Here is a 288,358-nt window from a genome sequence, read left to right as displayed (position 1 = left end):
CTTTTTCTCAAATTTACATTATTATATTACTATTATTACATTAAACATTGTTATTATAATATGTTAAATAATATGTATACAGTATATATATTATATATATATATATATATGCATGTTTCTGGTATTATTGGGCATGATTTATTGTAGTTAGTTAGATAGATAGATAGATAGATAGAAGATTGATCGATTGAAATATATCAATATAGCAGATAAATGTTATTTATTTTTTATATACATATTAAAATAGTTTATATACACATTTTGAAATATGCATATTAATGTATTTTAATATATTATTATATTAAAAACTAGAGAAAGCATTTTTGAAATCTATATTAAATTATATAAAATATAAAATAAAAATATTATTGTATTTTTTTATCCAATTTTTTTTTTTTCGGAATTTCTACTGTTCTCCAGGAAATAAGGATAATTTAACATGTCAACCTGTGTCAGTGGGGCATGTTTGGTCATGTGTTGTCACCTTACAAAATCTTTTTTGCTAGAGAAAACAAGTATATTTAATTAGCTATTTGATTATGAACGTTATAGTTACTGAGATGAAGTTCTTTGGACAACCTCCCATGTGACAACATGCCAATAAATGCACACTTTTATAGCATTGCAGTTTACAGTTTACTAATTGCAGGCACAATCCCATTGGAGCCATCTGGGCCAAGGGTACAATGGTGATAGAACATTCCAATAACATTTTTTATGAGTCGCTCCTACCGGATATCAAACCTGTACTCTCCACCCCACCAAGCCAAACCCCTAACCACCAGGCTATTACCACCCCGCCTGTAGATGTTGGTAAAACTGAGGGAAACTGTTGTTCTACGATGGGATCTACATCCCACCATGCGGTCTGTTCCTCATCGCTGTTCTCAAGAGGTGTGGAGAGCCTGACCTCTCTACCTGTACTCAGCATGCTGCTGTGTAAACCCTATTACGAGCAGCTGCCCATTGTAATTAGACTTTCAGCATCACTAAATGTGGTCTCAGCAGTATTCTTTGGTGCTCTTTCTCTTTCTTTCCTTTCTTCCCTTTCTCCCTCTCTCCATTTCCTTCTCTGTGTGAGGATAGGTGGATGTAATTTACTGCAGATCCACTCCTGAGTATGAAATGAGAAACACAAGATCTTTCTTTCTCTATATTAGTCAGGCATAAGTAGCTTTAAGCCGGTCGCATGTAATGCATGCATTATGTGCTCTGATGTCTCTCATGTTAGCTAATTGGTGTCATCATGCAAAAATCACTTGCAACTGTGGATAGGAGTCTATTGCTAGTCAAATTAAAGAAATGGAGGTTTAAAATGGACATTGGATGCAAAATACACTTTTACATGGTGTTTGCATGTGTCTTAGCAGTGTGTGGACACGACCACCCTACAATGATAAAAATCCATTCACTTTTTTTTTTTTTTTTATCCCCAAAAACCTAAACAGTCTCAATTATCAAGCTTTTGATTTTCTGAGCAGTATGGCGTCATATTGCTCAAGGCCCACCCACAGCCGCTGATGAATTTTCCCGTATTAGCATATTTCAACCCTCAGCCAGTTGTGTGCCGCCATTTTCTACGTGCTCGAGCAGCTGTAGCAAAACAGTGTCTCGTAAGCAGTGCAGGTGAATTTGTAGTTGGATGTAGAAGTGAACATAAGAGTCTTCATTTTTTCCTGACATCAGAGCCACTGAGGATGCAGTGGATAAGTTTTTCTTTTTATGGTAACGCGGCACCGAATACACCTAAATTCGTTTATGTCTGCGCAATTCAGGGACAATTCAAAGCAGGTTTTGCTAAAAAGTTTAAACTCAAGGATGGATTAGTACCCAGTTTGTGATCCAGCTGCACCTCCAAAAGAATTAAGTCTCAAACTTTATATTTTTATATTTTTGCAAATCGCCTTTCATCTCCCACGGAATAGCATTTAAAGAGACATGCACTGAAATGAGTCACTGTGAACAGAGCTGTTTTTGACAAGGTAAAAATGGTGTGACCATTGAGGAATTTTAACCAAAGTATGTTGCCAACATTTCATGTAGACCCTAAAGAATCATACAAACTTGTAGAAAATGGATATCTGATGTGCCCTTTAAAGGGACAGTGCACTCAAAAATAAAAAAATAAATTATGTCAGAATTTCTTCACTCTCTGTCATTGCAAACAAGCCACATAAAACATTTTGAAGAATGTCCTCTTTTACTTTTTATGCTGTCAAAATAACAAAAGCATCATAAAAGTGAGCCAAATGACTTCTGCACTGTATTCCAAGTTTTCTGTCTATAATATTACTTCGATGTTTCAAAATCAGTTTGAACCACTTTCAAATTTGCTTTACGTTTGCATTTTAGTTACATTGTATATAATCATTTTTCAAAGTTATAGATAAAACGATGACTACTAAAATATTACAAAGAAAGAAATACTGTTTTTTTCATTGCATTTTCTTTCTGTTTTTAATTTCTTTTATTTTTGATTATACATTTTAGGTAAATTGTTTTGGTCTTTTTTAACATTTTAGTGTATAATAATAACCTACTTTATAATGAGAATAAAGTAGTGATGAAAAACAAATCTTTTGAGAAATCTTTTTAATCGATTGATCCAGTTTACCAAACGATTTGTTCATGAATTGAAATGATTCAGTTTATCATTTGATGCTGACTTCTGGCTGTTCGTATGACTTCTGAAGACTTGAAATACAGTGCAGAAGTCGTATGCACCACTTTTATGATGCTTTGTGTCCTATTTGAAACTTAAGAGCTTCTGTTCCCATTCATTGTAATTGCACGGAAGAGAGCGACTATTATATTATTCAAAATATTTGCTTTACAGAAAAAAGAAAGTCATAAATTTTCTTAGTGAGATGCGGGAGAAGAAATGATGGCAAAATTTTCTTTCTTTCTTTTTTTGTTTTTGTATTTGAACTTTCCCTTTAAGCCAGTCACATGTAATGCATGAATTATGTTCTCTGATGTCTCTCATGTTAGCTAATGGGTATCATCATGTGAAGGCCACTCGTACCTCAGACTATAGATGAGATGTCCATTTTTACTGAAATGAAAGAAGAGGAGGTTTAAGGGTGTGTTGGTGTAGAGATGCACGGATCAGGCTCCTAAATCATTTACACACACACACACACACACACACACACACACACACACACACACACACACACACACACACACACACACACACACACACACACACACACACACACACACACACACACACACACACACACACACACACACACACATTTCTCCTAATGAGAAGCAGTCAGGTGGTGTAAAGCTGTGTTACACTGACAGGGCCCAGCTGGTGACAGATCACACTGCTTTCTACAGCCTCACTGAGTTAATTACACACTCCTGTGTCAGCTCACTACCTGCCAAAAAAGAACGCGGGAAGGAGAGAGGAGGAGGGGAGGAAGGAAATAACATAAATAATGACAGATGCATTGTACAGTCCATTAGAGACAAATCAGGTCTCATGATTTAAATCCGGTGATTAATATGCATGTGGGGAAAGCAGAGGATATGAGGGAATACAAAAACCAGATTCAAGTGTGAAGGTTTTCATCACCTGAATGCATAATGACCATCAAGTGTTTAATTGGAAGATGTGGGCAGGTTTCGGGTTTCACACTAATCCGCACCTGCTCTCTCTCTCTCTCATTCTCTCGCTACATCTCTTTTCCTCAGGTCTTGATTAAGGAATATTGCAGAGAGCTTAAATGAACCAAAGAAAAATGCCAACTTGGACCTTGGTGTGAATCATTAATACGTATGGATGCTTTGAAAACTTGCTTGACAGTTTCCAAAAAAGTAAAGTTGTTATGTGAGCAAAGTCAGTAATTAGGTTTGAGTCCAACGCAATAAAATGAACTAGCATTTTCAGGAACTCAACATGAGGGCTGCTGAAGTCCTTATGTAGCTACTTGTTGGCAACTTTTATTCTGCATAACAAAGCACCCATATGAACTAAAAATTACAAAAATCATATAAAATGGATTTCTCATTCTTTAAGAAAGAGGAACTTTGAAAGACAACTCCACAGCATACACATAAAAAGGGACAACAATGAGAGTGAGAGGAAATAAACGGGGCAGAAGGAGATGGAGAAAGAGAGGGATGGTTACACTCACTGTGTATTGAACTCAATTAGTGTAACAGCAGGGGGCTTTCTGGATTAGTAGCATTCTGTTTTATTGGCTGAGCTGAAATAAACCAAACTTCTTTCTATGGTGCACCTGGCAGAGATAATTTTTTAGTTTCTTTCTAGACAGTAGTTGTTGCAGCTTACACAAAGATTTGCTGAATATGGTTTTTCCACTACAATTTGTTTTGAGTGTTTTTATCTGAGCAATACAGCATTTTACATCAAAAGGGTGCAGGACAGGAGTTTGTCTATCACAGGGGATCCACAGGTGTCCAGTTCAAAAAACTGTGAAGGCAAGGAGAAGTAGGAATCTAATTACACGAGAGCAACATGTGACTGAAACATGACATTTTGAACAATTCTTTTAAATGGACATGGCATTTTGTAGATGTACCAATTTCTGTACATTTCACTTGGTGTTTGATGTTATTTTGTCTTAATTTTAGATTGACTTTTTTATTCTGATTTAGAATGTGAACAAAGTCTTTATTCTGAACTTTGTTCTAATTCAGAATCTGGTTTTCTTTCTTTTTATATTTCTTTCCAGTTTTTTCTTCCTCTGATTTCTATGATTTCTTTCTTTTTTTATCGAAGATATTTATTATTTCCTTTTTGTTCAAATAATGTTAAAATTATGATTAAATTAGAAGTTTTCTATTGTATTTAGAAATATCTACTTTATATGGATGATAATTTGACTTATTTCAGATGTGATTTCTGGTCTTGCGTACATTTAGAGTGTAAAAGAAGTTTTTATTCTTAATTTTGCATCTGATTCAGAATTTGATCAATTTTGTTCCAGAATTATGATTAATTTATTTTCTTTACATTTTTCCTTCCTCCTTTTGTTTATTTATGATATTTATTTATGATGATATTTACAGTATACAGTACTTTCTTTCCCCCTTTTTTTTTAAAGAATGATGCAATTATTATTAAAAGAAAAAGTATGTTTAGGAATATGGAATTTTTCATAATTCAAAATGTTCCAAAGTAGCAAGACCATAACAAAATAGATGTTTAGGTACCATGAGGAAACATTCACACTGGCATCATGTAATCATTCAGTATCTACGTACAAATGTGTACTTGTGTTCATTGCATTAATTCCATTGTCAGTTGCTATTTTCTGTATCGATAGTGGGTTTAAATAGTTTGTGCAGGATTTGTGTCAGTGCCATGTCTATAAAGGATCGACCGCCGGGTTGCCATGAAAACAGCATGGGGCATCTGGGAGAATGATGCCATTGATTAGCAACTGAGGATTAGAGAGTGCAAAGCAATTATACAGCATAATGGCTTTAAGTGCCTGTGTGTGATTTACAGTTGGTATGTGTGCATCGAACAAATCAGCAGGGCCCCGGCACGGCTTCTTCACGTGCTCGTGCATGTGTCTGTGACTAGCAATTTTCTAAAGTGCTGTCTTAAGTGTGTGCCAGCTTTATGTATGTCTCCTCTGACCAATGGTAAACTTGCACTCTCACCTTGTCTTTTTATTCTTCGGTTCTCTCTGAACCTTTTCGTCTTAAATCCAAAGCTGAACATCAGCATCCTCTCCGTTTGAAGAGACCAGTGTCTGAAACAGCACGATATCTTGCCTACGTCTGTAGCGCAGTCTCTGTTTTGTCATCAAAAGGAGACGGCTGGGTCATTGTGTCTCCCACAGTCAGTTGTTTTCAGGTCACTTTTCTAGACACCAGTCTTTGCAAACACAAACCCCTTTCATTCTGTTGCTGCTGTGTTGGAAATATTGATCGCTTTCTTTTTTTATAACAAAAAAATAAATAAAGAAATACATCATAGGACTTGAAGCTGAAACAGCAAACTATGCAGACTCATCATGCATTCAGTATGATACTTCATATTGGTGCTGCTGAAGGATAGAGCAGTGATTGCTTGAGTATCTTTTAGTACTTGAACCAGTCAAGTTTTTTTTTTCTTCCACTCGCTGGCAAACATGCTCTGCCTCAACTCGAAATTATATACTGGTATTAAGTTGTCATTAAACAGTATCCTAACCAGATGCAATGCAATAAAACATAAAATGATAAAAGGTATCTTTGGTTTCACAGTAGCTCCTATCTATCTCTCTCTCTCTCTCTCTCTCTCACTATATATACTCTTTCATATATGAGCGATATCACTCATGCATACAGTATATTCTACATTAATTTTACAGGTACAGCCACACAGAGTGTGTGTCTGTGTATGAGAAACATAGTTCTGTTCACACCAAGGATGATAACTATAACAACAACTATAAAGTTATAATAATTATTCTAATTCTGTGAAAACAGGATAACACCACAACTATAAAACTAAAGAGGAACCATATCATTAGAAACTCTTTCAAAATATTTTTTTTTTCTCCAGGTGATTAACAACAGAAATTTTGATAGCCAATCAGAATCCACCTGACCAGCTTGAGCATTTAAAGAGGCAGATGACAAAACCTCAGTGCATGCAGAAGGTTATCATATGTTGGTGTAGATGCTAATATTGTTATAGTTTTCATTATCTTTTTCATTATCGTTCTTGGTGTGAATGGGCCTTTTAGATAGGGAGAAAAGGAATAATCTGTCTGTGTGTGTATGCAGGAGTATCTCAGTGTGACCCTGGTGATCAGTCCTGGCCAAGAAAATCACAGAAGCGTCACTGATGAGTAGTGATTCAATTACAGTAGTGCAAGGTGTCCTTCTTTCTACCTGCCTTCCGGGTGATCTCTCCCTCTCTCTATCGTTTCTTCTAACTCTCTTTTTCTGGGACAATAGGGGACTGGAGGTGGAGGCCAGGAACTCTAAAACTACTTCTGGTACCTCAGGGCTCAATGTTTAGGGTGGCTTTGTCTTCCAAAAGTAGGGACTGTTCTTTCCCTCTGACCACAATATGGACGTGAACTCCGGAAAAGACACTGTCACTGCCATGGAGACATTCTGGAACTGTTGCCTTGGAAACAGTAATCATGATTTGAGCGAGGGGTGAAATGGAAGAGTTTTTTGAGGGTGGAAGAGTGTGATCCTCTCCACCTTGTTTTTAGAGCTGCAACTGAGTCAAAGATTAGGCAGAGATGGAGGTGAGAGTTCTTGTTTTCTTTCTTTTCTTCTTTTTCATACATTTTTTTTTACTCTATCTGACTTTATATCCTGTCATTTAGACCTTCTCTTCTACTGTAACACATCCCCAGTCTCATACATTACTAACTACATTGGCATTTCAGTCAGTTTCATTGGTGACATTATATTTTTATTCAGAAAGTGGCAGTAAAGACATTTATAATGTTACACAAGATTTCTATATTAAATCAATTAAGTTATTTTTAATTATTTAAATTATATTAAGATGTACAGGTGTTTTCAACATTGATAATAATAAGAAATGTTTCTTGAGCAGCAAATCAGCACATTAGAACAATTTCTGAAGGATCACGTGACACTTAATACTTGAGTTTAACTGTAGTTTTGATCAAATAAACACAACCTTGAGTGTAAGAGACTTCTTTCAAATACATTAAAAAATCTCACAGATCCCAAACTTGGTAGTGTACTGTATGTGCATATTTATATATATATAATGAAATAGAAAGTAAATTAGTATTTAATGTCCCTTTTACTACAAATAAATGACATTTAATTACATTTTACTATGAGTACTGAAAATCTTCTTTATTGCAATAAGCTAATTTATGCTTGATTTTGTTTATTTATCTATTCATGGAACATGAAAAATGAGCATTAATGCATTTTCAATGGCAGAATTCTCGATAAATATCCACCATATCATCTGCAACAAGTGTTTCATGCTAATTTCAATTTATTTTATCTTTTTGTTTGGTCTTAAGTTCATAAACTCTTGAACAAATGCTAATTTGATTACACATAACCTGGATCTCTACATTACATCTGTTTATGTGTGCCATGAACTTCTCTCCTGTGCTTTCAAGGCGTCCCAGTAGGGAGCCAAGTACACATCATAGTTCTCCCCCAGCTGCTCTTTTCACAGACCCAATCTCGCATCCGCCTCAGCTGTTTCCGAAGGAAGGCAAACACGCCCCACGCCAATAAAACCACAGCGCGATGCTCCCCCAATGTCACCGAACGGATGAACTTTGCGGGGAGCCGCAGAACCCTCACCAGCTCCCCACAGTTCCGGCTGTGGATCCAGCGTGTAATAGAAGATGGTGAGAATTCAATAATCATCAGAGTCCTCATCTCCACATGCTCTACTGAACAGGAAAATAATTACATTTCTTTCACTTTTTTTGTCTCAGATAAATTATGGATCCCTTATCTGGCTCCAAGGATAAACGAATCTGATTCACGGGCCAATTAACTAGCATTCTTGCACCTCGATGGAGCGTGCTCAGTGTCTCATGAATGAGTGGCATGCGCCGAGAACAGCACGAGAAGAAGCATGTGGCTTTTATGCGATTCTCATAACACATTCTCTATCAAACACAACAGGTTTCCTTGCACATATTTCTAGTTTATGATTCTACGATGTATAATATATCGCCCAATCGATGTTCAATACCATCTGTATTCTGGTTCTAAAAAAATGGTTTCTTTCATAGCTTCTTACAATCGAGGATACTCTGAACCCCATCCCCCCCCACCACTCTTACTCATCGTACACCTGACTCACCTCCAACCTCACACTGCAGAGAGGCTTTGGATGAAGCGTAATGATGGTCAGGCAGAGCGGCTCTGAGACGCAGGATGGTTGTGTTCTGAGGGGCACTCTCTTTTGTTGTGTGGTGCTCTGAAGCGGGCTGCGTTTGGTCTCCTCAAAATGCCACAGGTTATTGTGTTTCTACTTAAAGGGGAGTCGTGGGGAGTCGTGGCCTAATGGTTAGAGAGTCGGACTCCCAATCGAAGGGTTGTGAGTTCGAGTCTCGGGCCGGCAGGAATTGTGGGTGGGGGGAGTGCATGTACAGTTCTCTCTCCACCTTCAATACCACGACTTAGGTGCCCTTGAGCAAGGCATCGAACCCCCAACTGCTCCCCGGGCGCCGCAGCATAAAATGGCTGCCCACTGCTCCGGGTGTGTGTTCACAGTGTGTGTGTGTGTTCACTGCTCTGTGTGTGTGCACTTCGGATGGGTTAAATGCAGAGCACTAATTCTGAGTATGGGTCACCATACTTGGCTGAATGTCACGTCACTCACTTTCCTTTGCTTGGGTGTTCTTACAGGAGACATTTGGAATGCTGTCAGCTCTGGGGCTGAGCTGGGGAAAAGGTGGGGGGATTAAAAGGTGCTGTTGTGCTGTTCCTGTGAGCTTTAAGACTGTAAACTTTTTTTTTTTAAATGTATCATACGTATTTCATAGTTCTTGTGTGATAACACAGAGAGAGGAAATTTTATTATTTAGAGCAATATTTGTTTTTCTACTTTCATTTCACACTCATGTACACCTACATTAGGTTGGTGTAAAGAGAGAGAAATTGTTTGTTAAAACACCTCATAAGAACTTCCTTTAGTGCCCAACTTTGTAACATTAGGATATGGTTTAAAATCACACAAAAATAAGAGTGTATATACTGTAATGATCTACCCTCACAGTCTTTCAACTACCAGAGACTCTGCTTATTCTAGACTGAAGCACTAGGATGTGGCCACTGATAGTGTCATTTACTTGCACTTGCAATGTTTTCTATGGAAGCTTGTTTCCATCTCAAGAGTATAAAAAGGTAATTGCTTTATATCTACAAATGTGGTAACTTTGTATTCAACAATTGCAGATATATACAGTATATAACAGAATACACTCTATTTGGATTTTACTATGTGTGTATGTGTATGTGTGTGTACAGTATATATATATATATATATATATACACTACTGGTCAAAAGTCTGGAATGATTAAAATTTCTTTAATGTTGAAAGACGTCTACGTTTATTTGATCAAAAATCCAATAAAAACAGTGATATTGTGAAACATTACAATTTTAAGTAGTAGTACTGTTTTTAATGGTGATAAAAGAAATGTTAGTTGAGCACAAAATCAACATATTAGAATGATTTCTGAAGGATAATGTGACATTGAAGAATTGAGTAATGGCTGCTGAAAATTCAGTTTCACCATTACAAGAATAAATTACATTTTAAAATATATTCAAAATATTTATTTTAAATTGGAATAATATTTCACAATGTTACTGTTTTTACTGTATTTTGACCAAATAAATCCTTATGCTTGGTGGGTGTTGGTTTCCTGTGGATCAGGCTTCACTGTTGTGGAAGTCACCAGCCCTACTCCAGACCCAATGCCCAGCTAGTCGTCACCACCCCACTGCACGGAGCATCTGCCTGAGCCCTCTGTGATGGAAGAGCCATCGTAAGAAGAAGCGACTGAGCCTGCAATCGTCCTCACAGCGTCTGACCAGTTTTGTGAGCTGGCAATGCAGCACTTGCCAGAGGGAATTCTCATGGAATTTGAGGGTATGGATTGAACCCCACCCACCCTCCAGCCACTGAGAGTGAATGTTTACTGGACTTATCAGTTTGGAGAGATAGAGACTTTGCTTCCCCTAAGCCTTCATAATTCTGTTCATTTGTCTGATTTGCTGGTCCTACCCAGCCTCCCTCTCCAAGCTGCTTTAAGAGACTTTTTATTTTTGTTTGGATTTTGTGCATTTTTTTCTTCATTCTCCTCAGTCCTCAGCCACTCCTGCTATCCAGTCATCCTCGTCTCCCTTCAGTCCCTCTATGGCCTGGTCCCAAGTTGCACCCTAAACACACACTTTCGTGACGTAATGCCGCTTTGAATGGCCATTTGTTTTCCTCTTGCACCATTTCCATTCATTGAGTTAATTGTGTCATTCTGTTCAGGTTTGTGTCATTTAATTAGTCTAGTCTGCTTGTGTATGGGTCTCGTCAGTGTTATGTGTGTTGCAAGCCTTCCCTTTCTTTGGAGTTACCTTCTGTGGATTTATTAAAGACTGCCTATCTTTATCATCGTGTTCATGTGTGTTTATCAAAAGTAGTGTGACAGATTATTGTCAAGCATGCCAACTGAGAGTGGGATTCGCAGAGGAATCATTGAATGCTACTAGGAAATCTGCTTACAAACAAGGTACATTCTATTTGTACTTAGGTGGTCACTTTGTTGGTGTTCAGCATCTGTGTGTTTGTGTAATCACTCTAGGAAATGGAAGTTCAAAGTGTACTGGTGATAAATAGAATAAACATGGGATCCTCATAGGGAAAAATCCAATGAATTTCAATATCACTGTACTTCTGTAAGAATCATTGAACGCTATTGATTCTGGATACCCTAAGAATCCCTCCAGTGGAGATGGGAAAACTTTGAATAATTTAAGCCTGGATGGAGAACTTCAATGATTTAACTAGCCCTTCCATAAAAATGCAACTTCTGGATCCTTTCAAAAAATTTTGTAGGATTTTGGCTGATACACATCTTTATCTTTCTGTCTTGCTCTCTTATTCAGTAAAGGTCTTGTGAACAGATAAATGTTAATCTTAGTCACATCATTATAATAAAAACTGCTTTTCAATCAGAGATGCTTCACATTTCTCAGGCAAAGCACGGAGTGTTGGGCATAAGTCTTCCTGACAGACAGATTCAGATCCAGGCAGAGCTCTAGGGACGAAAGAATAGAGAAGCTCACTTAAACACAGCTAATAAAATCAAATCCATCTGCACTTCAGCTCACACGACGGGAAGGCTAAAGGGATATAAGTACAACTTTCATTTAGTTAATTTTCACTGTCAGATTACACAAGGAGGTCGAAGAGAGAAAGACAGAGAGAGGAACAACAAGATGGCTTGTATCGCTCTTTCATCTGGATGTTGAGGAAGATGGAAGGATTAGAAACCGTCTGGTATAAGAGGATTTAGTTACCTTTCCTTACAGCCTCTGCTTCGATTTCTCACACTAAAGAGAACAGAAGTGGTTCCTGTCTAGCTAACTGCTCATTAATGAATATTTCCCCCTCTTCAGGGTCTTGCCTTCCTTTTTGCTCAGTCTGACAGTTGCTGATATAACGTCACAAGTCGACAAAGTTGTCATAAAACACATCACCACCCTGCTGACAAATTCAGTCCAGGCTGATGACTAGTGAGTGAAACTGGTCAAACATAGTCATTCTTGTGTACTTGACGTAACCAGTCAATGACTACACTGATTAACAGTAAGTCTTACAGCCGTATATGTTTTGTTCACTAAAAAGGATCAGCTAATAAGAGTTATTCGTTCAGGAATCAGACTACACTGATTGTGCAGTAAGTGTATGATTCACGGAACTGATTCAAGGAACTGGCTCATAAGAGTCATTTGGTAAGGAATCAGTCTACCCAGTTAGTGCATTACATTTTTGATCTTTACTTCATTCACTTGTAGATTCAGCTGCATGTACCGCAGAATAGTTTTGTAGGGAAAAAAAATCAGATTATCAGCAAAATTATTATGTGTGAAAACCGTTATAAGACCAAATGCAATTTGGTTTGACTTTTATTTATTTGTTTTTTTTTTTCCAGTATTTTTGTCCCGGTTCCCAACTGTGCCAGCAGTTAGCTTCATTTAGCTTCATTCTCCAATTTAAAGTTGATGAGCTAGGGCTTGAGAGCATGATCTGAAGTACAATGTTGACTTACACCAGTTTTCATAAATCATCACGAGACCTTTCCAGCCAAGGGGAATTTTAAAGTCTTTCTGCTAAAAGACTTTAATAGGTCTTATTGTATAACTGCCCAAGGCTGTTTAAGTCGGTATTGTCCAAATTAATTATCCTGATATAGTCAGATATATTAAACTGTAGCTGAACAGCAGTTCCATTAAATCTCATTGTGCACTATGAACCCATATTGTACCTCCTTCAGTGGGATGGGGATGACCGACTGAGGGCCGTCGCTTATGGTGCTGACAGTATGTGCTGCTGATGATCCATCACTGTTGTCTAAGAGGAAGATACTGAGATGATGGATGGCTGCAGTTAGAAGCAGCAGGCCTAAGCTGTGATTGATTGACTGTGTGACTGCTAGTTGAGTTGGTACCTGTGTATACATCCAGTACAACTGTATGCTAAACATACACTTGGTGCCACTGTAAATGAATAAAAGGCTTACTCCATTTTCAGAGCACATTTCTGGAATAAAATTGGTTCATGTAGTGTTTTAGAAAGAAGTAATGGTAGTCCTACTATGCATTGGTTGAAGCTAATCTGTTCTGTGAATGAATTCCCAGGGAATAAACTCAAAACAAACTCGATTGATTAAAATCTAATATTTAGAACTTCTTCAGTCTGAATGTTCAAACTGATTTTGAAAAATAAACTGAATTGTATGTGAGATATTTTGAATGAGATCACACAAAACACAGCCTTCTGATATTCAGACTTATAGCAGGATTTTGAGTATAATATAACTTTAATATTAAGGGGATCGTACACCAAAAAATTAATATTCTGTCATTAATTACTAACACAATGTCAAGTCTTTCCAAACCCGTAAGACATTCGTTCATCTTCAGAACATAAATTAAGATATTGTTGGTGAAATCTGAGAGCTTTCTGACTCTGCATAGCAAAGCAACTGAAACGCTCCCAGGCAGGGTCGTTGCACAAGATCTCGGCCCCCCCCCCACTGAAAATATCCAGGTAAAATAAAATATATTTCAGATTTTTCAAGGGCCCTCTCTTCCTTTGGGGCCCTGGTAATCAGTACTGGTTTTACCCCCAGTCCGACGCCCCTGCTCCCAGGCCCAGAAAGGTAGTAAGGACATCGTTAAAATAGTCCATGTGATGTCAGTGATTCAACCATAATTTTATGAAGCTACGAGAATACTTTTTGTGCACAAAGAAAACAAAAATAACAACTTTATTCAACAATTTTATATATTATATGTTGTTATTGAACATGCGTTCAAGAGAGTACCATGATGCTGTATACATTCCTCTGCTTTTAAACAAGGTGCAATGCATGCTTGCTCTATGCCAGAATGCCAGCTCCTGCATCAGCAGCACCACACGCATGCATTGTGGTACTCTTGTGAATGGTGGCGGAGACTGACACGGAAGAGAAGAAACTGTTGAATAAAGTCATTATTTTGGTTTTCTTTACACCCAAAAAGTATTCTCGTAGCTTCATAAAATTACGGTTGAACCACTGATGTCACATGGACTATTTTAACAATGTCCTTACTACCTTTCTGGGCCTGGGAACGTTTCAGTTGCATTGCTATCTATGGAGGGTCAGAAAGCTCTTGGATTTCATCAAAAATATCTTAATTTGTGTGCTGAAGATGAACAAAGTTCTTACTGGTTTAGAATAACATGAGGGTAAGTAATTAATGACAGATTCAATGACTCACTCAAAAAAAACAAAAAAACAAATACAAATAATAACAATTGGCGCCACCTACTGGTGTAATAACTTGCAGAAAAAGTCACTAAAAAATCCCCACAACTACAGTGTGTACACGATATTCATAGTTATATAGTAGTTTGGTTTTCATATACCTTTTCAGAATAATTTAAATAACACCTCCAGAAAATCAATAATTGCCATAATGCCAAGCCTAGGACATGATGGATGCATGAAATTGTAGCTATTATGGAGTGCAAGAATGGCACACTGTGACTATGCTAAACTGGGTTTAAACCTCCAGTCAGCATATATTCTCATCTGTAAGTCAGCGTGGTATTGCTTTGTAGCTGTGAGGATCCATCAGCTCAGTGCTGGCAGCATTTAAGCAGAGGAATCATCACTATTGTCTCAGACAGTGATGGATGCAGCCATGATGAACTGGAGTATTGGAGTAATAAGCTGATTTTGGAATGATCTGAAAATGACAGAGCATTTTTCTGAAGCTATACCCTCAATTCCCCAGTGCAATAAATGGTGCTCTGAACTTGATTAATCAGCAAAGTCTTTCTCGCAGTCTTGATTAATACCATACTGATGGCTTTTTAATACATATATCTCTTCAGAGGTATATGAGGCTCTGTTCTTTAGCTGAGAAGCATTAGTTAAGTGGCTCTAATTGGTCAATTTATTTTATCAAGTTGTTATAATAAGCCTAATAAATGCAGCTTATTATGCACTCATCCATTATCTGCTGCAAAGGCTGCATCATAGAGAGGGGTGTCACATTTTCCTGGAACTAGTTATTTCTGGAAGTCATGAATGTGAATGGTGCATTTCACATTCACGCTTCTGAATCGTCCTTGTTGGAGCACATCACCTGTGTGTGAAACCACCCAGAGAGTACAGGCACAGAAAGTTTGTATATTTTGTTGGCATCTATGAATTAATCAATGTTTGAGGGCAGGGCTACAGTGTAGGAGAGCATCCATCAATCTACGTCAAACACGTATCCCCCTTGATAGGTTCTCTGTCATGGCTGATTTCTGTTATAAATGGGTAAATATAATCCCTGTTCTTGCTCAGTTGCGGAGGATGTGCGCTGTTGCTAAACACAGCTCATCCTTTCAGTCAACAAAGAGAGACTTAATATTAAGCTTATGATTAGCTTTCCAGTGTTGTTTCATTTTGTTTGTTAAAGACTTTACAAATTCACAATGGCTTTTAGTTTAATAGATTTAAGTTTCATTTAAAATATGTAAATACAGTCACTCAAAAGTATTGTGATATCGTGTTTTTTTTTTTTTGTATTATTATTATGAGTAGTATTATTATTATTTTTAAGTATCTAAGAGCTATGACATCATTAAGTATCAAGTTATGATATGTTGGTTTTAAACAATTGTAACTTAAAAGGCTAAAATGTGTACTTAGTAAATGAATATTTTGCACTGTTAGGGGAAGTTGTCACAAGTTTCATATATTGTAATTTATTCCATTTGTTGTACCATTTATACAATTTTTTTATATTTCTTTCTGTATTTTGCCTTTTACATATGCTTCAATTTATGTCAATATGTCAATACAGAAATACATTTTCAAAAACACCCTTTTTTATTCACTAGAGTTAAAAAGTGATAACTGCATGCCAGATAACACAAAACATTCTCAGAACTTTGACTAACGTTTTAGCAAAGTAATAAACAAATGGTCTTCTAGTAATGTTTATGCAATGTTCATGGACTTTAATATTGTTCTCAAAACGTTATCACAAAAAATATGATTATACTTAATGAAATATTTTATTTCTGAAACATTTCCATTAGAAGTTCATCTGATGTTTTTCAAATGTTACTACTTGTTTCAGAGTATTCGGAAAATGTTTGTTTGCAAAATGTTTGTGTAATGTTTGCAAAATCATAAAATGGAAAGTTCCCTTATAAAACATTCAACATTTTTTTTTTTAAATCATAAAAAATTGATGTTTTGAATGTGCACAGAACATTCAGAGCTGAGATGTAGCCCTGAGCTCCTTAATGTCCTCTATAATATTAATCAATTACACTAGTCATGCTTCTTTCTCTTCTTTATGTTTGTTTGTTTTTTTCTCTTTAATTATATTTTCCCATCAGACATCTGTTCATGGAGACTTAGCCCTGTTGCATTACCTCTGTCAGCTGGCACACTTCAATTAGGACTGTTTAGTGTCTCTCTAGTGCACCAATGAATGGTGTTTCGCTGGATGTTTGACATGGGTTGCTGTTTGAAGCTGTTATATCAGTAGATAGCTGATTAGATTTTAAACTGGAAAGTGTTTCAGTCTATGCAGGTCATGGAGCCTTGTGGTTAGCCATCTGAGGTGGTTACTAAAAGGTTATAGGTTCAAATCCCACAAAGGACGTTCAACACCCTTGAGCAAGGCACTTAACCTCAGGTTGCTCTAAGGGGACTGTTTATCTAAGAAGTGGACTGTTAGTGGCTTTGGATAAAAGCATTGACTAGTAATTAGCACGCGCTGTCCTGTAATGAAAGCAAGGTTTTCCAAGGAAACGGGAGTGGATTCTGGCCAGAACCCTGGGGTTGGTTGCATGAGCTGTGTGTATGTTACAACTTAGCCTTGTATCAGTGCCAGTGGACACAAGATACAACTTGTGGACTAGTAGATTAAGTGTCTGAGGGTAATGGATGGAATAAATTGGAAGATTGATAGAGTACAAATAGAAAGTGATTTATAATTAGCATCACATAAATAACAATAGTAGTATAAAAATATAATATTGATTTTAGATTATATAAATAATATCTAATTATAGATTTATGAATAATACTTTTATTGATAAAAATATTATTATTCCAAACCTGCAAGTAGTATAAAATAATATATGATAGTAGTATATAATAAATGCTGTATATAGTAGTATAATGTTCTAAAAAGCTTTATATTTCAGCTGAATGATACATTTTCTATTTCCTTGTACACAACTGTTTTCCATATTGATAATAATAATAAATGTTTTTTGAGCAGCAAATCAGCATATTAGAATGATTTCATGTGACACTGAAGACTGTTCAATCAGCCTCTTTAAAATGACCTAAAATCAACACATTTTAACTGTATCTTATGTATCTACTGTATTTGTTGCTCTTTTATTTCAGAGAAAAAAAAAAAATCAAACAAATATTTTGCCTCGGGGTGCCTTTAGCCCTGTTGTACCCCTGCTGAGTTTACTGGCAAAATTGATTTGAAAGCAACTGATATCGGCTCTGTTCCATTAGAACATTTGCATTAGAGGATTCAATTCAAAAAGAGCATGACATCAAAAAAACTTCTTTTAAAGCATCACTCTTGTAAGGGAAGAGTTCTATCATCTAAGCCAAAGAATATTTTTCAGAACATTATAAGAAAGGGCATTTGGATTCTTGGCAGTTTCCAAAATAATTTTAGATTCTAATTCTTTTTCATAAAATGTATGAAAAACTAGGCATAAGACTGCTTAAGTTTCCATATTTGCCAATAGCAACAAAAAGTTATTTTATTCATAGATGAATTAACATGTCATCAAAATGCCATCTGAGTTCCGTCGTGCAGTATGTGTAAATAGAATTGTTATATTATCATCTATATGAAAAAAAACCCTATTGTTTCAGTATCCGGATGGATATTTTTCCCTCTTTCTCTGCATTAAATGAATCTGGTAGTGGAGAACTGATAGTCGCTGAATTGCCAATCAAACCTGTGCTGTTTCATGTCACCACTCCTTTATGAAATCATATTATGCATGCATGAGAGAGTGAGTCAGAGAAAAAGAAAGAGAGAGGGGGCAAGATATTCCAGTGAAATGATACCTCTGTCAGTGTTGATTATACTCTCCTGACAGAGTGTAGGGTCCTTCTCTGTGTCCTTCCATCCCTTGCTCTGTCACAGGGACATTATTGGTTTTAACGGTTAGTTAACTCAACAGCGACCATCAGTTAAAGTTATGTAAAGTTGTGTGTGTGTGTGTGTGGTTTTTATGTTAGTTTGAGATTCATTAGACCTGGTAACTGACAGACTCACCTCTGTCAGTGGGTGTCTAAATGAACAAGCTTTTAAGTCAGTTGAATATGTGCGTGGACAAGTGTTTGTGTGTGGGGGTGTTTCTCATGTATTACATTTATTACCTAAATGCAGTATTTTTGGCAATGCATTACAAGTATTTTTGTACATAAACTGATAGATTGCTGTTTTCTTTGAACTGTTGATTTATTTTCTACTCTACACCTACAACTATACACCATCAACTTTTCTGAAAGATTTTATTTAAATCATTCTAAAAGTTTGTGTGATAACAAACAAGCTTTTAAATAAAAATGTGAGTAGGCAAGGGTGCGTTTTTTACTTTCTTGATCCTGATCTTTTTGTGATCAAGCCATTACTGCATGCTATTCTAACTAAGAAGATTACCTTTGTAATTTTAAATCAAAATACACTTTAAAAAAATTATATGATCAGTAAGTCATGTTTTTCTATTACTCTACCACATTAAAATAATCTTTAATTTTAGCTTTAATATTAGTTATGTGTTGTGTAATTGGAGGTTTTGGGGTTTTAATGTACATGACAATTTTAATGTATTTGGCGGAATAGATCTGCTATGCTGCTGCTGCGGCAGAGCAAGTACCGAGACTTGCTACTGCCAATACATCCACAACATGCTGCTGTGAGCATGTAAAAATATTGCTGCTGCAAATATAACATACATGAAATAACCCCCACAAAGCAGGAGACAAAGTAGGAACAATACAAGCCAAAACAAGAACAAAACACCCCCCAACAAACAGATCTATCCCCAAGACATATATACTGCTTCTGTTCGGAAGAGCCATGTGAACCACATGTATTGCTATCTAAGTGTGCCTGGGCTACCATGCCGATCAGCTTTACAATAGCGGCCTATGGCTATGTGAGCCTTGGCTACCATGCTGACCGGCTTAACAATACTGGGCTATGACTATGTAAGCCTGGGCTCCCATGCCGACACCCCCCAACACTGCACATTTTGCATCTCTCCTTTGTCTGACACGCCCATTTCAGGTCTTTGAGTCTCTACTAATGAGCTGATGAACTGAATCAGGTGTGTTTGATTACGGAGACTTGGAAAACCTGCAGTGCTGGGGGGCCTCCAGGAACGTGGTTGGGAACCATTGTTCTAGCCTATTGGCCTGTTTTCTGTTAGTCATGTTGATGAATCACACGTTTTTATTAATGTACTCTATCAAGTTTATCTGACATTGTCAATTATAAAACTGTTTATGAGTTAATGATATAAGCTCTGATCTCTCTTTGTGGATAAGAATGGACATTTGTTAGTGGGCAGGTAGCGGGAAATGTTTTTTTTTTTTCCTGTTTCTGACCCGCTGCTAATTGCTGTGGCTTCTGGCTAACACTGAATTGCAGATGAAGACTAAAAGGCTAAGCAGATAATTAGCCAAGTTTAATTGGCACAAAAGGCAGACTAGTGCTTACTCATACACAATGTCAGTGGGTGATTATTAGTGGATGGATGACAGACATTAGCCAGTGCAGCTTTTACCATTAGCCTTATGGTAAATCAGCCATTTACATATTTAACTGTAAAGGTGAACTTGGTTTTCTTTGAGGAAAAAATGTTTAGAAATATATTAATCATTGCACCCAGTGAACCGCTCTTCGACTTCTGCACACCTGTGAACTTAGATAAAATATTTCTATTTGCCTGACATTTAACATGCTAGACCATATGGCATCTAAGGTTTTCATAAATTATGGAATAAATGTTACGATCAATGTGTTAGACAAGAGGATTGCATGAACAGTTCTTAAAGGGATAGCTCCACCAAATATATTTCACCAAAAGATAAAAAGCTGCATGTTTTTAATAAACAGCCATTATTAAGGTGTTTACCCAAAATATCAGTCCATAATGCATAATAACACTTACACTGATGAACAAGTCACCTGTTGTCCTCTCACATAAAAATCTGAACTGTTTTGGACTGCTTTCCCTTGTAAACAGTGCTTGATCTATGCATATTTTTCTCCTGATTCAAAATAGATGTAATTTTCACTAGAGAAAGCAATTATAGCCAGAGGCAGTGTTTGAAGTTCAAAACATCTTAATGATAGATTTGTTTATTAGAAAAACTTCTTTTGATGTCACAAGATGTTAATTGACAGCCTAGAGTGGTGTGGAGTAGTAGAGGATTATTATGTTGTTTTTATTAGCTGTTTGGGCTCTCATTCTGACAGCACTCATTCACTGCATATGGCCTGAGGGTGAGTACATTCTTAACAAATTCGAACTGTTCCTCAAAGGTCTTACTAAAATTGAAACTTAAAGTTCACATTAGATGCATAGTAACCAGTTAGTTTTTAATCTGTTTGCACTTCATTTGGATGCACTTAGTTTGGCCGTGAGTAAAGAAAAAAGAAAGACAAAATTGTGATAGCCACTTTATGTTGTTTGAATCCACTTTTGAAAGTTCTTTATCATTTTGCTGGATGAAATTGAAATTGAACCCAGCCCTCCACAGAGCTGCGGTCAGTCTGCTCCGGTTAGCCTGACCAGCGTCCAGTGTCCAAGGTCCATCTGCAGTGCATGACAGGGTCTTAATTAAAGTGTCATTTGAAAGCAGAGGGACAATGGGCAGGCAGTGATCAGGTCATTCTGAGTGTTAATGGAAATTAAGACCATGAAAGGCTCAAGGACATATGATGAGGAGAAATGGAAATTACCAGTCATGTATGCAAAGAAAAGACAGAGAAAGAGAGGGCAGAGAAGGACAGGAGATTGGAAAGGAAAGGGGAGGAGAGACGGGACAAAGATGAGATGAGAAGAGAAGGTTTTGAGTAAGGTGAATGGATAGAGATTTGTGTACACATGGAATCATTTTGTGTAACAGAGTGCTGTTCTGGAATGTTGTACTGAGAAATTTGACCTGAGAAAACATAGTTAACAATAGATGAATAATCTACACTTCTAAACTAGCTAATATTCATATAATTGCTTTTCTTTCTGTTTGTCTGTCTGTCTGTCTGTCTGTCTGTCTGTCTGTCTGTCTGTTTGTCTGTCTGTCTGTCTTTTTTTTCTGGCAATTAAGCACATTTGAACCCTCTCCACCAATTATTATATAGTATATATATGTTGTATTTTATTATATTTATATATTATAATTTTTACAATGTATATTATTATTTGAGTGAATAAGTATAAATATTATAATTATGTGTATTTTATTATAGAATTGTGTACAATTGTAGGTAATTTAACACTTTTTATCCAGCATACATAATATATAATTATGCTGTAATATAATATATATACATGCATAATTATATATTATGTATGCTGGATAAAAAGTGTATATATATATATATATATAACTGAATTATGAGAATAATATTGCTATGCAACAATATTTACTGTGATTTTTTTTTTCTTTATGCAAAATCTATATTATATAATATTAATATTGTAATAATAAAAATAACAGACATTTCTTTCTGAGATTCACCACAGCAAATTATTTGAGCAAGCAGACACCAGGAACTCAGCCTATATTGAGGTTCTAAGTATGCACATATATTTAAATATGTTATATGTATTGTTATATTTACATATGTTATATGATAGGATATGTTAAGTTTTTGAGATGCCATCAATGGAGCAACCAAAAAAAAGTCTGTTCCTGGTGGGTTCTACTCCTTTAATAATAAGCGACTTAGAAACGTACATGACCTTCCTGATCAAAGCGTAACACTGTATCTCTCTGTCCTGCCCTTTATCTCTTACTCTCTAACTGACTTCCCACCCGCTGTCTCTCATGCACACACACATCAGCAACATTAATCAAGTCTTTCCCCACAGCCAGTCTCCTCTGCAGGTGCATTAGAAGAATGTTTCACCTATAGCTATTTGACATTAATAGTCTTGTATGTTTCCTGAAGGATGGGAGCGATGGATGGAAGGGTGAGAGGAGAGAGGGGAGAAAAAGAAGAGGGGAAAAAGATGGAATATGTGAAATAGTGGCAGATACCTAGGTAATTAGCTATACATGGATGTCTCCAGGGTGCCCAAGGTGGAAGCTCTCATGGTCGGCCTGACACTCTTCAGCCACTAGACAGGGCCCTCAGGTCGTGAACATCAGGGCTGCTCAGATCTTCAGAAGAGGTGGATGGAGGTTGCTGCAATGGGGCTGGATGGAGAAAGCGAGTGGGAGAAAGAGAGACATGGCTTCAGTTAAAGAGGACAGAGCACAGTGAATATTATTCTTGAGTGACAGAGTCAATATTTGTGCTCTAGCAGCAGACGTTAACACAGAATCCAAAAGTAAAAATGTTGCATTTTATTTAAAGACCCCCTGTTCTGAAAACCAAGTTTTTAACGTGGTTTACATCTTGTGTTTCAATATGCTTAAAGACAAACTATGTGCAAAATTTTCAGTCAACAACATTGCTCAGTACTTTTTCCTTAAAAACTGTAGTGCATCAAAAATGCAGTTTGAAACCACAATCGGTTCCTTCTGTCACAAACATGTAACCAATCCTGTGCAGGTTCTGGGCTTTTTATATCATTAACATATTACGGGAACATGGTGTGTGTGACATTAGCAACATTATTAGCTGTTTGATAATGTAGTCAAGCCAAAGGCTATGATATCAATTACTGTTACTTAAGTTAAGTTCTAGACAGCAAAAAATAAAATTATATTACCATTCTGATACATCAACTAGACTACCCTGTATAAATCTCTCTTCCTGTTCTTCTTTGGAATTAGTTTCTGGTGGGAACTTATATGGCTGAATTAATTCAACTTTATCACTTGCCAATGTGTAGCGTTTATTACTTTAGCTAACTAAATGAAAGTGGAGCAGGTCTGAGTGAGCTGGTGTGATTGAGTGGAAGCGGGGGCTAATTTGCATATTCTTGGTTCTGCGAATACTACATGAGGTAAGGGTGTAGAGTTATAGAGTGGTGCAGGTATGACGTCAGAACTCCAATTGATAAAACGGATTGATTTTATAATTTCTAGTACTGTAATCATTGCTCTTTTCTATACTGCTTTGATACAATGTGTTTTGTGTAAAAAGCTAACAAATACAATACAATACAATATTTGAATTTGAAATACAATAAAAGAGGATGGTGACCAGTGACTGCCAACCTCCACATACAGTAATAAAAGATAAAACATAATAAAATTAGTCTATCAACTCATACAGAAAGTGAAGCAATACAATAGCTTTGTGTGAGGAATAGGATGAAATTAAAGTTGTTTTTCACTGAAAATCTTGCTTTACAGCCTTGGTCAGAATTCATTGTATGGAACAGGTCCGATGGTATACCATACAGGACTTTTTGTGTTCCACAAAAGAAAGACAATCATATAGACACTTTTGGACCCCAAAGTGAATTTACATGTAAATATGATCTCTTTTATGAGAGGTATTATTCATAATACTTATAAATCCAGATGACCATCAGATACCCCTCAGAGTGACATCTATTTCACAGTTGGTCAGTTGATTGCAAATGTTATCAGTGTTCACCTTGTCAAATGCATGTGTGATGCATTCTGATGTGATGTGGATGTTTGTATTTGTGTGTGTTTTGAGGCTTACTCTATCTGCACAGTGCCAGGTGTACCACATACACCAGAGCTCTGCCAGCTGTTGTCTAGCGGGAGGAGGCTCATTTTGTTTGAAGTGAGGATGTATGTGTGTGTTAAATTTTTTTGTGTTGCTTATGCTTTTCTTTTCCCAAAGCCCATCAAAACCATCACTTGATGTTCACTATCTGAATCCAACTTTGGCCGTTACACTGCTTCTTCTTCATAGATCTTGAAAGACACACACCCACGTAAAGTTCTTTGAAAACCTGGCAAACAACACAGTACTGATGATCACCTGGTTGACTATTCTTTTTGAAAAATACGTAATGTAGTGTTGTTGAATCTTATACAACAACCTTTTGAATCTATGAATCAGGGACATTTCTCAGAAGAGGAAAGGGAAGCAGTGACATTTGAATAAAAAAAAATAGTTGATTGAATTATCTATTGAATTATCTGTATTATTTTGTTTTTTTAGTAATTTTATTGGTTGCTTGTTGACATTGTTGGCTACATGCCAGGCTACTCCTTTGGATTATGTGTTACTGTATAATGCGAGTCAGGAAGATTTCCTATTATTAATGTACCCAGTTTACTTCCCATAATTTATGTACCCATTTCACAGATGGCTCTTATTTTTAAACTCTTTTCTTGTCCCTTCAAATTTAGTAGACATTCCCAACTGAACATGTGGATATGCTTTTATTAATTGAGTTACACGGCTCAAGAATGTGCTCAACCAAGCAGAAGGAAATGATGTTGTTTTTTTGTGTGTGTCTATTAAACTGTTGTAATGTCAGCTCAAGGGAGCATGTGCTGGCTCTATCCACACAATGTATCTGGGGGTTACTAGTATTTGGAAAAAAACAGAAAGTCCTCCCTTCACACTCCTGAAACTGTTTAATTTGACTGAGGGATGAGAAATGAGGAGAAATCCTTTGAGTACTTAATGATAGAAAATAAATCAAAAGAAAGATCATTGAAGAATTGCAGGAAGCAAGGAGTACACCTCAGTATTAATAATATAATAATACAGTGGTTGTCAGTCTAGCGCGCTCCCTCTAGGCGACAGACTCTTTTGGTTCATGTTTACGTTTGAATCTGCCACAGTCATGATATGCGAGAGCCAGTAACCCTGCGTCCCAATGTTCATACTACCCATCCTAAATAGTATGTGAGATTAGAATAAGTGTGACTCAAAGAATAGTATGTTGAAAAGAGTAATACTAAGTAATGCCAATACTATTTCATGTAGATTTTTGAAGTGTGGATATGTGCACACTCTAAAGGCTAATATTGCCCACAGTCCATTGCGATTTGGCAAAGGATACGGTTCAGAACTACAAACACAAATAAAAAGCGTTAAAAAACTACAAACATGGTTAAGTAGAGCGGTTTAGACAAAGGGGCTTGAGTTACTAATAATCAACATTTAACCTGGTTAAAAAAAACTTTTAGGGTGTATTCATACCTGTCTTCTTTGGTTTGACTGAATCGAACTCAAGTTCGTTTCCCACCTTGGTGCCAAACGTGTTACTTTTCTCTCCAATACTGTAGGAAGTTAAATGAAATAAAATGTGTAGGATGTTAACTGTGATTGATTTTAACAAGATGATTGCAAGGACAGTTTCCAGTGACAGGGCATACTATGGGAGAGAGTGGTCTGTTAAAGACGCAATTGTATGATGTGATAGCTTGCCTATATTCTTCGACACATTCAAAATTGTATACTTTTTCTTCACAAAAAGAGTACTTTCTTTTAGGGATAGTATAAGTTAGGGACAATGGAATGCAGCATAAGTTTTATGTGCAGTTTGTTATGCTCCGTTTATTGTTGTATTTTTTACCTTTTATGGTGTTAAATGTGTGAATGGCATCAAAAGCGTTTGCTTCAGTGCCAGATTCATTTGTGTGGATCTCCAGATTTTGAGTTAATAACGACTTAAATTTCCTTCTTTTTTTCACACAAAGCAATCTCATGACTCTTGGAGACTTTACAATATGGATTACTTTTTGCTTTTGTTTGATAGTCAGCCTACCTCTCATCCCCAGTCCTGTCCCACAGATGAAAACGTCACACATACAGACGACATGAGTTGAGTGAATGAGCACGTTTACATCCACACCAGTAAGTGGATAACTCACAAATATCAGCGTATTAAAACCAGTTTTCCCATTTACATGCACATTAGTAACCGGACCATGCACATAAACCGCATTTACATATATTAATAAATCAGATTATTTCCCTGTAGTGACGTCAAAACAACTAATAATTTGCATATCTGACTCTGAGTATTCCATTTGTCGTCTGTTTGTGATTTTAGAGCTCGCATGTCAGCGGGAAACTTACTTTTATTTTATTCTGTTGCAGTTGCAGTTGTTTTTGATTGAACAATTTTATTTTTGTTGTGGGGGATGCGAACACATTTTTATCATTTTCTGGGTCATGAAAGAGTTTTTATGAAATATTTGATTCTTTCTTTACTGCAAAACGCTCACTCTGCCTGGAAGCACTTAAAGGGGTCATATGATGCGATTTCAAGTTTTCCTTTCTCTTTGGAGTGTTACAAGCTGTTTGTGAATAGATAAGATCCCTAAAGTTGCAAAGACTAAAGTCTCCTAAAGACTAAATTTCCCCCCTCCAAATTGCAAGGCTTTGAGTGTCAAGAAATTATTTTCTTAAATATACGTCGAATATACATTGACAATCAGATAATGTGTAAATATGGGGCAAATTTTGTGCTTTCAACAGATGTCGTCACAACTGAGAACCACTGTGCTAATGCAGGTTCTGTTGAACCCAAATAAATGATACAAATAGCATGTTAACAAACTTGTTTGCTGCAGGGTGTCTTTTTTATCTTAAAAACATCTGATAATAGACATTAACTGCTAAGAGAGAGTAGAAGGAATGCAGAAAATCATGTGACAGCTGTCTTTATGTTCATAATTTGCTTTGATTTGCAATTACCTGTATCTGGTGTTGCTCTAGCTTGAGCTCAGCTAATATGACAATGGTATCCATTCATTTAATCTGACATTTGATTTCTTCTGCCCTGTAAATGAAAAGCGACAAGTTAGAGTCTTGTACACAGCATGGGCCCACTGATCCGGGTTGGTGGACATGTTTGTTTTCTCATACTGGCCCCGTGGTTAAGATAGTGGTTTGATTTTCAAGTGTCTTTTGAGTGTGTTGAAGGCATGTCCCTGTCAATGTATAGTTTTGGGTTTGAAAGTAGAGAGAGAAACAGTTTCGGATGCTTTAGGAGGCAAATGAATAAAACATGCACCGGCGCTGTATGCAGCACAGCGTTTGATTGCTTCGAGCTGCGATGCCTATGTTGAGGTGTGTGTGAGTGCACAAATGTATGTAGATTTCAGCCTCCCCTCCCCACCACTGTTCCATTCTCCCTTGTAATCATGTTATCAGGGCAGAAGAAAGGATTGCAGGAGAGTAATAAAGAGAATCAGTGAGTTATCTGGACCGCTGGCTGCAAACCCAAATGTGTGTGATTTATTCTCAGTGAGGCGTATGGAGCTCTGCTTACATTTACCTGCAGTCCCTGAGAGTTTATTTATTTATTTATTTATTTAGAAGCAATTTACTTTTATTTCTTGTACTTAAAGTGGTAGTTCAGCAAAAAGCAATATTTTAATATCATTTACTCATTCTTATATTGTTCCAGTCCTGTATGATTTTCTGAGAAACATTACCCAAAAATAAAAATGTGCTAAAAAATTGACTCACCCTCAGGCCATCCAAGATGCATATAAGGCTATTTCTTTATCAGAACAAATTTGGAAAAATTTAGCACTACATCATTTGCTCAACAATGCATCCTCTGCAGTGAATGGGTAACATCAGAATGAGAGTCCAAACAGCTTATAATAACATGACAATACTCCACAAGTAATCTGCACGACTCCAGTCCACCAGTTAAAGGTGGAGTAAGTGATTTTTTGGTAGCCAATTGTTGATATTTCAAATCACCAAAACAAACACGCCCCTACCCCAAAAGAGTCTCGCCCCTATTTTGATAGCTCTGTCCCAAACATATGTACGCAACCCAGGCTACGATTATGGCGGAATCTGCTGTATTATTATCTGCTGTTACTTTTCGGACACACTTTGGGAGCTGATGCTTGAAATAGACAGTGGAGGAGATTTAGACACTCCAGGCTTATAGGGTGTGTAAACTAATGTGTCTTTATCATAGCTGAAGGGAACGACAATATGATTGCAGATAAACAAACAAGCGAACATGACACACGAGCATATTCAAGCAAAAGCCAGCATATATTAGTTCTGTGAAACAAAGAAAAACCAATGTTACTCACCTATTGAGAAGAAACAAAACAACCTCGACATCCGATCATAGGCCTTCCCACTTCTTGAGTTCTCTCCAGCGCTGGGAAGCTGATCTGAAATTTACACAGGTCCTACTTCTTGTAAGCCTTCTTTTGTTCTGCAGACATTTTCCTCTTTTGTTTTTTATCTGCCATCTCTATCTTTCTGTCGTTGCTCGGCTCAGCTAATGTTTGTCCTGTGCACTGAGCGCTCTCTCCTCCACATCATGAGTAGACGTCCCTTACTGCTGATTGGCTACAAGTTTGTTTTGGTACTCAGCCCGACTCAGTTTTCTAAAGTGTTTTTGAAAAAATACATACCCCACCTTTAATGTCTCATCATTAAAAATATATACTTCCTCTAGTTCTCTATCCATAATACTGCTTTCTCCAATGAAAAAGTTGTTTTGTCTAAATCAGGAAAGAAATATTCACATAAAGTGGCTCATATTCTGCAAAATATTCTCTTATGTTCTTTGGAAGAAAAAAAAAAAAACATAGGTTTGGAATGACATGAGCAAGAAGCTGGTTTCTGTCACAGATGAATCACACAAATTATTCTGTAAGTTATTCTGTAAGTTGTAATACTGAGTTCATTATTATGAATTTATGAGAAAACTTATAATAATGCCTCAATATGTCATTATTATGACTTACAGAATTGCAGCTAACATGAGGGAAACTGCCATCCATATCGTGAGAATGAGAAAATAATGACTAAACTATTCCTTTAAAATTCAAAAAGGGAATTGTGAGTGTCTTCTCAATCCACAGAGAATAAGATGGATCAGGTCTGAGATCACTCATGGTTTATGCATGTACAGCGGGGCAAGAGGTGTCACCTTGATCACCTTCATATCAAGGGTGAAATTAACCTTACACGATAATGGCAATTAAAGCAGTTGTGTGTAGACACAAAAGTCTTTTTTATACTGAATATAATAGTATTGTTCTAAATCAGGGGTGTCAAACTCAATTCCTGGAGGGCCAGAGCCCTGCAGAGCTTAGATTCAACCCTAATTAAACACACCTGATCCAACTAATCAAGTCCTTCAGGCTTATTTGAAAACTATATGGTATGTGTGTTGGAGCAGGGTTGGAACAAAACTCTGCAGGACTCCGGCCCTCCAGGAATTAAGTTTGACAACCCTGCTCTAAATAGTGATTTAGCCATCAGCAGCCAATCAATAAGAAATCAGCCACTCACCACCTCATGATGGGGGGGGGGGTCTTTCCTTTTAGGGAAATGTTTTTTTTATGATAGGTTAACGATGACAAAAGTATAATGGCAGTAATTATTGAGCTTATAATTGGCTTTACCGTCTGGTTGACAGTTAGAGCCCCTTTCCGCCTCCCCCGTGTGAAGAACGATCCCTCATGTTTTCAAGGTAGCAGCCACACACTTGCTACATGCTATAGTGCGTATTGATTTCAAATAGTATCATGACAGAGTCTGTCAAGAGTGCCGATATGGGAAAAACTCCCAATTTGTCCTTCAGCGTGACCTGTGTGTTTGTTTGTGTGCGTTCGAGCCTTGCCTTTCATCTCAATTTTGCGAACAGACAGTAATTTCAAAAACTGTTCTTGGTGACCAGACAGCATGTTCAAATCGCTCTACCAATTCAAAGAGGGTGAGCGAGAGTGGGACGGTTAATAAATGAGACAGAAAGAAGGAGAGAAAGCATGAGAAAGAGAGTTTGATGGATCAAGTGTCCTCTGTTAAAATGTAGCGACCCCACCTGCCAGCTACACCATTTGGAGTGATCCATCACAGCACACATCAGTGAAACCCTCCTCTTATCGGCAATACTCTGTCTCTTTTTCTCTTTACTTTCATCACCCACTTGCAAACCTTCACTCCATCCTTTTAGCTTAGAGATAGGAGAGGGAGACACTATTACTAACTGTCGGCAGGTACTTGTTTCCCAGAAGACGTGGAAGTGAACACGGAAATGGTCGTCGTGTGGATGTTAGGCCACAGGGTCATTGGCTGTAGTGTTATTCTCGTTTATCTGGATAAAGTGCCCTTCTTTTCACTTCTTTTTTTATTTCAATTTCGTTTTGTCTTCTTTTCCGTAGGGACACCAGATTGGACAAGTCTAGCTACAAGGAAAACTTGGAGTATTTGTCCATCAGCCTTCTGTCAACATAAACAAGAAATGGAAAGCTACTGTAATTGTTGGGTTAAAAGTCAACATGAAATCGAAATGAATCCTGTTTATTTTCTTAATTCATGTCCCTGCTCTTATTGTGAGTACTTTTAACAGTCTAATAAATTTCCTAAAGTGTAAAAAAAAGTCTGTAATTTTAACTGAAAGACTGAAAATGCTACAGTAAAAACTTGTTACTGTAAAAATAGTAAGATACCTACCCATGTAAATTATAAAGAATGTTTTATATATATATATATATATATTATAGTAAGTATATATATATATATATATATATATATATATATATATACATATATATATATATATATATAGATATATATATATATATATATATATAGATTATATATATATATATATATATATATATATATACATAATATATATATACACATTTTTCATATAAAGGTGAATCTTACATAAATATGTCCAGACTTACATTTCTCTATATTTGAATTCACTGCCATTATTATTTTCTAACACATTTTTTGTATTAAGTCTATTTTGCTACTGTAAAATTCTATGAAAATTGTCTTTGGAAGTAAAAAGTATGAATTACCATGTAATTTATACAAAAAATTATATATTATATTTAACAAGATAAGGAAAAAGTTTTTTTGTGTGACAAATTTGTATTTATGTATTTACAGTGAAAATCTGTATCTGTAAGACACTGTACTTTTACAGCAAAAATGTTTTTTTGTGACTAAAAATAATCTTATAATTACAATAACATTGTCCATTTGTCATGCATTGATTTATTATTTTTATTTATTATTATATTATTTATTTATTATATTGTCCCTATTTTTATTAAGTTATCCACATTATGGTGTTTATGCTACATTTTATGTAATTTAGTTAATTAATTTTTATTATTCATTTTAGTGTTGGTTGTTACCTTGATTACATCTTTTGTCTTTTTAACACTGTGCACTGCATTGTGTCTAGAAAAGTTTATATTTCGTTTTTAAATGTAAATTTGTGAGGATTTTTTTTTTAAAAGTCATATTGCATAAGTAAAATGCAAAAACTATTTCATGTTAACTCAAAACCAAAGGGAAGACAGTGGCTGATATTCCATCTGGATATAAAACAAGAGCAGTTCTCAATCTGTTTATCTGCTGAAGCTGTGTTCCTCCTATACTACCCTGTGCTTGGATGGGTTTGTGTAGAAAAGCAGGACACAATCTCATGTGATTTGGGAAGGGCAGAATGCAACTGATCTCCCAGGATTCTGTGTAATTCTTTCCCCGGGTAGTATATTTGTCACAGAGAAACAGGAATGTTTCCTTTAGACAATGACTTTAATTTGTTGAAGTTATCATGGGGAGACTATGCAATGTGGTTGAATTTATCTAATAAAGGAGTGCATAAAGTCTCATATCCCTTTCTCAGTAAAATACCCTATTTTTTCTCTCTCTTTACTCTTTAACCTTTCCAAGTGAGGGCAGAGGTTACATATAATATGCATTGTTTCAGATATGCATGTATAAGGCATTATAGCTTCCTAGTGAATAATGATCCACCCAATCAGAAAATCCCAGACTCTAAGCATCCTGGATCAAGACAGCGTAACCAACCCCTCTGAGATACTGAATAAAAAGCAATGGAATGTGAGTGCTTTCCCTCATTTTTGATTCAGTGTCCATGCTGATCATACTCTGCACACCGAGTATCAGCAAAAATATATATACCCACAAGGGATTAAACTCAATCTAGCTCGAAGTCATATGGAGGGAATTTACCCAGCCTGTTCCGGTCCCCATTACTGTCTCACTCATTGTTTAACAGTGTTATTATGGCTGGCAGAAGGGGGGCGGTAATGAGGTTCCATAAGGCAGGAAAGCTTTAAATCTGTATTTGGAAGTCAAATGTATGGACGACTCATACAGAATGAAGATTGGATCACTCCCCAAGTAGATCTGACTCCATTTCTATTGGCATATTACATTTTGTCATCTTAGTGGACAAGGGTGGTCTTTCATATCTGCCTGCTGGTGCTATGAAAATAAGCCAAGCTTATTATTGAGAAAGATTGGAGTTATAGGAAATATATCAGTATTGTGTTTTAAGTGATTAGTTGACAAAGGTCAAATAAGGACTTGATAAGTTGATAATGACAGAAAGTTGGGATGAATGTTGTACATTTGCAGTGTTGGCATGACATCAAGTGGGACCGAAAAAAGGTTTGCTTGTCCAGTCATATTTAAAAATAAATTTGCATTAACAAAACTGGTTGTTTCCATAGGTGCATTGATTGTAAAGATATGGAAACCTGCATGTTGTGTCATCTCAGAACTCTGTTTTGAGATTTATATCTCATCTACAGAGACCTTGAAAAAATGTCTCTTATTGCAATTCTGTTTGGTGCCACTAGTGCTACAGAAATTACACACTGTACCTTTAAAAAATATAACAGCTCAATTTTGAATCTACATTCTCTCAGGCAGCCCTTATGATTAAAACCATACCTTTTCCATTTTAGCTTGATTTGAATTTTAAATTGCCCCTTGGAATAAGGGTGACGAAATGTCCCTTAATACAATGCAGAGGAAAACTGTAAGATGCTTGCATTTTTAAATGATGTGGGAATGAAGAGAACATTAAACCCGATTAGTCAATGATTGGGCCATTATTGTATTGAAGGCAAAAATCGTAATATGGCTGTAATTTACCTTTTTACTGCCCACTGAGAAAGCTACTGTCAAGAGTCTTTAGGGTGAAATAGAAAAGCGGTCGTAATGCCCTAATCACACCTCTTTGTTATCTCTCCTACAAGTTTTACTGCCACTTGTTCTTTATAATAATAATAATGGAGCAGCAGCTTCAGTGACAACTTCTGGATTTAGAAATGACTGAGATTCAGTGACATTTCCACACTTTGTGGGTGGGATGATAATAATAATGATCATGATAATATGCATTTTATTTATAATGTGATTTTCTTACACCCACATGCTGCAAAAATGAGGTTAGATCAAGCAACAGAGGCAAAGCAAATTAAGTTAAATGTATGAGCAAAATATAGTGACAACCTTGCTTTTGTGTTAGAAGAAATTTAAATGTAACATTCAAACTTTAGCTTCAAGCAGTAAGTGGCAAAAGCGGGCATTTTTGGTCCTTTTTTGATGTTGGATTATGCATAAACGCATCACACAGATGTCTATTGTCGTTGCATCATGTATTGCTGTTTTTAAGAGAGCATATTAAGTTTAAAATACTTTTTGAAAATGCTTCTTGAGATTGTTTTTAGAAAGCAGGAAAACATTCTGTGTCACCTTTCTAATCCTCTCTTCTGTCCAGAACTCACCAATCACCATGTACAGTGCTGACACAAATCTGAGCTCAAGCTACCACTGATAATTTACACTACTTTCAGCTCCTGTTTAATCTTATGAGGTTTTGGTTTTATTGAATGTGCTGCTGATATGGTTAATTATAGTTTAGAGTATTGGGGTGCACCTGGGGCGAACAATCAAATTTTAGGGTTGCTAGGGTTATGCCTTAGGAATTATTGCCCTAGGAATACTCTGTGTCTTGCCTGTTATGTACCTGTTTGCCACTGTTTGACCCATGCCTCTTATGACCACGTCTCTGTTGAATAAAAAGCTTGCAAATGGATCCACACGTCTCTCGTCTCGTCAGCCCCATTACAGAATACTCGGCCGCAAAAGGACCCAGCAGCTTTTTTGAGGAATGTTGGCCAGGTATGGACACGGCAAGAATTTTTTTTAGTCCTCAGACAAGGCGCGTGATTGCTGGAGAACTATGTTTGCAAATTTTTAGCCATAGCACACTATTCTGATCTACCGGACTGTCTTTTGATATAGTTTTTTAGTGATGGCCTTAATCAACCTCTAAGATCTGAGCTTAGACACAAGGGTCCGTGTTCGTCACTGAGTTGTTTTTTGGACTTTGCTTTGTTTATTTTTGTGTTTTTTTTTTATTTGGTTTTTGTGGAGGAACGCGACCCCGCACTCACTTGTGTAATGGTGGCCACACTAGAGCACGTTCACAAAATGGAGGACACAACAGCGCTCTGGTATGTCACAGCTGCCAATCATGAGACAAGTCAAGTCACAGTTGATTTGTCATGAATCGAGTCAAGTCACAGTTGATCTCCCAGAGTCTAGTCAAATCACAGTTGTTCTTCCTGAGTCAACTCACATCTCAGAAGTTCGTCCAGAGTCTTGCCACGTCTCAGCAGTTCGTCCAGAGTCCCGTCACATCACAGCTGATCATCCAGAGTCTTGTCAGTTCCTTTCTGTTGCACCCAAATCTTCAAGGTTAGTCTTTCGGTATACCAGTCTGGTGTCTAGTGTGAGGGATACACCACTAGTGTCTGCACGCACAGTGGGTATCCCCAAACCCACTCACTATAACCCTTCTGTTCCTGAACTAATTCCCTCGTTTGAAGCACTTCCCATGATGGGGATCGCTTTATGTTGCGTTTGGGCTGTGTACACCACCACAGAACTGCCCGAGGCAGCGGCCCCTACTATGATGTTTCCAGTGGTGGCAGCTGATGCTGCAGAACCTCCCAAAGTAGTGGAGTTTGCTGCTGCAGCTTCTCCAGAGGTGACTTTGTGCTACAGAACCTCCTGAGGCGGCGGCGCTCGCTTCAGCTCCTTGTACAGTGGTAGCGCCCAGCAATGCACTCTCAGCCTGTCATGTTGTGGTCGAAGGAACCATTGATGAATGCTGTACCTGTCAGGTTAAAGAGAATGTTACTGAACTCTCCCTATTTCCTGAGGCTACTGCTGTAGAACCTCCAGAGGTGGCGGCATCCACTGCAGAACCTCCAGAGGTGTCAGTAGTATCAACCTGTGAACTTCCTGCCTGTCCTGTCATGGCTATGGAGGCCATCTGTGAACTCTCTGCCTGTCCTGTCACAGCTGTGGAGGCTGTCTGTAAATCCTTGTCCTGCCCTGTCACGGCTATGGATGCCATCAGTGAACTCTTGCTTTGCTCTGAACCGGCCGATGAGGCCATCTCCGAACTCTCGTCCTGTTCTGAATCAACCTTGGAGGCTGATTGTGATCTGTGTGTCTGTCAGTCTGTCCAGGAACCTATGAATCAGGTTTTGAATCGTCTGTATATCCCATTTCCCCTAATGAGTCTATTGTTGAACCATCTGTCTGTCCAGTTCCCAACAAGAAACATGTTATCTGCTCCATCAGTTGTGAGCCCAGAAACGGTTAGTGCACTACATGTTTATCCTGTTAACCCTGTCACTGACATAGAAACCATTCATGAACTGCCTGCTTGCTCTGCTTCTACAAATGTATCTGAACTGTCTGTAATGCCATTCCTAGCTAGCAGGTCTGTTTATGTACTGTTTACCTGTCCATTTCCAGTCAATAAGTCAAATCTTGAACTGTCTGCCTGTCTTGTGTTTTGTTTATTTACTGTTTAGCTGTTCTTTTTATGTCCAGTTTTCATATGTTGGATTGTTTGTGTGTTTTTTGCCCGCTCCGTTATCACCAGGGAAAATATTGAACTTCTAGTGTTATCTGCCCCGGTCCTTAGACTGTATATGCTCTCTCTGTTTTCTTTGTCTCAGTTTTTCCTATGTTTTGAACTGTCTGCCTGTCTCTTGTTTGGGTTGTCCCATCATGGTGCTCTCCTGTTCCACCGTGGTGCTCTCCTGATCCGTCGTGGTGCTCTTCTGTTCTGCCCTGGTGGGCTCCTGTTCTGTATGCTCTGCAATGGAGGTCTTCTGCCCTGTCTTCTCCACACTGGTGGGCTCCTGCTCTGCCGTGGAGGCCTTCTGCCTGGCTCTGGTGGTCTTCTGCTCCACCGTGGTGGTCTTCTGTCCTGCTCTGGTGGTCTTCTGCTCCGCCGTGGAGATCCTCAGACCCATCTGCTCCGCCGTGGTGGTCTTCTGGCTGGCTCTGGTGGTCTTCTGTTACGCCATAGAGATCCTCTGACCTGTCTGCTCTGCTGTGGTGGTCCTCAGCTCCACCCCTTCTGCCGGCTCCATCATGGTCCCCTGTTTTGCCGGTCCTGCCTCAGGGTCTTACACCTTTACATGGACCTGGCCCTCCGTCCCTCCCCCTGTTCATGCCTTTCTGTTTCGGCCTGTGTTTGCACCTCACCTGGACTATTGCTCTTGTTATTGGGTTTCCCCTCACGTCTAGCCCTCTGGATATTGTTCGTCGATCGTTGACCCACGCGTGCCCTAGGAATACTCTGTCTTGCCCGTTATGTACCTGTTTGCCACTGTTTGACCCATGCCTCTTATGACCAGATCTCTGTTGAATTAAAAGCTTGCAAATGGATCCACACATCTCTCGTCTCGTCAGCCCCATTACAATGCACACTCAGCAGCAGTCGATGGAGATCAGGGGTAACTGAAGATGCAGTTCTAGCAAATTTTTTTTTTTTTTTTTATATGGGTGTGCATAAGTACATGAGGACAGAGACCAGTCGACAGTGAAAAGTGGTCCCTATGAGTTATTCTCTGGAGTCTTATTACCTCTGTGTGTGATGCAACTAAGAGAAGTCAGAGTGAGGTATGGTGAACAGTTACGGGGCTATTTGCATCATGCTAACCTTGTCTTTTTAAGTTCACCCCAGTGTGGTGAAAAAGAATCTGAACACAGTGGCATTAAAACAATTTAATGAAGATAAATCTGTGTACCACAGGGTGGCAGTTTGGCAGCCTATATTGGTAAAACCCATTTAGCCTGCTAAAAAAAAAAAAAAAAAAAAAAAAAACTGTAGCAAAAAGAGTCAATCTCCAGTAAGGAAGAACTGTTAAAAAAAAGTGGTTAGCCAACCATTATACTTATTATAAATTAAGTTGAATACTGTCCTTTTATCGGCTTGTACATCTTCTGCTTCAGCCCCCTTCCTATTTCCTCCACAAACTAGCATTTTGCTAATGTTGTTATTTGTATCCTGAACTAGCTTATATATATATATATATATATATATTCATATATATATATATATATATATATATATATAATATGTATGTATATATATATATATATATATATCTATGTATATATATATATATATATATATATATATATATATATATATATATATATATATATTTTTTTTTTTTTTTTTTTTTAAGCATATATATCATCTCTGTTGAAAAAAAAGAAAAGCATATGCTGGTTAGGTATGTTTTGATGCTGGGATGTGGGTTTGTGTTGGTCCATTGCTGGTTTATGCTGGTCCTTTTGCTTGTCATGTGCTGGCAAAGGACCGGCATAAACCAGCATAAACCAGCAAAAAACCAGCATAAACCAACATCAAAACATACCTAACCAGCATATGCTGTTTTTTTTTTTCAGCAAGGATATGATTAGAGATTTATTTAGTATATCAAGCATCTAGAAACTAGCTTGATAAGATTGTACATTATTTAACTAGAAATTAGAGAAAACTAAAGCAGAAAACCACTTCATGCATTAATATTGCCACAGTTAAGGAAAGTTAAAAGTTAAAATAGCTGCTGCTGAGTAGTGTTGCTAATTAGCCTATTTTTACGGTTGCTAAACAAAGTGTGTTATTTTAGATGACTTTTTTAGATGGCTTTTCACATTAATGTAGCATTGTGTACTTATGTATTAGTATATTGATTATTGTAAAACTGCTCATCCAGTGAGAATTTAGAGTATTATGTTTCATAAAAAAAGATCTGTGTTTGGAAACAGCTGAAAAGTACAGTTTAAACCATACCAAAGGTAACACATCCACCTGAAGAGACTCTTTGGAACAATAAATACATTATCTGAGGGTTATGCATTGGGAGGCAGAGCTTCAGCTATTGTTTTCTGATGTACAAATGTAGGTTTTGCGAACAATGACGTATATTACATGATGCACAAATCTTTAATATTTTCTGTAAAAAATGAATAATGTCACAAATCACCTATTCTGAAGGCACTTACAAAACTATAGCAATCATATTGCTATTATATGTTGACTTAAGTGCATGTGCGCTTTCACAACATTGACACCCTTGTCATAGCCTTTCCTATGTTGCTGTGATAAGGCTTGACATATCCCCATAGCGGCGTGACAGCAACACAGCAGCATGTGTTGGGGAGGCAGTGACACACTCTGACAGTCTGTGATTCTGGCGCCCATGAGAGGCGGCGGTTCGTTTGCAGTTTACGACTAAACCTCAGCTCAACGCTGCACCTCTTCAGCCCATTTCTGCTCCTGTCTCATTTTGTTGACATATGCTGTGGGCCAAATCTGATTCTCCAGATGTACAGTGTTTCTGACCTTAATGCAATGCATTGTTATTCAAGGTTGCCTTACATGGTGTTTCTTATTGCATATACTGCTTTAAAAAAGAAAAAGAAAAAGAAAATAATAAAATTCTTATTTTTAATTTACAATTTTTAAATGTATTTTTTATTTAAAATAAAAATTTCAAATTAACGTTTCAATAAATATAATTTCATTAAACACTGGTAAAGCAGTTACAGTAGTAGTAAATTTATTATTTTTTTCTTCTTGTATAATCTGATAAGGAACAACGTAAAGGTCAGAAAAAAACATACAACATTTTCCTATTTTTACTGTGCACTATAATCAAGTTAAAGAGGGGGGAGACAGAAAGGAAAGCAAGAGGCTAAGTGATTGAATCACAAGAGATAGATGGAAATGTTTAAAGGATGGGATTGAGGCGAGGAGAGAGGCAAGGCGAGAGAAGAACACAACTCATTTTACTTCGAGAGAAGAATGTAATCTATCTGTCCCTTCTTTACCTGTGCGATTTCAGTCTCTCAGGCCCCCTTATTTTGTTTAAGCTCGTATTGTCTTTTATTAATCTATTGCGTTGGCACAGCAAGATATTGGTTTGAGATAATAATTTAATTTAGTTTAATTTCGTAATAATGTTTAATTTGGTGAGTGCATGTGTGCACAACCTCTCCATACATAAGATGTGCAATGGATCGCATGATTTACTTCAATTGCATTTGCATTATGCATGACTCAAACATTGTTACCAGAGAATACATATGCATGCACTCTGAAGGCTTTCATGAATGTCAAAGGGCTTGTTCTTCAAGCAGGCTTTCGTATTGCCCAATGAGAGGCATCACTGCAGTGTACAGATTTTGTGTTCACTCTGACTGATTAGAGCACTTAAGTTATCCACAGGTGACTACGACTTGAATGTCAGAGTGCGATGTAGTGTTAATTATAACAAACTAATTATAGCTCAAGTACTGTACATGTGTTGCCTCTGATTTCTGGTTAGTTTTAGTTAGAAAGTAAATATATTGTAATTGTAAAGGTGAACTCTGATACTATTGATTCTCATTGATTTTTTTGAAACGTCTTTCCATATTGCTAGGTAATAATGCTATTCCGTGTATTGTATACACTATGATACAAAATTTTTTTAGCAGAAAGCTTTTAGCAAAGCTTTTAGCAGTTTTTAGCAGCCATTACTCCAGACTTAAGTGTCATGTGATCCTTCACAAATCATTCTAATATGCTGATTTGGTGATTTAGAAACATTTCTTATGTTGAAAACGGTTCTGTGTAATATTTTTGTGAAAAAAAAAAAAAATCCCAAAAAAGAATTCAAAAGTGTTCAGAAGAAAATTTTGTGTATATAATATATTATACCTATTATGTCTTTTATATATAATCTAATATGTATAAATTTAAAATGAGTATACATTAGTATATTCAATATTTATTTAAAACTAGATTAATGTAAGAAAAAGGATGCAAAGTAGGAAAAAAATTTCCGTGTCTGTCTAGTATACTTGATTCTGATTGGTCACTTGGTTTTTTTTTTTTTTGATTGTTCACTTTTTTCGTTGATATATATAAATTTGTTTGTTTAAGGTTAAAATGTATAATTGGTTTGTTTATTAAATAATTTGAATTTACAGTTAATCTATATTTCTATTTCCAATATGTCAATTTTTAAAAATCTATTTTGTTCTATTTGTAAGTAGTCTAACACTAAGTAGCTTAGTAGTAAACATAGGTAGCAGGTAGAATTACTGTACAAAGATCTGTCAGCTTCACGACCCACTTAAATCAAGTGTGGGTGAAGAGATTGACCTTGCCATGAACTTTTATTGAAATGTTCTTTCCTGCTGTCAATCAAGCTATGGTTAGTTCAGATCGAACAATGTTTGAGGTCTGATCTCGGTTTTATCAAAGCTCATCAACAGAGCTCTGTATCGATGGCGATGTTGCATATATTTGTCTGGTTCAGCTCACAGACACTTTAATGATGATGGTCTCTTTTATCTGTGGGCTTTCCCTGGGCTTTGTTTGTTTAGAGTGTGATTCAGTACAGTGGCATGCTATTGCTTAAATAATGTATTGCCACCCTACAGTATTCACTTTATTACATTGTTTTTAGTCAAAATACAACTGGTCTCTAAAGCATCAGGAGGGATATGCATCCAGATACAAATCCTAAAGTCTTCATCTTTAAAACTTTGTCAAAAACCAGGAGATTAAAAGGGATTTTTTTTTTTTTTGCAAACATGAAGCAAAGCAGATGTTACTATCTGTCCATATCTCTAAATAGCACAAAGGTAACGTAGCACTTCCATTCCAAGTTTCAGTTAAAACCAAGGATTTGACACTCACTGTAATTTTGCAATGTTTTAACTGTCCAAGAATGTGTGTGTGAGTGTATAAGTTGTTAAAACCCGAGCTGCTTGTTTTGTTCAGTATATATGTGGAAACTAAACCAGTATTTTTAAGCATGAAACATAAGTGAAACAGATGTTCCTGCAGTGCGATTCACTGATAAGGCACTATGTAAAACACATACTACATATTGTAATATTTTAACACTTTTCTTTAGTTTGCTTTGAGATGTTTTGGTTTGGAGTAAACTTAATATCAACTATAACTTAATATCAAAACTTCTATCTCAGTGACTTAAATGTTACATTTCTGCGGTGACCTGGTTGCATTCATTCCGATCAGCATCATTAGGCCAGATGATATATATTCTATGAAGAGAAATAGTTCTTCTAAGGCAGGGGTCTTCAACATTTTTTCAGGGCAAGGACCCCTTAGGTGATAGAGACATGGAGCAGGGTTCCCCTGATACAAAATGTGTCAAGCAAAGCTACACATAAAGTCTATAGGCTTCGATATTATTAGAAACTGATCATGTTATGATTAAGAATAAACTATTTTATGTTACATGTATATTATGTGTATATTACTTGTTAAAATGCATGTCACCAGCCTGTGTTTGGCTATATTTCTCATTGCTGTAAAAACATGTTGTAAACATGAAAAAGGCAATGGAGCGTTTTTCCTATAGTATAATTGCAGTATCAACTGGGGGTGCCCTTGCTTTTGTTTCAGGGTGATTATATTTAAAATTGACTAAGTGATTGGTTTTTTTTTTTACCCATGTTTGAATTTTTTTACAGAAAAAATTACTTTTGATCAAATATTAATTGGTAGATCCCCTGCAGTACCGCTGTGGACCCCCTGTGGGTCACGGACCCCTGGTTGAAGTCCCTTGTTCTAAAGAGAAACATGTATAATTCTAATACAAGTGTGAATCAAAAGAAGTCTGTAGAAAATATCAAGCCCATCACCACAGAAATATGTCTGTCCTCATAAATGTACAGAAATAATGAAACATTTGACAGTCAAACAAAAGTGCAATTTTGTTACACTTGATAGAGGCAGTCAGGGTGAATGTGAATGTAATATTCACAGAGTTGGTGTCAAGAAGAATCTTGAGTTTTACATTAAAAATGCTCTTATAGGATGGAGTGCTTGTGCCAAATAGTCATTTCAATGAACTGTAAAGAGTTACAGGATAATTGGAAGGTCAAGAAAATAGCCCTGGCTTTATCCGAAACATAATTATATTTAATACATTTTCAAATCTTTGACTGCTGTAATTTTCTGCAATTTAAAAGGCAATTTTTCACATATGGGGTTATTTTTGCCTTTATTATGCTTTCAAAAACTTTGCAATAATTTGGTATTTTTTATATGTATTTTTATTATTAGTTTTTTTTAAATGAAAAATAGTATGCAAACCTTTAAGGAGACTAAATCAAATGCTTTTTAAAGACCTTGTAAATCCCTAGTCAAATGTATTCCCATGAGTTCTAGAAAGTGATACATAATTGTAAGATTTTTAAAATGGGTTGTGGTGTGGTTTAATTCCAGGCTGCAACACAAGCCAGACTGAGCAGTGGGCTCATTTGGTTCCTGCGGTCTTGTGCCGATGGTTGTCGAGGTGAAGAGGGGGAGCTGTCTTTGGGGCTCATCTAGTTGACACGGTCTCCACTGAAATTCAGATACTGTAGCTGATGGCTGCACAGTTATAATTTTATCTCTAATAGTATTTATCTTGGAAGTAAAGAAGTTCATAAAAACATTACTGCTGTGCTGTGCCTGTCGATGTTTTATTTTTTGTTATTTTAGCCCTTGTACTAAATAAATACCTGGGATTGTGTTTGGTTTTGTCTAAAAGAGATGCAAAGTAAGCAGATCTAGCAGTTTTTAAGGCTTTTTTGTAGGAGGAAGTACTTTCCCTCCATGCAATACGAAACACCTCTAGTTTTTTTTTCTTCCAGTTGCTCTCTATTTTCCTGGGCTGTTCTCAACGGTCCTTTTCATTGTTCTTTCTTGCTTTGCATTTACAGTAGTGCATAAATGTACCTGTGGTTATGTGGTGAGTCTTGCTTATGGTATTCTGGTCTCTGAACTTTGGGTTTTCAATCTTTATTTGCATGCAATTTACAGTCCTACATCAGCTGAAAAAGTGTCATTGAGATTAATTCAGATTCTCTATAGGTATTGTAGACCTCCCTGGGAATACCTATGAAGGTAAATATTCAAAATCAAGCAACAGATTCTGTAATTTCACAGGGGATGTTTCTGAGCTGCTGCTGTGTAGTTTACACAAATGAGGTGTTGTATATGCCATTGTTTAAGGCTAGGTGTTAAGAGCTTTTCCTGTACTCCTTAACTTGAGAGCCACATACTTTACATGTCAGACAGTGCCAAGAATGAGCTCTGGTAGTGTTACTTTATCCAAAATGTTCACTGACGGCTGACAATGCTGGTTATTTGCTTTCAGGTTCTGGCAGAAATGTATGGAATATACCTTATACCCTACAGGCAGAACAAAGAGGCTTCAAGAAAGACTACATGGTCCACATATTCATCCTGTAAGACAACAGAAAGTGTAAGTGAGTGAGTGAGTGAGTGAGTGAGTGAGTGAGTGAGTGAGTGAGTGAGTGAGTGAGTGCATAAACCCCATTTTCTCTCAGAGCCAGCTTTTTGAAAGTATTGATAAGTGAGATACATTTATATAATGGCGTTCATTATGAGCTTTCTGAACTTTGAGACATTCAGCAATTGAATATGCCCTACTTCTGTTCTTCTGTTATATTTGCAAGATTTTTGACAATGTATTGTTTTGCCAGTCCTTTCGGATTTTGTGTCACGAAACAAAAATAAGGCTTACCATGGGGTGGACCCTCTATCCAGCACAAATAATCTGCACTTTTGCAATGTTCTGCTATCCTTTCAACAAATCCACATGCAGGAAAGACAAGGCAATTCATTGATCAAGTATGCCTGCGAATTAATGCAGAAAAAAATTTGAGAAACAACGGCATGTATATCAATCAGAGGGAAGACACAGGGAGAAGTTGAAAGCTTTGTAATGCTCTGGGGTGTTTAATGCATTTTAAACCTTACCTTTGAAAATATCAAACATAGATTTGACAAGCAAGGCTCATAGTTCAGTGCAGAAACACACAGAAGAGCTGTCAAAATGATCTGTTACCAAAAAATAAGTATATATAGCACTTCAGATGAGTACTTTGTACAGAAGATGAAACCACATGCAAACCTGACACGGGTTTCCTACGTACGTGTCACCCCCATTAGGTATTCAAAAAAACTTGACTTAGTCAAGTCTAAATGATCCCAATTCATCCTAAATTCATCCTAGTTTATAAATGCATATTATTGATCTTATTATGAAGAACCATCCATGTTTACATTTGTAAAAAAAAAAATGTAAAAAAAAAAAATATATAAAAAAATAATAAAATAAATAAATAAAACTTTTTTTTTTTTTTATCAAAATATCATAACTTGATCTTCTGGTCAAACAATAGAATTCTCTCTGGTGACAGATACTGGACTTCTCCAGGTGATTAGTCTGCATAATCTATGCCCCTTACTTACAATCAACTGATAGCTCACATTCAGATCTGCTCCCATCCAATCATCAATGAATGGATAGAACCCAGCCCTAATTTTATTTTATTTTTTTCTATTTTGATCATCTGTTTCACTTGAATGCTTGTCACAATACGGAAAGAAGTGATATGTCACCACATCAATTTCATTGTGTCTTTGTCAGTATTTAGGTTCAGAAGACCAGGTTAGAGAATGTGTTATTGGTTATTGTTGTGCCTTGCAGAACAAGACTTTGCAGTTATTCGTGCCAATAGAACTCCACTCCTAAACTGGTCTCTTTATATGCTAGTTTTGCTGTTAAATCATGATTAGGCCATTGAATGTAAATGTATGTTGTTGTGCCCCAAATAATCTTTGAATCGTTGGATCAGTCAAATGTAAAACTGCTGAAGATAAATTAATCAGAACACACACATTTATGTACACTCTAATATATACTACAGTTAATTTATCTGAATTGAAAAGGTTTAGGCAGTCAAAAATATGGAACCCTTTAAATATCAGGCCATAGATTTTACCAAACACTTATATTTTTAGCAAACAAACATGGTGTGCTGATTTAAATGTACTGTATATGTAGGTGCTTAAATTCTAAGTAGACACAAACCTGCAGCACATTTTCCTCTCCTTTTCTTCTATTGCTCCTCTTGGATAACCTTTCAGTTAAAGGCCTATAAGTGTCCAGTTATCTGTACTGTTTCTAACTCATTATTGGATTTAGTCTGTCATAATATTCCCTATCTCTGAGCTGTTCCCTCTTCCTCAGAGTAGGAGAGAGGGAGGATTGAACCATTGCTTAAATGTTTCTATTGTGTCTTCAGCATAATTGCTTTGTGTTTACAAGGACACAACGGTCAGAGATAACCCACCAAGGCCTGTGTACGTGTGTAAGCACGTCACTGCCTCAATATAATGGATTTGGCCTTTCCCTCTGTCTTACCTTGTACTTTCATGTATACAACTTCACACGTATTAGAGGACAACACACAGAGAGGATTTTATCAGCACAGCTCCAGAAACCTCTCTAATCTTAACCTGTGTCCATATCTTTATTTCAATTCGTGGCTTTACGATTTTGTATCCTCTCTAGTGTGTCTTCAATATCTGCAATACCGTGTTCGCGCTATTTGCATCTGCTTTAGGTAACTCAGTGATTCCTTCTGCTTTATTCATAAAGGATTAATTTCAGGGGTGGTGTACATTTTTATTGCAATCATTACTAAGGACATTGGTGGTAGCACAGCGGTCTGGTTAGTCCTTTTTAATGAAGTCAAAAGAGCTGGTGCAGAAAAGCAAATGAATAGCGGTTATAGACTCAATGTCAACTCCAGACATATAATGCTAGCTCAAACCGCACAGCCAGAAATAGAATCAATATGAAGCTCTATCTATAAATGAATCATGCATCCTGCCTTAGTGTATTAAACGAATACAAGTTTATAAAGAGGAGCGTGCTTGCAGTATGTTTTATTTTAACCAAGACCACATACTATTTTAACTTTCATATTGAGATCAACTTTACTGTCCTCGTTTATTAAATATGTTCCTCTGATCTAACAAAACCCAGTTTTAGCTATACAAAAGGTAATTCTTTTTGACCCCAGGAAGAACATTGTAAAAGCACACTTCAGCTAATTCAAAGTCCAAAACACTTGGCAGGAGTGTGCTGTTATTGTCTACACCACTCTTGGTATGTGATGGTGCATTGCATTTACTGATGTTTAATGTCTGGGGTCTCTGTGTCATATATCCATGGTGGATGTTTGAAGCATGGCATCAAAGTCCCTTCCCTGCTGCTGTTTTCTGTGTAGATCATTAAAATACAGCTCCGGTCTGCTTGAATGGGGAGTCAATAACGGCTTTATTTAAAGTCAGCAATAAAACCAGACAAGAGTGGGATCATAAAATTGATTTATTTGATCTCAAATAAAGCTAAAAACAGTATTTCTACTACTGTACCTGGTCTCATGATTAGTCATATGAATTAATATGAATTTGGGAAATTATTATTATGAGAATTATTCTGCAGTTGAAAGAACTGAGAGTCTATTTTCAGGCTGTTTTAAATGGAATAATTTATAAAAAAAATATGATAGGCTATTTTAATTCAAAGGCAGGACCTCCATTTCTTCATCTGTTGTCTACACAGTATTTGCATATTATGAATTTTCCAATTTTTTGTTTTTTAATTTTAATTTTGAATTATTTTTTTTCTATAGTGTGTCTTGTATCAAATTTGAAGTTTTCATAAACCAGATACAGTACTTTGCACTCTTTGTTAATTTATGTTATTTTAATGTTAAGTTAGAGTTTAGGGATGCATTGTAGTTTTCTAAGCTGCTTTTATATAAATTCCCATATCTATTTTCTTCAGGTTTAACTTAAAATCAGTTCTAGATGGAAGCAAAATATGTTACTCCCTGGTTTCTGCTATAAATGTTTTTTTCATTTTCTCAGGTGATTTCAAACTGCTTATTTTATCCCTTTTTTTGTGCCGCTTAAATGACCTATTGTAAATCTTGAGTTCAGTGTGGTACTGGCTCTGTCTAAGATGGAATAATTAGACATGGGTGGGATGGTGTGGGAGTAGTGGGATGAGACAAATATAGTTTGAATATAGCCTGAAACTGGATACTGGTTCTGCAGACATGAAATCAGCAACTCACAATGGAAGAAAGCAAAAAAAAAAAAAAAAATGCAGCTGGAAAGTCAAACAGTATTTAATAAATGACAAGCATAGTGTTTTTTGTCTCTTCATTGTCTTTGTCTATCTTTCACTCTCTCTCTTTCTCTCTCTCTTTTAAATTATGAGGCACTCAGATGATCGATGTGGATGAGGGGAGTTGTGATTGTTTGTGTTGAGATGTCACAGCATGGTGACACTGATGTCTTTTTCTCTAGCCGTGGGCCAGCGTTAACGAGACATGTCCCACAATTCAATTCAATTCAACAGACATTTCCCTGCCTATCAATTCTCACCCTCTGGTGTTTATATTTGGCTTTATCATATGATTTATAGCAATCAAAATATCATAAAAATACAAATGTCAATAATGGTGGTTGTTTTATATGGTAAAATTAATTATGTTGTGGCAAGAAAGAGAATGATTTCTTGAGGGAATTTTAACAGTGAAATATTCATTCTAAAGTGGACAACACCAGTTGTGGATTCTCTGAAATTCATATAAATTAGATTAAATTAAGTAATAGGCAGTGATTAAATTAGAGGGTAAATATACTGTATGTTGCTAAAGGTAACTCATTGGTTTCTATTTCCTTTCCTTGTTCTTTTTTATTACATGTTTTATTACATTAACATTTTATTGCATTATATTATCAGTTTCTTTTTTTTTTTTTTTCTTAGTGTTGTGTGGTGGTGATTATTCTGGTGGGCTGCTGTTGTTGGGAGGGGGGGTGTTGTTAGTTGTTTTTCTTCAGGTGTTGAAGACCTTTTTTTCTTAGAAATGTTTAAATGAGACCTCCACCACAGTGTTTATTGGTTAGTTAATGTTTTTCTTGACTTCACTGTTTAAGTGCATTTTCTGTTCTTTTTCTTTGTTTTTGTGGTATGTGACTGATGAAAGCAAAGCAACAGTGCTCACAGCACTGGAAGTTTGGTGGAGAGATATCCATCCCTCTAATAGGTCTTATTCAGGGTTTGGTCCTGAGGGAGACAAACAAGGAAACAAGCCTAGTCCAAGGCCTCCAGTCATCTTCACAGGTCCTCTGTCCTCTCTCTCCCTCAACTCTCTGTGGACCTCACTGAATCCTGGAGGAGGAGTTCATATGAGCTCCCAATTTAACTCCGGTTCACATTCTAAAATGTTTTTCCCATGGTCAAGAAGGAAAGGAGCAAATGAAGGGTATGAAGTAAGAAAGCAAGACGAACAAGAGTAAGAAAATGAAAGAGGAGGTAAAATAGTTTAAAACAGCGTGCTTCCTTTAACCATGTTTTGGCCAAAATCTAAGGCACTGCCTCATGTATCCTCCAAAGATAAAGCACTCCCAAATTACACTGTGAACATTTTCATTCAAAATGTTGATTGAGTCAAAGTTACTGATAGAAAATATGCCATATAATCAAAAAATATGCTCTTTTACACAATATTTTTTTGTGGGCTAGTTATTTCTGGGCTTATTAACCTATCATTAAACACGTTTATTTACACGGATGACCTCCTTTGTATCCACCCCAGTGTAAAGATTGATTTTGAGGAATTGGGAAACATTATTTGGTAAGCTAACACAAATCTTCATTGAATGTTTACTGTTATAGTTTAAAAACTTGAATTGTATTTTGCAAAATGAACTCAATCTGACCTGGAATTTTGGAGACCCCAGGAAACTGGCCACATTAGTCCACAATCAAGCCCTGTTTTTGTGACATTCCTTTTTACCTTTCCAATGCTCTTACTGCATAAAACAAGGTTAAAAAACTTAAATTTGTCATTTTGAAAGACTGCATACTTCAGGACCCCTTCCCCCCATCTCTAACTAACCTTGCTCCCTGTCTCTCAGCCTCAGAGGAGAACAAGAACAGGCTCTCCTTCAGTGCTTAATTGGAATAGGGTGGACATTGTGTGATCATCAAGGGGGGTGGGAGCAGGACAGCTAGTGCATCGAACACTTAAAGTGTGTCAGTCTGAGTAATTTTAGATATTTCCTCTCAATGAAATGATTAAAAGAGCAGAAGGACAAGTGTTTTCTGCGCACTCGTATAACTGAATAGAAGGCTTGAGGGAATACAGAGGACTGGGTTCACGGTGAACTTTTTCTTTCTCATTTTCTCAGAGTTCTCTAAATCTGTGGCTCTCAGTTGGTTTTGCTTCAGATTTGAACATCAAGGTACCAGTGTTTTCTATTGAATTAAATAGAATTTCGGGTTATGTTGTTGATTTGTTGATGGTGACATTTGCCTAGTTTAACTTCTGGCTAGCTTCTAAGTTTCAGGTAAATTGTGCCAAAAAATAAGTCATGTTTGGATGCACAGTCCTTGACATCAATAACATGAGATATATGTAGCATTTTCTTCTATCGTTTAAGCCTAGTTAATTTGCTAACCTATGGTTAGTTGCATTTTAAAACTATTAAAACAAATATTTTGCCCAATAATCTAAATGGTCATTTACTCACCCTCAAACCTGATTTTGTTTGCTCTATATTCTGTGAATCTGAAGCTTTGCTAATTTCCCTCTGCCATAGCATAAAATCTCATTCAGCTTTGTGCAGATCCAAGATGCATTTCAACACATTTCTGAAAAAAATCTCTTTTTTTGTTCCACTGAAAGAAGAAAATAATACCTCTTGAACATCATGAGAGTGAGTAAATGACAAAATTTTGATTTTTGCATGAACTGTCCTTTTAAGATTATAAATGGTTTAATGATTTATTCATTCATTTTTTAATTTTGGCAATAGATTTTTATAATTCATAAGTTATAATTTAACTAATTAGTGTTTTACAGTGTGACTTTGAAGGCAGTAATGTAACCCTTAACTTATTCAGTCATTTGATTCAGGTCTTTGAACAAGAGTGTCAGATAAAGATGAATCGATTCACTCACTTTCATCAGCTCAGAGTTTATCAGTATAGTATTTAAATATAAATAGAAATATTTGTATGAGCCTCTTTGACAGTTATACAATATATGCCCTCTATTTCCTTTGAGATGTTAAAATCAATTCAGGTTTTATGTGCTGCTTTAAAAAGGTTTATGAGGATTGCTTTGCATCTTCCTGTTGTTTGACAAGTTTGAATTTAGTCCTATGATCAGTGACACACATCATGAATATTCATATCCATCTGAATACCTGAGGAAATAATTAAAGGCTGCTTTGTTTCTTTCTATAGCAACAGAATCAGTTCAGTGCAAATTTGGAGTTTCGATGTGAACTCTCTTGCTAATGCAACAGGGTGTTAATTTTACACAGACCTACTGTAAATTATAAATCTAAATTCAAAAGGAGTGATGCACAGAGATTTGAGTGTAAGAGAGGGGGGTGGGGGATGTATTGAAAACTTCAGCAAGCAAAACTTTCATTTGTTCTTGGCATTCAGTTTTAAGCTGATAGATGCAGACCAAAGCATTCACATCTTCATATTTAACTACTTTAGTGCTTTCTTGAGCTTATTATAATTGATCTTTGGAAATTCTACAGTATGCAACCTCCCAAACGCACACACATAAAAGGCATCAAATGCAAATTTAGTTTTTCTTTAATTAGAGCACAAGGCCTGAGGCACATGGCCTATCACAAGGCACAGAGTGAATTATCAAAGGTTTACATTACCTGGGGACAAGACTCTAATTGCAGTATGTCCAAACACCTTGGTTAAAACATATCCTAAAGCAAAGGCGATGCAAAAAAGCGATGCAACAACATTCAAAGGAATAGCCTTTGACCAATGCTTTCAGACTAACTCAGAGGCCAAGATTTATGTCAGAAAATAGGGGAGGAAAAACAAGAACTGAAAACAAGGAAACAACTCGACCTCTACAGACATATTCAGAGTGGTGAAAAATCAAAGAATCTGTTTCAAATCGCTCATTAGTCTCTCGTCTCTGCTGTTAGATGCCGTCTTCTCCAAAACCAGTCAACTGAATCTATAAAAAGAATGTGGCTGTAATAAACAATAAGTGATGTTCAGATCAGAACAGAGGCCATGGGGTTTCACTGCCTTTCTGCTCTGTCGCTCCAAGAAACTAAAAGAACATGATTAATCTCTAAAGTTTTTCTGGGCACAAACTGATGGTGGTATATGATGATATATGATGCTAAAGTATGGTAAGATGGTAAGGTTTTAAAGTCACAATGTTTTAAAACTCCAGGAATTTGCCACCTGTCACTATACAGCCAAAAGCGGATTGAAAGGAATTTATAATACTATAATAAATAAATTTTACCAAAGATCAATTCTGCGCATTGCGTTTAGGGAAAGCAGCAGACTCAAGAAAAAAAAATGGCTGTTTCAGGTTTTCTCCACTAATGGTAATTTAATGTGTGTCATACAGTATGAGCCATGCAGTTATCATATAATGTGCTACAAAGATGATATGTTAAGTCATAGATTCGATCACCTCCTGGCTTTTCTTATTTATTTATTTTTTTCTCAATGGTAGACCTCGGCAACACTCACTCTTGTGCTATCCTTCTCTTTAGGTCCTTTATGGGTTGTCCCCACGTCTGTGGGAAGAAATAGATGTTTATCTCGACGGGGTGCGTGCATTAAGGAGAGCTAAACAGTTTTGACATGCCTGTGTCACTGACTTTCAAACATCTTTCTGGGGTCACGCTGCGTGTGTAAAGTGATTTTTCTTTCTCTTACTAGTCCAGACGCATGTTTGCAATTGCATGTGCATATTTTATATGGGCCGACAGAAGACATTAACAAATGTGTTCCCCCATGCAGATTACTGTAACAGCATGTGGCCCACCACAATGAGCTCCTGGTGATAATGAGTGAAAGAATATGACAAGAATCAAAGAGTTAAAGAGACTTAAAACAAAAGATAGATTGTAGTAGCAGCATGAGTGCGTTCAAAATATAACTTTTAATAAATCAAACCAAATTTCTACTGCAAATCTTTGGATGCATATCAGGGACAGGTGAATTTGGTTCCAATTTGTGTTGTAATTTCACTGGAAAGCGTGAGAGTTTGTCTCTGATGAAACAGAAGATATGTTTTCTTTATTTTAATAACTGACTTTCATATTTTTTTTTAAATGTATTTGACATTTTTTTTTTAAATATATTTTTGTTTTTCCACACAGACCCACGAAACATTGCTTTACTGTACCTCTGCAGACCCTAGTTTTGAAAACCCTGGTCCAGAGAATGATGCTGCATGGTCTAGTTGAACATCCTACATCTTTCAGGGTTCATCGCTGTCTTATTATTAATTTTTTATTGTATTTATCTTTTTTTTTGTATCAAATATGCTAGAATGCCATTCCGGTCCCATTTGACCCCTGGAGATAAATCACGAAACCATAGCAACACTAGATGGCCCATAATAAAGTGAGTGCCTGCTCTTGATGTTTGCTTTTCACTATCTCATTTTTAGAGGACAGCTAATGGACCATACAAATATTCAGTCTCATTCCCCCGATGGAGTCCTCTGTAGACACTGCCTATTAAAAGGACAACTGTGACTTTTGTCGCTTGTCCTGAGGGAAAGAGGCCATGGTGTCGCTTTTATAGAGCTCTGAAATATTTAAAGCATCATCATGTCTATTGCGCAAAGCCTGTTAAACATTTAACCCCATCAGGCAAGGTCAAACACACAAGCACACACATGCACACACACAGATTAATCAGGCCACAGTGGGACAAATTACATATTAACAAGTGCTTTAGGTCTTTTGTGTTGATGCTTTTTTCTCGGTGAGTGCTATTAGAGGAGCTAGCAGTGTGTGTGAGAGTGTGTGACAGGATGGGAAAAACCTTCACTGTTAAGAGCAGCAGCGAGGCGGTGTCTGTCTTTTTCTTTCGGTCGGCTCTCCCAGATGTACTGTAATCTCAACTTGGGGTCCCATCGTGGCCCTCTAGTCTACAACACTATGAATGTCATGTTCTTAATTCATTGCTGTACGGAGTCCAGTTTAATCAGCATCATTATTAGATTCTAACCATCTATTACAGTCTTGTTACAAGAAAGGTTGATACTTTTTGATATTGCGCCACTAAAATATGGTGTTAATCTTCTGAACTGGCTGACAAAAATGACACTGAGTTTTCAGATCTCTGTCCTGTGATGGTTGAATCGAGCTTTTAAAGATTTTTGACAGCCATCACAGTCCAGTCCTCTAAGTGAGTGCAGGAACTCCATTGGGAAAAGACGCCCAGCCAGTTTAGAGGAGAGGATCAGCTGCACACTTATAATTAAATGCCAAATTTATATTGGTCTAAATAATTATGAATGAAAGTGTGACCAGATCGAAATCAAATCTGAGCATACTAAATTATCACTGGAAAGAAAATCCTCAGAGGTTAGGGCTCATGGCAGGAACATTTGCCATTATGCTTACAGAGTTTCACATTGGATATGCTTATGTTTTTAAGTCATTGAATTAAAGACTACATTACTATCACAGGTAACAAATTTCAATGAACATTTACACCTTGTTATATAGGCTTTTATATATGGTCCCCCATTCTTGAATATTCAATTACATCCTTTAGTAATAAAAACAACCAAAAGATGTGTGATTACAAGCAGCTTTAATTACCATTATTTATATTAATATAATTAAGGTTATTGCAGTTTAATTAATTATATACACAGTAAAATATAAAGTTACCTCAAACTGTAATAGTCTTTTAATAATTGACTACCATATTATGAAAGCATGTATTATTATTTATTTTTAATAGTACAACACAAATCTAAGAGCAAATGGTTTTTCTTTCTTAATTAGGCCTATCGCTTGTAGTGGGTTTCTCTCAGTAGAGTGCGGGAAGTGAGATGGAAAACCTGGATTGGATAACGTGGAGTCCATGGAATGCAGAACTCTTTGAGCAGCCAGGGACGGGGAATCTCGAGTCTGTTCCACTCAAACGTGATTCCACACTGGCTTTAGTCTGTACGACACACTTATCTGGACGGTTTGACTTATTTGAAACTTTTTTTTTTTTTTTGAGGTGAAGACAAAATATACAGATCGGCTAATTATTATCTAAAGTGAAAATGACTCGATATCAATTACTTGTTTATGGACTTAATTGCAACAGCACTCTCGCTCATGTGATATTGCTTAAACATCCATTCTTCCACATGACACAGCTTGACGTTTGGCTTATTTGAAACATTTTTCAAATGTGGAGACAAAACATACATACTGGCGTATTACTGTCTGAAATGTAAATAACTCGACAACAATTACTTGTTTATATCCTTAAGTAGGACAACACTGTTGCTCATGTGGCATTGCTGAATTAAACCACCTTTCTTCTTCCGCGCAGATTACGCACGAGAGACGCCACCGCCTCTGCTCCGGTGTGTGCACAGCGTTGCTCTCATCCCAGTGGCCCCCAGGAGCCCGACACGATCTGTGATGAAACCAGTCTAACACAACCAGCTGTTCATATGTCATCTCGAATTTAGCCGACATCTGACATGTATGCTCATGTATCATCTCTTACTCAGGCACATCTGGTCACTTCGCAGTGCATCCGAGCAGCAGGGTGAAGGACAGCCGCTGCACTCCCTCCGCCCTCAATCACCCTCCGCTATTGGCCAGCGCACACCGGCTTCATTATTCCAGTCTCACGGATCCGCGAGACACTCACTCAGCGCGCGGATGAGAGAGATTCACGTAGAACTTCGGGTTTATCGCTACTGGAGGAACCTGTTACTGAAGCCACGGGAACGCACGGCACATGCATGAGAGCGGCACATGCGAGCGGCTCCCCGGTTTAGTTGGGGACGCAGGAGAGAAGCGCAGCGACGATGGGACGCTTTGGGAAGAAGGGACGATACTCCTGCTTTGGCTTCCTCGCGGTCCTGGTTCTCCTGCTGCCCTATGCGATGGCAAGAGGTAAGAGAGCTTAACTGTTTACGAAAACCTAACGATATACTTCCCCCCACATTTAGCTGTCTTGAAGAGTTCGTGGACTCCGAATCTTCGCTGTATGAATGAATACATATGCACTGAGCGATGCTCCAAAATGATAGTCTATTAGGTTTTTTCAGTGCAAGGCACGACTGTTCCAGTATCAATAAGGCTTTGGAATGAAACGTGTAGTAGATGGTAATTCGCGTAAAACTACCTTATCGCATGTAAAAGTAATGAGCTTCAATCCCGTCAGTGTGCCAAACTCTTGAATAGGCAGAAGCGACTGTAAATAGAAGCGAGTGCCATTGAACAAAAACATTTGCGCGCGACGCATTTTGTAAATGTCTGCAAAAACATGAAATTCTGTCAGCAGTCTCCACTGGAAACCTTGTCATCAATTCAGTTTGCATGAAGCTTGTGTTTATTGGAGTGAGAATGCCAAGCGTGCGTGCCATGAGATGCGCAGCGCAACAGGCATGAAGGGCGCCTTTCCATCACATTCTGCACGTTTGTTCTTCCGCCGTCGTGTTCTTGATTGAAAATCGCGTCACACTTTAATTTACGGTGTACACGTATTTTTTCTTCTTTTTAAAAAAATATATATTATTGCTTAAATTACAAGTAGCTTCATAAAATAGCCTACATGTGAATTAAGTGCGTTCTTAAGTTGGCTGTAGTGTAAATGTACTTTTACTGTGAAATATTAGTTTTGGAAGTAAAAGGTCACTTTACACTTTAAACATTATATTTTATTGCAATAGTATTTATTTATTAAGTTTTTGTGATCGGTTATCAAGGGTGTTTTGTTAAATTTTATGTCATTTAGTTCATTGTTATTGCATTATTTTAGTGTCATGTGTTGCTTTAGTGCTGTTTTGTGTGTGTAACAGTGTGGTTCATGGAAATTTACTCATCATGTTTCTTATTTCAGCTTTTGTATTATTTTTTATTAATATTATGGTTGACAGAATATTTTAAGTTACAAAGCAGATTTGAGTTGTTGAAGTTTGGTATACTAGCACTAAACACTCACACACACACACACACACACACACACACACACACACACAGACACACAAACACACACACAGACACAGAGAGACACACACACAGAGAGAGAGAGAGAGACAGACACACACACACACACACACACACACACACACACACACAGAGAGAGAGAGTTACAGACTTTTTTTTAATAGGATTGTTTTTACATTGCAAGAACAATTTAGTGGAAAGAGTGACTGAAAATTAACTGTTGGTGTCATAGATTTCCTATTTAAATGATAAATGCTGCTCTGTACTTTTATCAAAGATGAACGTTGCATGTGTTCTGAAGTGAAAGCAGAAGCAAGGCAGCAATTATCTTATGTTAAGAGTCATTGATGCTTAGTAAAGAGGTGGACAGGGCACAGAGACTCTGAATACAATAACTATCATTAAGATGCTCAATTAAGATAGATTAATTGGATGTTTATAAACAAGTGTCCAATTAGCATTTTGTTAATTGCCAGTGTTTATTTGTCCTTCCATCTATCATATTCCTACCACGCGTGGTGTCTGCAATTTAAAACAAAGCATTTAAAAAGAAACCTGATGCTGTGGAGTGGCCAATTTGAGGTTGAATGTCTTGTTATTAGTCAGGAGTGCTGTTATTACCTGAGGCACCCTTAAGGGCCACTTTTTAGATCCGTTTTGTGTATCTGTTCATAGAGGCTGGCTAAGAGATCGTCTTAGCTGTTTTCTCTGGGTTTATTTCTATGAAATGGTGATCCTGTAGCTCATGTGTGATAAGATAATGGGCATTTAAAGTGTTAAGTCTTCAATTATGAATCTGCATCAGATATGAATTAATTGACACAAAATGCTCTTTCTCACTGTGTGTTAAAAAGTCCTCTGATGTTGCTGCGTGACATCTGACCTCCTGATTCTATCATCACTTATGATAAACTATTTGCAAGTCTATTAGCAAATTAACCCTCAGGATTTGATCCTCCTTCTTTCCTTAAACTATGGAAATCAGCTCAAACCATCCGAACATTCATAATTAATGAGTTCTCCTCACCAGCATTAAGAGGGTATTGCATAAGATATATCCATTCCTCTCTGAGATATCGCTATGTTGGTTCATTGGGAGATTTCATTAATATGCAAATGAAACCATGTCATTAAAATATCCAATCATCTGTCATGTTCACTTACACCGCCCCAAGCGCTGACATCATCTATTGTTTCACATCCACGCTCCGAAATGCTCTGCACCTGTCAGAAAGAAGCTGTTATTGAAAACCATAAACAAACCCAAACTATTACAGTGTTTGCCACATTGCCTGTGGTCAGAGCATTAAATGACATTTTCCTTTAATGTATTGTAGGTTTTTTTTTTCATAAAGTTGATGTGAGACACAAAACGGAAATGTAGCCCAGGGCAGCAGTAGATGGAGATGTAACTGTGCCCGATTCAGTGATGGAGGTGCACATGATAATGAGTTTGAGTAGCTTTTGAAGTCTCCAGAGAGGTTCTCTGATGGCATGAGTTATGAATAAAGGCAGTGCCTTCCATCTGAACATAAGCAATGTTTAATTTATCGTTCGGTATCATTAGACCAACTCTCACAGTATGCTTTCTGACACCTACGCACATATGAAGGAGAACGGTGATGTGAATCTGCAATGTGAGACTTTTTTTGTGCTTTTGTGCATCAACCGCACAACTCAATATGACATGTTCATCAATAGAATATTACTCACAGGATGTCTGTTAACATTAATGCAGAAGGCATACATTTCCCAGAATGCATCAGTGATGTCCCTAGAGAAATGTTTGGAGCGTCTCCATGTTGTGAGAACTTGTCACAAGCCTGGATGGTGGAGAGTATTTATGAGAGTGGAGAGGACCAGGTTTGCTCATCCTCAGGGACCAGGAGCGGGTCTGGATCAGAAGATGCTTGTTAGGATAATGGATTGTTCTTGTCATTTGTCATAGCTTTAACATGGAACGCCATGATAAGAAGCTTTTTTGCTGTGCATATGTGTGTAATTTCCCATGGAGGTTGTTGATTTGCTGTATAATCCGTATGTCCAGTATTCACCGGTAAAACTCAACAAAGGTCACGTTTAATCTTTCAGGCACTCATAAATATGTCAAAAGGAGGAAGGATCTTCGTAACAACATGCATTTTCAGTAACAAGAGGGCAGAAGGGGTAGATCTTGGGGGAAGGCTGAGTTTGGAGATTTTTGTGTTCGCTTGCATCATTTTCTTGGGGGTGGAATTAAGATGTTGTATTTTTGGTTATGTTCATCTCACACTCTATACTCCCAGACAGTGCAGGTGTATCTAAATTCAGGTGCTTAAGCCAGAAGTTTTGGGTACATACAGTACAGGGCCCAAAATGAACCCTCACTAAGTGCCAGATATGAGTAAATGTTTGCCGTTAGATTTAACTGCAACATGGTTTATCAAATTGGTAGTTTGGTCTGCATTGACGTAAGCGATATGAAGAATTCAAATCAAACACTATATAGAAAACCTAATTGACTGCTACATCTTGTGACATCTAACAGCTTCTACTTCAGCTGAACATTTTCCATCTGATGTTTATCTCAGTTGCCTGAAGTGTTTTTCCTTCAGGACTCCATGTGGTGACACATATGTGGAATATTCCTCACATTAAGCCACTAAAACATAAATATGAGGAGAAAAATAACAATGTATCTTCATGTTTTTAGATCTGTTGCAGTTTCACTGTGAGACAGAAATGGACTTATCTAGGGTGTCACAGTGATCTGTGCTGCTTGTTGTTGGTATTGCAGAAACAGCTATATTATTCCATTATTTTGAACAAAAAAAAAAAAGAATAATAATAATAAAAAACATTGATAATTTTGGACCCTGGATTGATACATCATTACCTTCTTGGATTGTGGGAGGTTGATGGACCAAAATAGCAAATGCACTCTGAAAGCAAAACATGGCCATCTCGAAAACATTACTTCGCCTTGCGATTTCATTTAACCATATGGATATTTGGAGAGCTCTGAAAGTATTGCCACTCAGTTCTCCTGGCACGTGCCCGCACTACAGTTCCTTTCCCTGAGTGGCCTTGCTCTCCGTTTCTTCATTTCTGTCTCCTTAGAGTGCTTTTGAGAGAGTGCTGAATGAAGAGCCTTCTAGATTGCTGTCCTTCCTCCACTCACCCTGGGTTTCACCACAAAAGCATAACTCGCACCATTAACTGTGAACTTTTGAGTATGAGTGCTTTCCTTTCTCTTCATCTGCCCCAACTCTTTTTACCTTTTCAGCATGCACACGGACATGAATGATCAAGTACTTTAAATGTTCTGGTTTATCCTTCATTTAATCATTTCTCCTAGCTGCTCCCTACTTGCTCTTCTTGTAGTGGTCTTCCTGTTTTGTGAGTTTTCTTCCTTAAATAAAGAAGAACCTTGAACTGTCTTTTAGGAGAAAGGAGGGGAAAAAAAGAAAAGAAAAAAATAAGACTTTAGATAAGTACAATATAGATAATATAGATAAATTAGGGGAAAGAAGTTTTCAGATGTTATTATTTTTATTATTACTACACCACCCTGCATCATATGTCCAGTCCTGATGACAAAGGTTAGAATTATGACCAGACACAGAAGAAAATGCAAACATTATATAGTTGTTTTCTGCTACGTCTTACAATGTTTTTATGCATACAAACATCAACATTAAATTATAGATTTTGTAAGGGGGGAAAAAGGAGATTATTTATTAATAATTAAAATTAAATAAATAAATAAATATGTTTTTATGTAAATTTCTTTGGAACATATATTTCCACTCCTTTGCAGATTGTAGGATAAATTGTATATTTTGAATTCTTCTGACATTTCTGTTGACATTTATTATTTTGATAATTGCATTAAAGCTGATAAATATAATTCTTATTTTGTGAAAATTGTACATGATGGAAAGTTTTTATGGATGTTTATGTACTCTGCTTCATCAACTAACAATACTAATAACTGCAATATATTTTAAGTTTCTTTAGAAATATGGGGATAAGATAGCACCATTGACCCATTTGCCCTTAGAAAATTGACAGTTTGGCTCCAATCTTTAAAGCATACTGACCCAATCAGAATCTTGCTGATTCGTATTTTTACAGTTAGCAATGCAGTAATGACAAATTAACAGGCACTCATACAAATATGCATGCACGCACACACACACACACACACACACACACACACACACACACACACACACACACACACACACACACACACACACACACACACACACACACACAGAGTAATGACTGTTTGATGGATAACCATGAATCAACCTCTATGCAGTAATCACACAAATGTAAACTAGTTTAATGTATTCTTCCCTCATTACCCCACTGTGACAGATGTCTGCTATTGGTCATTGTATTTGAAAAATGATCTGACACGTCTCTTTGATGTAAATCGATACCGCTCCCAAATATGAATATTTCATGTTTTAATAATCAATTGCAACAATGACAGAGATGTAAGAGGTTGTCTGTATTAAAATATAATGCAATTTAATCTCAGAGGTTGCGATGGCTGCGCTGTCATTGAGCAGTGTTCTGATTGGCCCGTGGGCAGTATTGATCACTGTGACACAGGCAACATGAGCAAGCAAAACTAGCTAGCAAGACAGTTGAACAAGCTTGTCCTTTTTTCATTTTCTTATTGTCTTTGAAATGCGAAACTGTGGTGTGACATTGCTGAAAAGAATATATCAGTGACTTTTTTTTGTTACAGTTGTAGATATTGTAGCTTACAGTGGGCGAACATGGAATATTTCCATTACGTTAATGCTCCAGAAATGGCCTTCATGATGGACAAGACCAGTTTAGACCAGAATTAATTTCCATGCCAGTTGGGGGATCGGTACCTTGCTCAAGGGCACCTCAGTCGTGGTATTGCCAGCCCAAGACTCGAACCCGCAACCTTAGGGTTAAGAGTCAAACTCCCTAACCACTAGGCCACAACTCAACACAACAACTCAAGGTTTATGCTGGTTAGACATTTTGTATGCTGGCTAAATGCAGGTTTTCTAGTTGGGGATTGGGTTGTGCAGTTAGTTGCTGCTTTATACTGGTTTAAAATGGTAAGGTGCTGTTTTAAAGTTGGTTTATGCTGATTCGATGTTGGGTTATGCAAATTTGTTTTGCCAGTCAGAAGTGCTGGTAAGAATAATTCCCTCAAACATTTCTCATCCTCGTGTTAAATATTAAAACAGCCCTAAATATATTTGGTTCTGCTCATAAGGATCTGTTTATATAAAACTCTATATAAATTAAACTCTTATATAAAAATCTCCTATTGTGATGTTTGTGCACAAGGTTTGTGCTGTGCATCTTCCCACTGTTTTTGAGAGAAAGCCTGCAGGTACTGCAAGTATTTTGGTTTTTCCCAGTTTGCTCTGCATGTTTGAGCTCTCAACCACACTGGCTCAGTTATATTGAGGTCCAGCTTTGCTGCTCGGGCCAACTAAGGCACTCATACACAAAAGGAGTCAAGAAATTATGTATGTGAACTATTGTATAGGATAATTTTTCTATTATCTTGTGGGGTATGCTTAAATATCAGTTATGTAGATTCTCCAGCAGAGCAAAAATACAATGCTAAATAATGCAAAATATTTGCAGATTCTGCCAGTCAAATGTTAACTTATGAGCACAGCTGTACCATAATGATCTCATATTCTCACATACACTTGAATTTCATTAAAACTATAGTGTTGCTTTAAATAATGAGTGTGTCACTATATAATATTGTTCTGTCTTCTTTCTCATTTCATACACATGTTCTTAAGGCCACTCATAGGATGTGCTCTGTGTTCCGTGACCAGCGGAGGAGAGCGGCACCTTCTTATGTGCATATATTTTTCATTTTCTCTCTCCCTCTCTCTCACACTCTCTCTCTCTCTCTCTCTCACACACACACACACACACACACACACACACACACACACACAGAGGCCATGAACAGTGGAAGGCTCGCTGCGTCTGCATGTTGATGTATGGTCAGCAGTGTCAGTGTAAGAATCTGCTAGTGCTTCACGCTTCTGTGACTCACTGCTTGTAAAAGAGCCGGAGAGCTGCACAAACCAGGTGTTTTGTGAAAAACACTAACACTCACAAAACAGAGCCAGCTAGAAACAGAATTTTCCTCTCTCACACATGGTTTTTCAATGAAAAGTAGTTCATTTTCCTTACAGCCTTTTTAACTTCAGTGTGGGTTTAAAATATAGTCTGCATTAGATTTCAGGTTGCCTCCCACTGTGGCATTGCAAATGTTTTTCAGAAGCACAATGTCTTTTTAAACTCATTTGAGAACAGTAGGGAAAAATGCTCTATGCACACAGCATATTTTTCTCCTGTAGATGTTTGTTTGGAAGTAATTTCAAGAAATATCCTATTGTGTTATATTTTTCAGTCTGATTGAATGAGTTGATAGGTAGGCAGGGCACAAACTAGCTGATGTCGGATGGATAATAAACTAAGAAAATATGATATATTGTACCATTGTATTTATTTTTTATTTATCGGAATGAGTCAAATTTTGACATATACTTACTGACATTGGTGACTATTGGATAATAAATTGTGCATTCTCATTTTCCTGTGTTTTTACAGGTAGACTACCTTTGCCATCATCTAATGCCCAAAAGTTTTAAAATGAATTTAATAAAGAGTCATAATAATAACATTTAATAACATTAAACGTCAAATGTAACCTTTAGTAAATCTCAAAATGAATATCTGTTTTCATACTGTGCATTACAATGTCGTGATATCATTATAACTTATTTGAGATTTTAGTGGTTTATTTTTGAAAAAAAACTTAAATTTTAAATTTTTGTATAAGAAATTTATTTATTTTTATATTAGAAATTATATTTGATTTTTTATTTTAATAAAAATGTAAGACATTTGAAGGGGACCATGGGAAAGAAACAGAAGCTATTCACCTTATTAGAAGTCAGTGTACCATCAGAAACTGATATTTCAAGTTAAAAACAAACATACATTTGCTTTATGTGTCTCTGTGTAATCACATTTTGAGTATGTCATGCCGCAGGTGATTCTTGCATGAATGCATGTTTTTGTGCCACATTTGAATCTTTCTTAATGCATTGATCTTTAGCACTTTTAGCAATTAGCAATTAGCACAACTTCCTGCAGAGCAGAGAGTCATCTGAATCCTGCACACCTTAAGTGTGATTCAACGGGACTAAGTGGTTGACAACATATATATATATATATATATATATATACTTGTTCCTGCTGCTCACTGTTCCAGGTGATACTCACAGTATCTGCCACATACTCACAATTTCCATCTTTCTTTCTCTAAAGGTCTCACTTTCTGTCCTCCCATTTTTCTGTCTCTCTCCGCACACATATTATACTTTAATATCCCACTTTCTAAAACTTTCTGTTCTGTCTTCACGTTTTCCCTCTGTCCTGCACTTTCTTCACACACTTCGGCTCTCTCTCACATGCTTGTGACCTGCGGGAATAAAAACGAAAGCCTTCATGGTCACACACTGAGGCTCAGAATGGCTGCAGTATGATAATCTGGCTTTAACAAATGAAAATGACGACCCTGAGACAGGGCAGCTCACTGCAGCCGATGCGCCCGAGGTCAGAGCAGTCTTATATTTTCCAATTAGCGAAAGAGAGGTGAGTCGCAGCCTGCCGAAGTCTCTCTCGTCAGGGAAATGTGTGGTCTCCAGCTATAGCTGTTCCTTCCGCTCCCTCATATAATTCCATTCCGTTCTGTGATTTACATGCAAATGAGAGCAAATTACTAATCATTCAGAAGTGAAATTGGGAATGTGCATGCTAATGCTAAGAGACCACCAACAAAATCTTTGTTCCCCATGTAACCTGACTGCGCACGCATGTGAGTGTTATTCCTGGGAATGCGACAAAATTGAAAACTTTTAAAAGGCCACCTTTTAACTCACAAAAATGCACAGCAACAGAAATGATATAAGTCATAGGTACAGGATGACAATGGAAGAGGAAAAAAAGCTGCTAGTGTTATTCATTTATTATTTACAAAAATTTCTCATCTCTCTCTCTCACCCTTTCTGCAACATCAGGTAATGCAACTTGAGAATAACACAAGTGATTGCAATCTCACCATCCACGAAACAACATGAATGCTGCTTAATCATGCTTCATATGTATAGTAAGTGTGCTATTCGTGTGCTTCATATGTATTGTATCTATTCATAGAAGTGCTCTAAGGAATTTGCCAATGATTATCATTTTGAGTGCATTTCTATAGCATCTTTTCAACAGAGCAGGTCAAAGGTCATGCCCCATAAACCAATTAGCCTGCAGAAAGCTCTGGAGCCACACTACTTGTCTATACTTAGATGTATTTTATCAGGGCAGCCAAGGGAAGGAGAAAGACTTAGGAAGAAGTTTAACATCACACACACACACACACACACACACATATATATATACACACACACGTACATATAAAATTATATATTATTTATTTTTTTTTTTTTTTATTAGTATTGGAAGTTTTGTAATGTTTATTTTATAAATATATTTAATAAAATATGATGTTTATTTAGTAATAGTAGTAGTAGTAGTAGTAATAATAATAATCTCTAATAATTCTCTCTCTCTCTCTCTCTCTCTCTATGCAAGCAGTCTGCTCTTTGAGTGTTGTACCCAGGCTACCTGGCTGTATCACCGCAGTGCTCATCATGCATATTTTATAAGAGTTTTTACTACTGAGTGATGAGGTTGCCTTTCATGTCAAATAGCCATCGGTAGTAGCTCACTCTGTTCTGCACAGCTGTCAGATTGGTAAGAGGTCTAAGTTAGTGTGCAAGCAAGACAGAGAGGGGGTTTCATCAGTAACATGGTTCAAAGGAAACCGAATACAGGAAGAGCCGTTCGTGTTTAGTTCACTCTTTAAATTTCTAAACAGCACACCTGCATCACCGGAGGCCACTGTGACCTTGGATGATCTGTTCAAGTTTGAAATGTGTTTGAAATCTGTCATGCTTGCAATCTGTCTGTATGCGGACAGAGATTGCAGTTGTTTTAACCTTTCACGATTATGGTTGCTTCCATGCATGCATATGAAAAGGAAAAAAAAATAGTTCAAAAGTTCAAGTTTTATTTATTTAAATGGATTAATATTCAATTCTGCAACAATTTTCTATATTCTTCAGGAAAAAAAGGGAATCAAGGTGAGATCTTGAAATAAATAGTGCAAAAAGACAAAAGATATTGACATTTTCTATTGAGTAATATTTAAGGACACACTCATTGGCATACTGGTGTATTGATATAACCTCAAGAAAGTCACCAAATGAATGAATCTGAATTAATCTTTTTGGTGAACAAATTACGGTAATAAAAAAATAATGCTTAATCAAAACAGTATTTTTTTTAAAGGTACGGTGTGTAAATTTTAGCAGCATCTAGCGGTAAGTTTATGAATTGCAACCAACGGCTCAGTCCCCCCGCTCACCCCTCCCTTTAGAGAAGCTATGGTGGCCGACACAGCTAAAGATGTCGCCGGTAAAGACAGCATAGAGCAATGAGATTTCTTTACAAAGAGAAATTAAGGAATTATATTTACTCAATTATTCAATAAATCGATGTTATTGCGAATATTAATGTACTTGTTCATAATTGCGTCAGTGTTTTATTCGCAAGAACAACAAACTGATGAAATGCGCTCTGTAGAGTAGTTTGTCTGTTTAGGGTTAATGTAGAAACATGGTGGCGACTTCCCTGTAAGGGGACCCGCAGTGTATATAGATATAAATTGCTCAATCTTAGGTAATAAAAACATAACAATTCAGTAAGTAAGGTCTTTATGCACCTCTGAAATCATAGTTATTTATATTATATTGCAATTCTATCAATAGATCTTTGTAAATATTACACATTGCACCTTTAATTCTTGTGAAAAAGGTGTGGAGAGATGAGATCTTGCAATGAACAGTGCAATATGGACTTTAATTTACGCCTGCATACCACTGACAAAAGATAATGTTTTATTTTAAATTGAAATGTTTGTATTATAAATGAGGGCTGTGTCAGTCATGAATGACTGGGTTAACGAAAGAATCTTTTGAGTAATTTAGTGGCTCATAATACTCAAAGACATACTTAATGGCCAATGCATACTGGTGTATTGATATAACAAATGTACAGAAAGAGTCACCAAATGAATCAATGAATGAATCGGAACTTTTTTGGTGAACAAAATAAAAATGCTGAATCAAAATCCCCACTATCTGTTAGGAGTCTTCTGGATATGCAGTGGTTTTATAATCAAAGTAATAAACTTAGCCTTAAGGCTGCAATATGCTACACAAATTTCGCCCAATTTTTTTACCACAGTTTACTTTCTGGACAAGTTTACTCTAGTTGTCTAAAGTCAAAGCCAGTCTGCAGATCTGAGGTGACATTTAAGGATTGAGTTTGTTGTGAAGAATCAAAGACCAGTTCCGTTTTGGGATCAACTTCCACATTTTAATCATAGATTGAAGTTGTCAACATCTTTGAGCAGTACTGCGCTTGTTACTTTCAGAATGACCTTGTAGATGTGTTGAGCATCTCCACAAAACATGTAATTGAAGTTGTAAGGTCTTGCAGTGCATTTGCTCCTCTTCTCCGTGTCATCCCTTTGTCTCGCTCATCTCGCGCTTTTTTTATCCCTCTCAGACACTTCACCCAAAACAAACACACTGATTGTGATCTTTATAAAAGAAAAGCAAGAGACCCAAAAATGAAGAGAAAGAGAAAAAGGGATGTTGCAAGTGAGAGTGAGTGGAAAGTAATAGACTGGAAGAATCGATTGCGGGGAGCTTCAGCAGAAGACATTAGAGAGGAATCATGCTCACCCGCACTCTTCCCCCTTGCTTCTTTTTGTTGTTTTCCTCTAGTTTGGAGACCTCTCTCTTTTCTGTCTTCCTTGCTTTTCCCTTGTCTCTTTCACACTTCCTTCCTTTTCTTCATTTTCTAAAGTCGGTTTGCATCAGGGACCAATTAAACACAGCCATACGTCTCTCAGCTCTGAGCCTCTGCTGCTCACTTCCTGTCCAAACTGAATCTATAATCGGGCTATAATTTGACTGTGTGGACTCCAGTCTAATCGAGTCCCCCAATAAGCATCTTCACCGGCACCCATTAATTCAGAACAACCTAATGATGTTTCTCACAGTCATACGATTTACTGAACACAATGAGTGCTACTGATTGTTTATTCCACCAGCAAACCATAAGATGCCTCCCCTGTTCATGACAAAAAACAATCAATTGCATCTATTAAAAGGTTTATTTATAGAGATGTTTAGTGAGATGTTCCAAGGAATGTGTGAACAGGATGTGGGTAGAGAACTGAGTAAAGATGATTGCTGAATTAACATGTTATGTCAACGCATCTGCCATATTGGACAAAACCTGCATAAAAACACATGCTAGAGAATTGACACATTTTGTTACATAAGTGTGTGTACGTATATATGTCATTATATATAATATACATAACCTGTATGTGGCATTTGTATGTATTCCATATGTATGATGATTCTTGCAGCCTAGTGTTTATGAATCTGTGTTGTGAATGGAATGATAGCTGATTTGATCTTAGGTAGGATGGAACCATAAATTAAGCTGAATTGGGAGCTGAATTCCTTGTACTGTTGTGCTTTTCAACAAGGTCTTCAACCTTAAATTGCTCTAGTGGGATGTTCCTTGCAATTAGTGTACTGTAAGTCAGTTTAGATAAAGTGTGTCTGCTAAATGACAAGTAACTATGTTGTGAGCGAATATTCGTTATGTTAAAGAGCCCCATATTTCATCGCATCTTCTGGAACATCGGTTGCAAAATGCTTTTGGTGAGTAATCTTTTAGAAATTGACTTGACATACATGATCCAAGTCGGCATAGATGAGTTTTGACAGCGCTGTAGCAGCCTGTCTTTGAACCTTCCCATGAAACTCATAACTTTATCTGTTTGTGCACCTCTTTGTCTATTTCCCAGGGGTTCTGCTGCATTTCACTCCATCATATGGCATTTTCGGCGAGAGATGCACTTGTAAGAATGTCTGTGTGAAAACATAGACACGCGTATACACTGATATGAATACACAAATCCACCCACACATGTGCTTTCTCCATTCCTCTCCTCATTTGATCGCTGCAGATTTTAAATTGGTGTCAGTCTGCTCCCGCGCTCTCAGCTCCATTTAAGGAGAGAATGATGGGTAAGCGAGTAGAGTGTGTGTGTCTGTATGTGCGTGCCCTATCCATCCTGCTCTTCTTCGCCTCTCTTAATTCCACATTACATTAATGCCGTCTTTTTCTTGCTCAGTAGTGCAGGGCAATCCTGGGAAGAGAGGAGGCCAGCTAATGAAAAGGTAATGACATGCCGTCCACTGTCATAATGGCCAATTATCTCGCTCTCAGATTCCGGCAACACATAGAGTGCTGAGTTCCCACTGTCTGTCTCACCCTGTAGATATTTTAATGAGCACTTAACGTCCCTCTTTTTATCCTTTTTTTCATCATTCAAGTGTTTTGGTCTAGTATTGTCATAGCTAGATCTTTGGAGCGGTGTGTATGAGTGTGCGTGTACCTGTGTGCATGTGTACCTGCTTAAGGAGTGGCACAGATTGCACTAGAGGTAATGTATCATGTGTTTCATTTAAACACAAGATAGGTTAGAGCTCAATCTGACATTATTGTGAGTCATCAATCAGCCAGTCATTGTCAGTCAAGGAGATTTGAGGGGACATTAAAACTGGTTCATTACATGGTTCTCTGGAATGCTTGATTCTGATTGGTTAATTGCTGCATCCTAATGTTCATGACATCCATGGCAACGATGTACTTGTTTGCGTATTTTAATGCTTGTTTTATTTAAATACATAAATGTAATTTAAATGTATTGAAAAATGCTAATGTAATAAATATTTGTTATTAATATAAATGATATAATTATGAATAAAAATTATGTATTATTTTATTAAATAAAATATATATATAATTTTTCCTATTTTTACGCTTCCTATTGAGTCTTGGTGAGAAATAGAATAAAATTATGTGAATTTTAAAAATATACATATTACATTACATTATATTATATTTTATTCATGCATTTTATTGATCTTAGTAAAAATGACCTCAGAGGACTTAAGTATTATTATTTTTATTTTTTTTGACTAATTTGTACATTGTATTGGGATTTTTTTTCTTTTTTAACAAGCTATTTAGGTAAATTATAAATAATTTCTGATCAAATATTTACATCCATAAAGATGCTGAATGGCATTGGTTGTCTCATGTTGTGGCATGATGGTTTGAAAAGGCTTGATTGTTATCACCTGCAACATTATTTATTTCTTTACAAGCAAGATATGTTATGCTTTGGAACATAATGGAGTAAAACTAAAAGTTTCACAAAATAACATTAAAAAAAGACAGACAAATACTTAAGACCAGAGTAAAAATACTTTGTTACTGTTTCCCATTTGGAGATACACAAACCTCAGTAATAGCTTATCCTGCAGAAATACACACAAGTAAATATTAGCGTTTTTCCGAATACACTGCAGTTACGATGCCTCCAGGTTTGCACATTGCAGCTCATAAATTTAGATTCTGAGAAGTGAAAAACAGAGAGCAGATAAAGATTGCTGCTCTCAATCACACTGCATGTGTCTCCTTGAATGTATATGTATGTGTGTGTGAGTTAAGGAGAATGAATGTTTACACACGGCCCTGCTGGTAAACTGCTGTTTTTATGGCATTTTGCTCTCGGTGCAGGCGCAGTCAAACCTAGCCCTCCGGCTGCTGCTCTGTTATTACACTGCGGCGGCTGCCGTAGCATCTTCATAGACCCCAGCGCACAGCCGAGAATTCAGCTTAACCACATCAGGCCATTAAAACATACCTATAACTGACTTATAGTGGCCATTACAAGTATCCTTTGGATGGGTAAAATAATAGCATCTATAAATCACCGCTTACTGTGACATTCCATGCTTGTGGCAAACAATCTAGGGAAAAAAGCTAAGAGAAAGAGAAAAGAATAATAATCACTGGCCTCTGTAAATATCAGGCACTTGCAATTTTGCCCATGTTTGATTACTTTACACATCATACTGCCTCCAGGCCTAATAATAATTAATCAGGTTGATTACAGAGTGGCGACCGTAGTGTCTGTGATCCCCTTGTGTGGCGGAAACAGCACATGTGAATCCATCCTGACCACGCGGAGTCTGTGAGATCTCTTCAATTTTAAATGAAGCTTCCTCAGCTGCAGAGAAGTCAATACTGCCCATTGCTCGTCTCATTCCGTGTCACGCCGATGCAATTTACAGAGTCAATTTAAATGTCAGAGGCACACAGCATGGCCAAACCACTTTGGTAATGTCATTAGGATCAAGTGAGCTGCCGCAGTGCATCTCTGTAGTATGGAAGGTGAGGGACGTGACCCTGCTTTAGGTGTCTGCTAAAGCTGCATTGCTTCGTTTCACTTCGCCCTCCAGATTTTTTTTTAGCATGGTAGAAGAGGTCAGGAGGTTGTCTGAGAAAAGTTGCAGGTACAAGTTAGATTGGGCTGTATGGCCTCTGACATAATGTGGACAATTGTAAAGTGAACATGTTCCTGTAATTGCTTGTTGAGAAATGCCAGCAACTCTGGACTGACAGCAACAGTGTCAAACCAAGATAGTCTGGTTGTATCACTAGTGGCAGGATTGTCATCATGGCATTTGAATTAAAAATAGACCACAAAACACAGGAAGTAGTACAGTAGAATTTTTCTGGAAGAACTTTCGTGTGTATCTAAAAACAAGTTATGATGCACCCCACCATACCTTGATTTACTCCACCACTTCTCACTCTCTCTTTTCATCTCCTCCCTCTGACTGTCTTTTCCCTCCATCCTTCCCCATCCTCTACTGGTAGCTTTGCATTAACCTCTCCATAGTGTTTCTAGAATGAGAGTGGGGAGCTGGGGAAGTGCCATAGCTCCCCAGATTTCTGTGGTATTATGCCCTGAATACTCAGCTCGTACACTCAGAGACGAAGCCCTTGTATGTTGAAGAGACCTTTGATCTTCCGGGGTCTCTCCCCAGGTAGATTGCTTGCCATGTCAGACCCCTTGAAGTTTTGGAGGTGGGTATTATGAGAAGAAAGTCAAATATGAGATGGGACCAGAATGCTTTCCAGTTTAAGACTTTGCTCAAACTTACTCAATCCCTATCCTCTCACAGTTTCTTCTTACATACTAAGCCAAGGATCTAGTAGCTAACCAGGGCGCTCAGTAGTTGGCCTGTGTGGCAAATTCAGTTTAAATTCACACTCATGAATTGAAAAGGAGGCTCTTGCCTTTAGAATGACATTGAGCAATAATAAACTTCAGTACCCTGTGACTACACTTAGTATATCACTTAGTATTCGCCATCCTCTTGCTTTCATCCTTAATGAACCTCTATTGTTCTGCGAGAGGTTTTAGGAGGTTTGTTCAGTCCTTAATTGTTTGGAGTTGTAGTGTCCAAAATAGACCTATTTAATGTAATGGGGAAAGAGGCTGTTAGCTGTTCCTCACGATATATACTGATGAAACAGTAATTAGTTAGGGTCTGATTAAAGCCTGATTAGTGCCGTAAGGGTGGTGAGTAGCTCTTGCGTAGGGGGCTTTAAGGTCTTTGGGTGAGGCCTTTGGTAATTGATGCTGTCTTTGTAGTGTAATACTTTAATCTGTGGCAGCTTGTTTTTTGCTTTCATCAGGGTGTGTTGTAGTTTTTTTTGCTCACAGATCTCACAGGCCGCCATCAAGCTATACATCATTCATATTTCTTACATTTCAGAGTGGTTATATCCACAGCCCCTGGGTGAGGAACATGCCACAGCAACAGGACCATTAGGTTATTGGTTTGAAGCCTTTAGCTGGCTGGCTCAGCATTATAAATATTTAAAAGGATAAAGAGGCAGAGAATGAAATTAATGCAGTGTCAGAAATGTAGATACAGGTAGAAGTTTCAAATCCCATTTGACGTTTTGGTCCGTAGGCTATCCTTAACAGAGCCAAGAAGGTACAAGGCATTGACATGCTTGAAAATTGACTTTGTTGACTTTGACTATGTATACCTTTGATAAATCTGGACAAGCCATGTGAGGTTTGTTCCTACACTGTATCTCCAAGACCTTTATCCAAAGGTTAGTTTAACGCCATGTTGTACCTCAGGCTGTAGTTCTCAAAAGCTTGCCTCAAGTATCTTGGGGAGATCTTGAAGTTCTTAGGATATTTTAGCTCACATCTGGCCAAAGTCTATTATACTACTTTTTCCATCTACAAATGCACCTTTCCGTTCTTTCATTTATTATTGATTGGAGTGACCTTCTCTGAGGTGATGCATTGTTTTTGGGGAGAGTTTACTAGCATCTGTTTCATATAATGCAGCTTGTTAAGACACTTCAGCTAAAAGACATCTAAACTTCTTGGAAATAGCAGTTGATGGCTGGGTATGAGGTTACAGCTTGTCATCTGTAACACTGATCAGTCATTGTTTTCTAACCTCTGAAATGTTCTGGGAAAGTTACTAGAGTGTAGTTATTTGATGTTCAGTTTAAGTTCTTTTTAGATCACATAAAAACCTCCATTCAACATTTATGGAACTATAGTTTAAAAAATAAAACCTAAAAAGAATGTTTTTGAATGTGTTCCCCAAAATAAATGAGAACCATACAGTAACAAAAAGGGAATGTGCTGCATTTGCGTGGAGCAGCATGGCTGTCCTCGCATATGTGCTAACGTTGCACAACAACTCAAGTAAGCTTGGCTGATTATGATGTTTGGCTACACTTCCTCTACACCAATCTCAAATTTCCATTCCCTGATCTCATGAAGAGTCTTTATTTGCAACAATTCTCCTTGCTCACTCTTTTGTTTTAAGGAGGAAAGTTACAAACATGCTGTTTGACAGCTCAGTTTTGTAACCTTTAAGAATGGTCTAAGAATAAATGTCCTGATAAACACTTTGTGATGGCTCACTGCTTGTTTTACCTTGAAATCCAGACAGCCCTGCAGCATAGAAAGGTCAGCATCCTTCCATGTGGTGCTAATTACCAAGCTCATTGGCAGACAGGGGTCTCTCTGAACTCTTCAAGATCAGGGGATCTGACTGTGATGCTGTGTGTTGGGTCTACCATGTTACCTTTTTTCATGGCTTGTTTGAACACAGCAAGTGAATGTGCCCTAATAGGGAAATGTGTTATATTCAATTTTTAGCTGTTTCCTAGCTTACTCTACTCCTTCTCTCCAAAATTCGGCCCTCCAAAGACTTATCAGCAATTTTTGGGTGAACTCTTAGTAATGTTGAGGGAAGGTTTGCTTATGGTTATAAAACAACAAAAACCTAAAAATAGTCATTATCTAACATTCAGCTAAAGTTGCTTTTAGAACTAATAAAAAAAATAAAAATAAAAAAAAAATAAAACATGCTGTCATGCAGGCTTTTGGTAATGTTTGTTTATGGTTAATCTAAATATCTAAATATTAAAAGATTATTTTGTTTAAACATTTGTTTAAACATTGTATGCGTGGAACTGCTTTTCTGTAGCTTATGTGCTAATTACTAACTGTTAACCTTCAAGTAAGTTTTACATTTGTAAGTATACTGAATATGTCTGTGTATCTGTTTTATTTTAAAACTCTTCCCACACTTGAAAGTGTGTGTTTCACTGCTGATAGATTATCATAAGAGCTGCATCACTCTTTCTCCATCAAACACACTGTGTCATTCTTGTGGTCAATCCCTGAACCACTATATTGATTTTCATCAGCTGTTTGGCCCTCCAGTGTCAGGTACAGAGCTGAGATGTTGTTGTTTTTATGTGGAGATCGATGATCTCTCATCATACACAAGCTTCTATTTATTTTGCTACTTTAATCTGTCTATTTGGCCTCATACAGGCACGGTCCTGGCTACAGAATATGGAATGAAATGTGTTTTGGTTTTATTTTTCTTGTTGATTCCCTTCTCTGCTCCCCCTCATTACAAGTCCACTCATATGTGCCAAGATTGGAATGAATTGTAATGAATCTGGTCTGATGTTTCACTGCCCATTAGTGCAGACATGGGAGACGGCTTATCTTACTGTCCATGTAGCCTCTGGTTGGAAGAGATTGGTGTAATGGTGAACTATTGAAACATTTATGCTTTTTGTATTTGCTAGCAGATGTAGATATTTGGCATAAATGTGTATTTTATAAAAAAAAAAAAAAAATCGTTAATTGCTTGTGCACAAGCTTATCTAAAGACAATTTTTTGTGCCAAGAGTGGAGGAAGATGAGGAGGTGGGATAGGAAAGCAGCATCACATATGAGTGTTGGGTGGAGGTTATGAAGGTTAAAGTCAAAATGTCAGTGCGTGATCTACTCTTGGTGTTTATCACACATCTCTCCTGAGGACGTCCCACCACGTTCCTCCCCAGACCTCCACCCTCAGCACACCCACCAGCTCTTTCTTCTCACATCATCCTTCCATTTCACTCTTCGTCTTTCTTTTGGATAAGGAACAAGCATCGCCTAGAGGCCTGCGTCTCTTTCTGACTTTCACATCCTTGGTTCGGTACCTTTCCATTCGTCTCTCTCTCTCGTGCACATGTGCTTTCTCTTTTGTTTCCCTGCAGGTTTCTCTTCCTATCCTTTATTCTTCTCCGCCTGCACATGGGCCAGAGAGCAGCTTTGTTTATTTCTCTTACCCACGTCCACCACCCAGCAGCCAATTCTGATTGTTTTGAAGTCACCAGGATCAGAGAAGGTGGGATAAAAGGAAGGAAGTAAGGAAAGAAGGTAGATAGATAGAAAGAAAAAAGACATGCAAATGCAAATATTTGATACATTTTGTATATAAATATTATGTTTCTGTTGGATCAGGTAGCCCCGCCCACTGAATAGAGCAAATATGCTCTGATTGGGCGTTATTGTGTTGTATCGGACCACTGTTTCTCATTCAGTGTGAACAGAGAAATAGAAAACTCATATGTGTATATGTGTTTGTCCATACTGTATGTGTGTAAATGTGAAGGTACATGTTAGAAGCCAAGAACTGCGGTGTTATTTCTAGGGTTGGGAATCGTTCTTTTTTCGAAATTTTCCGGTTCGGGTTCCGCCTAACGGTTCCAGTTCCAATTCCAGTTCTGGTTCCATTAAAATCATTAAACAACTATTAAAAAAATAGTGGTAAGGAAAAATGCACAATACTCAATACTTTTTATTACTTACTGACAACTTAATTTAAAGGATGGCAATGTCAAAATTCAACACATATTACAGTATGCAAATTTCCCAGTTCCGATTCCGGTTCCATTTAAATTAACTATTATTATGTTATTTACTATTTTACCTTTATTGAATGTAGTGTTGCTGGAAGGTAGTAAGTAATGTTGAGTAATGCTAGTCCATCAATCAGCTTTTGCTTCAAAGTTGAAGTTTATTTTTTACACTATCAATATCATTTTGCTTTTCAGGAACAGGAATAAGCTGGTTGCCCAAATAGGCCCTTGAGGGCTGAAACATGTTAATTTCCCAAAATTAATGAAATATAAACTGTTATACTTATAACCATGTATACACACACTCCATAAAGCTCCTATTTTACAAATAATAATGCAGTCAGGAGATGGTGTGATGCAATGAGTGGTTTCCACATTTTTAATCATTTAAAATGCATGAAAATAAATATTTTTCTATCACTTTGTTTATCACTCTTGAAATGACCTGTACACTAAATAATCTAAACTCTTATAATAACATAACAATAGCAGTCTATTTATTTAGTGGTCCAAGCTGAAGTCAGTATGTATATTAATGACAATATGTGACAAATATAATGTCATTTAGTGGCGGTAGGTGCTGCGCGCTGCCGGTACATGTACAGTCAGACAAAATGACGTGCACAGTTATCAAAGGCGCATGTGTGCGTACAGTCGTGGGAAACAATGTGTTCGGCAGTTAAAGACACGATGCGGCGTTTCTGTTATTTGGTTTGTAACATCCTTTATGGGAATCGGCGAATCGTCAGAACACCAGCGCAAGGTTGCTCACAGCGCTTGGTCACGTGTCGAACCAGAACCGTTTTTGGAACCGAAACTTAGAAATTGCTCACGGTTCCGGTTCTTTTAAAAAACAGAACCAGTTCTGAATAAGAACCAGTTCTCGGTTCCCAACCCTAGTTATTTCAAGCATTTTATTTGACAACCAAAGGAAATTAAACACTGAGACTCAGCTGGCCCAAGCATGATTCATATATACAGAATATATTTTCTGCTTTCATTTTAGTCTGTCAAATCTGTGAATACTCATTTAAATTTTAGTTCATTAATATTCTGCATCTAATTTTGCTCTCCTGACATTTTAAATAGTGCTGGTTGAAAAATTTATCAGTTATGTTTTTCTGTCATGAATCCAAAGAGTCTGAACAGAAGAAAAATTATTTATTTATTTATTTTTTATTTTTATTTTTTTTGTACAATGTAGAATTTCCACCATATGAAACCGAACTGCAGAAATAAAATTTTCAAACAGGTCTTCCCTCATCTGTCTTTGTTCAAATATTGACAGCTCCATAGGGCCACAGTGTTTACAGCTTTTGGGAAAGTCAGTCTACAAATGGCTTACTTGCAGCTGTCTCTGCATAAAAAGCCATAAAAAGTTTTCAACATTGAAAAAGTGACACGTATCACCTTAAAACATTCCCTGATCTTACTAAACCAAGTTTGTTAGGACTCAGGAGATCATGAAAATCTGCTTCTGTGTTTGGGTCTTTTTTAGGTTTTTCTTAACATGAAAGCTCTGCACTTTTCGTTACATACATAACTCCACTGCTAAATCTTAGCCTGATGCTCAGCAACTTTACTCTCTACTTTATGTCTAGCTGAGATGCCACTGAAATTCCCTGTCTGCACAGTTTTTACTCAGCCAATCACTGTATGCTGGAGGCATTTCAGCTTATAATGACAAGAAGCAGAGGAATCGAAAACAATTATTGAAAGAAGAAAAGCAACAAATGCTGCTGCCGGCACGGAGGCTAAAACTGATGCTGCTATATAGCATCATCTGTTCCGTAACTGAGCGATCTAACTGCATTAGAGATACCGCAGATTACCACAATCAGGGTTGTGATTATAGCAGAATGGCCATGATGTTTATGTGGTGATTGTGATCGGGGTGCATGATGATGATGTTTACCAAGGAATTGGACTTAAATTTTATGCAATCAAACCACATCAAAGAATCAATTGCAAGCGATGTGTCAGTTCTGCTCAATGTATGCCTGTCGTGGTCAGTTCCTGCCAACTTAGGATGCCATTGGTGACTGAGGATGCCATTATTTGACTGTCTGAATTGTCGGTAATATATGTCGGCATATTCTATTTATTTATTTCCCCAAATTTCATCAGCCATTACTCTGGTCTTCAGTTATGATCAAAGTTGAAAACAGTTTTTCCGCTTAATATTTTGATACTGTGATATAATTAAAGCTGTAAATGGTGTAGGTGCGCTGGTAAAGGTCGTCATTCAAGCTTGTATTGCATTGGTGGTATGCAGATTCCCTATTATGATTTTACCTATGGGTGAGGGGGTGTGATTAACTGTGGTATTTTTTTAAATGACCAAATTAATATATTTAAATTAGAAAATACAAAACAGATTTTCACCAGTTCTCTTACATTATTTGACACCACTGTATTTTCAATAAAATCAGTTCCCATTACTGAATTTTTATTATTATTATTATTATTATTATTTATTTTTTTATTTTTTTTGTTAAAGTTAAGGTAAGCCTTTTTCATTTATTCCTTAAACTGACAGGTTTCCTCTGCTCTCACTTGCTTTTTTCACACCTTCTCAGAATATGCTTACCTCTCTTTCTCTCACTTTTTCTTTTCATACATCCTTCACTCGTGACTAGTTCTCTTTTGATGGTTTGTTGTACTTATTTCTTGTTTCTTCTCTTTGATTAATCACAGTTCTTTCACTCTCTGTCTTACTATTTGTTGTACATGTACAGCTTGCTTTGTCATTTTGTTTTCATCACAGCTTTTGTAGTTTGTCACTTCAGTGCATATGTGCTAAGGATCTGAATGGCTCTGTGACTCACGTTCAACAAAGACGCTGAAAAATTTCACTCTAAGGCTTTCTCCATCCAGTCTGGGAAATATGAAAATATTTGCAACTGTCCCTTTAGCACAGACCTGCTCTGAATCAAAGAGTGGTGAATCATTTGTGAAGTAATGTTTGCACATGTTATAGGCTATTCTCTGAGGACACCATCAGGCAGAAAACATGGTGAGACATATGCATGCCTGAGACTTCACCAGCAGTGAGCGTGTCCTTAAATCTTTTGCAGATTAAAGCATGAATGCATTTATTTATTCATGCATTTATTCATTTATTTACATACTTTCCTATTCTTAACCTCTTACCAGTATACCCCCATTTTCGGCATGGAGACAGAAATGACATACCCAAAATAAAAAGGTTTCTGCTCATGAGTCTTTCTGACTAGATACATAATCAACATATGTTCACAAAGCTGACATTTCATAGTTTACTGTTCAATAATCAGAATTACTCAGACTGTTATGATAATAAAGATATATAAGCTCAAACATAAAAACAAAAATAAAAATCTTAAAAACATTTTTAAAATTTATTTAAAAAATTGTTGATGTAGGATATGATTTTAGAAACATAATGAAGCTAAAGCCACACGTCTACTAATGCTTAATTTGAAATTCCATAATATAATCTGTAAAACTGTGAATTTTATGAAATATTTTCTAAGGCCATGTCATGTGTGTTTTTAGAGATGGCTAATAAAATTGATTTATGGCCCCTGTAAACTCTCCTGTAAACTCCCGTAAAACTGTGAATTTTATGAAATATTTTCTAAGGCCATGGAATACTGCTGTCCCTTCCATATGGTATTTCAAGGCGCTTTACCGCCAATACTGCCATTATCCCAGTATTCATGACCCAACTATTATGTCTTACTTTAAAAACAAAACAACAGCATTTTTTCACACTTTACCGTGAATTATTATGACAAAATGGCATTTATGAAAAAGAAGAAGAAGACACCTCACAGTATCTGCATGTTATGTAGCAAAATTTACGATAAAAATCTCATCATTATTTGACAATTTTGATTATTAGTACCACTTACTCAAAAACGTCATTATGTAGCAGATTAGTTCTCGGTCATTGGCAATTCACGCATAAAAAATTTCAAGCACCACATGCCGTAGACACTTTTCACAGCATAAAACCATCAGCTTACACACAAAAAAAAATTCCGTGCGGTGAAAAAACAAGTATTACAAAATGCAACTTCACATGTCAACTAAACTTATATCAAAAATCTTACTATAAAAATACAATTCGTAGATATAAAACAAATTTTCACAACGACCTTATGTTTAAAATGAATTATGAATGACAAAATGCATTATACGAAAGATTTGGTGTGTGTGGTTTTTGAACCTGGGCAGAGCCATTCCCACGTGGGTCGTGTACTCTTAGCCAATTAGCGCTAACAATTGCATATCAAGCTACATAGTGCATTCAGAAGGCTCGCAGGCAATCGGGGAGACGTTCAACAATGAGATTATGAATTAGTACATTTTAAAATACTCTACAACAAATAATTAAACAGCTACTTTTCATAATAGCCAAAGCACGCCCCCACTCAAGTTCGCCGTCTCTGCAAATTAACGATGGCCTTTAAGTCGACCATAGTGACCAGCTACTACATCGAGTGTTTGTAATACGGCTTCCGTTTGATTAGCTGCGCGTCGATCTATGTCGCCTACCAAAATTTAAAAATGGGTTACTGTAAACACCTTAACTGTGAGCCGTTTAAATGGGGTTCGCTGTTATTTAGACTACTGTTATGGGGATTCGCTGTAAAAGGCTTAATTTCACGTTGATTAATCCATTATTGTCAAAAAGGTGAAGAAATATGCAAGTATGAATGACTGGTTGAAGGTAAGCTCGCATATGATCCTTTATTGTACGACTGTTCAGTGGGAAGAAGCTCTGCCTAAGTCCAAAAACACACAACACAAACAAAGCCGAGTGGATTTCGTCTGTAAACTAGGTGACTGATTTGTACATGAATGCACTCGTGACATTTTCTATTCAAAGGTTTTGTGCACAGTTGAATCTATTGTGTTTTGCATTTTGATTTATTTTATTAAATTGCATTTTGCGCATGACATTGCTTTTTTGTGGAATATAAATTTTTTTCACGCACGGTATATTTGTTTTGTGTGGACGTGAATAGGTTTCATGCATGTTAATGGTCTACGCATTGTGAATCGTGTTGTTTTGGGGAATTATATTTGAGCATCTGCTTCGAACAATTACTTTTAAAGTCACAATGTTTGTAAAAACTTCCTTTGCGTCAAGTTCATTTGGGCATTTACTTTTCAAAATATGCTATTTCCATTTTATATTTGCTGCAAAATTAGCTTTAATAGATGCATTTCAAGGGAAATCATCAGAACCATAAATTTTTACTCCCACAATGTTTGCAATAAAAGACTCAAATTACTCAAATAAGTTTTATGCACAATTTTTCAAGCCACAGATCAATTGTTCTCGGCAAAAGTGTCATAGTGCGATCATCAATCCCCAACTAAAAAACACTTTCATCTCAAAAAGGTAACCATGGCACTTTTCGAAATTAAGTTTGTAACATTAGAGCTTTATATTTGTTTCATTTTTCTGATTTTGAAAATAATAATTATTATTTGTTATTAAGTTTAATAATGCAATAATTGTTTGACTTGATTACATATCAGAAAACACTTTGATTGACGTGAGCAGTTAAAATATACATCCTTAGTATTTTAAAATCAGTGTTGATTATTTTAAAGGGATAGTTCACCTTCAGTTGCTCATCTCCATTGACTTGTGTTTTGTCCATACTATAGAAGTCAATGAGGACCAGCAACTGAAGGTGAACTATACCTTTAACTGGGAGTTAATCAGTATTTGAAAACCTCTTCCTAAATTTACATAGGAAAGCTTAGATTTGTACTGTACTGGAGATTTGTTTCAAACAGGAAGTTTTGATGAAACAAAATGGATTTGTATTCACTGACTGCACTGATGTTTAATTAAGTCACTGGCATTAAATAAGCGTTGTGAGGTCTAGAGAATTAAACAATGAGCTGTGTTGAAGCAGTATACAGTTTCCAGCTGGTGTTGCTCCAGGCTTACCTGTAATCACTATAAAAAGAGCTATGTTTGGAAAACTTCACCATGATTTAATGGCTTGTTTTATAGTAAATAGGGCTTATGTGCTCATCCAGGCTCAGCAATGCAGCCTTTCCAATTTTCCAGATCTAAGGTAACTTAAGGCGATACATTTACTTACGCAGATGAAAGAATTTTATCCATCGATCACTGCTTTTCATCTTTGTTTGCAAAGCAAAATCAATAAGCCACTCTCCTTGGATCATTATTACATCATTATCACGCTGGAGTTCATTTTCATCTCCAAAAAAAACTCAAAATATCTTCCAGGCATTGCTTGCATTTAATTATATGTCAAGTTTTTTGAACTTCAAGGTGCCTTTGGAGGTCTCTCAGACATAAATCATATCGCATGGACAGTCGACTTAAGGTGGCTCTATGAATCATAGTTTTGAGAGGATAGCTTCTGGCCCTCAGGGAAGCAAACTTTTAAAAGTGCATTTAACTTTAGAGGACTTTCCCAAGGCTTGGTTCCATGTTTGCCATATGAGGACAGTATTGTTTATTGATTGAGTCGTCTAATTGTAAGCAGTATCTAAATGAGGTGCGAGCGGGCATGTGCGCCTGTGCGTGTCTTTCTCTCGCTGTCTCTCCTGGGTTTAGTCTGTCTGAGTTGACACGTCTACATACGACAGCGCAAAACTCAAGAGACTTCACTGTTCAATTATTGATGCATATTTTGTCCTTTTTCTTCCACTTCCACTTGTTCTGTCTTTCTGGTGTTTTTCTTGTCTCCTTTGCTACCAGGAACTCTGGACCATTTTGTCCTTTTCAAGAAAGACAGCCATGATTTTCCCTTATGTCTTTGTCTTTATGTCCGCATACATTTGGATTCTCTCAATTTCTACTCTTTGGAGAAACTTGTCAACTATAGGAACCATCTTTAATTCACCTTAAATTTTAGATGACGTTGCATTTCTTTTCTCTGTTACTTGTCTTGTGCAAACACATATTGTTTTTCCTCCTTTTCTCTTGAGTATTGTGAAGCGGAACAGATGGGTTTTTAGAACTAACTGTCATTACATTTAATTCACAGTGCACATTGTTACATAAAAGGGTCCAGTTATGTCCTGTTATTCCGCCTGAAACTGTCAGTCATCATGTTTTTCCTGTTCATTCTCTTGTTTCCTTGCTTATCGCAATCTGATTTAGAAAAAATAAATAAATAAATAAATCTTGGCACTAGCAGAAGTCAGTTGCTTTTTTCTGTTACCACTTACCTATGTAAAACTGACTGCTGATCTATTTATCTATCTATAAAATAGTGTTAAAATGTTTTGTTTTGTTTGTTTTTGTCCGGTTTGTATGCCAGGTGCCACTGTTGACAGGGCGAGTCTCAAAAGCCACATGAAACTTTCTCTCTTCTACCATTCCTTCTCTCATTCTTTTATTTCACCAACAGCTTTTCACATCATTCTCTCTTTATTTCTTTCCTAAATTCAATTGAACACTGTTCTCAGTATCCCATAATATTGAAGCCGGTTTTTCATTTCCAGCCGTCTCCCTTCTCTCGTTCACTCACTCTCGTTCTCTCTCTCAATGAAATCAGGAGCCTTGCAATGAGGATCATTAGTTTGCTCTAAAGGAAGTGTCATTGTTTCCCCAACGTGGTTTATCAATTATTCACATGTGATTAATAGAGTCTGCAAAGTGTTGCACAAATATATCAATATGACTTGCTTCAGGGATTACCAACAAACAATGTGAATCGTTTCAAAGATGTGGGAAAAAGGAAAATAATTGCGGCATGACTTTGAAATAATTTTCTATCGCCACCTTCATATAGATGCTAGCACATTCGCAGTAAAGGATTTAAATAAACACTCCCCTCACTGGGATTTGAAGACACCACATGAAAGGAGCGTCGACCACAACGACTTATTCCAGAGCAAAGCCCACTACGCTCACAAAAGAACTCGCGCCACATAAAATATGGAAAAAATCGCAACATGTCATTTTCTCTCTCTGCAGGCCCAGGCGATTGTGGCTGGTTGCTTGCTCTGAATACAAGCAAAGAGGAAATTAAAGATGGACTTAAGATAAGAGGGGTGGCTGATAGTCTTAATGTTATTAGTATTGCTGGAAGCAATCACAGCAAAGCCTGCTGGGTATCGTGCAGCCGCAGCGATGACACTGTGGGTTTCCAAGTAGTTGTAGGTGTGGTGATTTGAACAACTAGAAGTTTTATATTCATGATATAGCGTGTTTACACAAACCATATCTTACTTAATGCCTGGGTACAGGGTTATCAGTGTTTTTATGTGTTGCTGTGCTAAAGGCCTGTTATCTAGTAAATGTCTAGGAAGCATAAGATTTAATTATTACTTTTTTATACACAAAGTACTCCTGAGTGCAGTGTTTGACATCCTAATGAATAAATAAATGGACCTAGACTTTAGGAAAAAAAAATGTTTTAGACTTGTGGACTTAACATACAATATTTTTATTAAAAATAATTATTAAAGTTTTTGTTGCAAAACTTTCAGATTTGGAAAAAAAAAAGAAAAGTTGCAAACAGTTGCATTTAAAAATGACAAAATTGTATAAAATAGACTGTACGACTCAACAGTGATTTCTGAAATTATATTATAGCCTTTTGTCAAACTTGGTGTCGCAATCAGTCACACATGAGAGCCGATGACGTTTGACATTATTGTAAAAGCTATGCACAATGGGTCTTTAGCGTATATTTTTCATCAGTGTGGAAGATATATTTTGTTGGCATTTTCTGGGAAAAAAACTAATTGGCCTAGACTTGAAAAAATATAATAAAGTTAATTTAAGTTGCATATTTTAATTAATCTTAATTTGGATCAAATTTGCTAAAATTGCTCCATTACTTTAGTGGTCAGATGGGTCACTTGAAACATCGGTAATCCTCTCTGTGCTGGAAAATACAGTTCCATTTACTGCAGTGAAAGCCACCATGTCTATGGAAGAGTGCCGTTCTTTATGTCCCCCTCGTCCTGTCCCTGTGTGTAAATCAGAAGAACTCCTCTGTCTGCTTAAAAGCAGCCGTGCTTTAGTTCAATTCATTAGTGCTGCTCTGTTGCCTTTTACACCTTCAGACTGAGCTGACACAGCCATAGATCAGGGCAAGGGGGGAGAGAGAGGCCGACTCCGAATAGGAGACGCCTGAGAATTGATCATACTTGTCTTCCAACTTCTACAGGAGTGAGTGACAAAATGTAAGGTGGGAAAGAGAAGAAAGGACAAGAGAGGAAATAAAGGGACAGTCTTGGAAAGTAAAAGGGAAAGGGGCCAGCCAGAGGAAAACAGTGAAGTAACATCTTTGCTATGTGTGATTTATTCTTTCTCCCTGAAAGGTCGTAAACTCTGGCACACGGCCTGCAGCCCGCTGTGTGGCACAGAAGCTGCCTACAGTTTTCATCAATGCTTCAGTTTGTATATTGCGTTTGTTTACCAGGCTAATTATTTCTAAGTTTATCTGAACTACTTAATTTAACAGCAGAATAATAACTATTCAATAATAATAATTCATTTAACTTAACAACAGAGTTTAAGTGTTTGTTATTTCCCATGACAAGTCTTACTGAAAGAAAAATGCTGGGCAACACAATCACAGACAATCCAGGGCTGTTTCATAATGCCAATTTGTAGCCAATTTTTATCCATCTGTTCAACATCAGTCTTTTTTATTATATTTATTTAATGAATGTACAAGAATAATCATATTAAAATTTTAATATAATTTAAATACATTCAAAAAAAATATTTTGTACTATACATTAGTGTTCTCTCTCTCTCTCTCTCTCTCTCTTGTAATGATGTTTCTGTTCAGGTTTTCCTATATTTCCTATTTTCACACAATGCTATTTAATAGTGTTTTATTTGTACTATTCTTGCCAAATTCTACAATCCTGTCCACTGCCATAGTTTTGACCTGTGATCTGGAAGCACAAGTCACTTTTCACTGTCATCTTCTTCTCTTTTGTTGTTATTTCTGGTTCCATCGCTCTCCCAGGGGCTCATGTCACACGAGAGAGGGGAGGGACTGGAGGAAGAGAAAGAGAGAGAGAGATTTTTAAGGGTGTAAGAGATGGAGTATTTGAGTTTTTGTTTGCTATTTTGAGAGAAGCCACCAAACAGGGTTTTTACTATGGCAACTGACAAGGGACAAACTTGGCTTTTTAAAAAGGCTCATGCTTTATTCAGACTGGTGTTTTTGTTGTTCCACTGTCAGTCATTCATAGGCACAAAGCATGTGTGTGTGTTTGGATATAATCATCTGCATATCTTGACACGAGTGATGCAACCCGGTACAAAAGGAAATAAAAACACAGCCCATATCTGTTCATTTGCAGTAGCAAAACTGTGGCTCCAGTGAAAGGTGTGTGGAAAATATGAGGTAAAGATTTTCAGTATGTTTCAGGATTTCGCAATAATGTTTGAGTTTAACTGTGCACTATCAATAGATTTGATTGGCTATTTTCTGTACGCTCTTCTCACTGCTTCCCACATAACCTCGCTTCCAATTTCTCAACAGAATGAGAGTATTTTTGAGAATTTTAAAGCATATCGGCCCACAAGGAGCTTGTAAGCCTGATATTGCATACTCACCTATTTTTCCTCTTCTATTTTTGTATCCAGCCACCTGCATTTTAGAAAGCACAGGTGTGCTTACCTGCTCTAAAAACTTACTGTTATTCTTAGTGTTGTTCTTAAAGCACAGAATTCCTTAAAGAATCGTGGTTACTGTATGTCCTTAAGTTTTGTTGGAGATATGCTGGGACTGATGATTTGTAGTTAATGAATGCATTTTGTAAATATATATTTTTATTATATTAAATATAATTAATGAGTCCCGATAGAAAATCTAATTGCAAGTTAAATAAAAACCCTTTGAGGGAAAATTTAAAAGAAATAAACATTTAAAAAATTATTTTATTTAGATTTGTTTCATTAGATGACTTGTGATATCGACCCTGTATAATCTAAATAAACACTGTTTTTCTTTTTCTTCTACTTTTTTTCCTTTTTATTCAATATTCAGAGCAAACATTTACTGTAATATTTATTGCAATATTTTCATTACTGTTATAGAAGAAAAGCATTTCCTCTGTGCAGGAAAATGTCAGATATAATCAAATGCTCGTTTTGGTGTTGTTGCTCTGGAGTCTAGCAGATCAAATCACAGTCATTACAGTAAAGTATGTTATTTGTCCCTTTTTGAGTTTCATCCTTGAGATTAGATCTTGGTTTTAAAATTTTACAATGCTGGCCATGCTGAATTGCTGGGTGAAATGTAATTCTGCATTTCATCAAAGCTCCGGTCTTCGGTTCTGCAAAACATCCCACCCAGCCTTTATGGACTTTACTGCCAGCACTGATTAAAAAACGCTGAACTCATTCTTAGTCTTTAGTGAAACATGCTTTTCATCTCCTGTTTGTCTGTGTACGTTTTCTAATATCCGCACTAATTTTAGTGGTCCTTCTCATTTCTTCTCAGTTGTGGGGACACAAGTAGTTCTCTCTCAAAGGAACATGCTTTGAATCATGATTTGATGTAGCTCTGCAGAGAGAAAGCTATTCCTGGGAGAGACTTTTGAAAACAATTCTCTTGTGAAATCTATCCATTAGGATTAAACTAAGAGGTGATGTGTTGAAATTTAGGCTACTAATTTAAAATTCAACATGTTATTGTTATAATTCTTTAATTAGCCATACGTAAATTCCATAATAAGAAGGCTACAAGCAACTCGCGGCATAGTTCAAGCTTTTTTGACATTTGAATCATTAAATGCTCACCAAGGTTCCATTTATTTGTTCAAAAATACAGTAAAGTATTAAATATAAGTTTTTTTAAAATAATATTACATCTTAAAATATATGACTTTTCTATTGTAATACATTTTTTTATTATTATTATTGTTTTTATGAATGTTGGTAAATGACTCATAATTGAAGCAAATATATAATTATCCACAACACGCACACAGTGACATGTTATCCTCCCTTTCACACCCCGGCAACCGTTTTCTGTGTGCACCTGAGTGACAGACATTCATTAAGCATCTTACAGCTTTACATTGTGAAAACACATTTTAAGGCTTTGTTTATAGAAATATAAAATCCCCAAAAGAATAAAGTTTACCTGTGAAGTTGACAAACTGTGTATTACATGTTCTTTTCAAGCCTTTGATAGATATTAATGTTTAAAATTGGCACTATTTGTAGAGCAAGTGATGTTTACCACATCTTTTTTCGGCATCCTGTCAGCAATTTTCTTTGTTTCTTCAATCTGTTTTTGGCAGACTTTCACCTATTCAATCTGTTTTTGGCAGACTTTCACTTATTAACTAATTAACTAATCTTTGCTTCTTCATTAGATAAACTCTCTTTCTTCTCTCTCTCTCTTGCTTTACTTAAAGTCTGTCAGTAGTTAGTGCAGTATTGGGAGTAGCCTTATGCAATAAAATGTAATTATGTTTATATTTAGCCGTGTCTTATCTCTGCTGGCTTTTCAGAGTTTATTGGGTTGATAGCTATTTTATAAGCATGACCCCTGCAGGCAGGTTATGCTCCTGGTTGTCATGGACAATGACAGCGCTCTGGTGATAGTGAAGAAGGAATAGTAATAACTCCAGAAGGCGCTGAGGTTGAAGTTGAGAACATACGCCCACCCATTTTTCAGTGACACTGTAGAGAGCAAGTCACAACAAACTTTCATTTTCAAACTATCTAACTCTGCGTTTTGCCCTCCGGCAGCATATGGGAGAAGTATTCTGCTTGTTATGTATGAGACACAAGGCCATGTGTTTTAATGGTTTAAGGCAATTTATTTGCTTTTTTGTGTGAGTGGTTTGGATTATACTTAAAAAAACAACATTTTTTTTTTTTTTATGAAATGTTACAGCCCACTTCACATTATTATAGTGAAGGGCAAACTAAGACAAGATCTGCAATTAAGACAGAGGGATGCATTCATGAAACACAAGCAGAACGGATCACTGTAAATTATACGTAAAACCATCCTCACGGAAATGGTTGCATTCAGTTCATTGGGAGAATTTACAGCAGAAAAGATTCATTAATGTTTTGCACATTATGCTCATGTTTCATGAATAAATCTCAATGAGTTTGTCGGTAGGATGCATATTGAAAGGAACAACCATAATTATAGTAGTGAAACAATGTTGTAAGATTTTGATTAAAAAAAATTAGCTTTAATGACAGCATTTTATTTCCTCATTCAATTCACCAGTCCTTAAATGGACAAAAACATTGTAAACTAGGTTCATTATTTTTAACATTACATTTTTAGTGCAAAGCGGGATGTGAAATACATTTGAGGTGGTAACAGTAGCAATATTAGACCTCAATGGTCATTATATGATACTTTATTACAGTTTTAAATACACTATTGTTGAACAGTTTGGAGTCTGTAAGATTATGTAACATATTTAATTATTTTTTGGAAAGAAATTAGCACTTTTATTACAAAAGATTTTTCTTTTCAAATAAATGCTGTTCTTTTTAACTGTTTTCAACATTGATAATAAGAAATGTTTCTTGAGCACCAAATCATCATATGTGACCCATGCTGGCAAAATGAGTCAGAACGAGAACATTTTCAAAAATGAGTTCACTTCATTTTTTTACATTTGACATTTACGTTTAATTACTATTTGAAGCATTGGGATCACTAGAAGAGGGCTTAATGAACTCATTTTTGTAAAAACCTCAAATTCGACCAAAACTGACATTTTTCACTTCTTTTGCCTGTAGCTCAATATTAGCCATGCACATTCCGACTCATTTTACCAGCACGGATTTCTGATTTGGATTTCTGATGGATGATGTAATACTGGAGTAATGGCTGATGAAAATTCAGCTTTGCCATCACAGGAAATAACATTATTCTTTTAATATTCTTTTAATATTATATTATATTATTATATTCAAACAGGAGAAAAAAAAAGTTATTTTGAATTGTAATAATATTTTACAATAGTAATGTTTTACTGTATTTTTGTTCAAAGAAATGCAGCCTTGTTGGCATAAGAGACTTCTTTTAACAAAATAAAAAATTATTAAAAAGAAATTCTGTAATATTTATTGAAAAGTCTTGCTGATGGCTAATTTGTTAACCAATTTGGGTTTTGACAAACATAATGAACATAAAAAATGACTTGTGAAAGAAAGCATAAAAAACAACTGCACTGTGTTCACTAATTACAAAAGTTTAAGTACAAGAGTCAAAGCCACAAAAAACATTATACTTGAGTCCCCAGTGAAAAATCCCAGTCTTTGCTTTAATCTTAAACAGTTAAAATTGTTCGCATATTATATGGAAACTGAAGTATTGAGGCTCAAAATGAATGAATTTGTGTTCTGATAGTCAAGTAAATTAAAGAGAATAGTCAAATTAAATTAACCAGCTCTTGATTTGACAGTAAACACAAGTTCTAATTGTTGCTTATTATATCCATCTTAATCGTTTTCACAAGCTCAGGTAAAACTGTGAGTGTATTTTAGTGCTGTCAGGTTGGTTTTCAAAATGAGCCAAACTGTAATTCACAAACATTTTGTAAAAACATGAACTGGCCTTTTGTTCCTGTAAGATGATCTTTTATTCTTGGCGCTAGGTTTGTGTTTTCAGATAACTAGATGTAGAGAGGCACATCCTCCAGTGTGCTGAGCTAGATATATGCTACCTGCACTTTATTAGCATTGAAAGTGTTTTCTAGCTGAAATGTGTCCAAAAGATCATTCCCACCACTCCTTTTACCCAATTTCTTCAGGAGTGCTGTGTACATGTACATGAGGGCTGGAGATGGTTGTACGATTGTTGTGTGAGAGAGTGAAGAGAAGAAAATGTCTCTCTTCCCTAATAGGGGAATTTATTAGTGTGAATCTCCAGATCTCCTTTAAAGGCCCTCTGAAATTGAAGTGTCAGCTCTGGAGTCAAGCACATCAAATGCCCCTCGCAGCAAAACGTCTGCATGTTACGTGAAGGTCTGTGCATCTGTGTGTGTGTATTTTGTGGAATTGTCAGCTCTGAAGTCAAGTTCATCAAACGTTCCTCCTTGCTGAGTGACCTCACGTCTGTCTGAGTGGAGAAGACACAGAGCTCCGAAGGGTAATTACATTTCACCTTTACTACACGTGTGTGTGTGTGTGTGTGTTTGGCCCTTGCTTCCTCACATTCTGAGGTGCCCTTACTGAAAATTATTAGATTTCTTCAAGCAACTGCATATCAATTAATTATGAATGCTTTATTTTGTTCAAGCTATTTCAGCTTTGAAAAGCATTGAGTTAAGAGCCAATCAGTGAAGACAGCCTAATTTGTGTAAGTCAAATTATCACATCAGCCAAAGATCTGACATCAGGGATCAGTTACAGATCAGTTACATGGTGCTAAGATGCAGACATGGTGACTGATATATCTGTTTACCCAACATTACACCAGAGGATCCCTTTGTTTTCCTGTCAAGGTCAAGGGTTATTCTCTTAAGGACCGCTCTGTGCCATGGCCTTTGCATGTAATAGAGAACAAGATCATAATTTGTGTCCAGTAGGAGAGAGAGCGAGAGCGATCGAGGACGAAGGAGTGACCTTCAGTCCAGGCCCCTGTGGTCTGTCTGAAAGTGTGCCAGCAATAATCAGAGACTATTTTTGACTCTCTATCATGTAGATAAAATGGGTCACTGCGAGCTGGCCAGGCCCAGGAAGAACACACACACACACACACACACACACACACACACACACACACACACACACACGTGTCGTGGCTAATCTGTTAAATCAAACTGCCCTGTGTGGGTTCTTCACTAATGTATTATGCACCAGGGATTGTACAGCCATATGCTCTTAATATTTTGCCGACATCAGCTTACAGAGATAGGATGGTGGATGAATGAATTGGCCAATAGAAGGTTATTTCCTCTAGCACCTAAGATAATCTTGATGGGCCCTGATCTTATCCCCATGGGAGTTTTACTCTGTTCTTCGCTCTCCTTTAGTCCCTGGCTGTCTGTTTCAGTCCTGTCCTCCCATTGTTCCTGTAAATCGCACATTCCTGTGGTTATGGTTTGAGGAGATTGTGCTTTAATAATGAATGAAATAAAACCTGTTTCTTAATGTTTTATGAATGATGTTCTCCTCAGGCACTGCTTAATGAGATGTGCTCTAAAACAAGAGCGTCCTTGCTTTGAAAGCCACACATTTAGCCACCTTTAGATAAGAGTGACATCCTCTCTACTATGGCTTGATCGGTTTATTGCAGCACTAATTGATGTATAGTTGTCAGTTTTGGTCTGGTCTGGTCTGGTCTGGTCTCTTCTCTTCTCTTCTCTTCTCTTCTCTTCTCTTCTCTTCTCTTCTCTTCTCTTCTCTTCTCTTCTCTTCTCTTCTCTTCTCTTCTCTTCTCTTCTCTTCTCTTCTCTTCTCTTCTCTTCTCTTCTCTTCTCTTCTCTTTGTGTATGAGTTCATTTTGCATGCTGTATTCATGAGCAGAGTGGCACAAAAGCGTGAATGGCTGCTGCCACGTCTGGTTTGTGCAGATAAACACTGTGTCGCTGGGCGCACACTAAAGTCCCGTATTTATTCAGCTTTTTCCAGCTCCCTTTCCGATTCACAAAGTCACGGTGTGAAATACGTGGGTCCAGGCCAGCATATGCTGCCTGCTGCATGAACCTTAGAAAACCTCCCGCACGGACCACTCCAGCTGAGGGAATGATATTATTCTGCTGTCCAAAGCATCCACAGAATATTGCTTTTCTTATAAAATTGCCAGGGTGGCTTTGCATGAGGTTGAACACAACACTGCTTAAAATCAGTGGCCGAAAAGCTATATATAGCCTCAGAGATTTTATATAGAAATTCAAGGAAAAACTAAAGTGTGCATTAAAGTAAAGTAACCAAAGGAGACAATATAATATTGTAATTATAATATTGCAGAGGTTTTCAATTTTAAATAAACTTATTCATCAACAACAAAAAAATCCTTAAAAATATGTATCAAGCTTTTCACAAAAATATTAAGCAGCACTACTGTTTTCAACATTGATGATAAAATCAATCAACCATTTGGCAATAATATTGAGCACCAGTATATTAGAATGATTTCTGAATGATCAAGTGACTGAAAACTGGATTAATGGCTGCTGAAACTTCATCTTTTCTATCATTGGAAATAAATGTTCTGAATGATCAACTAGAAAATAGTTACAGTGTTTACTGTGTTTTGTTCAAAGAGTAAAAGACTTCTTTAAATAAAAAAAATCTCTGACTCTGAACATTTGAGGAGGGTTAACTTCATGTAAATTTTTTTATTCAGCAAATTTCTTGCTTTGAATGAACCAAACTATGGTCTCTGTCTGGCATCAGACCCACATAATCATGGTTTAATAAAAACAACAAAAAAATGGCTTTTAAAGACATGACCCCTCCTCCTCATTCTCTTTTCCACCTGATGTGTGGCAACTTGTCTATTTGCTCCTCTTTATTGCCTTCTTTCTCTTTTCTCTCCTGCACACTCTTTGTGAGGAAACGGGAACATTTATGAGGTCCCGCTATTGAGTGTGTTCTCATAAAACCCAGGGTTATGTTTTAGCCGGCCTGCCCTCTAGGACTTGATTTTGCAAAGCAGAAGCTGTTCTGATGTGAACTCACACTGGAAAAGTTTTCTTTATATGCTACTTGACCCTGCCCAGAGGAATATTTTTATTTCTCTGAAGCTGCTCTTTCATAGCTTAAGAGACTAAATAGCATTTCAAGTATGTTTTATTTAAGTATATGTCTGTATTATCTCAGATATACCTTAGGAGAAATAAAAATGGATACAAATGAGGCGATTGTAGAGAGACAGTTAGAGTACTGCGCTATAAAGTTAATGTGGGTGCTGTAGCTCAGGTAATTTGGCTTTCGATGAATGTAATCACTTGTATAGAAATGGGACACTAAATCTAGTACTGCTCTTTTAAAAGAACCATTTTTTTGTTAGTATGTATGAGGAACATTTTAACAATCTGAAGAACCTTTTCCCAATTAAAAGAAGCTTTTGAGCAATGGAAAGGTTGCATGGGTGTCCATGGAACCATCAATGCATTAAAGAACCATTATTTTTAAGTGTGTTGAAGAATCAATTATTGAAAAATAACTACTAGATAATAGATAATTAGATGTTTTTCAAAGGAGAAACATTTAATCATTTTTTCTATTTAGATTTTTTTTTTTAGATATTTTTCTTTTAGATAATTTTAACACATTTGTGCATATAATTACTGCTATCTTACATACATAAATAATTATTCATATTAGTTAATAATAGACACAGTTTGTTAACTTTTTGACTGTTTACATTTTCATCTGTCTTTAGCTTAACGTTTGGTCAAGACTTTTTCCCCCTAAAGATGCAGCTGTGGGTTTTGGGAACTCTACCTGTCAGAAGAAGACATTTTGTAACTGAACTTAGGTCTTAGGGATCTGATTGGCTCTCTTGTGGCTGGGAGTGTGATAACAAATTCAACAATTTCATAACATTCATAAACTTTGCATGGCTTTAGTGGAATACTGAACAAGTAATACAGTATGTGTGCTAAGTTTGAAGTGGTATTCATAAGCAGAGGTTTTTCCTGGTCCTTGGCTGCGTTGCTCTCCTTCTTTCTTTGTCTCTCATTCTGCTTTTACTTTGAAATGTTCCATTATCCGTACCCCCTACCTGCTCTTCTTGACTTTTACACTTTCTGTCTTAAAGGCAAAATCCCAAGACAATAACAGACACATAAATAAATTAGACTTATCTCCAGCAGTGCTCCTGCACAATCTCCATCACACAGCTTGAAAGTGAGTGTGTGTGTGTGTGTGTGTGTGTGTGTGTGTGTGTAAATAAATTAGACTTATCTCCAACCTATCAGTCCAGTCCGACCTATTGAGCAGTGCGAGGGGTTTGAGCAAATAGGCTCTGTGACACTTTCTTTCTTTCTTTCTTTCTTTCTTTCTTTCTTTGTTTTTTTTTTTTTTTGCTTTAGTGTGGTGTTAAATAGGATTTTCTTTTTACTTTATTTTTTTTTTTATTTATTCTCAAAGGTCTTGATTAGCCAGTTCAGGTGTATTTGATTAGAGTTGGAGCTAATCTCTGCAAGAAACAGGACTGAGCTCCCCTGCTCTAATGCTGCCTTCAAGGGACGTCAGAATGATCGTATTTACAAGATGAGCACACATGAATGTCACAGCACTGTTGTAATTACCAGTAGGAAACTCTGGATTTACTTTGAATTGTGACTTTCTGAGATGGGGTCTTTGTCAGTTCCCTATGGAAGCACAAGAACATGGGTTAATAAAATGCATTTGACAAGAAGCAAAAATTCATTTTAGAGACAGAATTTTCCAACAGTCAAAACTTGAGAAATAAAAATGGCTGAAGTTGAAGGAAAAAAAGAGACATATTTTGTACCAGAAAGACTCAGGAGGTGAAGATGAAATGCAAAAGTATTTATTTACAAACCAATACAAAAGAACAGAATTATTTTGGCATAGGCCCCATCTTTATCTTGAATCAGACGCTGTAGATTCCAGCTATTCCTGCCGAAGATGAAGGCAGGGTGGAGCATACCCCAAAAGAAAGAAGAAAAATAAATACCCACGAGACAAAGTACTTCTTACAAGATCCTAGAACATAGGGACAAAAGAAAAGATAAGATGTAATTAGTCATTATTAACGTGGTTATAAAAGCATTTAAGAATGCCGGACAGTGATAGAGGCTGGATAGGCCATACTGAGAGTTAGGCCACGATTAGTCTCGCGTAGGTCTGGAATTCATGGAGCTTTCATTGGCCAAGGCCAGCCCATGAGGACGTTTGACTGACATGTCAAACAACCAATCACAGTTCGTTTTGTTCATCGTCACATTTCGAGGCGTGGAAATGTCGCCACAATAACAGACTCTTTGACATATTTTAAAGATTCTATGCCGCAAACTTTAAATATTTCACATACTTTTGATAATCCAGCATTTAGCTGATCCTGAGAAGCGCTTGTTGTCACAGTTTTAAACATGGCAGCTTTTTTCTTTTGTGAGGGGTTTGGCGCCACGGTATCTTTTATTCCAGGCGGAACGTTAAAAAAACGCAACACACACGTCTCTCGAAAATCCTGTAGAATTCAACCAATCCGATGACGACTTCGACACTCCTGAAGTGTTGAAGCAGTTTAGCAGTTTAGCATAGCAATAGGCGGATTACGGGAATTCTAAACCACCACATTGAGTAAGAGAGGCCATTAGTTAAGGTTAAATGATAGAGGTAAAATTAGGGTTCTAGCAGCGACTTGAGAGCATATACACGGATACATAAACATTCTTTAGGCTAGACTCCTGCGCACGCTTGAAAGAACTCCATCTAACTGCCAGAACCCACAGAGGAAACCTATTCCCCCCCACAAAAAAAATAGAAAATGAGCCAGATCTGCATGACCATAAAAAGAAGAGATACTCAATCTTAAGAGGTATACTTGTTTGTCCATTAAAAAAGTTTAAGATGAGCCAGATCTGCATGACCATAAAAAGGGACAAACTTACCTGATGACCACCATAGCAGAGTTATGCAAAGTGCCAAAATAGTCTGTGTAATGTGAAGGCCGCAACAGCCAAGTAACACCAAAGTCAGTAGGTATGAGGAAACAGAATGAACCAACACCAGTAGATGCAAAAAAAAAAAAAAAAAACAAGCCTTGGTTATAATTTAAAGTCCGCATGAAATCAAAATTGACTTTACTTTACTAGCGCACATTGCTAGTCTTGATGAAAACAATTAATCTGTGCAAGTTTATCCGCTGGAAAAAAAAAGTGTTTGTCTTCGTAATCTTTAATCAAAATCTGAACATTTACTTCCGCTCTGGAATGGCATTCCTTTTCTGACGGCATGGGCAGAATATTTTTAAACACACCCCTCCAACCGTTAGTTTGCTATGAGTGAGAGACAGAGACCAGGAGTGCAAACAAAACTATGCCCTCTATTCAATATTCCGTTTCAGCTGGAAATACGTTACTACACTGAAATAAAGTCCGCAGCAACTTCCGGTTCACGTGGACTTTAAAGAAGCCAGCTGAGCATTGAGCAGAATCTTACCTAGAACTCAAATGGAAGATGACCATGTATACATCAGCTTGATAGAGCCTGCGTTCATAATAGCGCCAGTCCACAGAGTGACCTGTGTAAAGAAGAGGCGAGAGCCACGGTTCTCTGCGTCTGCACCCATGGAATTTCCACAAAGCTTGATAGACTCCATTGAACCATGGGAACCTTCAAAGAAACCAGATCGCATGAAATACAAGTTAAAGAAATATTAGTAATATATGGAACTAGGACAAAGATAGAAAAATAAATCTTGATACATAACCCTTGCAGAAGGATAAGAACGCATTACAATTAACAACAATGCCTTACTAGCAAATTAAACTTCAATAGCTATTGAATCCTGTAAAAGCATAAAGAAAGCCCTTACACACAGATTTTTGCAGAACTTTAAAGCAGATGTTATGAGTGAGGATACACTGTCCAGGACATTAAAGTCACGGGGCACAAACTTAATTAACAGAATAGTAATAATTATAACCTCCAAGTCCATACATTAACAAAGTTTAGGAGGAGATCTGGAGAGGAAATCATCTATAGATAGAAAGTACATAAAAACTATAGAAAGTCCTTGACGAGTACAAGTTCCAAGATAGAATACTTTAATGCTCACCACACAGAAAAAAGAGAGCGCCAACTAGTTATTTATCAGAGCAAACTAATCCCACATAGCTAAGCTAGAGCTAATTGCCTTAATAGATGTCCTGAAAATAGTAAGTTCCAAGATAAAACGAAAGCTTATGTTAGTTAGTCAATATATTGTGCATTGGGAAACATTTAGTGTTTGAGCATAGCAAGAAAATATGTCAGTTTACGTTCATGCTCTTATTCAGAGGACGCTCATGCAGAAATAGACAGCAAGGACCTCTTTGCAGAAAGGGTCTATGCAACAGGAGAGACTTAAGTCATAATACTTACCCCATTCCAGTAGGCATTCAAGAATTGTTGTAGATACGTAGATGCAAATGAAACAATGACTGAATAAACAAAGACATAGGCATATGATTAAGACAACAAATACCTTACAGTGTGCTAGATATAGCATATTTTACAGAAAGGAATAATGCGAGCAACAATCTTTATCAGTATAAAGATTGTAGGCCTTTAATAACGAGCCTCAAAATGTCTCATTACAAAAGAGTTGTTCCAAACATTGAATGTATTAGTTTGATTAACATCTTAATTATGCAGTGCTAGTCTGCTAGATAAACAAACAATCACGCAAAACACCAAGTGCTTTATCTTAACGTGTGAGTAAATAACCTTGCAGAGAATATAATTTATGCCCAAGCGCCACAAGTGCATAAAACAAAAATGATACTTATAATGGTGTAGGCTGATGAAGTTATGAAGACGAGATGCTGAAGGAGACCGACAGCCTTGTTTCATGCGTGCAGGTTCACGTGAGCATACGTTCCAAATATTTCGGAATGTTTTCGTACATTCTGAAATCACCGGCGATGCCAAGTCTGTGGTTTTTCCGCGGAATTGGGCTATTTTAACACTGTTGTTGCGAGTTGCTTTTCATCTCCGCGGGTTGAAGCGACCCCAATAATGTGATATTTATCCCCTGGAATGCAAAATTTACCAGGGAACCCCTCTCGAAACGCAATTGGGCTAGTTTTGAGTAGCAATTGGTGGTTTTGAAAAAACCTGGCAACCCTGGAAAACACTCGGAACTCCGCCAGTGTTTCACATCTTCATCATTTTTACATCTTTCAAAACTTCGAAGCCTGTATATCATGCAACAAACGACCACAAACATTCACCGCCACACCGGAGCAATGCCAACGATCTAGTGTGCATCTTCAGAGAAAAGTCAAACTCGCAATCGTTTGCAGGAGATGAACTTAACTAAATGCAAGCAACCCAGGGAAAGTCAGGCAATAAGTCAAGCGACAATTTAAGCAAGAAACGTCGCGGCAGTATCTGTAAACACAATGAAGGGTGAGTAGAGGGCTTTTATATTCCTCATGTTGAGGGGCGATTGGCTAGATCTGATTGTAATATGTGACATGGCATTAAGTCTTCCTAGTAGAACTTGCGCTGACGCTTCCATTTATGGGTTGCCTGCACTTGAATGTGATAAGAGGCATGGTCATAGGAAAGATGGTCTTAACTTATAGTTAATTAAGGTAGTGACTTACCCTGTGTAGTTTGTGTTGTGCAAATTAAATAATTATTTCTTAGATACCATGCATAACTCATATAGGCTGCATAAAATTGATGCAAGAAAATTCACCTATGCTCGCCCACTGGTAAAACAGAAAAAGATAATCTGCCATTATTGTTGTTTACCTGAAGGCAGCTGTAGATAACATGTGAATTACACACCTTATGTGCATCAGTCATTTCAATTTGCTGTACATATGCTAAAAAAGCTTCCCACCTTTTTTCAGGAAGAGGAAAGGAAGAAAGAAATATTAAATTAATGTATTCAATCACACCACACACACGCACATCATCGTTATGACTCGTAATCTAAACTTCAGCAGAAGGCTCAATCCCTATTTGCATACTATCTATCCTAAATTGTGTGCAAGATTAGGATTAGTGTGTCCGATTCACATCGCAAATGGTATGTCAGAGGTGTCCAGATGGTGTATGATTTTTTGTAAATTTTCAAAATGAGCATCTGTACATGTGTTTTGGGTTGATATTACCTACATTTCTTTGCAGCCCTTATATAAGAAAATTGTTTTGCAGTGGTTCTCTGATGCAACATCAAGATGCAATTGTTGCCATGTGTTTCAGTACTGTTGTACTGGATTGTATTTATAAGAAATTTAGGAGATAACCGTGTTAACTGCATGTTTAACACTCTCATATGTGAAGCTAAAGCACTTTTTGTAACTCAGTAGTATGCATAATAGTGTCTGCTGAATGCCTTAAATGTAGACATACTTCATTTTTAAAAGTATATACTTTACCTTTCACACTCACTCGCTGATTTTACACAAAGAAAAACACTCACGTCAAAACCTTATGTAAATAGTCAGTATGCATTATGTAATCTGATGCTCTTTGGTAGTGCAGTATGAAAGATTCATTTTTCTTTAGAGAACTGCACTATGAAAGACTCTCAAGATATTTGCTGTCACACACATATTGATGTGGTTTTTGTGTAAACATAAATGTTCAGAGGTTGAAAATAAAGTAGCGATGTCAAGTTTGCTAACTTGAATGTAAAAAGAGCTTCACAAGCTGTACTTTCTCAGCATGTCTTACAGTTTATGTAGGATATGTATATGTTTGAATGATTGAATCAGACACAGAGAGAGAGATCTTTCAGTCTTGACTTTATTCTCCATAAGCACAGAATCTTGAAGATATCTCTAGTACACAGATTTGTCAGGTGTACTGTATTTTAAGATCCATGTGTTTTGTTGATGTGAGCACAGTAATTGGATGTGTAGGTGATAATTGCATTTCAATGAGCAATTAAGGTGATGTTTAAAAAAAATCCCAAAATAGGTCACTCAATTTTGGTTTTCTATCTTAAGACAGGCCGATCCCTGTTTCTGCCTCTCTGGGGCGAATTGACTAAACCGTTACACTGCTTTTGCATGCAGTATTTCAGAGCTGTCTTATTCACTAACCACCCACAATCCAATTTAATAAGACTCTAAATGCTGAAATATGTGGTTACTTTGCATTTTTGTTCCAAGTCAAATCATGGTTCGATAATTGTGACTATAATTACTTCTGGTTCATTTTACTCCACTGCAATGCATTGTGGAATGCAGTGTTTTTTTTCACTCTGTTGTGTACTGCTCATTTTGCCAAATGTAGTAGGTCATCTGACTTTTCTTTGCACAGAAATAGTAAGAGTCATATGCTAGTATGCTCTTCCAAATATAGCCATTCTGATAGACGTAGTACAGAACGAATGGCTTTTTGTAGCTGACATTGCTTTCAGCTGATTTTCCCCAAATAAGAGGGATCACGCAAAATGCATGTTGTTATTTTTTTTTATTATTCAGTACTGACAACTGAGGGGCTTATATGTAACTACACGATGCATTAAGGTGAAAACTTTTTGAATTTGAAGATCAGTGTAAATTGAGCTTATTTTTTATTTTCTGGGAAGCATGTAAGTATCTTCTGTAGCTTCTGAAGGGCAGTACTAAATAAAAAAAAAGTGATAGTTAGGCAAAATTAGAAAAATGTATACATCTTCCTTCTGTTCAAAAGTTAACACCCCTGGCTCTTAATGCATTGTTTTTCCTTCTGGAGCATTAGTGACCATTTGAACCTTTTGTAGTAGCTGCGTATGAGTCCATCAGTTGTCCTCAGTGTGTAAAGATGGATCTCAAAATCATACAGCCATTGGAAAGGGTTCAAATATGCAAAAGTTGCTGGATGTTTTTAAGTCTCTTATGCTCACCAAGTCTGCATTTATTTGATTAAAAGTACAGTAAAAACAGTAATATTGTGAAAGTTTATTACAATATGATGAAACATTAATACATTTTAAATGCAATTTATTCCCATGTTGGCAAAGCTGAATTTTCAGCAGCCATTACTCCAGTCTTAAATGTCACATGATGCTTCAGAAATCATTCTAACATGCTGTTTTGTTGCTCAAGAAACATTCCTGATTATTAATGTTGAAAACAGTCGTGCAGTTTAATGTTTTGTTTTTTTTTTTGCAAGAAAAATTGATACATTTTTTTCCAGGATTCTTTGATGAACTGAAAGTTCAATTCAACATTTATTTAAAATAGGAGTCTTTTGTAACATTATAAATGTCTTGACTGTCATTTTTGACCAATTCAAAGTGTCCTTGATGAATAAAAGGAATTTATTTCTTTCAAAAAAAGAAAACTCACTCAAATTTGAACAGAACTGTAAGTATAAAACATAGTTGGTTGAAAAACCATCTGTACCTACTTTATAAGAGAGTGTTTGATTATTCCCTTATTCAAACTGTAAAGTTGGATGTAAAATACAAAGTGACGGTTTGTAGCAATTTGTGATTCTTTTCCAGTAAAAGTAGACTGATACTAGAAAAGATGGACTATTGAGAAAAGAACTGAAGTGTTGTCATACTACTAAAAAATGCAGTTAAATTAGTACCAATGTTGGTGTGTGTGGGGTCTAGAATTTGTCCCTGTGTGTTGCAGGCAGGGTCTTTGCGGCACCAGGAGATGTAAATTTGGCCTGTAGCTGGGCACAGGGCTGGCAGGAGGAGATGAAAGTGAAGGCTGGATGGAAGGATGCGAGAGAGAGGGAGTTCTGTGCCTGTGGGCATGATGAAACATGGATGGTCTGAGGAAAAGGGAGGGATTTAAGGGTCGTCAGGCAGGGCTGTGTGGGCCAGGAGAGATAGTCAGGGTCCAGCGCTCTGGAGGGAGATTGATGGAAAGGCCTTCTGTCGTCCATTTCATCCCTTGTTTTTTTCTCATCTTCTCATCAAACAGCCCCAAAGGGCATCAGCATTGAGCTTCAGCTGTGTGAAGGTCAGGCATATACCAAGGGTCTGGCACATCTGTGCTGGAGATGCATGCATGCTCAGACAGTACGTGCCCCCCCCCCCACACACACACACAACCGTACAGAGGTACACGTTCACTCGGCCTGCAGCCTAAAGCAGGGCAGCTCAAATCCGCCTGTCAAAACAAAGCTGTCCAGCATCATCCTCTCTAAGGTCATTCTTCTATGCGTGTGTTTCCTCTGAGATCTCGCTTAGAGGGGGTTTTAACATCACCGCACTAAAGCCAGATACCCTGACGCCAAGGTTCATATCATTGACACATCATTAATAATTTAGCCGTCTAACTGCAGGCTTGTCGCTCACACTTCCTGTCGGCATCGTCTGCTATGTAGCAGTATTTACCAAAATATTTGTGACGGCATTTAATATATCAAAAGTGGAATGATTTTTGTGTTCTTATGCATCCATCTTTCTCGTTTCCTCCCTCTTTCTCTCTTATACCCAGTGGATTAATTTAACGAGCTGTCGAATGCTGGTTCTTTGAGGTCCTCGTTAAGGCTGTCATGTAGAATCTCTACTTGACTGTTGGCTGCCATGACTAATTGACTTATTCCGCAGGCCTAAGCGATGCTGAAAGCACTCATATTTCATCTTGTCCGTTCTTTATTCGTTTTTTGGGAGGTGGATGAAGTGTCAGTTAGTGATCTGAGCCGATAAGAGCGAACGATCGCCCTCAGGGGCCCTGCGGCCGGTAGGTAAGGGCATTAGGATGACCGTGACATCACATCTCGTGAGCCTGGATGCCGTTGCTGTGGATATCTGCATCCCGTCTCACATTACAGCATTCTGTCTCTGAGATCTTCCTTCCTCTCTGCGAAGCCCACGCGTTCACTCGTTGCATCATCCTACAGATTGAGAACTCTCTTTTTTCTCTTTATCTTTGGGCTGAGTTCATTATCTTTTATCAAGATTAAAGGCCTCCGCTCTTTATCTTTCCATCGGTCCCCCCACACACTCAATGTTTGCATTGGATAGAGGGCTCGGTTTGCTCCTGTAATGACTGCATCAATCTGAGTTTGCAGACTGTGCCAATAATGCACAGGCATTAGCGTTATGAACGTGTTAGAGGTTTGACTGTCATTTCTATATGAGTATGTTCACACTGCAGTAGAATATGGTTGTCTTGTTTTTAATATGATTCTAAATATGGTTACAATCACACTAACATTTTCAGGACTGAATTTTCAGAGTGAACTGGTTTGGTGCCAAAAATGCAAGAAATGTGTATGTGAGTGCTTGATCAACAAGATGTTGCTCACTTTTAACTTTTTACAAGTATTTACAATAAGGTTCAGTTTGTAAGTATTAGTAAATTCATAAGGTTTAAAGATTAAAAATAAAACAAAGAAAAAAAATATTTAGGTTAATGTTAATTTCTAAATATAAATTATTTACCAATGTTACAATAATTTGAAAATAGTTAAGACTTGATGTTTACTAATGTTGTCAGGAGCAGCAATATAACTAAAGACACTCAATATTTATTTATTACTATTATTATGCTAATAATTTTGGTTGTTATAAGTCATGTAAAAAAAACATTATTAATTACATGACATGTGACATAATACATTTTAACTTTATTTGTCTTATTTTTAAACTTTAATTTCATTATATTAGTATATTAGGGCCCTATGTTTTCCAGGATGTGGAAAATGCGGACGGAATTGTGGAATCCAGTCATAAAAATGTAATTTACTGTTTAACACAGAAAAAATACAAATACAAAACTTAGAATTTCTGAGGAAAAAAACAAAACAAAACAATATTTCATAGACATAGACTATGGTAAAAATAAATTAAATAAATAAAAAAAAAGTTATGCATTTAAATAATTGGACATGTATAAACAGAGTTTAGTAACAATAAAACAGAAGGTGAGAAAAAATAAACATTTCATAGGGCCCTAAACATGTAATTTTTGTTAAACTTTTAATAAATTGATGTTAAATTTTGATCATGTAATTTTTGTTAAACTTTTAACTTAGACACATTTTTGATTGATGAAATGTAATTTAACCATTAAAAAAAAAGAGTTAAAAAAAAAAAAAAAAAAAAAAAAAGGAATCCAGAAAAATTTAAATGGAAAAAAATAAAACTGATTTCATAGGGCCCTAGTATTTGTAGGAATTAACACAGATTCATAAATGCTGTATAAGTTATTTTCATTGTTGTTTAATGCTATTGCGTTAACTAATATTAATGTGTTCAACTATTGTTTTTGCTAAAGCATTCAGAGCTGCTGTTGGTTAAGGTTTGACAACTGAAATTTGAATCTTATTTAGTAAATTATGTTAAATTATCAATTGTTAAAGATGTTATTTCTTGGGTCGCCATCTTGATTGCCAGAGAACACACATTATCTTTAAGTATGCGCTGTACGTCACATTGGATAGAAGTGTCTGCCAAATACATTAAAGTCATTTCAGAGTGACACGTAACCTGCATGAATGTGTCTTCTCAGTTTCTTCTTCCTTTTTTTATCCCCCACTCTCATTTCAACTCTGTTTTGTTCCTTGCACACTGTCATTGGTTATGCTTTAAGCATCATTATTGACTGCTGAGTTCTTTGATTTAGTTCAGTGCTCTGGGCTTGAGCTGCCGAGTTCTTGTCTCGTCCTTCTCGCCTTGCAACAAGGGAACAAAAAGATCCTCTCAGCAAGGTCCAATCAGCATCAAACTCAATTTTCTTGGGCAAGCTGAGACAGGGCTGACCCTGCCAAGACCGAAGAGAAAGGCGGAAAGAGAGAGAGTCCATTCTTCTCGGGCCACCCCCAAGGGCTGCTTTCTATCCGCTGAAAAGGCGAAGAATGGGAAGTCTAATGTGCCACACGTTTATACACGGGCACACACATCACCTTTGTTGTGCACGACAGAGAGCTAGTCCATAGTCGCTGCGCTATTAGACCACTGTTGGAGTCTCGAACATAAAATCTGACAATAAGAGAGAAATATGACAGTCAGGATTGTGGGAAAATCAATAAGCGAGAGCTCTATGAGCTCTATTTTCTGAGCTCGGGGCAGAGATCATTTTCTCTCATATCCTTGCTAATATATATGTATAAAGAGATCATTTCGATGAGTTAGAAAACCAACAATCTCCTCATGTTTTAGATCATTGTACCCAAATAGAAAAAAAAAACATCCGTCTTCTGCTATTGTTCTGTCTCTGGCTCCTTTGGCACCTTGGATGAAAATAGCAGCGTAATACCTTCTCAGACATTTCACAGTTTATGGCCTTTCAACAAGTGAACTGTGCAGCTGATTATCCAAGCACTTTGCACAATTGATGCTTTGTTTGATCAGCTCAGGTCTCTTGTTTTTTGTGGGACAATGTATGACCACCTTGGTTGTCTAGTGATGCACCAATGTGAAAATAAATGGCTCATACTTAAATAAGTGTCTTTGTTTACAGAAACATCGGCTGAATGAGCAAACCAAAGGAGTTTATATCTTTATAGTGGCTTGTCTTGGAGACATAAGAAAAATGAAACCCCTTTTTTGTATTTATAAAGTGATTGCTTGTTAATGTTATGATGTTTTATTAACAAGGTTCGGGAGGAGCACGATCAGATAATCAACCAATTGGTCTTGGAGACATAAGAAAAATGAAAGCCTACTTACCTCTGTACTGCGACAGTTTTTTTTTTTTTTTGGCATCCCTCCTCCACCCCAACTCCTCACTCCTAATCTGTTTTTATCCCACATTAGGGACAGGGGGAGTTCTTTGGGTTCGGGCTATATTCCGGGCCCGGAGCCCTCCCCCAGGACAGAACGCCAAAATATGCTTACTATTTGCTAACAGATTAGATGTAAGGGTGAACTCGTGAAATATAAGGGATTCCTAAAATGAGCACGGAGAGAGAAGGTCAGAGAAAGTCAGGTGGAGAGGTTCTGATTGGAGAGTTGCAGGAAAAATGAACTTCCTCCCTATCCCCAGCTCATTTATCCATTGTATCCGCCCACCAGACTCCATCCATCCATCGTTTTCATCCTTAGGGCTAATCCGTCTCTCCCTAGATTACCAGAGTGCTGGGGTGTTGGGATCAGTGTGGAGGGACAGACAGGACATCCATTCTGATTCTAGCAGTCAAATGATAAGCACTAAATTAAAGGGAAGAAAATGATCTAGTACAGTGAATCTAATACTGATAGGCGTTCATCAGTATTGATTTTATATGCTAAACCAAGTATCAATCCTGCTTAAAGTCAAATGAGTTTAAAGTGGTCAAGTTTATTTTTGAGCATTATTATTATTATTCTTTTTTTTTTTTTGTTATTGATCAAAGGTGGACTTCCAGTTCTAATCATTTTGACTGAGCTTGTCTACCAGGTCTAAACCAGGTCCAGCCGATCAACCGATATAGACTATCTAGAGTTACTAGAGTTACTAGTTACTGTTCTGGGTAGTTACTAGGAGGTTGCTATGTGTCTGCTAGGATGTTCCGTGTGGTAATTAAAGCTTTGCTATGCATTTCTAAGGTGTCTGGGTGGTTTCTAAGGCATTGCTAAGTGGATACTTGAGCTGGGTATTTTGGGTTGCTTACTGAGCCAAGTGGGAAAAGCTGATACTCTCTGGTATGGCTCTGGTCCATCCTACAAGTCTGTGGGAATTTGTTTCCCAACTTTTATCACCCACCAGGCAAAATTTGGGTGTCTGATTGCTTCAGAAAGTAATAGCACACCTCTCCTCAATAAGCCACACAATTTGAGGTATCGTTTATGCCCGTAGCACATGAGGGATTTAGAGCAGACCCCCAAATCTAAGTATGAGAAATGATAATAGTGATGCTTGACTTAGCCACAAGCTCTCCATCCTAAGCTGGTTTTAGCTGGATTTTCAAAAAGGGAATATTTCTATGATGCATGCATTTCATCTTCTCTCTCTCTCTCTCCCTCTCTATATATATACAGAGGTTTTTAAAAAAAACAATGCTTCCTAAGCTGGTTTTAGCTGGATGATTAATATATATATATATATATATATATATGATTATATATATATATATATATATATGTATATATATATATATATATATATATATATATATATATATATATATATATATATATATATATATATATATATATATATATGTGTATATATATATATATATATATATATATATGTATTAATCATAGTCTTTTTCAAATCAAAAATCATCAAGCTTTTATTTTGGTGTGCTGTCGGGTTTAGCACTGCTGAGTGATGCATGTCAGTGATTGATATTACAGTTTTGCATTTTGCTCTGAAACAGTGATTGTGCATTAACAACTGTCAACAATGTCTTACGCAAATGAGTGGTATGAATAAATTAGACATAGCATTTTTTTATTTCAGTCGCGCATGCGGACCTGCATACCACTTATGTGCACCCCTGTGCATGTGTGTGTATATAAACCATATAATGAGCACTTTCTTTGCTTATTTGACAGCAGAAGTGTGAAATCACAATAGTGAAATTTAGCATATCACAGCCTCACAGATTTGAGACTCACTGCGTGCATTCAAATCAAGCACATGTATTCAATGTTTTGTGCAGTTGCATTGGCTGGCTGCGGCGCTGGGATCCCTTTTGAGTCTTTGGAGCGTGAGAGAAATTTGTGTATCCCTTTAGCCAAATGTAAAAAGCTATCTCTATGTAATGTAGCTTGTATTGGATGATGTAGGAAGGGTTGCCGCCATTGTTACGGTGTATCCACTTAGACCACAAGGAGAGCCTATCAGCTCATGTGCTGGATGTGCGAGTCTGTGTGTGGGCAGACGGACTGATGCAGTATTCCTGTGCCTTGTAAAGGATTGCTCTCTCCCGCATGTTGACAGTAAACCAGGCAGTTCATTAATCCTGCCAAATCCCCCTCAAACTTACTGAAGTGTGGATTCTATTTCCACATTTCCCATTAGCCTCTCTTTGTGGATTAAACAGAGCCCTTTCAGAGAGAGCAGGCTAGACCCGGCCCAAAACTGGCTCTTATAATTGGGTTGTAATGGATTTCCTAGCGCTGTAGCATCCTCAATTTGCTCAGATCCATGGAACAAAAATATCTCCTCGTAGACCTCTGGTTAGTTTCACACTGTTTGCGTCTTACCAAAAACAAGAATGAGAAGGGGTACAAGTCTTAAAGGGATAGTGCAAAAATTAAAAAGTTGTCAGTATTTACTTACCTTTAAGTTGTTCCAAACCTGACTCTCTCTTTTATAAAGTTTTTCATAAAGCATTATTATTAGTATCTCAGTGATACTAAAATAACACTGGTATGAGGAACAAACTGAAATATACAGTATGTTGTTATCACAAAACCAGTCTGAATGTTTTGTTCATCGACTTGAAATATAATGCTTGGAATGACTTTTATAGTACTTTTAATATAATTTTATAAAGTCATACCAGTTTGGAACGACATGACACAATTTTCATCAGCCAATTCCTGCATAATTTGCACCCTGCCAATAACTTTCATGCAGTTTTTCTTTTTCTCTTTTACCTTTATATTTTTTTCTTAATTTTTTCTGGTCTCTCTCATGCACACAGACCACAAAATTCCTGCTGTGCTCTCCTTCTCATCCGGTGTGATTTTTTTATTCTCCAGTTGTAAGTACAAGAGGAAGGTGACAGGGCGTTAGATGAAACATGTCAAGTGTCTCACAGCCTTTAGGCATGGCTGTGTGCGTGTACGCATGTGTCGTGGGCGTGACTGTGCACTTCATTGGGATTCCAGGCCTGTCTGCAGGCTAGACTCTCTTTCTGAGCATATGCCGGAACACATGTATTCACAGGGAATGTTCACACCTCTGCAACATGCTGCTAACAGCAGTGCAGAAATGCCACTTCTGTAAGGGATTAGTTTTTGAACTATTTTTCAAGTTTCTGCCACCAGATCTCTTTCTTTTCCTCCCACTGATAGATTAAGCTGTTGCTGTCTGCTGATAGATGATGAACTTCTAGGTCTGCATCACCCCCAACCATTTCATGTCTCTGGGTGTAATGTCAGCGTAACCTCATGTCAACAGAGCTATCCAGGTTACAGTCTCATTTTAGAGTTGTGAGAGGTTCTCCAGGGTGTTCACTAGCTGTGCTGAGTCTTTTTAACCATTGAACTTCAGCTCATTTTAGTGAAGCTGGGTGTTTTCATGCAAACAGTTTTTGTGACTAGAGCAGGATTACTGGAAGTATCTATCTATCTATCTATCTATCTATCTATCTATCTATCTATCTATATTTCTGTTTATCTATCTATCTATCTATCTATCTATCTATCTATCTATCTATCTATCTATCTATCTATCTATCTATCTATATATATGTATATATGTATATATGTATAAAAAAAAAGGAATATTAGCTGTGGGGTATACCACTGGTCTGCTAACATGTTTTACAAAATAACCAGAGAATTAAAAAAACAGTAACCACTGTGGCATGAAAGAATATTACAACTAAAAATTTGGAGGGTTACAGCTGTCAATACTTAGTAGGAATTGTATAGGCCCTTGCTTTGAATGACTTCAGCACATCTACAGCCACAGGACATCTTTAGAGTCTCACACTGCTCTGGAGTGATCTTGGTCCACTCTTCTTCTCTTCCATCGTTTGGTGACTATAGTTGGTTTCTTAGCCATGACTTTGTCACCAAGGATTTTCCAGAGAATTTAAATCAGGTGTAGATCAGGACTCTGTAATGCTGCACTATTCAAGAAATCACAGATTTAGCATGACCATCTTTTCTTATGTTGGCTGAAAGGGTCATCCCTTTGGCCATCATTTGGATGCTGTTGCAGGGTTTCAGTCACCTTAGAGCAGCCAGCAATCTTGCAATCTCAGTGTAAATTGGAGGAATGCTGCCACTTAAATAGGGTCTGTCATAGAATTAAGGAGATTAGCACTAGGTACCAGGTTAACCTCAATAACGTAGGTATCTGTAGGTGTTCTCTAATTTTGATCAGAGTTATTTTTCAAATATCTCATTTAAGTTCAGAATATAATTAATTTGTGAAAAATTATTAAAAAACTGCCCTTCTACTCTTGTTAGAAAAAGTTGAAGTAGGACTAAGCAGTGACATTGAAATCAAATAATCTAATTTTGATCTCCACTGTGTGTGTGTGTGTGTGTGTGTGTGTGTGTGTGTGTGTAGATAGATAGATAGACCTTTTTAAAAGCAGGCTAAGATTCTACTTAGTTAGATTTTGTCTTTCTAAAATAGTTTTAATCTGACCTTTAAATAAATTTGAACTGCATTTTATTTATAATAATATTAATAATCATAATTATTATTATATATTATATAAAATATGTAATATGTGTGTGTTTAAATGTAATTAAGTATTATTATGATTTTAAAAACCGTAAAAAACAGGTTATCTGGGTAGTTGGTTCTTGCCTGATTAATTTCATATTCAGCAGCAGCGTAGGGGGTCACCAGTTATTTTTTTTTTTATCTAAAACTAATCTGAATTTTGTGTAAAGGAGGAAAATATGCAAATGAAACAAAAATGTTAAATTCGACCAAAGCTAAAGTGAAAAGTCTATGTCAAGCAACAAAATACCTGCCAGCCATAATATTTATTCAGTGCTTATTGTACAGCTGTGTGGAGCACAGGGGATTTTGGATCAAGGGGATGTTATTGTGGGTGGAGCTCTTTAGAGTCATGCAGAACTACTGTGGAAACCAAGCTAAAAACAAAATATGATGTTTTACATTGCATGCATCCACTGTGGATATCACAGAAATTCACCATTAATATTATGCTATTTTATACTCTTTCTATCTTCTATCATCTTGAATGAATTCTACATTCATACATGTTTCTATGACACTGAATCATGTCATGTGTTGCTGTTTCCTATGGTGCCACTAACATTGGGTGTCACTCTTGTGAGCAATATCCAGAACATCATCTCGTCATATCTCCCTAGGGCTCTGATAGGGTCCTGGCCTAACGAGCCAGCCAAATACCACCTCGTTAACACTCGTGAGGGTGATGGGCCATGCCTAATAAGCTCGTAAAGTAACGAGCTGCTAAATTGTGTATGCTTGTTTGTGTTCATTTCGGAGTCGGCATTAAAGAGGCCCACGTGTGTATACTGAGCGACAGAGGTGAAATTGCATTAATGGAGACCACGGGCTTGTGTGTGTGTGTGATGGGGCGTGAGATGTCATCATGGAGGTGTTTGCAAGGAAACAAAATATGTTGTCCTGATGAGAGCAGGGTCATTGCCAAATGTCTTTTGCTTATTGAGCATCTGAAGGGATGCATTTCGATGCCTGCCTTCACAGAACATTTACGAATGCTTTGGTATTTATGTGTGTGTGTTAATGTCTGGACTTGTTGCATGACAGACTGTAAGTTGATCTCTTATTTGCGGTCATTACCTGCCTGAATGCTGCTCCGTCACGCTTGACTGTGCATATTGTGTCTCTGTTTGTGCATAATTGTGTTTCTGTTGGTGTGTGTGGTTGGGTTCCTCAGAGGTCAGTGCGTTTATTAGTGTGGCGCTTTTCCTTTAGCTCAATGACCCGCCTCGGACCCCATTCGGATGGGCTTTAAATGTGTCCACGTTTTCTGAATCTGCTCTAATTTCCATTTTTTAGGAGCCTACAAAAAGATTGCTACAGTTCTATTCCGCTCTACTGCACTAAGAGACCATGCTACTCCTTTTGTTCAAGAATATCATAACAGCCTGTTTTTAATTTTTTGGTATTATAACAAGGCTAGGTATTGTATGTAGCAGTATCTATACTGGTACTGCTAATAAATGTCTAAATAAAGTATTTGTGATTTCTGGGGAAATAGTGAGTAATGGGAAAATTGCCTACTGTTTATTAAGATATGCACCAAATGTAGTACTGTTTAGTAATTATGCCTTCAAAATCTGGAACCTTCCAAGCATGGAAGTGACAAACATTCATATTTTTTAAAAGTAGGCTAAGATTCATTATAACTTAGCTTGTGAGTAGTCTATTTTAAGTCTCTTAATTTATTGCATTTTGTTTTGTATTTAATTTTTAGAATATTTTTTTTCAATCATTTTTATTACCTTTTCTTTGTTACATTTGCACTTAAACGTATTTCATTTTTGGCTCTTGTAACTTTTATTTACTGTTTATTTGCATCTTGCACAATGTAATATAATCTGACCTTTAAAGAACTGTGAACTGCATTTTATGAATAATAATAATAAATAGTAATACTGTTGTTATTATTATAATTATTTAACATTTAAATAGGTTTAAGATGCAAATGTTCAAGCTCTTTTTATTTATCATTGTTCATTATAACAATTATCGAAAACAATTATTTAACAACTTTTGTAGTTATGTTAAACCACAATTATTGGTGTATTTGTTGATCTATATACAACATCAGTGTCAGGCGTATTGATATTTCAAGATCAATCCACTCGTATGTATTTTCATCTCGTTCCCTCTAATGTATCCTCAGTTAGTGGAAAATAGCCTTGATATTCTCCCTCAGAAAGATGCTTTATATGATATGCAGAGAATGGGGCTCTCTCCATGCAAAGTCATTAATTTTGCCTTTCTGGTTTAGGATTAGATCAATTTAGATCCAATTTGGCTGTCCCTTGGTCCCAGAGAGCAGTGGGGCCCAGAGCTGGTGCTAATTCACTCTTGCTGTACTCAGAGGCCTGTGCAAATGAAATGAGAACATTATGATGAATGATCCCTCTGATGGCAGCTACATTAAAGCAGCATTAACTAGCATCCCACCCAAACCCCCTGCACGCAGCAGAAACTAACTGCCTGCCTTTGTCACTTTGTCTCCACCATATTTTGAGACCCTGTTTTTGTTAAATGGAAATGTTAGGATTCGTAGATTGTCTCTTTCTACATCTCTGTATTCGTTGCCCTCAGAGATTAAGAAAAGAAAAGGAGAGAGAGCTTTGAAGGATAGAAATGAGCTGCTCTTTTCTGTTGGGCTCCCTGATTGCGAACTGGTCATTACCATATGATTATTAGTGATGGACTATTGGCCTCCCAGATATTCCATTATGAATCAGCTCTCTAGGAGCTCATTAGAGCCCTGCGTTAGGGCACCGTCAGTTGAGCCCCTTCCTACTAAGAGCCTTCTCAATCAGACCCAAGCATGAGGTTTTTAAATGAGTCTTGAACCTCACGTAGGGACCTGAAGTCACAGGATGGATAAATAAAATGAAGTAGGTTATATAAGTATCATACCATCTCATGAGGTGGAATTTCTCACCAACAGGATTCAGGCCTTGCACCGTTGGATTATTGCTATTTTGGATTATAATGATTTGTTCCGTTTTCATGGTTGTGGCAAAGAAAATAAGCAACGTGTGACGCTGTTGACAGAAAATAACAGAAATAAAGTGCAGGTACTGAAAATAACATTTCATAATAATAGTGAATATATAAACTACCTTTCAAAAGTTTGGGTTCAGTAAGATTTTTTTTCTTTTTTGAAAGAAATTAATTTATTCTGTTTTATTCTGCAAGGACACATTAAATTAATCAAAAGTGACAGTAATGGCATTTACAGTGTTACAAAATATTTCTATTTGAAATTAATGTTGCTCTTTTGAACTTTCTATTCATCAAAGAATCTTGCAAAAAAAAAAATATGACCATTTCCACAAAAATATTAAGTAGCACAACATTTTTTTTTATAATAAATGTTTATAATAAATAATATAAAATATTTATTGAGTAGCAATTATTCATTTATTTCTGAAGGATCATGCAACACTGCAGGCATAAAGGCTTCTGAATATTCAGCTTTGTCATCACAGGAATAAATTACATTTTAAAACAGAAAAATTGTTATCTTTAAAATTGTAATAATATATCACTAATTCTGTTTTACTGTATTTTTATCAAATAATTGCAGCCTTGAGACTTCTAACTTTAAACCACCCCAAACTTTTGGACAGTAGTATGTATAAAAATAAACATGTATTCATATTTAGTATTAGTAATGTTACTTACGTCTATTACAAATAGATATATGTATTTTGCTTTTACATTTACATTACATTTCTCAAGAATCAGTCCCTGTATTTATAGCATTACCATCACTCCATTTTCTTTTCAGTAGTTGTGCTTTTCTTGTTTTGCCGCTCTCTCCCTGGCCTGTTGTTGGTGGTGTTTGTTATTCAAAGGCAGGTGCATCCATCATCAAAATGCAATTTAATTTTTCTCGTGCACTGATACTCCCTTCCTCTCTTCTGTTCTCTGTGGTGTTGATAAAGTTGCTGACTTCTGCCTATCCTCTAGATGAGATCGATACCTGCTTGTTTACAGTTATAATAACACTGCTGGCCCCTACCCACAATGCCTGTTTTAGTCAAGGATTTCCGTGCGCAACATTTAAGTGGTTGAGAAATGTTTGCGAGGGCGGGCAGTTGGTTTGAAGGAGGAACTTTCTGTTCTCTATCACTTCAGTCAATGCTAGAAAAGTGGGTGCAGCAAAAATATAACTGTTATCCTTCATATTGCATTGTGTTTCCTGCGATCACAGGTCTTGCGTTTGTTCGGCTCGGAGCTGTAACTGGAAATAACTCGGACGGGTGACCTTGTAATTTCATGACAGCAGATAAACAGAATTTGTCAGTGCTGTCGTGACAAAGCTTGGCAACTTCACACAAGCCCCATAGTGGCTGCCATGCGTAATGTCAAAGTCAATAGGCTGCATGATCAGTTGGAATTGTTTTTAAGGTTCTGGACGCATGTGACTGTCGCAAAAGGCCATTCTAGAGGAATTTGTCAATACTAAAGGAGGTGAGTTAGAGGACTCAAAAAGAAATAAAGCTGAGGGAGGAAAAGAGGAGCGAGAGAAAAATAAATAAACCATGACTTTGATGCCTCGCACAGATTTCCCAACCCTTAAAACCAGCCATCCATGTTTAAGAGGTGTGGGTGCGTGTGTCACAGAACCGCCCTTCATTCGATCCTTCCTGGTTATATAGTTCTTTCTCTGTGTTGGGCCCCTCCATCGATTTTCCCCTCAGCTGATGTGTTTATTGTTTCAGGGCAGGAGTACTGTCAATAAACCATAAAAGATAGAAAAAAGAGGGCGCGATGGAAGACATAAGGGACATAGTAAAATAAAAACATTGAGATTGAGTGGCAAAATGGCCTGTCCCGACTGTGACCCTCACCATTGTTTGTATTTCAAAAAGCAAAGAAGAGGATATTAGCGCTTGAGGAATGGGACCAGACTTCATCACCTCTTCCCAGGAAGGCGAGCACTATATCAAGCTCCTATTGTATGCGTATCCAGACGGCCGGCCTGGTAAAATCATGTTTACCCAGCAAAAAATGGCACCAGCATCGGTAAACAGCCTTTTTGTCACCAGCATGTCGCTGTAGCAGGCGAGCGGGCGGCGTTTGCTATACATTCTTCGTAATTGTCCTCAAAATGATGGCTGTTGGCCATTCCACTGTTGTGGTGACAGGGAACAATTCAGAAAAAAGGAAGGGCGAGGGGAAAATTTTTTCTACCTGTCTTTTGATTATAGCCATCCCTTATTAAAGTGCCAGGCTACGAGTTGTAGAAATATATCAACCCTATTGAAATTAGCTGCAGGTCTGAGCTGATTTTTTTTTTCTTCTTCTCCCACCACCTTCCAACCCGGCTGATGGCGGAGCAGATGAATCAGCAGCATGGGCTCTTAAGAGACGCCAGGCTTAGACTAGAGCAGGGGAGATGGGTGACAGAGGAATCTGCTACACCATTAATTACAGTAATGGTGATGCAGCAGGCGGGAAAAACGGCTCACTGTATAATGAAGTCCGTGAATAAAACTCACTCTCTGTTCCTTGTGCCCAATAAACACTGATTTGCAGTATTAGTACTGGAGTTTTAAGGAGCCAGAAGAAATCTGGGTATGGTTGAAAACTGGATGTATTGCAAGTGGGATTCGGTGACATTAAGCTTATTTGTTGCACTATTTGTTAATTTAATAAAAAATGTTGTTTATATGCAGTGACTTGAATACACCTAAGATGAGCTTATTTTTAATTTCTGTATAAAATAATTTGATAATTATTATTGGTTTAAATGTAATAATGTGTGTGTGGGTGGGTGCAATGTCATGTCGTGTGACTCCTTGAGATTTATGAATTATTTCCTCATTTATAAAAAAAAAAAAAAAAAAAAAAAAAAACTAAATTTATATATATATATATATATATATATATATATATATAAACTTTAAATTAAATAATTAGAACTTTTAAGTAAATAATTAACATGTGTACACAAACATGTTTAAGTCTTATGTAAAATATTTTAGATTAGTTTATTTAAATTGTTTATTTATTTATTATTATTATTATTTTGAATTGTTTCATGGTTACAACACAGTTCTTGAAATTAGCGATGAAATTATTCTAAGCCATGTGACAGCAACATGAACAAAAAGTAGGATTTATTTTAAGAACTCGTATGTTAAAAAAAAAAAAAAAAAAGAAGTTTTTTTCTTTTCTTTATAAACTTATTTATTTGATTGTGGCTGGGGGAGGTAGGTGTGTGTGTAAGGAAGAGCAAGGAAGGGTAGAGTATTTTATTTAAAAATAAACCCTCTTCTCATTCAGTAGTATCAACCACCCACGGTAATTGCACCAGCAGATCTTCCAACCAGCTCTGTGAAATATAAATGATTGCTATGAAAGTTTAATTAACTTTATGTAAGCATTCCCTCCGCTGGAGACCTTGGTTAATATTCTAAGTTCGCAAATTCGTGACCTTGCAATGTATGTGTTTTACCGAACTAATTTAATCAAAGGCGACTGGATACAACGGTTGGTGCTCAGAATATTCAATATCTCTGATTGGCTTTAAACATCCTGCTGTGTACATCGTTGCATTGCGCTGGAATAAAATTTTGTTGGATTATGATGTTACAGATCATTGACCCTGAACATTGGCGTAGACCTGACGCTGGCTTGAATATTAATGTCCCATCATGCATTGCTTCTCGAATCAGCAGTATAGCCGATCTGTAAATGTATCTTGATGGTTTTCTGCTGTTTTGACTGAGATACTAATGAGGAGTGAAATAAAAAAAAAAATGTTATTGATGTACTGTGCTGTAAGTACAGCACAGAGCAAGAGTAAAATTTAATCCTGCTCACTTTAGAGAGTACAGCGGAGCAAATGTGATGAACTTAGAGTTCACATATAAATATAACAAGACATTAATTCCCATTTCTTTTTCTTTAGAACATAAGCTGTAGGATGTTTAAAGACTTGACCTACTCTTGATTTTCAGTGTGCATAAATTGAAACATGAAAACCAGCTTAGCACTTTAAATCTTAAAACGAATTTAGCACAGTGTACATAGCTAATTAAGTCATTAAATTAGTTGACTTTTGCAATCAGTCTTTAACCTTTGTAATAAATTTAGAAACATGGGGATAAAAAAAGAGAACGAGGAATTAATTTGCTCTAAGATGTGAAACTAGCCTGTGAAGAGTATGATGTCATTATGATATTGCTTTAAAATCATAATTAAAGCCTTCTTATGTTTTGACTTCTCAAGATGTGTCAAGTCGGACTGAGATATAAGCTGCATTAAGACTCACATTGAAGTCAGTCAGCTCTTTTCTAGTACAGCCTTTATACTTTCAACTTGATAAAGTATTTATCATAACCTTTCAAATAAGTTGGCCTGAACTTGAGTGGGTTGATCCTGCATGAACGTTCAGGGTTCAAAATGAGTTAAGTCTCTGGCATCCCTCATATACAGTAATGCATTTACAATTGAAGTTTGTGGAGAAATTTGTATTCGTTTCTTGTAACTCTCTTCTCTTCATCAGTGTTTCTATAAATGAATTGGCAAAAAGTGGCATTGAGCTGTATTTCTCTCAATCATTCATGCTTTCATTTACTATAGATTGTTATTTAGTTAGCATTATTTGGTCTAATATATTGGCATTTGAATGAGAAAATTTTAATGTTTAACTGTATTACTGTAAACTGAATCTGAATCTGTTGTTTTTATCTTTTGTAGAGTTTAAAGCTATAATTAACCTGAAATGTAAAATTACTCCCTCTATTACTCAACCTCACTTAGTTTCAAACTTGCATGACTTGCTCTTCTTTGGAACCCAAAAAGAGACATGAAGAGGAATGTTTCTACTGTTTTTGTCCACATAATGAAAGTTAATGGGGTCCCAAACCACACTGGACCTAACTGACTTTTATTGTATGTACAAAAAAGACAAATACTTCAAAGTAAACACTTTCGTTTGTTTAAATACAAGTTAAAAAGAGAGCTTCCCCAGAGACTTTCTCTTTTTTTTAAACTTGTATTTAAACCAGATTATTACTTTAACAATCTATATATTTGTTTCAGGTGTTATTTTTTGCCTGCATTGACGGCATGTCAAAGTTTGGCCCATGAGGTGTTTGAAAACTCAAGCGTTGCACATCAATCAGAACTGCTAAACCACAAAACTTCTTGTCAATCACAGCAGAGGCATTGTGATGGCTTCTTTACCACTGTAAAAAAGCAAGGAAATCATTTCTCACTGCAGACGATACAATCCTGTGGCTGTCACAATCCAGCGCTGAATGTTCTATAGAACCGATCTGTTTTGGATGTGAACTATGGCCACTGGCAGCATTCACCAGTGTAAATAATATCGATCTAAATAGCAATGACTCAATCCCCACGCCATTCCTCTGTCACCACTCACTGGCAAAAGCTTCACTCCACACTGAGCCAGAGGATTGGTTCTTTCTCAACATGAATGGCACCATGGCAACGACTCGTCAGTTAAACATTCAATTGTATTCTTAAAGCTTCAGTGAATACCAATTATCACAGTTTTTGATGACTGTTGCCCTTTTTTCATTTTTTTTTTTTTTTTTTGAATTGCTTTTTAACGACCAGAAAATTGAATTTGTGAGTAACCCGTATCCCAGAGTGCAGTCCAATTTCCCATCAAGCTCTGAAATACTGAATATTTTGATACACAGCTTCTCTACCAAGTATTTCATGGTTATCAGCTGCAATTTCTGTGGAAATTACCAATGACTCTCCAGCGATTAGAGCAGTCATTGTATACTTCAGAAGTTCAAAAGTAATTTCACTACTTACAATGCCACTGTAACTAATAGCCTGCCGCCTCAATTAATGGTGACCTCTGATTGTGTTTGAAAGTTTGTGACACAGCACTCTTCTCCTCATTCCCACACACTGCTGGATGTCGTCTAGCACTCACGCTTGTGCTATACTTACTGCTACTTCAATTACTCCTACGACTGTTGAGAATCTGCACTCAAGTCCACAAACTCAAACTTGTTTAATTCCAAGGGCGTGGGTGTGTTTGATGTGCCTTTCTCAATATTGTTTTGTAGAAAAACCTTAGTTATCATCATCATCATCATTGCTGAAGAATCTTGGTGCTGAATGTTAGCATCCTTATCGAAATGTCCATTCTGATTTCTGTCCTATTCATTATCATCACCACAATCACCAAAATCATCATCAACAGCTTTTGAAATGTCTTCATACTGATCATCTTTATCCTCCTGTTTGTTGAAATGTCGTCATCTGTTATCATCATTGTTGAAATATTTTCATCCTGAGCATCATCACAATCATCGTTGTTAGTGTCTTCTTCATCATCATCATCATTGTTGAAGAAATCAACCATATCATTGTTGAAATATCTTCATTCTCATCATCTCATTCACTAATCACTATTGTTAAAATATATTCTTCACTACATCATCATCATCATTGTTGAAATATCTTCTTTCTGATCATCATCCTCATCCTCATCCTCATCGTTGAAACATCGTCATCCAAAATTTTTTAAATGTCTTCATTCCGATCTTCATCATCATCACAATCATCATCATCAGAGGTGAAATATCTTCATTCTGATCATCATCGTCATCACAATCATCATCTAATATCTTCATTCTGATCATTATCATAATTTTAATCATCATATTAAGTATCATCATCATCCCCATCATCATCACCATCATCCTGATTGTTGAAATATCTTTATTCTGATCTCCATTATCCTCATCAATAAAATGTCTTTATTATAATCATATTTCTCATTTTTCATTATCATCCCCAGTGTTACTGGAAAATATTTCAAGTTTTCTACCATCATTTTTGTAACCCTAGATAAATTATTCTCATTGTTGTCATGAAGAAATCTTCTGATAGCTTACAGCATTCCCACCTTCATATTATTTTTATCCTTAAAATATCTTCATTCTGATTTTCATCATTATGATTCCTGTCTCTCTCTCACTCAGATCCAAGCATCGCTGCAGTAGTTTGGTGTCTATTTCTGTCCTGTCCTCTGTGGACTGAGGCCTTTGGACCCTGAACCCCTTCAGCCCTTTCAGCTCTGTGTCTAATAATCCAGTGTTGTGCTGTGGCTCGCTCTTCTCAGCCGTGACTGTTTTGCTCCCAGGGGCAAACAGACCATGAGGGATCAGGCTGACCAGCACAATCCTGTCTCAAGCACTGACAGCAGCTATCCCATCCCATCCTATCCCATCCACCTGTTACTTCCAGCACGTCTGTCTGGAGATCAAAGGGCATTCTTTTGCACAGAACTTGGATTCTGGTGACTTGTTGGCTGTTTTTGAGTGTATAAATGTGCCGACAAAAGAGATTTGAAATTGTGGCCGAGTAATGTCTAAAGTAGTAAGATTGCTCATATTGTTAAACAGTGTGGCTCTGTGTTCCATTTGTGGGATTCAAAGATAACTGCTAGATCTGAAACATGAAAGTCGAAGCTCATAGTAATAATATATCAGCAGGGTAAGTTACGTAACTGACAACTAGGTCATAACAGACCCCGCTGATATACTATCATGCTTAACGTGAAAAGACAGAAAGTGCTCCATTACGGGAGTACTGGGAGCTGTCCATAAATCAGAACTGTTTTGACTGCATCTTCAGCTGGTGTATGAGAAAATCAGCATCAGTTTACAGTGTGTGCTCATTAACGTCTGCATTTGGCTCTTTTTCATCTTGCTGTCAGGCGTTGCATTGTCGTTATAGCAGTTCAGTCACTAGTTTCTGTCATTCTCAAAGGTATAGTTTACACAAAAAAAAAAAAAATCCTTTCATTAGTTACTTATCCTCATCCCATAGTTTAATTATATTGAGGGACACAAAGTGAAGATTTGAAGAATACAGTATGCTAGAATATGAGGAATAAATCAGTAGGAATGCATTGATTAAAATTCTGGCTGCTAACAAACAAATATAACTTGCATTTCATGTTATGGTCAGCAATGAGATGGCCAACAGTAAAATGTTGCACTATTTTTTCAATATATTAAACATTACATTTATTTCCATTTAGAAATAGTTTAAAAGTTAACATTATAATGCACAATATGAAAAATGGATAGTTTAAGATTTGCTAAAGATTACATCTAACAGTATTGTTAACTTGTTAGTGTTTTTAAAGATAAACTTTAATTGAGCATTAGATGATGGCAGAGGTAATCTTAATGTAAAAATAGGTGAAAATGAACATGCAAAAATACCAGATAACAGTCTAAATGTATCCATTATGTACCAATAAATAATTGTTTTTATATTTGCCAATAGCCTACAGTATATAATATCAATATATTATGGATGCAACAAATTTACAAAAAAAAAGAAAAGAATGATGGCTTGAAAAATAATGCACAGTCATATTTTTAAATATATTGATTTTGTGTGTTTTTTGAAGCTTGACAGCCCCTGTCTTCATTCACTTTCATAATACTAAAAAGGGTGCCCACGAGATGAGTAAATTCTGTTTTGTGTGAACTGTTCCTTTAAGCTGGCAGCTGCAGTTGTGTCCCAAAAGCTTGATGGAAATATCCAGGTTAAGACTGTGACACTCAACATGGTGTCCAGCAGCGCAGAACGAATGTTTGTTATTTATTTATTTGAGTTCTCATTTATTTACTTTCTCGTGTATTAAATGATCTAACGGAATGCACAGCTGGCTGTGTAAGTGATGATTAGGCTTTACGGCGAGGCTCCCTCAGCGGCTTTTTTGCAGGGTTTTTTTAACAGGTGCCCTGTAATCTTTTCCAAACGACGGTCATTAGAGAGTTTGCAGTATCGGCATTTCTGACTAGCTGAGATTTATGCCCGTCTTTCGCAAACAGAGGAAACTCTGTCATCAGTGCTTATTCACTGCAGTGTGGGACAGGGGACAGTTAATTAGTTTGTTTGTTTTTGGGTGCTTGTGATGCAGGTAGTGGAGAGGCACTTGAGATGAACATTAAAAGGAAGCAGCTAAGAAAGAAATTGGACTGAAGCACCTCAAACGAGGCTAAGAAACATTCTGAAGGAAGCAAAAAAAAAAAAAAAAAAAAAAAACATGAAGGACTAGAGAAGAAAATGGAGATAGCCAGATAATTGAAAAAGAGCAGTCTGGAAAGAAGAAAGAAACCAGAAACGACCATAGGATAGAGAACAATTGTTGCAGGATTTGATGAATAGCAAATCAGACTTTGTAAAAACCTCCCTTCAGTGGTCAATCAGAGCTGCAATTTATCTTCGACACAAAGCTAGGGCCCTGGCAAGGACCCCAGAGGACCCTGAGACACAGAGTGAGGTGATTGGCCAGTCATGCTTAACAGACACCCTTTCTCTACTGGAGCATAGAGGGGAGCTGGTGCACAAATATGAGCGTTCGAGGCCACAGGCGTACTGCTCCCTCCATTTTCCAGTGTTGTGTTCCCTTCTCTTAGGTTATTTCTTCTTATTCTTCTTCTTCTTCAAAAAAAAAAGGTTACTCACCCTCATTCCGTTCCAAACCCTGACTTGCTATCTTGTAAAGAATGTTCAGGAGCTATCAATTTCCAACAAGAACAAAAAATCACTGAAATGTCTCCTGAAGCCATGCAGTAGCTTTTTGTGAGAAACAACCTAAAATTTAAGCCATCATTTGCTAAAAAATTTAATTTATCCTTTGGCATATTCAGACTTGACCCTCATTTGGACCTTGTGTGTTTCATAACTGATTGAGTTTTTAATATTCTGAAGCACAAATGTGATTCGAGGACTGTGAAGGACACATTTAATAACAACTACATTTTGGTCATTCTTCATATTTAAAAAAAAAAATAATAATAATAAAATCTCCTTTTGTAATTCATTAAAGAAAAATTCTTCTGTCCACATCTCACATTTTTCAATCCACAAACGTGATGTGTGTGACAATTCCTTAAATGATGACAGAATTTTTAGGTTAACTATTACTTCCATACATGTCTGCTAATGGGACATTTCTTTAGGGCATGACCCCCTCCAACTTGGTCAGGGCTTTTTGTAGGATGACAACAGTAACTTTCTGCTGGGACAGGATATGGACTCTTACTTCAGGGAGAGTGGTAAAGCTGAGAGTTGTAATGACTGACAGTGCTGTGTTTCCTACACACACATTCCCTCAGCAGTCTCCTTAGAGGAAGTCACAGAAAAAACCCTCACTCTGCCAGAAACTCAACTCTTCTCTCCTCCTCCATCCTATCTTTCGCTCCTGGATGTGCTGTCACACACTCAGTATGAGAGAACAGAGTGCTGAGTTTGTTTAAATGAGATGCTCCTGTTATTTTTCTTTCTCCTTTTTCATTTCACCCTTTTCCAGTTAGTTAATCTATTTTTGACTCCGTTTTATAATTAATAATTAATAAAAATGCTTTTAAAGTATGTTTTATCATTAACATTATTATTATTATTATTATTGTTGATAAAATAAAATGTGTATTTTATTTATTTATTTATTTTATTATTTGAATGTTAAACTGAGAGAGATTTGAGTCCACAATACATATGAAAGCTAGCAACATGCTAAAAAAGTAATCATAACAAAACTCACATTTTATTTGACTCTTTTCTCCTTTATTTGATTTTGATAGTTTATTATTTTGTTTTATTTGAATTTTTATTTTATTACTGGATAATTTTTACTGTTATTTTTAATAGTGACATTCAATTTCAGAGATGAAAGTGTCATTGTTTCAAACTGTCTTGTTTGAGTCTTTTGTTTATAATGCCTCCATTAAAGCTGATTGATGACATTGGCACCGAAAAAGCTTTGTGTAGCCTTTTTGAAAGCCTGTTTGGACTGTAACCATTGCGATTTTACATATCTTTGCACACACACTAGCGAGACAGAGAGAGAGAGGACATTGCCATATTTAACATAGCGAATTAGGGAACGGGTGGGATGTGTTATTTGTCAACTGGCTAAAAAAAAAAAGCGAAATGGAAAATCACCCATTTAAGGGAATCGACTGTAAGAAAAACATTCGCACACATCTAATTGAGCCCACTCTAATAGGATGCTTGATCATAGCTGCTTGAGCACTTATGATATTAATTTAGCAAAAGCCTAATTTCCACTCCTGAAAATATGGAACTTACATAAAAGAAAGGAAACAAGAAAGTCTTAATTAGATCTGTGAATAGACAATAAAGGAAAGCACAGCAGGCTAAATGGAACTGTTTACTGGCTTTGTTCCTGATTTTACCACACACACACACAGACACACATGTAAATGCACCTGAATTTTTCAGAGTGTATGTGATGACCATATGTAAACTCCTTTGGGGTATTTAAAAAGGGCAACTCAGGGTAGCAACCAGATGGAGATGCACACTAGCATCAATCCTTGGTGGACATATACCTCTAAAAATTATCTGTTGGGTACTCACTTTTCTCGCATCCTACAGCCATCTGCAGAGTACATACTGCTGTCCCATGCTAATGTACGCCCTTCATAGAGACCTGCTGAGTGCATACTTCTGTTCCTGTGTTACTGTCATACCCTACTTCATCCAGAGCCACCTGCTGAGTGCGTACTTCACAAACACGTTCCTCTAATAGCAAAGAGCCCAAGTGTCACATTTGCTTCATCAAAGTGCCAGCGCTCTGATTTGGCCCTTCTCTTTTAGTTCGAAATAACTTCTTGAGTGCTCGGTTTCACCTCAGACTCACTAACATACTTCCCGCTCCATCAACCCACGTTCAAGTTGACCTCCGTCTGAGAGCATGACTTCTGAGAGCATGATTTCAGAAGGAAATGAGGGACTGGGTGCTTTTGATTTTGACCAGTAAGCCATCTAGAAAACTTTGGAATCACAACATCGAGCACAATGTTTCCTTTTGTAATTTTTTCTCATAATAAATGTATTAGCAGTTCAGGCCCGTCAAATCATTCATCGCTTTTACGGTGACTAATGTCAGTACGAGGCATCTGTCAGTTCATACGAGTGCCCTCGTTTTCCACATCTTACAATTCTTTAATTGGCCATGTACAAGCGACATATGTTCATATGTGAAACTGCAATTAATTCTGAAATGTTTGTTTATCAGTGTCGGAAAATTTTGAAAGGCCATTTTTATAAATGTTGTTCCAGCTGCATTTGTTAATTAACATTGTTTTAATGTGGCTGTCAGCTCATGATGGCAGTCCCTTCATGGCATCCTGCGAGCAGTCAGTCGTCAGGAGTGAAGCGGAGAAACAGAACGGGAGACACAGAGAGAGGGAGAGAGAGAAAGACAGAGACAGAGAAAGCTAAATACAGAAACAGAAGATGGTGAGAGGGGAAAACAGGCCATGCAGTCTGTAATGGAAGCAAAAGAGGAGGAACAGAAGATTTTGAAAATGGAAAGAAAAGAAAAGGGGGGTGTGGTGAGTGAAGGGAGTGAGTAGAAGAAAGCAGATAAATTCAATTTACAGTGCACTCCATTATTAACCACAATGAAGTTTCATTGATCTGTTTTATTTTGGTTAATAGCACTTTCCATGGGTGTTTTTTGTTGTTGAGATTTAGTAGATATATATTAATATATAATTTTAATAATACAGTATGTTTATTATATGTTTAATCAGATAAATAAAGTGCTAAATAAAAATCTGTTTATAACTGACAATTAATTTCTGATCTTTTTTGTCTCTTTCCCCATTAAAATTCACATTTGACTTGGATATTCCTGTATACTGTAGGTAAGCTTAAATTTCCTTAATCTCCTAAAAATATTATATGTGCATGTAGATCCGAGTGTTTGTGAGATCGAGCACATGCATGTGGCAGCCGAACTTCTCTGTTCTGACTTTTCTAAGCTCTTTGATGTTGCATTGCTAGTGTACAGTGAGGGAAGGAAGTGCTATGGCTAAATCAATAAATGTGGTTATGAGCAAACGTTCATCTCAGCCAGTGGTCAATATTTGATTCAGTAGTTTGGTTTTTGTTGATATTTCACTCTGTATTTCTAGGTTTTCCAACACATCTGAAACTCAAAGTTTCAGAATGTGGTGAGACAAGGTTTGCAATTAACCTATTAAGTCTTGTGTGATGTGATTTTTTTTTTTTTTTCAGGGGTCTTTATTGTGTCAGTGTGAAAGTAGAACTTGTATTGCTCTAGTGCTCCAAACTTTTCAAGAATGAAGATCTTGAGGAAGTGAAAAACCTAACTAAACTTCAGTTTCCACACACACATTCAGAAACAAATCCACCAAGAGACAGATAGGCTACCCTGTGCCGAAGCTAATCCAGGCCTCCACATATCAAATCATTCTTACACTCAGTTCCTGTTCAGTGGTGACTAATGTAGCTCATCCAGAAAACAGATGCCACGCTCAGAGAGAGAGAGAGAGAGTTTGAGGGTGACATGGGGAAGTAAATACAAAGAGGATGAGAGAAATGTACGTACTGCAGACCATAACCCTGAACATCTAAGCCTAACGCAAACCTCCATGTGTAATTTCACAATTGTGCGACAGGCCATATTTAGTTGAAATTTACACTTAAACTGAAGAATAAAATCTGTTTTCTGTCATCTTTTCTTTCTTATAGTCTCTGTTTGTTCAGTGTGTTAAATTTTGCAGTGTCTGGTGTTATCACATAAATTCATTTGTATTATTCAAGTCAGATTAATTTTGCACAGTGTCCTCATCAATGTTTTTATCCCTTTGATAAGGACTTCCTCTTGAATTATTTAGTGTGCTTTGTAACTTTGAGAGGAGGGCTTGAAAAATTAAAAAGATAAAGGCTCAAGATGAGAAGAGTAATAAAATTCCAGATGATTTTGGGCCAGAGAAGCTGATATTCTCACAGAGGAGTGAAAAGAAGGAGTCTGTCTCTTAAGAAAATAAAACAGAAATACAAAGAGAAAGAGTTGAGTCAAGAATACAAAAGAGCCTCTAGTGATGATTGACATCTTTAGCCTAGCTCATTCAGATTTGAGACTGGTGATACATACATACACTAGATGTTCACACACATATATTCACATGTTCACAGACTGGTGATACATAAATATATATTATTTTTTTGAAGCCTAGCTCATTCAGATTTGAGACTGGTGATACATAAATACATACATACATGCATTCATATGGATTATCTGATCTTTTAATACATATTAACATAGAAAACTGTAATTTTAAGTTGTATAATTTTTCACAATAGTACTGTTTTTATTGTACTTTTGATCAAATTAATGCAGCCATGACAACTTCTCTCAAAAACATAAAAAGTCTTACCAACCCCAAATTTTTGATCTCTAGTACATTTAGTTTTTGAGTTTCTTTGAATTGCACTTCAGTTTTTCCCTGTCATTCCAATTGAACGGGTGTGGCGAATTCTGATCAAAGGGATCCAATTCTTCCTTTTTATCACTAGCAATGATGACTCATTTCATATCCCAACATGCCGAGAGTCAATGGAGAGTAGTCACACTTTATCCCAGCACACCAACATCAGAGTCGCGAGCGATGAGTCACGGCGTAACCCATTCAGCTGTCGACAGAACAAAACCTTTATTTCAGAAGTTTAACACAAACTCCACCTTTCACAGATAGTTTCAGAACTACTTCATGTGTTGCCACTCTCTCTCCAGTGATTTTGTACGTCTCGGCTGACTGCGCACACGTCATTATGGCAGTGCTTTTGATGAAAGTGTGAACACTGTGAAGTTTGAGAAATAACCATTACTATGAATTATGGCAAAATGGAGAATCTCAGCAGTGGGTCGCACTGATGATTCTGTCTAATGGGCCCTCCATTACGGCATGTGTTTGTGTGCATTAGATTCTCAGCTGGGCCGTAGTCTTTACGAGTTGATCAACAGGGAGGCTCTTTTATGATAGTTTCAAAGTACTTGTCCCACAGAACAAAGTGATTTAAAGAAAAGTAAGGGGAAAGAACAGAGAAAATGTGTGGAAAACACATTCATTTCTCTTTGTGTTGATGTCTCCCTTCATGTCAAAAGACACTGCAATACCACTCTAGTAATTATGTCCCAACTTCAGTGAAAAGAACCTAAGACAGGAACCCAATTGTCTGACACTATAATTGCCTTTTATGTTCCTGCTGGATGACAAGGAAGAATCAGAAATGACAGCCAATAAGCTTTTATTGTAAAGCACGGAAGCTATTGAATTCTCTGCTGGAATAACCCTCCATTTAATGTTGAGCGAGTCGACAGGTTAATAATTACAAGCCTGATTCCCCATAATTGAGTTTATACATAGTTTTATGAGCATGGCCAATATCAATTTCCATTCGCCCTTTCAGTATAATCAATTGTTATTGTCAATTTAAATGCTGTAAAGAATATCTAAGATGGTTTACAGAAGTAAACACATTTCTTATGCATACAAGTTTGCCATAGGCTTAGAGATGTATTATTATGTGGCCTTTGCACCCTCATAAGTAAAGGTGTTAACATAAAAGGTGTTTTCAGCAGCCCGCTGATTGTCACTTTTGGTGTGAAACCGTGGAGTGTTGTGTGCATCTAGGCACATTGTGATGGAAGTTTTGATAGCTGGCCAGTATTTGATCCCAATTACACAGTTGGCGTGCTGCGTGTTCATGGGGTTTAATTAAATAATTCTGGATGATAACTCTTCACATTCTACTCTGTTAGAGTGCTTTGAATGAACGTTCTCCAGCGTGCTTCTTCACTGCTGTGGAGAGCAGCTCCACAAGCTTTTGCAATTCACTCAAACTCCATTCAAGAAAAGAGCCAGAGTGAATCTATGCCCAGATGTATCCATAGACAGATTTGGTGTGTGTGTTTTCATTTCATTTTCCTGATGGTATTCTATTATATTTCTATTTTCTATTTTTTGATTTTTCAGTGAAATCTTCTACAATACTAGTGGACACTTTTGACTTTTCTAAGTGTAAAAAAAAAAAAATAATAATAATTCATTTAAATGTAATTGAGTACATTTTGACAAAGTACAGTAATTATAGTTAAGTGTAATTCTCTGCACTTTTTCCCATTCATCCTTGTCTGAAACATCACTGTTGTCCCGTTTAATACTTGCATTTGTTACTTCCTATGATGACGACATAAAATTATAGAGATATAAGTAGCTTTTAAAGAGCTTCCACCGTTGAACAGTGCTTCGGGGGAACTGTAAGTCACTTTGGATAAAAGTGTCTGCTAAATGATTACTTATACTACAGCAGATCACATGCCATAAATAAAGCAGAAATTTAAGCTTTCTGTTGTCTAATCCAAATTCAGTTAAAAAACAAGGCTGTGGGTTTAAAGCGGATTGCCTTAAGACACATTAAAACCCATCACTGTGTTTACTGTGCTTGACTTCACTTGTTGATTTACTGATATTAGATAAATTGTCTTCACGTATATGTTCTTTCCTCATTTGTAGCAGAATTCATCGTTCTTATAATGAGAAAGCATACTTGAGATAAATTCCTTGTCACACTGGAAGCGTGTTTTTATTTATTTATTTTCCATGCCGGGGGCTTAAATTAATCATTAATGTTCTGATGTATAGGTGTATTAATTTGCTCATGTTTGTGTTGTAAGGATGCCAGACGTGTGTGCATATTTTGTGTGCAATTAATTCTCTGCAGTTCCGGTTTGCCAAGTTACCTTGAATGGTTGAAGCCATAATTATCTCTTAATTCATGCTATTAGTGTTCCGCTAAGCAAAGATTCATTCCTCATTCCCCTCTTTCCATCATTGATTGGAAATAGTCATCTTGTCCATTGTGCTTCATGTAATTGACTGTGAAAAGGGACCATTAAAGCAAACAGATCAAGTTCCTTGGTTGCATTGTCTTACATATAGTGGTCCCAGTAGGGAAATTGAAGTCTTTTTGTGTAGGATTTCTTATGATGGAATATGATTCCCTATTTAGAATGTGATGCTATTTTCCTGCTCTCCTTCCACCTTCTCTGCTATCCTTGGTTTATCTGACCCCCTATTATTTGAATTGATTGCAAATAACTGTTATAACGTGGATTGGAAGGTCATAACATTTAAAGGTCTGCTTTACAAATTCCTTATTTTATTAAATTGAAAGTGTACAGTTTGAATTTAGGCTGTCAATATAACAATAATTTAACACAAAATAGATATTCTTAGATTGTAGGCCAGTGAATAGGTTCAGTGATACAGAAATAAATATTTTTTTGCAATGCCACAATAATGTAATGCCTTTTGAATTATCTCAGTATAAGAGCTTTTCTCAGTAAATCTTGATATATCCAATTAATTAATGGGCATATCATGTTCCTAATTGCTTTTAAACCTAATTATGGACTAGATTACACCGTTTAATCATTTCAGAATCTCATCATTCAAGAACTAGGCTTAATCTGTATGAAATAACTTGTAACATTCCCTTTTTAGCTACTGATTTATTTTAGATCTTTTCTCTGTCCTTCTTTATTGTATCTTTTTGTGTTCAGTGTGTCTCGCTCTTTTCTAACACCTCAGATTTTGTGATATTTCGTTTGTTCTTTCTCTAAAATATTTATCTTTTCATCTCTTTTCTGCGTCTGTGATTTTTCTTGTTCAATACCCTGAATTTGGAGATTTTGCAAGGGCTTCATGGTTTGTGTGATTCTTTCTCTCAACCCATGTTTTTATTCTTCTTTCTCTCTTTTTTCATTCTCCACTCGTAATAAGTATAAAGGTGAAGTGTATAATATCTGTTCAAATAACAGAATAGCAAACAAATTTCTCAAACACTTCTTGGTTTATATATATATATATATATATATATATATGTAAATTGCAGTTTGTTTATTGCAAATGAAATTATCAGGATTAGTAATTACATGATCAGTAATTACATGAGTGAGATACTAACAATATTTACACTCCTACCAATGGCATACTTATAGTTATTGATGCAAATAGCACTGAGATTAGATAAAAATCTGTTTACATTGAGGAAATGATCCTCTCCTTTACCATTGCCCTGATAATGTGAAATAGAGAGTGTGTGGGGTCAGTATGCCTGTACCCACACCCACCTGGCTATCAGGGTAATTGGTTTAAGCATGTGACTTATCAGGAAGATCCCACAGACTGACATAGTTAACTCTTGATCATATTTCTTCCTAGATAGATAGATGGATAGACTTGTTACTATATAACCAATCCTTATTCCTGCTCCTGTAGCTCAAGTGGTAGAGCATTGCGTTGCGAAGCGCAAGGTTGGGGGTTCGATTCCCCGGGAACACATGATAGGTAAAAAATCAGGTAAAAATTGATAGCCTGAATGCACTGTAAGTCGCTTTGGATAAAAGCGTCTGCTAAATGCATAAATTTAATTTAATTTTTAATTTTATTCTAAATATATATATGATTGGTGTATATGAATGATTAACAACCCAGGTGGTCTGCTGGAGAGGGCCTGACTTAAATCTCTGCTTGTGTTTATGCAGTGAGACTTGTGTGTCAGAGCCAACTGTGAAGTGTCCCTTTTCCCTCAGTCTGGCTCCCTTCTATAATTGAAGTTCTGAAATTCAAATAAATATATTTGTGTTTTATATGTGTGTGTTTGTGTATGTGTTATATATAAATCAACTAAATCCATAATAAATAGATACATTTTCTCTAGTTCTCTTTTTTTTGACCGAACTGTTTATACACATTTAATTTAAACACAATATCAAACATATAGATGAAAATGAGTAGAAAGTGGCAGTAGTAGTTAGTAAGATACTAATTATGTAATCACACTGAATGTGTTTGTAATTGAGGCCTGGCAACCCTGTGTGTATTTTCTTATTTTTTTGTTTTTCATTTATTATTATTATTATTATTATGATATTTTTTTATTTTCTTATTTTTTTGTTTTTCATTTATTATTATTATTATTATTATGATGATTATTTTTTTTTTTTGTTGTTTTTTTTTTTTACTACTACTACTTTGTTGAGTTTGACATTTACACACAATCAAACTGTCACTTGTTAGACTGTGCAAATGATAATGATGGATGTATCAGTGTTATTTAAGTATTTACTTTTAGTATAGTGATAAAGCGTGCATAAATTTGCATAAATGTTTGTGGAAATAGCGGAATGTTCTGTGAATACCTTCCCTCTGGTGATTGATGGCCTAGTTTCTCCCACTGTAGATGGGAGAGATATTCAGCGAGAGAGATGGACAGATTGAGATGATATGCACAGAGAGAGAAAAAGAATAAGGAAATTTCTGCCCTGAGTTTGAGTTATCTATTGCTGAAGTGATGCCTCATTATTTCTGCTTCATATACATGGCCCTGAATGTTTGACTCATGTAAGCAGTTTTGAAGAAGACACTTTTTCAACTTTAGCTTCCCAAGCTATTTCAAATAGTTAAACTTCTTCATAAAATGTATAAAATGTTTAATTATTGCTTCAGCTCGCTTTCGTTTTTGTTTTGACAGCTGATCTCATAGAATGTTACTTTGGCTAGAAAGTTGTTTGTTTTTTCTGTGCTATGAAACCTGCTGACCTCCTTTTAGTCTGTAAATCCTCATACTGTTCATGAGTGTGCCCATGAGTATTTTTACATGTATCTCTCCCTTTAAATTTCAATGTTACAAGTAAATGTGTACATGTTCCCCACTTTAAAGCTGATGAAAATGCATCCCACAAGACCTATTCCACTTGCGGGAATAACGCTTAGAAATCAGCACTAGTCCGGATCACCAATTAGCCTTGCGAGTGCCATAATTGCTGCCGTGATCAAAGCCTGAGCGTGGCGCTGCGCTGGGCCTCTTTCTTTAAGGCCTCCTGAGGAGAAAGCAGAAACTATGGGCTAAAAGCTGTCAACCAGCTGGTCATGGGTACAATGAAAGGTGTCAAGATCATATGTATCTCTTGAGAGCTTTACATATTCATACACAATGGAACTTAAGCACACATATGCAAGCGCTTCAGAGACCTCCAGCTCTTCAAAAGAGGTATTCTTAGCTCTTACCCTTTCATTATACACTAACATCTTAACTTGTGGCTCATAGTAGCTGAGCAAAAGGCATTTTCACGTTCTCTGGAGAAAGATAGCAATGTTACGGTTTTTCTGTGGCCCTATATGGCATCTACTGTTGGGTTTGTCCATATGTAAATATGCAAATCCTGCCCTTGATTCATCTGATTGGCCCGTATTTTAAAACTGGCACTGTGTTTGTCCGAAATTGCATACTTCCTGAGTATGTACTTCTTTTGAATGAGTAATTACTTTGCGACTGTTAAAAAAAGTTATTTATATAGTATGAATGTTGTCATTGTCATGTGACCTACAGCGTCATTTGTGTCTCTTCACTGCTATTCACAAATCCTCTCACATAGCCTCATGGGACAGTAAAGTGTCCTCACAATCTCGTGGGGAAGTAGTAACTCAGCCAGGCACATTTTGCCTAATGTTTAATGAATACTTTGAATTCAAACATACAGTACAAATTATTTTCAAATGCTGTTTTCACCTACTATGTAGTAGAGAAGTACTGTATGTGATTTTGGAAGCAACCATTGTTTAGTTGTGCTGCATGTGAAAGTCTGAAATGTTGTCTTAAAAACAAGCTAATGTTATGCTTTTGGTGCTCATTGGTGCCATCTGCTGGTCTGGAGACCTGGGGAAAATGCCTGACAGGCCCATCTGTTTATAAACGTAGTTGTTAGGAGGTTAAATTCAGGGTGGAATAGAGGGCAAAAGTGATCAAGACTCCTTTAACTGTTTTTTTTTTTTTTTTTTTTTAGCTCTGTTTCATGTTTCTGCCTTAGTGTTGAGAAGACTTGGTGGGCTAACACTCTGTTGATTCTGTCAAGGGAAGCAGGGTTAACAACATTTTTTGACAGCTAGAATAGAGTAGGGAATTGAGGAGGCTAAAACAAAGCCATCAGAGAACTTCTAAGTCGGCTTATTGGTGGCGAAGAATGTGTTGGACGTCAAACCACACAGAGAAGAGAACAGGCTGAACTGCTGTTGAGGTCAGCGCTAACGCACTTGTGCGGCGTGAAGATGAGGCTGGAGGAGTGATGAAAGGTCCTCATTGCTTGAGTGACGTAAATGGCAGGGTGCCTGTGTGTGTTTGTGTGGACAAAGGTGGCTTGAAGATTTTCTTTTCAAGCAAAAAGATTAAAGTAGACAAACTCTTTACATAAACAACACTGAACTTTGAAACTTATTTTTGTTTGTGATGATGTAGCTAAGCATCAGGATGATGCGGGAGGGGCTATCAGTGTGGAAATAGAGGACAGAAAATCCTTTTGCCTCTGCTCATGTCTGCTCAGAAAGCATTTCGCAACAAATGCATTTTAGCCATTCATGCACTTACTGTGTCCAAAACTGCAGATTCATTCATGACAGACTGGGAGTGTTATGATCAATATGGCACCACGAATGGCTGCCACGGCACTGAGCTCCTCAATTCTTCTGCTGTTTTTGTTTGTTTGTTCTGTGTTTAGTCATTCTTCTTCTATAAGTTTTACCAGAGACAAACTACTTAACATTAAGCAACACATCCCAGATGATATTTTTTCGGATTTTGATTATTCAAACATTTTGTTGGACATTCTAGTCGGAGATGCAGCGGTGCTGTTCAAACACACGTCCAGACGCAGAAGAGGGAAACGCACCAACAAACTTTAGAACTGCATGTCCATTCCCTTCTTAACAAAATCAATAAACTACTTCTCCTCACCTGTATCAACAAGGACTTTTCAAACTCTGCTGCATTGTGCTTCAGTGAAACCTGGCTGAGTGAAGCCATTAACTTTCTGACTCTCATGAACTGCCAAAATACAGACAGCTTGTTACATGTTCCACCAGAGACCGTAATATATTGGATCACTATTACACCACAATAAAGGATGCATATCACTGTGTCCAACAGACAGCTTTGGGGCTCTCTGATAACGGTCTAGTTCAGGGGTGTCAAACTCAATTCCTGAAGGACCGGAGCCCTGCAGAGTTTTGTTTCAACCGTGCTGCAACACACATACCATGTAGTTTTCAAATAAGCCTGAAGGACTTGATTAGTTGGATCACGTCACGTCACTTTCACGTCACTTTTTATTGTCACATCACCACAGCACATGTGCCTTGGTGAGTGAAATTCTTGGGAGCGTGCACCAGAATTGCAGAAACAGTTAACATATAACCATACAGACTTCAACAGGTGAAAATATGCAATATGCACATACATATAGTCAGTACACGCAGTGTACTATCATACATACTTACAGTTAGCACTACACATTTTACGCAATATGTACATACATACAGTTAGAACTACATTTATACACTATACACAGAATGTACACATTCTACATTATGTAGACATATATACGCATGAAAATATGCTAAGGTGCAACAGAGTGTACGTGGGCTGGATACAGAAATGTTATGGATGTGCATTGGATGGAATCCAGTGGTAGTAGGTAGATTATTGTATTAAATAGTTCGGTGTTGAACTGTTAAAGTTAAAGTGCAGTGTGTGGCATACCATATTGTGGAGTATGCTGTAGGGTGTATTAGTTCAGACTGTTCATAAGTCGGATAGCCTGAGGGGAAAAAGCTATCCCTCAGTCGGCTAGTGCGGGATCGGATGCTGCGGAGACGTCTTCCTGAGGGCAGCAGAGAGAGCAGTCTGTGGGACGGATGGCTGGAGTCACTGAGTGATCCTCCGGGACTTCCTTATACACCGCCTGGTGTAGATGTTCTGGAGGGAGGGAAGCTCACCTCCAACAATGTGGCTGGCAGTTCGCACGACCATTTTTCAGAGCTTTGCGGTTGCCAGCGGTGCTGTTTCCAAACCAGGCAGTGATGCAGCCCGTTAGGATGCTCTCTATAGTGCAGGTGTAGAATGATCTGAGGATGGCTGGGGCTCATTCCAAACTTCCTCAGCCGTCTCAGGAAGAAGAGGCGTTGATGTGCCTTCTTCAGCACTGCATCAGTGTGTGTAGACCAGGTGAGATCTTCACTGATGTTTACACCGAGGAACTTGAACTTGATGGATTGTTTAATTAGGGTTGAAGCTAAATTCTGCTGGGCTGCGGACCTCGAGGAACTGAGTTTGACACCCCTGGTCTAGTTTATCTCATACAAACCCACAGGCAGAAACTGAAATCAGCTAAACCTGTATTAAAAACTGTTAAAGATGGACTAAGTAGAGTGGGATTTACAAGCCTGCTTCGACTGCACTGATTGGAGTGATTTTGAAGCTGCAGCCACCAATCTGGATGAGCTACAGATACTGTAACTTCATATATCAGCTTCTGTGAGGATATGTGCATTCCTACCAGGACATTACTTTCATTCAATAATGATAAACCATGGTTTACTGGGAAACTTGAACAGCTTTGTCATACCAAAGAGGATACATAAAAGTGGGTATAAAATCTTATATAACTAGGCCAGAAACAGCCTAACAAAGGAGATCAGAGTGGCTAAATAAAGCTACTCTGAAAAGCTGAAAAAAAAGAAAGTTTTTAGCCAACGACCTGGCATCAGTATGGACTGGTCTGAGGAATATTACCGAGTACAAGACATCACCTACACAGTCTGTGGAGAATCAACAAATGGCTGATGATCTGAATGTGTTTTTTACTGCCGGGTTTAAAAAAGCACAGTCTCAACCCCCCCCCCCCCCCCCCCAAACCCTCTCTGATCTGCACTTCACACATCTAAATAAAGCTACTCTGAAAAGCTGAAAAAAAAAGTTTTTAGCCAGTACAGCATGTGAACCTGAGACTAAGAAAGCTTCAGGCCCAGACGGTGTTTCACCTGCCTGTTTAATAGTCTGTGCTGACAAAATGGCCCCCATCTTTACGCAGATCTTCAACAGATCTCTGGAGGTGTGAAGTTCCCTGCTGCTTCAAACGCTCCACTATCAATAAAAAAATAAAAATCACTGGTCTTAAGGACTACAGACCTGACAATCTCACATCTGTGGTCATGAAGTAATTTGAGAGACTGGTGTTGGCCTTTCTGAAAAACATCACTGGACCCTTTCTGGATCCTCTTCAGTTTGCGTACTGAGCAAACAGGTCTCTGTATGATTATATTCTGCAACATCTTGATAGACCTGAGACTTATTTGTTCAATAGATCTTTTTTGTATTTATTTCTATATCTTGTTTGTAGACTTCATTTTGGCCTTCAGTGCTATTATGCCTGACCTTCCAGATCCAGGGGGCGTGGTTGGATCCACATCTATGGGTGGAGATTGGTAGGTTTAGGGGTTGAGATGGGTGGGTTTAGGGATTAGGGGGTGGAGACGGGTAGGTTTAGGTATGTGTCAGGTGGGATGAGTTGGATCTGCATCCAGCCACATGCCCTGGACTTGTGTTCTGCAGTGAGGACCATCTCCAGGAAATGGCCCATGGAAAGCGCTTACACGTGTGCTACGTGTGAGATTTAAATCACTGGAACCAGTGTGAGGCTTCAATACATGATTGTTTGTAAGTTTCATCAGGAACAGTCCGTAAATAATGGGTGGTGTCATGTTTAAAGCAAATGAGGAGCACACCTCTACTATCCCAATTGGAGTCATAGGTAATGTAGTATATCGCCAGTAGTTTTTTGATTTGCTTATTTCTCCTTCTCATCTCTCTAGTTTTTTTCTTCTGTTTTTCTGCTGGCCGCACGTGCTGGTGTTGAATGTAGCAGTTTACTCAAATGTGTCAGCACATCTCTCAAGTGAAGCACGACCAACATTTCTCCAGTAATGTCGCTAACTTAACAGACCCTTTTCTGCATTTTGTATTTTTCGCTTAAAGGAATAGTTCATCATAAATTCACCTTCATGCCATTCCAAATCTCTATTACTTTCTTAACCCTTGTACTGTATGGTGTCCAGGTCTGTGGGACCTGTTTTCACTTTTTGTCAAAAGAAAAATTATACGATTAATTATTTTTTTCAAAACCATACTCATTGGCCTTGGCACATTTTCTGTGAAAAACATATATACCCCCCCCCCCCCCCCCCTCCTCATTCTCTCATTCATATCTTCATTCTGTCCTCTTACTGTCTGGTACTACTATTAGTATGGGTATGTGTGTTTATGTGTGTATGTGCGTGTGTTAGAGAGAAAGAGAGTCTGTGAGTGTAAGTGTGAGGTTTGTGTTTCTGCCTCTGCCATCCCACACAAGGTTGTAGTGCTTCAATTCATAAATGTGATCTAACAAAGGTAAAGGGCAAATATCAACCATATATGCTGTTTCTATTGCTTGTAATTGGGATGAAGTAAACATCTGTTGAGTATTTTAACATATATATTTTTAATTGTGTTAAATTAAAAACCCCAAAATGCAGCGGGTCCACCAGACCCACAAATACTGTCTGAATAACAAAAATATCAACACCCCACAAGGGTTAAAGGAATTAAGGAATAGTTCTTAAAGGAACAGTTGGTGATCAAGTGATGTAATACTAAATTTTCCATCTGGTTTCATCTGTTCTGATGAAGAACTATTCCTTTAAGTCATACAGTACAACAGCTTGTAGAAAAAGAATTTGAAATGACATGACGTATGGCATAAATTCAATACAATTCTCTTTTTTGGTTGAACTATCATTTAAAGTCTTGCACTTGGAAACTTGACACTTGGTTGACACTTGAAGAATATTTGTTTGTGTAAATTGAAAGAATATTAATCGAGAGAACTGCCTTTTCTGCATGTCCAATTGTGCTCTTTTACTGTAGCCATAGCGTTGTGTCTCTGTTTGCAGGTGCGGATCCCTGTTTGAACAGATGGTTCTATAAAGGTTATTGCTGTTTGCTAAATGATGGAAATCTGCAGTTCTTATGTACATTTCTCTGTCCCCTAATGTTAATATTTTGCTGATTCAATCATCTCTAGTTCAGCAGACTGTAAGCAGATTCTTTGAAGGTGTCAGAAATATTTCTGATCAAACTGAGGCAGGCAGTCAAGCTTAGCTGGGCCCGTATCCAGTTTCACATAATTAAATTGAAACCTCTGGAGAACTTTCATTTCCATTAGTTCAAATAAACTGCTTTCATCATTTCTGCAATTAAACTGCATATCATCACACTGCATATTTGCAGGCAGCTTACATGTGAGCATACATATCACATTTACAGTGACCTTGTTGTGGATTTTCTGCTAGGCACAATGCAAAAAGTAGCACATAGTGACATAGTCACAGCTAATTAGAATATATTTGATGTTTAAAATACAGCTTTTGATGTTTAAATGAGTCCAGCGAGATATCACATGGTGGGACTTCTAGTGATGTGAAAAATAGAATGTAACTGTGTCAAAAACAGAAAGTGAGTGGAAAATAAATCTTGCTGATTGTTGAGAATGTGTAGAACAAACCCTCAGATTAACATGTAAAATGTTGTTTTTGACAGGCCTATAGGAACCACCAAGGGTTTAAACCAGCCAACATGACTTTACACTAAACATGACTTTACACTAAGACACCGTGATTACTAAATGTGAAAGAAATAAAGCTGAATAAGAATTTTTTTTTTTGATCAGAAGGACCATAAAAGCAGTGATTTTTTTAAATATTACAATTTAAACAATAACTTTTTTATATATATATATATATATATTAAAATACAATTTATTCCTTTGAATTTTCAGCAGCCCTTATTCCAGTCTTTATTGTCACATGATCCTTAAGAAATCATTGTAACATGCTGTTTTGCCTCTCAAGTAACACTTTATATAAGTCAAAAACAGTTGTGCTGCTTAATATATTGTGGAAACCATGATGCTTTTTTTCCAGACTGCTACTTTATACTAATGCCATTATGAATACTAAGTGTGAGATCTTAGTTATTAAGCTTTTGTGGGTTGTAAGCTGCTTAAGTCACATCATATTCACCCCATATGCTTTTGTACTCTGCCAGATTCTTCACAGTGTCTATAGATAGGCAGCTGAACTCCTACTGTTGGAGCATAATCACTTGTCCAAGGGGGAGCAGAGTGGTGGGTGTAACGGTAGATCTGATGAGAGACTCCACCTGAACCAGTTAATGACACGAAAGGAGGAGGAATTGTGCAAGAGAGCCCTTAAGTAGTAAATGGAAGGTGAAGGAGGGGTCATCTTAGACATGAGTGATCTTCAGAGGTGTATATATGGTCTGATGGGTTGAGAGGATGTGTAGTGTGTCTTGGTGATGACTTGGAAAGCATTTGAATCTATCAGTATGGATTTTTAAACCAACACCATTTTATCTTAATGAAATAAAGATTCACTGGACTGTGAATTTACAGCAATAAACCAGCTAATGTAATTTGTGCAAAAATAGTCTTTTGCAAGTTTTCTCAGTGAAAACTTTTTCTTAATTCAATGATAGGAAAGCAACTGTGGAAAAGGGCTAAGGTAAGTATCTCCTCAACACCCACTTGTAGTCTACCAGATGTGTCTATTTAATCAGGTGCACAGAAGAAGTATAGAGCCTCAGCACTGTTTATGTGGAGTCTTTTGTTAGAATGAGAAAGAAGTTACTTTTCCTACATGGTTTTTGTTGTGTTGCTTGGTCTTCTTTAGAATAGAATAGTCTGTTGGAAGGTTTCAAGAGAGCTTTAAAGAGTATGTGTAGAAATGATGACGCTGAATGAAAAACACAAAATGTACATTCAAAAACAAGAATATGTGTTTCATATCATTATCATAAGAATATTATATGTATAAATTAATGACCCATAGTTCAAGGCAAGCCAGGGTTGCCAGGTCTGTGTTTTTTCTATGATTCTAATGTTGAAATATTTTTTTCAAGATTCTTTGATGAACAAGTTTATTTGAAAAATACTTTTTGTTTTTAACAATGTAAATGTCTTTACTGACACTTTTGAGCCATTTAATGGGTCCTTGCTGAAAAAAAGGTATTATGAGTAAAATATTTTAAAAGTATTTAAAAAAAAAGAACAGTAATGTGTGTTTATGTATATTCAACAATATTTAAAACATTTATGTGTAAAAAAAAGTAATATATTTTCTATTCCTTATAGTTAATTACTATCTAGCTTATTGTTAGTAGTTATATTGTGAGTTATATTTTATCAAAAATATTTCACTAGAAATATAACATTTATTTATTTATTTATTTATTTGTATGTAGGAATGGATAGTACATTTAACAATATGCATGACAAGAGTACCACAGTGCAGCTGTGCACTAATGAAGCAAGGTGTCGGGACTGCGGATGACACCCTGTAAGGGTCAGTTAGCCGCAGTGAATGGCTCCGCTCAATAGCACTAATTGCGGAGCTGCAAAGCGGAGAGAGGATGTGTCCCTCTGACCGTGAGGCAACCTCCACTGGGTCTTCCTCCGATCTCCACTACTAATGATCATGTTTGAGTGGAAGGTCTTCATTTGCTGCTGCTTTGTCTTACTAAATGATTTAACTTGTTCTTTTTTCTGTAGTGTGAATTTTAATGGCAGTATGTGGGACATTTCTAGTGTAATGATATGGTGTATTCATATGGTTCATTATGCTCATGATTACAGTGATGAAGTCAGGCTGGTTTCGCCACGGAAGATTTTAGCACAAAAAGTGTGTACTTGTGGGTTAGAGGATAGCAGCTAGAGAAAACGAGAAGACATGCTAAGTGAGCTAATGCTAAGTGACAGTGGGTATAAGAAAACCATCTTGCATGTCTCCTCAACTATTACCATCCATCAAAATGTTTTTGTTTTTTTTCCACTTTCAGATTCAAAGACTGTGTTAACACATGCTAATTTTTGTTTTCTATTTTCCATTTGAGCACCCACAGTCTTTTTTAACTAGTTGCTCCTAAATATCACTGTGCTCTATTTAAATGAACTCTTTGTCTTTGGCACATTTGGCACATTGCATAATTTCTTTATTGAACTGGATGCAAAAACAATGTGGATGGCACGAGCAATTAAACAGCACTTTTAGTTGCTGCAATTCGTTCTTCTTCCTCTATGAGCTGACTGATATGATTACAGACAAATTGTATGTGTCTGATTAGTATTCCTCCTGGTTCAAACTGAATTCAGCAGTGGTTGGACATGATTAGCTGCAGAAAGCCTCTCTAATATTCAACACAGAGTTTTACAGCCGCCTTTGAATGACCTGCAAACTCAAGGCTGTGTTTTAATATGTTTCACTGAGATGATTAAAGTCAGCTTGTCAAATTCCTGGCTGACAGTAAAAGTCCCTCGGGTGGATTTTAGAAGGACCAGGTACAGAGTTGTGGTGATGGGAGGCATTTTGTTCCATTTGTCCTAGCTATGTGCGACTGGAATCAATTTTCTCTGCTTTCACCGAACAAAGTCGTGGCACACTGGATCGAAGAAGCTTCCTGCTGACATGCAACTAGGGTCACGCTTAAAGATTTATTTTCTGTTGTTGTTTAATTTATGAAGGACTTCAGCTTAATCTCATTATTGGATAAGTTGCAAGATTTACACTTCAAAATGCTTATTAAAATAAATCTAGATAACAAATTTTTCTGTAATATATACATATAGTGTTATTTTAGTATTATTTATAGATCATTAAAGTATTTATTAACATTTTGAATTAGCTTTATTATTTCAATTTTAATTTTTTAGTTTTAGTTTAATTTTACGTTTTAGTCATTTCTTATTTTTATTTCAGTTTTAACATACACACACACACACACACACACACACACACATATATATATATATATATATATTATATATATATTATATATATTTTATATATACAGTATATGGAAGTCTGTTTTTGTTACCGAATTTAAAAAAAAAAAAAAAAAAGAAGAGAAGAAGAAGAAGAAGAAGAAGAAGAAGAAATGTATTTGTGACATTTTATCCCACAATTCTAACTTATTTTCCTCACAATTGTATCTCACAATTCTGACAAAAAATGTACATAATTCTGAATTTACAGCATTTCTATATTTGTATTTCATGGAAAAAAGAAAGTGAAATATGTTTCGGATGACATGAGCAGGAGTAAATGATCACAATTAAATTATTTTAATGATGAATAGAAAAAAAATACTTTTAACTTTTGTGTGTTAATGCACAGGTAAAAGTCAATTTCGTAACTGTGTTCAAAGGGTTTCTTGGAAAGGACAGAAACTTAGTGTTCTGAGGGCTGCCTCTTCCTTCTAGACACAAAATAGTAATGAGGGGATGAGGATGAATGGAGAGAGGGAGTAATAGAAAGGCACTGTCAGAGGGAGATAAAGAGCAGGAAAGAGGAATGAAAAGAGAGGGTGTGAATAATAGTAAAGATTGGCACAGGAAATGGTGTGGAAGAGAATGCTTGGTCAGGCAGCTGACCAGCCGAGTCCAGATTTAATCTCCCAGCTGCTGCTTATTTGATTACTTCAGTCTGGGATTGAAAACACGGGGTACGTGCACTCTGCCAAACGTCTTACGTGATGCGCCGGTAACAAAGCGAGGCTGGGCTGTGGAACTAGCAGCAAAAACCGCTCTTCCAAAATAAACACTTGGACACTGTCCTGTTTGGCTAGTGTTTGTACCAGTGTTTGGCTGGTTAGCGTGACCCAGTTAGCTCTACCTACATCACTTAATTCTAAAGTTTTGTTTCTGTATTGACAGCAGTTTAAATCAAGCCATGAGGGTCCTGTGCCATTGCTATGAATGCTAACGGCTACAGGCGTCTACAGGGTATGGCAGAGCTAGTGATTGAAATAAAACCTAAATCACAATATGGCTTTGTGTGATAATTGAATATCAAAGGCTGTGATGTAATTCAATAAATATGTGTGCTGCGTGTTTCAGAGTGAAGCATAGCACTGTGTTCATTTACATGTGAGCAGCTCATAATGCAGTGTCTCAGAATGACTCTGCAGTAAATGCCACACATCTCAACATGTGCTGTGAATTTGAGTCTAATATAACGTGCATTCGGGAACGCAACATGCACTAACCATCTTCCCAAACTTTTAACTCTTTCCCTGCCATTGATGGAAGTTTTGATTATTTGTGAAACAATTCTAGAGTTCTAACGAAGCTAGAATAAAACAGATTTTTACTTTTTTAAGCAGAGTCTCTGTTCTTTGCGTGTTCAGATATTCAAACAACAAAATATTCTGGGTGCCATTAAGCTTTTGTGAAAAAGGTAAAAAATGCTGGTAGTGACTGGCAACTTTTGAAAAATAAAAATGCTTGAGGATTTTTGCAGTCCTACAAAGTAGCACGGCAAACCCAGTGTTGCATTTGCAAATTTTATCAAGAAAATTGCATTTGATTATATTTCCCTTAACTTTGCAGCCCTGGTACAGGTTTGGTTAAATTCAGCTTGTTTCCAGCAAAGTCAACAGTTTTAGTATGAATGTTCACTTTCACTCGTAATACATGCCTGAACCAAAGCAGCTAAGCTGTCCTGGTCATTAATTGTGTGAAGCGTTAGCGTTTGATTAGGGCTGATTTGCTTGCATGTGATTATGCTTGATTGATTATGGTAAATCCACAGGATTAAAAGGCTAGGAAGATGCTAATGTTTATGCTTGGATAGGAAGAAGAGCATTCCCTTAAGGAAAAGCAAATGAGAAAAGATCGGCCACCAGTCTCAACTGAAGACGATCAATTAAAGGCAAGTTTTCTGACTGTCAGTGGCCTCTGTTACATTCTAAAGCGCATCAGTGTACAGGGATTAGTAGTAAGCCTGGGTATTTGGTGAATGTTAGCGATAATCGACATGCGCTATGTACACACACATTCACACTTCCCCTCTCAATTCCTTCCCAAGCCATCCGACAATAATGAACTTGCACATTCACGCAGACTCATACTTTTCTCTGGGTTTTTCTCGTCCTTTCTTGCCTCATTCAGGATGAATAAACATGAAGCTAATTATGTGTCACTATAGACCAGTCTCACTATTGACCAGCTCTGAATTTCCACATTTTTGAATATCGCTTCATTTAATCTCTCCTATCAGAATTTGAAACTCTTTTGACATACATTACTGCACTGCCACTGCTGAATATACATTTGGATTTTATCGGCTGTAAATTTATAATGGTTTCTGTTTTAGCATAATTGAATCTGATTCATATCACAGAGCTCCTTGTCACCTATGCAAATGTAAATCACCATTAAAACCTTTTTAGACTCTGTACTGATATATTACATGAAATTTTTGCTTAATGAATACTTTTAAACTCTCCACTTAAGGCCTGTAGCTATAATTCATCTTTTTTTTTTTAATGCTGAGCACGTACAGCCTCATTAGAATGACTGAATATAGGCTGCTTATGTGTCATATAATAGGAACCATGCTTTAAAAGAACTAATTGAGGATATGGGAGAAGAAAAGAATTTGTGTATGTTTTTATTTACTTTCTGCATTATGATTCTTAATAAACCTTTGAAAGTACATTCATGATTTCTAGTCTCATAGTCCAAAGAGAGACAGACGTTTGCAGGGAGTGATGAATTCAGAGGAGGGTGAACAGTGTTAATGTGCACTTTATTGGACCTGATGCCGAGTGGAACCGAGAGGTGAGACATGTTATAACCTCTGATTAGTGAGCATTACAGGCTAATGAAGAGAGATGAGGGTTACACCTCTGGGAGAGAGACAGCACATGTGACTGGGGAAACAATGGAGGGACGTTGTAAGGGAAAACAGGCAGCATGTGTGCATTTGTACATATACAGTATGTTTGTACTAGCACAAACACTTGAGATGATATGGGTCCATTACATGGGTAAAATGGGTGAAACTAACCCTGAAGCCCTCCAAACGGCTGTCATTTCAGTGGAAATCAGCTAGAAATAATAGTCAAAAGACCTTGAAGACGAGGTCAATAGGGAGCGCTGTGATTGGCTAATGGAGTGTAATTGATACAGTGCAGCACAGATGGCGAAATAGCTTAAAAAAAGGTAAAACAATCAAGATTTCCCAAAAATTTGAATGCGAAAAAAGACCAACAAGCTTATCCAACCTGGTTTAGTGCTGGTCTAGCTGATGAATCTGTATAGCCATATTGATGACCAGCAAAACAGGTCTTTATGGTAAAGTGGTTGACTCAAGCAAGTTAGCGTTTTTTTTTGTTTTTTTTTGCAACTACATCCTGCTAGAAAACATGATTCCAAACACAGCAGAGTGCATCCACTTTTTTAGTAGTCTTGGTGCCCAAAGTATTTTTCCCATAGGATTTTTATTTTTTTAAAAAAAGGTTGTTATTAAACAGTTGTTAGCCATGAACCAAACCAGCCAGCTATGAATTACAACATTACAATCTTTGATTTGAAGCAATTTTTTTTTTTTTTTTTTTTTTTTTGAGAATCAAGCAAGGAAAGCAGGGAAGGAACTAATCAACTAATCAAAAACAATGGAGAAATATAAAACTGCTGATTTAAATATGTTAATTGTATATATAGAAACAATATATTTTACATTTAATTACAGAGATCGATTGGTGGAGATTTCTTCACAGAATCATGGGTAATGTAGTTTTTCACTTAAAGTTCGGATGTAAACAGTTAAAAAATATGTTGAAATCATGGGGGCGATGGTATATTCTTTTGTTAAAGCCATCAATTAACAGTGTTGTAGCTCACAGTAGGTCTTTTATCATTAAAAATCAATTCCCCTAGAGAAAATGAATGGTATTTTTACTTCTGGAGGCAGATTTTTGCACTCTATATAAGCTACACTGATCTTTTTAACAGACTACACTTAGCTTGTTAGCTTTGTTCTTTACTATTTTACAATGGGGAAAAAATCAAATAGACACTCAAACACACTATTACACTTTTGGTGATAGTGAAGTTATGCTTTTGTGACAATGAGTGATGGGTTATTGCTACCTGACACTTATACATTTTGTGTTTGAGCTCGTATCTCTCTGTGTTTCAGGGTTCAGAAGTTCAGTGAATATGAATTCTGCTCCGCTGAAAATACTGCAGGCTATCACTCATTCATGTATTTAATACAGATCGTTTCCTGCCTGAAATTACTTTCAGCAGAAAGGGTTTCCAACTTAGTTGACAAGAGCCACTCCCTTAGCTTCGCAATGTCCCTTACTGAAGTGTATTTATTCATGGATTTTAATCATTTTTCTTTGTTAGTGTTAGATTTTGTGAAATGCAGTTTTCTGACTGTCAGTGCAATGCTAGTGAAAGCTAGTCATGCTTATTGATATAGCATGTGTGTACAATAAGTTTAAATGAAATTAAATGTGAAATCTCTGTTGTGGAAAGGAAAAGCTATGCAGAAGTAGTCACATTTCCACCACATAAACATGCTCATCACTGCTTGTCATTCACATACTGTATAGATTTTTTTGATGAAAGTTTGAAAAAATGTCAAGTAAATAAATCTTCAGCTCTCACAGGAAGCCATTAAACAGAGCTGTGGTTTTAAAGCCCTCTAATCCATGCCTCTGAGTCTGACATTTAAACTTCAGTGCCAGGGCAGCAGTGACCAGAGCCGGCATCACAGAAAGAAAATATCACTCTGCGTAAACACAATTACACATAATAGTGGTTGAACTACTGTGACCTTCTAATTCTAATAGACAAGATTATTTTTATGGAAACAGATCATTTTAGACTGTTCAGAAAGAGACATTTGGAAATCCTTTTATAGGGTGTATTTCAAAAGAATAACGTGGTTTTGTTTTTACTGGCACAAGGGGAATTGCTGTGGTTTTTATACATGTACATAATAATATAATTTTTTTTATATATGTTGTTCAAAATAAGAGCAAAATAAAATATGCAATGTGTGTGTGTATATGTATTTGGGCTGTCAGTCGGTTAAAAAAAAATCGAATTAATTACATGATATGGCAATTAATTAATCTAATTAATCACTAATTAAACTTGGCTTTGAAAATACAATCAAAAGATAATTTAAAGCCATTGCTGTGTTAAATGTGAAAAGTATCAAGCAGACATTACAAAAAGTTGCTTTAGAAGAAATATTTTATTTGATTTAACATAACACTTATTACACACATTTGGGCTATAAATCATGGAACATAAAAGAAGATAATTTGAGATAGTCACTGGCAACCAAATCCATTTTTCTTTTTAGTCTGGTTACCAACATTGTTCATTATTTTCTTTTATGTTCCATAAAAAGAAGTAACTGATACAGGTTTGAAATGACATAAGGGTGGGTAAATAAGATTTTTTTTTTTTTTTTGGGTGAACTATCAATTTATTATTATTATTATTATTATTATTATTGGTGTTATTGCTTATTATTATTAAATTATACTCTACATAAAAAGAAACAAAAATTGCCAGTAGGTGGCGGTAAATGTCTTTATGAGAAAGTCACGAAGTCATTCATTCGATTGATTCAGTTTGTTCAAACTGAATCATTGGTTCACACGAATCGCTCAAAATCTTGATTCATTCAGAAATGAATCAGCGCTGCATTTCTTGGAGATGCGCAACAGTTCTGCTCTGGCTTTATAGGTAAGATTTTCATTTGCAAAATTTAGCGAAACAGCAACTTTACAAACCTAAGCTATTCTGCCATGTTCTTCTTAGAGAAAAGAGTCTTTCTTCTATGAAACCTTACAAATATGACCTGCTTGTTTCTAATTGTACTGACACAAACTGTATCATTTAACATGTTGAGTGCAGCCTTTAGATTTTTAGGTGTAGTTCTTGGGTCGTATGCAATTTCTCAAAGTATTGTACTTTCTGATCATGGGGTGAATTTCCTGGGACATCCACTCCTGGGGAGATTGGTGTGTGTCTTGAATGTCTTCCACTTGTGAATAATCTTCATCACTGTGGAATGATGGACTTCAGATTGTTTGGAAATGGTCATAATACCCTTCTCAGATTGATGACAGCAAAAATTGCTTCTCTAAGAACATTGCTGATGTCTTTCCTCTTTGGCATTGTGTTAACACACATATGAAGGCTCCAGACCAGCAAACTGCCAAAACTTCTGTTTTTATAGAGGTGCTCACACTTGCTGATGATCAGTTAATCAAAGGTGTTTGATTAGCAGGGTCTGACCGTGACTTACCCTCTTAATTTCTATATTAACAGTAAGGGTGCCCTTAGTTTTGTCAACCATGGCTTTTCCATTTTGGCCTGTAATCAAATTCGTTTTAGACATGGAGGGATATTGACAAGTAAATTAATATAAACGGGTTTGCATTTAGTACCTTTACTCTTCCAGAATTACATGTCCAGGTGATATTTATATGGGTCATTTATAGCTAATGTAAAATATAGACTTTTGAAATTAATTATTGTCTAAAGAGACATTTGTGAAGCTCCTTTCCTGGTTGTAATCATGGCAGTGCAAATAGTTTGATTGATGTTCCTGTATCCCTGTACCGGCATTGCGTAGATTGTGTGTCAGTCTTTTACAGTTTTGGCAGTTTGCACATTTCAAGGAGTAACTTCCTTAACTGTACTCAGAAGCCATCTGAACTTCCATTATAGATGACAGTGGGGTGTCAGCTAGTGATTTTTCTGTTTTGTAAGAGTCGTTATAAGCTCTGTCTCACCTTGCTGTAATGATTATCTCAGGTTGTGATGGATTCTGGGCAAAAAAAAAAAAAAGGTAAGAGGTGCAAGTTTTATGAGTGACATTTTTCCATATGCCACATATGCGCACTGACAGGAGAATAATGATATTAATAAATTCACCAGAACGATCCTCTTTCGTTCTTTTTGAGGGATATTAACTTTTTTTATGGAACTCAGTTCCTCTCTGATGCCAGATCTTTAATGAAATGACAAAATGACAACATTTAAGGTATATTTTATCTGTTCTGCTCTGAGAACGCTGTCTGAGTACTGGAAAGAAGAGATTGTAATATACTGTATTCTGAGGTTCATTTAATAATGCTATGCAATCGAGAGGCTAGCAGAGGAGATACACTCTACATTGGCTCCATTTGGTTCAAGCAGGCAAGGAAGATGAGAGAAAGAGAGAGAGAACAGATACCTACTTACTTTTGTAAAGAATGAATTGAGATATTAAAAGGGGAGAGTGAATGGAATTGTCTTGCATATTGTGCACAAAATAACAGTCATCATGGGTCTATTATGGCAAAAAAAAATCATACCTGCATATTATATATAGATTATGCTGAATTTATTTATTTATTTATTTTTTTTTGGTTACACATTGATCAACTTAGATTTAAAGGTTTTTAAATGTATTAGCATTCTTTTTCATAGAAATGCTGATTTTAATGAAATGTAATTATTTTAATTATTTTTCTTTTTAATTTTTTTTTTGTTTTTGTTTGTTTGTGTTTTTTAAGTTACTGCATTAACTGATGTTAAATAAACTGTTAATTTTATAGTAACGTATAGTTTTATAGTATACCATGTATCAAAAACATAAACTGGGGATGAGTTCTTTGATTAGATCTGGAGTCATGAAAGACAGTTGATTGCATTCCGTTTCTCCCTGTTGCGTTTTTATTTCAGTTAATTAAAATGGCTTCATATACTTAGCTTTTGTTTCAGTTTTTGTTAACCATAATAGTTTTGTTTGAGATTGTTGCACTATTATTAAGTAGTTTTGGTACGAATGGCAGGATGAACAAAACAAACTTTTTTTTTTTGATTTATTTATATATCGTTAAATTGGTTTTCTTTTGTATATATGTTTCTTTTTCAAAATAAGATTTGTGGTTGTATATAGCTAAATGTCTGGATGTGTATGAAAAAATTTTATATTTTGTTTTGCAGAAATACCATTCATCTTTAACTAAGCACCTGCAATGTGTTTTCCCTGGCTGATTTTCTTTCTTTTCTGAGAGAATGAGTGAGACAGGGAGATAGGGATTTGGCTAAGGATCTAAGACATCCAGAAGACAGGCATGGAGTGAATGCAGCATCTTCATGATTCAGACAGATGTTTGCCACAGGACACACTCAAAGGGACTTCCCTAGAGAGTGAGAGAGAGAGAGGGATTTAGAATCCGACCTTCATTTAGCAGAAACAGCCTATCAGTTCCCGGTTCTCCAGGTTCCTTAAGAAATTTCTCTACAATAGCCTTTTGGTCACGATTCTCCTGTGATTCTTTGATATCATGTGGCATATTTGAACAGATGGTGTACAGACATCTTCGGTTTATCTGTATGAGCCCCGTACATTCACACTCTCCTCTCGAACCGTAATGCCTCCTGATGTAGCTCACGGTAGGGCTTCAGATCAGTTTCTCTTTCTTTATACTCTTTCTTCTTCTCTCACCCTCTTTTGCTTCCTTCTCATCGTCATCCTACTCCTCCTCCTTTCCTGCTGAGTTTCCTTCACCTGTCTCCATGTTCAGCTCTGATCAGCGTCTGAATGAGAGAGGAGAGGCTAATTACACTGACTGACAGAATGAGACTCCCCACCAGACTCCATAGAACTAGCGTGTCAGGGTGAGTTTTGTGTAAGGAAAACGACAAATGAAGTGTCGCTCGTTTTTAGGTAGACATGGACCGTGTAAAGGACATCCTGGGCCAGGCAAACAGATGAGGTTATCACAGGAATCGTGGGGTTTTGATTCTCATTGTAGATACTTGCCGCTTGCTTCTTGATGTCTGGGAAGGAGGCGTTCATAAAGTGCTTTCAAAACGAGGAATCTGCCATCTATTTATAACTTATGAAGCTCATGAATTTTTACTGATGCTGTGGAGACGTAAGATGTTATTTTGGGTGGGTTTATGGTAAAGGTGCTTTCTTGAAATCTCTCTCCAAGCAATTGATTTCATCTGAACACTCATACTGATGTTGTCTGAACTCTGTATACCCCTTAAAAGCAGCTCTGCGTGAACCATAGGTTTAGAGACGGGAGTGTGGGAAGCAGCCGTCTCTCTGTCTTGTCCTTCTTGTCCCTCAGTTTCTCCAGTGTCTCAAGGCTCAGTGTGGTTCATGATTAATGTGTCTGTCATGCTCATCAAAAGCTCAGAAAAATCCTTTTAGTTGCTCATAGTCCCTCGGTTCCTTTAAGCTCTTCTCTTCTCTTCTCTTCTCTTCTCTTCTCTTCTCTTCTCTTCTCTTCTCTTCTCTTCTCTTCTCTTCTCTTCTCTTCTCTTCTCTTCTCTTTTTGTCACTAATTTGTAACTTCTCTTCACTTCACATCTAATTTCTTCTGTTCTCTTCTCTTAGCTTTGCATCATTTTCTTAGTCACTTAGTCTTGTCTCTGCTCTGCACTTCTCCTCCTTCCAAATTTCCTTATCTTACCTTTCATCACCATCCACATTTCTTTTCATGTTTTATTTCTTCCAAATTTCCTTATCTTACCTTTCATCACCATCCACATTTCTTTTCAGTCTCACTTCATTTATGATTTATTTGTTAAATAACTGCTGGTGTGTATCTGTACAGTTTTTGTATGTTTAAAATTTCAAATGATACCCACCCCTATTCACAATATATACTGTGGAACATCAATATTTGAACGAAAAGAACTGAAGATCTGTCTCACATAACGCATTGGGTAGTTGCCCACTCTATGTATTTTTGATCAGAGTCCTATAGTGAAATCACAGGAACTGGGAGAAGGTGCTGTGGTCCTATATTTTTTATTTTTGATCTGGGATGTATTGATAGGAATGTTTTGTTGTGAGATAGAAAGCTTTAGTAACATGTAGAAGTCTTTGCTGTCACTTTTGATCAATTCAATGTTGCTGGATGAAAGTATTCATTTCTTTAAAAACAATCCTTACTGACCCTAAACTTTTGAATAGTAGTGTACATTGGTTGAATCAGTATTGCTGTGTCATAGGGCTTGGCCTTTTTTTCCATTTTTATCGTTTTTATCGTTTTATTCGATAGAATAGAACTTATTTATACAAAAATGCAAGAAGATGGGAGTGAACTTTTTTTAACTTGAGCGCCAAGAGTGCCGTTTTATGCATGAGATGCTGCAAGAGACGCGAACACAACTCTCAAACGTGTCCATGTTTGCATAGAAAAAAACAATGAAAAAGCAGCATAATCGAATAAAGACTACTGTATGTATGATGGTTATTAAAGAAAAAGTTACTTGAATCATGTTGTAGTTACATTTTTAAGTTGACTAATTAAAAATCATAAAAATTGAGAATCGGTCAAATGTCAAATCTATATATATATATATATATATATATTTTTTTTTTTTTTTTTTTTGCTAAATCGCCCAGCCCTACTGCGTGCTGGGGTGTCACCCATGTTATGGATTTGAATCCCAGAGAAAAGGCATACTGGGAAAATGTATTTCAACCTTGTATGCACTGTATGTCACTTTGGATATTTATTTATTTATTTTATTTTTTTTTTAATTTTTTTTTATGTAATGTTTTGTGTTGTGTAATGTATTTTTGAAATAAATAGCATGCCTCAGCTTTAAGTGAGGTGAAATATAAACTCTTCAGAGCACTCTGGCTTTTGTAGGGTACTTAAAAGCTTGGTTTTAGATTTTCAATGCTTTTTAGGCTTTTACCATAGTTTAGAAGATTGCAGGACAAACAAGTGGACTGACCACTTAAAAAGTTACCATGAGCAATTTTGGAAATTTGAACAAACGTTGTTTCCTCTAAAACATTTTCCTCTTCACCTTATTGTATTTTTACGCCCTCTTCCGGTGTTCTTTTTATGATCGTCACCAAGGTGCACAGCAGTTTGACATATTGAACATACTTTAGTTTTCTTTTCTTTGTGTGCATTAAAATCAAATATAGCATTTAGTGTAACTAAAGTATATTGTGAGTAATCCCTAGTGTGAGTACTTGCCTACATCAATACTTTATTATAGACTTGTTTTACATATTTCATGGTGATAGCTGATGTTCTTTTCTGATGTTTTTTGCATGCCTAGAACAAGTATTACATCTAATGCAATGAAAAGGGAAAAAGAGATATATTAACAGAGCTCTGGGGCTTCCCAGGAACTTTGATCCCGTGGGACTGCGATTAGTAAAAGAAGCGACTCATCACTTAGTGTGAAGCTCTTTGGAGACGGAAAAAAGGAGAAAGTCTTCGATCTCGAGCATTCCGGAAGGACCCTCGCTGTCTGTTCACTAAATCTCTTCCACACATCCAAGAATCCTTTCAAAGGAATTTCATACCATCTGAAGTGCTCTGAGAATGATAGGAGGTATCGTCTGTGTACTACTTGAGTTCCTTGAACCATTATCCTAGCAACTTTTATGCGCTCAGAACTTTTTGTGATTTCGTTCTAGCATTTCATGTAATCATCAAGCACATTTTGGAATTAAATTACGCCGTATTAAATAATCACTCTTCCTTAACTGTCCATTAAGAGTTTGTGAGAGTATTTAAGCTACATCACATGGAATGACATCAGAAGTGAACAAAATTTGACATTAACTTTACCCTGTCGTGTTAATTCTACCATCTGAGACTAAATCTCTAATTATATTCAGCCCAACAGAAGTACATACACGAAAGTGACACTTCCTAACCTTTTCTAAAATGTCACTGTTACTTAAGAATGGTTTGTTTGTACTAATTAGCTAACGATTGTGGCCCTGCATTTGAATTTTGAGCAGTGCTGCATTTACAGTTCTGCTTTGTAAATGTATGTACTAGCAGCTGTTTGATTCTAAGTCATGATATTTTTGATCGAGACTGCAGTATCTCTCCCTCTCTGTTTCTAAACCTAGTGAACAGTCTAGCAGCATATTAACTGAAATGGAACTTCATACTCTAAGTGACTCATTTGGAACACTCTGCATATTTACAGCTGTGTGTGTCATTTACAAGAGACTCAGCTCATTGACTTTAATACAGACACATCAAGAGAAATTGTGTAATATTCAAATAGGCATAAATATACACTATGATTTGAGGTCTGTAAGATCTTTTTTGATCTTCATTAAAGGATAGAATATATTTACTGTCACTTCTGATCAATGTTACAAAAGACTTCTATTTTAAAGAAATGCTGTTCTTTTGAACTTTTTATTTATCAAAAAATCCAGAAAAAGTTATGTCACAACTGTTTTCAAGTTTCATAATAGGAGTTTCATCAGCAGCAAATCAGCATATAAGAATGGTTTCTGAAGGATCTTGTGAAACTAAAGTAGTGGTTTTTGAAAATTCAGCTTTTCAAAATATTGTAGAAGTAGAAGGGAAGCTCATGTTTTAAATAATTATCTTATTTGGGCAAGCAAAACTGGCTAAATGGCTGTCACAGAAAATTGTTTGAATGGTGAGGAATCAACTGATGTTGTGTCCATTAAAAGGGTTTATTAAAATTTCGTATAAAAATCGATTTTACTTACTACAAATTGATCAATGACATAGAAAATTTTAAATATAAATGGAGAGTAAATCAATGCATTTGTGATGTGGATTATGATAGCTGTTTGCTAATTTATATTTAAGTGTATCTGTGTTTAGAATTTTTTCCTGTACTTCCTGTTCATTTTTTTTTTTTTCTTAAAACATCAATGTTTATGGAAGAATTATAGAAATCCCAGAATGCTACAGTGCAGAGCTGAAGCATTTCAAGGTATTGTTCAGCCAAAAAAAAATCTAAAGTCATTTACTCACCCATATCATTCAATACCTAAAAGACTTTATTTGTGATAAACATTTTTGTCCATAAAATGGCATATGTGTGCGTGTGTGAGAGGCTGATCTACATGTGGTATGTGTTATTGTTCAGGCCGTGGGTGAGCTGTATGTTACGCAGGTTCATCACCCTGCTGAGAACTGCCACTATCGTGATCGTGATGTACCAGCAGTCTGTCAAAATTCCCCAAGGTGCACTTCTCACTGTCTTTCTCCGTCTGAAATGCAAGTTTTGCACCATTTTCCAGGATTTGCAGAAAAGAGGATTGTGCAAAGCTCATATTTTCACTGTAGCTGGGGTCCAAAAGTGTGAGACCACTAGTGAAAAAGTCTGGTTTGTCTTTTTCCAGTTGAATACCAATGTATGTTTTCACAAAATATATTCAGTATAACCAACCATTTATTTTTTTATTTTAAGTTTGTTGCTGTTACCTTAATAGATATCCTAATTGATGTGCCTGATAAATACAGCTCTAATGTGCTAAATAAATAATAATAATAATTTAAAAGAAATTAAAAGGCTTCAATGTGCTTATCTACCTTTTGACAGTAATTTAGCAAGCTACGATTTAAAAAAGAACTTTCCCAATACTGGTATGTACTAGTCACATCTGCACTCAAAAATATGTCTGTGATTTGACATAAACAATAGATTAAATTTAGCCATCAGAGAGTGCTTCCTTTATCACTTCAAGGTCAGAATGGTTAGCATGTTTGTATTTTGTGTGTGTGTTTTGCGTCGTAGACCTCTCAGTGTGACAGACAGGTGTGTGTGATAAACTCATTGCTCAGAGCCGGTGGCAGTGACATCTTGTTTTGCTCCCGTAGCGTGAGATGTATCTAGCGTCCGCCGTTATTGCCGGGGTGGCTCGCTGCTCGTATATCATCGCTGTGGCAACCAACTCGGCCCTGACAGCAGAGGGGGGATTGAGAAGACACGACCGGCCATTTTGGCATTTCCTTTTCACACTGTGGATTAAGAGAGCAGATCGGTGCTTTATCAACTCATGCAACTGAGACACATTAAATAGCTGTCAGAAATCTTGATACAGAGAGCTTTGGAAAACACACATATGCTCAATCACTGAAATCATCCTCTCTCACTCTCTCTTCACACACGCACACACATACACAGAGCTCAAAAGCCCCTCAGAGAGGCAGTCAGGACTGTGTTATTGTGTCTAAGCCGTGATTGCATTAGGATGTCATGGTCACTTTTGTTCTCTTCAGTTCTATCAAGAACTAACACTACATAACAAAAACACCACCACAGGGGGAAACTAACTCAAAAAACCGAACTGCCAGGTTTCTTGGTTCACACGACAACAGACTCTTAAAAATAAAAGCTTTAAAGCAAAACAGTTCTTACAGGCTGATGCCACAGGTGAGCCATTTTAACTTACATCATATTTTTTTAAAGAACTTATTCTCCAGAGAACCACATACCAAAAATGAACATTCTACAAGAGCAAAGTGTAATTTAATATTTGATTCGATTGTAAATAAAAATGATTCACCAGTTGGCCAGTAATTTTATTGGACACAACAATATAACATTGTGTAGATCAAATTTAATTAATTAATTAATTTGTATTTTTTTGTGAAAAAAAAAAAAAATATATATATATATATGAAATATATATAACTTTTCAATGTTTGACTGTTTTAACCTGAATGTTTTGATGAAGGGCCTTTAGTCCATGTCTTTTAAATTTAACATCATAAAGTATTACACTTCTTAGCATATATGCATGTTTAAAATGTGTATATGTATATATATTCCAATTGAAGTGCAAGTTGGATTGTTTTGCTTGTCTCTGTTGCTGTGTGTCTTGTTTGTGTGTGAATGTGCATGAGTGTAATAAAGTTTATTCTCCATCAGAAACAAACAGACGGTCCTCCCCTCAAACACGGTTATATGAATCACTCTGCATACAGAAGTATGCAACTTCCACAAGTCTAAAGTAGCTCTCTCGGCTGGTTCCCATTTGCACTTTTTTCTTTCTCACTCTTTTTCCCTCCCACCCCCAACTCTTTCTCTCTTTCCTTTCATCTGTGACTCAGATGACTATTTTTCCCTTTCATCAGACTGCCATCATGTCAAGCACTCCTGAACATCTGTGATGGTGGCTGGATAAAAGCATATGGTGGACGAGTCCAAATGTGTGTGATTGTATGTGTGCTTGCATTGGAATGTGTTGCGATTTGTGTATTTGCTTGTAAATGTAAAAACATTTGTTTGTGGGCGTGCAAAAATTGCATTAGCACACATTACAGTATGGAACTGCACAGTCCAATTTGTTTGTGTGTGTTTGTGAATATGGATGTGTTCACACTCCTACCTGGTGCTCAGTGTGTGGGAGTGTTCATTCTAAAAAGAAGCATGCCGTGTCCATGAGCACAAAGCATTAGGTGATACAAACAAGACACTGTGCAATTAATTCTCTTATAGAAAATAATGTGTGTTCTGTATTCTATTTTAATATATCTTAAAATGTAATTTATTAATTAATTTACAGTCTTCAGCGTCACATGATCCTTCAGAAATCATTCTAATATGCTGGTTTGGTGCTCAAGAAACGTCTCATTATTATAAATATTGAAAATGTTTTTGCTGCAAAAGAACATTTACAAAAGAACATTTATTTGAAGTGTTTTTTTTTTTACAATGTTTTTTTTTTTTAATTTTTGACCAAATTAATGCATCCTAATTGATTAAAAATATGATTTTCTGAAGAAAAAAAAAAAAAATCAAACCTTTAAATGGTAGTGAATTTCTATAGCTCTATGCTCCTATGTTTACTGAGGAGTTTAAGGAAAAACATCTGAAATAAGTTGATACATAAATGAAACATAAATGGACCATGCTTAAATTAAATACATCTTGATTGAATTGTGAAAAGTGACCATTCCATACTACAATGGAGCCAGACTTGAATATGAGTTAACATTCGATGGGGAATGACACTTCTTTTCCATCCGTTGCTGTTATTGCCATAATATGTTTTGAATTATCGTTAACCATTGTTAAATTAATGCTTTACCCTTTGACATGATTTTAGAAAAGTTTAAGTAGTTATTTGATTTTTGGTTCACATTTTTAACCTAGAAAAGTAATTCTAGCAATGAAACATTTTTCTGAAAGATTACTAAGGTACAATGTTTTTAAGGAAATAACATGATGTACTGATGAAATGTTCATACTGTAGTAAGACCAGGAGTGTATATTAGGAAAGTGCATGTTGACTTTAAATCTACTGAGCTATGAAAGAAACACTTGAGTGATAAAATTGTCCTCTGGTTTGAGAGAGACAGTGAGAGAAGTAGAGCTGTGATTTTCTCAGAGTGAGCGGCACACGCAGACATTTCTCTATTCATTCTAATCAGGATGAATCAGGTATGTTTGCCAGAGGATAACGCACCTGTGTACACACACACATGTGCGTAAAGTTTCCCAGGGAAGGATTACAAGTCAATAGAAATTTCTATTATGCTTAAGATTTCAGTCAGTTATGTCTGTGATAGTTTTATTAGTGAGGGAGAGTCTTAGAATGTGTGTGTGTGTGTGTGTGTGTGTGTGTGTGTGTGTGTGTGTGTGTGTGTGTGTGTGTGTGTGTGTGTGTGTGTGTGTGTGTGTGTGTGTGTGTGTGTGTGTGTGTGTGTGTGTGTGTGTGTGTGTGTGTGTGTGTGTGTGTGTGTACACAGATGCAGTGACAGAAAGAGAAATGGAGAGTGAGCAGGAGAGAAACGTGAAGAGCGAGGGAGAGGAGTGCTTTAAATCATTGTGTGCTTGTGGATATTTCAGCTCTTGTCACTCTTGTGTGGCTCTTTTATCCACAAGACATTTTAGACTCTAAATCTTTTTCCAAATATCCCTGTGTGAAATAGAATTTCACACCCGTATGTGGTCGATTTCATGGGGCATGTCAGAACTGTTTTCCGTTTTTTAATAGCCAGTTTATTATAGATTTACAGTACTTTTATTTTATTTCTTGGGCTTTTGATGCTTTATTTGACAGATACAATGGAGGGTTACAAGAAATTTTGAAAGAGAAGAGAAACATTTCAGGACATTTATTATTGTGTTTATTACAGTATGTTTTGGTCATTTTATATATAATTGTAGCTTTATTTTGACCAAAAGGATTTTGAATTATGTAAAGATGTGGAAAAAAACAAACAAAAAAAAACAGAAATATATTGTGTGTGTGCATATATATATATATATATATATATATATATATATATATATATATATATATATATATATTTAATGGACCGGATATGACTAGTCTTTTTCTTTTTCATATCAAATAGATATGATATGAGCTTTACTCAGAATTCCACAAGATCAGCCTAGTCCAGCTCTTGCTGTGACAGCAAATGCTCACAGATCCTGACTCAACTGTCACAAAGTAAATGTGCCTTTTGCAGATTAACTCAGGTATAATTACCATATAGTGGCTGAAAAAAATACCCATAAGCACAATTGTGACTTTGCCTCCATATTACTGTATATGCTTGCTCCAAATCCTTTTTCCAAACTTTTTTGTCTTATACACCCTCCCAGACCTATCCACAGGCTCAAGTACTCCTTCATCAACATAGATCAGAAATGTTATCCTTTTTTAAATTAACCTTTAATTTGACATCCCAGTGTGTGCTTATATTTAGTAAATTTATATTCAACATTTTTATCACTTCATCCTCCAACTTCAGTTTGTATTTCTACTGAAATCATTACAATGAATGTGAGATGCATGGACACATGTGTTGCTGCCTTAGGACAGTCTAAAATAAGGTATTTTAGGATGCAGCGTAATTAAGTTACCCACCTTTTGGAACAGCCTTTGCGTTGGCAAGCATTATGCTTTACCTTAAAATGTTGCCTCCATTAGCAGCTCACTGGGTTTTGGAACAGAGCAAACATCTGCATATAATGTCTGATTTAATGTGAAGCCACAGAGCCCAAGGGAGCTGTCCGTGGTCCTGAAAATGCTCACTATTGAGTATCAACTGGCTGCTGTCAACGGTGCTAAAATCATCTGCAGGCACCTTCAGCTGCTTTAGGGCCGTTTTGACTTTATCTCTCAGTGTCGCCAGCTCGTATTGTGCTCATTTGAAAACATCGTCCAACCTAAAAGCGCTTTTGAAAGTGATTGACAGACCAGTTAAAGAAGTGAGTAAGCTTGCTGTCAGGGAGCTTAGCTGATGTGTCTGATTATAGGAACTTGCAGATAGATAGCTGTCAGTTGAGCGGATTTGGCCGGTTAGACATTTTTGCTCCATTTTGAATGAAACAATGACTTTTCTTCTAGAGCTGACGTAAAACTCCTGAATTTTTGTTGCAGGGTCACGTGATGGTCTCTCAGCGATGTCTGGAACGCTGCCTCACTTTCTGCAGGAGCCCGATGATGCGTACATTGTCAAAAGCAACCCCATCAAGCTACGTTGCCGTGCACGTCCCGCCCTCCAGATCTTCTTTAAATGCAACGGGGAGTGGGTCCATCAGAACCAACACACTTCCTTGGAGCACACTGAACTAGGAACCGGTAAATACCCATGTGCTGTCCTTCTCTTTAAATAAATAGTTCAACCAAAAAATGAAAATTTACTGAAATTACCCTCAGGCTATAAAAGACATGGATGAGTTTGTTTATTCAGAGGATAAATTGGTGAGCAAGAGATGTAATGCTAAATTTCTCCAAATCTGTTCCGATAAAGAAACAAACTGCATCTTGGATGGCCTGAGGGTGAGTAAATTTACAGCAAATTTTCATTTTTGGGTGAACTTTTCCTTTAATGCACCTTCTATCTGTCTGTCAGTGGCTGCTGGGTGAGTGGCGTCCAGAATGTCAAATCCTACAGCAGCAGACATTCGGCTCAACTTTTTGCAGCTTTCATCTTTCAGCTCACTCTCCATCAAACATAGTGTGCTATCTGTAAGAGCTTGAAAGAGACTGATTGTTGCATTTAGTATTTGCTGGTGCAGATTCTGAAAGCTGAAAGGGCTGATCTAGTGATGCAACATAGTGAAATAAAACGTACAGTACTTGACCCAGGGGTGAATTGCTGCTTTATATTCAAAAATGTCTGAAAAGCAGTCTGGCTCATTTCAGGCATGTTTTTACCACTTGTATTTATTTCTTTCATCTTTATCTGTTATAAAAGAGACAACTGTCAGCAGCTGAAAAAATTGACAGATTTTGAATGCTACCTGTATTGAAAGCTTTAAAACTGCTAGTGAGGATGAAATCCTCCAGCTTAAATCCCTGCTGCTTATCCAAACTATAGACCGGAAGTTATTCACTTCTGATGGAGAGTTTAGAGTGTCACTGTGAATATTTCACACTTGATGTGAGGTTCCTCCTGAAAGGATGGTTATGAGTGAGGTCAGAAATATACACTGTTGAAAGTTTTGGGGTGAGTGCTTTTTATTTTATTTGTTTGTTTGTTTGTTTGTTTTAAAATACATTAATACTTTTATTTAGCAAGTAAGCACTGAAATCATCAATAATTACAATGAAGGCATTTATAATGTTACAAAAGATTTCTTTTTTTTTTAATAAATGCTGTTCTTTGGAAAATTCTCTTCATAAAATAATCCAGAAAATATTAAGCAGCACAATTGTTGTCAACTGTTTTAATAATAATAATAAGGATATTTTTCCAGAATCATGTGACACTGAAGCCTGAAATAATGGCTGCTGAAAATTCAGCTTTGCCATCACAGGAACAAATTACATTTTAAACATTAAAACCAAAGAAATCAGTTATTTAAAATTGTTACAATATTTTACAATATTAATGTTTACACTGTATCTTACCCAAACTTTTAAATTGTAGTGTATGTGGATAGCTGTTCATTCATATCAGCGTAGTCAATAAGCAGAGAGTAAATGCTGTTGCTTTTTGCTTCATAAGAGACGCAAACAGAATCCATTCAGAAACCAATTACTGATCTGCATGTGTGAAAGTGTTTTTGCAAACAACTTAATGTTTGGTATTACTGCCATTAGGGGGCATATTTTATATTGTCATATTTGGAGAAGTTTGATGCTACACATGAGGATTTGGCTTCTGTTCTGTGTTGATAAATTATTATTTGGATGGAAAATGTGGTGATAAATTAGATTTGATGACAATCAAGTTTATAATACAGTAATTCTCAAAATTCTACCTTATTTGGCTTAATTTAAAAGAAAATGCTCTGTTGTAACTTATAAATTACTTTATTTTCTTTATAGAGCTTACTGTTGAAATTATGCTACATTTTTGCTCACACTGCGATGTGAAACGGGTCTTATAGTGCACTTATAATAAAGACAATCCCCCTGGAGCTACATGGATTTAAGTGCCTTGCCACAGGCACAGTAGTGCTTATGGATTAGCCCTTGTGGGGCCCTCAAACCTACAGCCTTTTGTTTATCATCCCATAGCTGAAACCACTAGGCCACACCACCCCATTGTAAAGTAGAAGGAATCTACTGCTTACAAATCTAAGTAAAATCTCACACACTGAAAGTCCCAAGGCTGATCTTGGATCATCTGCTAAAATAAACATCCACCTCAAATGTGATGTTGCATGCACCCAGCTTGCTATCTGAGCTTCCTCTTAGCACACTTACAGATATCTTCTATCCGTGCCCGGCACTGACCATTGAGTCTCAGTGGGTTGTTGGACTGCCTAATCATCTCTGTACATCTGTGAGGCTCCGTTGATTAAGGCCGGGCTCCCTCGGTCCAGCATAGATACGCTCCGATCGCATCTCTCTAGCGACAAAGCAGATAAATCAAACTCTGAGAGCAGGAGCCGCGATGTCCTTGGACTGCCTGCGTGCCTGCTTGGATTATTTGTCCTGCTGGGCTGAATGGAATCGCTCACGGAAGGATGGTTGGTAAATCTGTCAGTACTTTTGAAATGGTGCATTTTTGTCAAGACTGGTAAAGACTGCAAAACTGCACTGCAGGACAGGACGAGGTTGATATAAAAACAAAGTGTCTTGCCGATGTACATATACTGTACAGATAAATAATCCCATTTTATCTGCCTAATAATGTTAGTAAAAATGGCTTGCACCTGCGCTGGACCATGAAACTGTGTAGTTTTTATTATACTGTAAATATCGCCCAGAGTTTGTTTGTTTGTCTAATTTTATGCGTTTGTGCTTGACTCTGATGCAGAACAAAGAATCACAGGCATTAATGGAGAAGTAAAAGGAAAGCTCCGGCTTTACCGCCTCATGTTTGATGAACGCCATCAGGAAGAGTGGCCAGCTTGCAAGTCTGTTTCAGAATTAGCCAGATCAGTTTCCTTCCTGTGGCCAAACACACAGTAACAGCAGAGCTGGCTAACAGGACTGGACACCACTGTGATTCTCTGGCTTACAAACAGAATCATTTACGAGCAGGACAGTATAATCACCTCCCAGCATCATTTACATCTCTTTTGGCTACTAATGTGACTGTTGTATTATAAACATGATCTTTAAAATCTGCTACTACAATTGCATTTTAAATATAGAGATGTCATAGGGATAGTTCACCCAAAAATGAAAATTCTGTCATCATCTCATGTCGTCCCAAACCTGTATTACCTGTATCATCTTCTGCAGAACGTAAAAAAAAAAAAAAAAAAAAAAAAGATTGGGGTTCTATTGATTTGGAAACGTTCTTTAATATAAAGGCCCATTTCTGACTAAAAGTAAAACATAAAAGATAATATTGAAAATAACCACAATTGGAAGATTGTTGAATGAAATGAGCATTGTTAGAACTGTATATAAGCTAAAAGCACAAGGACGACAATGAGTGTTTTCCTAGGGTGATGTCTAAAGAACGCCTGTGGGTCAATGGGGGTTCAGGTTGTGTGACCTTGCAGACACACCTCAGGTGTTGGCAGTTCACTGTGTGGGCAATGATTCATAATTCATTCGTGGTGAAAGTGTGCATCCAGTGCATTATCACACATTTGTGCACCTGTGCTTGATAAAATGTGCTGGTTTGTTTAATAATAATGAGGACCGTGTTGGCTTTTATGCTGGCGTTTCATGAAAATGTATTTGATAGGGCTCTGTGAGCTGCAGTGTCTGTGATGTGTCAGTTGCTCGTGTTGCCAGGGGTGATAATCATCATGGCTGCAATTGATAGCAAATGACTAGGAATTGTTCGGCCAAAAATGAAAATTCTGTCATTACTTACCAGTTGGCTGCTGTAGTCCAAGTCTTTTTAAGTTACATGACAGCTTTGTGTGTGTAACAGACCCATATTTTGTCCTTATTCTCTGAGAACTTCCCCTCAATTGAGTTGTTAGAACAAGAACAGCTACCAGTGGTTGAAGTTGACATCCTGATCAATGAACAAATCATTCCATTGAATCAGTTCTTTTAAAGGAGCCAGTTGATTTGGTTCACAAATCAATCTGAGCAATTCTTTCATGAATCAGACTATTCTAGAGTTAGAAGTTGAATTGTTCAATTATTTGATTTATTGATCCAGTTACAGCAGTTCTCAGGTTGATTCAATGAAAGAATTATTCTTTTGAGACAGTTTGTTTCAGTGAACCAGTTGATTTAGTTAAAAATCAGCCTAAACCATCTGTTAATAAATCAGACTGAATCATTCTCAAATTGGACTAATTCATACTTGAATTATTTGACTTACTGATTTAAATGATCAAAGTTAAAAGCCTGTGATTATCACTCAACTGTTTTCTGCTGTATGAGGGAGTCAGAATAGTGATCCAGTTCTTAATGAACCAGTTGGTCCTTTTCAATAATCAGACTGAATGATTACATTTTTGGGGTGAACTGTTCCTTTTAATAAAACTCATAAAATCCCTATTTTAGCCAACAGTTGAAACCATGTGTTTAGATGTCTTAAAAAAAAAAATGGCTTAGGCTGTTGTCATGGCGATGGATATGGGCTGGAAGAGAGCAGGAGGGCAGGGCAGTGCAGAACAACAGTCAGCCAGAGCAGCATAACCCCACTGCTCACTGATCAATACAGATCACACAGCTAAAGCCTCTGATCCTACTACCACTGAGAAAGAAAGATAGACAGACTGAGAGCAAAAACAGAAAAGAGAGGAGGAGAGATTTATTAGGAGCACGATAACGATAGAGATCCGCCAAAGTATAGATTTAGGGAGTTGAATGGAGGGATGGGTGGAGAAAGATGGAGGGTGAGGGAGAAATTAAAGAAAAAGGGTGACATTAAAGAGATTTAAGGGGAAGAGGATGAGAGTATGCGAGAAATGTTAAAGGAGTAGTTTACTCAAAAATGAAACTTTATTTAATCACCCTCATGTTTCTTCGCGTCCTGTATGAACACAAAAGATGATGTTTGGAAGAATGTTCACACAGCATGTTTTGATTAGTGGGTTTCAAGGTCATAAAAATATGCAAGTGTCTCTTGCCTTTTCAGTGCTTAAAAGTATGAAAAAGTATGAAAATGCTTTTGTTTTCCACCTTTTGGGTTGGATCAACATCATGTTGAGTAAATGATATTAAAATTTTCATATTTTTGGCTGAAGGGTCTCTTTAAAATGTCACTGTATGGTGAACATCCAGTGGGCTGATAGGTAAACAGGAGATAGATAAGAGAACATACTTGAAAGGCAACTACATATGGAGGGAAAGAGGGACATAGCAAGAGATGTAGGGTGAGATTGTCCTCACCTGCTGTTTGGTGACTGCAAGAGGGATTGACGTCCAGCATTCTGCATTAAGATCACAGCTAGCCCTCTGCGCTATATCATCTACCGCCAACAGAGAAAGACAGACACAAGACAAGATGCACTGAGATTCAGGAAGGACAAAGACGATGGAGAAAAACAGAAGAGAGGGAGTTTGAAAGAGATGGAGGAAGGGAAAGAAAATGCATGCGCTTACTGATCCTCGGGGCCAAAAGCGCTATACATGAATATGCGAACAACTGCAAAATAAGCTGTAGCTGCAATACAGGATTATAAACAGTAACTGTTTAGGCTTCTCACAGACATGTTAACAAAAGACTTTTATTCAGGATTAGCAGTTGCGCTCAAGACAGTTGTCAGTCAAGACACTACCAAGCACGCTCAGAATGTCTAAAAGGGCTTTTGAGCACTTTTTCAGTGTCATGTCACGGTTATAATGAACTAAATGATCACAGTTTATAAATATTATCACAGTATTGTTAAAATGTGCTGAAATGTTTAAAAAGTACTGATACACAGACTGTAATCATTTCATCAAGCCTTATATAGAAAACCAACAACAAATAAAATTAGCAGCACTTTTTGTTTGCATAAACATGAACAAAAAGTGTTGTTTGGGAGACTTGCAAGATAATAAAGTTTTCATATAGTTTTAGGCCACATGTGCAGCTAAATTTGGTTGTCAATGCACCTTTAACTGCTTAATCCTGCTTTGCAAGCACAGTTAAGTAATGTACAGGTGTGACCAGCGCATTCTACAATGCTTAATCCTGCTTTGCAAGCACAGTTAAGTAATGTACAGGTGTGACCAACGCATTCTACTAGTGTTGTTAGTTTTTTGTAAATAAAACGAAAAAAAAAAAAAAGTTGCCTTCTAAACAAACAAAATACACTGGCTTTGGTTGCTGTAATATTTCTTTGGTTAAAACTAGCAGACACCCCAATGCATGAAACACTAGAACATTGCTATGGTTACCAGTTTCGAGAGTGAGTTCTGTTCCGTACACACACACAAAACTATAATGTAGGGTGTTCACTTACAGTGCCCTCCACTAATATTGCCACCCTTGGTGAATATGAGCAAAGATGGCTGTGAAAATAAATCTGCATTGTTTAGCCTTTTGATCATTCATTCAGAAAATTTACTAAATTCTAACCTGTCACTGAAGTCAAATGATGGAAAGTGTGTGTGTGTGTGGGGGGGGGGGGGGTCTCATTAGGATTATTTTTTTTTATCTAGTTCACGTTGGACACGCTTATTGGCACCCAATTATTGCAACATTCTTTTTCCAAGATAAATGCTCTGAGTTTTCTCCTATAATGCCTGTGAGTTTGGAGAACACCTGACAAGAGATCAGATAACTTTCCTTCAGAATCACTCCAGATCCTTCAGATTTCCAGCTCTATGGTCGTGCTTCTTCTCTTCTGTTCACCCCAATCATTTCTACGACAGGGACGGCCATGGCAGATGCTTCATTTTGTGTTAATTTTGATGTTTGTTTTGGATCATTGTCCTGATTGAAAATATAAGATTTCTAACAGAGGCAGTCAGGTTTAGATTTTTTATCTGTCGGTATTTGATAGAATCCATGATGCCATGTATCTGAAAAAGATGTCCAGAACCTCCCGCAGAAAAATAGGCCCACAATATTAAAGATCCAGCAGTATAATCAACTGTGAGCATTTTTTTTTTTTTTTTTGACCCCAAGACTCAACTAATTTCTGCAATTCTCCAACTGTGATCCTTGGAGAATCTTTGGCCACTCAAACTCTCCTCCTCACCATGCATTAGGACATTATAGACACACATCCTCTCCCAGGCAGATTTGTAACATCTTTAGTTGATTGGAACTTCTGAATTATTGCCCTGATGGTGGAAATGGAGATTTTCAATGCTTTAGCTCTTTCTATTTTGTGAAGCTCAACAACCTTGTTCTGCACATCAGAACTATATTATTTGGTTTTACTCCTTGTGATGGCTGATTTACGGGAATTTGGCCTTTATATTTCTCATATTTATAATCCCGTGGAACAGGAAGTCATGGCTGGAGAATTTTATGCTCCTAGTCATCCTGCTGTGCTAAAAAATGTAAGTATGAATGGGAATATACTTTAGTACGGAGCCCCGCACACGGCATGCAGGAAAAAATAGTAGGCTAAATTGTGTGCACGATTTACTACTTTTTTCCCTCGATTTATAAATGGTGTGCACAATTGACTAATTTGGTCCCTCTGCTTGCTAAATTGTGCACAAGATTTATAAATCGAGGGAACAAAATAGTAAATCGTGCACACAATTTAGCCTACTAATTTTTTGAGTGAATAAGTAAATTGTGTGCACAATTTAGCAAATCGAGGGAATGAAATAGTAATAGTGTGCACGTTTTAGTACATTGAGGGAACGAATTAGTAAATTGTGTGCCAATATTAGTAAATGACATCGTATGTATTTAAATTCGGTTGTCACTCCTGAAACTTTACCGTGCATACGTGGCCTTAGAAAATGATTTTAAAAAATGGCTAAAATGGTTTTAAGCATAATTAAAATATAAAGCGGTACTAACTGTTGGAAATTTTATCTTGGTTTATCGTCAAACTAGTAACCATTTCATATCACACAAATACACCCATTTTGCAGTTTGAAATGGTTCCCGGATGTGGCACTGACAAGCATCTTCTGTCCATGCGGTCATCTGTGGTTTTTAATCCCTGAAGTGGCCCTATAAACTCACATACACACTGTGTGTCTACAGGATCAGAAGGCTCACAAGGATGGCACAGACCTCCCACTGCTTAAAGAGCTCAAAGCCAACAGTCGGACAATATTCACACACGCAAACACACAGCTGCAGCCCGACTGCTGCCAGCACTAGCAGAGGGATCAGATCTGCTTGTCTCTGCCAAGCCCTGGGAGAGCGAGGACACTTTAGATGTGCCATCACTGGATGTGCAGATCCAGACACTGAGACATTGTTACTGTTGTGAGATGCCGATTTGGTTCTCCTAATCTCTCCCAGAACTCTTCACTGCCACTCAGCAACAAGCCACAAGCCAGATCCAGGCACCGGCACACACACACACACACACCAGTCTCCAAATGCTGGAACAGGAAAAGAAAGGAAAGGGGGATGAGGACCATGGGCAAGCAAAGCCGCCACTGACTCTCTTGGAGACTAGGGGCTCTCCAACTCTGAATCTGGCGTGAAAAGTACAGCAGGGATGAAGACGAGAGCCTGTCTGGAAACCAGAGAAGGAATACATGAATGTGTTGGGATCAGGAATTAAAGGATGAAGAAAAGAGGAAATGGAATTTATTTCTCTCTCTTGGATGGAAGCTAGGATCTTTTAGAGGTCAAACACAGTATAATAGTAGCGTAATTTTACAGTTCAAGATATAGTGTAGTACATGTAGTATATAGTGTGTGTACATATGTGTATATATCAGTGGTGTGCGGTGGTGTTCTGAAATGCAGGCAAAGTCCTTTTTTTTATTTTATTTTTTTATCAAATGTACAGTAAATTCCTGTCCCAGTCATATGTTCATGGTTAAATAACCATTACTTACACTCCCAAAAAAAAAAATCGATCCTATTTTTACATGAACAATGTGATCAATATTCTGTTTATTAAAGCCAAGTATGAATCTCGTAATGTGTTTATTCCAAAATAACTCAAGGCAGTAACAATTTAAACAATATATTTTATTTGTGAACGTATGCTCAGCTATTCTTTTTAATAGTTCACTTTTAACTATTTCTGAATTATTCGGTTCATCAGTCATCAGGGGTTTGTTGGTATTGGACACAGAGATTTTTTTTATTTTTTTAAGCAGATTACTCACTGAAAACTCCCACAGATCATGTTTTCAGGCCATTTCAAATCTCATTTTGAAGTAACAAAGTTGTTATATCTAAGTATGTGAGTTGTTTACTTACTTTTTGAAATGAGTCTTCCCATTAATGCCATATTGTTCATTCTGACTGATTCGCAAACACAGAATGCGCATGAGGTGGGATTTATCACATGAACCAATCACAGCCAAACATTACCAGTCAGATCCAATCGTATCGTAATGGAGGCATTGTGTCTTCTTACATGATTTTCTCCCTTTCATTCTCAATTACCCCCCCCCCCCCCCCCACACACACACACCAAACTCACCGCATGCTTTAGGTGATTTGTTAAATCTCAGTAAGCTCAGGGGAGGTGAGAGAAACGCAGACTCCCGCTGTAACTTTACCTGCTGGTGTCGTTGTTGCACAATGTTTCTATAGAAAAACGAGTGATTTATAATTTATTCATTTTAATAATTTTAATTACATTCTTTGAAATAAAAAAAACATTGCATTTTTTAATTTTGCAGTTTTGCAGTATACATATGAATTAGCAGTTAATCAAGTTAATCAAGAACAGGTGTTTTTGAGCATTTTGGCATCATTTTGGTAACAATTATAGCTTCTAATTAATGTATACGAATCAAACTTTGCACATATACTTTCTTATGTTATGACATTACAGAATTTATTATTTATATGTGTAATATATACGTAATATATACTTCTTGATTCAATTCCCAAAAGCTTTCAGCAGTATGATTTAAAAAAAAAAAAATAATGATTTCATAATTTATTACAACATATGCATAAATACTTGTGCTTCAATATTCATTTTAATACAAAAAAATAATATATAATAAACCTGAATGTGTGTGTGTATGTATATTGGTAATATATACAATATATAACAACATAGTTGAGCTGAAAACACCCAGGTAAAAAAAAAAAATCATTATTATCAAAATTTCGTAAAAACACTGAACATTATCAGCACTGGAGCGCTGACGTTGTGTAAGCCTGACTGCTTGTCAAACATAATGTTTTTAATATTGCATGAACAAATCAAATAAGACGTTCCCAGCGATGCATGTAATCACGAGAAGCAGTTGGAACAAGCACAGGATGTGAAAAAGCTCCGCTCCTGATAGATGCACAGACATTTCAGCAGTTCATAGTTGATACAGAGCATGGCGCAAGTTCAGGAATACAAGATGTCTGTGTGTTTACATGCACAATACGAAAAGAATAACCAAAACTCTCAGAAGAAGCCAAGTGTGTATTACAGCCACTCCAATGAGGAATACAACAGGGTATTGGAAGCACTATAGATGTGTATCTGGGCTTCGTAGTTAATCCATGGCCTCAAGGTCTTTGGCAGCCATAACAGGATGTTGGATTTGGTTGGTTTGTGGGAGATTTTCTTCTGTCTACTCTAATGGATGCATCAGAAACAATGGGTTTACTATCGCATATGCCAGGGTCTATGTGCTTCATGTAAGGCCACACACAACACTGGCATCAACTCCAGCGTTCTCCATATGCCACACATTCGTATTCATTAGTCATGCTTTACTGTTTTCTACTTTCCTATGTCTGTACACACACACTCTGTCTCTGTCCGGGGCCTGAAATGATGATTTATATGGTTTATTTAAAGTCAACTGTGCCTCCAGTGAAACAGTTTCCTCCATGGCAGCACTTTGTCCGAGCAGTCATTCTCAAGCTTCTTGTCGTTTAGTTCCAAACTTGGCTTGAGAGTCTCGATTCCTCTGAGTATCTGTGGACGAGCGCTGGAAGGTTCCAGTTTCTTGGCTGCATCCCCAGGGGCGGAATTGGATGCGACAGAATCTGTATCTGAGGTGGTGTGTACATATCTTCTTGCCAATAGCAATGAATTGAGAAAATGTACCAGCCATAAATATTTCTTACAGGCTTTTTTTTTAATCCTATATCTATATATATAATATATATATATATATATATATATATATATATATATATATATATATATATATATATATATGTTCTTAGAATATAATATATAATATGACATTGTTATTATTTTTTCTTCTTACATATTTGCAGAGGTCATCTTTTCAATCATATATTAGAGCCAGTACATCAACACAGTCAGTATGCTGTTTTAATGTAATGCAAATCAAACAATTTGCCAACATAAAAAGATCAAAAGAGAACTGTGTGTATGCAAACACAAACATTTCCATCATATTAGCAGAGTGCTTTAGGGTCTTTGATTTCATTCACTTCCATCTCTTCAGAAAAAAAAAACACAAATTATTCTAGCAATTTAAACCAGAAGTTCCTGGTAAAGTAATAAAATATTATTGTCCCTTTTTTATTTTATTTTTTTATTTTTTTACTCCATTTTGGCACTTGGTAAATTTAGGGCTGTAGTAACTACACCATCTGGTAATTTTTTTATTATGGAATATTAAATGTTGTTTTGAATACCTTGTATTTTATTATACTGAATATATTTGATAATTTATAAGATAAAAAATACAGTGATAGTGTGAAATATTATTTCAATTTAAAATGTCGGTTTTCTATTTTAATATAATATAAAAAGTAATCTGTTCTTGAAATAGCGAAGCTGAATTTTCAGCAGCCATTACTCCAGTCTTCAGTACATGTCATATGATCCTTCAGAAATCATTCTAAAATGCTGATTTGCTTACAGTGTTGTGCAGATTAATATTTATGTGGAAAACTTTTTGAGTGGGAAGTTCAGAATTTATCTGTAAGAGAAATCTATGTCATTATTGTCACTTTTGATCAATTTAATGTATCCTTACTGAATAAAAGTACTAATAGCAGTATTCACATGACATTTACAGCTCAAGTGATTGACTCAAAACATCCTGGCAGCAGAACTGAGAGACCATGAGCAAAGATAGTTGAGCATTGCCAAGCAACTGCCACTAAAATAAACAGGAATAATCAGACATTTTTCTCCTGGTATTAAAGACCTGCTTTATCTGTTCGGGTTATTTTGTTAAGCCATTTAGAGGTCTCACTTTCAGTATGTATAATCCTGAGTGCAGCTGTACAAGTATTTTCATTTTGTATGCAGCCTTCACTGCACATTATCCTGTGAATATACATATTTGATCTGTTTTCCTGGGAAATGTATCCTTTTTATGTTATTTTGTTATCTTTATTTATTTATTTATTTATTTTTAATGAGTTAAAAATGGTCCTTATTAACCTTGATTTACCCTGGCAATAAAATTATTCACATAATAAATGTATTTCAAAATATTATAAAAGTATCTCTCTTTTTTTGTTTTGTTTTTAATTTTTTTTATTTAATTATTATTATTATTTTTTTTTTTTGTGAGCTTTTGGGCTGGAAATCGTCCACCCGATCTGGCAATACTGTCTGCCTCTGCCACCCCCGCTGCTGCTGCTGTCTTTTCTCTTCCTTTTGGCACAGGAATCTCAGTTTCTGTTCAGTCAGTTTTGTTCTGTTCCCCACTGTTTGAAAGATAATCATTCAGATTTAAAGGATTATAGATGCTTAGAGTCCTGACCTGACTCAGTCTCCCTTTATTTAGCAATACCCTTTTCATTTCCAATTCTCTCTCTCTCCCTTTCTCTGCTCATTTCTCACAGCCAAGCGTGCTTCTCCGACTGAGCAATATCAAATTGATTTTCCATTGCTTACCTTAATATCATTAAAGATGAGTCTCATTTTCTCTCAGCAGAGCAAATACACCCACAGAGACCCACACGGAGGCTTGCATTAATGCGTCCGTCTGCGACAGAGTTTCATAGTCGTAATTCTCCCTCCGCTCACCCTGAACATAATTGTGTCTCTAATTCACAGAACGGTTTCATTTAAAATGTTTTCAGTTTTGTAACCATTAACACGCTCTCATATATCGGGTCTCGCTTTTGTGGTGCGCGTCTTGACTTGACACTCACCGTTGCCCTGGCTTGTATATTTTGGTTGCATTTTGCAAAGCTTTCTGGGCATTGGCTGTGAGAAAAGTGTAATCCACCACCTCAAACGCTTCCTGCATAATTTAATGTTTGGTCGGCACGACAACAGTACTAAAATTAGGCTTATGACAGAAAGAATACATTATAGAGCAGTCTGGGAAGAGAGCAGCAAGGTTGAAGAGGAGCCTGGGGAACGTTTTTAAAATTCTCTACAGGAAGATGTGCATTATTATGATTCCCATAATCCTGCTTTCTGACTCATACCATTTTCGCTCTTTAATCTGTTACCTGGTTGTGGTTCTTACAAGAACCACAAGGGTTCGGAGTTCATTAAACGCAAACTAGGCCCAAATGGTCTTATGCAATATTGGAATTAAATGAACATTAGAGCATTATTATAGATGTGTGGTAAAAGCTGGGCTGTTTATTTCGAACCCTCTGAGGGAATATGGCTTAACTGGCTTTTAATTTTAGTGTCTGCTATTTGTTTAACTCTATTTAAAGCTACTTTGAAACATTTCATGCTGTAAGCTTTTCATAACTTAGAGTACAATTACATTTAAGGTCTTTTTAAATATATAACTGTTTGATGATTTTTTGATAGTTTAGAGTGGAATTAAATTTTAGTTGTTTTTATTAGAGTGACATTATTAAATGTGCACAGAAAAAATGTACACTTATATACAAATAAAACTAGAAAATATGTCAAATTCTATTGCTGAGTCAAAAATAGGGATGAACAACAGTTTAACTAAATATTGTGCTTCAAAAAGATGTAAAATTGCTCACAGGGACTTGTGCAGAGAGCCTGGAATCAGTGAATCGTAAGAGAGAGAGAGAGAAGCGTTTATGAAAACGCTTTGATTATTCAGTTCTCTGTGCAAACAATGTGATATAAAACATTTTAACAGGTTACACTGCATTATTTTTTTTTTAGTTTTTTTTGGGGGGAAAAAAGTAGCTCATTACTGAAAGATGCATTGTTTTGGAAACTGAAGCTGAGCTACTGCAAAATGCAGTTAAGTTCATAGCATCGCTTCCTTTAGTTAGTACTGATTTTCAAAGACTGTTGCCATTATAAAATGTGGATCATGTCTCTTTTTCATTCTTAGCCCTTCCATTTTTCCTTTCCGTGCAGGGCTGAAGATCCGTGAAGTGATGATAAATGTGTCCAGACAGCAGGTGGAGGACTTCCATGGACCAGAGGACTACTGGTGTCTGTGTGTGGCCTGGAGTCATCTGGGCACCTCCAAGAGTCGCAAAGCCACCGTCCGCATTGCATGTCAGTATAATCATTGCCCATTTATTTATTTATTTTTTCAAAAATAACTTTCCACTTTGGAATTCTTACAGTTTTTTCTAATAATATTTATATGAAATGGATAGTTTTCGTTGTATAAAATTGCAAATTTCTATTTATTTTATTTCAGTTTTAATTTTAAATTAACTTTTTTAGGTTTAGTTTTAGTTAATAACACTGGATAGTACCACCCTTAAATAATGGCATTATTTGAACCCCATTAGCTGATGACATTAGTCGACCTGCAAGAGAATTTTACTGTAGAAGCCACTTTATGCTTATGCCTGTAGTGAGACTCTAGAATTGTTTGCATTAACATGTATGTATGAAATATCAGTTCAGACCTTACTTTTAGTTGCACTGAAATATGCTAATGCCATATGAATATGCTAATATTGAATACACAAATCACATTTAAATCATCATTCCAAATGTTTTAACAAAAAATATCTACTTGATTTAGCTAGTAACGTAGCTGCTACATGCTACCAGTGTTCTTTTGGTTTCCATATAGACCTAAGGAAGAATTTCGAACAGGAGCCGCAGGGGATGGAGGTGCCGATCAATGGCATGATCGTTCTCCACTGCCGCCCACCTGAGGGAGTGCCTGCAGCTGAGGTGAGTGCGCCATATCGCCCTCTACCTGTCTGGATATGTGAGTTTCCATTCTATTGAACAGAATTTAAAAGGACAAATCAATCAGTCGATGTTGGCATTCAGTGCACTGTTTGTATTTTGCCTTATAGGCATTTGATGAGCATGCTTTCCTACGAATTAGGGATGAGTGGGGTTGTATTTGCGAGCAAGTACCGGTGTGTGCATTATCATTATCGTAGTCAGGGTTCTGGAACGGGGATATATTCAAAAGTGCATTTGCATGGTCGGCGCAGGATTTGCAGTGCATTTACATGTGTCTGATGATTTTCCAGGTTTTTATTTTTTACCAAGCACCATCTCATTACATTAACTTAGGGGATTCTTTGTGTCTCTTTTAAGAACTTTCTCCTTTCCTTCTATATTTTTTCCTTATATACTGTATGTCCTGAATAATATGTGCTTTTCGAAACAAGAACTGCCCCGTGTTGCCCAGTTCCAGCAAGAGATAAAAGATTCAGCTCAAGTGGACAGTTTGTGTTACTGTAGGCCCCTCGTCTTCCACTTGCTGGGTCACTCGCAAGGCCTTTTGTTTTATATGCATGAATGCCACTTCAGAGAAGAACACAGACTTTGAATAATGCAAAGCAAATCCCATCCTAACCCTCTGAACTGCTGTCTACTGTCCTAAGAAAAGTAATTCTCCTGGGAATAGGGTTGTAGTGTGAAGAAGCAGTTGAGCTATCTATCTATCTATCTATCTATCTATCTATCTATCTATCTATCTATCTATCTATCTATCTATCTATCTATCTATCTATCTATCTGTATGTCTGTCTGTCTGTCTGTCTGTCTGTCTGTCATTGTTTTTGTTGTAACTTTAGAATCTGCATTCAAGTTTGCAGCAAGAAGTGATACTGAATTCTGTGAGCGTCAAAGAAGTGTTCTGAGCAACCGCTCTTTTAGGTTCATCTTAGTGACTCCAAGTGTATAATATCGAACCTCCTACAGACTTTTGTGATGGGCTTAGGAGGATATCCATGTGCTTAGTGGAAATCAAACTGGCAATTGCTTCTCATAAACCCAGTGTCATATTATTATCATCCCCCACATTCTAGCGAGATGATAAGTGATACCGCTGCGTCTGCCTATCTGAGGCAGCTGACAGATTCCTTATTTTTTTTGTTTTTGTCAAAAAAAATTTATGTCACTCTGTGTTCTTTGTAGTAATTTCAGAACAAGCAATACCTAAACTAGGCCACCACATTTCAACATCAGCTTTAAAAAAAAAATAAAAAATCGTATCAGCTGGTGCCATCTGTCATGTTGGAAACGGATCCAAAATGGCTGTATGGTGAGCTGCCGTCTGTGATCTAGAGGGAAGTAGCCGTGCACCATCCCTACAGCTAATCAATAGTTACTAGAGCCAATATGGCGCTGCTGCTGAAAAGGGTAGTCAGGCTTAGGCGGTGTTTGAGCTGAAGCCAAGATCCGGGCCCAGAGGTCTCTGTGCCAGAACGGTTTGTCGCTGGAGATTACAGGTCGGCAGATGAATGCTCCCTGTGAAATCATTGCTGCTCAAAGTCTAAAGGTCAAGCCAAAGAACTCTGCCACTGGTAGACATATGAGCCAAGATGGCTTCCCCGTTGGTTGGCTGATACCATCTTTGGACAGGACACAAGTCTGGCAGAGACTGGAAATTGATCAAGGGCTCGGAGAGCGTTGGCAGGTCATGGCTGACACGCCACCTCTGCGCTTCGCGCGGGTTAATTATTTTGCTCTTGATTCTGGCAGTGAAACGTGAAAGCTTGATTAAATCGCTTGTATTTGAGTTTTTTTTTTCTTTCTTTCTTTTTTTCTAAAGACATTTGCGAAAGGTCACAGGCTCGTAACAATTTTGTCATTGTTTATTCTGGCATATGTCATCCTTGTCGTTTGTTTGTTCCCCGCTTGAATGGAAACCTGTTTAGAAAATATCATTTCCCTGGAGCTATAAGATCATCCCTGTTGAATAATGAACATAACATAATTAAAACAATTACGCCAACAAGGAAATGAAAGTGCGATATTAACTGTCAAAGTAAAGTTCATGCAGATTACTCACAGCTAAGATGGGAGAAAAAAAGGCTCTCAATAACTTTGAAAGACCAGACCGATCATTAAGCTCATATTAACTTTGTACTCCTCATCCAGCAATGCAATTAATCATTCAGTCTGATAAAGCAAAGTCATTTAAAGTGCTTAAAATGTAATTATTCAGCAATAAACATGGCACGGGCTGCGCTGTCAAGAATAGGATGAGAAGGAAGGACACATCCGGCCCGTTCTAACCTCACATCTGAAATAGCGCAGTTGGATTTAGAAAGTTCATTTCTTTAATGTGATTCGGTGAAAGTCACCGTAACGCTCGTAAGGGGCCGCAGACTTGATTGAAGCAAAGTGATGCAAAGGGACTTTAATGAAACTGGAACTTAATTGAGTAGGATGGAACAAACCCGGACAAGACCTCCTTTTGTAATTGCCTTCTTGTCACTTTCACTCTCCGTCTAAATGAATGTAAATCTAAAGGGTGGTTTTTGCCCAGAATGACAATGTTATGAGGTGTTGTACCCATTTCAGGGCTAATTGGATTGACCTGTTAGGGATGTGCCATATTCAGTGTTGAGAATGAGCCTGTTTTTTAGACATAGCCACCTGGAAAGTTTGTCCATGTTTTTGGCCTCTGGAACGTCTCAACTTAACAACATGATTAACTGCATTATGAAAATCCTTAATGGCGGCAAATGTTATTTTTACACTTTCACTTACACTTACAAAAATGTGTTTTAGTCAAAGTTTTTTCTTGACAAAAATGTAGTCAATATCATAATTTTAGTCAATTTTACTTGGAATAAAATGGGTTATAATCAGTGTTGTGCAAGTTACTTCCAAACTGTAATACATTATAGATTACATGTTACTGTTATTTAAAAGTAATTCCTTACCTTACAATATTCCTGTCTCAGAATTGTAATGCGTTACATAACTCCTGTATTTCTTGAGTTACTTTCACCTAGGGATGGCTCGATACCATAATTTTAGCTTCAGTACGATACCAGAAAGTAATCGATATAGATAAATCAATACAATAGGTGGCAAATAACCAGCCTCAAAAAATAAGTCAACTGAAAAAAAAAAAAAAAAAATTGGAGGAAAAAAGAGTGAATGATCATCATTTATAGTATTTATTAATCTTGGTTAATGTAAGGTATGTGCTTAATGCATTAAGTAATGTTAACATACAAAACGTATTAGTAGCCTATAAATAATCTACAAAAAATTGACCTACATTAATAAGTGCTGTAGTGCTGTTGATGAATTATAACAAATGTTTTTTTTTTTTTCAGTGTTATTCTAACAAAGTTCTCTCTCCCTCAGATTGTTTTCAGATTTCAGACTCAGATAGGCAAAGAAAAAGCTTTAAATATAAATCTCTCTTGGCTGCTTCATGTTAGCAGTCGACAATGTGGCAGAAACATTCCCTTCATATTGTTGATACTAAAATTAATATAGCAAAACTGTTCATTTCATCAAACTCCATTCATTCAAATTAAATTAATATTTGACTGTTTGAAATGCAAGTGCAAATATGTGACCAAAATGTCACTGGTTCTAGCATCACATGTTTGAGCTTTCGTGTTTACTGCATCACATCTTATGCTTGTGCGTCGATCAGTTGTGAGTAAAAGTTAAAATTAAGTCTGAATTTATGAATGATGCACTAACCTGTCGATCTCTTAATTCTTGGAAAAGATCAGGATGAGCACAGGACAAATGCTTAGCAAGACTTGATGTGTTGAATCCTGTGGTCAGTTCGTTCACCTTTATCATCTGTTTTGTATGCAAAGTAATGCTATATTTCACTTCTACTGTTCTCTGTATTTATTAGTTTCGGGCGCGTTAATAGAGTTTCATCTGTTTGATCCATGGCGTTGTTCTTCAGGTTTACTGGTTTCACATAAATTTGGGAAGCACTGCAACCTACAGGTGAATTTGGGAAGAACTGTTAACTACATTTGAACTTTTTTAAAATGGTCTTTGCGAGTTGGGGGTTTTTGCAATGGGGAGTGGGCTAATAGCACAGACCACAGAGGCCAAAATCATGCCGCGTTAGGCTAACCCCCCTAATAAAAAGTTCCACCAGTGAGAGGGAGATTAATGAAATAAATCGCTAAACAAATATATCAGAAGCTGTCGTTAAAAGTGTGTTGTAACGCAAGCGTTACTGAACATGTACCGACTAAAATATTACTGAAAATTGATTAGTAATACTTTACACTACTGCGTTACAGCAAAAAGTAATCTGTTACTGTAATGCATTACTTTTGTGACGCGTTACTCCCAACACTGGTTATAATTTGAGTTGCTAAAATGTATTAATTTAAATAATTGTAGCATATGAATTTACTGATGTATTAGCAATTCTTTTGAAGTTACTATGCTTTGAGTTTAGAGACTGATTAGAATATTAGTATGTAGATTAGAATACTAGCATTACCTAGTATGTAACTTACTTCAAGTTTATCTGTGCATTCACATCAGTTTGTGCAAAAGCTGTTATGTTATGCGTTTGTTGTGGATGTTGCTGATTTATCTCATAATGTGGGTGTTTCTTCAATTTTGGGTATTTTTATATGTTGTGTATATATATATATACATATTTACATACATATATATACATATATATCATACATATATATATATATATATATATACATATATATACATATATATATATATATATATATATATATATACATATAATATACATATATATATATATATATATATATATATATATATATATATATATATATATTTTTTTATTATTTTTTCATTTTATATATTTTTTTTTTTTGGGTTTTTTGTTCTGTTTTTTTCTGAATTGGCATGAAAATATTTCACCAAACCTTCATCCTTTATTTTACTGCCTTTCAAATGTTTTGTGTATAGATGATGTAGATGTAGTACACTTGTACCAGACCAAAACTTCACCTGAAAAAAGAAGTGCCATCATTAAATTACCATCATATCGTTCTGAATCTGTATGACTGTTTCCTCTGTGGAACATAAAAAAGATATTGTTAAAAATGTTTCAACTTTGACTAATAAAGGTAATGGGGGTCCAAAACATCACAGGATCCTTTTGACATTTATTACAAAATATAAAACATTTTTAATTTTCTTCTTTTGGGTTTCACAGAGAAAATAAAGGCATATAGGTTTGAGCAAAATAAGGGTGAGTAAATGATGTGTCATTTGCAAAAAAGTGCATTTTTACATGACTTATTACATTTTTAAAATTATGATCCAAAAAGAGAAATAATCATCAATCATTTTATAACCATTTTTATTTATTTATTTATTTTAACTTTAACCATATTTATTGTTTTTTTTTTTTTTTTTTTTTGCAAAATTTTTGGTTACCAAGGAGACAACAGTGTAGATGAAGAGCTTGAGATGAAATATGAAATGTACAGTAAATAAACACATCAAGGTAATTTGACATTTTTTTCAGTAATGAATGTATATTCACTCTTGGATATTGTCAGACTTATTAAACTAACTAATGATCTGGAAGAGAGATTATTTTCTAAAAGTACATAATGTCAAAATTGGCCATATAAGAAGAAGCACCTATAAAGTATATTGGATGCATTTTAGTGAGTTAATTAAAACAGTGGTTAAGTGTTTCAGTTGACAATTGTTCAGCTAAAGCAGAAGTTTTTCTCTTTTTTTTTCTGTTTCTATGAAGTTCTCAAAATATTAACCTCCATCTTTAGGATGTGCTCTCAGATTTTATCTTTTGGATCCCCAGACAATCCTGATGTCCTGTGGGCTCTCAAAGCTGTAGTGTCCTTGGAAACTCCCGCAGGCCTGTCTAACCAATGTAATGGTGGTCTGTGCCTTCAAAGGAGGTTTGGAAAGAGGTTCAGTTAGCGTGACATAAGAGGTTATCTGTATTGTCCTTTGAGGGTCTTAGCTGGTGGGCGTGGCGTTGTGGTGATCCATGTCCATGGGGCTTTAATTGGAACGAATGTGCTAATTAAGCAAATTCATTTCCTCTGTTCCCTGGCCGGAGGCTTATCACACCCATTTGAATCTGTCCCACAATATTCATCTTCTCTCTCATCTCTCCATCTCCCAACAACCCAACGCTTCCCCCCCAGAGGCCCACAGCAGACCCAGAAACACCCTGTGATTTGAATACAAAACACACTCACACTTGTACAGAATGAGAGGGAATTTCTCCCCAACAGACTCTTATAAAGGAGATGAAGCACTGATAGAGGAAAAGCTTTAGATTAGGTCTCCGATAGGGAAATCATTAGAATGAAAATGAAAGTGTTTAGATAACAAATAATACAGATTCTTTTGAGAGGGTGTTTGGTTTAAAATACAGGCTGTTTTTGGTGCATTTGATCAGTTAACACAGGGTTAAATGCACATGACACTCTGAGGGAATTCATACAAAAAAGTATGTAAATTAATATTACAAACCAATAAATGATTGAAGTAGGTTTTATCCCTTTTTTTTTAATTGTAGCATGCAATTTAATTATGCTCCTGTACACAGATGATCTTCTCCTGATATCTTCTAATAGTCTTGATAATTAACTGCTCAGTATAATCTTTTTTTTTTTTTTCATTAACTCAACAGTTGTCAGTTGAGTAAACAAAAGGAACAAATCATGCAGTGCCATCTATAAACTATGAACAATAAAACATTTAAAATTTAATGAAAAGCCCCGTTCCATGTTCTCACTTCAGTTTATATAAGGCCTTGATGTCTTTCAGTCTTTGGCTTGTTTTGAGGTTCTTCAATAACTTCATAGTTTAGCTTAATTTGAAAGTTACTCTTTTCACCTGTTCCATTATTCACAAACTGTTTTATTCCTTTCTATTGCAGATACATTCATTCTGAAAACAAAGACATCATTCTTACCAATTTTTTTTTTACCAATTAAAGGGATATGAGACTCTTAATAAACAGCAGCATTTATTTGTATGCTTTTTAATTTGAAAATTTTTCATAATGTAAAAAAAATAAATAATAAATTGTATTAATTTTCAATTGTATGAAATTATGTAAATGTGCCAATGCAATAAATTAACTTTAACCAAGTTTTCAAAAACTTTGAAAACTGTAAACATTTATCTGTTTAAACATTTATTAAACATATGAATTATTTATCTGCACAAAAAGTTGGGGTAATGAAGTATTAGCTATTTTTAGTGGGTATTTGCTTTAGAGACTGTTATTAACTCATTTCATGTTATTAATTTCATGTTCATGAGGATAGTTCTCTGGCATTTGTGCAGTGTGTGTGTTCGTGTGTGTGTGTATATATATATATAAATATATATATAATAATATAATATATATATATATATATATACACACAAATACACAAGAGCCTTAGGAGAGGAGTGAGAGAAAGAGAGGACAGATGCAGTCACTGGCGTTCTGGGAGCTCTGGACTGGAACGGAGAAAAGAGTGAAATTAAAAGCATATGATGAAAGAGTTCTCTCCGGCCATCACGAAGATGAGAAAGGGAGAGAGAAATCTCTCACACATGACAATCTGATGGCTGATATATTGATTTTCCTCCCTTCATTATTCTTTAAGGCCTTAGAGAGGGAGTTGAGCAATTTTACTCGCCCCACGTGCGTGTTTGCTGGCGTGGTGTTCAAGCGCAAAGGGCGAAAACTTTACACATAAACAGAGATTCCCAAGGGGTGTGCTGTGTTTTTAATCTGCAAACGCGCAGTGACATAAATCAACCCACGTCCCCGTGCCCTGATGACTGGCGCCCCTCTGGACCGACTTAGAACTAGCGGCTGTTGGCAAACGATTGCAATTTGCACAACCAGCCATGCGAGGAGGCCGCGTCGTCACGCCATTGCTACGTTTGTAAATCCTAATGAATCAGACCGTCAAACATTAGAGCTGAATAAATAACACTAGACTGGACTTGACCTTGCAGTTACCTCAAACTGGCATGATGTCTGAGGATGTGCTGTGACCTGTGACCCAATCAAAGTGACAGGTTTAAACGTGACTATGCAGAAAACCTGATAAAGCAAGCGTCTGCTGCGACACATGCTTTTATTGCTATTTATCCGTCTGTGATAGGGCACACAGAGGTCACTGTGAAATGCTTACTGTTGCATTGATATGGCTTGTGTCTTATTTGACAATGTATCTTGGATTTAATTGCCTGAGCTGATGTGGGGGCAAAGTTTGCTTCAAATAGGCTGTCAGGAAGTGCTGATTTGTGAAGTAGAGAAAAGCTTGTTGCCGAAAAAAAAAAATATATATATATATATATATATATATATATATATATATATATAATATATATATATATATATAATTAACTCAGCCTCTAAAGCATCCTCATGGAAATTGTAGATTGGTTCCAGGAGAGGGGGCTGCTTTTTGCTTGTGGTCTTGCAGTTGCATTGCTGCTTGCTGGTTGAATTGATGGTAAACTTTCATTAAAACATGTGGATTTACTCACAAAGGCTGGTTTTAAGCTGTCAGATCTGCCTCTTTTTTTCCAGGTTGAGTGGCTGAAGAATGAAGAGCTGGTGAGTTCTATTGAAGACATTAATATCGACACTCGAGCTGACCACAACTTGATCATCAATGAAGCAAGGCTGTCTGACTCTGGAAACTACACCTGCCTGGCCAGCAACATTGTTGCTAGGAGACGTAGTGCCACGGCAACAGTCATTGTGTTTGGTATGGAAACATGTTTTGAATATCATTATCATTAAATTATTATTTTGGTTACTATTCAGTACACTTTACTCTAAAAGGTTTTGTTAATTTTTTTTTGTTTTTTTAGTGGCTCTGCAGTTTACATGAATCATCCACAACTGATTTGTTCAAAAACATTGATTCATTAAGGAACAAAACAAATGCCTATATTAATGGATGAGTCACTAAATCATTCATAACTAGTTTGTTCAGAAACAAGCGACTGTTTCAGGAACAAAACAAGCGACTGTCTTTATAAGCATGTGATTGTTATTGGTATTATTTACTAAAACAATTAGTTTTAAAAACACTGATTAATCATTCAATGACTCACTTAAAAAACTCAGTATGAATCAGTGTTTTAAATGAATCGTTTGAATGAATGAATCATTGATTCATACAGACCTGACTTTTAGCCACCTATGTCACAGTGTAATCTAAAACACTGAGTCATTCAGAAACAAAGCAAGTGACTGTCTTTATGAATGAGTCATTAAATCATTCACAATTGATTTGTTTAAAAACACTGATTAATTCAGGAAAAAAAAAGACAGCTGTCTTTATAATTGAGTCCTTGAATCATTCACTCAAATGAAACACTCACTCATATACTGTAGGCAGTCAGTTGTATTGTTCCTGAATGAATCAGCATTTTTGAAAGATTCGGTTAAATGAATGAATCACTAACTCGCTCATTAAGACTTGTAACCATCTACTCATGTAATGATTTAAACTCTAAAAAGAGTGACTGAAAAAATTCCTCACGCTCAGACAATCTATTGGGAATGTGCAAACACAAATTCCCAGTGATGCTGGATGTTTGAATAAGCAAAAGTATGAATGGGGTATGAGAGCTAGAGTTTCCTTAAATGCTAGGGAAGGAACAAATCTTTTTCTCATCCAAGTGCCATCCAATTTCACAAGAGTTACTGCAGATCACAATATGTGAAAGTTTGGCTCACTGCAGAATGGCGCTGCCCATCCATTTAGTCACCTACACCGACCTTCACTCTAACAGTTTACAAAAAATGATCACCAATAAATCACCGTCCTGCCACGACCCATGACACAGCACCCACGTTTTTCAAATCCCCAATATTTCATCAAGCGAAACGTAATGTAGAAATACACCGTTTCATCATTGCTCCAGACCTGTGTCTGCATGAGGCCATCACTTAGACCCCCGGTTTGAGCTCTGTTTTTGTCAACACATATAATGAGTTAATGATTCTAGCGCTCCCTGTGTGGCCAGCATTGCCACAGTTCAGGCTCCATTAGCCTAATTGACATGGTCTCCTAGTGTTTTATCCTCAATATTTTGATGGTAAGGTAATATGGCGCACTCTCTCTCCCTCTGCGTGGCTTCTGAGAGTCAGTCACAGATGAAGGCTAAAGCTGGCAGTTTCAGAAGCTTGATTAAACGCACTGAAAAGCTTTGACATCCGCTGTCAGATGCAGGCAGAGCTGACTGAGCACTAGCTGACTGATCCGCAATTAGCGTTTATTAGCTATAGCGTAGCATCTACAATATAACATGACTCCCAGCACTGGTTAAGAGAAGGAAAATTAGCATGTGTTATATTTGGCGTACATCTAATTTTTAGAGGTAGTGAGTTGTACCCCCACATGTGCAAAATTTGTGAAATTAATAAACAGAATATGACATGTTTTAGCAGTAGTTCAAAACAAAACCCTTTTATCATAATTAACTGCCACTACTGGTTATTTTCAAATTTATCTGTCCTTCATTTGTCCGCTTCATGTATTAATTCATGACAATCTGTCTTAGTCATTCGCTTTTCTCATTCAGTCCACAACGTGGCTGTTAGCTTGTGTCCGAGACATGTTTATGTAGTCCTGGGCAATATGGAAAGGCATCTAATGTAATATCTTGTATAATCCAGTTTCAATCGCATCCTTGTACCAGCTAATTCATTAGTTGAGTTATTTAAATGGAGTATTTCATAGAGCTGTGTGTGCAAGTACACGTGCAAGTACACATAGATTTTGCAGAGACGTCTGCGATGTTGCGCACATCTGGAAAACATTGATTTCATTTTGAGTTTCTTATTTGTGTGTAAACATTTCATAAACAGCCATTTCACACACGAAAGATAATCATAGATAATCACTGGCTTGTGAGCGGTAAGAGTGAGTGAGATTGATATTATGTCTATTTATTTCATTTAGAGATGTTGAAGTCCTCTTGCAGAAATCCTTTTTTTTTTGGTTCCAGAGCCTGCTTTAGTTGTATGGAAAGTGAAACTCCAAACCGAACCATATGTTGTGGATAAACTGTGTGTTCCAGAAGGCTGTACAGTTTTGCAACTTCCTTTCAAATAATGCAGTAAAGAACGAGGCCAATGTTAATGCACTCTTTTTTTTTCCTCTCTGTTTCAGTGAATGGAGGGTGGTCATCCTGGACGGACTGGTCAGAGTGTAACATCCGCTGTGGGAGAGGAGTTCAGAAGCGGACACGGACCTGCACTAACCCCGCTCCACTTAATGGAGGGGCTTTCTGTGAAGGAATGTCCGTTCAGAAGAGCACCTGCACGTCTCCGTGCCCAGGTTAGAGACACAGAGCAGTGAGCCTGAGAGTTGACAGCTTGCAGTCTGAACTGAATGTGATGAGAGAGGAAGACCTGGGCATCTCAGAGACAAATCTGTTATCCTCAGTTTATCTAGTCTGATTTGTGAATAATATTATCAGTCTTATGTTTGAGGTTGTTACTTTTTTATATATAAATATATGTTTTTGAAAGTCTCTTATGTTAAGTTTTAAGTCTCTTAAGTTTATATTTTAAAATGTAATGTATTCCTGTGATGGCAAAGCTGAATATTCAGCAGCTATTACTCCAGTCTTCAGTGTCACATCCTTCAGAAATCATTCTTATGTGCTGAGACTCAAGTGACATTATTATGTATACTGAAAACAGATGAACCACTTAATATTTTTCATAGAAACGGTGATACATTTTTTTAGGATTCTTCAATGAATAGAAAGTTCAGTAGAACAGCATTATTTGAAATCGAAACCTTTTGTAACATTATTTATTAACATTAAATGTCTCTACTGTCACTTTTGTTCAATTTAATGCATCCTTGCTGCAATTTAATGCATCCTTGTTGAATAAAAGTATCAATTTTTCTTTTCAATTCTAGCCCAAATTAACACGCACTCATCAATACTGTTACATATTGTTACAGTAGCTCTTCTGGAAATTTATCTGCATTAAATGTGCTCTTTCCTCTCCTGCTCTTTGTTCTTAAAAAACCCAGCAGTAAATTTTGCCAGCAGATTCAACAGTTCAGTGCTGGTCAGTCAGGCAGCGTGTATATGTCTCACTGCTGTGCCTTGTTAATTAAACATGCTTTCTGAACAAATTGATGGCTAATCCATCTGTCTGAGAGCCTGTATATAAAGCAGAAATGTAACAGTATGTGCTGCATTTGAATTGACCTCAGTGGCATAAGCCTCTGGAGTTTTACAGTTGATATGTATCTGCGTTCTGTTAATGTGGCACTGTCATTCTCACAGATTTCCTGTTTACTGTCTAAAATGTAATACAAAGCTCTTCGTAGCGAACAAAAGAGATGGAGCAAGACAGTTAAATGGGGATGAAAAGAATTCAGAAAGACAGACAACTGAAAAAAACACATGTATGTGACAGAGATTTGACAGTAATAGAAAATCGGGATAATGAAATTCCATACGTTTAGGGAATCAAGACAGACAGATGAAAGGAGAAAGTCTGAGGAGCAGAAAGAGAAACCTGATGGAGCGAAAAAAAGAAAATTCAGTCACCGGGTCCATGGGTACTCTTACACTGGCTAAATTTATGGTTTCATTGGAAGCACCAGTCACATGGGAACCTTTAGTCATGTTGGGGGAAAAGTTATCTGAGGAGGGCACGACGAAAAAAAAGCTTAATCTCGCTCTCCAGCCCAGCTCAATCCCAGTACCCCACTCAACAGAGACACACAAACAGGGCATTTGCATTTAGATTAGCCGCACAGGAAACACCAGCAGCCCATGGAATCGTTAGGGTAAAGGGGAAAGCCTGATGGAACAAGACAAAAGTAAATTGTCTTGCTTTTGTCAGAGATAAACCTTGAGAGGGAGAGTCCCAGAATTATAGGAACACCACCCACAGAAAGAGGAAAGAGGTGCGAAATGAGTGTGAATTTTGTGAGAGAGTTTTTATATGATGTGTATACTGTAAGATTGTTCTGAGAGGAAGTGTTAATTCCAGTTTTTTCGGAATTATAGGAACACCACCCACTGCGCTCTAATGAAAATGTGTGTCTTTGTGTGTGACAGTGGACGGCGGCTGGGCTGAGTGGACTATGTGGTCTGTGTGTAGTTCTGAATGTGAGAGGCAGCGCACTAGAGAGTGTACAGACCCGGAGCCAAAACACGGAGGCAGACTGTGTGATGGAGTCGCCCTGGATACGGACAACTGCACCGGAGACCTCTGTATTCAAGGTGGGTAATAGTCACTCACTGTATAACCGCTGTCATCATCATCATCATCATCACTATCATCTCCATCTTTGCCATCACTGCTATCATCACCAGACTGTATGCCAATCAGAACTGAATTGAGAATGCGTTTTAAATCCTGAATTTAGTTTAAATTTGAGATTTGAAAAATGGATTGGATAGAGAGTTGTAATTCTGGTTTGAATTTAAGAAAGTAGAATTCAGCTGAACTGAAAGATTTGGAATGTGTTTTGGATACTGAATTACGGTTATAGAAATTTGAGAAATGTAAACTGAACTGAAAGTAAAAACTTTTTTGACTTTTGTTTTGAATGTCTGTTATATTTGTTTTTAGTATTGTTTATTGTTTTAAATTTAGGTTTTTTTTGTTTTTAGGATTGTGTGTTTTTATATTTTCAAATGTTGAGTATTTTTTAGTATTTATTTAATAGATTTTAGTATTTTTAATTTTTGTTTTTTTTTTTATTTATTTTGAGTGTGTTTTTAATTTTTTTAGTATTTATTGTTTTTATTTATTTTAATAAATGTATATAATTATATATAAAAATATATTTGTAAACGTTTATTTTATGTGATTAATAATAATCATTGACATGATGATAGCTTTATATATATATATATATATATATATATATAATTATATATATATATATATATATAATATATATATATATATTATATATATATATATATATATAATATCATCCTTGTCATATCATAATGTACAGTATGTGTCATCATTGTCATCACCATCATTACCACCACCAGGAAATAATAATATATTTGTTTTTAATTTTGTTTTATAGTTTCAGCGAAATTATTTATGGTTTGTTTATTTATTTTTTATTTGAATCTGTGTGTGGTTGTAAAATGTATAAAGAGGCTCAATATACTCCTGATTTTCTGTTATACAGCTCATCCAACTTCCTCAGTGCAACACAGATGCAGAGCAGTAAAAAATCATCTCACTTTTGTTTAGATCAGTGGAGACAAGTGCTCTGTGGAAGGCTGTCAGCGCCTGAATGAAACCAGTCAGTCAAGCCCTCAGACGAGCAGCACTTGACAGGCCGTTTTGTAATTCCTTGGGAGAGGCAGAAATCTTCTGTTTTAATCCTCCTCGCTCATCATCCTGACAGTTCTTTAATCAATCTTTCCTGACACCATCCCCTGAGGGGGAAGGATGTACACCTCGCCATCCTCTGCAGATGAGTCTAAAGCCCAACGGTCATAGACATCCCTATTAGAGACCAATTTCCTACACCTAATGCGGACACACACAACCACACACACTAATGCATCCGTAACATTCTTTCTTTGTGAGAGTAGAAATTTTCTGCAAAGATTTGACAGTGGTTCCAGATTACATGCCTGTCATTGACCATCATACACATGTAGATCTGTGTTTAGACAGCTTGATTCAGTGCCGTCTTTTATTCACCTCCTACATAATTCTCAAAATTTGTTTTTTTGAAAAAGCATGGCATTTCTAGGGTTTCTTCTTGCTTTCTGCAATGGTGCAGCTTTGATCAGTTCATGCATCGTCACACCAAATGGGCTTTTTTATATCTTCAACAGATTTTCACAACTTCCAAATATGCCTTAGAGCGCTGTTTGTGCATGAGCATCTGAAAATTGCAGCGTTTTTGCATCTCACAGCATGTTATATGTGTCTTTCTGCAGACAGGAAGCTGCTCCATGATGTGAAGGTTCCACAAGGTGAGTCACCGCTGCTTCACCTTTCATCTGTTTCTTTTATTTTTTGCTTTTATTTTTTTTTAAACTTCAGTTTCACAAATTAATTTACGTGCATTGCATTGCATTACTTTTGAATATGCTCAAAGGCATGATGTAATAACGCCACATTGCATCACAATCATCCATCTTCATAGGATCGCTCTGTTCACTGTGTCTGTATAATTAACCCCTTTTACTGTTATCATCATTCACGCTCGACAAACAGCCTTATTGCAACCTTTACATAAGCTCATTTCCACATTGACATTGAATCTTCATCATCCAGGACGCCATTTGAAACAACCTGGAAAACCAATTAAGTTGATGACATTTTAAAGACAGCTTTCAGAGTGCTGACTCAATGTCTGAAACAGTGCCACATTAACTTGACAATGACAAACACAAAGATTAAACGTCTTTGACAGGTTTTGCTTGAGGAATGTCAGTGTCCCCATCATGACTGTAACATAGTCAAACATAGGTCAATAAACGTAACCTTTTACTATTTGTTTATTTATTCAAAATTTGGGGTAAGTAAGATTTAATAAATATTTTTGAAATAAGTATTTTATGTATGGAAGTCTGTTTCTGCCATGGAAAAAAAAAATTAATTGCAACTATTAATTAATTTATGTATATTGGTTGTTATTCTCACAATTCTTTCTGAGTTTATATCTTATAATTTTTTTTTGTTTTTTGTTTTTTTTGAGAATTGCGAGAAATTGTGAGATTAAAAGTTGCAATTATTTTATTTTTAATTTTTTTGCAGAAACAGGCTTTCATACTTATGCTAACATTTATTTGATGAAACATACAGCAAAAACAGTAATATTATGAAATATCTTTACAACTGAAAAGTTGTGCTGCTTAATATTTTTGTGTGATCGATGATGCATTTTTTTAGGATTCTTCAAAAGATCAGCATTATATATATCTTTAATTGTAACAATGTAAAAGTATTTACTTTCACTTTTTATCAATTTAATACATCCTTGATGAATAATTTCAGCAAGTGTTAATTTTTTAAAAAAAAAAAAGTGTGTGTGCCCACAAGAAGCCCACACTTCTTGTTTCTTGTTTCAAAACATAAAAAGAAAAGACACACACACACACACACACACACACACACACACACAAAGAACATGTTCTGGGTTTTCGTGTGTTTTGTTTTTTCTGTTCTGAACTCCAATCTGAAGTCAAGAGAAGGGGAGTTCCAGAGAAAGGGAACAAGGGGATTACAGAGCAAAGGAGAAGGAAAACAAAAAGAAAAGGCAGCAAATTGAGCAAATACCTAAACACGAGTGCAAAAGCGATTCATTAGCCTGCCAAACTTTTCCAGAGCTCCCAATTAACCTGCTCTGTTTGCTGTTAGTGCAGCTCCACATGTTTCTGGCTAGTGTTTTCATAGCCGCAGGCTTTGTCTGATGTTCCCTACCCTTCTAGAGGCTTTTGAATGCTCAGAAACGACATGCTAGCTTTTCTTTGTTCTTTCTGTTGTTCAGAGTGTCCTGGTTGAATTGTTTGCATGAAGGAGTCAGGAGATAGGGCCTAATCACTACAGATGAGATAATATAATGAGCTGTGTTGTCTCGAAATCCCTGTGGAAAGTTCGCAGTTTTTTCTTTGCCAGATTCCCTGCGTGTGTTCGTGTCGAGAGTCAGGTGTGCGGTTGAGGGCTGATTGTAAGCGCCCATCGCTAGAGAACTTTCATTAGTTCTGGAGGTGTCTGGGAAAGTGGGAGCATTAGAGAGACTAAGAGAGAAAGCGAGACTTCTGTGATGGAGGTGTTTTATGGTTATGTAATTTATTTGTGACTGTGTTGTATCTGTATACATAAAAATGAAATCCCTTAGCTATTTGATCTTTGATTTGAATTTGAGCAAATAAGCAAATACCTTTATATAATCATTTTCAAGGAACTACAGTCATTGTTTAGTCATTGTGTATTTCTCTTCAAAATCATTTTCTTTTTTTCTAGCTGATATGGACAGCAATAATGATGTAGCACTCTACTCTGGTCTGGCTGCGGGTGTAGTAACTGTCGTCGTGCTGGTCATCGCTTTAACGCTGTACAGGCGGAACCAGAGCGAGTATGGTGTTGATGTCATCGACTCGTCCGCACTGACTGGAGGATTTCAGTCCTTCAGCTTCAAAAGTGCCAGGCAAGGTGAGTCAAAACAACAATGTCAAATTGATCCAAGTGCATGTATGACTCGTGCCCTAATTACAGTGTATGCAAGGCAGGACTATGAAAAAACTGAAAACCAAGTAGTTCATGTTTGAATCGTGACCACAGATTCCTACAGTTAATTCAGCTTGAACTGTTTAACCTGCAAACTCCACTCAAATGTTAAAGATGTTTTGAATAAAGTTTATTTTTCTTACCCCATAAGCAATTTGATTCTTGTTTTAAGCCTCACGATATATTTTTTAGATTTATGCTTAAAACACAAAACAAGGGGATATGGTTTTCTTTTTACACAGTTTTGCTTGTAAGTTGATCTTGTTCTATTTTTTGATCTGATCTGGTTCTATGTTTAGTTTTCATTTTATATTTCATGCAGCTGGTTCTAATAATCAAAAGATTGTTGATGCATTTGTCTTGATAGTTCATTTGGATCTCCAGTTGCCTCCAATTATAGAGACAAATGCAAGTTTCAGTTCCATCATAATTTATAGTTTTATAAGGGCTACATATCAAGGTTTGGCTTGGTTACCATGATCCAGATTCTTTTTTATTTTTATTTTTTTATTTTTTTTATGTTTTTTGTTGTTTTCTATTTATTTTAGATTGCTGGAAAATTGCAAAATCACATAAATCAGAGTTTTAAACTATTATAAAAGTATAAAAACTATATAATATAGAATTATAATATTTTCTAAGAAATCTAAAATTAATATGAAGTTGGCACATAGTTAGCACTTAGTTAATGGATCTCCTACGGTTGACACATCTACATTTTCTGAGGGATAAGTACTTCTTTTCACTGACTGTTTGCCAAAAGAGTAATATAATTCATTTCTCAAGAGTAATGTAATTAAGTAATATAATTCATTTTTTTCAGAGCCCTTTGCTTCCCATTTACCTGGCTAAAAAAAAATGCCTTGCCAAAAAGATTTATTTTTTCCTTTCTGAACTTCTTGTAAAACATTCCCTCACTTTACTCTGTTTCTTGTCTCTTTGCGTTCTCTGCTCTAAACCAGAGCTAGAGGGTGTTAGTTGATTTACTTTCCATGTCTCTCTTCTCCTCTCCTTTGGCCCATCTGACGCCCCCAGAAAAGAGATTGATGTTGATGGAGGGGTGCAGAGAGCCGAGCACTAGTTCTCTCTTGCTTGTCTGTTCAGTAATAGGGCCTGTTCGCAGTGCTATCACTCTCCTCGGCCCACTAAACACCACCATCACTACGTACACACACACACACACACACACGTCACCAGATGTCTCGACAGGAAGTTTCAAAGTGCTCATTGAGGAGCTAAACACAGTGAGGGGATAGATGCCACAGTGTACCCATCAAATGCTTATAAACATCAGTGAAATGATGGATGGATAAAAGAATAGATGGATGCAAAGTGCGTAAGAACGATCCAAAAAGTAAGGGACGATACATTATAAACCATATCAGTCTGACTCATGAATATTAATTAGGTGACATAACATTAGTAGTCATTACTGGTTTGTTGAAAAGCAATTATGATGGATGGATGGATGAACGGATAGTTGGATTTAATGAATTGAAATGTGCTAGTTGGTGCAGTTCACTTTAAATACATTTGCCTAGAGATGTGATCACCATGGAAATCTTGACTCATTCACTGAAGCATTTACGACTCCACAAAACTGTTGAAATATCGTTGCAATAACCGTGTTGCCTAGGCGACAGGTTTTTGACAGCGCTGCCAATATGCGTACAGCAGAGAACGACTTTGATAGACACTCGTATCAAGCAAGACAACTGTTGTCATGGAGATCGGAACCTTTAGCCTTGTGTGACAACTGTCACACATTTAGATTTTGAATAGATCTGCCAAAGGAGAGGTTTCAAGTGTGAGCCGCAGTCTATCCTCCCGGGCCTCAGTCCAATCTGAGAAAGAGAAAATGAGTCCCTCTCACACCTCTTTTCGCCACCTCTCAGGGAAGTGCTTTCGTTCAGCCTTCGCTTTTTGATGAATAAAACAGATTGAGGAGTGTCTGTGTGAGTGTGATGTGTTTTCGTGATCTATCAAAACTCTCAGCAGAGCTCATAATGAAACAAGTGGGATCACTTCTCACTGCTATAACAGCTGCTTCTAATAATCGAAAGATTGTTGTTGCATTTGTCTTGATAGTTCATTTTGATAACTGGAGGCATTTGGTTCCATCATAATTCATCATTTTAAGAAATGTTTTTGTCTCAATTTTATGCTTTTATAAGGGCTGCACACCAAGGTTTGGCTGGTTACCATGATTCATTTACACCCTCCTGGTAGATGCTTCCCACAATATGGAAAGCATCTGTCTCCTTTGAATGCTATTAAAAAATAATATCTTGTAAGTTATAGTGTGTGTGTGTGTGTGTGTGTGTGTGTGTGTGTGTGTGTGTGTGTATATTAATCTTGAGCCAATCATATATATGAGACATGTATTTCACCAAACCTTGCACTTATATTATATGTAGAGAGATTAATATAATAGACTAATATAATTTTTCTGGGCCGATACGTATGTCCAATTATTTAGAATGATAATAAATTACACGATTTTGAAAGAAATGTTATGTAATAACTTGTACGCTTTCCATATCAACATGTTTTCCATGTTTCAGAGTAATTGCTCTCAGTTTTGAACAGAAGACATTAATATTCTTAACTCACATTACCTGAATTCACTACTGTAGTGCCAACACGTTTTTAATTGACAGGATATAATCCGCCCTGAACATCAGCTGCTTTTTAAACAATCAGCCGATGTCTGATAGCATAGATAATTGCTTTTAATACATATACATCAGTGCATCCCTAAAAAAATAAATAAGTATATTATTATTATTGGCAGAATATACAGATCTTTTGAATGGGTGTCAGTGGTGATTTTTATTTTTATTTTTTTCCTTAAAAACTAGCCAGCCAAACCATGACCCACTGAATTGAATGAACTCTACTCAAAAACAGGGCTGTATTTCTCTGTAGTATTCGGCCCACACAAAATCTGTGACATTTTTAACATGTTCTGAGCTTATTGTGAGGGGGGAAAAAATCAGTGGAATCCTGCAGAATGGATTTAATTTTGTTAAAAGTTGCTGAGAGTACTACGCTTGTACTGGTAATGGAAGGCATTAATAAATTATTATTGTTCAGTAAATATTTAATGTCTGCTAATTATTAAACGTTTTATTAAACAAACATGCAAAACCCAAGTATGTACTATAGACAACTTTTTGAATGATGGATGTTTGAATTCTACGGAAACCTGCAGAGCTTTCGGTTGAATTCTGCAGGTTCAGATTCAGTGAAGGTCTACTCATCAATATAAAGACACAATTTTATGTCAATCCAAAGATGTCTAAAATTATTAAACTCCAAGGATGTCTAGGATGCAAAGACAAAATCTTTTTTTTTTTTATCTAGTTCTTTGAATTCTTTTTGTTTTCTTTATGTAATTTATTGAAAAACTTTCAAAAAGTAATTCATATTTTAATTAAAAATGCATATTTTGAATACACTTAAGTATACACACAAGTTTTTAATTCAAAAGAAAATTGTATAAGGTAAGTTTATCATTTTGAACATATTAATCATTTTAAAATTAAACAAAACCTCACAACATTTAAAAATGTATAATAATAATAATAAAATATTATTTTATTATTATTAAGATTTATGCCTCCTTATTTTAGTCACACTTTAATTTATGGACCAATTCTAACTATTAACTACAACTTTTGCCTCAATAAACTCCTAATTTGCAGATTATCAATAGTTAGTACAGTAAGTTAGTTGTTAAGCTTCTTTTATAGAAGATGTGTATTCAAATCATTCTATGTATAAATTGCATTTTAAATGCATTTTTGAATAGTCTAATAAATCTAGACAAACAAATGAGCATCATGTCATTGACCCATTGACCATACTTTGTGTTCCAGGTAACCCTCTGTTAATGAACTCCTCCATGCAGCCAGACCTGACCGTGTCACGGACCTACACCGGCCCCATCTGTTTCCCTGACTCCATGGAGAAGGAGCTCATCCCTGAACCTGCACTCTTTGACCCCCTTCCTGACCTCAAGGACAAAGTTCACAGCTCCTTTATGGTGTCCCTGGGTGTGTCTGAGAGAGCGGAGTATCATGCGAAAGTACCTTCCCAAACGTTTCCTCGCGGTGTGGTGCAGGAGATCGGAGGTGGTGGAGGCACGCTGGGTGGGAGAGGGAAGAGCCAGCTGGCTCCCATCCAGCCAGCTCTGGTCTCCAGTATGACGACTGGCAAGCGACCACTTAGGACCAATGGGGTGTTCGGGCACGGTGGAGGACGACTGGTGGTGCCCAACGCAGGTTTGTGTTTACTGTAGAAAGATTTAAGAAATATGAGAGAATCAAACACACTACATGAAAAAATGCAATTATTTAAGATGTGTTGGAGAATCAGTCAGAGAAAATCTTGCTTATGAATATTAAGACGTTTTCTACATGAAAAATTGATTAATTTGTTACTGTTGTTGAGTAATTGGAATTTGAAGTTTGAATTTGGAATTTGGACTTGAAGGGGGTTGTTATCATTGAATTATAATTCATAAATCCATTGCTTTATGCATTGTGGGATTTAAATAAGTAAATAAAATATAATACAGTTATAAAAATGGTAGTATATATGTATATATTTTCTCCTGTCTTTAGTGTCTCATGATCCTTTAGAATTAATTTTAATATACTGCTTTGATGCTCAAGAAACATTTCTTATTACTATCAGTGTAAAAAATATTTGTGCTGCTATTTATTTTTGTGTAAATATTTTTTATCAGTTTTTTTTTATGAATACAAAGTTTAAAAGAACAGCATCTAATATCTTTACTGCCTCTTTTGATGAATTTAATGCACCCTGCTGAATAAGTTTTATTTTATATATATATATTTATATACACACAGACACACACACACACACACACACACACACACATATTTTATATATAGTTTTTATGTTTTATAACAATTTCTTTTTTATGTATTTGTTTTATTTTTTTATTTTTATTTTAAGTTAACAAGATAACCTTAAGATATTCCACATTATTCTAAAAGAATAAAATGCTGCTGTTCATATCCTGGATAAGTGGGTGGTTCTATGCCAAAATGACTTGCTTCATAAGTCTAGGGAGAGATGAGCTGGTATGCACACATACACACACACACACCAGTCTCTTCTTTATTCTCTCTCTGTTTCTCTTTTCATGTCTTTCTCTCTCATGCACAGTATATCCAGTGGCTGTGTGCTGTGCACACAGCACCCAGTGACTGAGAGAGGGGGCAGCTGACAGAGAGGCAGACAGACCAGCAGGGCAGCATTGATTTAGGAGTCTCTTGGGTCCATCTCTCTCTCCATCTCCCTTCTTTACACTCTCTTGCTCTTTTCTACCTCTGATCCTGTCACATGCAGTAAAGAGCCTTGACAGGCTTGCAGAAGTGTGTGAGAAAGGTTAGAGGCTAGTGCATCTGTTCTCGCTCAGCCTTTTTAAGACCTTTACAGCTGAATAGTGACTCTAACAACTCTACAGGCGCCTTGTCACTTCACAAGGTGTGTGCAAATGTGCATTGTACACAAGCCTTCGTGAAAGGGTTTTTGAATTGATTTTTAGGAAGACGTGTTGTCATGCACAGGTCCCACAGTAAAAACATTCAGCTGTTTCTAAATTCCAGGCTTGCACCAAACTATTCATTCCCCTGAAAGGGCTTCTGGGAAATGAAGGGTGTTTCCAAAAGAGGAACTTTCTTTCTTCCAGTTTAGCATCGAACTCCCATTCCATCATGTTGTCAAATCATATAAATTATTTGGTTTTGTGTGTGTGTATCTTGTCTTCTACTAGGTGTGAGTTTGCTGGTGCCTCACGGTGCAATTGAAGAGGACACAACCTGGGAACTGTACATGAGCATTACCCAGCAGGACTCCAGGTAATATATCCAGGACACACAAAATCAAGGCTGTATTCAACTCGCTTTTCTGTTCTGTTCCAAAGCCTAGAGAGCTGCCTACGGAAAGAGAATTTTAAAGCCCAACGTGAAGGCTAATCCAACTTAATTATACTGTCTTGTAAGATAACTAATTTTTGCCCAGTTCCAAGGCCCTTTGTGGAGAATTGCAATTTAGTGAAATATATAAAGATGCTGGACAAAACCTTATTAGTCATTCAATACTGAAAAATATCAATAAAAATAATTTAAAAAGCAAATGAACCAAAACCAATGACCATTAGGATAAGTGTTATTTAAGTATGTCTGAAATACTATTATAGTTTCTATTAACTATATATATATATATATATATAGATATATATATCTATATATATATATATATATATATATATATATATATATATATATATATATATATATTCCGTTTTCATTGTAAGTAGTTCATGTTTTAGTAATTTTGTTGTGTGTTTTTGTCATTTTTATTAGATTACAGGGTTTGGGTTCTGTGTAGTATATTAATATATTTATTATTATTTTTTATTTAAGTTGTAGTTATTTTAGTACATCAAGTTAAACTAAATTAAAATTAGATATTTTGCCTTAAAAACTAATTGATTTTTTATTTTATTTTATTATTATTATTTTTTATTAAAGTTGATTTTTTTAAAGTGATTTTTATTTTAAGTTTTACTTAACTCTTTCCCCGCCATTGACAAGTTATCTCGTCATTTAGAAGACAACGCTTCCCAGCCAAAGACAAGTTTTTAAGGCTTTTCTTGTTTTCATTGTTATAACAGGACAGAAAAACTAGTGATCTCTTATGTAAACAGATGCATATGATAAATAATGTGATCATCAGCAATAGACAGCATATAAATGAAAGCTGCATAATGTTATGGACTAAAATGTTAATTCAGGAAGTGGTATATGGCTGTGCAAGCTTTGGAGTTGTTGATGGAAGCGATTTACTTACTAGATTTATGCTTTGATAATCGTACTAAATATTATCTAGATGTAGTTTTTTATAAAAAATGTGATTTTCTCACCTTTTTGCTCAAAATTATAAATTTTAGTGAAATCTATATTCAAGTGTTGATAAAAAAAGAATGCTTTAAGCTAGAATAAAACTTAATTTTTTTTGTCTAAAAGTAGAGGCTTTGATCTTTATTATGGTGTATTGCATATTCAAATATTCATACAGCAATATATACTGTAGGCCATCGAATTTTTGTGAAAATCATCAAAATCACTGGCGGTGGTTGGCAACTTTTTTCAAAAATGCTTGCTGGGAAAGAGCTATATTTAGACAGCTACTTATGTTGGCAGTAGGCATCAAGACAGCTCACTAAGTTACAGAAATGAGCTTTTCTCTCACACACAAACTGCTGATTTGGTGCTTTTCTAGCTAGTGGACTAGTCTAGCTATGTTAAATTAGCATCCAGGAACGTCTTGTTTGGTGAAGCTGGTAGGCCAAGGTGGCCATGGTGTGTATCACAGCAGCATTCAAAACATAACGGTAGGGCACTTTTCTTTTTGTTGCTGTTTCTTACTTTCTGTACCTCAATTTTCCCTTCTTACCATCAATCTTCCCCCCGCTTGCTGGATCTAGCAGTCAGTCAGACTCACTCTCTGCTGAGAGCTGGCATTATGTTTCAGAGGCAGCGCTGTAGTTACGACGACAGACCTGTATATTGAAGTCAGCTAGGTGCGACCAGCTCTCCTGAGGCTCATTTAAGAAGGTGTACTTTTATAGCGTTAGTATGCTGGGGCTGTGTGCAAAAGTGGTTAAACACATCCGAGTCAGGCAGGTTATCAGCCAGCTGTGCCACCCTGTCGCAACAAGGGAAAAAAGATGGTGACTCTGAAACAATGGCACTGTACTCGCCCTGTGGACTTCATGCTACGATGTAAGCATACTAAATCAGTGGTTATCAGCACTTTTGACTCCAAGGTCACCTAGTATTTTGTAAGTTTTTTTTTTTTTGTTTTTTTTTTTTTTTTTTAATCTATGTACTCTAGTTTCTACAATTAAAATAATATTAAAAAATACAAATCATTAAAAAAAAATAATTAAAAAATATTATAATTAAAATAATTAAATTACAGGATTCCAGAAGTTTTAGGAACTGAATGTTCTTCAGGGGTCCCGCTGTTTTTATCCAATGAATTTACATGACTCCTGATTGTTCATGATTTACTAATTAAACATTATGGATAAGGACTCTTTAAAATAATTAAGTATTTGTGTTTGACATAACTAATAACTTGTGTATTCATTTTAAAAAGGTATTTTCGTGGTATAGAAATACTGTTTCTCAACATTAGGTTACCTCATATATCCAGAAAAAGCAAAAACAAACAAAAACTTTTCTGGTATATAATTATTATTTACACTAAAATATATTATGTTTCATACCTCAAACTTAGAATCTGTGTTTGATGTTACAAGCTGTTTCAAATTAACATTTTGTCAAGTAAAGTGAACTTCTACAGATATCAAAGTGACCATTATATAAGGATGCTGTAAATCATAACACAGTGTTTCCGGAGTGGAAATCTCACAGAATGCCACTTTCTTTGTTCTGGTGAGCTGCTTAACTCTGGGATTAACCCCCCAAAAATGATGAGTAAACTTTGGTGAGTGAGGATTTAAAACTAAAGTTATAAAACTCACGAATGTCACCTACATTCAAAAGGAAGACACCTTTCGCTTCACTCTCAACCCTCAGTCGCTGTCATAGGCTCTCTGGGATTGGCAGAGATCAAAGGTCACGAGTGTTCAGAGACTCTTCAGCGCTCATAGATGAAAACCTCAATCTCAGCAAGTCCACAGATGAAGGTACCTGCTAGCGTCCGATAAGCTCAGAGCCGTTTGCTTCCCCATCTCCCATCCGACGCGCCAACAACACCGCCATGCAGCTATCCGTCAGTCAAACTCTAGCTGCTCAGCCCAGCTGTCAGTCAATACCTATCTTTTGACAGTTGTGGTGAGTGGCGGGGAGAAATTCAATCCACAACATTGCAATCTGACCACAAAGCATTTACAGAAGGTGGAGAGAGAGGGTTTAGAAGAAGAGAGCAGCAGAAATCAATCTGCAGAACCTCCTAAATTTAGCCGCACAATCTCCAGAGTCCTCATAACAGCGGCTATAGAGAGCAGAGTCATGAAAAAGGATCAATCAGAGACTCTTTTTATTTGTTCACGGTGATAGGATTGAGTTTGCTCAGACCTCTGAGCTATTTGCAGAGCTTAAAGCTCTTCTGTATGCTTCTCCATGGATTCACCTGGACATCACACCGAACATTTGTATTACTAGGAAATGATTCACACTGTGTTAATGAGGCAGACTTGGTTTTTTTTGCTATCCTTGCGGATATTAAACTTGTAAATCAATAGGTGATGCATTTCCTTGTTATTAGCGCTGCATCTCCAGCTCCTCTTTACGTCTGATGAACCATAGGAAATGAATAATGGCTGGACCCTTGTCTGCTAGCAAGCAGTCACTTTTGACAGGACTAGACTGCACTTTTTAATGGCTGTTCACACTGACAGCGATTTATAGAGTGACAAAGCAATGGCAGACAATAAATACCAGAGTTTAAATAATGTTGTTCAACTTGATGATATGATGTATTATGTAAATTTTTATAAACATTTTTCACCTCCAGAATGATTCATTTTTAGTTGCAAGAAAACAAAGTCCTTGAACGCAATGACATCATCTTATATGCAATATTTTCAAAATGTATGTCCAGTGATGCAGCCCACCAGTATAAATAACATTAGGGCATCCAGCTGTATAAAATTCTTCCAGCGATCAGCAACACAGCCTGATGTGTAAAAAATTGCCTTCAGTGAGAACAGAGCTTTATATTCCAACACTTTTCTTCTCGTAGTCAGTGTGATCTATGAGAGATAATTGTTCATATTGATCAGACCATAATGCCTGCGGCACAAAATGCTGTGAAGAAGCTTGTGGTGGTGGTTTCCTGAGGGAGCAGTTTTGGTTTTAATTTGCTGAACTCTGTTCTCTGTTTGTTTGGTCTCTGGGCTTGTGTCTGTTTGAGGAGGAAAAAGGTGAAAGCAGATAAGAAATAAAAATTCACAAAAGAAATTTGTTTTTTGCATTCATTTTTTACTAGTTACTAGTTCATAAAATATTCATAACCATAAGATATTCCAGTGTAGTGGTAAACTAGACTTGTGTTAAATATGTAATTTTTATAATTTTCCACAGGAAAAAAAATAATGATTTAAAAATGCGAATGAACAACATGTAAACAACATTGAATATTTTAGTGTAACTGAGATACCATTCTAGTTTTGTTGTTGTTGTTTTTTTTAGTTTTGAATTAGTTTTATTTTTGTTATCCCTTTTTAGATGTCGATATAGTTTTTATTAAGTATTTAAGTTTTAGTTTTAGTTATTTTAGTGCCTTAGTGCCTTTAGTGTTATAATGTTGCCTTTGTAACTAGTTTAAATAATATATTTATTATAGTATTTGATTTTTGTATTTAAATTTATTTCAGTTAATGTTTATTGTATGTAAACTAATTTAATTTAATTAGTTTTAGTTATTGTTAATTACCCTACTGCCAAAGCAGTTTTTCAACATTGTTATCTAACATATTTTTTCATTCAAAATCCACATCTGATCTCCACCAATCAGGTTTCCACACCATTGTAATTAATAGGTCTGTTTATTTAAAAAGCACAGGGGGCATCAGATTAATCCAGATCAATCAATACTGAGCCCCCTTCAACTGTTTTTCATTTGTTTACCGCTGTTCCTGATATTTCAGCAAATATGAGACATTTTGTTCCATTTGATGTGCATTTTATGTGCATGAATGTTTTTCTAGTGTCCACTAGAGTTTCATGAAACGGCTGTAAATGTCAAGTAATGCTCTTTCTCCTCTCCAGAATGGCTAAACAAGCTTAGCTGCTTCATCTGCGTTAATTGCCTTTATTTCAGACACAAAAGAGTTTGGATACAATGCCAATAGATGGAGGATGTTAGGAGAGAACAGGCAATTACTCAATATAAATAAATCAACATGTAAACAAACAGTGCTGATGCAGTGAGAGAGCGATTAGAAGGCTGTTAAGTGACTGGCCTGTTGGTACGGTACAGTGTCAAACGCTGTAATTGGACGGCTGTCTCACCCCGCCACCTGCTTAGAATGAAAAACGGCTCCAGATGTAAAATAAACACTTGATATTCTGCCCGTATGTTCATCAGAATCATTGTTATTAGTGGTACTTTTCTCAAAATCTATAGCCTTAAAGGAATAGTACACCTAAAATTAAAATTCATTCATCTTTTCCTCACCATCATTTTGTTTCTGTCTTCTGTAAAACATAGAATATTATATTGAAAATATTTTTGGCAGTCAATAGTCACTAAAACTGTTTTGCTACTAGTATTCTTCAAAATATCTTCATATACTGTAGGTATTTAAGTGTTGTCTTTGCTACAATCATAAATAATACCTCAAATTACACTCTTAAAAATAAAGGTTCCAAAATAGGGCTTTCACAGTAATATGATATTTTACCACATAGCAACATACAAAAGACAGAACACCTTAGCAGAGACAGTCGAAAGCAGAGAGTTTTGTATGGACAAACACCACACATAGATATTAAAATCTAGTCTGAATCTCTGCAAAGAGTAAAGTATAGCAAATCATCATGGTTCTGTTAAAGGGGTCATATGACGATGCTAAAAATAACATTATTTTGAGTATTTTGTGTAATGCAACGTGTTTATGTGGTTTAAGGTTCAGAAAACTGTACATTATTGTTGCTCCTTTATGCCCCGCCTTTCTGAAACACGTTGATTTTTACAAAGCTCATTGTTATGAAAAAGAGAGGTGTGCTCTGATTGGCCAGCTATCCAGTGCATTGTGATTTGCCGAATACCTCAAGCGTGTGATGTAAATGTTATGCCCTTACCATACTTTCATGTCGTGTCCCTGTGCGATGAGACAAAACCAATAAAACCCATTACAAACGAGGCATTTGTTGCATCCAGTGGGGACATAATTACTGATTATAATGACTTATATTGTCTTTTTACACGTTGCATTGCATTGTGTATCATGCCGCATAAACATAAAACCATGTCTGCATTTGTGATAGGAGAAATGCGAACAACAAGCACAACTCTACACTGCTCAAAACTTGCGTTTGAATCATCAATGGCAAATTCTTTAAATATGAAAACATACTTACAGGTTGTGAATCAAAACAGCCGGCACACATTGCACACACACAAATATTTGGGTTGAACTGTTCTGGAACAGTGTTGTAAATACAACTTAACCACTGATTTCTAGTTGTGCCCTCTTTTGGAAGGCCAAACAAAGTAGTTTCTCTTTCACAACAAAACACACAGTGTCTCCACGGCATGGCGGCGGCAGCAAGAATACTACAACGAGAATCAAAGTTACTCCTTCTTTATTTGTGTGAACATTTGGGTGGTGTTATGCAAATCTTCCCACACAGTGACGTAGACATGTGGGGGCGTGTTTAAATGAGGCGTTTTAGGAGGCCTTGGACGAGTCTTAACTTTTATATTGGGTTTGAGACTTTAGTCTTTACAACTTTAGGGATCTTATCTATGCACAAACAGCTTGTAACACTCCAAAGAAAAAGGAAAACTTGAAATTGCATCATATGACCCCTTTAACAGCAGGTGTCTGGTTCATGTAATCTGCTGTGTCAATGTGTTAGTTCTCCATGGCGCCACCCAGGCTAGCCTGACTCCCCCTGATGTAGATGACTAATCCTTGTTGAGGATCCGCAGCAGTCATATCGATCGACGCTAACACATCCAAACCGTCTCAATATGTCACCAGGCTCCTCAGAAAGCACTTCAAACAACACCATCGACCAGTGAACTCACACACACACGCACTTACTGATCCACACCCGATCAAGTCCAACTGCCCTCTGGAATCACTTCAACCAGCACAAAGTAAAATATATCTGTGTTAGTGCTGAGTCTGCAGGCTAATCTGTTGTGTTTCTGTTTGCACAGAGAGCTGTGCGGCTACTTGGCATGTTTCCATTAACAAATCTGCTTGTGTTTCTAGCTTATGTTTGTTTATGGTGTTATTGCAGTAGCTTGCCCTCACGTTTATTAACTAAACTAATTCCATTTATTTCAACATCGGAATCATCTGGTGAAATCAATACTGTTATTTTGACACTGCAGCACATATTGAGCGAGGATTTCCCATGAGCGTTTCACACAAGTTGTTCTCTTGATCTGTATTTTATTTTTTTAATGTGGACAGCAAGTTTTCAAGTTTCAATTTTAGTAAAATAAAACCAAATTCGTTTATAGATTAACTGCTTCACTGCACACTGTTATTAAGGGGTTAAATAAATTATAAAGACCCACACCAAGACCAGTAATTATAGCAATAATCATATTAGTGTCCACATATTAGTGTATAATTACATTCTGTTTATTATTAGCATGTGCTGCAGTTTTGTCATCTGCCACTTTATATGCTCAAGCTCTTTGAAATTCAGGTGGATTCTGATTAGCTATCAATGTTTGTTATCGTTCATCAGCTGAAAAAAAAAATCATGATATGATATCAACAATATGATTGCTCTGTGTCATTAGTTATAGATATAGTTATCATTATAGTTCTCATATTAACTGTTGCTGCCCTCCAGTTTCTTCTCTTTTTTTATAGGATCTATGTGTTTGGAAAGTTGATCAAAGTTGAAATAAATGCAGTTTTAGGGAGATTATTTAAAAATATGGTATAATGTTCTTGCAAGGTCACCTAAAATGTACTCGGAGAGGACACAATCTGGTTTTTTTTTGTTTTTTTCCTCCACATTTTTAAATAAATGTCACAATTGATTCCAGCCCATGTAATGATAGTATCCAAACAGTTGTTTCATTGAAAAGTACACTGAACGCTCTAGTTTATTCCTATGGGATGTTTTGTAAAGCCTGTCAGAGTTTGCAACAGTAAATGATTTTTCCCCCTCTGTGTGTGTGTGTGTGTGTGTGTGTGTGTGTGTGTGTGTGTGTGTGTGTGTGTGTGTGTGTGTGTGTGTGTGTTTTCACCTGATGTCTAATGCCAATTAAGTAGAATCAGAAGCATTACTTTTTACATTTATTAATTTAACAGATGCTTTTATCCAAAGTCACTTACAAATGAGAAAAAACACAGCGGTTAATCATCAGGAACTAAAAGTATTTGCAGCGCCGCAATACTAATTTAATCTTTTTGTTGTTGTTGTTGTTTTGAAATAATATAATTTAATCTCTCTTTCTGTCTCTTTATCTTCAGTGCTTTGTCTGATGAAGGTCAGGAGATACTTTTGAGTCCAGAAGTAACATACGGACCCCCTGGCCTGACCCTTTCCTGCCCTGTTGCCTTGACAATAGCCCACTGTGCGGATGTGAGTTCAGAAGACTGGAATATCAAGCTTAAGAGACAAGCCCAGGACAACAGCTGGGAGGTAAAAGAAATCTGACATAAGAATAGTATCTTTAACCATTACAGTTAGTCTTTAACTATTAGAATACATTAGAAATTCCTTCCCGTGAAGGAGTGTAAAGTCTGAATCATGTAGTTTAATGGGAAACCGCAGTGTGCTGGTAATTATAAAGAACTGTCATTCTGAAGTAAAAATGGTGAAGGTTAATATATGACACAATCAATAGACTTCTACATCGCCGAGTCGCATTGAGTGCACTTTAAAGGAGCATCTGTCTGTGCTTCTCTTATTAACACCGTCCGTTCTCTTTGATATTTTGCTGTTCTTTATAAAAGTGGGATTCGTACTGCTCTTACATGTTGAAAGAACTTCATCAAAGTTGAGTTGGAGCTCACTGACGCAAACTGACCCTGGGGAGACCATCTCTGTTTGTGTTTGGGTAGCTTCGAGTGCCTGAGTGTGCGACCTGACATTTCAGCAAACTATAATCAAACGCAGACACTCTAATTCAAAGACACATCACAATACCAATCAACTCCTTTTCTTTCCGTGCAACCGAGTCATTTTGACACCATGTTAAAGACTCTGAGACCTCTGACGGTTGTCTGAAATAATGAGCTTTTTTCTCACCGGCATAATGCCAGAGCAAGTGAGAGGCAGGCTGAGAGTAATGTCCCCGCAGAATTGAGAATAACACCTTTTTTGTGCATTTTTACTGTGTGTGTGAGAGAGACGAAAGGCACACTTTAATGTGCGCCCACTGATTTGTGGGTAATAGACAATGCTTTCTGTGCAATGGCGTGTTTAGACGTGAAATATCAAGCTTTCCGCCGTCGCAAATGGTTTGGGTCGCTCCGGGGGACAAAGTTATGCTTAGCTTCAGCTATATTCAGACGGTAAAATGGAAACCCTGGACTCCGAGTTCCTGCTGGCCTCTACACACCCACTGTTCCTGACATTCAAATACCAGATGCATATAATAATAATCAAGCTGTGCTTCCATCTGCAGAGCTATAAAAAAGAGAAGCATAATTTCAGCTAAAGAGCTTCACCTTTTTCTAACGTGTGTATATTCTTTTATGCTGACTGGGGATTTTATAAAGTGAAGCAGTCTGTGAAAAACCTCAGGGTTGCCGAAAGTAAGTAGCTGTCAGTGCTTATGACAATGAGGCCTAGTTACTTTGCATTAAAAGCAATTGAACCGTGTTCTAGAAAAGAAAAACAGTCGATCGACGTAGAAGCCGCTCTTGGATGTTAAGCAAAGTTATCTCTGAATCATGCTTGTACTGTAAACATTACAGCATATCGTATATAATTTATGGTAAATTGTGAATGGTTTAGTTGAATGTTAAAAATACATTTCTTTTACTCTTGGTTGGAATGCTTTTTTGTCACTGATGTTGCAGTTAAGTGAAGGTAATGGGAAGCTGTAACGCTACTCATGAATTTGACTGTTATGGTTGTTTTCAAGATGAGGGAAAGCAATTCAAAAACAGTAATTCTAGCACTGATCGTAATCAAATGTTCAAAAACATTCAATTAACAAATAAATGACATAATGGTTAGATGGTTTTCATACACACACTCGTAATCAAATGTTCAAAAAAAAGATAAGCATATTCATGACTTAATCCAAATTTGACAGAAAGATGTACAACACCAGCCAATATCTCAGTCCATTTTGCACATTAAGGGTAAAGGTGGCAACCTGCGCCTCCATATGTAGAGGCTACCGATTACTGCTGATACAGAGCAATATCTCGTCAGTTTTTTGGCCTTTGTTCTTATGTAGTCCACAGATCTGCAGGCCTCTTACACACAACTTGTGCACATGGCCTAAACTACCAAAAATGAGGGCAATGACTTTACAAGAGTAGCCAAAGTTATTAAAAACATTGTACCATGGTTGGTATTTCAACAGTTTTTGAAGCATAGCAGGTGTCCATGTAGGCATCAAAGAGCAGCACCGATTTCTATTATTGTAACAGCTTTGGGTGTGTTCATTAATTACAAATATATCCGGTGTATTTGGTAAGTGATTTATAGCACACACACACACATACACATACATACAAACAAACACATACACACACACACACACTCACACACACACACACACACACACACACACATAAAACACACACACAAAAAAAGCCAAAGGAGGGTTAATTTTAGTTTTGTTTTCATACTTATTTATATTTTTATAGTATTTTTTTCATGATTACATCCATAATATTTTACCATTTATTAAATTAAAATGTGATAAAATAAATCAATATTAATTAAAGATCCTACTAAAATATATATTAAATAATAAAATAGTTTTTTAAATGTATAATTCTTTAAAAACATAAGCGTTTTTCAGGGCAAGGACCCCTTATGCAATAAAGACATGGAGCAGGGACCCCCAATACAAGCAGAGCTTATAGCCTTCGTTATTAATAGAAACTAATCATATTATGATTAAGAATAAATAAATAAAATAACCAAAATTGCAGTTTCTATGCTTTTTGTTTATAGTTATATCACTGCCATCTTAAAAATAGGGGTGTGAATCTTCAGTGGTTTCATAATTCAGTTACTATTATTATTATCAACTCACATTTTCAATATTACTGCACATTGCTACATTTTCATATAAATTTTATATCAAATTTAATTTGTCCAAAATTTACTTTATTTTATTATATAAGCAGACTACTTTTAAAAACAATTACTTATTTAAAATAAGTGTTCTTTAAGTATCCGAAAGTTTACAGACAATAGGCTATGGGGTTTTCTTTTCTGCTCAACATTATTGCCACTTGAGATCATAGACAGTGGCAGCTTTAACAGGCTGCATTTACACTAATGCACAGATATATTTCGATATATCAAATGTTTTGTCCTACTCTGAAAACATAACTGACTGTATTTACATCAATTTCATATAAAAGTATTCGGAGATGCAAGTGCATTTAACCACAGCTGCAATCGAGCTTCAGGACAACAAACACAAAGCACATGTGAAAGTCTGTCAGTGTGTGAGTTTCGTGCATTTAATAGTACTGCATTCCAAACGGCATAAATAAATGCATATCTAAAGCATATATAAAGTAAAACACAGCGGGTGGAAGCACACAAAGATAGTAAACTTCATGCTTTTGCTGTTTATTACTTTTTTAAAACTAAAAATATTTTCTACTCACTCGCACTAAACTCACTGCCATACAGAGACAGTCCAAATTTAAAGTTAAATAGTTAAAAATGTTTTTAAATGTATACAGCTTTTGATAGAATTATGCAGATTGCATTCTTTTGCCATCTGAAAGTGAAGACCATAGTAGTCCTCAATGCACCTTAAGGTCCTAGCTCACCTAACTTTCAAAACTATTTATGATGTTTTTGTCTACTGAAACTTTTTTTTCCATGAAAGAGTTTCATCAACTGAACAATCCGTTTTTTTTTTTTTTTTTTTTTACAACAGTACAATCCATTGAACCCACTGAACTTATTTTCATCACAGTCTCGTTTTTATTTCTGTCTACAATTAAATATGGTGCTACCTTGTCTGAGGTCTGTTTCAGACCTGTTCTGACCAAAGTTTGATGCCATCTGAAAGAGACTGACATCATTAATCACTGCATTTGTCCCTAGAAGCAAACACTAATGTAATCGCAGTCAATATTGTGTAAAACTTTAACATATGACACATCAACAGCTGGACTTTGACTGTGAATGTTTGTGTGTTTCTGACAGGAGGTCATGACTGTGGAAGAGGAGAGCACTGCTTGTTACTGCCTCTTGGACACTCAGTGCTGCCACCTACTGGTGGAGAGGCCGGGGTGTTACGCTTTAGTGGGAGAGGCCCTAACACAGGCAGCAGGGAAGAGACTCCGACTGGCTGCGTTTGGAAACATGGAGCCCAACTTCCTCAACTATAGCATTCGAGTGTACTGCGTCAATGATACACCCCATGCTTTTCAGGTGTGTAAAGACTTTGTGTGTGTTACTGCGCACCACATGGGTTTCAGATGCTGATGCACTAGTGAAGAAGCCACTGGTTCGTTTATACCAATTCATGCTGGTCCTAACTGGTCTTTCCACAGGTTGCATTTTCGGCTTTCACAGACTTTGTATAGGCATCTTAAATGTCATGATGCATATCCCCTTCACACTGCATATGGCATTAAATGGAAATCCACGGCTTATGGGACATTTGCATTCATGGGGCAGCATGTTATGGCTAGCCGTCATGCCCTGTGGGTACTCTGGTTTTACGCTCCAATGAAAGTCAGCTGGACCAATCTTTTTCTCTCTCATACACACACACATCTCCAGCTAACTGATAGAATAGCTTCTTAAATTACAAAGACACGGTGAGCCACTCTTGCTTCACACATTCACTACGTGACTGAATATTTTCTGCACGCTAATTAAAAGTGATTTACATTCTGTTACGTCTAGTTGAATGGACATAGCTTTAGAGAAGTCTTTGTTCTGCACACACACGGATCTTACAATCTCTTCACGTTATTAAGAAAGCATAATAGGTCATCTATATTTAATGTTTCACATGGATCTTTTCTTCTTGGTTACAGAGATGTGGAGATGTCTTTGTGTTGCATTGAAGCCTCAAGACATACACAAACTAGATTAGTAGCTCTATTTTTTCTCTCCAAACACACACAGACACACACAAAGTACTGATGTCTGGAGTGTGTTTGAACTCGAGCTAAATTAATAAACTTTAATATATGTGGGATGCTATTATGCCTTCAGAAAGGTACCAGGATTGAAAGTTTTACAGTTTAGATGTCACAAGCCCTGTGTTAAAGGCAGTAATACTACAAAGTGCTTCCTTCTACAAATGTAGAGTTTTCAGTTATCAGTTGTGTACCATAGAGAATCATTGTAACAGGGTTGATATTTTAAGATGTTAAATGTTACAAATCATAAAATAAAGCGATAAAAAAAGAAAGTCTAACTTGAATTGTTAACTACCTTGAAAGCATAATGATGATGATGTTATTATTATGGTTTGGTATGGTGGTTTTTTTTTTTTTTTTTTTGCTCTTATGCAGTAATTCATTGTGGTAACAGAGTTGACAACCTAAGAACACAAATTTTATAATAATACTGCCAAATAAAATATAGAGATAAAATAAAGAAATTATGCTAACTTTTACCTCTCTGCTGCATATTTTGCTCTCCTTAAAATGTGCATATTTAATAATATTGCAAGGAAGCAAAGGCCTAAATTATGTGATGAATTTAAAAAAAAGTTACTGGGTTGTTGTTAAATTGTCTACACATTTTTAACTTTTAATGATTTGTAAAAAAAAAAAAAAAAAAAAGAAAAAAAAAAAAAAAAAAATTCTCCATAATGTTTTAAATATTTTTGATAGATTTATTTATTATTTTTGAACAATAGAAAGTAAAAAAAAAAAATAATAATAATAATAATAAAAAAAAACTTTAATTCTTTAATTCAATTCGATTCAACTCAAGTTTATTTGTATAGCACTTTTTACTATACAAATCAACTTTACAGAAAATTAAGTTTCTACAATATTTAGTAGTAGCTTATCAGTGATGACTGTCAGTTTATGTGCATACGGCAGAAATGTTCGGAAAAAAAAGACGTAAACAAACAGACGATTAACACTATTAACAGCAATTATTATATGATGCAATCAAACTTATAGCAAAATTTGGTAGTTCTGTATGTTGTTTCAGGGTTAGCATCATCTGAGGTCCTCTGAGGGGCTGGCATCATCTCTTTACTGTCACTTTTGATCAATTAATGCCTCCTTTCTGAATAAAGGTTTTTGTTTTTTTTACAGTTGTGTACGTAAGGAATGCCAATGTATCTTGTAGAATAGCCTGAATAAATTCTCAATAAAAATGCAAACCTGAGAGTGAAGAGTATAGACAATACCAGCTCAATATAAAAACAATAGAAGTCAATGGAAAGTCTCCACCACAGAAAAACTGTGTGCGCACATGTGCGAGTATGTGTGTGTGTGTGTGTGTGTGTGAGACAGGTCTCAGTTCTGTGAAGACATGATCCCAAAAAGGACACACTCACGAGTGAATGGTCAAAGATTGTATTTCTCCACACCAAAGCACTCTTCCACTTTGTTTATCCAGCCGTTCACCCGCCGTTTTTTCTTCTTTTGTACTCTTTGTTGTCAGTGTTGTTTGCATTTCACAAAACAGCAAATGAATTCCTCCCTGGAAACCGAATGAATTCAGGTTAGGATCGATCAGCAGCCATCACAGCGAGAGACTATTTTCCTGTCTTTTGTGACCGAGAGAGAGAGAAAGCGAGAGAGAGACACCTAATGCTTTTAATGCCACTGTGCCATTGTCAACAATCCCCACAGAATAGATGCAAAGAGCATAAAATCACCTGTGCCTTTCATCAATGCCGATTCTATCCATCCAGTGTCTCTCGCTCCTGTTCTGTATGCCATTCTGTGTGCGTGTTGCATTTGTGCACACGGGAAAGGTAGATGACATTCATTGTGTTCGACCGAGATGGTAATTGAAGACATTGTACCTTTAGATTTATTAGTTGTTGTGTTGCCAGATTTTGTTTTTGTTTGTTTGTTTTATATTAAGCCCAGGGTGTTATTGTAATTCCATTCTTGCAGATAAAAAAAAAAAATGCAATGCAGGCATTTCTTCGACTTGTTTGTTGGTCTAGGGGTTGGGAACATCAGCCTCGCGTTGAGGTTTTTAATCACTTTCCACTTCATCTTCTCAGGTTATGAAGATTAAAGGTGCCGCCATACCCAGGAAATAGCTGTTGTGTAGCGTGGGAGGGCTGTTTTTTTTTTTTTTCAGCTGAATAATTTAAACATGAGTAATCAGTTGAGTTCTGTTCTGGTGTAGGGTATTGTATGTGTCAGGATGTGTTTATGCATAAGCATTTATATCTGTATTTACTCTTCCTCGCAGGAGGTGGTATCCGTGGAACGGGGTCGAGGAGGGCGCCTCCTGGAGGAACCCAAGACCCTGCTCTTCAGAGCGAACTCTTTTAACCTGCAGGTCTCCATCCAGGACATCCCCCAGTTCCTGTGGAGCATCAAACCTTTCACCACCTGCCAGGTGCTGTCCTCATAAATATGGATGCAAGCTTCGTATGAATATGCATGAGTTTTGTTAATATGCATATGAGGCTGAATATTAATGAGATGTCAAATTCTGGTGTTCATTTGACTGGTCGTATGAATATTAATACAGCTCTGTTTAAGGTAGTTTAGCCAGAGGCCATGGTTGGAATCCGGTGTCTTTTTCCTGGAGATAAGGATGTTTTTTACACCTGTATGGTATTACTGGAAAGTGTCTATAAAATTTATGTTTTAAGGAATGATTTTAATGAACAAATTGCACAAATGTGTGATATATTATTCTCAGATGCTCTTCAAAACAATTTTCGCTTGCCAAACAATCAAAAAATCTCTTATACTTACAGTGAAAATGGGACCCAGATCATATTTAATGCCTTACATAGAGATTATTTTGACTTGGGCCATAACAGCATCCTAGCAACCACATATCAATGCTCTGGGAATCATCCAGAACACTTAGTATCACAGTGTCAGGTTTAGCATGGACAAGCAGCACTCTTTTATCTAGTTCTGTTTGCTACAGCAGTAGAGCTATATTTTTGTATTTGTATTATTTTGTCACATTGTTTCTGTTTTTGGATGACACATTCTCAAGAGTGTTTTTCGCAATGCTGTTTACCCACCATTCGTTTCTTCGTAAAGCTTTATAACCGCAGGCACATTTTTATCCAAATCATACCCATAGCAAGCCCTGTTTTGTCATACTAGGCTGTGTTCTGGCAGGGCCATCAGTGACATGACACTAAGTAAATTAGCTTCAGCGGCTCCAACAGCAGAATAACAATAAGGAGGAGAGGAGGCACATATACTTCCTATTAATTCCTGCTAAAAATATTCACTTTTTCCTCATTCTTCTTCTTTTGGTGCAGGAATTCTCCTTCACTCAGGTGTGGTGCAGTAGCCAGTCTCCTCTGCAGTGTGCCTTTTCTCTGGAGCGCTACAGTCCAGCAGCCAATCAGCTCTCCTGTAAGATCAGTGTTCGGCAGGTCAAAGGTCATGAGCAGATACTACAGGTCTACACCACCATTGCTGAGGTATGGAAGATAAAAACACACATAATAAAAAGACAAAATATTGAAATATTGACAGTGTAACAGAATAAGATATCTTATTGTGTTTGGAATATTGATGGTCCATTTATTTTTAATATAGTGGACCTCTGAGATTTTCAGAGTAGGTGAAACCTAAAAAATGTACGAATGAATCACACATTTTTCTGTAATTAATCACATATTAATATAATATATTTATATTGTCAGTTTCCATATCCAAATTAATGTAGAAACAACATAACAATTGTAAATATGTAGTTAATGGCATCTTTTTACTAAGTGGTCTATTATTAATAAAGGCCAGTATCACTGATACCAATACTGCTACTGATACTCTATTAAATGCCTTTTCCCTCAATTAATGCCATTAATTATAGCCATTCAACATTACATTATAATTGAAAACCATTTTGTTTACATTTAATAGGCTTTGAAAAATATAACAACTTTTAATTTAAGTGAACTTACAACAATCCTTACATAAACTTTAAATTGAAGCCTATATGCATAAACTATAAACTGAATATAGATTCGTCTTTATTCAAACTACAAAAATCCATCAGCAAAGAACAGGGAGCGATTTCTTTTTTTTTTTTTTGATTTACATCAATGACAGACTGCAGCAGGTTTGACCTTAAAAGCAGCACTGTCTCTTTAAATCCTGATGTACATGGTACACCTTAAAAGTGTCATATCCTCAGGGTTTGAGTGCAGTGATTCAACAGCATTATATTGTAGACCAGATTGGAGATTAATCATAATAAACATGTCACATTAATAAAAGTAACATTAAAACTTTAATTCAGTTGGTGTGTGTGTGTGTGTGTGTGTGTGTGTGTGTGTGTGTGTGTGTGTGTGTGTGTTATATATGTATGTATATATATATATATATATATATATATATATATACACACACACACATATATTCTGAGTATTCTCATTTATCTATGACTGTGGTGACACAGACAATGCTGACAATCACCTCACTTACATGCTTACATGCAGTAATTAAAGCAAAAGGATCCCCTACCAAATATTGAGTACATGTACAGTAAATGAACATACTTTCCAGAAGGCCAACAATTCACTAAAAATGTTATTTGTTGAGATAGTGAATTGGTGGGGTTTTGTTAAATGTGAGCCAAAATCATCACAATAAAAAGAACCAAAGACTTAAACTACTTCAGTCGGTGTGCATTGAATTTATTTAATACACAAGTTTCACAATTTGAGTTGAATTACTGGAATAAATGAACTTTTCCACGACATTCTAATTTATTGAGATGCATCTGTATTTTTAACGTGTTAAACTGAAAAAAAAAATTACAAACAGTTAACACTTTAATTTTGACAGCCCTAATTATAATACAAATATCATATTTTTAATCAATCAGATATTAAATAAATACAGTTAACACTGAAGTCTGTGTTGATCAATTGATATTACTAGTGTTTTTGACATAAGTGGTCCTGAAAAACTGGATTTTGAAAACAAAAACTGGACAAGCTCCATAACATTTAACCCCTCTTTGAACTCTAATATGTCACTGCAATACTTCTTTCCTCCAGAGTGAAAAAGACACAGTGCCATTCTTCACACAATCAGACTGTACCATCACCTCCCAAACGGGGTCCAGGGCCTTCAAAATCCCCCTGTCCATTCGCCAGCGAATCTGCGCCACCTTCGACACAGCGAATGCCAAGGGCAAAGACTGGCAGCTCTTAGCGCAGAAACTGCATATAGACAGGTGAGAAAATTATGCAAAAACACACAGCAGACAAACATGGACATGCTTGGTCCATAGGCAAGCACACAGATGGTGACATACATGCTCAAATACAAACAAAACTGGGTCTCAACATATGGAAATCCCACACGTCTAATTTGCTCTATATTCTTCCAGCACATGGTCACATTAACCTTCGGCAGAGCCATAGGCAGTGGCTATGGGGCTGTAATGAGATCGAACTCATGCTTCTTGCAACCGTTAGTTCCAGGAAAATGTACCTCACATCTATGACAATACACTGACAAAGATATAAACACCCTTAAAGTGACAGTTCACCCTAAAATGCAAATTCTGTCATGCCATACATATATATATCTTGAGCATCAGATAAGCTCATTAGAATTTTGAGTTCCACAAAATAAATAACAATGTAGTTTGGAAGTAAATGATCTTTGGAAGTGAATTGACTTTTCATTATTGAGTGAACTCTCCCTTACCAAACAGTTTTGATTTCATTCATGTGCAACATCAGTGGTGGCTGGTCAATAGAGCGTGCTGGGGCGCCGCCCCCCTAAAGTCAGCCAGGGAAGAAGCCTACTAACATGTTAAAGGGGTCATATGATGCTATTTCAAGTTTTCCTTTCTCTTTGGAGTGTTACAAGCTCTTGGTGCATAGAGAAGATCTGTAAAGTTGCAAAGACTAAAGCCTCAAATCCAAAGAGATGTTCTTTATAAAAGTTAAGAGTCAACCACACACCCCTAAAACGTCTTGTTCTAACCCCCCCCCAAATCTCGATGTGGGAAGATTTGCATAACGCCACCAAAATGTTCACGCAAAGAAAGAAGGCGTAACTTTTATTCTCTCTGTTGCTACCACTGCCATGTTGTGAAGTCGCTGTGTGTTTCGTTGTGAAAGTGAAACTACCTTGTTAGGCCTTCCAAAAGTGGACAAGACTAGAAATTAGTGGTTAATTTGTATTTCAACGTTTCAGAACAGTCCAGCCCAAATATTCAGATGTGTGCTGCGCATTTTATGGAGGATGAGGACTGTTTCCTGAACCGGAACCACAAATGCAGACATGGTTTTATGTTTACGCAGCACGATACGCAATGCAACGCATAAAAAGACAGTGTAAGTCATTATAATCAGTAATTATGTCCCCACTGGATGCAACAAATGCCTCGTTTGTAATGGGTTTTATTGGTTTTTATCTCGTCTAGTGATGTCTGGATCGCGAACGAATCTTTCTATTTAATCGGATCTTCTTAGTGAACCGGTCGAACCAGTTCACCAAATCGATCTGAATCGTTTGAAATGGTTTACATCTCCAGTACGCACTAATCCACAGATTACTAAAGTTATTTGGTTTATAAACGTTCCTTACACTCCCTCTGATGTAAAATAAACCAATATCCCAAGTTATTCAGTTACTCCTAACAGTACATTGACTGAACTGCTAAAAGAGAACCGATGATGGGATGTGCACGAGCAGAGCAGCTGGACCGAGTCTCGTGCTGCTGGCCTGGGAGACAGCATAGTATGTTAAGGGGTGTAACATTTCCGTCACACGCTTGAGGTATTCAGCCAATCACAACGCACTGGATAGCTGGCCAATCAGAGCACACCTCATATTTTGGCCTGATGTGATTGGATATCTCTTCCAAAATTAAAGTTGATTTTATCTTTACAAAAATCCTATCCAAGAAAAAAAATTTAAATGTAAGTCATGCCCTTTATTGTTTTCCTTGTTTGTTATTTCAAAATCCTATCACCAAAGCATTGTGGACAACGACACAGAAGGTAATTGAAACAATACAGTTTAACTTGAGGCGATCATCACAGTCCAAGCACAATGGCTTGTGTAGATGATATAGTTATCCAATGGATATCTAATTTCAAGTAAAATATGAGTCTTTATGAACGTTTTACTATCTGTAGAATATTAAAATAGATATAGTATTTCAGGGTCTGACAACTTGACATATTTGTCAATACCATTATTAAGATTAAAAAAATAATGGTCTATTTTTAAACTTTACTGACTTATTATATCGGGCTTTATTAAACTTTATGAAAATATAATACATTTATATGCATTTTTTTTTTTACTACAAGTCAATTTATTGAACAATTTTCACAGTCTTTAAACTGAGTTCTTAAAGGATTTGATATCCTGTGGCTCCCTCGTGTGGACAACATTGGTATTATGGCCTACATCTCTGAATCACATTAATATAAATGGCTGCTTTTTATTTATTTATTTATTTATTTATTTATTTATTTATTTTTAATGATTACATTACTAACAATACATCCACATTAAACTCAAATTCACTGATTTGTGGGATCGTATTTCATGCTTTAACAGTTGAATTTTCAACTTCAACTACTTTGTCTGCTCTTTCTCTTCATTCCCACTCAAAAACATCCCTGGTCTTCTAGCCAGCTAGCAATTTTTATTTTAGCTAGCTGACTGTTTTTATTTTTCTTCCATTTCCCATAGTGATTTTAAAAACGCTTAACAAAAACAGACCCTCCAATCAAATTGTCCAAGAGGTTTTGGGGGCAGTCGTGGCCTAATGGATAGAGAATCGGAATTGTAACCCAAAGGTTGCGGGTTTGAGTCTCAGGATCGACAGGAATTGTAGGTGGGGGAGTGAATAACCAGCGCTCTCTCCACCTTCAATACCACCACTGAGGTGAGACCCTTGAGAAAGGCTCCAAACTCCCAGCTGCTCCCCGGGTGCTGCAGCATTGGCTGCCCACTGCTCGTGGTTGTAGGTTGGGAAAGGCTCCAAAGTGTGTGTGTGTGTGTGTGTGTGTGTGTGTGTGTGTGTGTGTGTGTGTGTGTGTGTGTGTGTGTGTGTGTGTGTGTGTGTGTGTGTGCACTGCGCTGTGTGTGCACTTGGGTGGGTTAAATGCAGAGCACAAATTCCTATAATGGGTCACCATATGGGCTCTGTTATGGGCCACACGTCATGTCACTTAACTTGAGTTTAAAATCTGTTGCGTGTTTATTCGCTTCACTGCAGCGGAGGATGAATAAAACTTTCTTTCATGATGTGGATTTACTTTTGCAAAATTTTCACCAGGGATAAATAACAGAGTTGTTTTTGAAATGAGGCTGGGAGAGTCGGACAGAAGGTTTTAGGGGAATTTTCTAGCTGGTCAGAGCCCCAGGCAGTGTGTAATGAGAATTTCTCCTCCTTGTTAAGCGGATTTCTGCAATTACCTTCTGAGGATGTGCAAGCTTGTCTAAACAGTGCAGAGGGCAATTACCCAGAGAGCCGTGGTGCAGAAGTTGGTGTAGTCCAACACTGCCCCCTGCTGGAGTCTGAATACCTACAGAAAATCAAAGAATTACAATGTTTACATCGCCACATCAGTGCTGCGGAATATCGTTAAGGACTGGCTGATGGTGAGGTAAAATATCCTGCTGAAAAGACCAGCATGACATATTTTGTGATCTCACCAGGCTGTTTAACTAGCGACATCATGCTGGTCGGTCACCAGTTTTATCCGTGCAAATTTTCCTAACTAGCTATGGAATTAATGATGGTTAATGTTTTTTCTTTTTTTTACATTTTAGCTGTTTTTAATTCATTGACTGCTGTGACTCTTTGTTTTCTAAAACAACATTAACGGAAGGTCAGCACAAGGTCAACAGGAAGTTTTCCTGCCATAAATAAAACCCAGCTGCGTTCAAATGTGAGGGCAGAAGATGAGCTGTCTGCTTCTTTAAGACACACACCTGCAGAACTGTGATTTCCGCTTCTGTGATTCAATTGTGACTCAAAGATGGGTTGATTTTCTTCAAGCAAAACTTCTTTAATATCCTTCTCGCTTTTATAAACTAATATAACCATTTTGATATGTTGTTGGGGCATACAGGCATTACAGGATAACATTATTAAATTGAAAATTGTGCAGACCGAGAAACCTTGCAATAGAGTAAAATAATTCAGTGTCTCGGCGCAATAATATGAATTTATATAACCAAACTTGTGGATTAGCTCAATAAGAATTGTAAATAAAAACATACAAAAATATAAACACTGTGCTTATTCACAGATTTAAAAACTTTACAGCGTTTATTTATCTATGTTAGTGTTTTTATAATTACAATAAATATTATATTTATAAATATATTTTTAAGTTTACTGATCAAATGCTAATTCATAATATATTAACTTTAGTTCATTTATACTTGTATTAATATTTGTCCCTGCTCTCTCTTTGCAGAGAGACCTTGTTTAGTTGCTTTTTATTCAGTTTTATTTAGTACTGTTCAGACTGTGCTGTTAATCCAATTTTGTCCCTCTTTTTTTCTTCCCCATACAGGAACCTGGGTTATTTTGCACGCCAGACGAGCCCGTCCGCTGTCATTCTGAGTTTATGGGAAGCTCAGCATCAGGAGCGGGGTGATCTGGACTCTTTGGCCAGCGCTCTGGAGGAAATTGGCAAAGTTCAGTCCAAACATTCCACCAGCGCGGACACTTTGGACCACATCAGCAAAACCATCCCCTCCAGCGACTCCATCATGAACCGCAGCAGTGAGGAACTCGACACAAACCACACCTAAGAACAGTTTCATTGGAAATGAACACTAAAACAGTGTCCTTAACGGAGATAAGAGGGTACGACAATGGGAGAGAGGAGGTGGAACTTTAAGAGGTTGCAAAGCCCTGCAAATAGTTGCCCCTCCCCTCCTGGACTGATAAAAACAGGGTGTTAAAGATGGGTTGTGACCAAACAGACAAGCGTCAGTGATTCACAGAAACTCTCACACACACAGTATTCCTATCAAGTACCCTTAAACACATCAGAACAAACTGACTTATACACTAAGCCTGTCTGATGAAAATTTGCAGCTAAAGATTGTTGGTATGCTTTCGCGATCATTTGTTTCCATAAAGGCAAACTGAGAAAGTTCAACAGCCTAGATGTTGACTTGTGACCACAGACCGGGGCTGCCTCGATGCTTCAGAGTGTTGAAGAATGTGTTGTTGTTTTTGTGAGACACTTTTATTTTGCGTCTTTCTGTTTGAAAACCACAATGGTTGTCTGCATTTCTGGGTAACTTTCTGATTGCAAATAGATTAAAAAAAAAAAAAAAAAAAAAGCATCTGTATTATTGAATACTATTAAAGCCTGTTGGATAGCAAACCAGTGTAAACTTAAAGATGTACTCAAAGATAACCAAAACGTTGTTATACATTTACTTTTGCAGCCTATCAAAATATATAATTATTATTGCTGTTATTTTTTGTCTGAAGTGGGGAATATAAAAGAAGAAAGCAGAAAACGATCATGCTTAATAATGAGAAAGTGTGATTTGAGGTAAAGAATATAATAAAAAATTTAAAGGGATACTTCACCTAAAAAATATAGAAATTCTTCAAAATCATAAAAGTACTTCTTGTAACTCATCACTATAAGTCTTCTAAAGCCATATGATAACTTTGTTAGAAACAGACTGAAATTATATTCTTTTAGGGTCTTTTTTATGGCTTGAAATCTTCGGTCCACATCCATTGACTAAAGAAAGAAACTGGTAAAAATGGGTTTGGAACAAAAGAGGGTGAACAAATGTTTACAGAATTGTCATTTTGGGGTAAACTGTCTCTTTAAATGTTACCAAGCTGACTGCTGATCGGTCAGAATCCTTCTCTATTAGCTGTCTCTCAAAATGATGAATGATGGACAGCTGTGTGTAAAATTAATTGGATAACCCAGTAAAAATCCATCAAACATATTTTGACAGGAACCTCTGGTGGTTTGATCTAAAACACACACTCATATCATCCGAGAGGAATGATTCCCATATGTGATTTTTTCCCCTTGTTGTTTTATCTTTCCTCTAAATACATCCAGTACCAGCTTGTGACCTCATATTGACCAGATTGGATCAATGCTGACCTCTGAAAAAGCATTTTAACACATCTCACCTGCTAGAAAACTACAAAATGCTGACAGGTGCACACGCATACATGCATAATAAAGCATAGATGTATAATCAACCATGTCGCAACATAAAGCGTACAGTATCTGCCGCATCTCATCCCAAGTAAAGCATATCACTTCATCTGAGTTTGAAAGATGAGCTGTGCGAGAGTGTGGTGCTAATACTAGATTAGCATACAACTGTGTGAATATGTGATGAAATAGTCTGTTGCATCAGACTATAAAAAGAGATTGTGTTTTTTGACATAAAAAAAAAACGTATATATGCCGTGTCTGAGGTACATTAGGGAAGGAATGTAAGGGAACAGAGGACATGAGAAGGAAATAAGGAAGAGAGATGAGAAAGAGAAGACGTTTGAAATGGAAGGAAGAAAGAAAAAAGAATGACACATGAAATGAGAAAAGAAAAAAAGAGGAGATGAGATTTGGAATGGAAGAGGGAACAACAGAAAAGGGAAGAGAAGAGGATCAAAAAAAGGAAATATTGAAGTAAAGGGAAAGGAAAAGAGAAGAGGAAATATGAAAGGGATGGAGAGGAAATAGGAAAGGGGAATAAATAAAATTGAATAAATGATATATTTACTGGCGGTGGGGGGAAATGTTTTTATTACTCCTTCATAATGTATGTATTTGCACTGATATATATATATATAAATGGTTTTATTGTTGAGATAAAATCAGTGAAAGAAGCATTCAATTGTGGACACTGAGTAACTGAATTGGCCTACTACATTGTTTATAAAAAGAATTATGTCAAATATGTAGAAGGTAAGAGTGTGCAGTAGGTATGCTCTTGGACACTTTACAATCCCTATTGCCAATGCACAAAATTGGATCAAAAATATAAAATGTCAATTTTTATTTTTATGAATCGCATGTGAAAACGTCATGAAGATTCCATAGCTTACTGATGTTTGCAGCGGTTTTCGGTTCACAAAGTGTTTTGTTTTTCAAGCCATTTTAAATGATCGTAAACTATATGCATCTACTGCAGTATTCCTAGTATTCCATCCGTGGCCTGTGTGTGCCGCTGCAGTAAGTGATTCTTAACAGCAGAGGGCGGCAGATGACTTGTTTTCCCCCTATTTCTCTTGTACTCTGTAAGTCTACTCTAAACAGACAAGTTAGTCTAATTAAGTCTCTTCATTGTCCACAACAATATTCAAAAGACCCATGACTTTTCCAGTTGTTACTGGATAAGGATTTAAACAAATGGTTTTACTGAACATTACTATCTAATGAAATATTCTAGAAAAATATATATATTTATAAAATGTGGACTTTTTAGGCTTCCTCACATGTACAGGTTATCTAATACTGTGGAAACCCTGTTTATTTAAAGGAAAGCAACAGTTGTTGAGGCGGTGAAATAATTTTAAGGTCCTTTTTTAAAGCTTCTTTTATTGTTTTTGCTTTCTCTTATTTTAAATCACTTTGCGTGAACTTGAGGTCCCATAGTGGACCTCAGACCCATCGTTGAGAACCACTGGTTTACAGTATTACTTTGTTTATATATTAGTTTCATTTGTTTTCAAGCTTAGAAAATGCATGAAATTTAAAGTTCACATAAAAGTCTGTTCTGACTCAGGATAGTATTATTAATTGATTTATTAAATTTTTATATATATAAATGTTTATGCAGTACTTTAAACTTGAAATGCACTCACTCTGCTGTTTTGAAGCAAGAACACAATGCTGTTTACATTAAGGAAGGATGCCATTCCAGATGTCACAGACCTCAGCCAGTGCCGACATCTCCAGCCTGGGCCTCTAACACTCACCAAACATACACACTTCCCTGGAGCTTCACACTCCCACTCGAACACTTAACTTAAACAATCCAGATCTCTGGATAGCACAGGGTTTGTATATGTGTGTGTGTATGTGTGTGTGTGTGTGTGTGTGTGTGTGTGTGTGTGTGTGTGTGTGTGTGTGTGTGTGTATGTGTTTGTGTGTGTGTGTGTGTGTGTGTGTGTGTGTGTGTGAGGCGATGACTGCTTTACACAAACATCTCAGTCACCAGTCCCTTGCCAGTCCCTACACCGTTGCCAATCCCCTAAAGTATTTACACTTCAATTTCAAATGTATTATTGGTCAAACTAATGGCTCCTGTAAAGTTTATATCTTCCCAGAAGAAGGAACTGCACATGTCCTGATGAAAAACTTCCCCTTTCCTTTGTTCTTCGAGGAGCGCAAATCAGATATGGATCAAGTCACAAGACACAGCGGGGGAATAATTTACTTAAGGCCTCAGGCACTTTCAGGAGGTTCTAGTTCGTGAAACCGCAAATATATCCACCACACGGCACAAGTCAGTAATTACAAAACTAGCAACTCTGTTTTAAAGGACCAGTTTTATCCCTTTAAGCCTGGATAGAGTTGCATGTGCTGTATTATACAGGTTTTTTTGTGCACTCTCATCAGTTTTTGTTCATTAAATGAAGGTTTTACTGTATTCACGGTGTTGTGTGAGTGGGCTGCTTTGTCTCTGCTGTTCACAGGGGCAAATGAGCCTGTGACTTGAATGAGCACAGCGTGTCCGCCAGATGTCAAACTCTACAGGGCAACCTCCACCCTGCTTTTTCTCACCGCCTAACTGCTGGGACAACTGTTCTCACTCAAATGGATAAAAGATGACTGTCTCTTTTTCTTTTTTCTTCTTCTCTCTCTCTCTCTAACTCACTCTCTCAGGGCCGGATGAAAGGCCTCCCAAACACCCACTCCATTTGCATGCCATTCAGTCCAGAACACACAGGGAGCCTGTGTGCCGGAGAGGGAGAAAAGAGATAGACGGAGAGAGAGAGAGCAATGCACCGAGGAAAAAAGGTCACAGCTAACTGTATAACTGTACAGCAATTTTGAGTGCGAGAGATAACTAGATAATGCTCAAGTCCGTTTTGTGTAGTAAAAGAAAGCGAGAGACAAAAAGAGGAGCAGGGTAGTGGAGTCATGTGAAACTCATGAGGGCAGACCTTTCGAAAAAGGTCTGAATTGTTGCTCACTGCCTTGTTTTGCAGTTTGCAGTTTCCTTTGTAGCCTGGATACAAGCACACACTCACTCTTTCTCTCTGTTTTATCACTTTTGTTTTGGTATGGAAGGGATCAGGGAGTTGTTTGTTCAATGCTCTCAAGAAAAAGTTGGGAAAGTCAGTAATGTAAAAATGCTGCAATAAACAATGTTTTTTGGTTAGTTGTAAGTTTCCATGGTGGACAATTATTACGGATTTAGATTTAATGGAAAGGATGCTTGTACTTTTACTGTAAAATATTGCAAAAAAAAAAAAAAACAGAATTTATATAATGTATAATTTATAGAATTAATAGTGAAAATCATAAATAACGAAAAAGTGCTACAGAAAACTGTTGATTGTTAAGCTGTGAATTACTTTTGTGAAAAATAACATTAGAGTTAATGAGATACATATGGTTTTAATGTGAAATACTGTATAAAAAGGTTTGTTTTTGGACCTAAAAAGAATTAGTTTATATAAAGTATAATTTATATAATTTACAGTTTAATTAAAAAGCACCTTCCAAAAGTCCCTGTATGGTGCATCACATTGCATTTCATTGCATTTTTTTTAATTGTGCTTATGTATTGTTTTATGCTATGCATGGATTTACCAAAAAAAAAAAAAAAAAAAAAAAAACAGTGAAAAGTAAAAAAAAAAGTCTCTGGTTCCTCAATTTTACAGAAAAACTATAGTAACTACAGTGTGTGAAACTCTGTTTCTGCAGGGAGCAATGCAGGAAGTGTTTACTGTTCCTTTCGTGATGTCTAGATCCTCAACTTTGCTCCCCAACCCCCTCCATCTCTCTTGTGCTCTTTCTCATGGCTGGCTTTTCCATTTCAGCCCTGCTGTGCTCTCTTCCATGAGTTCATTGCTGAAGATGTGGAATATTGTCTGCAGCAGACTTAATGCTGAAATATAACCCAGAGGAATGTCTTTATGAATCTTACTCCATCAAGATGAACTTTCTGAAAATGTGTGAACTTGCAACAATGAAATAATGGAACTTAAAATCGACAGCCAAAAGCTTTGCTAGAACACTGCACATGTCACAGTCTGAGCAGGCAGGTTGCTTTTTTTTTTCATTTTGGATAAATTTTACATACAGAAAGGCTCTGTGATATTGCCTTAATCTTTACACATGGTAATGCATTGATATTTGTTGATATATCTTGGAGTAACATGCAAATGCAGTCAGTATCTGTGGTGTACAGCAATGTCCAAAAGCCTGAGACCACTAGTTGTTCTTACTTTTACTATATTGCTTTATTTAATTGCCAACAATTGTTTCTCCAAAGTAATAATATGTTTATTATATAATAGACTACATACAAGACTGTGCTTCAGGCACAGTAGTGGAACACAGACTGTCTTTTATGGATAGTAACTACAGCAATCAGATTAGAGTCGGCATTAGCACATCTACTACTAGTGTGAATAATTTCATCACATGTATCCATGATTACAGTCCTACAAGGGACCTTGTTTGTTTGAGTGAATTAGTGTGTTTCTGGAGAGACAGATGTATACTCTTTGTGTTTGACCACAGCATGCACACACACACACTCCCCCAGTCGGCGTCAAGTCGCATGCTTTGAATTACTGTACATTTAAGCCTGGTAAGAAGCCAAGGGCCAACTGCCTTAGACTGGATCAGACAACAGTCTGAATCAACTGTCTCACTCTGTCTTATTTTCTTTTCTTCTATGTATCTATAAGAGCTTTTTTCATCTTTATTTGCTCACTGTCTCCGTCTGTCCTTCCCTCATTTATTACGTTCCTTTTTCCCCTTTTTCTTCAGCTCGTCAAAGCTGTTCTGTCTTTACATTGGCATTCAGTCCCCCGTCTGTTTTTCTTTATTCTTGTCTAATCCACTCTTTCATTTCTCCTGCTTTTTCTCTGTGTCTATTTGAGTCGTCTGTATCAAACTGTGCTCATCTTCTTTTTTCTAAGAATATTTGCCTCTATAGAATGAGAGCATTTGAAATCAGCTTCTTTTAAATTAATAGTTCACATAAAATAAAATATTAAATGTCATTGTCCCACCCTCATGTTGTTCCAAACCTGTATGACTTTTTGTCTTGCTGTGTGTTTGTGAAAGAGAAAGAAAGAAATAGACAGGGAGGTAAAACTTTAAGCGCTGTGTTGGTGTGTCATCAGCATCAGGTGACTGATCAGGCCACATTTATGGAACACGAATCTCCACCCATACATGCAATACATGCCCAAGTAAACAGCCAACCTAATGATGTCACACACACACACACACTCATAAACATCCTCTCTCCTGCTGTTTATTTCTCTTGTTTGGGGCCCTACACCCAGTTCTTGACATCATTTTTTTTTTTCTCTTTTCCTTTTACTCATCATAAACCCACCCACCTGTTGTAACTAACTAACTAGGACTATGCAGTAGCCCATTTTTTGTACATGTTATGGTAATACTATGGTATTCTTTGAAGGGCTTTGGAGTGCCATATAAATACTATGGTACAGGAATATAGAAACTATTCTTTATCATAGTACACAGTTATGGTCCAAATTTTACATACACATTCCAGTATCTGCAAAGTGTTAATTATAAGAGGGATCATACAAAATGCATGTTATTTTTTTATTTAGTCACATAAAAGACATTTAAATATAGTCCATGAGATAAAATAATAGTTGAATTTGACTTTTTTTTTTTTTTGTGGGGGGCATGATTGTTTAATGAATTAAAAGTTCAAAAGAACAACATTTATTAGAAATAGAGATCTTTTGTAATATTATAAATATCTGTCAATTTGATCAATGTAACGCATTCATGCTGAATAACAGTATTAATTCATTATTGAAAATTTGTACTGACCGCAAACATTTGAATGATAGTGTATGCCTTATTATCATTATGTTAGTCTCTGAAGTGCCATGTTAATATTGATGATACCATGGTGTAAAGATGCATGATATTACCAATTGATACCATCCTTATACCACGGTACTGCCACAGTATGCTTTATAAGGGTATCTCTTATTCACCTCTCATCTTCCACTCCTCTCTTTTCCTATTATTTTCACCCACCCACACAAGCTACCCAAGTGTCTTCCAATCCTTAGGCCTAGTGTGTGTGTGTGTGTGTGTGTGTGTGTGTGTGTGTGTGTGTGTGTGTGTGTGTGTGTGTGTGTGTGTTTGTGTGTGTGTGAGACTTGAGGTCGACTGGGCATAGTGACCTATGTCTCATTAAAGACCTAGTCTCAGTCTTTAGCCTCAATGGAAAGCAGACATTCACTAGCGCACAAACACACACACAAAAGGGAGAAAGAACAGAGGGAGGGCGGCAGGGAGCACAGGGGTCAAGGCCAATAAGGAGGCCTTTAGCTGTGTTTATGAGTCTGTTATGATTCAGGCCTATGAGTCACACACACCACTGCATATACACACTTTAAACACACCACCTCCCTCAGTCTTGCACATACTGCATAATGAGCAATACTTTCTGAGTCAATTAGTTTAGAGAGTTTCACTAGTTCACTGACTTTCAGTTCATAAATAAATCACACAGTTCTGTGTTGTAAATAGTGGACATACTTTCAGAGGTAACATCTGCCCATTATGTAGCTTTGCTGAGGATTTAGACTCAGATTTGCAAACATTTAATCATGTCTACTAAATTAAAACTCTGACAAGCCATCCTTTAGGCAGAAGTCCTTCTGAAAGCTATATCACAGGCAAATATTCCACATCTGGAACTGCTAAAGATTCCTCACATATCTGAAGAAATATTACTCAGTCTTTGCTGGATGAATAGCTGTTCTCATCACTAGCAACTGAGAGCACTGTAAATTGGACACTTAAGCTACACTGAGTAATGTATGTGTGTTGTTGTCGTAACAAAATATACTAAATAGCATTTATAGCACTTTTCATAAGTTCCACAAAAAGGAGTTTTGTTCGATGTGTGTTTCTTTAAATGCTAGCGCTTTTGGACTTGTGACCTTTAAGAATAAAACACATTTTCAAACTTTATTTAGTTTATTAAGTTTAAATTTACTTATACCTATACAGAGATGTAATAAATTACATATTTTGATCTATATCAAGAGTGATATTGCCATTTATTTTACCTACATTGGGTGATATATACTTTACACATATGAACTTTCTATGGGTAGATGAAGATTTAACAACATATATAAATTCCCCATAGAAAAATGTTTATATGTACATATGTTGATAACTACATATATATATATATATATATATATATATATATATATATATATATATATATTATATATATATATATATAATATAATAGTAAAAATTTTATATGTATATATATTACATATTGTATTATAGTATATGCAGCAACCATGAATGTTAACAAAATCTAAAAAGGAAAAAAACTAAACGGCGACATCCAGCTTAGAAGGCAAGCAGAATATTCACAAAAGAATGGATTCTTTTCATATTCTTTTGCTCTGTACAGACAAAGTAGGAATTGTAGACGGCAAGCGATTGATACACTCTGCTATTTTGCTGTAGAGAGAGAGAGTGGAAGAACATTCATATTTGTAAGGACAAAAAAGAAAGACAATAAAACACAAAGACACTGATCATAAAAGAAAGAGACAAGGAGAAAGTGATATGTGAAACAGACTGTAGTGCTGGGGTCAGGATCGTATTATCCTCCAGTCATCTGAATAGACAACGTGACACAGGAAAAATCCACGCCCTTATCACCGGCAGCCATACTGAATTACCGGATGTGCTTTAAGATAATACCTACCTTGTAAATTTTCAAGGCCCTGACTTCCCAGGTCTTCTTAGCTTAGAAAAACTCTGCAAGGCCAAAAAGGAGTGTCGAGGATTCACATTCAGGTGTTTTATCTGAAGCCCTTCAATGCTTTATTTGTGTTTTGTGATTGTTTTCCAGTGCTACGGAGTTAGCATGGCCTATTCTGAACTGCTTCAGGGGCAACAAATGCCACTTGTTGCAACCACAGGAAAAATGGAAAGCAACATTCTGTCTGCCGTGATCATTTTCACAGTAAAAGTTTCAAGTGAATTATTCTGTGAATAACAGAATCAAATTCAGACTTTTTACTTGTTTCTGGAAAGCTGGAAAGTTCATGTGCTTTTAAGAGCACATAAACAGACACTGAGAGCTTGTATAATTCAGATGACTCAATGAAATCCTTTGGGAGCCATTGAGGTTTATTTTTAGGCCTGTGGCTGTGTCCGGCATGTTTCTCAGTGAATTGTCGGTGTTGATGATTGTACGAGAGGGGGTAAATGAGGGGATGTGTGGACGTGAAGACTTGCTGGAACATTCTCTAACAAAATGCTGAGGTGTTTTGAGATATTTGAGATGAAGAACATGAATGCATTGTGCATATGACCATGTTTCTGCATGTTTCTGAGCTGAACCGTGGAGTGTCACACTTCAAATATGGTCACGTGTTACATCTGTCACATGGATAAATGTTACATCAGGAATTCATTTTATCCAACAGAGGGTTTGCAGACACAAAACTATAAACATATCAGCTGCTTTCAGAGTTAGTTCAAAGACAAGTTCAAGTCTGTGTCTTTTCTGTTTTAAACACTTGAGAAACAATGAGAAGGCGTCACTGGAGCAACCCGTGACGCTCAGGAAGTTTTCCTTCACTTTATTTTCACTCCTTTTTCCTCTCCGGCTTCAACCCTGTTCAGAGCCCCCGTTTCCCCCTCCTTGTGTCATTTCCCATCTGCTCTGATAGAAAATGCAGGCTTGTAGTTTATCAGCAGGTCAAATGGCGTCATCCGATTAAATTGAACAGGATCAAAGAAATTTAAGACATTTTAATAGTATGTTTTGTGGTTGGTATAGCTGGCAAACTTTAGGAAATGATTAGTGAGTTTTCATGCTGTTTCATTTCCTCACATGGTGGTGTATTATGGATATTTTGTTCCTCATACTATACGCTTTTGCCTCTTGATGTCTGGATAAATACATGCTTATGCAATAAACTTGGGTTTGACTGTGTGGGTGTATCCGGTTTAGTAAAAGTAAAGGTGTGCACAGGTGTTCGTGGGCTGTGCATAGTTTTGGTATTGTCAGGCAACTTTCATATGAAGTCATTTCCTGCTTTTGACAAGATCCCATGAACACACACACACACACAAACACATGAAATCAAACTCAGGAAGGGATGTGAAAGGAGACAAACACTCATAATTTTCTTTGAGCAAGGAAGAGACAAACAATGACTGTGGCCTTCATACTGTCAGGTTTTACATACATTTGTTGGCTATTTAATTGCAAAATTATTTTTTTTTATCATATTGTTATTGCTGACTACATAATAAAACATGAATTAAATAAAAAGTTTTAAATGTCTTTTGATTTTTCAAACAAATTATAAATTTAAGCCTAGACAAACGTGGAGATTAATAAAGCCAATGGAATCAGATTCAATATCTTTTAAGCGCTGCAAACTTTGTGGACCACAGATAAAGACCTTTTTTATTGCTCTAGTTGAAGCTGCTTGCAGAGACATTTTGAGGATATTTTTGTGTATTCTCATTCTTAAATGTAATAAAAAATTTCTAATAATAAGTAGATTCTATTATTAGTCTTATTCAAAGTCTGCCTCTAGGAATCTTTATTACGTCCTAGCAATGTTGCAAGACTTTCAGGCTTTTTTGCCAATATCCACGTTCAAACATGTTGAGGATCCACTCTGAAATGGCATGAAGCTGACTGTCCTGAATGGATTTAATCTAGTGAATGCAAACATAGCACATTAAAGGGAAAATTCTGTTGTTATTTTTTCATCATCTAGCTAATGTTGCTGCTAAAAGTTATCGTGTGACTTTGAAAGTGGTCACTGTGAACCTGTTATATGGAAATGATCTAAAGTATGTGATTTAAAAAAAATAAAATAATAATAACTTTTTTGTGTGTTTCACAAAACAAAAACAGCATGTGTGTGTCCATATGTGTTGTGACATAAACAGACCCTAACAAAGGGTCCTCAGGGAACCATGCTTACAATTTTGATGGTAACTGTACTAAATCAAAACTGTGTTTCCAAGTTTTTGTCAGTGCCATGAGCTGAACATCCTGTTCATGTGTTCTCAAAAATGTATACACAGATATGATTTATAAAACACAAAAAAACAAAACATGTTGATTCTGCTTCACATTTTCCCGAGCATGAGGCCGCACAGATCATTTCTCTGAATTATGGGACACATCCTGCAGCCCAGACGAGAGTATCCTGGTGTCAACCACCACCATCCTGTATTTTGTCAAACAAAATCTCCTCATTCCTCTCTGATTGCATACTTCTGTTGCCTCTTCACTAAAAAAAAAATTAAAATAATAACCTTTAGCGATGCAAAAGTTTGTGCAACATCTTCCAGCATTCCAAACAGTGTCCTTGGACTCACCCAAAACCCTTCCCCTTAAATATAAATGAAGAGAGGAGGAGGCATGGAAAGAATCTCTGCTTAACTAAGTGATGGCAAAAATATGTGATAATTAGCCCTGTCCCACGGTAAATTCACCATCAGGCATGCTGAGTTCATCGTCTGGGTCGGGCCCTCTCATGTCCACTTTGAGCTCCCTAAACAATACAAATTTAGGAATAAAGCCCTTTTGCTTTGTTTGTTTATGCGTGTGGGAGTGAAAGAGATAGTTTGAGGGAAACAGTGCAGACTTGGTTAATTATGCTAGTGTGAAAAGTAGCAGTCGGATGCCTTTAAGCAACACTGTCATGCAAGGTCATTGGAGTGTGTGAGAGTGGCATTCTCTGTGGCCGGCCACAGGCATTACTCATTACGCTTCTCTGAGGGAGCCCTTCCCACAATGTGAACAATAAGGCCTCTGCGGTGTTTTCCAATAGATTTCCACTCAAAACAGCAGAAGTCATTCCCAACTTGTCATCACAGGCTTGCCACAACACTCATATATTCTTGTTTTATACCCCAAAATTTATTTTGGTGCCTTCCACTGTAAATTGATTTATTATTATGTATAAATTTGTTTTTTAAAAGACTAAAATCCATGGTTTCCACCAAAACAGCTGCACAGATGCGTGGGTTATTGCATGACACTGTGTCAAGATTACTGGTGCTTCACGTATTAAAAATACTAAAAAAAGAAACTATATATTTTCTTCTTGTAAACTGTACAGTCTCTCTCCCTCTCTCTGTTTCCTGATTTTTTATATTTTCTGCCTCATTAGACTAAGCTCTCAGCATAGCATGCATACCAGGTTGTCATATGTCTTCTGCCACCTTTGTGCTGATGTTTAGAAAGGGTAGGGCGACATGCATAAACATATCCATATGTCTTAAAGAGACAGAATCATGTGTTTCTTTGTGATTATGATTTTGTGTGCACTCTCTTTTACTTTTATAGTTTTAACCAGTACTATTTTTTTTTCTACAAAAACTGACTAAATTGATTGTGTAAATAAACAAGTAAAATAGGCAAATCTGTTTTGCTACATATAATATTAGATTTTATGAAAAAAAGATAAAAAATCTGGGCCATTACATAATTCATTACAAGTACAAAAGCCATGAACTTAATGAACCATAAACAAATAAATATGCAACCGCTACCTGGCATGCAAAAAAGTATTCTTTAAGTGGATCATATAATAAGCATGAAATATCATTATACTGATTTATTAAATTAACATAATTGTTTTACTCATCAGGTGTTTTCAGCAGCAGACATAAAACACATCAGACAGGTTATTTTGCATAACAGCCTTGATGGATAGTTATTGTTTATGAGTGTAAAGGCTGATTCATTTAGCCTATGAGATAACAATTAATATTTTATAATAGGACAAATAACTTTCTGAGCCGGCATGCATTATATGTCTGTTTTAGTGAAATCACAAGCTGCTCACAATGGGTCTGCATAAATCTAAGCAAGAGACCACATCACTTATGTTCCTTTATAACACTGAGCATTCCACCAATAATCCATTTAAGACCCTGTGTTTTGTGACCATTGTAATGAAGTCCATTTATCTTTTTTTGTATGCATACCTTTACAGATGAACAAATGAAGCGGAGCAGATCATTCGGTCACGAGGGCCTGATTTCACAATGCTTCTGCATATTGCATCAGAGGCTTGGCATGAAGGATTACCTTATGCCTTCTGTGCTGAAATCAGAAATCCCCTTGTTATCACTCCTTCAAAGTCTTAAGGGAAATTGTTCATTTATAATGACAGTTTATAGGTTTTTAAGGTAGAGGGGGTGGCAAACCATCCTGAATGCAACATTGTTTGCCTACACAAGTGGCAAACTTGGAGCTTTTTACTTTATTTTTGTGAGAGGAGCGAAAACAAAATAAGATTATGATGATTAAATTTGCCTAATTTGTATAATTGTCAGAGTAAGGTTTTATAAAGTCGTTAGGAAGTTGTGTGTAACCCAGTCTACTTCTTTTTTTCACTCTGAACCAAAAACTATGATATTTGTTGTTTTCTTCTTTCTTCTTCTATTTTTTTTAAAGCCAGTTGTAATTATTATAATGTGAAGTGTAACATTAAAATAAGATTACAAATGGCGTAAATTGTATTGACTTAAAAGGCAAGCTACCGAATTGTAGCAATGACCCAGTGGTAGTAAAGTAACCTACAAATCACGGCTCTTTCAATGGTCGAGATTTCTTCACTCTGATTGGCCAGGGAGCGTGACGTCACCCGCCGTCACCGAACTCCGTCTAACTTTTTCATCTTGACAATAAGATCAGAGAGAAGCGTCGCATTACGCGAACCGTGTTTCAACGAGAAAGCAGCCGAAAATGATTCGGTCCTGACAGGCCGTCAGACATTGGATGTACTTTGATTTGGGTTGTCACTTGTTTTTTTTATAGTTTGTTCTGAAAACATTGTTTCCGGAGCGTAAAAGAATCAAGAAGTTGTTGGAAAAGTCGCGAAAACGCGCCATCCTTTACAGGATGGATAAATCCACGACGATGAAAGTCATGGTAAGATATCTCACGGGTTTTGTTAGGGTAGTTTGGTTAAACAGTGTGTATTTTTCTGGATTATTTTATTGTTGGCACACCATTATTCTGTACTTGTAGCATACATGGATATGAATTCCTGGTGTGAGCGGTCATAACGCTTTGAATGTTACGAAGTCATTTTCTATGATTATGCGTTTCTTTATCAGACTTTTCGATGCATATCAAGTGTATTTTATTCATAATGTGCTTTTGGTTTTGTTTAACATAATTTCAGTCATTTCAGTTTTTTTTCTTCTCTTATACTGTTTTAATTTGTTGTGAAAGGCTTGTATTATCACAAATATGAAAGTGGATAGTGATAATGAACCTCGTCAAACTGAACATGCCGCTGATGTTTTTATTCTGGCTCAGAGTTCACTTACATTAACATAGTGTTATGTTTTTATATTGAGTTTTGATTTCATGACTAATATCAGAAAAGGCTTGTAGACTGTCTCAAATCTTAGTGAGCTGCCTACCCCTAGGCAACATTTTTTGCCCATTCAGTGCACCCAAAATGTCCCAAATGCTGTCTAGTTTTTGAGACAGTCTTAATGTGTAGTTCATTATACTTTTTTATGATAAACTACAAAGATTAAACAATATTACTTTGATGTGTTGGCTTTTGGTACATATAACTGATATATGACAGATTTTATTTCTATTTAATTTCTAATTTTTGACACAATAATAACTAAATGATCATTAGGCTACAACAATAAAAATATGCATTATAAATATTTTATAATTAATAATAATTACATTGCTTATTATTAGAAATAGTAGTAATATTTGTATTTACTTCAAATTCATTGGAATTTATTTTCATTTATTTCAAATGAGTATTTGATAAGATGCGTGATATTCACTTGAGAATCAGTGACTGTAATTATTAAATAATAACTTTTATGAATACTAGTTTTGAGTGCTGTTTTAAGAGGCCCACCAAATAGTGGCATATTGATTTGAACAGTGGAAGTATTGGTTAAAAATATCAGCTGAACCAATTATCGAACAGTTCAGCTAGTAAAGCAGTTCCCAGTCTTCTCTTCTCTTATGAACCTTGCCTTGTGAGAGTTTTCTAAGAGTAGTGCCAGTGTTAAGTTTATTCCACATTGAAAGAGCCATTCACTGCCCTGCTGTTGGTTTTTCCAGCTCTGCTTTGCCAAAAGTGGCACTATGAAAACGCTTCACCGACTGAATGTCGAGACTCACCTTTAAAACTTTCCCTTGAGTTCAGAGCCACACTCGGCTCACGCTGTGTGTGTTTAACTTAAAATCACACCGTTCCATAAAGCAGCGTATTGGAAAACACAGGTTAGTTGTGGCATTGAACTTTATTTTGTGATAATGCATGTATTATGTATTTATATACATTTATATAAAGAAGCAATTGGTGCATTTAATCAGTAGTTAATTAGTAAATTAGATAATAAAAGCATCAAAAGGAGTGATGGCCATCTTAACTAGTAACCTTGACCTCAACAGCCTCTCTTTCCCATGAACCCCAGGCAAACTCACCCTACTTTGAAGCCCATGTTTGTTTATTGAAATGACAGGGCAGAGATTGTTTGCAACACGACTGTTTATGCACGCTGTAAACTTTGCTAAGTTATGGGTCTGCTCTGGTTGGCTGGTTACTAGATGAAGATAGCGCATCCTTGCCAGTCTGCATAGCTCAAACATTCCTGGGCCAGTGAGAGCGGATGGGGAGGGGGTGGACGGAGGCGTACCGCTCCCACTGTAAACTTCCTGTCAACAAAGATGGCAGTGACAGGAATCAGATCTTTGTATACTTTTTCCCCCCAGAGTCACAAACATTTTACATACAATTGAAGCAGGGGTCACCGATCCCGAAGTCTTTCCATTATCTTTCTGATTGGGATTTCTTAGGAACAATACTGTTTCTTTTCACTTTGTGCACAGATTTCTCTCTCCCTTTCTCCCTGTCTTGACTTTTTTTTTTTTTTACCCTCTCACACTTCTTGATGTTATCGGAGTGTGCTCTCTAGGGTGTGGGCATGGACAGGAAGTGTGCATGGTATCTCTCCGAGCTGCTCTGAAATCCAAACAGGACATGTGCTACATACCTCTGGATCCACAAGAAAGACTCCAGAGCGTAGTCTACATCCCACTGCTCGTTAGGAGCCATTTAAAGCCACTTTCCACTGTCAGATGTTTGTAGAATACACATTTACGAGGAGACAGGAAGAGGGAAGACTGTGTGATGCAATTAAATGCAACGCTCATTATCAGAGTAATCAGAATGATGTGGATGTGTGGGAGCCTGTTTTAAAAATCGTACCATATCTTTTAGTCTCTGCTGTAGATTACCCACAATAAACAAGGTCCAGAAGTGTTTATACTGAGAAGCACATTTATCCTGCTCTCAAGCTTTACGGCTGTTATGTAAGGATGTTGTTATAGTTGATATGAAATGCTTCAGGGAACTCTCCATTCAACTATTTTTATTTATTTATTTTGACTTTTTTTATTTTATGATTAGTATGCATGGAGCTTTAAAAAAATTTTTTTTTTTTTTGTATATTTGATGTTTTTGGTTTATATGACTTGACATAATTTTTTGCACAATGATTTTAGGATAAACTCATATTGATACAAGTAGTAGATGTGATGCTGCTGCTTAAACTTTATTGTCTCAATGAGGGAAATTTGCTTCACATGAAAATAGAAATTAAATGCTTCGGAGACATTGACCTTCATGCAATATGACATCATCAAAATCATCAAAAATTATTTTAAAGAGCATTTTGCTTTCTACAATATATATTTAAAAAAAAAAATTTTTTTAATATAATATATTTTTGTTTATTTTAGTTTTTGTATATTTAATTTTTATTTTTTTTTATATTTAGGATTTTAAAAGTGCAAATATTCTGTAGTCTCTCAATTAGTAAAAGCCAAATAAGCCAATAAATGGCTTATTAACAATTTATTGAACTTAAACTTAATGACCATTTAAAATTAATGAGTGAGGCAAACAATTGTTTAAAAATGGTGAAATGCTTGGTGGTTACATGACCTGAGATATAGACATTCATATAAATGTTAACCTAAAACTTAATGTTAATAAAATCCATTAGTGGGGAGGTCATACATTTTCGTGAGTTGTAAAATCATGTGCAAAATTTTCAGCTTATTCATCCTCCTTGTGACATTAAAGTCGTGTGGCTTTAAAAAGTTCAAGTAGTGGGAGACAAAATTAAATATTATCTGCAGTCAAAATGAAAGCAGCTTGATAGCATGTGGGTTTGTGGTTAGGCTTGTTTCTTTTGCCATTTAGCTGTTCCCAGGAAAGGAGAGGCATCTGTCAGTGTTTCATTTATTTCTAAGGTGGCCACACCTTACAGGTCACTGCACCCAGATTCAGTGACTGAACAAGAGATGCGTTACATATATTACAATGCGCCTGCTATTCAGCTACCCTTCTATTCAACCCCCACTGACTCCAGCTAAAACGCTAATAGTGTGCATTTCTGTGGGTGTGCATGTTTTTCTATTCCAGTGGGGACATAAACCTGAATAATACACACTGACTCGTGGGGACTTGTGACATTGTGGTCCTCATTAGAGCCCGACCGATATATCGGCCGGCCGATATTATCGGCCGATATGAGCTAATTGCATTTAAATCGGCGTTTATAACGGCCGATGAAACATAAAAAAACAGAGTCTCATGCTTCACTCATGTTATGAGTGTTGCATAGTTTGCCCACCAGAGGGAGTTCTGCAACTCCCCAGTTGACAACAGCGCCAGAAATCCACTACAGAAGAAAGCTATCAGCCGAGCCACTGAGATGTACTCTTTTGACGGTGAGGTCTGTCGTTCGTCATGTGAAATGATTGTAGATTTAGTTCATACACTGTATATAAAAACAGTGTGGTAGTTTTCTAGCTAACGGTCCTATCATTATCACTTCTAAGGATTCTGTAACATCACTTACAGCCGCTAATGCATTGCTATATTAGATTAGCCACAAAGCTAATACCATGTTTATCAGTGGAAGAGCGCGAACGATAATAAAGGTCAAACTACTAACGTCAGCGTTTAACTTATTCTAAATATATCTGCAGTGTTTTCCCACATAATGACCGCGTAACTGTGGCAGGGGGGGCGCGTGTAGTCAATGACTAGAAGTTATGTACAGCGTGCCTCGAAAAAAAAACAACAACTGTTACGTTATTCTAACGCTAACATAGCTTCCTTTTTAGCAGGCCCCTTAAAAATGCTTGCTATTAACTTGTTTGAAGGTGGTTCTTCTCAAAATTGACAGCGGTGTGTTCATGACACTAACGTTAACCATTCAACTTCGAATTGATTGTAATCCGTTCTTCCGGTAACAGTAGGCTAACTTTACGTTCGCCAGCGCGTGACGATGTTTTGATTCAGACTGCACAAAGAGAAGAGGAGAAGACATACGGGTCCCTTGTGAATGTGTCTGTGAGAGCAAATATAGTGTAGTTACAGTAACTACAGTAGGTGCGTCAGAAATGATTAAACCAGAGGGGACATGTAAATAAATGTGAGCTGAACAAGCGCTTTTTCTTTCTTTTTGACAGATTGTTTTCAAAGCAGCTTTACAGACATAACAGGAAATATGTTGTAATAATATGTTAAATATAAGTAGGTAATAGGTAATACCTATTGCTTGACAAATAAAATATATATATATATATATATTTCTCATTTTTGCCCCCTTTTTTTTTTTGCCTATGTAGGAGATCCCTGTTTATTATTATTATAATTCTAATGATGACATGAGTAATGATACATGGTGATATTATTTAATAACACATGCTTATTCTTTCTCTGTCTCTCTTTCTGCCCTACAGAATGGCTGAAAAAGGTGAAAGCTGTAGCAGCAAAGTGTGGGACTACTTCTGCAAAGATTCCTCTAATGCAGTGTTCTTTTGATCATTAAAAAATATATACTTTTGATGTGCAATTGTTTAGTCATTGAGACTGTAATCTAAGGCTTTTTTTTAACATAATCCCTTCTGGGAAAATGGTTTATACAGCCCACATACATAGAACAGGCAGATATTTTACTATTGAATGTTGTGTAAGTGTAGTTTATAGGAAATGGGTCTAATATCCAGTTTATTTTCAAAATCAAAATATCGGCTTATAAATCGTCTCTTTTCGATTTAATATCGGCATCGGCATCGGCCCCCAAAAATCCATATCGGTCGGGCTCTGGTCCTCATTGGGAAATAAGCTTATAAATCATAGAGAATGATTTTTGTGAGGGGTATGTTTAGGTGTAGGGTTGGTGTAGGGCGATAGAATATACAGTTTGTACGGTTTAAAAACCATTATGCCTATGGAGAGTCCCCACAAGGATAGTAAACCAGACATTTTTGTGTTCACACATACTCCCTATCCAGTGTCTTCAAACAATAATTACCCATTAGTTTGACTTAAAATTGAGCAGTCATTGGCCATCCTTTCTTCTTGAAAACAACACCCACTTGCTCTTTTATTCTTATGTTTTCTCCTCTGATAAATCCACAGGTGAATCACAGATTGGGTGACCTGCTGTGGCAAACACACTTGAATTGGGGTGTGTGCTTGAATGTAGGAAATTAGATGAGGGTGTTATGTCTCACTTAAGCGTTAGATAATAATGTCATAATAGTAGCTTGGTCACACCTTGCAGATGTTTTCCATATGCATTTACTGTGTGGATGAGAGTATTCCTTTTAAATCTTATCTTGCTATTGATGTCAGGAAGCGAAGAGCAACTGTTTAGGTTTCTATAAATACACTATATATATCCTGCAGTCTCTTGATACATATCATCCAAAAATATATTTTAATAAATACATAACATATAAAATATACAGAAATATATGTGATGAAGTAATACAAAAACAAATTATATAAATAAATAAATAAATATATATATATATATAATATATATATATATATATATATATATATATATATATATATATATATATATATATAATTTGTTTTTGTATTACTTCATCACATATATTTCTGTATATTTTATATGTTATGTATTTATTAAAATATATTTATGTATCAAGAGACTGTATCAAGAGACTGCAGGATATATTTTTTTTATATATATATTTTTTTTTTTTGCACAATGAGCACTGAGCTTTTTAAAACTGTCATTAAAATATATACCTGTATATTTTATATATATATTATGATTGTATTAACTGAAAGGCTATATGCAATATTTTTTGCACACTGCCTAAACAATTTTTTGAACAGTTTATGTTAAAGCAGTTTATTTTTTTATATAATATAGTATTATATAATACAATATAATATACTTTAAGTTTTTATTTTTTTTGAATTAATTAGTTGTTTTTTTTTTTGATTTTGTTTTGTAGAGTGTCTTACATCTCTAGAATTACTTTACCCTGACATTTGCAGATGCCTAAATTAATGTTCACCTTGAAAAGGTCAAAGAATGCTTTCAGTGTAAAAAAAAAAAAAAAAAACACTCCTGTACTGAACCTCCTGCTTGTGTGAGTAATGGGAAAGGCATTCAGCACAAAGCCTCTGTCTGATGTGAGCTTACTGAGCTGAGGCTAGCTAATGAGTGAGGCAACCCAGCGTGGCGTTGGCCTAATGTCATGGGAATATGTTCTTCAAGCTTAAAATGCCATCTTACTCAATTTATATACCACTCTACTGATATTGTCTCAGATAAATAAGTAAAAAAATAAATAAAATGTGTTGTTTGTGCCAGGTTGTTTGTATTATTGCTGATGAAACTGACACATCTTTTCCTTTGATAAGAATTCAGTAGTTTAAAGATTAACTACTTGACGAGCAAAGGTGATTTTAACCTACAATAAAGTCCTTTTGAAACTCGTTTGACCTGTTTTTGATAATCAATTGGGTTGTCGACGAGAAGAGGCACTGAGTCATCCAGGCTTTAAAGCTTTTCATTGGATGAGACTTTGATCTGTGACGCATATTCAAGCTATTTACCTCCTGTGGTTACCATGGAAAGAGCTAAAAGAGAAATATTTAATGCTAATTAAATGTGGCAGGGATGGGTAGAGGTTATTTTACTCTGGCTGTTGTTAGGATTCAACTTTTCTGTCTCGTTCTGTGGCATTTTATCTCGTTTGTCCCACCTAATGAAGTTATGCTACTTGCCAAAAAAAGAAAATGCGTCACACTTTAAGTAAATCGAATGTAACGTTATTAAATAAGTTCAGATGTTTTGCTTGTGGGCCCAAACCAGTAATGTGAAACATGAAGCATGCTGTCTAGGGTATTTAAAGACATAAAAGTTTGTTTGGGAAGAAAATAAAGAATGTGAATTGGAAGTTAAGCTGTTAGTCAGACATTTTAATGTGGATGGCCAGATTTTTTGTCCTTTCTTATAGATTCAAGATCCCAAACAAACTATAATGGAGGTGTAAACTTGTCTCTTTATCTCACCAGTTGTACCTCATATATTGTGCAGAACCGCAGATGTGGTTTTACACAGGAAGTTCACAGTAAATCACTTTTTTTTTATCACTTCTTTGTCTGTCTGTCTCTCTCACCCTCTCTTCCTCTTTCTAAAGGAAAGCGATTAGGACAGCCCTGTCTGGTCGCTATTCTCTGCACTCTTAATTAGCAGAAGACAGAAAAGCCACAGGAAATCTGTAATGTAGAAGACTGTGCTGTCGTGGCATTTTGGGGCTATTAATTTCCTCCCACTCACACTAAGGACAGCAGGCCGCCTGCCTGATCTCTCAGGCTGAGGGCTCGCTCAAAACCCCCCTCATCACCTCCACGGGACTGAGAAATCACACTTGTTGGGATGGAGGTTTTAGAATGTGTGGGTCATTCTGTCATTCGGTATGTGGTTTGGGGTTGTGATGTAACTGGAATAGTTGTGAAACTTGATGTTGACACTTTTAGGAGAATATATTGGTTTATTTGAAGGATTAAATGCTTGGTAAATGACTGTGCAGCTTATTGTCGTCAAAAATTCATAGAACTCCCATTAAAGACTCTCTGTGTGTGTTTTTCTGTGGCCCAGCATGAAGCTGAACTCCAAATGAAGCCTCCACATTGTCTGACTGTTTCCTGTGTTCCCCGAGAGGAGCCATTTACAGATTTTCACACGCTCATACTCAAGATGCTAGTGTGTGCGTGTGTGTATGTATGTGTGCCTTCACATGATCTGTGGTTTAGGTAGAGTTCACAAGTTTCAGTATGTGTGTGACTGTCATACATCAAGAGGGCAGCTGTGGCCTCACTAAAGTATACAATGTTTTGAAAGCAATTTTGCTATGTTGCAGAGCTTTGTGTGTTTCCTGTAAATTTAATACAAAAGTGAAATCTCGCTACACTGAATCATCTGATTTACTTAAATTTTCCCCCTTGGTTAGTACACAGATTTTATATGAAAATGTTTTATATATATATATATATATATATATGATAAATGTAATATATATATATATATATATATATGTATATATATATATATATATATGTATATATATATATATACATATGTGTGTGTTTGTGTTCTGCATGCATTAACTAAATAGGTCTAAAGTGACAGTAAAGACATATAACAAACAATTTTTATTTTAAATAAATGCTGTTCTTTTATACTTTATATTTATCAAAAATCATGAAAAAAACCATACAAAATAAAACAAATCTTTCTCTATCAATCATTCCCCTCTTTCGATGAGCCTGTGTCCTTGTGCAGAATGTTTATCATGTGCGTCCTGTCAGTATAATAATGCTTAAAAGACTGTAATCTGTGGTTAATGTGAGGCACATGATTCCGTAAGGCTCCTGTTCCGGACTGCTGGAAATAATGAAAAATGGCATGCCATCCCTTAACCGACAGCTCTGATAGAAATCATCTGTTAAGTACGGGGGGAAACTCCTGCCTGTCCGTCAATTCCAATCATTATACATAATGAAATGCACTGTACAGCATGTAGTACGGATGTAGCCCTAATTGAACACGTACACACACGCGGCAAACGTGAATGACTGACGGCCTTATCGCACTGTAACTCCAAACAATAAAACCTGTGAGACCCTATTGTCACTTATTAGCCAAGATTGTGCCAGAAGTGAGTGTCTGTGTGTGTGTGTGTGTGTGTGTGTGTGTGTGTGTGTGTGTGTGTGTGTGTGTGTGTGTGTGAAAGAGATTGTGTGTGTGTGTGTAGTACAGTATCCATGTGGAAACAGGCACTTTTAAACAATGGAGATTTCATGTTCTTGTCTAGTAGTTTAGAGCTGGCAGTGAGCATTGTAAACTTGATTGTTTAAGTGTAGCAAAGGAAGCCAGCCCACTTAGCACCTTCATTCAGGCCAAAGGTTTCTTTAAACAGTTGTGTGCTATGGTTGTTTATTGCATGCCACCACTGGCATTAATCGGTTCATTCATGAGCTCTTTTGTGACCACCGCTCTCGGTTACGTTTACTTTGGTGGTCAGCCAGTCAAACAAAACTCATTCATTCTTTCTCTGCCGTTCATTCAGTTAATTAGAGGTTAAGGTTACCATGTTGGTCTACGTCCTGACCACCTATTACAGGCCAAACCCTACCACAGGCTGTCTGGACCCTGTGAATGTGTCTGCGTGTGAGCATTTCCTTCTCACTTTTTTGTGAAGGATGTTCTGTGAGATAACTGAAATGCACAAGTTTGATTTGAAGCGAGTGGAGACCTTGAAGTCTGAACCAGATTTCACTGCCATTTCCTCCTGAATAAATGAATTGCCTGGGAAAGCAGGAAGCCAGTTTGCGTTGAGTTTGTTCTGGTCTTATCTTAGTTCTAACCGGTCATGCCTAGCGGGTGACTCGCATCCCTCTGCTACTGAGACGCTTTTGTCATGGTTCACCAGCGCTTTATCGGGATAGTCTTGAAGCACTGATAATGGAGACAATAGTTCACTTTTAGCAGCGCTAGCTAATAAAAGCCAGACCACCAGTCCACAAAAGCTTTTTTTCCAGATGAGATTAGTTTTCTAAACTATGTTTGAGTTACAGTTATTAGCATAAGATCTGTCTTTTTGTGTAATTATTGAGGCAGGATTGGATTGTAGTTTTTACTAAATTGTCTGTATTTGGCCGCTAATGTCTTCTGGATGTTTGCATCACAAAATGAAGTGAAACAAACAAAACTTTAGATAAATGTAAGTAATGTAATGTAAGCTTATATATTGTGTAAGTACTAGGGATGTAACGATTCACTCAACTCACGATTAGATTAGATTCACGATTTGGATTTCACAACTTGATTCGATTCACAATTTTTCTTTTTTTTCAAAATGAAATTTAAGACAAATTATAAATTAAATGTGTCCTTTTATTATTGCTTGTACAAAATGCTGTATGCTTCTTAGTGTTATATTTTAATTTCACAATAATAATATACTAATTTAGCACTTGCATATTATTGCTTTTTTGTTGGTTTTGATTGCTTCTATTGTCCTCATTTGTAAGTCGCTTGGATAAAAGCGTCTGATTAAAAAAATATATATATTATATATAATGTAAGTGTAATTAACAAAACTAAATTGAAATTTTAAAACAAGCCTCAAATCAAATAAATAACACAAATAAAATAAATTTCATCATATAAACAAAATAAGGCTTTGTCTGTGCTCTTTCCAATTAAAATTAGAGGCAACCAATGCATTTTTATCATGATCCAAACAAAGATGCTGCATACATGCAACTTGAGCAGTTTTTAATATAAATTAGATCGCATAATTTCGAAATTTGAAGCAGAAATGTAAAGATTTGACTTCAGTTTTGTGAAACTATACATAAAAAAATATCGGCATGAAACAGAAACAGCAGATGAGCTGAACAAGATGCAGATTCACTCTGTGCCAGCAGGTGGCACTTAAAGCAATTCCTTGGTTTCCGATGTAAACAAAGCAGCGCTGCACTTATGAACTTTAATATGCATTATACAGAGGCAAGATGAAAAGGAAAAATAACATGAACTTTTCTAAAGACAATAAGTTCCCCTCAGACATGCATTCATATAAACTCCTACCTCTAACTAAATTGCAATTTGTTTAGCATTTCAACCGTTTTGAATCATCACATATTTTAATCAATTTTCAACCGGCTCACGGTTAATTGTTATATCCCTAGTAAGAACATCATCTGACAGTTTTCATTCATTTTAAAAAATTTTTACTAAGGAGACTTTGTCAGGGCTCAAAAACAAGACCAATGTAAGTGGGTTCCAGCCGGTTGATGAAACTGTGACTTGCACCATAGTATCAGTATTTTATTTTATTTTATTTTATTTTATTTTATTTTATTTTATTTTATTTTATTTTATTTTATTTTATTTTATTTTATTTTATTTTATTTATCATGGTATCTTATCATGTACATGCATTAATATTGTTTTGGTATGCATGGCATAATTTTCTATTTTATTGCTGTCTTCCTGAAACCTCTATAAACTTTATAATTTCCACCTGTCTTCATAAAGAAAACGTAATATTTGATTGAAAAAAAAACCCCACTAAATGTTTGTTTATGTGTATAATTATAAATAATATTAAAATGACAAATAAAAAATTATAAAATAGTATAAAAATTAATTTGTAATTAAATTTTTGTTAATATTCATAAAACAATCACATTTGTAGTTTGTGTCAGAGCCAGTGAAAATTAATGTAGACCAGCAGAAAAAAAAAGTAAAATAAGATTGTTTTGAGGTACAGTATAAGCATCAGGAAGTCACTGTGTTTTTTACTAAAATCTTCAAAAGGTGTGGCTATAATTGCAGAAGCGCATCAAAACACTTGTTTTTTTCATTCCAGCAAGCCATGTCATGATGTCCAATGTTTCTTGTTTGTTAATAGTTTCACTATGAGCTGTCAGCAAGAAAGCTGACAAGTTAGTTCTAGTGCCACTCTGGAATCCAGTGTTTCACTAGATCTGGAATGTGCAGACACAGGAAGTGATGTCACTGCTCCCCCAGCCTCCCTATCCGTGCCTTTCCAAACAAAAAAAGACCACCTGTTCTGGGATCAGACGTGTCGCCATGGAGACGTGAAGTTTCCATAGCATCCGCACACACAAACGCAGTCAGGAAAAAGTTTGACTGCTTTTTAACGAGCGCTTGGCATAGACATCTGTCAGACAGGCTCCACTGTCATTGGTGGGTGATGTCATTGGCAAATAAGCGAACTTTGACCCAGATGGGTTTGCATGTGCCAAGGGGGCCAGAACAGGTGTTGGACATTAATGCAGCTACTAATTTTTCAGGCTGGAGCAACCGATATGTGTGTTTACCCTGTACCTTCATCCCATCTGAGAAAACTCAGTCTTTCCGGTGTGTGTGTTTGGGTGAAAAAGAACGAGTACTGTAGCTCATTACTCTGACTTTTAATGTTCCCCTCATCTGAATGGTTTCAGTGTGTCCATTCGGAGTCAGGAATCTCTGTTCTTTCACTCATCGTTCCTCTCTGCCATGCCTTCACAAACTCCCATGCGCCTGCCCTACGTTTTGCACCACTTCTGGGTTTCTCACACTCCGTCTATTGTATCTGTCCCCCTTCTCCTTTTCTTTTCAAATTCCTCCAGCACTCCATAGCCGTCGCTCTCTGACCCCACCTCCCGACGGCTGTGTCTAAATGGTGCGATTGTGCGTGTGTGTGCATGTGAACGTCTGTGGAAAGTCTGACGTGAGCGTGGAGAGTGTGGCTCGACAGTGCTGCTCAATCCAGGAAACTCCCTTAGAACAACAAGGCATGGCTGACATCCAGAGAGCTTCACTGTAGCCAAATTTTGTCTCAGACCCCCCCCCCACCACTCCAGCACACACACATACTCGCTCAAGAAACTCTCACACATGCATTCAGTTCACCCGCACTTATTTCATTGTCTCGAGAGGTTTTACTGTCTGTGTGGACACTCAATGGCATCTCGGTTCCCCTCAAGGCTGATAGACTCAATCCGTCTTCCAACAAGAAGACCATTGTACCCTCCTCCGAGATCCAAACATTGCATCTCCAACCCCGAATAGAGTCTCTGCTCTGTTTTTAAGTTGATTTACTGTGGCTGTTGTGATATTTCAGTTATTAAAGATGAATTAGCATTCAAATCTGCGGTTTGACAATGCAGTAGTTGTTGAGAACCTCATTTTGCTGGTTGAGTTGCACACTATAGCACGTATCACTGTATTCTCTAATACCCCTGGTCCTCTGTGGTGTCTTAACGCAGCTGTTCGGCTCTATTTGATACTAGTTTACAAGTAGCATTCTGCTTTTCTCTTCTGTGGAATGTCTTCTCTGATTGCTCTTCTGTTTTGGTAACCCAGTTGCTATTCTACAGATATTAGTACATAATATTACAGTCAACATCTGAAGTTTTGCTGTTGCAATTTGTCACCAGCAATGTAGCTTAACTAAGTAAATTACATTTAAAAAAACAAAAAACAAATTGTCATATATATTATAAGTTGTAACAATTGGCCTAGTTCACTTTTTTTTTTTAGTCAAATAAATACAGCCTTAGTGAGCCTAAGTAACTTCTTTCAGAAACAATGTCATTATGATTAAAGTAATTTTGACTCATTATTCAAATGGTGTTGATACAATGTTTTATTTCCAAAAGAACATTTAAAAATGCTATTTTTTTAATGTTCAGCATCGTCTTTTGGAACAACAATGCAGCATGCTACTATTAGAATTAGTATTATTTTACGCAGATAGTATACAGTATGCAGTGCATGATTCTTTTGCGAACACAGCTACAAAAACAGAAATCAGCATGATTAAATCACATCCTGCATATTACTAATGGGCATATTAAAGTGAACACCCATATTTCAGCATTCATCAATATTGGTAAACAATGATTAGCCAATCATAATAGAGGCAATTTACATATTAAAATATTTAGATTTTATGGGCATTTGTTTACTTCTTTCTAAAATGTCCAACCAGCATCCAAAATCAAAACCACTATCCTATTAATGTTTATTCATCAAGTTTTGATTTTACAGGTTTACCATCTTTTTTTACTCTGTGATATGAATTACTTATGTTTTACTACTGAGAAAAGCAGCACAACCCTGCTCTCTAGATAGAGCCATGAGGTTTCAGTTAAATGCAAAGTGTTGAAGATAAAAGAGATGTGTGGCAATGTGTGTGTGTGTGTGTGTGTGTGTGTGTGTGTGTGTGTGTGTGTATCAGAGCACATCCATATGGTGAATGAGTATCTAACAGAAATGTTCAAAGAAAGCCAATGTGTGTGGGAGATAGAGAGAACTAGGGGCAAGGGTTCTTCTTTATATGTGTGTGTGTATAAGAGGAAAAGGAGTGTGATAGGGTGGTTGCTTCTCATTCTTTCTTTGTGTGTGTATGTGTGTGTGTGAGTGAGTCAAATGAGAGAAAAGAAGAGATATTTGGCGGTCATTGTGAGCAGACAGAGATGTGTGTGTGTGAGGGAGTCAACAGCAGCTCTGTATGGACTGTGCATAGGGAGCAGGGGTCTTCTACTTCAGACGAGCACTTTACTCTGTCCCTGAGGCACCCCTTCTTTCTTCTTCCTCCTTTCAGCATGTCAATGAGAAGGCCTCATTTACGGCTAAACAACACACTTTAGAGCCACCACTTCAAATGACCCACATTCTCCCAGACACACAACACCACTGCCATACACCTCACCAGCAACTCGACACTACCGGCTCCATCTAACGGCCTACATTTCCCATTATTCTCCAAGACAAAAAGACGGAGATACCGAACTGACTGCCCATTGACCAGCATCGGGACATTTGTTTATATTGCCGTATTAATGTTAAAAAGAAGCGCTTTTGTAGCATTTCCCTACTGTAGTCATATTATATTATTAGTGGTTTTTTGTTGCAAAGCAGTCATAATTAAGTTCTACATGACCATTTTCCACAGACCATGTTCCAAATCAACAGGATGTTTATGCTACTGTACCTTTAAGAGATTAATATTACCATGCTGTTTTGGTAAAGGGTAGCATATTACATGTTTATTAAAATATCTGTTGTGCACATGCAGTTTTAAATATACATTGTCATATGGACAGTAAGCCTTTGATTGTAACAATGATACTGATTTAGATTTCTCAAAGTGCAAAAAACTAGCATAAAAAATGGGTCAAACTGATTCAGTAACCAACACTGATGGACTCAGTGGGTTTATTCCATGAAGGATTCAACAGACTGATTCAAATTGTTAACTTGAGTTTGTGAGTTTTTTTAAATAGTTAATTAAACTAATGAATCAAAAGAATCATGTCCAAATGACAGATGAATTACTGTTGAGTTAATTTGGGTGCCTTTGACATCAACTACAAATTGTATTGGACTTGTTTTGTTCTCTCCTTTAAAAGCTGACATGCCTGTTTATTTTGCAGTCCTAAATATGTATAATCATATGATTAGTTGGTTTTTATTTGCATTTAGCATTGTTTTGCACTGTTGTCTGTGACCTTGTCGGAGCTTACTTTCTTCCCATCATTTGAGAAATAGTTTTTTAGACGTTTACTGGTATTTCCATGGATCCCATAGAACACTTAAGAGTTTTGTCAGGGTAGGTTGTTTTGTTCTGGTCCAGGAAATAACTCTCTCCTGCTCTGTTAATTAGCTTTGCTCTGCAGATGTGCACATCAGATGGTTTGAATTAAATCCTAGATTGCTCACACAAGGTCAGTTATGAGAACTCAGAATACCTCTCTGTTTGCCTCTGGAACTGAGAAAGAAAGGTTAAATGTGTGTGAGAGAGCACAACTCTGCAGCCGTGTGAAAGTACAAAACTGGTATTTCTCTGGAAGAAACCTCTTATCTACTGTTCTTCCCAGCCTTTTTTTTTCTCTTGTGTACCCCCGCAGCCCCATAAGTAAAGCTCAAATAACTATTCATTTGCACCAACGGCAACAACAACATTATTTTATGAATTAAATCCAGATGAGACATGTAACAGTCATTTGCCGTCTTTATTCCTAGAAATCTGCTGTCTGAAGTGTTTACGAGTTTAATTTTTTTTTAATCTTATTTTAGTTCAACTGAAGTAGGTGAATGAATCACTTTGTTTACAAATGCATTAAATATGATAATTAATCACAATTAATCTACTGACAAATCTATTCCTAATATTTTCTAAAATATTAATGTAAGTCATAATTTCTGTTTTACAGATTTAACAAAGTAAAACCAAAATCTTTCCAAGTACCTACCGGGATACGTGAATTGCAAATCATCATGAATGCATATTGAAATATCTCATTTCGTTTTTCCCCCGTTCTCCAGGTCCCTGTTATCATTGCTTTGATTCATATGGGTCATGGAGCGGCAGAACTTGGGTTTGCAGGAGACTTCCAGAACCGCACAGCAAGACAGATGAGCTGCGTGGAAAACCAGGAGTACCCTCACAACAGCTTCTGCTGCAAGAACTGTGAAGCCGGTAAGTTGCAGTGAAGATCCATCTCTGAAGTTCCTGTCAAACCGTGAGAACTTCCCTTGTGAAGGCCAGTATATTTGTGTAAACACAAATTACTCGCTCAAAGGAGTAAATTAAAGCATACACTGATTTTCAAGATGTTTAAAATGGCTTTCCAGGCTTTGTTGATGAGGTGCTGACAAACATCTGTCAGTGCTGCTATTAAGAGTATTATTCTTTGATGAAAATAGCAAAATGGTTCTTTTACAACAGTCTTCATTAGCCTTAAACTCAGCATTCTCATTTGTAAAACTCTGGTTTATCACAGAGCTGTGTCTCTTGAGAGATTTTGTAAGGCTTGTGCTGTAGGAGGTGTTTGTAGGCCTGGACTTGGTGTTTAGATATCCAGGATGACAGTAATGGAGGCCTGCATGTGTTTCGCTCTCTGCAAACAAGGCCTGCATGTGTTTCGCTCTCTGCAAACATGAAGCACCCATGAAGAGCAGCTTAAATGAGAATATGATTAATGTAATGAAAACCACGTAAAAACAAATGTTGAATATAATACAACAAGCCAATTTTATGAAACATAATGGCACTTAATAGACAAAAATAGATTCTTGAAAAAAAAAAACCTTAAAATTTACTCATTGTACATTTTTCATATGAGAAATGCTGATTAATAATTTAATACTAGATAACTGGTGTCAGAATATGTACCAAGAAATGTTGGTTATTATTTTTATTATTTTTATACTAGATAACTGGTTTAAGAACATGAGGCATGCAGTTTAAACAGGACTCAAAATTGCATTCTTTGATTATGTGTTGTTTTTTGTGGTATTATTTGGGTTAATTATAATGTACTTTATGTGTTCTTTTTGGGAAGAAGTAATTTTTTCATAGGAGTAATGCTAATTAATATTTTAATACTAGATCATTGGTGTCAGCATATATACCATTCTGTGGTCTTAATAATACAGTTATTTTAAATTAGTTTGAGTTCTAAGTAAGAACTGATTCCCATTCTACTTTTTTCTCCGAATGCCATATCTTATGATCTAATGTCTTTCATGAAATCTTTTCTTTAAAACATTGTTTTTTTTTCTATTCACAGGCACTTATGTGAAGGAGAAGTGTAGCAGGGACCAGGAGAAAGGCATTTGCGCTCCATGTGAGAAGGGCACGTATGCGGAACACCCCACAGGCATGGAGCAGTGTCTGCAGTGCAGCCAGTGCCACAGAGGTAATGTTCTCCACTTTCCTCTCCAAACCAGCCATTTACCCCTGAGTTTGAGTCAATATCACAAATAGATGTTTGTAAAAGGCAAAGCCAGATCTTCCTCTTAGAGTTGTTTAAAGTAAGTGTTTGAGTCAGGTCTGTGACTGGCACTTGGAGATACAGAAATCTCAACCTTCTGCTTTTGTAATTGATTGTTGAGTTTTCCAGTACACAGCCATCTGTAGTCTGCTCTGACTCTCTAGAAAAGCAGAGCGCTCCGGAATGTAAAATTTATACATCTTGAATGATGGAACACACATGGTCCTTCCTTGGCATGCTGGGAAGGCAATAACGGAAACCATCACCGGTGACTACTGGACAAACATTCAACCTCTGAATCTGCTGTCGGAAAACAGAAATTAGAAAAAACAAAACATTTCTGAGATGATATAACAATGCTGGCATCAGAATGATTTGCTTTTGGAAATTCAGACTCGCCTTTTGTACAGAATGGAAAAATGTGCGGCATACTGTGATCTCCAAGTGAGACGGAACATCTAAAGCACGTTGAACCCATCGCAGAAAGCTCTGCTGTGACAGCCCATTCTTCTGCAAAGCTATTTAGTCTGTCCCTGGTTCCTATGAAGTCAAAGCCATCCATTAAACTGCTGTTTATTTTGATTGGACAGCCATATTCACCGTTTATTAAGTCATTTGATTTACCTAAACACTCTTTCCCACAAGACCCTACTGCTTGTTCAGATCCAAACACTACATATTCGTATAAACAAAATCTCGCTCGCCCGTTAAGCCTCCCATAGGATTCTCAAGAGGAAGGGGACATAAGCAGGCTCCATGAATAGAGCTGAGTCTAGTGTTTCCAGTGCTGGACACCTCGCTCCTGGGAATCTGATCTCCTAATGTTACACGGCCTGGGTGTGGCCCCACTCCTGTGTTCTTTCACTAGCCATTTGTGTGTGTATGAATGACTGATCTATCCTCTAGTTTATTCGCACCTTTGTGTCTCTTGTCCAGGTTTGTGTGCATGCGTGGGTTTTAGGATGATGCAGGGCGTGCCTGTATCATGTGGCGTCTTGTTCGGTATCTATTTTGCGCAATTAATCACTCCCAGGTTAGTCCTTTGCCTGCTGAGTCACGAGGGTGTGTTGATTAAGACTTTTCATGCAGTTCAGCTGTTCTCTGAGGCAAACATTAGTTGTACTAAATGTAAAGAGAAAGTAATTCTGGACTGAAACTGGATCTGTATTGATTGGACATTCATCCAATCATTCATTTAAACATTGATTCATTTTTTTTATCTTAATTTGTATTGAATCTGGATCAGGATCTGGATTTATCAAAAATTTAACTATTTTATCTTACCCTGCAGAGGTGCCGTTTCTACTGTCTGCTGAGGCAGATATTAGTTTTCAAATATATACATTGTATTATAATTTCATATAAATGGGGATTAAATCTGGATCAGGATCTGGATTCATCTGACATTTACATAATTACTTTAACCCTTCAAAGGTGCATTACAGCTTTTTCTCTGAGACAGGTTGTAGTTGTAACAATCATATATAGAATAATTTTTTTAAATCTAGATTTGGATTGAATCTATCTGGATTATTCTCTTAGCATCTGGACTGAATCTGGATTTATGCAATCATTCAGTTCATCCTTCAGATGTGTGTTTAGACGTTGTTTTGCTACTCCAGCTGTTCTACGAGGCAGATGTTAGCTGTAACAGATAGACACTGTATCATTCTTTCTGAATCTGAATCAAATCTGGACTGATCCAACACTCAGGTCACCATTCAGAGAGATAATTGTCCCATGGATCTGAATTGTTTGCTGAGGCAAAAACCATTAGGTCCATTGATTCTCATCCACTTGTTCTGATTTCTTCATTCTTCTCTTCCTCCCTTTACAGATCAGATCGTGGTTGCAGAATGCATCAGCACAAGCAACACAAAGTGTGAATGCAAACCTGGTACCTTCTGCCTGCCGGACGAACCATGTGAAGTGTGCAAGAAATGCTCCAAGTGAGTTTCTCATTTCCTCTGGAACATGCACTTCCCATTTGAACTCTGTTCTGCAGCACAACACCCAGATGAAAGCAGACAGATCTGAAACTCCCACCTTCTATTCTCTTAACCTTTTAGCCCCAGCCTCTGTTTTAGATCACCACATCCAATGAGTGAGATCACTTTCCCACTGATTCATTCTCTCCACCTTTAACCCCTGAGGCTTTTACTGTGCTATTCATAATGACGATCATTTTAAGACTCCTGTTTTAAGCCTTTGACTTAACACCTTTTCTAAAAAGGCATATTTTTGACTGTGGTTTTGCAGGTGCAAAGCTGATGAGGAAGAAGAGAGCCATTGCACTGCGACATCCAATACGAAGTGCAAGAAGCGAAACTCTCCTCCGACAGAAGGTCCAACGGACAAGCCTTTGGCATCAAATAACACTAATACTATAGGTAAGTACTATAACATGTGTACAAAAGTCCAAAATTAACTTAATGTGCCCCTATTATGTCTTTTTTATTTTTAATGTTATTGTTTTGGGAGGCTCCTACAATAGGATTTCATGCATGCAAGATTAAAAAAATGCTTTAGTTTTCTCAAAATATGCATTTAATATCACCTCATTTTCCAAGTGATTCTCAAACAACTAGTTTGAAGCAGTTTGATTATTAGGTTTATTTTTTCAAATCCTTTACTTTAGATTAGTCTGTTTTTTTTTGTTGGTTGGATGGGTCTGTTTTTTTTGGTCTAACGCTTACAGCGTGTGTCAGAAATGATATGCCCATTGCCATAGTTCTGCATTTTAAACCCTCAATAGAAAATATAAACATCTATTATTTGTCATACTTACAGGTTGTGATTCAGTGGAGACAGTTGGTCCAAATAAACAGGGTACTACTGAGCCATCTTTCAAGAGCAAGTGTTTCCCACGTTGAACTCCCTGAGATTAGAGAAGCAGTCTGTTTGCGGCCAGCCAATGTAGAACATAGACTGGAATTAAGCAAATGTGTTATGTGTAGCCATCACGGAAGTGGGATTCAAATTACTAACGACCTCGTTTAGGCTGTACAGAGTCAATACTTTATTTTGGGAGACAATAACTTTATTTATCGTGCATTTTCGGACAGCTATATTAAACACTGCATGAAAGCCAATATTGGAAATGGCATAATGGGGCACTTAAAATTGTTAAAAATAAGTGACTCAACCATGACATTAATGACACTACATCATGCAATGAATCAAATAAATATTTCATCATCTCTTCTTTTTCAGCGATTGTTGTACCAATTTTATTTCTGCTGATATTCATCCTGCTTGGAATAATCCTCTATAAGAGATACCAACGTCAACTAAGCAGTATGTTAAAAATCCTTTTTTTATTACTTGTATTTAATAACACTGCAGCAGCGGTTATATCTGTATCATTTAAAGTATATTGTGCAACATTTAATGCATTCATTGTATTATGCCGTAGATCAGCAAAGTGGAAAATCAAATGTACTTTTATTGAAACTGCTTTAAATGCATACGTTTTATGGACATAATTGCTGTCAACTTTATTTCAGGTCCTGCTGATGATTTGAAAGAAGTGAAAATTCCTATTGTAAGTGGTTGTTGGCTTTTTATGCATTATTTTGATTCATTAGATGAATATTATTTCTAATATTATTCTGATGCTGCAAAGAAACTTTACATTTAAAACAATTTTAAATAATTGCTAATATTTTTAATAAATATTAATTAAATAATATAATTAAAAATAATTATTTTTTATTCAATTTAATTCAATTCAAGTTTATTTGTATAGCGCATTTTATGATACAAATCATTGCAAAGCAACTTTACAGAAAATTAGGTTTCTACAATAATTAGTAGTAGCTTAGAACAAAAGCCATCAAAGCAGTTATTTGAGAATTGGCTTACTAGTCATATGGAGTGTAGAGTCCTGGAGATGTTGTCCGAGAGGAGTTCCGCTCCGACTCTGCTGGGGTGCAGGCCATCGGCGAGAAAAAGCCTAGGATGCTCCCAGAAAAGATTCCAATTATTTACAAAGAGCAGTTTCTGTTCTTTACACCATGACAATAACCATTCATTTAAAGCAAAAAGTCTGCTGAACCTTCTGTGTCCTCATCGTTACGTGGGCAGTGGTCCTGACACGATGATCGTCGCCGCGGGCGTCGTGCTGCGCACCGTCTCAATCAGGCTCCTGAAGTCCCTCTTCAGCGTCTCCGTCTGCCGCTGCGTGGTGTCGTTAAACCCGGCGTGAAGCACGACCGCTCCGGGGCTCTCGTCGGCCTTCAGGATCGCGGGTATCTGTGCAGAAACATTGAGAACACGCGCACCAGGGAAACCGTGAGTTTGCACTTTACCTTCGGCTAACGTAGCACGGATGTGTCGGACGATGGAGTCTCCGACGAACACATCTTCGCGTTCCGTCTCGCGGAGGGAGCGAAACGGTTTCCGGGTGGAGATCTTGAAGACCGGAGGGGGAGAGGTCGTCCCCCGGGGCCTGGCTCGCGTCCTCTGCTGTGGGTGTACCCAGGGTCCGTGGTGTCCCTGTGCCAGAGTGAAGGACATCTGGGAAGATCGCGTCCTGGGTACACCTGGCCTGTGCAGAGAAACACCCGAAGTAGAGGTTGTTGGACTGTTAGCAGTGCGCTGTATACTCACCGAATGCAGCTCGAATGTGTCGTCACCTGCACTCAAAGGTAGACATACATCCGCCATTAAAGCAAGTAACAGTGAGTAAAGCAATGGTAATGTGTGTGAATAGAGTATTAGCAATGCACGCGGGTTTAGCGACAACCACACTGGCGATGCTATTGGGCTATAAGCTACTAGCGGACTCGGGAAATCAAAATAAAACTAGTGATAACAAGGCGCTCTGATTGCTTTTTGTTGTAGAATATATGGAGAGGATATATTCACATGGTAAAGAAACGAAAATGATGGGTGTATAAAATAGATTTTAAGATAAAAAAAATAGACAATAAAGAATTAACATGACGGAGCTTAAACTCGAGACACACGGCAGCAACCCGTGTATATAAGTTAATTATTTACTTGAACTTATAGTTTTTAATAAGTTGTTGTTTCTTCTTGACATCACTTAGGATAAGCGCCCAAGATCTGAAGAGGAACAAGAGAACACCCACAATGCTGGATTAGAGAGGAAAGAGGGGCAACGCCCAGAGTCCCGCCCCTTGTTGACGCAAGAAACACAGGAAACAGGTACCAAGAGCATACCAGTGGAGGACGAGGACCGGGGATTGGGCGACAGCTTGCCGAACACTACCAGCTCTTCCCAAACCAGTCTATCTCCCCTCCCTCCTGCAGTCTACAACGAGGAATCGCCACAATCGAGTCCCCCAGCCCCAAGACAGCCAGAGATGGTTACAGAGCCATGGGCAGGGGTTAGTAAGAACTAGTATCTTTTTAGACCAAAATGCCGTGAAACAACAAGATAATGCCTTCAAATGTGTGGAAAAATCCTTGTTCACAAGCAGAAATCTTTATTTCCTAAAAATTTAACTAATTTCACAACATTGCTAAATCTGATTTTTTTTATATATATATAGGATGATGGTCCTCCCAGAAGACTTGTTCCTGTACTTGGTAAGATATTATTCTCTCAGTATTTGGAGAATACATAAGTATTTTACTATATATGTAATTTTTTTTTCTTTATTTGGAGAATACATAAGTACAACATAACAACATTTCTTGGTTTATATTGAGTAAATGTGACTTTAGCTTCTATTTTAAGTCTCCTTGCTCTGATTATTAAGAATAGGTGATAATGGGATCTTTTCTAATATCAAAAGGTTTCGACCTGTTTGAGTCTAATTGCTCTGATTTATAGGTGAGGTGTCGGTATAGCAGAACGAAGTTTTTTCCGCAGCATCGGCGCAGCACATCGGCAGAGCGACAACGCCATCAAGGTGGCCGAAACGCAGCAGCCTATGGACAAAGTTTACGACCTATTGCGGGTTTGGATGCAAAAAGAGGGCCTGCGGGCAAACATCAACACATTACTACAGGCTCTGCTAGACCTGGATCAGCGGTATTCAGCAGAACACATCGCCTCCAAGGCTGTTGAACGAGGCTACTACAAATATGAGTAACGTCTCTAAAAGACTGCATGATATTTGTTGAGTAAAAAACAAAATAACAGAGAGGTGTAGATTCGTTTTGATTTCTCCTCAGTGGGTCTGTTGGTCTCATGGCATGAACTTGATGTCCTGTTACTGAGACATTGGAGAATCACCTCTCTGTAGCGCCCAAGTTGGGTTAAAAAGCCAACACTGGACCTTTTTTTGAGGATTTACACTGGCTAGCAGCAGAGGGCGCTGTGTTCCCTCTACTACCGTACATTGTAGTAGTGTTATTTGGTGCACTGGCCTCAGGCTTTTAAACTACAGGTTGATCCAAAGCCTACATATAGATGTCATTAAACCTTTGGTTATGCCAAATGTTCAAACTAAAGCAAGTGTATTTAGTTCCGTGCCTTACATGTTCGTACTGACAGGCACAAACTGAAGATTTTCACAAAGCCTCACACTACATGTACTCATATTTCTGCCGTGAATCACTTCTGTTCTTAGCTACCAAACCTTGTTAATGAACTCGGTTACAAATGAAACAAATATGCTTCAAGATGAGTTTAGTTCTTGGTTCAGAATGAGTTTTGGATTTCAGTCGTATGTCAGCAGTCCAGGGTTTTCATGTGAAGTTCAGAACATGAATTTTTCTTCGGGTTGTTACAGAATAGGCTGCCCCTGAATTATGCCAGTATGTGAAAGGTGATTAAAAAAAATAAATATTCTCGACAGATGACCTTTCTTCAAGGGTTTGGTGCAAGGACGAGATGTTTTTTTCAACCCCTTCTCGGCCTTTCTTGCCTGTTCCGTTTTCCTTATTTATATTTTAAACAAGTGACGTATTTATTTGTTTTGTGTAATTCCTCATTATTTATACCTGTTATCAATACTCACCTACAGTAAGTGTTCCTGAAGCATTTATCGTAACCGAGATGTTCACCAGACACATCCTTCCGGTCCTTTCACAAGCAGATTAGTGCCATCTTCCTGCAGTTATTCAGTAGCTAAGAAGACATTTCTGCATTTACCCCGAGTGTGTCGCTTACTACTAATTTCTTGTTTTATGAATCACAAAACATGTCCTTCGCTGTGGATTTTATATTCCCAGTGAATGTAGTCATTCATGTTCTGAAAAGCTAAAGAAAAGCTTAAAAGAGTACCAGGGTCAGTATCTCTTGGACGCTTGTATCTGCTTCCACAGAGTGAATTAATATCGAGGATAAGGAGGCATTTCAAACCTCTGCTCGCTGTTCTTGTTTTTGTATGCGGTAGTGCACAGGTACGTGTTTTTAAATAGTTAAAAGATGAAGGAAATTTATGCTCACCCAGAAACTACTTGCCGTTCAGTTACGTTTTGTCTAGTATGTACATAGTTGTCAAGAATTCTATTAAACAAAACTAATAGATATATATTTATGCAAGCCCTAAGAGCATAAAATACGTTAAAAGAACTACTGCCTTAAAACTGAACCGAAGGAACAAATTGAAATTGAAATGAACAAGTGGAATAGATGTGTTATCTAAATTAAAACGGCCCTCTTAATTCATTTGCATAACAGTAAATTAACTGTGTCGTCTGACTCGGCTGTATAGCTATGTAGCTGGTGTATGTAATATGATATTTTTTAGAACATATCTTACATCACTTTACTTTTTAAAAACCGACTTGTTTGGAGTTCGAAAGCTGTATCAGATCAGAACAAAAATAGCTCCCCCTGCCTTCCCTGTTTAATTCTTGAATTGTAGAGCTGTCGTACAGTGCAGGCACTGCCACCTATTGACATAGAGTTGAATAGCAAGAGAAAAAAACCTGCATCAATTTTAAGGGAGCTTTTATTCCCACATCTACACAGCCTTTTCTTTACATCTTTAATCTTTTTGCACTGAATTTAACATTGAGTGTCTCTTAGATGCGGGAGTTTTTACCTCTGAGCAGTTCAGTGCCATCTGTTTCTCTGTGTTTTTTTATACATATTTTTTTTTGTTTGTTTTATATTGACTCCACGTTGTTCCCTGCCTTGACGCCTCTAACACAGCCTCTGCCTCAGATGCTCGCTCAATCTATGCTTCATTTTCTCAGTGAAGTATAGAGTAGTAGTTTTGATTTCTTTTTTTTTTTTTTCCACCTTAGTTGTTTTGCTCGTTTAGGAATGTAAAATGTTTGCTGTTGCAAAGTTGTTTGTAGAATGTTTTTTGTGTTTAAAAAAATAAAATAAAAATTTAAAATTACCAGAAGTTTTTCCCTGGCAAATTATTTTTTCTTTCCAATTTATGTTTTAAGACACGGTGTTATTGTGTTTAATTATTAATTATATAATAATAAATATTATTATTATACTATTATTACTATTGGGTTTTATTATTTATTGATAATGTCATTATGTCTTATTGTATTTTTTAATCATTTATATATATTTTAACAGTCAAAAAAAAATTTCCTTTTTGGAAATGGTTGTGCTTACAAGGTAAAATGTGTCTTTAAAATTGCATAAAAACGCCTTAATTTCTAAATATTTTGCAATCACACTCTTTTTAAAATAACTTTAATATTCATATATTTTATAAATTATATTTATAGCATAATACTATGGGGTTTACTCTGAGATAAAGAAAACTTTATTGTTCATAAAAGAGAATGTATGTAAGTGACATTAAGACTTTCTATGCGAAACATCAAAATAAGCAATTTTTCACACAAAGTCACAGTGCAACAACGATATACAGATGAAATCATCTAAGCTACTTGATGTGCATCGCAATAGAAAAAATATACACATTAACAATCTTTTAAAATACCATCTTTTTAATTAGATACTTATAATCTTTGTAAAGATGTCCATACTATGATGGGCTGAGGTATCAGGGTGCAAAATGTGTGTGTTCTGCCAGCTAATCTGTATGTAATCTCTATCTCCAGGTTGTCTGAAATTGTAAAATATTGCCCATAGCAAACTCTACAACTGTCTTTATGTTAAATCCGCATTGTTAGGCTTTATGGAGGGTGTGTCATCCCCTCTCCGCTGGGCACTTCCAAAGGCCTCTGTGAGTACCTGCTGACTCCAAGAACTTCCAGCAGACTTTGGGCCCATCCATAGAGACAGAATCCACACTCCCTGAGGCAAGAGGCTGCACAAACCGCTGGATATGAGACATAAAAGCACAGCCAAACAATCATCAAATAATCTTTAATGCTACACTCCACAAACTGACATCAAAAGAAATCGGGTCTCATTCACTAATCATTGCGTGGTTTATTCATTTTTATAAGCATAGGAGAACTTCTCACTAATACGTGTGTACGTATATGAATTTGTACTTCGTTCTAATGTTAATCTAAATGCTCTAGATGAGCAACCGTGTGCCTGAAGTTAGTAATTTACATAAAATGCACCCAAACCAGCTTCATATAAGGACATTCCACACTCTCGTCACATATGATGCTATTTAAAGAAACGGCAAGCAAATGTGCCATCTTTGAAACCACTTGAAACACAATAATCATGTATTATACAGACCCGGTTTACAGACCTCTCATTAATCAGCTGTATGTATGTGTATCTGCGTTTTTATGCAGAGGAACACATATTTTCTTACTCTTTTATTTTAAGGGATACTCCATCCCAAAATTAAAATTTTGTCATTAATCACCTTCCCCCCCATGTCATTCCAAACCCGTAAAAGCTCCATTTCGTCTTCGGAACACAATTTAAGATTATTTTGGATGAAAACCTGGAGGCTTGAGACTGTCCCATAGACTGCCAAGTAAATATCAGTGTCAAGGTCCATAAAAGTTTGTATGCTCTTCTGTGTCATCCACGGCCACAAGGATGCGCTGTTTTATTTCAAATCAAAGCTAAATACACATAGAAAGCATCCTTGTGGCGCAGATGATACAGAAGAGCATACACATCATACGGTGATATGGAGAGACACAGAGGAGACCATTGACAAAGGAATTGTTGAATAAAGTCATTATTTTTGCTTTCTTCGCTTACAAAAAGTGTTCCCGTCACTTCATATAACCCAGATTGCACGTCTGATGGCAGATGGATATTCTGATGATGACTTTCACACCTTTTATGGACCTTGTCACTGTTACTTACTTGGCAGTCTATGGGACAGTCTCAAGCCTCCAGGTTTTCATCCAAAATATCTTAAATTGTGTTCCAAAGATGAACAGAGCTTTTAAGGGTTTGGAATGACATGGGGGTAAATGATTAATGACAAAATTCTCATTTTGGGGTGGAGTATCCCTTTAAGATAAAAAATCTATGTATAGGATTTAATCATAACATGTTTGTAATGCTATCCACAGTATGTCATTTTTTTTACATGTATAAATTTTTTTTTTAGTTTTTAATAATTTTTTGTTTAAAATTTATTGGTGAACATTCAATTTTATTTTATGTAGAAATTCCAAATAAATAATGAATGAGACACATTATTAAATTTATTGGTGAACATTCAAACAGATTTCATGTAGTAGGAAGGGTGTACACCGAAAATATGGTCTTTGGTCTAAACTATCTAGTGTGTTTTGGACTTTCTCCAAGCCAAACCAAATCTAATGATGTACTGTAGCTGGTCTTGTTCATATGTGGTCTTCAGAGGCTCAGAGACTGAAAGTACTTCAAAAACATCTCGGTTTCTTTCATGGGTGACTCACTCCCATCCTCATCGTGGAGATATTAACTGAGCTCAAAAAACAAAAACATCCTTCAAAGGTCTGAAATCTGCCGTCTACAGGTTGTTGAATCCACATCATTAGCTGTGGGAGAAAAATTTTAAAAAAAAACTAAAGGACTGTCTTCTAAGTCATTAAGTCGGTGAGTTTCAGGTATCATTACAATCTCATTTTGTTGACATTTCCTCACCCAGTATTCCTGAGAGAGGCCGGTCAGATCCAGACGTGCTGTTTTTTTTTTGTGGGTGGTTAATAATTATTAGTATCATGGTGGTGGTGGTTTTTTTGGGTGTTGTGGCTGTGAGGGTTTTTGTGGGGGGAAATGTTTTAGGTAGGCCTCTCTGGTTCAGCCTCCCATGCTGGTTTACTACACGATCTGATCCCTCCCTGTCTACACGTTGTCTCCAGGCCCTGTCTGGGTTCCACTGATTCCACTGCTGAGATGCCCACTCGTCTGTGACTCCTCCAGGACCAACGGGAACATGAGCTACAGCAGCAACCTCTAAAACCCGAACATCCTCGGGTGAGCAGAGCCAGCAGGTCCCTTTTGAAGGTGGTGTTGAGGGCAGCATAAACCAGCGGGTTACACACAGAGTTGCTGAATCCAAGGATCTGAACCACGCTGACTAGGAGAAACTCAGAGTCAAGATCAAGGTCCAGCTGACCTGTGTTCAGGGAACATACATGCAAGGTACAGTTATAAAAGCGTAAGGAAATTTCTCCACAAAATTAGCTTTCATTAAATGCTTTAGGGTTGACTTTTAGGGGCTATTCACAAATAATGAGTTTTTGTGTTAAAAAACACAAGAGGTAGGGTAATGGAATGAAAAAAGGTGAAGTATAGAGTATATATTAGCTATATTATCATCCGTAACAATGCAAAATAACAAATGTGTTGCAGTTACATCCTCTGTTGCTAGTTGAGCTATTTAAGATCAGGTGAATTCTGATTGGCTGTCAATTTTTTTTAACCTGCCTCATTGCGAACTTTCCTATTCTTATGGAATTATAACAATTATTAAAACTTTATAGTTATTGTCCTTGGTGTGAACAGCCTTTTACGTTTTGCATTTTTGCTCCACCAACACAAACATTTTTTTTTGTTTTGGAATTATAACAATTATTAAAACTTTATAAGTGTTTGTTCCAAGTGAGTTTTGAACAGTTGAAATCAATTGAATTACTCAATCAATGCCTCGGCTCACATTTTTGAACAAGTCAGTTTCATTTGAGTCAATGACTCACTCATAAAGACTTCCTATGTGCATTCATTTATAACTAAATAGCTTTTTAAAAGAAAAAGGAAAAGACTAAAAAGGAATGAACATCTATCAATGTCAAGATTAAATGAACTGCACACTGTATAAAGTGTGTCTCTGTTAGTCACATGCTTTTTTTATTGTTTCCTTCAAAACCTTTGTTTCCATAACGGAGAGGATCCAGTGTGCCTCAGGTAAATGCTTATGAATGTAATTTCACTGGAAATAGAAGAATTTGTTATGCTGTCTTCTAAAAGGCTTTTGTTGCAGCTGGGAAGCACGTGAACTGTGGAAAGAACAGATGAAATGGACTGCGTGTTGTGCACATGACAAAAGAGTGGATGGAACACTGGGCAGGGAAAAATAATAATATAATATTATTATAAAAACTGTATAAAAAGATCAAAACCTTGAGGAGTAAGTACAGATGGAAAATTCCACTTATAATAGGAAAGGAAACAGTCTTGCTCTTAAGTGGAACTAAAAAGCTCCTATAGGTCAGAGATTTGGAAAGCAGTGGTTTACCATTTACCAAAATCACACTGCAGGTCCATTTATAACGAGAACAATGTATGCGACCCGAGAATAAACGGGACATAACACTGAAATAAATAAATGACATTTTTTATTACAATTCTTTCATTTCACAGAGTTCTGATATCCTGCACTTGCTTATGAAGTATATTTGTTTTATTTAATTATTTTTTTGCATAAATTACATTAATTAAGGATGTTTATGAATTACATAAAATGCTACACCTGTATTAATGCATTTTTATGTGATATCACACAATAGTATTATGGAGACAATAGTACTACACCAAATTAATAATAGTTGCCATAGTGATAACTGTGAGAGGAATAAAAGAACAGATGATTGCCTGTAGAAGATTCACAGGAACGAGGTGTTGACCTCTACGAAAAGTTAGGGAGGAGCAAAAGGAGGAGAGAATCTGAAGTGAGAATGTGTTTACTCTCACAGGAAGGACAGCATCTGGCTGACAGACAAATGTGTAAAAGGTTGTTGTTTTTTTCATTACTTGTGAGGGGAAGAAAAAAAAACTGGGAGACTGACAACTGTAAGCAAGAGGGAAGAGCACAAGAGGTTTGGTACCGTAGTCAAGCAGGAGGGAGACCAGATGGAAAGGCGCCCAGCAGGCGACAAAGAGCATCACCACGGTGGCCATCATTCTTACTGCACGCTTCTTCCTCCTGAGAATGAAAGGCATTTCTATTGTTACAGGCATGTCAATAGAGGGGTGCCAATCAAACAGCATTTCTTTTGTACCAGTCTACCAAGATCATGCGAACAGAGAGCAACAATGTAGACGTTATACAATGTTGGCAATGAAAGCATCTGCTAAACAGACCTTTCAAGAGCATTGTGTGATTCCCAGAATTATATGGACAAACAAAAAGTGTTTTTTGTTGTTTATTGTCAAAATCATTAGGCTCTGATCACATGGGTATCCATGCTGCGCTATTAGCCCAGGGGCCTTCAGCTTTTTAGGCTCCTTGGTCAATAGAGCAAGGACACCCTGTTATATGTTTTATAAAACTGAGTGTTGCATTTTAAGCTTGTGCTATAATTTTGTACCATATTAATGTATTTATATACTTTGCAATGATGCTTACATTGCAAAACCTTAAAAATAATCATTAAACGAATAATTTTCCCAAAAATGTATTTTCTGTCATAATTTTTTCACCCTCATGTCATTACAAACATTTATGACTTTATTCTGTGGAACATAAATGAAGACATTTTGAGAAATGTCTCTTTGTTTACATAATGGAAGCCGTTGGTGACCAAAATGGTTTGGTTACCCATATTTCTTCAAAATTTTATCTTTGATGTTGCACAGAAGAAGGTAAGTCCAGATTTGGAATGACATGAGTGTGTGTAAAAGATGACAGATTTTTCATGTTTGGGTGAACTATATCTTAAATGATACTTGTACACTACACTGTAGTTTTACTTAATGGGATAGTTCACCCAAAAATTTAAATCCTTGCTTAGCAACTCACCCTCATGTTGATCCAAACCTGACTCTTTCTTCTGTGGAACACAAAAGACAATATTCTGAAAAACACTATTTGTCCATGGGGTCCAGTGTTGCTTTTGCTCATTATGTGGACAAAAAGTTTGAAACATTCTTTAATATATTCAAAAGAAAAAGTAATTGCTTTTATACTACAGTCCAATAAATAATAAGTTAGTATTGAGTAACATATGTATTAGACACAGTATTATCATTTAAGGCCCGTCCACACCAAAACCAATACCTATATTAGTGTCCACACAGGCGCATGTTAACATTTTGTTCATTATAAGCATTTGCCGCAGTTACGTTGTCTGCAGCTTTAAATACTTAGTCAATTGTATTCTGATTTTACATTCATGTGAATGGCCCTTTGCTTTGCCAATGCAAATAGTTGAAATGGAATGAAGCCACTACAGAGTTTTTAATTTTGGGGTGAAGTATCCCTTTAATGTATTTAGCTTCTTACTTAAATTGTAACTTTGGTATAAGTGAATTTAATATTAATGTTTTGTTGAATGCATAATTTCAGTTTTGAGACAATAATGAAATAAACAATATAATAGTAAGCAAACCCACTGTTGTAGACTAACCTGGTAATCTTGTTGATTTCAGATCCCGGGAGCATTTGAAACATGACATCATGTACTTTGTGCTTGCCCCAGAGCTCCCGCATGATCTTCCAGTACAGGATGGCCATGGTCACCAAGGGGGCCAGAAACACCAGGACGGACAGACAGGTAGTGTAGGCTCTCCTCTGCCTCTGGCTTGGCCATACTTCCAAACAACAAGTATGGTGGACATCAAACAGGAAGTCATATTTCACCTGGATGGTTAAATAAGAGTAAACTTATTATGTGGGCCCTTCAAAAAAGTTTGACAGATGGAGGGAAGGCTAGAGGCAGCTAAATATTCAAACATTCAATCTAATAAATTTGTTCAGCAAATAATATTGTATAATGCTGCTCATAATGATTCTTGATAATTCGTCTTATTCCCAAATGAACTATAATGGCCTGATTTACTGACTGACAGGCATTGCTGATGATTAAAGACAGCTTTTTAGCTTCTTATGAAGTTTATCTGCTGAATGCCTGAAACAGCATGACATCATGATCATGTGATTGGAGTGATGTATACAGTACGACATGTCTTTGAGGGAAAAAATGTGTGAAAGCTGCAGATGCAAGGTCCATAAACATAAAGCAAAAACACAAACAAGTGGAAGGCATTATTATCTCAATGAAAACATAACAGGCATTGCATTTGAAGCCCTCAAGGGTCTCTTCTAGCACAACAGCATCTAATTTGATTCTAATAGAGTTGATGCATCTGTGATCTCTGGCGGTAGCTGCAGTGAATGAAAATTCAAAAGTCAAAGAGACATGTTCTGCTCACGTTTAAACCATCAGCTGCTTTTTCTTTTTATTTCATGTAATCTTTTGCTTTAATAATCACAACACATTTCATAAACTTAATGAAAACCAGGACATTTCTTTCTTTCCTCGGACAGATTTAGCTGATACTACTATTTGAGTTAAATACTGATGTTTATGACCTATTTCATTGTGCTCCTTATCTTTGACTGTTAATGACTTGAGTATTGTCTGTTAAATAATATGTCCCTGCATCAGAGTGGGAGCAATCACTAAATTGCTTGTTTAATCTAATAATAGTGTGTATAATGGATAGGGATTGTTCTGGAAATGTCAGACAGAATGTGAATGAAGTATTTTTTTTCTTAGGGTTGCATGTTTACCTCCACTTTCTGAACAAACCACATGGGAGCCGCGATTGCGAGGGCAACCAACCACACAGCCACTGTAAAATGAGGGACAAGACATAATATTTGTAGTTTTGTAGAATTTCAAAAGAACACAAAAGAACATGTTTTGAAAAAGGTCACTGTTTTTGTCCATAAGTCAATGGGGTTCAAATTTGGTTTGCACTTTCATTATATGGACAAAACATTCTTTAAAATATCTTTGTTTATGAAAGATCACCAGGGCAACCAACCATACGGCCACTGTAAAATAAGTCAAAAAACACAATATTTGTTGTGTCTAGCTCAAGGTTTTCATATTGATGTCTGAGGACTGCAAGGAGTCTGCAAAGTAAATTTACTATATTTGATAATATTATTTTTCATTCTGCTTTCTTAGAAGTCATGAGATTATTATTTATTTATTTATATTTGGAATTATTCTTTTGATGACACTTTTTTAACAATAAGAAAATCTAATAAATCTAAAAAATATTTCTAGTTTATTATAATAAATTTAAGATAATATTTTAATTACATTTTAATAATATTTTCATAATATTTTAATTTCCTTACAGTAGTAACATCATTAACAAATTCGATTATTTAATATTTAATTTCAAAACAATTATTTGAATTTAGGCATAAAACCAATATAAACATAATACAGAAAAATTTTATATTATAGTAATTACAAAATAAAAATATTCTTTTCACATTGTACAAATAGATGTTTATACATTAAAATATTAATTTAATATTTTTAAGAGGACCCTTATATTTTTGGAAGGGTTCACTTACAATGGGGAAAGGTAAAAAATGGGGCTTTCACAAGGGATGAGTTTACCTGCTGTCATATGAGATATCTTTAATAACCTCTTTTCATGACTCACCCAGCATCTTGAAGGCATGACATAGAAAGTAGCTGTTGCGGACATGCAGAGGATAAAGAATTCCCTGGAAACGCTCTACAGCAATACATGTCATGGTGAGCATGCTGGTCCCGATGGCTGTCACTTGTAGGAATGGTATTAACTTGCACAGAAAATCTCCTGTTGGTCAAAAAATGAATGAGGCACAGTGATTGAATCGTTGAGTAAGAATATGAGTGAATTAGAGAACAGGCAAATGAACTGATGAAAGACTGTGTAAAAATATTGAAAAACAAACTGCTTGACCTGTTTTCATATATACACAGTAGGTAGGATTAACTGTTAACACATAAGGAAATTGATACTGAGGAGGCTTGTAGAGCAACTAATAGAAGGAAATGTGTGGGCAGTGAATGTATGGTCTTTATGGACAATGATGAAGACATACAGTGCCGTGAAAATGTTTTTGCCCCCTTCCGTTTTTTTTTTTTTTTTGTTTGTTTTTTTTTTTTTGCGTATTTGTCACACTTAAGAGACTCAGATCATCAAACAAATTGTACTATTGCACAAAGTTAATGCAAGTAAACACAAAATGCAATTGTTGATTTAATTTATTAAGGGAAAAAAGCTGTCCAAACCTACCTGGCCCTACGTGAAAAATGCCCCCTCTTGTAAAATCATGAAAGAACTGTGATTAACCATATTATTTTAGAAAGCTGAGTTAAATTTCACTAGCCACACCCAGGCCTGAATATCTGCTAGACGTACGCTGTTCTGTTTCGGCTGCGTCATGCCGGATCTGTTTCCTGTTGTTGTGATTTGATCTGAATGGAAAGAGCGTATCGGCATTATGCAGCTGACACAGAACAGCATACGTCTAGTGGATATTCTCCAAAATGGCACCAGGGTGATGCAGAGGAGACAAATTAAAAAGCAACACATCATGCCATGATCTAAAGCAATTCAAGAACAGATAAGAAACAAAATAGTTGACATGTATCAGTCTGGAAAGGGTTATAAAGCCACTTCTAAGGCTTTGGGACTCCAGCAAACCCTGGTGGAACCAGAGCCATTATCCACAAACGGAGAAAACTTGGAACAGTGGTGAACCTTCCCAGGAGTGGCCGGCCTCCCAAATTTACTCCAAGAGCGCAACGACGACTCATCCAGGAGTTCATAAAAGAACCCAGGACAACATCTAAAGAACTGCAGGCCTCACTTGCCTCAATTAAGGTCAGTGTTCATGATTCAACAATAAGAAAGAGACTGGGCAAAAATGGCATCCATGGGAGAGTTCAAATATGCATAAAAAAAAAAAAAAAAAAAAAAAAAAAAAAAAAAAAAAACGGAAGGGGGCAAAAGATTTTTCACACCACTATGGGGGTGGAGTAGGACCACAGGCTTTATTTTGTGACACAATGTAGCTCATAATTACTACAGTATGCAGGAAATCAGATTGAGTTTGTGTTGCCATGGATTTAAGGAGAAATCTTCTCCCAGCAATTCTGAGGAGTCTTCTGTAACCCACTAATTCTTATTTTCCAGCTCACTGATCTTAAATAACTCCACAAGCACACTGGCATAATTCACCTGTTGCCTGCTGGACATGACTGTCCTTCATTATACAATGTCATTAGATGAAAGGTCATTGACTCTTGCAAACAATAGAATTTAAAACACAACATGACGCATACTGAGCAATGCAAACTATGCCTGATTTGTAGTGTCTATAATGGCAGGCATTGCTTGATGTATTACTGATATTTGAGGTTATATTTGAATTATTTTTAAATGTCAATCATTCAATTTTGTCTGGTTAACACAGTCCAGTTAGATCCTGCTGGTAGACATCTTAACTACACCAATTTTCTGCAAATGCATTTTTTTTTTTTTTCATTGACAGCCATTCAACAGTAGCCATTTATTCTGAGGAAATAAAATAACCAGAACTGTGTGGCCATGATATACTTCATGATGCATTAAACTTTAGATTTTTTAAAAGAAAAATAAAATTTAATATATCAAAGCATCACTTGAATATATTTAATATTTTACACAATTTTTTCTCGCATTATATACCATTACCCTACACTATAAAAGCTTGGGATCACTATTTTTATTAATTAATATTTTTATTCAGCAATGGAACATTAAATTGGCTAAAAATCTCAATAAAGAATTTTACACTGTTAATACAAATTTCTCTTCAAATAAATGCTGTTGTATTGAACTTTCTATTCATCAAAGAATCCTGAAAATAAGGATTTCACAGTTTCCACAACAATATTAAACTGTTTTCAGTATTAATAATAAAAAGAAATGCTGAGCAACAAATCAGCATATTAGAATGATTTCTGAAGGATTGTTTGACGCTGAGGACTGGAGTAATGGCTGCTGAAAATTCAGCTTAGCCATCCTAGGAATAAATTACATTGCAGATAACAGAACCGTAACAGATTACATTACAAAATAATAAATTACAGAAAACAATTAGTTTAAATTGTAATAATATCTCAAAATATTACTGTTTTTACTGTATTTTGATCAAATAAGTGCCACTTTGGTGAGCATAAAAGACTACTTTCAAAAAACATTTAAAAAAAAATTGAAAATTGTTTCTACAGCAACATAAGCACATTAACGTGTTATTTACACAGACTTTTGTAGAAATATGGGCTGATGCAGCAAAGAGGATTCCAAGAACTTCTGTCAAGGTAAATTGCTCATTTACAATTCAACCAGAGGTTCTGAAGATCTCTTCTAATCAATGGTGACCTTCCATCTCATTAAAAGCTACTTGGAGCTCTGATTTAAGTGTTGGATGTAATAAAGGTGTTGAAAAACAATAGCACACAAACACAGATAAATGCAGTAATGAGTATGCTACATGGAAATGTTTAAGTGCAACAGCACCCTTCTGGTCTCAGCGAGCCTGTGTCTGCTCACAACAACTTATTTATGGACTTCAGACTTGTAAAGTCTACTTGATCACATTAGAATGATAGCTCCATTTTAGACATAGAAGTCTAAGGATGGGCGTAATGCTGGGTTGACCAAAAATTGTATCAGGTTTTTTTTTGATTCTGGTTGATTCTGGCGCTGCACTTTGAAAACTACATTAATATGCATTATATGGAGGTAAGATGAAAAGAAAATACCATCTAAAAGTCAGTTCCCCTCACATTTATATAAACCCCCAATTCAGTATTTAAGATTTTCTTCCAATATTTTGCGCATCTTGATCAGTGATCTTGCTCTGCCTGCTACTTTCCCTCTTTGCGTTCGTCTTCAGCATCTCTTAAACTGACGCTTCGCGTTCTGCTTCTGTGAACAGTAAACCCCGCCTATTTTGATTTGATTGACCATCTCAGTCATTTTGACATTGACGAGCGCTGTTCGACCGCTGAGGCTTTGATCTGAAGTTCCTAGTATATGCAGCGTTCACGCGCTCATCCGTATACTAGTGCAAGTTAATTCCCACACTTTAATAGTATTTATTGCTCCTAACAGGCTGTGTGACCATAAGAAGTTATTATCTCAAAATCTACATCAATATGCAGTTTTCCCTATTGCTCGCGTGCCCGCGATTATCCCTCTGCAAGCCACTTTTGGGATGCATGCCGTAGGTTGCTGACCCCTGGTTTAGAGCATAAACCGAGGTAGATTTGTATCCCTAATAATTATAACTGAGTTTGTTTAAAGAAAGAGCTATTTTTTCCGTAAACCATTGTTTAATGAAAAAAAAAATTGTTTTCCCCCTGCTGTACCAAAACTGTACCCAACAGTGACATCAAAACCGAGGTATGTACCAAACCGTCATGATTGTGTACTGTTACACCCCTAATAATAATTATTATTATTATGCATGATCAAAGCCACTGATGAAGCTAAGGGTGCTTTCACACTAGCACAGAGTACTTGACCTCCAGTGCATTCATCTTTAATGCATTGGCCTCACACACACACACAAACACACACATATAATATATAATAATAATAATATTTATTATTATTATTATTAACACCAGATACGCTTTCTTAGAGATGGGGAAAAAAAATTATTCTGACATTCTTTTGAGATGCCTAAATAGATTTAAGCACAGTTTATGTCTTTTAAAAAACCCCAGTGCTCATTTTTGTGTTTCAAGGATGGTACCAAAGACACTTGCATTTTAATTCAGTAACGCAGGTGCAATATACTGTACTGCATTATCATGGATAGACTTCAGAAATCCAATTTAAGGCCTAAGTGCAGTTTTGCACATGATTTATTCACTGGCATGAATTCAAGTTACATGAATCTGTGCACATGTACTGAAGTGTACTGTAGCACAAACTTTTGATGAATTGTAGTTTTGTTAAAGATGAAAAAAGAATGTGTAGAAAGCACAGAAATCCTTTACCCTATGAACAATACTATACCATTTAAGAGCATTGAATTGTGAGATGAATGCACTGGAGGTCAAGTACTCTGTTAGGGTGTGTTCACACTTGGTTCGATTGACTGTCGACTGCCAATCGAACAGGTACTCACCAAAAGTGCTAGTGTGAAAGCACCCTTAGCTTCATCAGTGGCTTTGATCATGCATTAACTATATATGCTTAAAGCTTTATTTTCCCAAAGCTGTCACTTAATAGTGTTGAGATTGAGCTATACATCAAGAGACCTTGGGTTTATAAAAAATAATAATAAAAAGTTAGGGAAAAACCGTGTGGCCAATTGGTTATAGACAGTTACGGTGCATCATAAACTGAACAGAAACTGATTTCTGTCAAGCGTGAAGAAAACTAAGCCTACCTGCCAACCAGTTGGTGAAGAAGTGCTGCAGCAGTGTGGCAGGAACACACACTATGGATATCAGGAGGTCACTGAGTGCGAGAGAGCAAATGAAGAAGGTGCTGGGAGACTGCAGAGCCTTCCTGCGACACAAGAGAACCAGCACCGCACCGTTTCCTACCACTGCAAGCCCAAAGATGAGCACGTAGAGTAGGCCAAAAACTGGAAGCAGGGCGCTAGGGAGTCTGGGCACGGCCACCAAAGGAGGAATGGAGAATTTCTGGATGAACTGCCAGCGAGAGAGGTTAGAAGCCTTCAGCATGAGGTCCAGAAGAAGATGGGCAGTCAGGTTCATACTGATGAAGGTCAAGGGTCTTAGCTGTTTGTAGAACACCAGTATGTTTGATTCTTCGGTGCCAACTGTGGTGTAGCAACTTGTTTTAACAATCTGTGGAGTCTGATCTTCACAATTTTTACAAAGAGCTTGTTAAGTTACATTAATGAATGTTTATGTGTGCTGTATTGATCGGGTTCTCTTTGTAAATGATGGATTGCAGCCATTTTTCATGGTTGTTCCATTTGTTGATGAAAACATGCCTTTATCTCATTCCTATAATAAGGGTATGCTTAGGGAGCATTGATTTTAAGTCACTGGGGACAATCTATCGTGTTTATTGACAGGCTTCTTCTCTGCTTGACAAAAACCTCTTCAGTCAAAAGCTGTGTGATACCAACATTATAATGATGCCCCACTGTTCACTCTCAGTATGTTAGTAGAATGTCCTTTAGATGTTCCTGCTCCTTCTTGCTGATGCCTGATATCACATTGTCTCATGACTCATTTTTGCACAATCCTTATCTTCACAGTCAGGGTGTCTGTATTTGTATTGCTTTCTCCATTTTGAATTGAGTTTAGATGATCTTCGCCTTGAAATCTTGAAATATGCTGACAAATCAACAAACATGGTTCGTTTCAGATGATTTGAACGTCCTCGCCCTGAGAACACAGTCCAAACTTTTGGGTAAAATCTACTTTCAATATATTGGTTATTCAAAATAAGCAAGTTCTAAAATATGATGATAGTGAGAGGGTAGTCCTCTTTTTACTCAGTATTTATTATTATTGTTATTATTTAATTTAAATGAAAATTTTGACTTTTGGGAAACTGTCCTTGAGACAACGTCACCTTCTAGCAACTTGCACCGTTATCCCCTATTTAGCCTATATAATACTCTATTAAAATTATGTGGTTATACAACAGTAAACGGTAAATTGGATTTAAATTACATAAAAATATTGTTTGCACATTTTTGTGTCTATTTCATGCTTAAAAAAAAACAAGCAAATAAATATCGATTACGATTAGGCCTAGCTGGTAAATGCATCAAGTATAATAACTTTATATTTTTACATCACAAAATACGGGACGAGAGATTTTTGCCATGTAGAATTGTTAATTAAAAACAAAGTTAATAATAAAATGTTAATGTTGCATTAACTAAAAATTGATATAGCCTACACGCTTGTCAAAGGTTACGACTGCAGGTAAAACACGCTAAACCAACAGATATTTTAAAAATAATAATAATAATGACAATAATAAATAAAACTAAATCGAATCATCCGCACATAGGCTATAGACAGGCGAGTCGAGATGATTTTATGAAGTAAACTAATAAATAATCCACACGTTTTCTTTCAACAGATCACAGAAATAATGGCAAATGTTTCCATTCTCTGTTTTCAAAACAGATGTTTCACACAAAAAGCAAAACCCCGCGCTGTGATCTGATCCGGTCGTTATTCTTTCAAAGTTTCTCCGACGCTCGTTCGAACTTCTCCATTCATCATCTTACTGAACGGCTCTGAGACACTTTGGAAACCGTCCTCTGCTCCTCATCACAGCTAGCGCGTTTTATCTATGTATTTATTTCTTACCTGGAATAGTCAGTCATGATTTCCTCTTGCAAAGACAGCAAGAAACACTGACAGTCCAACATTCAACTACTGTAGGTGTAATCAGGTGACAGCAGTAGCTACTGCTGAAACACTCCCCTGGGCAGTGACGCTTCATCTATTCATTTTTTCCTTCATCTATCTATCTATCTATCTATCTATCTATCTATCTATCTATCTATCTATCTATCTATCTATCTGTCTGTCTGTCTGTCTGTCTGTCTCTCATTTTTCTATTTATTTATTTATTTATTTATTTATTTGTTTTTAATCAAATGTAAATTCATGTCCATGTCACATTTTCTTGGATAAATAAACATTATACTTACACTATCAAAAAAAAATAATAATTACATTAACAACAACGTAATCAATATTCGTTAAAGCCAAATATGAATCTCAAGTTAATGTTTTAAGCATTTTACATTTATTTAAATAATAACTCACAGCAGTATAATTTAAACAATATATTTTATTTATGAACTTATGTTCAGCTTTTCTTTTCTGACTATTTTTTTATTTTTTCAGATCATCAGTCATCAAATTTCACCAAGATGATTGCTCACTAAAAACTTGCACAGATCATGTTTTCATGCCATTTTAAGTCCTATTTTGATGCAACAAGTGGTTATATCTAATTGTGGGTTGTTTACTTTTCTTTTTTATTAGTCTTTCCATTAATGCCTTTATATTGTTCATTCAGACTGATTCAATGTGGAACTGGCTACTGGCAGAACACAAGAGGCGGGATTTATTGCATGAACCAATCACAGCTGAGCATAACCAGTCATATCCAATCATATCGCGATGGAGGCATTGCCTCTCACATGACTTTTCCCAAGTCATGGCACGCAATGGGGCTGTTAAAGGTGTCATATGATGCAATTTCAATTTTTCCTATCTCTTTGGAGTGTTACAACCTCTTGGTGCATAAAGAAGATCTGTAAAGTTGCAAACACTAAAGTCTCAAATCCAAAGAGATATTCTTTATAAAAGTTAAGACTCGTCCACGCCCTCCTAAAATGTCTTGTTTAAACACTCCCCCACATCTCTACATCACTGTGTGGGAAGATTTGCATAACAGCACCCAAATGTTCACACAAAGAAAGAAGGCGTAACTGTTATTCTCTCTTTTTTGTTGTTCTCGCTGTTTGTGAAAGCGAAACTTATTCTCGCTGTAGTATTGTTGTTGCCACCATGTTCTGGAGACACTGTGTTTCGTTGTGAAAGCAAAACTACTTTGTTTGGCCTTCCAAAAGAGGACTTCCTCAAAGGCTGTTCTATAAAGTGAGGCAGCACCAACTTTGCAAGGACAGTCTGGCGCTTCTGACTCACGGCCTGTAAGTACATGTTTTATATTTAAAGTATTTGCCACTGTTGAGTTTTGAGCAGTGTAGAGTAGCGCTTGTTGTTTGTCGTTTCTCTGATCACAAATGCAGACATGGTTTTTTGTTTATGCGGCGCGATACGCAACACGTAAAAAAGACAATATAAGTCATTATAATCAGTAATTATGTCCCCACTGGATGTTACAAATGCCTCGTTTGTAATGGATTTTATTGGTTTTGTCTGGTCGTGCGGGGAGACGGCATCACAGTATGTTAAGGGGCGTAACATTTCTGTCACATGCTTTAGGTATTCAGCCAATCACAATGCACTGGATACCTGGCCAATCAGTGTACACCTCGCTTTTCAGAATGATGAGCTTTGTAAAAACTGATGCATTTCAAAAAAGCGGGGCATAGAGGAGCAACAGTGATGTACATAATGTGGAAAATAATGTGTTTTTTTGAACCTTAAACCACATAAACACATTGCATTACACCAAATACACAAAATAATGTTCTTTTAAGCCACGTCATATGACCACTTTAATAGTCAATGGGCTACTGCCTCCTTGGAGGAAATGCTATCTATCTATCTAGCAAGCTAGCAATCTAGCTATCTTAGGTCAATAACAAAAAAAGAAACAATTCAGTTTTTATTGTCATTTACAAAAGGTATTACATTTATGTAATAATGTACATAACTGTACATAATTATTATTATATATTACTTTAGTTACAGGAAACATTAAAAAGCTGCCATAAACTTACTTTAGAATTATATTTACAATTATAACATTACATGTTTAATATGAAGTGACACATGGTTGGAAAACTGACGGTCCATACTGTGATTTGATCTCTATGAAAATGTAATGTAAAAGAAAATGCGACCAACTGTGGGTCGTTGATTATTAATTCCACATTACATAATTTTTTAATTAAAATTGTACTGCAAGAATACTATGATTGTCCTATAGTCTGGTTAGTGTAAGTGTTGCTATCATACTCATGTCTCAATGCATGATTTCCAACTCTTTTTAACTTGCCATTGAAATAGTAGAAGTGGCTATTTTCATCTTCAGCAACTTTATCCATATTATTTTGGGTAATTTGTTTAGAACTCTGATATTTACTGAGAGGTGATGGTTGCAGTGCATTCTGCGATATGAAAGATAGCTCTGTTGTCTCTTGCTTATGTTTCACAGTTGAAAACTCTTGTGGTTTTGGTGTAGTATTGTATGACATAATTCTTATCATCTTCTCCTGGCATCTTTTCAACCCAGAGCCGGTGCGATGAATTAATCCAAAGCAACCGTCTTCATCTGTAGACTGTGATCCTTCTGTTTCTTGGCTTGGTGTTGTTTTATCTTCTGGTATCAGTATCTCAATTTCTGTTGTACATTCTGTTTCAGTAAGTTCTGTTGTCATTTCTATCTCATGTTTAGTCACTATGGCAGTATGTTCATGTGTTCTTGAAGGTGTTGATGCAACAAATTCATTCGTACCTTTTGTTGCAAGGTGTTCTGAACTTACATCATTATATTCTGAGTGTATTTCTTCACGTGTTATATCTGTTCTCTCCACAGGTGTTTTATCTTCAGGAGTTTGTAACTCAATTTCTGTTGTACGTTCTGTTTCAAGAGTATCTGTTGTCATTACTGTCTCTTGTCTGGTCATTGTGAAGTCTTCTGCAGATTTTCTGGAAGGGTTTGGTGTCACTAGTCCATTTGTATCTTTTGTTTCGGTTTTGTCTGAAATAAAATCAGCAGATTTTGGCTGTCTTTCTTCAGTTGTTTTGTCTGTTCTCTCCAAAGGTGTTTTATCATCAGGAGTTTGTAGCTCAATTTCTGTTGTACGTTCTGTTTCAAGAGTCTCTGTTGTCACTATTTTCTCTTGTTCAATCCTGATTAAATCCTCTGCATGTTTTCTAGATGTGGTTGCTGTAACTAATGTATTTGTTCCTTCAGTTGCAAGATGTTCTGACCTTAAATCATTAATTTTCATCTTCTTCTCCTGGCATCTTTTCAACCCAGAGCCGGTGCGATGAATTAATCCAAAGCAACCGTCTTCATCTGTAGGCTGTGATCCCTCTGTTTCTTGGCTTGGTGTTGTTTTATCTTCTGGTATCAGTATCTCAATTTCTGTTGTACATTCTGTTCCAGGAACTTCTGTTGTCATTTCTATCTCATGTTTAGTCACTATGGCAGTATGTTCATGTGTTCTTGAAGGAGTTGATGAAACAAATTCATTCGTACCTTTTGTTGCAAGGTGTTCTGAACTTACATCATTATATTCTGAGTGTTTTTCTTCATGTGTGGTATCTGTTCTCTCCACAGGTGTTTTATCTTCAGGAGTTTGTAACTCAATTTCTGTTGTACATTCTGTTTCAAGAGTCTCTGTTGTCATTACTGTCTCTTGTCTGTCATTGTGAATTTGTCTTCTGCAGATTTTCTGGAAGGGTTTGGTGTCACTAGTCCATTTGTATCTTTTGTTTGGTTCGGTTTTGTCTGAAATAAAATCAGCAGATTTTGGCTGTCTTTCTTCACGTGTTATATCTGTTCTCTCCACAGGTGTTTTATCTTCAGGTGTTTGTAACTCAATTTCTGTTGTACGTTCTGTTTCAAGAGTCTCTGTTGTCATTCTTTTCTCTTGTTCAATCCTGATTAAATCCTCTGCATGTTTTCTAGATGTGGTTGCTGTAACTAATGTATTTGTTCCTTCAGTTGCAAGATGTTCTGACCTTAAATCATTAATTTTCATCGTCTTCTCCTGGCATCTTTTCAACCCAGAGCCGGTGCGATGAATTAATCCAAAGCAACCGTCTTCATCTGTAGGCTGTGATCCTTCTGTTTCTTGGCTTGGTTTTGTTTTATCTTCTGTTATCAGTATCTCAATTTCTGTTGTACATTCTGTTCCAGGAACTTCTGTTGTCATTTCTATCTCATGTTTAGTCATGGCAGTAAGTTCATGTGCTCTTGAAGGAGTTGATGCGACAAATTCATTCGCACCTTTTGTTGCAAGGTGTTCTGAACTTACATCATTATATTCTGAATGTCTTTCTTTATGTGTGTGGTATCTGTTCTCTCCACTGGTGTTTTATCTTCAGGTGTTTGTAACTCAATTTCTGTTGTACGTTCTGTTTCAAGAGTCTCTGTTGTCATTACTGTCTCTTGATCAATCCTGATTAAATGGTCTGCATGTTTTCTAGTCCATTGTATCTTTGTTGGTTGCTGTAACTAATGTAGATTTTGGTACCTTCAGTTGCAAGATGTTCTGACTTTAAATCATTCATTTTCATCATCTTCTCCTGGCATCTTTTCAACCCAGAGCCGTTGTCACTATTTGCGATGAATTAATCCAAAGCAACCGTCTTCATCTGGTAGACTGTGATCCTTCTGTTTCTTGGTTTGGTGTTGTTTTTGCAATATCTTCTGGTATCAGTATCTCAAATTTCTGTTGTACATTCTGTTTCAGTAAGTTCTGTTGTCATTTCTATCTCATGTTTAGTCAATTTAGGCAGTATCCGTTCATGTGTTCTTGAAGATTATCTTGATATCAGTACAAATTTCAGGAAGTTCTGTTTCAATTCGTCTCCTTTTGTTGCAAGGTGTACGTTCATGTGCTCTTACAGTTGATCAACAAATTATATTGCAAGGTGAGTCAACTTACATCATTATATTCTGAGTGTATTTCTTCACGTGTTATATCTGTTCTCTCCACAGGTGTTTTATCTTCAGGAGTTTGTTTGTACGTTCTGTTTCAATAGTATCTGTTGTCATTCTTTTCTCTTGTTCAATCCTGATTAAATCCTCTGCATGTTTTCTAGATGTGGTTGCTGTAACTAATGCATTTATACCTTCAGTTGCAAGATGTTCTGACTTTAAATCATTCATTTTCATCATCTTCTCCTGGCATCTTTTCAACCCAGAGCTGGTGTGATGAATTAATCCAAAGCAACCGTCTTCATCTGTAGGCTGTGATCCTTCTGTTTCTTGTCTTGGTGTTGTTTTATCTTCTGGTATCAGTATCTCAATTTCTGTTGTACATTCTGTTTCAGGAAGTTCTGTTGTCATTTCTATCTCATGTTTAGTCACTATGGCAGTATGTTCATGTGCTCTTGAAGGAGTTGATGCAACAAATTCATTCGTACCTTTTGTTGCAAGGTGTTCTGAACTTACATCATTATATTCTGAATGTCTTTCTTCACGTGTTATATCTGTTCTCTCCACTGGTGTTTTATCTTCAGGAGTTTGTAACTCAATTTCTGTTGTACATTCTGTTTCAAGAGTCTCTGTTGTCATTACTGTCTCTTGTTCAATCCTGATTAAATCCTCTGCATGTTTTCTAGATGTGGTTGCTGTAACTAATGTATTTGTTCCTTCAGTTGCAAGATGTTCTGACTTTAAATCATTTATTTTCATTATCTTCTCCTGGCATCTTTTTAACCCAGAGCTGATGCGATGAATTAATCCAAAGCAACCGTCTTCATCAGTAGACTGTGATCCTTCTGTTTCTTGGTTTGGTGTTGTTTTATCTTCTGGTATCAGTATCGCAATTTCTGTTGTACATTCTGTTTCAGGAAGTTCTGTTGTCATTTCTATCTCATGTTTAGTCACTATGGCAGTACGTTCATGTGTTCTTGAAGATGTTGATGCAACAAATTCATTCGTACCTTTTGTTGCAAGGTGTTCTGAACTTATCATTATATCTGAGTGTATTTATATTTACATCATTATATTCATTCTGTTGTACAACTGTCTCTTGTCTGGTCTCTGTGAAGTCTTCTGCAGATTTTCTGGAAGGGTTTGGTGTCACTAGTCCATTTGTATCTTTTGTTTAAGTTTTGTATGTTATAAAAGTTTTGGCTGTCTTTCTTCATGTGTGCTATCAGTTCTCTCCACAGATGTTTTATCTTCAGGTGTTTGTAACTCAATTTCTGTTGTACGTTCTGTTTCAAGAGTCCCTGTTGTCATTCTTTTCTCTTGTTCAGTGCTAATTAAATCGTCTGCATGTTTTCTAGATGTGGTTGCTTTAATTAATGTATTTATACCTTCAGTTGCAAGATGTTCTGACTTTAAATCATTCATTTTCATCTTCTTCTCCTGGCATCTTTTTAACCCAGAGCTGATGCGATGAATTAATCCAAAGCAACCGTCTTCATCTGTAGACTGTGATCCTTCTGTTTCTTGGCTTGGTGTTGTTTTATCTTCTGGTATCAGTATCTCAATTTCTGTTGTACATTCTGTTTCAAGAAGTTCTGTTGTCATTTCTATCTCATGTTTAGTCATGGCAGTATGTTCATGTGTTCTTGAAGGAGTTGATGCAACAAATTCATTCGTACCTTTTGTTGCAAGGTGTTCTGAACTTACATCATTATATTCTGAGTGTTTTTCTTCATGTGTGGTATCTGTTCTCTCCACAGGTGTTTTATCTTCAGGAGTTTGTAACTCAATTTCTGTTGTACATTCTGTTTCAAGAGTCTCTGTTGTCATTACTTTTCTCTTGTCTGGTCATCCTGTTAAATCCTCTGCATGATTTTCTAGATGTGGTTTGCTGTAACTAAGTGTATTTGTATCCTTTTGTTTCGGATGTGTCTGACCTTAAATCAGCAGATTTTGGCTGTCTTTCTTCACGTGGTTATATCTTTTCAACCCAGAGCCGGTGCGATGAATTAATCCAATCAACCGTTTGTAACTCAATTTCTGTTGTACGTTCTGTTTCTTGGCTTGGTGTTGTCACTATCTTCTGGTATCAGTATCTCAATTTCTGTTGTACATTCTGTTTCAGTCAAGAAGTTCTGTTGTCATTTCTAATCTCATGTTTAGTCATGGCAGTATGTTCATTTGACTCTTGAAGGAGTTCATTTGCAAACAAATTCATTCGTAATTTTTGTTTTTAGGTGTTCTGAACTTAAACCATTATATTCTGAATGTCTTTCTTCATGTGGTATCTGTTTCTTGGTTTGGTGTGTTTTATCTTCAGGGTATTTGTAACTCAATTTCTGTTGTACATTCTGTTTCAAGAGTCTCTGTTGTCATTTCTGTCTCTTTGTCTGGTCACTGTGAAGTCTTCTGCAGATTTTCTGGAAGGGTTTGGTGTCACTAGTTCATTTGTATCTTTTGTTTCAGTTTTGTCTGAAATAAAATCAGCAGATTTTGGCTGTCTTTCTTCATTCGTGATATCAGTTCTCTCCACAGGTGTTTTATCTTCTGCTCTTTGTAACTCAATTTCTGTTGTACGTTCTTTTTCAAGAGTCTCTGTTGTCATTATTTTCTCTTGTTCAGTCCTAATTAAATCATCTGCAAGTTTTCTAGATGTAGTTGCTGTAATTAATGTATTTATACCTTCAGTTGCAAGATGTTCTGACTTTAAATCATTTATTTTCATCGTCTTCTCTTGGCATCTTTTCAACCCAGAGCCGGTGCGATGAATTAATCCAAAGCAACCGTCTTCATCTGTAGACTGTGATCCTTCTGTTTCTTGGCTTGGTGTTGTTTTATCTTCTGGTATCAGTATCTCAATTTCTGTTGTACATTCAGTTTCAAGAAGTTCTGTTGTCATTTCTATCTCATGTTTAGTCACTATGGCAGTATGTTCATGTGGTCTTGAAGGAGTTGATGCAACAAATTCATTCGTACCTTTTGTTGCAAGGTGTTCTGAACTTACACCATTATATTCTGAATGTCTTTCTTTATGTGTGGTATCTGTTCTCTCCACTGGTGTTTTATCTTCAGGAGTTTGTAACTCAATTTCTGTTGTACATTCTGTTTCAAGAGTCTCTGTTGTCATTACTGTCTCTTGTCTGGTCACTGTGAAGTCTTCTGCAGATTTTCTGGAAGGGTTTGGTGTCACTGGTCCATTTGTATCTTTTATATCAGTTTTGTCTGAAATAAAATCAGCAGATTTTGGCTGTCTTTCTTCATGTGTGCTATCTGTTCTCTCCACAGGTGTTTTATCTTCTGCTGTTTGTAGCTCAATTTCTGTTGTACGTTCTGTTTCAAGAGTATCTGTTGTCATTCTTTTCTCTTGTTCAGTCCTAATTAAATAGTCTGCATGTTTTCTAGATGTGGTTGCTGTAATTAATGTATTTGTTCCTTCAGTTGCAAGATGTTCTGACTTTAAATCATTCATTTTCATCTTCTTCTCCTGGCATCTTTTCAACCCAGAGCTGGTGCGATGAATTAATCCAAAGCAACCGTCTTCATCTGTAGACTGTGATCCTTCTGTTTCTTGGTTTGGTGTCGTTTTATCTTCTGGTATCAGTATCTCAATTTCTGTTGTACATTCTGTTTCAGGAAGTTCTGTTGTCATTTCTATCTCATGTTTAGTCACTATGGCAGTATGTTCATGTGTTCTTGAAGGGGTGGATGCAATTAATTCATTTATACCTTTTGTTGCAATATGTTCTGAACTTAAACCATTATATTCTGAGTGTATTTCTTCATGTGTGGTATCTGTTCTTTCCACAGGTGTTTTATCTTCTGGTGTTTGTAACTCAATTTCTGTTGTACATTCTGTTTCAAGAGCCTCTGTTGTCATTAATGTCTCTTGTCTGGTTGAAATTAAATCTGCATATTTTGTGGAAATGGTGGGTGTCACTGGTTCAGTTGTACTTTTTGACTGAATATTTTCTGAAATGAAATCAACAGGTTCTGACTGTCTTTCTTCATGTGTGGTAGCTGTTGTCATCACAGGTGTTTTATCTTCTGGTCTTTGCAACTCAATTTGTGTTGTACATTCAGTTTCAAGAGCTTCTGTTGTGATCGTTGTCTTTTCTCTGTTCATTGTGAAATCTTCTGCATATTTTACAGATATGGTTGGTGTCACTGGTCCATTTGTATCTTTTGACTGAATATTTTCTGAAATAAACTCAACAGGTTCTGAGTGTCTTTCTTCATTCGTGGTATCTGTTCTCTCCACAGGCATTTTATCGTCTAGTGTTTGCAACTCGATTTCTGTTGTACATTCAGTTTCAAGAGCCTCTGTTGTCATCAATGTCTCTTCTCTGTTCATTGTGAAGTCTTCTGCATAATATCTGGAAGTGTTTAGTGTCACTGGTTCATTTCTATCTTTTAACTCAATATTTTCTGAAATGAAATCAACAGGTTCTGAGTGTTTTTCTTCATATGTGGTAGCTGTTGTCATCACAGGTGTTTTATCTTCAGGAGTTTGTAACTCAATTTCTGTTGTACGTTTAGTTTCAAGATTCTCTGTTGTCATTAATGTCTCTTGTCTGGTTGAAATTAAAACGTCTGCATATTTTGTGGATATGGTTGTTGATACTGGTTCATTTGACTCAATATTTTCTGAAATGAAATTAACAGATTCTGAGTGTCTTTCTTCATGTGTGGTATCTGTTCTCTCCACAGGTGTTTTATCTTCAGGTGTTTGCAACTCAATTTCTGTTATATGTTTAGTTTCAAGAGCCTCTGTTTTCATTAATGTCTGTTGTCTGGTTGAAATAAAATCTTTTGCATATTTCGAGGATATGGTTGGTGTCACTGGTTCATTTCTATCTTTTGACTCAGTGTTTTCTGAAATGAAATCAGCAGGTTCTGAGTGTCTTTCTTCATGTGTGGTATCTGTTCTCTCCACAGGTGTTTTATCTTCTGGTGTCTGCAGCTCGATTTCTGTTGTACGTTCAGTTTCAAGAGCCTCTGTTGTCATCAATGTCTCTTCTCTGTTCTTTGTGAAGTCTTCTGCAGATTTTTTGGATATGGTTGGTGTCAGTGGTTCATTTGTACCTTTTGACTCAATATTTTCTGAAATTATATCAACAGATTTTGAGTGTCTTTCTTCATATGTGGTAGCTGTTGTCATCATAGGTCTCTTATCTTCTGGTGTTTGTA

The 288,358-nt window shown here is 36.6% G+C and overlaps 2 protein-coding genes and 1 pseudogene across 3 annotated transcripts; 2 read left to right on the top strand and 1 right to left on the bottom strand.

Annotated features, from left to right (window-relative positions):
• Nucleotides 1-54,315: 54,315 nt before the first annotated feature.
• On the top strand, nucleotides 54,316-223,181 carry LOC109110388 (netrin receptor UNC5D-like). 2 transcript variants are annotated; one of them, XM_042778845.1, is made up of 18 exons: nucleotides 54,316-54,708; nucleotides 54,811-55,385; nucleotides 161,438-161,638; nucleotides 175,723-175,866; nucleotides 176,399-176,502; nucleotides 185,087-185,267; nucleotides 187,686-187,853; nucleotides 189,607-189,771; nucleotides 191,470-191,505; nucleotides 193,502-193,690; nucleotides 197,647-198,051; nucleotides 199,575-199,659; nucleotides 208,008-208,179; nucleotides 211,897-212,124; nucleotides 215,104-215,253; nucleotides 216,146-216,310; nucleotides 217,898-218,076; nucleotides 222,401-223,181. In XM_042778845.1, exons 2-18 carry the CDS (start codon nucleotides 55,298-55,300, stop codon nucleotides 222,639-222,641), a joined length of 2,901 nt encoding a protein of 966 aa, XP_042634779.1. In that variant the 5' UTR covers nucleotides 54,316-54,708; nucleotides 54,811-55,297; the 3' UTR covers nucleotides 222,642-223,181. The 2 variants fall into 2 exon arrangements, with proteins under 2 accessions (XP_042634779.1, XP_042634780.1); XM_042778846.1 differs by having other exon boundaries at nucleotides 54,316-55,385.
• Nucleotides 223,182-236,765: 13,584 nt separating this feature from the next.
• On the top strand, nucleotides 236,766-261,276 carry LOC109064451 (tumor necrosis factor receptor superfamily member 1A-like). Its single transcript, XM_042711438.1, has 10 exons — nucleotides 236,766-237,020; nucleotides 253,337-253,490; nucleotides 254,584-254,712; nucleotides 256,625-256,736; nucleotides 257,047-257,177; nucleotides 258,001-258,084; nucleotides 258,294-258,331; nucleotides 259,842-260,141; nucleotides 260,307-260,379; nucleotides 260,608-261,276. The coding sequence occupies exons 1-10, from the start codon at nucleotides 236,991-236,993 to the stop codon at nucleotides 260,850-260,852; spliced, it is 1,296 nt and encodes a 431-aa protein (XP_042567372.1). The 5' UTR covers nucleotides 236,766-236,990; the 3' UTR covers nucleotides 260,853-261,276.
• Nucleotides 261,277-263,820: 2,544 nt separating this feature from the next.
• On the bottom strand, nucleotides 263,821-277,245 carry LOC122134750 (annotated as a pseudogene).
• Nucleotides 277,246-288,358: the final 11,113 nt, after the last annotated feature.

The sequence above is a fragment of the Cyprinus carpio genome, chromosome A21 (genome assembly GCF_018340385.1).
Source record: "Cyprinus carpio isolate SPL01 chromosome A21, ASM1834038v1, whole genome shotgun sequence".
Taxonomy (NCBI): Eukaryota; Metazoa; Chordata; class Actinopteri; order Cypriniformes; family Cyprinidae; genus Cyprinus; species Cyprinus carpio.
This window is presented reverse-complemented; position numbering and strand designations above follow the sequence as displayed.

Bases quoted from the DNA above. Each gene is read 5' to 3' on its own strand.
- LOC109064451 (XM_042711438.1), top strand. From the start codon at position 236,991: ATGGATAAATCCACGACGATGAAAGTCATG. The intron at 253,491-254,583 runs GTAAGTTGCAGT...TTCTATTCACAG, and splicing joins CTGCAAGAACTGTGAAGCCG to GCACTTATGTGAAGGAGAAG. The intron at 258,085-258,293 runs GTATGTTAAAAA...ACTTTATTTCAG, and splicing joins ATACCAACGTCAACTAAGCA to GTCCTGCTGATGATTTGAAA.
- LOC109110388 (XM_042778845.1), top strand. From the start codon at position 55,298: ATGGGACGCTTTGGGAAGAAGGGACGATACTCCTGCTTTGGCTTCCTC. The intron at 198,052-199,574 runs GTTTGTGTTTAC...GTCTTCTACTAG, and splicing joins ACTGGTGGTGCCCAACGCAG to GTGTGAGTTTGCTGGTGCCT. The intron at 215,254-216,145 runs GTGCTGTCCTCA...CTTTTGGTGCAG, and splicing joins AACCTTTCACCACCTGCCAG to GAATTCTCCTTCACTCAGGT.